The sequence below is a fragment of the Schistocerca piceifrons genome, chromosome X, assembly GCF_021461385.2.
Source record: "Schistocerca piceifrons isolate TAMUIC-IGC-003096 chromosome X, iqSchPice1.1, whole genome shotgun sequence".
Lineage (NCBI taxonomy): Eukaryota > Metazoa > Arthropoda > Insecta > Orthoptera > Acrididae > Schistocerca > Schistocerca piceifrons.
Window position 1 is genome coordinate 428,086,611 of NC_060149.1, and position 288,358 is coordinate 428,374,968.

The 288,358-nt window shown below is 41.5% G+C and overlaps 1 protein-coding gene across 1 annotated transcript; it reads left to right on the plus strand.

The window, feature by feature from the left end:
• Nucleotides 1–3,780: 3,780 nt before the first annotated feature.
• On the plus strand, nucleotides 3,781–213,586 carry LOC124722396 (lisH domain-containing protein ARMC9-like). The gene is made up of 18 exons (XM_047247567.1): nucleotides 3,781–4,269; nucleotides 4,350–4,434; nucleotides 4,512–4,682; nucleotides 15,888–15,977; nucleotides 16,020–16,720; nucleotides 30,353–30,392; nucleotides 32,254–32,470; nucleotides 64,719–64,843; nucleotides 65,352–65,534; nucleotides 76,753–77,084; nucleotides 107,439–107,661; nucleotides 109,161–109,268; nucleotides 117,001–117,111; nucleotides 127,239–127,359; nucleotides 166,654–166,759; nucleotides 172,599–172,726; nucleotides 194,024–194,072; nucleotides 213,177–213,586. Exons 1-18 carry the CDS (start codon nucleotides 4,223–4,225, stop codon nucleotides 213,322–213,324), a joined length of 2,985 nt encoding a protein of 994 aa, XP_047103523.1. The 5' UTR covers nucleotides 3,781–4,222; the 3' UTR covers nucleotides 213,325–213,586.
• The last annotated feature ends 74,772 nt before the right edge of the window (nucleotides 213,587–288,358 follow it).

Genomic DNA, 288,358 nt, shown 5'->3' on the forward strand with positions numbered 1-288,358 from the left:
GGACGATATTCACTTTTATATTACAGATTGAAGAGTGGAATTATAATGTGAACTAGAACACACTAAGAATGTTAGAAACATAAAATTTACCTAAGATAAACTTGCATTGCATAAAAGTCAGTATCTAATGTCTGTCATGTAGCAGAGAAACATTAATGTCTTGTACCTCAGCTATAGATCGTTTCTAAAAGTGCTTATGGTGCACTATTTTTCTCCTCCTCTTTGTAGAGAACAGCTGTCTGTGAGGCTGTACACATCGTTCCCTTCTTGATCAAACACTGCAGGGACCAATTCTTTGATGATCTGTGTTGGAGTCAACAGCAGCTAATGTAGCTTTCAGGTCTGATATCTGACCCTTTAAAACCTACAGTTGCCTTGGATAAGATATTGTGACAATGAGACTGGTAAATTTCATCTTCATTTTCTCCTTCTACCAATTTAAATCTGAAGACTCAATATTTTCTTTGCTAAGTTCGACTAATATGTTTTCTTTCTCACTTACTGTTTGCCCTTCTTCATAAGTGTGTAATGTATCCTTGTGGATGTCAACAATAATATCAAAAAGTTATTGACGTTTGCTGAAATGGTTAGCTGTCTCATTTTTTGTTGGCAGACACAGTGAATATGTTTACACACGTTACATCTGATACTGGACTCTTTGCATGAGCCTATATATTAATGTATGCAGGTTTGATATTTAATACAAATCAATTTACAGCTGCAGTCATGCGAATTTTTCTGAACAAAGAAAGTGACATCCATATCAGACATAGACAGTACAAGTCAGCCATTTCCTGCTCCACCTATGCATTCAGGAACCGCCTCTGCACTTAAGTTGTGCTTTGTGCAAATATCCTGGACTTTGCTTCTAAGTTTTTCCTTTGTCAGAATAATGAGCCTGTCAGGTAATTTGTTCTTGGCGAAGCCCATTAATGCATGAATAGATTTGTCTAGATATTTCACATTTTTACCATGCAAATATAGGTGTTTTATTGGTCAGTGCATTCTTTTAATGTGCATCCATGTGTTCATACCATTGTTGGTTCTGCAATAGTATGCTCAGCACCTAGTGCTTTTAGAACAATGTTCTTAGAGATTCAAACCAAACTCAGCTGTAGCAGAATCTGAAATAAGTCGCTACAGTAGTCAAGGAAATATGTGTTCAGATGTTATAACGTCTCCCTCTTCCAACAAAGTCCTTACTAGCTAATAAGTTTCAGCTTGTCTTTCCTTCGATTTGGTTTTGGCACATATATTTTTCCTCTACGCCATGTCAGTGTGCCAAGAGCAATGTAGACTTCTGACAGGTTCTTCCATCTTGAAAGCCCAGCAATATAAAACGGCTCAGGTAAATCTGACAGAAACACCTGAGGGCGTAATTCTCCTACTTAAGTCTTTTTTTATGAATAGTTAGACCATCTCTTGATCACACCTGTTTGAAATAAGAAAATCACAAGGACAACCTTGTCTCATGTAGTCATCCATAAGAAGTGAATTAACTCAAAACCATGAGCATTTGTTTCGTGAGTTATATCGATGCAAATACAGTCACCCCTGTATTTCTTCAGAATTTCACATTGGGTAATGTTTGTAATGATGAGGACAACGACTTCCCATGAGTAGATGATGTTGGCTGCTTGTATCTTGTGGTTTATCGGAAAACACTCAGGAGTTATCGCTAGCACTAATTTCGTTTACCCAGACTGGTGCCACTGTCTTTACGTCTCATGACCTCGAAACACAAATTATTACAATGTTCAGAATTGTATAAACCTTGTTTTCAGCAGCTGGATACACTCTATCTTGGAATCACATACAGCATCGAGTATCGCATGGAACAGAATTTTGATTGCGCTGTCAACAGCTAAAACGTTTCTTTCTTTCTTCTTCTGGCAAACCTAAATGCCAAATAACAATTTCATGTCCCACATGAGTGATCACGTGTTTTACTTTGCAGCTGCCATCTCCAGCCTCAGTTATTTCAGTGCTGGAAAGAGAGACACCTCCTATCTTGTTAGTTTCTTGGATTTTCATCTGGCGTATGCCCTTGCTTTTAGGTACATATTGCTCTGAACGACGACACAAAGAAACAAAGAAATGCAAAGAGACGTTGTTGGAAGTTCGAAACGACCCATACTTTTTGACGTAAAGTGTCAGTCTTTGTCTGCTTCTTCCAGTCAGCAAATTCCTGGAAATATGTAAATTCAACCTCTTCTAAGTAGTCATAATCGCATTTCTTCGGAAAGACTGAAATATCGCATAATGGACATTTCATTTTCATGTAACTACTTTGCGATGCATGTTCGTTTTTTTGGTTGCATATTGGATTGCGCTCCTTGTTGAACTGTTTGCCACATCAACTATATTTATAAAAGTTCTTCGCTTTTAATTGTGGAACGATATCACTTCACTTTCCTTGATGTGCTTGTGGTACGTGTTTCCTCGGATTCTTGATATAGTCATAGCTTTCACAACACCTCAAAAATTTTACAGGACAACGAAAGCTATATACTCGATAGATAAGCAATAGACCATGGGGAGTCGTGGAGTACTAGGCGTCAGGTAGCTGAACTTCGCGTATTTACCGTCAGCTACCATGTGCAACTTGGACTCTTTCCTTGAGAGATGGGCTCTGGAGACGCAGTTGCATTCCACGAGTGAAGACGATAGTTCGGCCAAAAATGCTAATATCAATATAAGTCTGCACGGTAAAGTTGCTGATAGTTCACTTATTTTAGATTCTAACTATTAGTTTGTAGGAATTATTATTGATCAACCGATTACTGACCACTGGTGTCGGAGATTTCCGGGAGTGTCTCCCGACAGTACGCACTTGGCTGTTTTGACGTTTGGCTGCCGGAAGTCACGTGACTTGGCTGCGAGGACGGTTTTCATGCAGTTGCAACCGTGAAGACTGAAGGAATTAGTTAAGCTTGAAGTAATTTCTATCTTATGTTTTAGTCCTTCATGTTCAATAAACAGAATAGTATAAAAGTTCCGCAGTAGGCCCATATTGAAATTTACGTAATTGATATGTGTGCGTACAGATACGCCGAAATATTCAGTCGATTAGTGTCGGTTTTTTTTCTGTGGATCTTAGTTGTTATAACGAAATGTGCGTTAAATATGGAAAATAAATGTGGTTAAAAAGTTAACACAAGGCTATACTGCTCGTAAGTTTGCTACCTCGATTTATTTCGCATTCACATGTAGGGGGACCAAACCGGGGAATATGAAGTATTTTTAATATTTTGGACGACGAAAAGTGGCTTTTAGGTAACCATAGTATAGTTCCAGCCCTGTTGAGAACCTGCATAAGGAATGCTGTATGGTGAAAAAAGATCATGGCTACACATGAACAGTCATTAGCTTCCAGCAAAACAAAAAAAAACTTCCCTAAACATTACAACTGGACAGCTGAAAAGCTTAAAAGTGTTTACTCTGAGCTTAGATATAACGTAATGGATAATGCTACATGGCCCAAAAATACTGTGATCTATCGTTTTTTTTACTCCAGTGAAATAATCTTTTCTGTGACAAACAGAAAGAAGAATTAAGTGTAAACGGATCACATACTGCTCAGAAAGTTACTCCCATAATCGCAAGCAGTGCCTGTGTCTTAGAACTAAGTGGTTATCACTCTTTATAGAAGTGAAGCCTATTTTACTGTGTCTGTGTAAACATTGGTTATCAGCACGATAAACATCAACATGAATGGCGTCTTCGAACAGGGTGCCTCGTCACGTGAGACCAACTTCCGGTCAGTAAACGTCAAAACAGCCAAGTGCGTACTGTCGGGAGACACTCCCAGCGATCTCCAAGTTCTCAGCTATATTTCTGTAGTAATAAGACCGTATGGTGTAAAATCACTGTAAAATCCACGTTCCCCGACATTTATATACACGAGGAGTCACAAAAGATTTGATTACAGCTTAAAAACTGTTTCAGTTTTTCAACAAGCAGAAATAAATCGTTGCTTGGCAAGAATAGTTGCGTCGTCTGTCGATATGACAAAGTTGATATCACTGTGATATTGTGTGTGCTGTGTAATCAGAAATATACTTCCGGTTAGGAAGGCGGTGATTGCTTGAATGTCTGTTTACTTCGTACAAATCTGAAGTGTTCCGAGATAATTAGTAGCAAGATTTGCCCTGCTATTTGATGTTTATTGTTTCTATAGGAGCAGTTTTTGCTGTCATTTAGGTTACACTATAGTAGTACAATGAGTGCTATAAATTTTACATCGCCGAAACCAGTACTGCGTGATAAGTAAGAATTTAGTCGCTATTTTCACGATTTGATACCGCATACATTCAAGTTATTTGTATGTGTTATGCTATTAATTTCAGCCGAAAGAATTTTGATTCGCTGTCACTGATGGACAGTGACAGTGTTTGCTCCCAAGAGAATTTTGCGGCGAATTTGGTGTACGAGGTAAGTTGTTTAAAAAACAGACGTTTGTAGTACACAAAAATGCACTTTTTTTCTAACATCACGATTTCTGATTCCAGTTTCTCCGTAGCTACGAATTCAAGGAAACCCTGACCAGCTTCGTAGAAGAATGTAACAATATGGGTTTTGTGCTCAATGAACCGACTACACTGAAAGAAAAAATACAGAGGCAGGATGTTTGTAAGATCCAGAAAGTTTTCCTTGAAAACTCCGATATGGAATTTTTCAATGTAATTTAATATATTAGTGTTTTAAATAGTGATTTCGATAAAGTTGCAGAATTTTTTTATGGCTGTTGAACAGTAGAGCACTGGGTAAATTGATGTTCTCTTGTCACCTCTGATTTACAGATTTTTTTGTGTATTTGCATTTTTGGTATGTATCTTATGCATTAGAAAATGTTAACACAATAGAATAATGTAAATAGGTTATAATCCAACTTTGAATTGTTTGCATAGTGACTTGTCAACTTTGTTTTGACATCATTATTGTGTATGTGTGGTTGTATAATGCAGTGAAATATGTTCCTTCTCAAATGAGAAATACAATACAGCAGCATACCTCTTGGAAGAATGAAGTGAAGTGGTGCAGTGGTTAAGGCACTATACTCTTATTCGGGGGACGCAGGTTTCAAATCTGTCTAGCCATCCAGATTTTAGATTTCCGTAGTTCACTTAAGGCCAATGCCAGTATGGCATGGCCAGATTCTTTCCCTGTCCTCAGTGACAAGCTTGTTCTTTAATGACCTTGTGACAGGACTTGAAAACCTGATGTTAGATAATCCCCTCTGGCTCATTTTATGTAACTTAGCTTGCATCATAAGTTTTTACTGCTTCTTGATTAAGAGATTCAGACCCTCATTCATTGTTACTTACTTGAAAGTATACAAGAAAATTAGACATATTTGACTCATAAGAAAGAATTAATTGTAAATGTATTAATAAATGAAGTCAACTTAACCATAGTACCAGCCATCTCCTCTTGATTTGAGGGTTCATTACATTTTTGTTAATTTTCCTGACTTGATACTACAATGAGTTAGTAGCATATTTTAAAATTTCCTTTTTCTACTGTTGATTAGGGAAGGCAACTTCAGACACCTGTAGGTACTCATGTTGCCCACTTTATTGTGTAATGGGTCAGTTTTGCAATTATAACACACTTTCTCAGTGAAAAATAGGGCAACATAATGACACTTTACATAGCCATCTTAAGATATTAATTCAGTGCTAAGACATCCTGTGTTTACTAAGTTAAGATGAAGTATGGCTGCATTTGAATCAGTAAGTTAGTTAGTGGGCCTCTGCCTTTTATATTTTTCATAGTTTATGTACTATATATTTACATAATATACATCAAAATACTTGTTGGAGTCTTTTCCATTACCCAATATAGGTTTCCTGAATATCTCTTGCAATTTTAGTTTGTATAACTAAAAGTGTTTTAAATGTAGCACTAACGTACACACCAGACTATACTACAGATAAAGTTTTACCAGAAACTCCATTTTGCATTTGTTAGCTTTGCCATCTCTCAGCCAGATTATCATATCCCCACCTAACCCATGTTTTGGTCTCTGCTGCAGATAATTGTCATCATTCCAAAGATTTTTTTGGGGGGGGGGGCGAGTGTTGCCAGTGGGAAGCCCTTTGTTAATGAACAGTTGTAGTTTAGCAGAATATTCACCACATGCATTGAACACATTATTATTATTATTATTATTATTATTATCATTATCATCATCATTATTAAAAAAAAGGTCCAAACTTGTTCTTATTCCAGTAGTGTGTATTTAATGGTTTAAGGCATACTGCTTGTTCATATTTCTACTGATATGCACATGAGATTGGTAGCTGAATTAACTTAATGCAGTGAGGACACTACTCGTATTTCACTACAGTGAGAATTAATATTAAATTTAGTTATTAACTTTACAAACCTTTTCTGCAGTTTGAAAATTGTTTCCATGTTTTGTGCATGGAACAAGAACAGTTACAAGACACTGGCTATTGGCTGTTATACACTGATAATAGGACCTTAAAGGGGATAAATTGTTGATATCATCCTCTTTACGTTCATTGCATGTCAATGAACAACTGACGATTGTTGGGTCAAGAGGAATATACGATAAGAGTCACTGGCTTTGACCACTGACTTAAAGCTGATAGCTATGTGTGTATTCACAGTTTTGTTGTTAGTTGACTCGGCCAATGAACATTAAAGAAAATAAAAAAAAACATGTGGTTGTGGTTACGCCGATCTGTAGCCTAGCCTGAGGTCTAGCTTAGGTTAGAAGCCAGCTTGATTGTGAGTTGATATAACCAAAAAATGTGAAGTTTAAGAAATTCACTTATGGGGACAGACTGATCCGTAGTGAAAAAGTTTGAAATAATTGCCACTGATGGTATGTTATAGTCGTCATGTTGTTTATTGCATGTTTCCTACATCACTGGTCAAAACTGGCAACTCGTAGAGAATATCCTCTTTATCTATAGTCACTTCCAGAAAGTTTTAGTTAGCTACACAGTCTGCAGGTGTATCTTTTATGTTTAAAGAGACAGTTGTTTTCACTCTTTAATAAATTCGTAGTGTTTGTTTTCTTTATGTTCAACAGGTACAACTGAAACTTTTCATTAGCTATTCCTCTTCTACCTACTGCTCCTGGTTTGTTTAGTAGTGATCTAGATTATTCTTCTTCTTTATTGGCTCTACAGTTCATAATGAGTCTTGGCCTCTTCTACAATGTCCTTCCATTTCTCTCTGTCCTTTGCCAATAATCTCCAGTTTCTATAGCCCATCCTCCTAAGATCTTTGATCCCCCTGCGGGTTCGGGGGTAAGAATAGGCCCGCGGTATTCCTGCCTGTCGTAAGAGGCGACTAAAAGGAGTCTCAAACGTTTCGGCCTTCTGTGATGGTCCCCTCTTGGGTTTGACCTCCTTTTTTCTTCCAAATTTCCGTCGTCAGTGCGTGCCATTTGGGGAAGGACACCTTACGTGGTGTTTTTGTATTGGTCCATCATGCTCCACCATCTTGCATGTTACCTATTGTCGTGTGGGGGGGATTACGCCCAACATCTTCTGGGTTGTCTCCTTCTCGCCTTGTGCGCACTCTTCTTCTTAGCGCCTACGACAACTGTGGACCCTTTAAACACCTAAAATCCAGCACGGTAGCCAGTCCGTTGTGGTGGGGTCGTCATGTACCCTCTTGGTGGTAGCCCCCTGACCACGCAGGGATCGCACTACAGATGCCAGAGCTGTTTCCTCCCCATGCATGCCAAGGAGTATGTGCCCATCTTGTCTGGGGCACGGGGACTCCGGGCAACGGGATATCGGCCAGGTACCCGTTGCTTTGGCTGGGTGGCGCCCTTGGGGAGAGCCCTCGTTCGGAGTAGGTGGCATCTGGGCGGATGTGGCGCAATGAAGCGCAATAAATCACACCAAGCTGGTGGTCGCACGGCCACCAGCGTCTCTAAGCGAAGTAGAGTCGACTTCGATGCTGCGCAATATGACCCTCAGACGTTCCCCTCGTTGGCTGCGCCATGGGAGGGACGCCGATCTAGTGCCAAGCGGGAGCCTTATGTACCGCAATACCTTGTCTGCAGCAGGACTGATGGTGACTCCTTTCTTCCGACGAAGCCTATGTTTTTTGTGGAACACCTGGAGGATAAGTTTGGGGAAGTGGCAGGGTTGTCAAAAATGAGGAATGGGTCCATCCTCCTCAAGACGTCCTCCCCAGCCCAGTCACGAGCGTTGCTCTTGTGTGATAAGCTGGGTGACGTCCCTGTTACCGTCACTCCCCACAGTAGCTTAAATATGGTCCAGGGGATTATTTATCATCGTGACCTCTTGTTACAATTCGATGACGAGCTGAGAGCCGACTTGGAACGGCGTGGTGTGCATTTTGTCCGTCGTGTCCATCGAGGACCCAAGACAAACAGGGTGGCCACCGGTGCCTTTATCTTGGCCTTCGAGGGTGATGTCTTGCCCGAGAAGGTCAAGGTAATGGTTTACCGTTGCGACGTGAAGCCATACGTCCCTCCCCCGATGCGGTGCTTCCAGTGCTGGAAGTTTGGGCATATGTCCTCCCGTTGCCCATCCAGCGCTACATGTCGAGATTGCGGACGCCCCTCTCATCCCGATTCTCCATGTGCGCCCCCGCCTGTATGTGTCAACTGTGGGGAGCACCACTCTCCATGCTCGCCGGATTGCCCCGTTCTTCATAAGGAGCAGAAGATAATGGAATTTAAGACCCTGGACCGGCTTACTTATCGAGAGGCTAAACAGAAATATGAGAGGTTGTATCCTGCTTCCCTTCGAACATCTTATGCTGCAGCCACGTTATCGTCGCCCACGCGAGCGACGGTTGTCGCTTCATCTGTGCCGCCTTCAGTGGGCCCTCGGGGCCATATATCTCTGTCTGCCCCCCTCGCGCCTGGGGGCAAGCCTTCCTCTATTGCCCCCTTAGCAGTTGGGGGCAAACCCTCTTCTGTCGCTCCCCCCAAGCTTACTTCGGGAGTGACATCTGCTCCACAACTGGGAGGCTCGATTCCTCCCCCTCCTTCTCCGGCGGCGTTGCCTCCGCCGGTTCCTCTCTCGCGGAAGGGGTCCCTCGGGGCTCTCCCTTCCTCCGTTTCTTCTCCTTCCCAGCCAGATGTCAGCCAGTGGCTGAAGGTTCCGCCACCTGCTGATCGTAGGGCTTCTGCGTCGTCGTCAGCCTCCGACGCTCCTTCAGAGAAGCTCTCCCAGCCCTCTCACCCTAAGGGCAGACGCGAGAAGAAGGAACGGAATGTGTCCAAGAAGAAGGACGTTCCGGCGGTTTCAGCACCGCCTGCTGTACATAGTCCTGGCTCCGGGGATGAGGTGGAGATCCTCGCCTCTGCCGCGGATCTCGCCCTCACGGAACCCTTGGGGGCCTCTCCTATGGACTCAGCTGACTCTCCCCCAGTGGCGGCAGTTGGCTCTGAAGCGCTGTCTGCCTCTTAGTCGCATTCACGCCCTCCCAGTCCCTTCCTGCTTCCATTCTCCAATGGAACTGCGGCGGTTATTTCCGCCACCTGCCTGAGCTCCGGATGCTTCTGAGTGATTCCCCTGTTCTCTGCATTGCTCTGCAGGAAACTTGGTTTCCTGCACTACGGACCCCCGCCCTTCGCGATTATCAGGGATACTATAAGAACCGTGCTGCCTGTCATCGAGCGTCAGGTGGGGTTTGCCTCTTTGTTCACCACTCTGTCTGTAGTTCGCCAGTACCCCTTCAGACGCCTTTAGAGGCAGTTGCTGCCAGGGTTGAGCTCTCGCCGGCTATTACTGTTTGCTCTGTTTACATTCCTCCGGATGGGGAGCTCCCCCGACATGTCTTGGCTCAACTCCCGCCACCATTGCTGCTTCTGGGTGATTTCAATGCCCACAACCCTCTATGGGGTGGGACTGTCTCTGATGACCGCGGTCGGGCCGTGGAGCATTTGTTGGCTCAGCTCGACCTTAGCCTCTTGAACACCGGTGCTCCCACGCATTTCAGTGTTGCCCATGGCTCGTTCTCGGCCATCGATCTCTCTCTTTGCAGCCCCGGACTTGTCCCATCCCTCCACTGGAGGGTGCACCCTGACCTGTGCGGTAGTGACCATTTTCCCGTCTATTTGTCACTACCCCAGAGTCGTTCTTCTGGGCGCCTGCCCCGCTGGGCTCTCCACAGGGCAGACTGGCCGGCTTTTACTTCTGCTGCTGCCATTGAGTCTCCCCCACAGGGTGACATTGACGAGGTGGTCCGTGTTTTAACCACATCCATCATTTCAGCGGCCGAGGCTGCCATCCCCCGATCTTCTGGCCTCCCTCGGAGGAAGGCTGTACCCTGGTGGTCGCCGGAGGTTGCTGAGGCTATTCACGACCGTCGGTGGGCTCTCCAGCGGCATAGGTGGCACCCGTCTCTCGAGACCCTCATCGCCTTTAAGAGGCTCCGTTCCCTGGCCCGTCGTCTTATTGCACGGCGTAAGCAGGAGTGCTGGGAGAGGTATGTCTCATCCTTGGGCTCCCATGTCTCCCCCTCACTCGTGTGGTCCCGGATCCGGCGGATTTATGGATACCAGACCCCTATGGGTGTCCCTGGGCTCTCCTTGGACGGCGCTGTCTGCACGGACGCTGCCACCATTGCTGAATGGCTTGCCGCGCACTTTGCTCAGAGCTCTGCGACTGCCTCCTATCCCCCCGCCTTTCGCTCTCTAAAGGAGCGAGCCGAGCGGACGCCGTTCTCATTCCACACGCGTCGTTCTGAAACATACAATGCTCCTTTCAGCGAGAGGGAATTCCTCGCTGCCCTCGCCGATTGCCCTGATACAGCACCAGGCCCAGACTGCATCCACGTGCAGATGCTGAAGCATCTCTGCAGGGACTGCCAGAGACACCTTCTCGCAATATTTAATCGCATTTGGAGCGAAGGCGTGTTCCCATCGCAATGGCGAGAGGGTGTTATTGTCCCCATCTTGAAGCCTGGTGCGGACCCACTGGCGGTGGACAGCTATCGTCCCATTACCCTCACCAACGTTTTGTGCAAATTGCTCGAACGTATGGTGGGGCGGCGTTTGTGTTGGGTCCTTGAGTCGCGCGGTCTCCTCGCTCCATCCCAGGGTGGCTTCCGTCGGGGCCGGTCTGCAGTGGACAATTTGGTGCGGCTGGAATCTGCTGTCCGTACGGCTTTTGCCCGACGTCAGCATCTCGTTGCTGTATTTTTCGATCTGCGGAAGGCGTATGACACCACATGGAGGCATCACATCCTCGCCACGTTGTATGGGTGGGGTCTTCGTGGTCGGCTCCCGGCTTTTCTTCAAACCTTTCTATTGCACCGCTCTTTCCGGGTGCAAGTCGGTGCCGCCTCTAGTTCTTCTTATACACAGGAAAATGGGGTCCCACAGGGCTCGGTGTTGAGTGTGTCCTTATTTCTAATGGCCATTAATGGTCTGGCTGCAGCCGTGGGGTCGTCGGTGTCTCCTTCTTTGTATGCCGACGACTTCTGCATCTCATTTAGCTCCACGACTACGGGAGTCGCCGAACGCAGGCTGCAGGTAGCCGTTCGGAAGGCAGCATCATGGGCTCTGACTCACGGTTTTCAGTTCTCTGCAGCCAAGACTCGAGTTATGCACTTCTGCAGGCGTCGGACGGTCCACCCTCATCCTGAACTTTACCTCAGCGGCCACCTGCTTGAAGTGGTGGACACTTGCCGCTTCTTGGGACTCGTGTTTGATGCCCGGCTCACATGGGTTCCTCATATTACTCAGCTGAAGCAAAAATGCTGGCGGCACCTCAACGCTCTCCGCTGCCTTAGCCACACGTCTTGGGGTGCGGATCGCTGCACGCTGCTGCGATTGTACAGAGCCCTTGTGCAGTCTCGGCTTGATTATGGGAGCCTGGCCTATGGGTCTGCATCACCCTCAGTGTTGAAGTTGTTAGACCCCATACACCACTGTGGGGTCCGGCTTGCAACTGGCGCTTTTCGTACGAGCCCCGTGGATAGTCTACTGGTGGAGGCCGGGGTTCCCCCGCTGCGGATTCGCCGCCATCGACTGCTCGCCGACTATGCTGTCCACGTGCATTGCTCGCCAGGCCATCCCAATCGTCGCCTGCTTTTCCCTGCCATGGTCCTCCATCTGCCCGAACGGCGACCTAGGTCTGGGCTTTCCGTCGCTGTCCGCGTTCAGTCCCTGCTGTCGGAATTGGGTTCATTCCCTCTTCCGCCTCCCTTCCGGGTCCGTTCCCCCTCGCCTCCCTGGTGTTTGTCCCGGCCGTCCGTCCGTCTGGACTTGGCACAGGGACCCAAGGACTCGGTTCCGCCTGTGGCCCTCCGTCGCCGTTTTCTTGCGCTCCTCACCTCATTTCCGGGCTGTGAGCCTGTCTACACTGATGGTTCCCTGGTTGATGGTCGCACTGCCTACGCCTTTGCTCACTCTGCCCATGTTGAGCAACGCTCCTTGCCGGCTGGCTGCAGTATTTTTACTGCAGAGCTGGTGGCCATCTTGCGCGCTCTTGAGCATATGCGTTTCTGCTCAGGTAGGTCCATCGTGATCTGCAGTGACTCCCTGAGCAGCCTTCAGGCCATCGACCGCTGCTATCCCTCCTCTCCTCTGGTGTCCTCCATTCAGGAGTCTGTTTCCGCCATTGCCCGTTCTGGTCGTTCGGTGGTCTTGGTTTGGACGCCCGGTCATGTTGGCATCCCAGGGAACGGACGTGTAGACAGGCTGGCCAAAGGGGCGATCGACGCCCCGGCTTTGGAGGTCGGCCTTACGGCTCGCGACCAGCAGATGGTGTTGCGCCGTAAGCTGATTGGGATGTGGGCTGCTGAGTGGCGTGGCATGACAGCCCCGAATAAACTGCGGGCTGTCAAGGGGACGACTGATGTGTGGCGTTCCTCCCTGCGGGCTTCTCGCAGGGACTCGGTAGTCCTGTGTCGGCTGCGCATCGGCCATACATACCTGACGCACGGCCATCTGTTGCGTCAGGAGGATCCCCCCTTGTGTCGGTGTGGGTCCCGGCTGACGGTCAGCCACATTTTGCTGGAGTGTCCTCGACTGCGCACACTCCGGCAATCTTTTAATCTCCCGGGCACTTTGGCTTTGGTTTTATCCGACGATGCCTCCATGGCTGACAATGTTTTACATTTTATCCGTAGTAGTCGTTTTTATGGTTCGATTTAGGGAGGTCCTGCGCCTTTCCCTTTCTGTGTCTTTTGTCCTTGTGTCTGTTGCTGTTCTGGTGTGCCGTCAGATGGTTGACTCTTTCCCTTTTTTTTTTTCTCATGGTCAGTCAACCAGTCTCCAGCCATCCTCCTTTCCTCTGTTTCTTTCTGTCTGGTGCTCCTCTGTCCTGTTCTTGTCTGTCGTGTTTCTTACTGCATTTGTGTTCTTTTAGCGCCTGGGGGGACGTCTCCTCCCCCTTTGGTTTTTATCTGCTCCGTAGATTTTCGGCTCGCCTGATTTTGAAATGGGGGACTGATGACCTTCGCTGTTTAGTCCCCCTTAAACATCCCAACAACAACCACCACCACCTAAGATCTTTGATTACTCCTCCTTCCCGTCTCGCACTTGGTTGACCACGTCCTCTCTGCCCTCTTGGCTTTCCTTGTAATATTCTTTTTGGTACTTCTGTATCATTCATGCGAGCCACCACGTGTCCCACCTCAGTCTGGATTATTTCACTATACTCCTGATGGGTTTTTCTTTGTATATGATGTACAGCTCATGGTTGTGTCTCCATCTTCCTCTTTCGCAGATTGGGCTGATAATTCATCTAAGTACCTTTCTCTCAAATTCATCCAGTATTTTAATATCTTTTGTTGTTAATGTCCAGGTTTCAGAGGCATATGTAATCACTGGCCATATAAGTGATTTATAGATAGTTAATTTAGTGGTGCGAGTCAGGAGCCTTGAAGATAGAGGTCTTGTTAGGGCAAAATAGGCTCTATTGGCTAGTATTAATCTCTGCTTAATTTGATAGGAGGTATCATTTAGATGTGTAACTGTCAAGCCCAGGTTCTTGAAATGTTCAACTCTCTCAAACGTATAAGTGCCCATTGTTATTGCATGTGGCATATTTTCTATAGGTGCAGGTATAGAATATATTTGGTTCCTTCTTTTCTAAAACTCCACTCCCCACCCATCTAATTTCTTGTAGTGCTATTATACTTTGCTTCAGATTCGTTATTTGATCCAGCATTACTTTCAGTGCTCCTGGACGATATAGGGATCTCACATTCCAAGTACCAATATATAAATCTGATCTACATCTTATATTTCTCTTCTTCCTTATTTTACCTCCTTCGTTTACTTGTATTCCATCCTCATTGCCATTTTCCATGCCAAGTCTGTCTTCCTCCATCCGCTCTTCTTTACTTTGTCGAAGTTTTGCAACAATTGTTGTTTACAGAGCAGGCTGTCAACCCTGCATTCAACACCTATTGGCGGATGGGTGATTTTTAATCAGGGTTTTCTTCCTTTAGCCTTCGGAGATCCAACTCTGAACTGCAAGGCAGCAGTTGTTGTTCTGCTAGTTTTGGTCCGTCCCAGGTATTTTATTTCCCCGGTGTCCACCATATCTGGTGATGTTCCCCAATCCGCCACCTGAGTAGGTGTCCGATGGGAGACTAGCAACTCAACACGGGAGTGTTCTAGCTAATACTGAAAAATCCAGTACCAACTCTCACCTTTGACCAGTGACGTCAACAAGATGATACTCCCCAATTTCACCCTTATGCAATACAGCAATCATAACATCACACATTCAAGACAACAGCAGAGGAAAACAATCCCATTATACAAAATATAATCAAAATAAGTTGAAGAACAACTTGAAACCAATGTAGGTTAGTTGAATTTCTATGGTACCAACACACAAATAAAAATGCTAAAAAATTGGAGTCAGAAATTTCACTTAACCTATGTAGCTCAAAAAGTCCACAGTACCATGCAACCACAACTCTCACTAAAGGATGCGAAAGAAAACTTTGCTTGACTTACATAGCTAGAACAAAGTCGAAGATACCAGAAAGCACAACTTGTTCCAAGAACAAGTACCGTAAACTTCACTTCACCTATGCAGGATGTACCATAATTTATGGTGTAAATGTATACAGTTGAAAGTACACAAAAAAACCTATAAGTATTGAGATTTAAAACTCATAGCTTTGAGCTATGGACATTTCTCCAGTATATGCGTGGTGTAATCGGTAGTGTTGTATATTGATAGTAGTGTGTGCTGACTGGTAACAGTTCAAAACTCATTGTAATCTACAGTTTTTACCCTCTGCCATGCATCTCATGGTGGTTTGCATAGTATAGATGCAGATGCATTTCACATTAGTGAAGATAAAGTAGTACTCATAGCTCTTAAGGTATGCCTTTTAGAGCCCATGTTTACTGAGACTTTTTGTACTCCCAGTATCATGTACTTTCAACTGTAGGCATGGCACCATTAATTATGATACACAGTGTGTAACTTGTGCATAGTCAATAATGCCAAACTCACCTACCACAACTGATTCCAAAAATTAATACTGAAAACTTCACTTCACCGATATAGGAAGAACAAACTTCATCAGTAAAAAACCAAAACTCGCTGCACCAACTAATATCGAAAACCTAACTTGACAAAAGTATGTAGCTCTAGCACTGCAATATCTGCTAATTTTAGTTAATCATTATGAACTGCAACTAATAAGAACCCACACTTCTTACATAATATACAACATTGGAGTGTGCTTACCAACCAGTCAATCCACATTACACAAAATTAAAAGCAACAGTGTGTGTCATTGGAAATTCTTTTGTCTTACCACAGCTTATTGAATATTCTCCTCTGTGGTGGCCTCATTGTTAATAAAGTAAGTGCTTTTAGTTTTGCACACTTTATTTTATGTTTAGCTTTGTTGTTAACATGTTTCTTTCTCTTCATCCACAGGCTTGGAATACTCTCATACCACCATCAATAAAAAGTAAACTTGAATACAGAAAACTGACTTTTTACCTTCATGTCTATTTTGCAATAATACCACTAATTTTGGGCAAGACAAGTACATTAACATTATGACAGAAGGAATCTGAGAAAATGGAAGATCCTTCTAACACAAATTTTTGTAAGGAGAACTCTGGACTTAAAGGAATTGCTGTGGGGCATGAAAATAATTGCAGTGATGCCAGAGTAGAAGACAAAAGTGAAAATGAAATAAATAAGAGTCACAATGTGAGAGAGAATTTTATGTCTTTGGAGAACACAGATACAATAACGGAATGTGGTGATCAGATGGAGCACCGGCTTACAAATGAAATTAAAGATATGGATGTTAAAAGTGACAGTTCTGTTGTGGCTAAAAAAGGGGTGTTTTGTAACCTGGAACTAATCTCTGACAATTGCTATGAAAATGAAAGTGTTAGCAGTGAATCTGAGATGAACAGTTACAATGGGCAAAGTGGAATGACTGCCTTAAAAAACTTTTTGGAAACCGAAGGATGTGAATTTAGTGGTGAAACAGAATTTCTTCGATTCTATGCACTTCCATATGTTAATGATCCAAAGTCTCATCCATCATTCCAGAATCTATTTACAGTGAGTAGATATACACTGTGTGGACTTAATTCTTGTTTTGATAATGTACTGAGTATTGGGGCTGCGTGTAAAGTACATTGTGGGATTACTGCGATTACACGGTGTGTCAAATCATTTGTTGCTGGTATCACACTACTGACTGTTAAACTCCACGTAGCTTTAATTGTTGTATTAAATCACACTAGCACGTAATTTTGTTTTTTGTAATTCAGAGAAAAGACCACTAACTCCATACGAAGAATATTTCTTTTTATGTAGCTTTTCTTTTAAACATTTTTGTTGTGTACAGAGTGATACCGGCACTAATGTGTTTTTTACTATTGCTCATCATTTCAATATATGTAAGACTATTGTTTGTTGATATATGGATGTGATCCACAACTCAGTATAAGGGTTGATTGCTGAATGTAAATTTTTGTGACTTAAACTACTACCACCCTCATGATTTGCAATAGGGTTTTTTCCCCCTCCCAGAAATATTTCTCAATACTCTTTTCAACTACAGGAAATCACTACATACAGCAACCTGTCTAATGGAGGGAGAAGCAAATCTGCATATTTCATTGCAGTTCAGTAGTGTCTGTGACACCAACCGTGAACAGGACACTGTGGCTTCTGTGTGCTGTTAAATCTATCAACATGCGTGGAAGGGTGATTTTGGAATGTGACTAAGCATGCATAATTCCCTGTGCACTCCTGAAGGCCGGGCCATGGGTCTGACGTGTAACAGGTGACTAGGTAACATGTAATTCCCAGCCCCGGGTCAACGAATAGGGTTCGCACGTTCCCCTTGGTACATGCCACACCCAGGGAGAGGTGATTGCCTGAGCTGCAACCTTCCCAAATTGCTAATTGGTCCCTCTGTCAGGTGTTCAGGAGATGTGACCTGAGGCGTGAACAATCACCTAAGGTGGGTGCGCCCCTTGAAAGGAGGGCACCATTGGAGGCACTGGCAATTGTGGGGGATTTTCTCGCAATGAGTCCATCATCTTTCCAATCAGTCTTCAAAATGTAATGAGGCTACTGATACAAAGACCCTTCCCGCTGCACCAAGATTCCTTGTGGTGTCACGTACTGAAGACGGTCAGTCCTTCACCAAGGTAAATCTGTTCATTATTCAGAAAGGTGTTGATACAATTGCCGGCCCTGTGAAATCCTGCTCTCATTTATGGAATGGCACTTTGCTTTTGGAGACTACTTCTGATTCTCAAGCACAACAACTGCTTGCTGCCTCACTTCTTTACGGCTACCCTGTTCGTGTCTAGGCCCATAGAACTTTGAATTCTTTCCGTGGTGTAATTTACATGAGGCTGCTCGATGGTCTAACCGAGACCACAATCCAATCTTACCTCTCTGATACGGGTGTCATTGCCGTCCATTGTGTAATGAAAAAGGTAGATTCCTCCTTAGTGCCACCCGCATTCTTTTTCTCTCCTTTGATAGTGGTGCTTCCGTCCAAAATCAAAACAGTCTATGAAATTATCACAGTCCAGCCGTACATTCCAAACCCAATGCGCTGTTACCTGTGTCATTGTTTCAACCACACTAGAACATTTTGTCGACACTCAGCCAAATGTGTAACCTGTTGTAGGGATGTGCACAAGGGCAATTGTCCACCTCCTTCTCTCCACTGTATCAACTGCAATTGCGGCCATGCCGCCGCCTCTCGGGATTGTCCCACGTATCTTGATGAGCGGGCTGTCCAAGAGATCCATGTAAAGGAAAAAGTGCGTTACCCAGTCGCTCGCAAGTTACTGTCTAGTCACAAACCATGCGTACTCCCATCTGGCACCTATACAATATAACCCCGCTTTTACATTCCCAGAATTGATGTTTTGCTGCGGTTTACGACATTTTTCATTGGTCCCGTCAAATTTCCTATGCCCACAATGTTAATTTGCACCTGATTTTGTTTCAAAATATTTATAATTTTCCCGCGATCTACACTTACGAAACAAAATTACGATAAAATGACGCTGGTATGATGTTGGCCATTCACTGGTGTTTACAAATATTACGTGGTTAAATTTCTTGACACCAGGGCACGCTACTCAGCAGATTTGAACCAGTAAACATGTAAAAGTTAACAATTTGTGCTGTATCTCCCACCACTGCCAAGCTCTACTTGGCTTGGTGGCTGAGGAGAGTAACTACGTTCGCGTGCGTGTGTGTGTGTGTGTGTGTGTGTGTGTGTGTGTGTGTGTGTGTGTGTGTGTGTGTGTGTGTGTGTGTGTGTGGGGGGGGGGGGGGGGGTGTGTCTACATAACTGACGAGGCACAGTACCTGATAATCTCAAAAAGATTACTACAGTCCAACAGACACAGAATAACACACATTTAAACACCATACAAAATACTTATTTACATATTTGCACTTTCTGAAATGCGTCATGCTAAGCACGACAAAATATGTAACTAGTGCAGTATTTCATTATTTAAATAATGAATGACAGCTGCTGGCTTTCAAGAACATCGATTATGACATATGAAATTGACTCAAACGTTCCTACTTCCTAGAGTTACCATTTCCAGTTACATAGCAGTTTTTATTAGATAATAAACCTTCATTAGATAATAAACAAGTCCCTGACAAGTCTTTTGATGCCTGTTATGTACTTCATACATAAATTGCAAGGGCTATCCTATATGTAACTTATACAGCTTAAAATGTTATTTCCCACATATCACATTTTCCCGTGTTTTACCCCATTTTTTGGAAGTCTCTTCAAAAGTGTAGAAGCAGTGTTTCACTATAGTTCTGTTCTTTTTACCTCTCGCTCCATGAAGGATATGGCCACACAGACATGTGACCTCCAATTCAGCTCTGAGGTTGGGAGATCGCCCAGTGTCAAGGTAGCATCACCATCCCCCCCCCTCTCATCCAGCTGTGCAACAAGCCGTCAAACTCTCGCCTCAAGGGGCAACGCCACCAGCTACACCACCGGTTGGCCAGAAAGGATAGGAGGAGTACTAAAGGACAGGAGTACTCCCGTGAAGACTTCCTCTGTCCTTCCAGCCAAACAACACCCCAGTCTTCCTCTAACCGTAAAGGCGGAAAGAAGTCCACCAAAGGCAAACAGTCTTCTCCTTCAACAACTCTAGGATCCTCTTCGGCAGTTTTGCCATGTGATACCTCAGCCTGGCCGGCCTCCTTGTTGTCAGTGTGCACCACCAACCGTTTCTCAGCGTTGGACTCCACAGACCGACCGCATAAGCAAGCCAATGCTTCTGTGGACCCCATGGAGCAGGAGCCTCCTCCTCCTGTGCCCTGTAGTAGCGACTCTTCACTGGCTGTCACTCGGCAGCCGCCGAGGTGACACCCCTACATCTCTTCCTCATTGTGACTCTCTTCCAATGGAATGTTCGTCGCCTTTGTTCCCACAAAGAGGATTTACAGCTGCTTTTAACATCGCAGTGTCCCCTTGTACTCTGCCTTCAGGAAACGAAATTGTGCTCTCACGACCACTTTGAGCTTTCACATTTCTTACCAATTTGTTTTGACCTTCCCCTTGAGGTCGGCATTCCATCTCATGGGACGTAATGCTGCTCATAAGGGATGACATTCATAGTCAACCCATCTCCCTGACTACCTATTTACAAGCTGTTGCAGTTCGCCTTTTCCTTCCGCACCTGACTTTTTCCCTCTGTACCATTTATGTCCCTCCGCCATTTGATGTCACCAGGGCAGACTTTCTTCAGCGTATTGGGCCTCTACCTCCCAATTTTTGCTACTCGGTGACTTTAATGAGCATCATCCCCTTTGGGGTTCTCCCAGGACCTGTCAGAGAGGTGCCCTCTTGGCTGATCATCTTAACCCACTTAACCTTTTCTGCCTTAACACTGAAGCACCCACTTTCCTTTCAGACTCCTCCACACCTATTCTCATTTGGACCTATCCTTCTGCACTGCCCAGCTTGCCCATTGTCTTGAGTGGTCCGTTCTTTCGGACACTTATTCTAGTGACCATTTCCTGTGTGCTATCTGTTTGCTGACTCCTACCCCATCCGTGTGCACACCCAAATGGCAGTTTACTAAGGCTGACTGGCAGCTTTACTCCTCCCTGGTGACCTTCGAAGAACAAGATTGCCCCGGTTGTGATGACCAGGTGGAATATCTCACAAATGTTATCCTTACTGATGCAGAACGTTCCATTCCTCGCACTTCCTCTTTACCATGTCGTGTCCCAGTCCCTTGTTGGACTGTGGCGTGCCACAACGCAATTTGCACGGAGACGTGCTCTCTGTGTTTTTAAGTGCCATCCTATGATGCAAAACTGCATTCATTATAAACATGTGTGCAAAGTGTTGTCGCATTCTTCAGGATAGCAAAAGAGCTAGCTGGATTTCATTCCGTATTTCTTTTAACAGTTCCACCCCTTCCTCTGTTGTGTGGGCCAACCTCCAACGGCTCTCTGGGACCAGGATCCATTTCCCAAATTTCCTGCCTGACAGTAGCAGACGATGTCATCGCAGACCCTATTGCTATCTCCAACACCTTGGGCCGCCATTTTGCGAAAGTTTCGAGCTCTTCCCACTATCACCCAGCCTTCCTCCATCGGAAATGAGTGAGGCGGCTCGGGCAATACCCTTCTCTTCTTCGAATCGAGAGTCCTACAGTACCGCCTTTACTATGAGGGAGCTAGTTCATGCTCTCAGTTCATCCCAATTCTCTGTTCCAGGGCCACACACCATCCACATTCGGATGTTGCAGCACCTTTCTTTTGCAGGCAAGCACTTTCTGCTTAACACGTACAACTGCATGTGGTCAGAGGGCACATTTCCCGGATGCTGGTGGGAAGCCACCACCATACCCATACCTAAGCCCAGTAAGGACAAAAACCTTCCTTTGAGCTCTCTTACCAGCTGCATTTGCAAGGGGATGGAACATATTAATCATGCCCAGTTGGTATGGTGGCTCGAGTCTCGCAATTTACTGACGAATGCATGGTGTGGATTTCAAGTGCAGCATTCTGCAGTTGACCATTTTGTTACTTTGTCCACCCATGTCGTGAATGGTTTTCTGCTGAAATCCCCGACTGTGGATGTTTTTTTTTATTTGTAGGAGGCCTAAGACACCTACTGGAGAACTGGTATCGTTGGTACTTTTTACATGTGGGGCTTCCGGGGGGGGGGGGGGGGGGGGCTGCCCTGTTTCCTTCAGGAATTTTTAAAAGACCGAGTTTTCAAGGTGCATGTGGGTTCTGCCTTGTCGGACACTTGTATCCAGGAAAACGATGTGCATCAGGGTTCCGTCCTGAGTGTCGTCCTCTTTTCTATCGCCGTTAACCCTATAAAGGCCTGTCTCCTGCTGGGCATCTCTGGCTTCCTTTTTGTTGATGATTTTACCGTCTATTGCAGTTCTCCACGGACCTGTCTCGCTGAGTGCTTCAGTGATGTTTTGATCTTCTTTACTCGTGGAGCATTGACAATGGCTTTCGCTTTTCCACTGACAAAACTGTCTGTATGAATTTCTGGCGATGCAGTTGGTTTCTCCCACGATCTTTACATCTTGGGCCTGTTACCCTTCCATTTGCCGAAACTACAAAATTCCCTGGGCTCATGCTTGATTGGAAACACTCTTGGTCCTCCCATGTGTCTTACCTGGCAGCCCGCTGTACTTGGTTTCTCAATGTCCCACATGTCCTCAATGGTACTCCCTGGGGTGCCAATCGAACTAACTTCCTCCGTTTGTACTGGTCCCTTGTCCATTCGAGACTTGACTATGTGTGCTTTGTTTATTCATCTGCATGTCCATCCCTCTTAAGCCATCTCAACGCTATCCCCCTCGTGGCATCCGTTCCACCATGAGTGCCTTTTACGCTAGCCTGCTTGAGAGTCTGTATGCTGAAGCTGCTGAACTATCACTGTCCTACCGCTGTGACTTTCTTCTCAGCAGGAATGCGTGCAATTTGCCGTGCATGGCCACCCATCCTATGCCTTCTTCTTTGATGATTCCTTTGATCACCAGTATGGGACGTGTCCCTCTTCTCTGTTACCTCGTGGAGTCCGCTTTTGGGACTTGATACAGTGGCTTAACTTCACACTACCTGCAACTTTCCCAGTGGGTGTGAACCTTTCACCACCTTGGCTTCGTGAAGTGGCCCATGTTAACCTTGGCCTTCATTCACTTCCTAAGAACACTACTCTAGCCTCAATCTATCGCCTTCAGTTTCACGACCTTCGTATTTAACTTCGTGATAGTACCTTTGTGTACTCTGATGGCTCTTGGACTGACCATGAGGTTCGGGTGTTCCTGTTGATGTCGGCTCCCTGGCTCCCAGCATACCGCTCAGTATTTACAGCCGAGCTCTTCACTATGTATCAGGTGATGGAGTATACCCAGCAATACAGCCTTTTCAACTGTGTCCTCTACTCAGACTCACTCAGCACCCTTCAAAGTCTATGTGCGCTGTACGCTACCCATCCCTTAGTGCAGTGGGTCCAGGAAAACTATCACTTCCTCACTCTTGGTGGAGCCAGTGTGATGTTTCTGTGGGTTCCTGGTCATGTTGATCTGCCAAGAAACGAGGCTGCTGATGCTGCTGCCAAGGCTGCAGTCCTCGTACCACAACCCGCGAGTTCCTATATTCCCTCCGACGATCTCTGTGTTGCCATCTGTCAGGAGGTGGTATCCTTTTGGCATCGCCAATTGTGCTCCCTTCACGGGAATAAGCTCCGGCTTATTAAGCCTCTCCCAGTGGCTTGGACGACCTCTTCTCAGCCCTCCTGCTGGGAGGAGGTCATTTTAACTAGGCTCCATATTGGGCACTGCCTTTTTAGCCATCATCATTTGATAAGTGACTCTACCCCACCACTTTGTACACATTGTGCTCAAGTTTTAACTGTGTGCTACTTCCTGATGGAATGCCCATTTCTTAGCCTGTTATGTTCCTGCTTGGGTTTGCCATCTGAGTTATCGGCCGTTTTAGGAAAAGGTGCCTGGGCTGGTGAGTGGGCTTTACTTTTTATCCGCCAAAGCAATATGGCGAAGGCCATTTAATTTTTAGTTTTGGACCTCCATTTTTTATTATGTCTTTTTTAGCTGTCTTGTATCATGTCAATTGGGACTGACACATAGTCTTCTTTTAACTCCTGTCTGAGTTTGTGTTCTATAATTTTGAGTTGGATGCATATGACCCCAGTTTTTTTGTGCACCCGAAAGCAAATCAAAACCAAAACCAAACTGGAAATTGACACGCAAGGCGAGTTTTCATTTCCTCTTGCTAGTCTCTGTTCCCTGGCTTGTTCTTTAGTCGCCATCAGCCACTACCGTACCTTGTGCCCACAGTGTTGTTCATAAGCGTTGTCACTCATGTGTAGATGCTAAAGTGGCGATACAGGACATTCTCATCCATGTGACACTTCAATTTTTTTTTCCTCCCCTTTTCGTAGCATTAATTTTGAGCCACCATGGATCCAGCATTTTTACAATGCTGGAGGGAGCAGTTGCACCTACAGAAGGAGCAGCAGATGCAAGAACTGCTAAACCAGAATGCGGAATTGCTTCGCACCCGTAACCATGCAGGTGGTGTGCCAGATGCCCGCTGTGCAGTCTTCTTCCCTGCCCCTGATGCTGTTTGCTGGTTTCGGTGAATATATGGAAAGGTGGGTGTTATGTCCGCACTATAACACAACAAATATTCCGTGATAACCAAATTTATTTGACCTTCTGTCACTCAAAACAAAGCTTAAGTTCGACTACACAACACTTCACTGGCTGTAGCGCCAAGGAGAAAATCAGAGTCACTAGTAGAGAATACAAGTCCAAACCACTGCCAACTAGTCGATACCGACGCGTCGCAAGTTTCCAGCCAGGGAGGCCACAGTACAGTTCGGTCGTCGTGAATCCAGCAGCCGGGTAGTAACACAGTCATCGGCGAAGATTGAACTGGTTAAACGGGCTCAGGGAGCTCGCTTAAATCCGCAGGTCCGGCCAATCAGTGTGTTGGTAGATGGCGCCCTTATATGGTTGCTCACTCTGGTGGCAAGGGCAGCACCTCCAGGGTAATCCGTACCTCATATACAGACTCGCTAATTCAGGACATGATTGCCTGGTTACCACCTGTTCCTGAGGTCCAGACAAAGGCATTGACCTTGTTCGACCTTACTTCTGCCAGCGTTGCCCAGGTTGCAGAAGTGCATGAGCTGGTGGTGGCAAAGGACCTCTTTCCTGACTATTGGTAGGTGGCACAATTAAGTGCACATGACCTCGGTGCCCCATGACCTTCTCCAGGTGGTGGGTTTGTGTTAATGAAAGCGTCGTCGTTCCTGTCTGCAGTGTTTTTTGTGTCCTCTGTGTTGCACTCCTTCTGTTTATTGCACGAGCCAGCAGACCTGCCCAGACTGTAATTTTGTGCATGTTTGATGAGATTTGCCTGGATGTGGAGGCCATGTGTTGGATATGCCATCAGATAGGCTATTTAGCAACTGTTTGTGATAGTTGGCATGCTGTGGATTGCTTATTAGGTGCCTCTGCATATACAGTGGACTCTGCGCTGTCTCCAGTGCCCCGCACATATTGCTCCATGCATTTTGCTGAGCTGCTGCCTCCATCTTAACCCAAAGGTGAAGTGGAGGCATATCCAGCATGGCTTCCATTCCCGCAGTTGGTGTGCTGCTAATTCTGCCCGTTATGGCTAAGCAGGCCAATCTCTGCACCTTAACAAGCTCTTTAGCAGCAACCTGCTGTTCTAACTTCTTCCACCACACTACAGCCCCATAGGAGATCCTAGCTCTAACCACTGTGGTGTATATCCAGTGCATAACCCTGGGGCTTAGGCCCCAGTTTTTGCCACAGGCCCTCCTAGTACTCACTAAAGTGCTTTTTGCCTTGGAGCAGATACTCTTAATATGAGGGGTCCAAGTTAGCTTCTCATCGAAGGTTACTCCTAGATATTTCACTGTCCCCTTCACAGGTAGAGTTTCATCGAATAGCTTTCGATTCCAATTTGTTTGCTGAATATGTCTCTTCGTAAATGGTACCACAACAGCTTTCTTAGGATTAACTCTCAGATCCTGATTAATGCACCATTTTTACACGATGTTCAACCCTCCTTGTGCCATATTCCTGACTGTGTCAGTGAATTTGACAAGTATTACTATGACAAGGTCATCTGCGTATCCTTGGCAGAAGCATTGTCTGGAATTTAGTTCCTCAATGAGTTCGTTCACCACTAGATTCCACAATAGAAGAGACAAAACTCCTCCTTGTGGGCAGCCTCTAGTGGTCTTAATTATCATCTTTTCATTCATCATGGTAGCCTCTACCTTCCTTCCACTAAGCATGGCTCTGGTCCACCTACATATAGCGGACCCCAGGTCATGCACCTTTGCTGCCCTTACCATGGAATCGAAGGTCGTGTTACTCAAGGCCCCCTCAATATCCAGGAAGATGCAGAGGGCTATTTCTTGGAAGTGAAGTGATTTTTCCACCTTCCCGATGAATTGGTGGAGAGCTGTCTCACATGATTTACCTGGTTGGTATGCGTGTTGGTTCAGGTGTAGAGGGACCCTACTTAGCCTCCTCTCCCCAAAGTATACATTAACCAGTTTTTCCAATGTTTTGAGAATGGAGGAGGACAGACTGATTGGTCTCATATCCTTGGCCTTGGTATGATCAATTCTCCCTGGCTTTGGAATGAAGACAACCTTCACTGCCCTCCAAACATTGGGAATGATTCCTACTGCTAAGCTAACCCTAAATAGCCTGCATAGGATTCTTATAAGCGTTCCTCCTGCCTATTGCAGGAGAGCTGGAAAAATTCCATCTGGGCCAGGTGACTTGAATGGCTGAAATGTTCCCACCGCCCACTGGAATTTGTTGAAGTTCACACACTCCTTGGCAGAGTCCCAGTCCTCTCTTCTAGTGTCTGAGAATCGTTGTCTCTCTGGGGTCACATACTGTACTGATCTGTGTTATCTGGCAGAGCATATTGAGGAAAGTGAGTTTTGAGGAGCAATTCCAGCGTCTCATGTGCTGTCTTTGTATATTCCCCATCCTCCTTCCTCAACGTACCTCCTGGATTAGTTGGTGCTCTAGTGAGAATATTGTGAAGTCTGGCTTGTGCAGCCGTGCCTTCCATTTCCTCACAGAATGCCTTCCAGGGTGCCTCCATTGCTTGTCTTATTGCAAGATTGTAACTGACAAGGACCTCACAATATTTAGCCCATTGTCCTTTATGTCTCGCAATATTAAACAGTCTCTGTACGTGTTTTCTTTGCGTTTCCAGTTTGTTATTCCACCAAGGAACACTCCTATTTGTGCACTTCCTGGTGATTGTGCAGTTGTCCTGATATGAGGTCACTATGGTAGAGGTAACAGCCTCTGCTACTTCCTCAAATGCTACTGGCTTCCTTACCGTGGTTTTAATTTCTGATAACCCTAAGTCAAGGTCCCTCCTATATGTCTCCCAGTCTGTTTTCCTGGGATTTCTATAAGTCATGGTCTGTCTGATTCCCATTTCAACCTTGAATTTAATGTACATGTGGTCCAATGAGGATGGCTCCAACACCACATGCCATTGTTTGACATAGCTACCCATCATCATGACACCAAATGTTATGTCAATTACTTCTTCCCTTCTGCTATTCATGAATGTAGGTTCATTGCCCCTATTCAGGACCTCTAAGTTGTTAGCTAAGAGGAATTCAAGAAAGTACTCACCTCTACAGTTGGTGTCCTTGCTGCCCGACACTAGGTTGTGGGCATTGACGTCGCACCCCACCAGCAGTGGGTCACCTTGTCAATGGCAAGTCTCAACCAGTCTCCTCACCTCCAAGGGAGGGGGAGAACTGTCTCGTAAGGTAGGTATGCTGAGGTCAGGACAATTTCCCTCGTGATACCTTCCTCACATTGCTGCATTTTGATGGTCACTAAGTCCCTAAAGCAGAAATCCATCATTGGCATGAAGGAAATGCCTTTTCTAACATAGATGCATGTTCTGGAGTTTCTTAGATTTCTAGCATAGATCAGCTTACCTCCAGTGCCTCCGAGGCCCGATACACCCCCTTTGTATAAATAGGGTTCTTGTGTCAGGACCACATCCACTTCGTGTCTCCCCAGGTAGTGGCTCAGGGCAGCAGAGGCCCCTTTATTGTGCTGCAGATCAATCTGCAGCACCTCCAGGCTCCGTCTTACTGCCATCTTCGAGGTCTTTGAGAACCCTGATGGTGACCTGCGAGAACCCTAAAAACAGTTTCAGGTCCTGCTCACCTTTAGGGACTCCTCACCAACCTCCACCACCAGGGTTCGTCCTTCTGGAGCAACTTTCCGGTTAATCATTCTCCAGTTTTCTGTCGGGACTTTTGGGTTCTGGACCCCCTATTTCCCTGAACAGAGTCTTGGGAGAGACTTCCTTAAGGATCTTGGGTACCCATAATGATATCTTTGCGGTCTTAAGAAGCTCCGGTGCCATCTTGGCCAGCAGCTTTGCATCTTCCCATGGGGATATCATGGGCACCTTGTCCTTGAGCCATTCTACTGTGTGCACCCCCTCACAGACCAAGATGAGTGCACCACGATGTAGTTAGACCCTCGTGAAGTTGGGACCTGGGCCAGCGTCCCCCCCCCCCCCCCCCCCCCCCCCATCTTTTCAGAGTGCCATCTGTACTAGTTCCTCCTGCTGCGATGCTGCGAGGTAATGGCCACCAGTGGATAACCTTCCTGGATAACTGCCATCCTAAAAACTGAGACTGCAGTACTATAGGTCTGTTTCCCTATTTCTTGCCTCGGTTTTTTCTGGACTCGCTTATCCTGGGAGGAGGGAGTCTTTGATTCCTCCCTTATCCGCTTACTACCTGTCTTTGACGTTGTGGGGGGTCTGTGTGTCCCCTTCAACCTGAGACAGTTTTTTTCCTGGGGGTCTTGGATTCTAGTCCCTTTACTTCCCTCCACTTGGGGTTATGAAGCCATTCTTTTCCTTCCTTTTCCCTCTGTTCTTTAGTAGCTTCCTCCTTTGGGCCCCAGACAAGCCTTTGATCTTAATCTGGTCTATCTTCTCAGTTACAGTTCCCACTTCTGGCTCAGGTCTAGACCCTGATTCAGTAGTGGAAGTGCCATCCATCGGTTCAGTCCCCGATGTTTGGGTATCTGAGGTGTCAATTTGCCCCTCAGTTTCTTTTTCTGCAGTCGTGTCCATGTTGGTCCCACGAGATTTGGGGATCTAGAAGGTCCACACCACAAATACCCCACACGGTGTAAGGCTAATTACTCAGGGAGGTTGCCCGGTATCCCTGAGGCTCCGTTTACGACACATCTTGCTATGTGCCACGCACCCCTCAGCACAGATCAGGGAATAGGGTAGGACTAGGAGTGGATGGGGAAGATGGGACGTTGTGGGACACTCTTAGTCTGATCCATCTGCTGAAGCCTTTCCAGCAGTAGGTCATCTACCTTTGGCATAGCCCTCAGCTTCCTGCGGATACGCAAGCCTCTCCACCTGGACAGACAGTGCTTTGTCAAGGTGGTGTTCGCTGGAGAGGGGACCTGTGTTTATATGAACTTTTTTCTTTAGCTTTACTTATAGAAAAACATATTAAAATATTTGCATATTTTCGTGAATCACCCTGTATTGCTGAGGACTGTGGCTGCATTTTGTTTTATTGTCATTTGGTTTCCTGTATTTAGATTTTGTCGTGTTTACACTGTGTTTTCATGGAAAGTAAAGTCTTTCACTTGCATGGAAAGCTACTCTTAATGCAGTTTTCAGACATTGCTGAGCTATTACATCAGACACGAGTTCTTTTCATTCCATTGGCAGTTATTTTTCTGATGTCCCTCATTTAATGCAATAGTATCTGTTCTTCATGTGTGCTGTGTTTTTAATTTTGTGACATCTGGCTGGTAACCAAACTGTTGTTTATGCTGACTTACTTGAGGATAACTCTCTCTTTCTTCTGTGCACATGTAATGAAAATTTAAGTAATATGTTAAGTGATAACCCTGAAATATGTGATCTTATGTTATCAGGTGCCAGTACTTACAATAGAGAATGTCAGTGATTGTGTGTTTTCTGTAGAGACCCTATAGGTACGGAACTGATGGTTGTCATTCTCTTTAGTGATTATTGTACTAAGAAAGTTAAATTTTGCTTTTGACTGTGAAATTTATCGTGGGGTGAAATGTGCAAAGTTTCACAGCAACTTGAGTAATTTTTTTTAATTTTCTTTTCTTTTAATGACAATATTGAATTGACGTACATGTAATAGTATATAATTTTCTGAGCTATCACCAATATAGTGCTGTAAATGCTTTAGGCTTCTGTTAATATATTTTGTAGAAATGGATGGAGATATGCCTCATAAAGTGTAAAACACATTACCATATGGGCTTTGGCACAGATATTAACTGAGTGGAGAAAATTTACACGGGGACGGCACTAACATTAAAAGATCATATATTGCTTTTAAATGTGTTTGTATGAGCACTATGCAGTGGACACACGATTAAGGCTTCTTCTGAAGAAATGATTGATCTTACATATTATATCTTGAACAACTTCACTTTAAGATTCATGAGAGTTTTTGGATGGCACAGATTTGATATGAACTGGTGTGTATATATATATCAAATTCAAGTATGAAACTTCCTGGCAAATTAAAACTATGTAGTATACCTAGACTCTAACTCAGGATGTTTGCCTTTTGTGGGCAAATGCTGAGAGGAGGGGTCATGAATCGTGCTTGGGTGACTCAGTTGGTAGAGCATTTGCCCACGAAAGGCAAAAGTTGTGAGTTAAAGTCTCATTCCAGCTCACAGTTTTAATCTGCCCGGAAGTTTCATATCAGTGCACAGTGCGCTGCATGTTAAAAATTCATTTTCTAGATTCAAGTGTGTTTTCCACATAAAGAAACTTGAGAATACAGTAGGTGTCAAATTCGTTGATTATGGACCCAAACTACTTTAAGGAGATCTCAGAATTAGATTTGGTAGCGTTGAATAATACATTCGTGTGCAAAACTTAAGGATGAAAGTAACTTTCACATGATTTGTCACTGCCCAGTAACATAGCTCGATGAAACTTGGACCGGACATAGGAAAAACTGCTAGACTGTAGTACAGAAGGTAACTGAAAGAAATACAGAATGAGAACGAGAACAGAAATGACACTTTTATTCAAAGACAGTAGTTACACTGAAGTTACTGTGATTTATGAGGGTCCCCTGGAAATTACAAAAGGTGGCACGTGGTTTTTAATAGGGTGTCTTATCACTATGGATGACAATGCATCTCTGCAACTTGCACCCATGCTGATTACAAAATTGGTAATGAGTTCTTGTGGTAGGGCATCCATTCCTCCCTTAGTGTAGTTGACAACTGCTGGATGGTCATTGATGCACGTGGACATCCCACGCATGGATGATGGGATTTAAGTTGGGGGCTGGGCAGACCAGTCAGTTGGCAGAATATCCTCTCATTCCAAGATCTCCTCCACATGCGCTGTTTGATGCGGTCGTGCATTGTCATCCATAAAATGACGTCATGACTGAATGCACCCTTGAAGATGCACTTGGGGAAGGAATAGTCTCACAATAGCGTTGACTGGTGCGTGTACTGTGTTCAAAGATTTGGAGATCAGTACCCGCGCAGGTCGCCGAAGTGGCGTCAACTCGAAAGACCTGCACCAGGCGAACGGTCTACCCGACGGGAGGCCCTAGCCACACGACATTTCATTTCATCCAATATTATGCCTTAACATGTGGACCACCTAAATGACCACGTGCAACAGTGTTCTGAAGGGCATTGTGTGTTCCTACCTCTTGTCATATAAGGGTATGTCCAGCATTGCGAAACATGAACTTCATCATCATCCTTAGAAGCGGTTTATACAGGTGATTAGATTATCTGCTCTAAAAAACTGCTGCTTAAACACTTTATTGGTCCACTTAGCTTGTACAGACATTTGAACTGACAAAACCAGACAGTTGCTCAAACTACTGTTGTCAAAGTATATATAATCTAGTGAGTGGTTTCCTGAAAGTATGGAGATGTTTTGTGCAACTGTAAATGAAGTACTTGGGAGAAAGTATGCTGTAGCCCACCGTCAAAAACCCAAAAGGCAGGTGTCATCATGGTGAAGCAATTGAATCTTGCTTGATCAAATACATAGAGCTCCATGAAGATTAGACTGAACAATTTTTTCAAAAAAATATTATTTACTATGCTTTTTACCAAACTTATTGACCAACTTACGCTATTAACATTTGGCAAACATTGTGCATATATAGTTTTTCATATACACATGAGAATCATCATCATCATCATCATCATCATCATCATCATCATAATCATCATCTGGCACTAAGCTTCCTTTGCTCATTTAAAGTTTGCTACAATTGCACAGGAATAATACTCCGCATTAATCTGTAGATATTTTGGATTGAGCATATAACTTGTTTCCTATCAAGCCTAGGTTTCTTCTAATGCACAGGAAACCTCCATTTCTGTAGCTTAACATATTTCTTTAGGAGTCATTTACTGTTACATTTGTTAATATTATTCTGCAGACTTGTTATAACTGAACTATGATACTTAACTGATGGATTGTTAAGGTCCGATAAGAAAGGATAACCTTTCAGTGTAAGTATTTATTTTTGGAAAGCGTGTGGCTTTGGACTGTTACTTTAAAATATTGGAAGTTAATCATGTTAATTTAGATGGTAATAAGAAATTTTGTGAGTAATTGTATTTTAGTTTAATGGGTAAACATATGTTTTATTATGTAGGATACGTGGATTTCAGACCTAAGAGCCAAACTCAATCAGTTCCTGTTTGAACATAGCTGTGGACCAAGTGTTGCACCACAGTTATTACAAGTATGCAATGTATTCCACAACCACAAGGAAAACAGCAGAGGAACCACACAGTCTGTGCTACTTTCCAAATACCAAAAGTTGCGGCGAAACTATAACAGCTTGCGATCAGATCATCATAATCTAATTGGTTTGGAGCAACTTTTTATATTCCTGTTTAAATGTAGTGTTTTAAGGAAAAACACACTGTGGCTTTGTTGCACATTCTATTGGTATTTATGAGTATGAAATGACACAACCTCAAGTATGTCTTATGCACCATGGTTTAGAAATGAAATAGTTGCACAGTGTTTGATGTTATGTTGCACAGATTTCTATTTATATGTGCATGTGTAGAAATTGCTCTTTAGAAGAATTACTTAAAAAAATAAAAATAGTGTTTGGTTCCATGTTGGTTTATATCCATACACTCCTGATCATTGAAATTAAATAGCAAGAAAGAAAACTGTTGACTAGTCTCAATTTTTATATATTTACCTGTTATGCATCCCAGTGATGAAGTTTCATCTTGAGGAGAAAATTTGTCTATAGTGTCAGTTACAACAAAAGGCAATCAGCATTCATATTTACATGTAATATCAATGCCAGAAAACAATCAGTTGTGACCATATTTTCAACATGTAAGCTTGGCTGCAATGATTGCGTTACATTGGTCAGAAATCTCGCAGTTCCATAAATGTGTAAGAAAGGTGCTAGGCATTAAGTAATTTGTGAACTTTGTGTATTGTGGGTCAGTGATTGGATTTATTGGTACCTGATAAAGGACAGTTTGTGGGGTCATGAAGTACTGGTGTCTCGACCTACTGTAGTTAATTATACAGAGACTTACATTTGGCTTGGCCATGAACAACCAATCAACACAAATTTGGAGGACTGTGAAAGGTACATAGTTGAGGCTAACACCATCTTGGCAGCTAGCAAGTGTTAAGAGATGTTGCTCTGTAAGCAGTTGACCAGTCAATTTGGTAACACATTCTTGATTACCATACACTGCACATTCATGTAAACTAGATCATAAATGGATTATCACAGAATATGGTCTATATGCACCTGTGTTTAATAAGAATTCATCATCAAAAGACAGTTAAGTCAAAATAGTTCTGTTAGCTTGACAAGTTACCTTTCCCTAGTGTCTGACATAAATTTGTTTGGTGTCAGCTGCATGAGGCAACAGATTCATTGTGAATGGTGTCAACAAAGCTAATGATTATTGTTTAGTACTGTGTGTATGTAGTTGACAAGAACATATGGAGTAAATTTCGAGAAACACACTACAGATTACAACATTGCACATTTTTCAAAACAGTGCTGTCATCTTTCAAGATGAAAGAACTAGCCATTTTGCACATCATTTGGTAAAATGGTACATTATATAAAGTGGTCCAAAATGTTTTTAACATGACCTTCATTGCACAAAAATGTAAAAAAATTCTGCAGGTCACAAACGTTATGGTGACAGCCTTTAGACTTGTAGCTACCTTAGCAGATAGCATGTCAATGTCGCTGCCCAATTGCTAAAGTGGCTCCTTTGCGGATCTCACAAGGAAGTGTGGATCCTGTAACCCTACAGATATTTTGTGAGATCAGTAATTTAACATAGGACTTCCACATCAAAAGTCACCAATGCTAACAATTTAGTCATATAGGCTATTCACATTTCTCATAGTTTACAACTGAAACTAACATAGTGGTATCTGTCCATAATTAGATAAGTTGTTTTTACAGATATAATGATGTAGTCTCCTCATTTTTCAACCAGCTGACATTTGCAGTTAATACACTGTAGAGATATTAGGAGTAGATCAGATTAGATTAGATGCACTTTTTATTCCAGTAGCTCCATAGTGAGGGGTCCACTAAGAAGTAGAACATGTCAGAAAAACAAAAGTACACTTTAAATGTTTACAAAGAAAAACAAAGAAGCTAATGTACCTTCCACAGATCCCAAGTGAAATAGCCCTCATGCATGTAGAATAAGTAATAAAAAAAAAACCTCTTGAACATATTTTTATTTAAAAGGTAATAACTGGTCACAAAACACACAAATGTTCAATACACTGAGGTGCATATGATTATTCTTAGGCCATTGTAGCCATACTCATCAAATATAAAAACCATTTTACAACACTTATTTACAATGACCACAGTACTGCACTGGTTGTGTGCAGAAGTCAGATTTTACAAACTTGTTACTTGATATTATTAGTAACATACAAATCAGTTGGTTCTGCTTAGAAATTCATAACTAGAGTAGATGTAGTTAATCACTAATAAATCCTTTAGGCTCCCCTTAAACTGAATTTTGTTAGTAGTTGAACTTTTTATGTCTGCTGCTGAATGGACACCTTTCTGGACCAAGGTAAGTGACTTTAAATATTTGTGAAGATTGTTCTTATTTCTAGTATTGACTCCATGAACTGATTTGTTAATTTAAAAAAAAGAGATATGTATTTTAATGACAAATTTCAGAAAGAATTAAATATACTGGGAAACAGTGGTTAGTGCCCCCAATTGCCTAAACATGCCTCTGTTGGATGTTCTCAAATTCACACCACAAATAATTCTTATTAAACATTTTTTGACATGGAAAACTTTGGCCTGACGTGGTGAGTTACAAAAAAAAAAAAAAAAAAAAAAATAATTCCTGTATGACATTGTTGAATGAAAGCAAGCATAGTATGCTAGCTTTTAATTTTAATATCACCTATGACTGACAACATTCACATTGGAAATAGAGATTGGTTTAGGCACTTCAGCAGTACTGCGGTATACTGCTCTTCCCAGTTTGATTTGTCATCAAGCAGTAATCCCACCAATTTAACATTGTCAACTTCTCTCTGTTTCTCATCAATTTTAGGCATATATTGGTGGGAAACCTCTCAAAAGTTCTGAACTGCATGTAATGGTTCTTAATCTTTAGTGACAAAGTGACAGCAGTAACCAGGAACCATTTATTAATGTTCATGAAAATTTCAGTAACTAGTCTTTCTAACACTTGATTTGCTGTTATTGCAATGTTTGTATCATGTGCAAACACAACTGTATTTGTATCTGCTAACATTACAGACAAAAGGTCATTGCTGTACACAAGAAAAGAACCATAAGATGGAACGCTGTGGGAGACCACATGTAGTTAGTTCTCAGTTAAGTGATGCCTCATAGCTCAATACATGTGTCTTTCCTTCCCATTCTACTGTACTAATCTAATTTACTTAAAAGGTTGATGTGATTTACATAGCCTTTGACAGGTCACAAAATATACCACTAGCCTGTAATTTATTGTCCAATGAATTAAGTGCATTCTCACTGTTTGTGTAAATAGCCTTCTGAATATCAGAACCCTTTTGAAATATGAGCTGTGGCTTTGACAATATATTATTTGTTGTCACATTGGTAAGAAGCTGATTGTTTATTACCTTTCCTAAAATTTTTGAGAATGCTGGCAAAAGTGATATTAGACATAAATTTGACAGTATTCCTTTGTCTTTTATAAACAAAGCCTTAACTTAAGCACATTTCAACCATTCGGGAAATTCCTTGCATGCTTTTGTGGTTATTGTTAATATGAATACTTAGTTTGTTAGGTTGAACAAGTGGCAGTCTTAAATTCATTGGTGGCATAGTCCATGTCAATTCAGGCAGGCTAGGGAAAAATCTTACCTTCATAGTCTCGGATGTTACTGAATTTAGCATATGTTAAAGTGAAGGACTAAGTAAGGAACACACACTTTTTTGTTTTCTCAAAAAAACAATTTCTGCTCTGAGATACAGCCCTCCAAAGATGACTCTGTGCATACCATTTTGAAGATGCAAATTTTGGAACAAATACAGCCCTCCAAAGATGACTCTGTGCATACCATTTTGAAGATGCAAATTTTGGAACAAATTTTAAAATCTCTGGAACAGTTCTAGATATTTTGTTGGGCTTTTTTTTTATTTGAAAGCTAATTGCTTTATGATTACAAAGAAATCCTCAATTTGGACTTAACTGTCAAAGTTCTTTTACTATAGTGTTCTGAACTTTTTTTATAATTTATGGAATTTTTTTTTTTTTTCCAAAAATGCCAATCCATAAAATTAGGATTTTTTTTCTGCTGATTAGTACCATATTGTTCTACATTCCCTGAAAAGGAGAGCTTCCACTTTTAGGTTGAACAGGTTTTATAAACAACTGAAATTTCTGCCATACATACAACCTGTTTTATTATCACATAACAGGCTCATAAAAATAAAAACTTACCCTTAGTTAACATAATTTTAGTTTTAAAAGATGAGCAAGAGGCTCATGTTTCAAGCATTTTAAATGGCTCCAAAATGTTTGTGAATGGTCCAAAGGCTTAAAACTTCCAATTTATACAATTTCTGTGCTCTTTGTTTTGTACTGAAATTAGCCAGTCAATGAACTAAAAATGTGTCCCACTGCTTCAGTATCTTCCTTTGATATAGAGTGATGCCTTCCTGTTGAACCAATATGAACTGGCAAACTTGCAGTCTTCAAAACATTGTGAACAGGAAGTGAGCATTGATGGCGTTGTTGCTGTCCTTCAACTGGTAACCTATATCCAGCATCTGGTCCATGTGGTAGAATAAAGTTCACTACAATTTCATTTAACATGTCTATAATCTCTGCAATCCACCAGTCACATTCATATACACACGCCACAACATCCCCCTTATCTGGTTGTGAATCTGAATATTATCCTGCTGTTTCTGAGGTGTTGGCCGAACGAACAAAATTTCTTCTTTCTTGCTCCTTAAAGTTCGTGCAATATGAGTTTGCCCATCACTTTGAGTCCAAAAATGTGTCCTGAATTCCTTTCACAGGAGTAGTTTGTTTGGACCATTCTTCTTTTTTCTGCTTGCGGAATTCTTCTATGTCCTTTTTGGACAAAAGAATCAGGGCTGTGGATGTGTAAGATTTCACGACTCTCGTAAAATCATCAGCATTCCGAATCGCAACTTTATTTGGTCTGGAAAGATTATGTTTTGTAGCATGGTGCTTCAGCAAGCCTCCTACACCATCACAATGCCCCTTCCAATGACCAGTAGCACTGTATACCCAGTCAATTGGCAAAAGCGACTTGCTCAATTCAAACAGCTGATAATGATTTTTTTTAAATGACTAGGAGCACCATTAGAAATAATTATGATCTTCTCTGCCCCTGTTTGCGGTGGAAGAATTTTGCGCATTGCTAGCAAAGCGTGTGCTGAGTCATGTCCTGTGTCATCTCTTATAATTGCAACACTTGTGGCCTTATTTTGAAAATATGTCACTCCTATAAAAACTGAAACCTGGTCATTACTTTAATGATACCATTGTACTTCTTGTGGGATAATTACAGACCAGTCCTCGGCAAAATCACAGTGAAGCACAAAGCATAGTTCTTCAGCCTGTACGCACCCTTTCACTTCTGCAATGTGCTGTTGTTGCAATTTCTTCAGATGCTGGTGTGTTACTGCTTTCACTGATCATTTACTAAGTTCATCAATGAAACTGTCAAAGGCAACAGTTTTCATAATCAGTTTATTTTCCTCCTATGTCACACATGTAATTTCTGCAGAGTTATCTGCTACGTCTTCCAGGCCAAGTGTCTGTAAAGAGTCCTCCCTTTCCAGGGCAGTCACCACATTCATGAAACAAACGAGTCTCTTGCTTTACGCCACAGACTACTAATGACTTCACATGCCCAACCAAGGTGTCATATGTCATGTGCTCCAGTAAGTTCTTCAAAGTTACCACATAAAGTTCAAAATTTGCACAGTGCACACACAGACAGACATCTCTAAGTGGGTGTGAAACTACCCACTTAGGTCATAGTGCATAAAATTTTGATCTTCCAATATGTGAAGTTGTATAGTTGCTCTTATAAATTGCAAAAGTTTCTTTAATACTTGCCAGTCATGTACCTTTCACAACTTTTTGACCTTTAACTGTTGCAGTTATAGTGTCTTTCTTGTTGGCTCTCTGGCGAGAACAGTCCCTTTTATCTTCCAGATAAAATGACTGCACTATTTGAACTTGAGCTGCTTCTACAGGATGACCATAATAGGGATCTGGTCTTCCAAAGACTCCTTTTACAGACCTCACATTTCTTGATTTGTCTACCATGTACTTTGGTGCTGATGGAATGTGGTTCAGAAGTGTTTTCGTTGAAAATGTCTCTGGAATAATAGTTAAACCTTGCACCTTTTTACTGTAGGACGTGCAATATTCAACAGCTGAATTGATATTTGTGAAAAATTCCTGGCAAGAGGTGCAAGAATGCTTTGGTTCATTTTCCTCTGAAGATGGAATTTCTACTTTGAAGTTTTGCTGTAGTGTATTCATCCATAGCTTTAGTAATTTCTCCCCAATTTCTTGATGCATAGAGTTTATGACTCAAGTTCACTGACCACAGTTTCTTAACAGGACCAGCATCTACCTCTGTAGTTGACTGATTCAGGCTATTTAATTGTTCCTCTGTTGATGCAAAATCTGCATCATCTGCACCATGGGAGGCTTCACGTTGTTCAGATACTATCATTGTTGTTTTGTTCTGTCAAAACATTTAGAACACAAAAGTCATCACTGGAAACATCTTAACCCTTTCTTTACCGCGTAGCTTATAAGAAACATCATCTTTCCATAGATGTATTTTGCATCAAATCGATTTTAACTACTCTTTGCCATTGTTTACTTGAAGCTCCATGCCAGTAGTGACTGTTCCTCACAACAGATGGCAGGAACTAACGCGCGGGAAGAAGGAAACAATTGTTGAGCGTGACTAGTTGCTGGAGTCTTCATTGTGAAGAATTGATGATAAAAAAACGTACGTAAGTTTTGCACTTTCGTTAACAGTCAAATAATTATCGTGTGTTGTGACAATCCTTCCTGCATAAGTACATCATACATTTGACTTGCATAATGATTTCCAAATAAGATAAACTGCGAAAAACCTTATGTTGCTTCAAAGCAACAGTGGAATTGAGTGGAAATTCCGTAATATAATGCCTCGCTTTACAAATCTATTGATGTAGGTGTTTGAAATTTTGCTTTGCAGGTATAAAATCACATTCTAGACACTTTTTAAATATTGCGTCACTATGTCTGGCTTTTTGACTGATGCTGACCTAGAATATATTATGAATTTACCTGATAATGAGTTCAATGCATACATTGATGTCCCTGATGGGGATATATCAGATGTTGGGGACGAAGATAAAGATGAAACTGTCGAAATTGATGAAAGTTCTCAAGCTATTTCCGAAGCAGCTGTCATGAATTTCATTCATATGGTGGAAAAGGAGGATGGAGCTGAAATTTCGGCAATTAGAGAGGAGCAAGAGACAGAATATGAATTTCCAAAGGTAGAGACCACTAACAGAAGTAAAAATATTGAGAAAGTACATAATTATAAGTATAATTACGTATTTTAGACGTCGATGTCTTTAAATTTCAGGCTGATCCAGTCAACAGTGGTGAAGTTATTGATTCTCAGCCAAAATCAGATGTAAGCGACAACAATACAAATGAAGGAGCACCATTTACACGTGAGCAGGAGCAGCAGCAGCAAGTAAAACATAGATGTAAGCGTAGTGATTATAAATTTAAAAAAAGAGATTTTGTGGTACAAGACACAGAATGGAAAGGATCACTTCCACCACCACCACCACCACCACCACCACCACCAGTAGAGGAAATGACACCTTTGCAATATTATAAAATATTTATGAATGATGACGTATTTGAACTCATTACTGAGCAATCCAATATCTATGCTTTGCAGAAAGATTCAGTTTCTTTGCGGACGAGCAAAAATGAAATGGAGCAGTTTGTTGGTATTTTATTGCACATGGGCATAATCAAAATGCCTTCCATTCATTTATACTGTTCGAATGAGTGTAGGTATTCACCAATAGCTGATGCGATGAGCAGAACTCGCTTCTTCCAGCTACTGCGGTATTTTCATGTTGTCAATAATCAAGACTTGCCTGAAGCTAATAGTAATCGTGACAAAGTCTTCAAGATTCGCCCACTTTTATCTGCATTGCAGTCATCATTGAAGACACTCCCTCCAGAAGAATACCAAGCTGTTGATGAACAGATAATACCATTCAAGGGTAGAAGCGGTTTGAAACAGTACATAAGAAATAAGCCTCACAAGTGGGGCTACAAATCTTTTACGAGAGCTGGTGCTTCAGGCATGATGTATGATTTTGAAATTTATGTTGGCAAAAACACCTGCAGTGATAGAGGATTAGGTTTGTCTGGGGATATTGTTTTGGCATTGATGGAAACATTGCCAGAGAAACAGCATTTCAAAGTCTTTGCTGATAGTTGGTTTTCTTCTATACCATTAGCAATTGCCCTGAAAGAAAGGGGCATTGAATTCTGTGGCACTATCAGGACAGACCTTGAAAACTGAAGCGGAGCTCAAGAAAACTGGACGTGGCTCCTGTGACTGGAGAGTGGAAACAACAAACAATGTAGCTTTAGTACGCTGGTTTGACAGAAAATGCATAAATTTCGTGTCAACGTACGCTTGTGTTGAGCCCTTGGCAACATGTAGACGCTATTCTGCATCTGGAAAGAAATTCATTGATGGACCTAGACCTTACATAGTGGAAAAGTACAACAAACATATGGGGGGCGTGGACCTTGCTGACATGTTGATAGAACTATACCGTATCAACTTGAGGTCACGGAAGTGGTATATGCGCATTGTGTACTGGTGTTTGTCTGTAGCAGTTGTCAATGGATGGCTACTCCACCGTCGTCATATGGTCCAACGTGGCAAAACCTCAAAGATGTCACTCCTGCAGTTCCAAGCTAATATTGCTGCAAGTCTACTGCTTGCGGGGAAATCAGGTTCCCAAAAGAAGAGAGGAAGACTAAGTTCTGAAATGTTGACAAGGACTCCTGCAGCAAAAAGGAGTGTATGTGCAGCTCCAGTTATGGATGTGCATTTTGATGGGTTCGAAAACTTTGCAGATATGGTAGAGAAGAAAGGTCGATGTAAAGTTTGCATTAAGTCTACTACACAAATTTTTTGCACCAAGTGTAAAGTGCATCTGTGTCTCACAGTAAATAAGAAGTGTTTCCACATGTTTCATGGAATATAATTACTTCATAAGGCAAAGATACAACACACACTGATGTCTGATGAGATACGTGAAAGAGTGAAATGTCTGCAGTGCAAAAATTTCAAATTTTTACTAATACACAGAGCTGAATTTGTTAATTACTCGAACGAAAATTAGTCATCACCACATTGTCAATAATAAAAATGCTGTGCATAGACTTCTAAGCTATAAAATGTGATGTATAAACCAATATTTTCCTTACCTGAATCCATGTTTATTGAATTTTGTTTCTATGATGTCACTACCTGTAAGAACCACTGTTGCTTAAAAGCAACATTAAAAAATTTTTGAAATAAAACATATTAAAAAAAAGATTATATCATATTTTACATTTATGTAAAAACGAATGCAGATATTTTTTTTTCTCAAAACTTCGAAATTCGGTAAAGAAAGGGTTAACTTTGAAACAGTGTCTTCAAATGAGAACACTTATTCCCAACCTGAACAAAATCTGTTCTTTTTTTGTTTGTCTTATACATCGCTCTTTTATGGATATGCAAATAATCGGCATACTTCGCTCTCCTGTGGCCCCAGTCAGAAGACATTTCAAACAGTCCTTTTCACAAAACACACTGCAACTGTGTCAACTGTCAAATTCCTTACGAAAATGCAGAACTCACTGGATGGTCTCAGATTTCTTACAAGCCTCTTCAGTAAAAAAGATTAACACTGAACAACTACTATACAGAAACTCGCAATGACAACCATGACAAAGAAACTGACAAGAAACTACAACAAAGTGTAAGAAATATCTGCAACAATGAAACTGATAAGAAATAACTGTAACAAAGACAATAGAAATAAACATTGTAACAAAAACAAAATTGTAAGAAACAACTTCAGTGAAGACATACATTACCCTTGAAAGTTAAAAATGATTTTTTAAAATAAAACCTGTCCAACTTAAAAGTGGAAGCTCTGTGTTACTGAGAATGTAGTACTACATGGTACTAATTAACAGAAAAAAATCTAACTTTTGAAAGGGGGAAAAAAAAAATTCTCGAAATTATGAAAAAAATTCAAAAGGCGACAGTAAAAAAACTTTGACAGATATGTCCAAACAGAGGATACTATTGTAATAACAAAGCAATTATCTTTTAAATAAAAAAAACTCTAAAAAATATCTAGAACTGTTAGAGAGATAACAATTTTTCCAAAATTTGCATTTTCAAAATGGTGTTCATAGTGTCATCTCTCTCTCTCTCTCTCTCTCTCTCTCTCTCTCTCTCTCTCTCTCTCTCTCTCTCTCTCTCTTACTCCTGAATTTTAACATATGCTAAATTCAATAACACCCGAGACTGTGAAGGTAACCCCACCCCAGTGCCTGAAGTGATGTGGATTATGCCTGGTAGGATACTGGGAAAATGCAGTCACTCTACAAAGCAAGATTTTAGAAGACACTTGTGTGATCAAAACTAGAGTACTGCTCAAGTGTGTAGCATAATTACCAAATAGGACTAGCAAGGGTTACTGAACATGCACAAATAAGGGCAGCAAAAATAGTCCCAGGTTAGTTTGACTCAAAGGAGACTGTTATGGAAATGCTGAAAAACATCAACTTATAGATGCTTGAAGATAATGTCAACTATCCCATGAAAGCATACGTACAAAGTTTCATTAACCAGTTTTAAGGGAGGGATATAGTACAGCCTCCTGTGTATCTGCAAGGAAGTCCTGAATCCATTTACAAATGTTGTCTGTTTCTTGGTAAGTGAATATTTTGTTCTCTCTCATTCAGAAGCAGTGAGAGTCAAATGTCATCTGGCCATACTGATTTAGGTTTCTGTGATTGTTGTAAATCCACTAATACGAGTCCAGTTCTTTGAAAAGGAAGCACTGAATTTCCTACTTTATCCGTAGCCTATTGAGCATGTGCTCTGTTGCTAATGACCTCATCGACATGTAGGTTAAATACACAGAAAGCCTTTCCAACTCTGTTTGTGAACATTGCAGGGTGAGCAGCCTCCTGGAAATTACACCTAAATTTTTTCTTTGCATGTAGATCAGAAAAATTGTTTTGCGTTTCATACATGGTGAAAATTCATTCAGGATGATTTGATGCTTGTGTAGTTTCTCAGCAGGAAAGCCATATTTCACTGAATTGTTTTTATGGTAGTTTTCAATGTGTTTTTCACTCCTGTTGAGCTCACTTAGTGTTGTCATAGTTAACAACATGTGGACTTTCAATCTTCTGTTTTTGAGACTTTTTCCTAGACCTTCTTTGGGATAGATAGTGATGGGAATAATGCCTTTTTTCATTGAAAGTAGCCACGCGGGATAGCCACGTGGTCTGAGGCGGCTTGTCACAGTCCGCGTGGCTCCACCTGTCAGAGGTTTGAGTCCTCCCTCAGGCATGGGTGTGTGTGTTGTCCTTAGGGTAAGTTAGTTTAAGTTAGGTTAAATAGTGCATAAACTTAGGGATGGATGACCTCAGCAGTTTGGTCCCATAAGACCTTACCACAAATTTCCAAATTTCATTGAAAGTAGAAAATATTCCACAGCTCGTAAGTTGACTGTCAGTGAATATGTTCAGTACCCTCATGTCCGCTTGATAAAGCACCTTTTCCTTGCTGAATAGGTGACTGTTTTATACAGAAAACTGCTCTGAATGTGTGTGGACACTGTAGCCCCAGGCAGTTGCCAGTGCTACAACCATCCATACAGGCATGGACCACGGGTAGTCACATCTAAAATCTGCAGGCACACTACAATGGGACATCATATACAAAGAGCCTGATAATATAAATAGCCCAGTTTGTTTTTGACAAAACTTCTCGCTATCAGCACAGCATCAGTTGGCGCCAGCTGCGCTGCTGGCAGTGTTGTGATCGCAGGTGCCTCTTCCCATCCATGTGATCCTCTGCCCACTGTACGCATGACTGTATTCTTCTGTCAGGCATGTATGAAGGGCACCATCTGACCACTCCACTGCAGTGCGCACTCGCTGTGTACGTGGCTGAGCTGCTTGAGGAGCAAACACCACTGCGTCCAAATTGTCAGGCCATCATCGATTGTCTCCTCCATGTAAACTCGCTGAACTTCATCTCCGACCCATCCTCCAACTTACCACTGCCCGTCCAGGGCTCTCACCTTGCTAGACATCACTGCCAATCATCTCGGGCAATCATCCCAGTCTTCCACCTCACTGGACATCACCACCAATTGTCCTGGGTTTCTGCCTCACTGGGCATCATCTTTGGCTGTCCTGGGATGCCGTCTTAGTGGATGGCTCTCCGACTATCCAGGAATTCCCTGTAACTGGACAAATCTCCGATGGTCCAGGACTGCTGTCTCGCTGTACACACCTCTGGCCTTGCAAGACTGCCATCTGATTGTATGCATTTCTGATTGTGTCCACAAATGCCATCTCCATGGATGCATCTCCGACTGTCCAGGACTGACATCTCTGTAGATGCATCTCCAACTGTCCAGGATGACTGTCATGCTGGACATGTGTGTGACCATCCAGGGCTACTGCCTCGCTGGACACCATCTCCAATCATCCAGTGATTCTGCCTCTTCACTGCTGCTCATCCTCTAGTGTTCTACTGTTCTCGATTGACCGTGCGCTCACGAACCGCATCTGTATTATTATAATTCAGTTCATTTACGTAAATAAAAACTCAATTGCTCTCTGCTAACTGTACAACTCACTTACAGTGCATTGCTTGCTCCAGTTACGAACACAAAAGTGGTGATGAAGACCATTCTCCGTTTTCTTTTTCTTTTCCCAGAATATTCCATTGTTTCTGTCATGGACTGAGCATCTTTACAATGCTGGAAGGAGATGCTGTGCCTCCAAAAGCAACAGATGAAGCCACACCAGGAGTAGATGTGTGCAGTGCTACAACAGAGTGTGACATGCATCCATTTTCACTCTTGGTATCAGTTCAGGCATCTGCAAAGATGCTCTGTCCTCTGCTGCCACCAACATCGCACATGTGTTTTGACATTTTTCTGACTGCCACTGGTGCTCCTGTTGCTGAGCACTTCTGCCACCATGCACTGCTGATGCCGCTGGCCCCCTGCTGACGTCCAACCCGTTACTGGGTCAGCCACGTCAGCCCTCATGTAGTTGGCCCATTCAACACTGACACTGTCCCAGCCACCAGCTTTGCTGCCAGGCTAGGCACCTCTGCCACTTGACCAGCCACCTTCGCCGCCTGCAGGGCTCCCTTTGGCACTGCCGTGACTCCCTTTTCTGCAGGTGTGGCCTCCTCCTGCCACCAACGCAGTCTCCTGCTCAGGTCCAGCCTCCTTCGCTGCCAGCCTGGCCAGTTCCTTTGTGTCTCGGGGGACCGTCATTGATAGAGCATGTCTCCCATTAGCCACAGATGCCCTGCTGCCACCATTGCTTCTCTGGCAGTGGTCAGTGGTTAGTGGTTCTGTCTGTCTCCTGTCATCCACAGAGATGCCAATGTCTCGATCATGTCTCCGCCAGCCGTTGATAATAGAGCCTTGTCTTCCATCAGCCACAGTCACCCCGTCACCACAATCACATTTCCAGCAGCCATTGATGGTCGAGTCCTGTCTACCATTCGCTGCAGACACCCTGTCACTGTGGTCCACTACGTTGAGCCTGTGTCTCCTCCCTTCAGGTGCTGAGTGGCCTCAAAGCTGGCTATGCCATTTCTTCTGAAGGGAGGAGGCGTACTGTAGCCCCAGGCAGTCACTTGTGCTACAACCAACAATACAGGCAGGGACCGCAAGTCTACAATCTGTAGGCAGCAGTGCTCTGGGGTTCATATACAAACAATATAAATAGCCCGGATCATTTTCGACTGATCGTCCCACTGTCGCCATGACACTGGGAGGTGCCTGCCACATGCATGTTGCCATACACAGCACTGCAATCAAGTCCATCTGTTCCCATTGCTGAGATCATGTGCTCACTGCATGCATGCCTGTATTCTTCTCTCTAGTGGGTATTTACGGCACCACTTGGCTGCTCCACTGCAGTGTGCTTAGTGTGCTCTCACCGTGTACAAGGCTGAACTGGTCAAGAATCAGTCATCATACTTCCTCTGAGGTGCCTAACTAGGCTTCAGCCATTTCTACAGCTTGCTGCTGACTGTCCAGGGCTGTCACCACAATGGTCATCATCTATAACTGTCCAGGACTCTCGCCTCACAGGGTATCACTGGTGATCATCCACGACTCTCACCTTGCTGATCATCATCTTCAGCTCTCCAGGGTCGCCATTATGCTGAATGCATATCTGGTCGTCCACTCGCTGGACGCATATCCGTCTGCCGAGGACTGCCGTCTCGCTGGACGCATATCCGTCTGCCCAGGACTGCCGTCTCGCTGGACGCATATCCGTCTGCCCAGGACTGCCGTCTCGCTGGACACATATCCGTCTGCCCAGGACTGCCGTCTCGCTGGACGCATATCCGTCTGCCCAGGACTGCCGTCTCGCTGGACGCATATCCGTCTGCCGAGGACTGCCGTCTCGCTGGACGCATATCCGTCTGCCCAGGACCTCCGTCTCGCCAGACGCCACCTCCGATCGTCCATGGCTTCCATCTTGCTGGACTGCGAATGCTACTTGTCCTCAGTCATCCTACTGCTGCTGGTATACTGTAGCCTCGTGGACTGTAATTCAGTTGATTAGTGTGAATAAAAGTTCCGTTCTTCTCTGCTATTCTCCGATTAACATCACTTTGTGATCGATGTGTTGCAGCGGCAAGGGTTGGTGTCATTGGAATGCAGCGAGCCGTTCTTCAAAAAGCGCTGCACACACCTACAAAACAGGCAACACAGAGAGCATGTGCTACTCGAGAAATAACTACTGTTGGATGGTGGCTGATCCCTACCATTTGACTCACTCAGAAGTCAATCACAAAGTACTTTTAATTAGAGTATAACTATGTATCTCATTTGCAGTGCGTAGCTTCCTGTGGGCGTGAAGCCAGAAGTGGATTTCGAGACAAGACAGTGTGTCATTAATTACATATCATGATGTTCTTCCGAGGATTGTAGGCTGTGCGCTGCCTTTTTACAGACCATGTGTAACCATATACCAACGTACAAAACCAAACGTACAATAAAATATGAATCTATCAACAAAGCAAAATAAAATACTTGTCTGATCATTTAGATTTAGATTTCAATTTCCATGGTTTTCCTACACCAATTGATGTGAATGCCATGATGGTTCTTTTTGGACGACACAGCAAATTTCCTTCTCCATGTTTGTCAATTATGACAATCTACTGCATCTTACAATCTAATTATTGATGGGACGTTAAGTCCTATCTTCCTTCTTTCATTTTGACAAAGAGAAAACGATGTCTTCCTCATAGACATTACTGTACTGAGACATACAGGCTGCAGACAATGTGGATAGGAGATAATGTTGAAAACACCAAGAGCTGCTAACATGAATCACTTTATTTTGCTACCAGTTTTGATCACAAATGATCGCTTCTGGGTAGCTGAATAATTTAGAAATGAAGTAGACATAACTATACATAAATAACCATAACAGGATTAATATAGCTCACCATATTGTTGTTTGTACTTATGGAAACCATCACTCTAGCTTCCCTATACGTAAACGATCACGCTTTTGGAAGTGACCATTCTGTATCATTAGTTACTGTAAGGTCAAATCATCATCATCATCATCATCATCATCATTTCCAAGTGAACACACGTTATGTCATCAACTTTTGTTTCAATTCAGATGATGTTATTGTTGTAAGCCTGCTTCCTCAACAAGTTTCATTAAGCACAGCGTATTTAACAAATAAAGCACAGAAAGTAATAGTTCCTGACTCTTCTGGAAATACACAAAATGGAAACTTCTGTAGGTGAATATCTATTGGCCAATATAGTACTCTGAAAGTTTGTTAAAAAACTCGCATGTTAGTGCTGGAAAAAGTTGTTTGTACATTTGACTGGGAAGTGGTAAATACAAACCGTGAGCTTGATGCACTCATATACTGTTCATTATTCACTGAAAATGCTACTCGCAGTTGAATGGTGAATGAAGACAATTCTGCATTAGGCAGACAGATAAGTCAATTTTACAGCTACACTTCGGTGGTATGTACCAGCAAAAGTCCAGATCAGTCCAGGAGAAAAATCATGTAGGGCAAGGTCATTGTCAATAACTATACTGGAGAGCTTGCTGTAAACATTTGTTGGTTGTGACAAGCATGACTGGGGAAGAACATGGCAGCCCACAAATATGCCACTGGTTTTTTGCCCCATAACCTGGTACCAGTGACTATATCTTTCGATACTTTTGCACCATGCCTAATGATCCCTCTGGATGTATGCTTAATTATACTGAGTAATCTGTCAATACGTCCAGCATGATTACAAGATCCTTCCCTTCGTGAATTGGTCCATAGAGCCAGAACTGTTGTGGGTAGGGTCAAGGAGGATGAGATGGGTGTGGCGGAGCCTGATGCAAAGAAAGGCTGGGGTGTGACTTTCTATGCTCATGGACAGAGAAGACGATGGTGGTTCAGACTCACAGCTTGCTGCTGGTCCTGCCATGTCAGACCTTGCACAGACAGGGGTCTCCTGTGTATTGTCAGGGTCCAGCTCCATGGGGGTGATGGATGTTGGCTATAGAAGGGAATGTGTGCACCAACTGCTTGGGGTGTTGTCCTGGAACTGGACCCTATGACTGCTGTTGTTGGCACTTTGGGTGGGTAAGGTGGGCTGCCCCTGCCTGTATGGCAGACCCAGAGTTGGCGTTTACCCCACACAGCCTGTTGAGGATGCTCTGAGATGTGGTCACCAGGACCAGCTGGTGACCTTCCTGGGCAGTGATGGAGCCACATATCCAATCAGACATATGTCCTAACATGTGTGCCCAGAGAGGGATGCATGTCTTAAAACGGGTGGCTGCTGCTGCTCCTCCTCCTCCTCCTCCTCCTCCTCCTCCTCCTCCTGATGGGGGCTGCAACAGATTTAACAAGGAACATTGAGGGTGTGTCTGCAAATTCTGACAGGCTTTGATTGTGGGTCGGTGTTGTCCAGTAAGAGGATAAAAGGGAAAGCAGAAGACATGGATGTTAATAGTTGTTCTGTCTGCTTTTTAAACATTCATACAAAATGTTAGGGTATGCCATTAGAGGGAGGGTAAAAGGGAGCTGTGATAATGTGTTTGATTCCATTCCAGGTGCAAAACCAGTGAAAGTCAGTGGGTGCAAGCTGTGGCTTGTTATTGGTGACAAGAGCCTGTGGGGCTCCTTCAATAGAAAAAATGGTGGTCAGTCTGTTACTGGTATTCTTTGTAGTGGTCTGTTGCATTTTGAGCATGTAAGGGAAATGAGGGTATGCATCTATTAAAAACAACCACATGGTCCCATGGACTAGACCCACAAAATCCATGTGCACCCAGTAGCACAGTTAGTTAGGCATACTCCACATTGGCAGGCTTTTGGCTGTGCTGGTGGATGCACCTGACAAACTTGGCAGGGTTGAATCATGTATGCAATATGTTTGTCAACCAGTGGCCAGTACATGAGACATCGGCCCAGAACCTCTGGAATCGCCACTCAACACTGTCTGTCATATTGGCTCAATTATAGGACACCTTTGAAAAGTTGAAGGGTGTGACATCATAAAAAGAAACAACAAAATTCTGTGGAGGCTGCCAAAGGAAGGGTCTGTGCCTAGCCAGTTCGTACGGACTAGCAAATCTGTGTCAGGTGTGTACCCATAAGTATGGCTGATGAGATGCCTGTGGAAGTAATGGGAGACTCTTCTTCTTCTTCTTCTTCTTCTTCTTCGGCACTACAGCCCTTGGTGGGCCTTGGCCTCCTCAACAATCTCCCTCTGTATCTCTCTGTTCTCAGCTTTTTTCTTCCATCTATGGACCCCCATCTTGGCGAGGTCAGCCAGCACATTGTCCATCCATCTAGCTCTTGGTCTGTCCTTCCTTTTGGTGGAACACAGTCTGGCATTCATTATTCGTTTGGGCATCCTGTCTTCTGTCATCCTCTCCACATGTTCTAACCAACATATTCTTTGAAATTTGATAAATTTCACTGTATCTTTCCCTTGTATAAGCTCCTCTATTTCATGGTTGTATCTTACTCTCCAACCTTCTGCCTCTCTCATAGGCCCATAGACTTTTTGTAAGATTTTCCTTTCAAATGCCCTTAGGCTGTTACTGTCTGCTTCTGTCACTGTCCACGTTTCTGATCCATATGTGGCAACAGGTCGCACAAGAGAATAGTATACTCTCAATTTAGTTGTTCTTGTAATTAGAGTGTTCTTGAGTATCTTTAGGTTTGCATACTAGGCTTTGTTTCCTGCTTGTATCCTTTCTTTAATAAGTTTTCTCATACTATTATCATTGGTTAGAAGGACACTGAAATAATGGAAGCATATAACAGCTTTGAAGCATCAGAGATCTTCAGGTACTGTGGCGTTCGTCTACCTTCAGAATTGGACATAACCATATACTTTGTCTTGCTTTCATTTACAGTAAGTCCAATTCTTGTTCCTTCTGCTTCCATTTATCCATATATTTCTTTAAGCTACGTTACATCCCTTGCCATGATGGCAATATCATCTGCATATGTGCGTATCTGGCTAGACATCTTCATTATTTTTCCTCTCTAATCTACTTTTTGTATGATACTATGCAGTTCTAAGTTAAATAGGACTGCAGAGAGGCCATCACCTTGTTTCGCTCCATCCTCAAAGTCAAACTGCCTGTTGTATACTTTTACTTTTGCTTATGTATCCTTCATTGTTAGCTTGATTAACCTTCTCAGTTTATCACAGATGCCCAATTCTTTCAACCCTTTATACAGTGCTGGTCTATTAATACTATCAAAAGTTTGTTTAAAGTCAATGAACAGGAGGTAGAGATCTATATAATATTTATAAAATTTTTCCATTATTTGTCTAACAACAAACAACTGGTCAGATCCAGAATGAGATTTTCACTCTGCAGCGGAGTGTGCCCTGATATGAAACTTCCTGGCAGATTAAAACTGTGTGCCGGACCGAGACTCGAACTCGGGACCTTTGCCTTTCGCGGCCAGGTGCTCTACCAACTGAGCTACGCAAGCATGACTCACGCCCCATCCTCACAGCTTTACTTCTGCCAGTACTTCACCTCCTACCTTCCAAACTTTACAGAAGCTCTCCTGCGAACCTTCCAGAAGTAGCACTCCTGAAAGAAAGGATATTGTGGAGACATGGGTTAGCCACAGCCTGGCCAGCCTCTGTGTCGCCTGTGCACACCATCAACCATTTTTCAGCATTGGACTCCACAGATTGACCACATAAGCAAGTCAATGTTTTTGTGGACCCCATGGAGCAGGATGCTTCTCCTTATGTGCCCTGTAGTAACGTCTCTTCACCTGCTGTCTCTTGGCCGGCAGCCACCGAGGTGACACCCCTACATCTCTTCCTCATCATGACTCTCCTCCAATGGAACGTTTGCGGCGTTTGGTCCCACAAAGAGGATATATAGCTGCTTTTAGCATCACAGTGTCCCCTTGTACTCTGCCTTCAGGAAACAAAATTGCGTGCTCATGACTGCTTTGAGCTTTCACATTTCTTATCAATTTGTTCTGACCTTTCTCCTGAGGTCAGCATTCCATCTGATGGTGGCATAATGGTGCTCGTTAAGGGATGGCATTCATAGTCAACTCATCTTCCTGAATACCCATCTTCAAGCTGTTGCAGTTTGCCTATTCCTCTCCCACCTGACTTTTTCCCCCTCTGTACCATTTATGTTCCTCCATCATTCGATGTCACCAGGGCAGACTTTCTTCAGCGTATTGGGCCTCTACATCCCAGTTTTTGCTACTCGGTGACTTTAATGAGCATCATTCCCTTTGGGGTTCTGCCAGGACGTGTCAGAGAGGTGCCCTCTTGGCTGATCTTCTTAACCAACTTAACCTTTTCTGCCTTAACACTGAAGCACCCACTTTCTACATCTACATCTACATCTGCATTTACATTTACATTTATACTCCGCAAGCCACCCAACGGCGTGTGGCGGAGGGCACTTCACATGCCACTGTCATTACCTCCCTTTCCTGTTCCAGTCGCGTACGGTTCGTGGGAAGAACTACTGTCTGAAAGCCTCCGTGCGCGCTCTAATCTCCCTAATTTTACATTCGTGATCTCCTTGGGAGGTATAAGTAGGGGGAAGCAATATATTCTATACCTCATCCAGAAACGCACCCTCTCGAAACCTGGCGAGCAAGCTACATCGCGATGCAGAGCGCCTCTCTTGCAGAGTCTGCCTCTTGAGTTTGTTAAACATCTCCGTAACGCTATCACGGTTACCAAATAACCCTGTGACAAAACGCGCTGCTCTTCTTTGGATCTTCTCTATCTCTTCCGTCAACCCGATCTGGTACTGATCCCACACTGATGAGCAATCGAGTATAGGTCGAACGAGTGTTTTGTAAGCCACCTCCTTTGTTGATGGACTACATTTTCTAAGGACTCTCCCAATGAATCTCAACCTGGTACCCGCCTTACCAACAATTAATTTTATATGATCATTCCATTTCAAATCGTTCCGCATGCATACTCCCAGTTATTTTACAGAAGTAACTGCTACCAGTGTTTGTTCCGCTATCATATAATCATACAATAAAGGATCCTTCTTTCTATGTATTCGCAATACATTACATTTGTCTATGTTAAGGGTCAGTTGCCACTCCCTGCACCAAGTGCCTATCCGCTGCAGATCTTCCTGCATTTCGCTACAATTTTCTAATGCTGCAACTTCTCTGTATACTACAGCATCATCTGCGAAAAGCCGCATGGAACTTCCGACACTATCTACTAGGTCATTTATATATATTGTGAAAAGCAATGGTCCCATAACACTCCCCTGTGGCAAGCCAGAGGTTACTTTAACGTCTGTAGACATCTCTCCATTGATAACAACATGCTGTGTTCTGTTTGCTAAAAACTCTTCAATCCAGCCACACAGCTGCAGTTGACGATAACCCTAATGTCAGTGTCAGAGAAGTTGCTGTTGTACAAGGTAACGTTGACCACGTCACTGTATGGAGAGTGCTACGGGAGAACCAGTTGTTTCCATGCCATGTACAGTGTGTGCAGGCACTGTCAGCAGCTGGTTGGCCTCCACGGTTACACTTCTGCGAATGGTTCATTCAACAATGTGTCAATCCTCATTTCCGTGCAAATGTAAGTATTCCGTAGGCTCTTACTTTGTTTATCAGGCGACAGTGCGGAACTGTATCGAACGCCTTCCGGAAGTCAAGAAAAATAGCATCTACCTGGGAGCCTGTATCTAATATTTTCTGGGTCTCATGACCCCTTGCTCACCTATTCCCATTTGGACCTGTCCTCCTGCACTGCCCAGCTTGCCTATTGTCTTGAGTGGTCTGTTATTTCTGAAACTATGGACAGTGTCTTGAAAGGAGGACATAAGATGAACATCAACAAAAGCAAAACGAGGATAATGGAATGTAGTCGAGTTAACTTGGGTGATGCTGATTGAATTAGATTAGGAAATGAGACGCTTAAAGTAGTAAATGAGTTTTGCTATCTTGGGAGCAAATTAACTGATGATGGTCGATGTAGAGAGGATATAAAATGTAGACTGGCAACAGCAAGGAAAACGTTTCTGAAGAAGAGAAATTTGTTAACATTGAGTATGTGAAGTCATTGCTATTTTTCTTGAGCATGTGAAGTGTCAAGAAGTCGTTTCTGAAAGTATTTGTATGGAGTGTAGCCATGTATGGAAGTGAAACATGGATGATAAGTAGTTTGGACAAGAAGAGAATAGAAGCTTTCGAAATGTGGTGCTACAGAAGAATGCTGAAGATTAGATGGGTAGATCACATAACTGATGAGGAGGTATTGAATAGAATTGGGGAGAAGAAGAGTTTTTGGCTCAACTTGACTAGAAGAAGGGATCAGTTGGTAGGACATGTTCTGAGGCATCAAGGGATCACCAATTTAGTATTGGAGGGCGGCGTGGAGGGTAAAAATCGTAAAGGGAGACCAAGAGCTGAACACACTAAACATATTCAGAAGGATGTAGGCTGCAGTACGTACTGGGAGATGGAGAAACTTGCACAGGATAGAGTAGCATGGAGAGCTGCATCAAACCAGTCTCAGGACTGAAGACCACAGCAACAACAACTCAAGTTACCATTTTCCGTCTGCTGTCTGTTTACTGACACCTACCTCATCCATGTGCACACCCAAATGGCAGCTTACTAAGGCTGATTGGTAGCTCTACTCCTCCCTGGCGACCTTTGAGGAACAAAATTTTCCCAGTTGTTATGACCAGGTGGAATACCTCACACAGCTGGCCGTGGTGGTTGAGTGGTTCTAGGTGCTTCAGTCCAGAACCGTGCAACTGCTATGGTCGCAGGTTCGAATCCTGCCTCGGGCATGGATGTGTGTGATGTCGTTAGGTTAGTTAGGTTTAAGTAGTTCTAAGTTCTAGGGGACTGAAACCTCAGATGTTAAGTGACATAGTGCTCAGAGCCATTTGAACCAATACTTCACACATGTTATCCTCACTGATGCAGAACGTTCCATTCCTCGCACTTCCTCGTTACCCTGCCTTTCTCCGTCCTGAGGCATGGCGTGACACAATTTGTGCACAGAGATGTGCTCTCTGCGTTTTTAACTGCCATCCTACGATGGCAAACTTTATTCATTATTAACAGATGCATGCAAAGTGTCGTTACATTCTTTGGCATAGCAAAAGATCTAGCATGATTTCATTCATTAGCTCTTTCAACAGTTCCACCCTGTCCTCTGTTGTGTGGGCCAAACTCTGACCGCAATCTCGAACCAAAATCGATTCCCCAATTTCTGGCATGACAGTACCACATGATGTCATTGTGGACACTATGGCTATATCCAACACCTTGGGCTGCCATTTTGCGGAAGTTTCGAGCTCTTTCCATCACGCTGCCTTCCTCCGTCAGAAACGAGTGGAGGAGGCTTGGGCGATATCCTTCTCTTCTCCGAATCATGACTACTACAATGCCGCCTTTACTATGAGCATGCTCTCAGTTCATCCTGATTCTCTGCCCCAGGACCAGACGCCATTCACATTTAGATGTTGCAGCACTTTCTGCTTAACACGTACAACCGCATCTGAGCAGTGGGCACATTTCCTGGAAGCTGGCATGAAGTCACTGTCCTACCCATACCTAAGCCCGGTAAGGACAAAAACGTTCCTTCTAGTCACCACCCCCATCTCTCTTATGAGCTGTGTTTGCAAGGTGATGAAATGTATGATTCATGCACAGCTGGTATGGTGGCTCGAGTCTCGCAATTTACTGACAAATGGACAGTGTGGATGTCGAGCATGGCATTTTGCAGTTGACCATCTCATTACTTCGTCCACCCATGTCATGAATGGTTTTCAGTGGAAACCCCAGACTGTGGCCGTTTTTTTAGATTTGGAGAAGTCCTATGACACCTGCTGGAGAACTGGTATCCTCTGTACTCTTTACACATGGGGCTTCCATGACAGCCTACCCTGTTTCCTTCAGGCATTTTTAAAAGAGCCGAGTTTTCAAGGTGCTTGTAGGTTCTGCCTTGTCAAACAACTTTATGCGGGAAAACGGTGTGCCTCGTCCTCTTTGCTATTACCATTGTCCCTATAATGGGCTCTCTCTCACCGGGCATCTCCGGCTTCCTTTTTGATGATGATTTTAACATTTATTGCAGTTCTCCACAAACCTGTCTCACCGAACGGCATCTTCAGCGATGTCTTGATTGTCTTTACTCCTGGAGTATTGTCAATGGCTTTCGCTTTTCCTCTGATAAAACTGTCTGTGTGAGTTTCTGGAGATGCAATTGGTTTCTCCCACCATCTTTACATCTTGGGCCTGTTGCCCTTATGTTAATTGAAACTACAAAATTCGTGGGGCTCATGCTCGATAGGAAACTCTCTTGGTCCTCCCATGTGTCTTGCCTGGTAGCCCACTGTACTTGGTTCCTCAATGTCCTACATGTCGTATGTTTTTGGATAGGGTCTGCCTTTAGCAAAACACAGTTTTGTTTTTTAACCCAAACATGTTTCACTGCAGTTGCAGCATCTTCAGTGGCCTTTTATTTTTCATCTGTTGAAGATAAAGTGGGTTCTTTGCTGTTTGTATACGTGTTTTTGTGTGTGTGTGTGTGTGTGTGTGTGTGTGTGTGTGTGAGAGAGAGAGAGAGAGAGAGAGAGAGAGAGAGAGAGAGAGCTGTATTGGTTAGTATTGTCTAATAATTCCTTGAGGGCAGACAAGACCAACCAATAGAGCTCTCTGCCCCCCTCCCCCACCATCCGAGGCCCCCCCCCCCCCACACACACGCTCACACACACAAAATAAATAAATAAATAAAATAAAACAAAACAAACCTTTCACACACACACACACACACACACACACACACCAAATCCACAGACAACTCTGAAAGATTCAAAACATTTATCTCTATACTAACTGGATGGCGAACTTCGGCTGTCACAGCGTGCCGTCATCTGTTAGTGCCGCCATATTGCAGTTAGGCAAGAAACCAGTGATCTCTATACAAACATTTGAAACAATTTTTCTGAGTGCTCCACCACAGAGTATACAGCATTACTTGTTTCAATAAGCTCGCCTCGGCTTACAAATTTTGTGAATGAGCTCTTTTCTGCAGTACTAAGAAGTGCATATGTTGTGTCATTACAAACAACGGGTGGCCTAAGAATGTAGAGTCAGTCTTTACATGTAACTTGTTTTGAAATTGTGAGGGCAACATACCTTGCAATGTAGTACAAAATGTTCTACTTGTATGTGGAAAACAGAGTACCCTCTTCAATAAGTGGGCACCATTTTTCTACTTCGTCTACAATAATTCAAGAATCACCTACAAGAGGACACTTTTGTGATCGGGAGAGAGAGAGAGAGAGAGAGAGAGAGAGAGAGAGAGTGAATGAATGTTACAGTACGTTTTAGGATTTTTTTTCTTGTGTGTGTGTGTGTGTGTGTGTGTGTGTGTGTGTGTGTGTGTGTGTGTGTGTGTGTGTGGGTGGGAGGGGGGGGGGTAAGAGCTTGCCGCCCTCCCCCACCATCCGAGCCGCCCCCCCCCCCCCCCCACACACACACATAAAATAAACAAAGAAATAAAATAAAACAAAACAAAACAAACCACACACACACACACACACACACACACACACACACACACACACACACACACAAAAAAAATCGCCAGGAACACCTTCAACTTTTCCACTGTCAGTCATCTTGTTTTTACACTTTCAATTGTTCCCTGCCAGCCATGTTTGTTTTGTTTGTTTTTACAGCTGGTAAAGCAGTGAAACAGTAAAAGTGACAGTGACAGTGGCAACTCTATATATAGAGTTTGATAGTGATGAAGATGATTAAAAGAAACATGTAAGTTCAACATTATGTAAATAGACACACAAATAGAATTAAATAATTTCAGGCATAGAAATAACAAGTTTTCAAATCGTAATTTTGTCTTAAACAGTTTATCTACTTTAAGGTATAAGTGGTTGCAGATGACAAACTGTGCAACAAAACAGTCACTGTAGAAACACAACACAACAGAAAAACCACACCATGTGGTAAAAAGCTATGAATTCGTAATTTGTGTGTTTTTTACCAAATATCTGTAATTACAATTTAAAAACTAATAGCTACATGTATACAAACAGCAAAGAACACTCTTTATCTTTAACAGATGAAAAATAAAATCCCTCTGAAGATGCTGCAACTGCAGTGAAACATGTTTGGGTTAAAAAACAAAATTGTGTTTTGCTAAAGGCGGACCCTATCCAAAAACATACGCATTGTTAAAGCAAAACACGGAAGAAAAGAGCTTCAACCCCAAGACGATTAGTCCTACATGTCCTTTGCGATAGTACCTTTGTATACACTGATGGCTCTTGGACTGACCGTGGGGTTGGGTGTGCCTTCATCATTGTCACCCGTGTCTTTTGATATTGGCTTCCAACACACTGCTCAGTATTTACAGCCGAGCTCTTCGCCCTGTATCAGGCCATGGAGTACATCTGGCGACACAGCCTTTTCAATTGTGTCCTCTGCTCAGACTCACTCAGATCCCTTCATAGTCTATGTCCACTGTACACCGCCCATCCCTTAGTGCAGCGGGTCCAGGGAAACCGTCACTTGCCCACACTTGGTGGAGCCAGTGTGATGTTTCTTTGGATTCCTGGTCATGTCAGTCTGCCAGGAAACGAGGCTGCTGATGCTGCTGCCAAGGCTGCAGTCCTCATACCTCAGCCCGTGAGTTCCTAAATTTCCACCGATGACCTATGTGTTGCTGTCTGTCAGGAGATGCAGTCCCTTTGGCATCACCAATTGTCCTCCCTACACGGGAATAAGCTCCTTCTTATGAAGCCTCTGCCATCAGCTTGGACTAACTCTCAGCCTTGCCAAAGGGAGGGGGTCATTTTAACTAGGCTGCATATTGGGCACTGCTTTTTTAGGCATCATCATTTGATGAGTGGTGCTACCCCACTGCTTTGTACACATTGTGCCCAAGTTTTAACTGTCCATCACTTCCTGATGGAATGCCCATTTCTTAACCTGTTATGTTCCTGCTTGGGTTTGCCATCTGAGTTATCGGCTGTTTTAGGAAATGACGCGCAGGCTGTTGACCGCATTTTACTGTTTATCCATCAAAACAATATGGTGAAAACCATGTAATTTTTAGCTTTGGACCTCAGTTTCTGTATGGTGTCTTTTTTAGCCCTTTTTCCATGTACCTGTTTTTAGCTGTCTTCTATTACGTCAGTTGGGCCCAACATGCCGCTCTGTCTTTGTGTTCTGTAGTTTGGAATTAGGTCCCAAAAGCAAAAGAAAACCAAACAAAACATCTGCTATAAATTACTACTCACTCTTTTAATATTGTGTGGACAAAAAAAAAAATGAAGTCATTACCAGGCGTGGAGAAAACAAGGAAGCATATTGGAGACATAAATAACCCACTTCTGGATGTGGAACGTTATTTTGAATTGCTTGGACCATGTGTTGTGTATGATGCTCAAAGGTTGTATACACATCTAGCTGAAAAATATTTTTCATTGTGGTTCTTGGAACTACAAACAAAGGAAGGATTGTAGTTACTTACTTATGAATTAATTTCAGAATTGCCTAGTGTAGTACCGGAATTCCTTGGTGAGCATAAATCCACAGCTTAACTAATAATGCTTTTTAATTTGGGGATTCCAGTCGGAGATATGTAAGCAGATTAACAATCAAGACTGAGCCCCTGTAACAAAAAAGAATAAAATGGAAATACTATGAACTGTTGCTGACAGTGTAAGATGGCATGGTGCTACACTTGACTCTGTGATGTCATTTATATGCATTGGTGCACTCAACTGCTGACTGCACAGCTGGCTCCAACAAACATCTGCTGTATGTCCCTAGTAAAAACACTGTTGACAGACAATATAGACAACTACAACTACCATGCAAAGAAAAATAATCAGAACAACTGAGCAGTCTGTGAAAACTGTGCCAAGACTGGATGGAATAAATGTTATTGCGTTGGGTCTGATTTCTGTCCAGTTGGGTGAGAGCTGCTCCACTGCTGCCTTGACAGCATAACATTTTTGCAGTTTCACCGTCAGACGGTCTAGGTCGTACTGCATTCGCTGACTGAGGTGGCGGTTTTGATGTCTCATAGTCTGCAGAAATGGAAGCCGGAGCTGCTGGAACTGTGAAAACCCAACAATATGCGAACTTAAGCTAAAAAAGGGTCTGACTGTCTTCATGCTACAGCATGTACTTCACTGTCCTGTACTATTCCAACCAAAATTCCACATATTAATGTCTCTGCTTGTGACTGTCCACAAGAATATGTAAACTTGCATTTCCTGGTCAGGCCTTGCAGGTCAGCAATCCGTGATGTGTAACTGCCTAATGTTGAAGGAACTCTAAAAAAGTGGCCACCACTTGAATTTTCATAGAAAAATGTTCACTTAAAAGCAAATGATTAGTGGTGATCAGCAACAGTGATGGGTCAGATAAAGGGGTGAGTTTTTGTGAAAGGTAATAGTGAGGGTCAGGACACTTAATGTCACTTGCCCGTAACCGAAATTCTAAAATTTTTTATACACTACAAAGTCCTCTTGAGCTTCATTGAATTTCTGGAAAGCTGGGATTGCTGGAGGCAATTGTAGACATGCCAGATTGTCAGTTTCTATATGGGCTCATGCTGCTGCTCAAGCTGTCATTTATAAAGTCTGAGAAACGTTTTGTCCATCATGGTTGGAACACTGGGAAAAATGGCCTGACAAGTCCTATTCCAGAATAGGGAGCTTGCAGTTCCTCATTGTCACTCTTGTAAGTCTGCTTCTTCAACAACACAAATCATGTACAAATAAATTACAGAAACTAATAGTTTCTGACTCTTTTGGAAATACACAAATGTTAACTGCTGCAAGTGGATACCTCTTGATCAGTACAGTAATCTCTAAGTTTGTTCAAAGAACAGATACAGTAGTGCAGGAGAACACTACCTGTAGGCTCGACTGGGAAGCATTGAAATATGAATCATGCTCTCAGTGCACCCATATGCTGTCAGTTCGTTCACTGAAAGCATTAAAGATGGCTGGACAGTGAGCAAAGACAATACTGCATTATGCAGACAGACAAGTCTTGCTTTATACTGAAATGTTGACAGTAGGTAACAGTCAAGTTCAAATCACAACCCAGGAGAAAATAAAGTAGCACAGGATCATTGTCAATAGGTCCAATGGAGAACCCTGCTGTAAGCATCAGCTGGTTGAAAAATGTGCGACTGTGGTGGTCCGTGGTAGCCGTTAAATCTGCCGTGGGTGTTTTTTCACATGACCTGTCGCTGCGCCTAGTGACCTTTCCAGACATGTGCATAATTGTATCAATTCATCCTTTGATATGTTTGATGGGGTTATAAGTGTCTATGCATGGGGATACGAAGGTGTTTTCTGGGAGCGTAGCCAGTAAGCTGATGAAAAGTATTTTGTTTATAATGGTTATTAACTACTCGATTTGTTCTGGTTGCAAATGTAGAAGACACTAGTGCCAAACGAGTGTATCATAATACAAAGAACTGTACGGAAAAGCAGTTGTAACTGCAGTTCTTTGCCATTATGATTATACTAATAAATATGTACAGTGAGTTATGCCTAATTATCACGCAGTACTACTTCTCCTTGTTATCAGCTTTCTCCAATCTTTCCCAATTCTTCTCAGTACCTCCTCATTCCTAACTATCAGTCCAGCTGATCTTCTCCATTCTGTGCCCTATCCACATTTCACAAGCTTCAGACAGACTGAGGTGGCGCAGTGGTTAGCACACTGGACCTGCATTCGGGAGGATGATGGTTCAAACCTGTGTCCAACCATCCTGATTTAGGTTTCCATGATTTCCTTAAGTCATTTAAGACAAGTGCCAGGATGGTTCCTTTTGCAAGGACATGGCCGACTTCCTTTCACATGCTTCCCAAATCTGATGGGACCGATGACCTCACTGTTTGGTCCCCTCCCCAAATCAACCAACCAACCAACCACAAGCTTCAATTCTCCTCTCGTCCCGCTGTCACAATGTCCATGTTTCTGTTCCACACAAGGCCACACTCCATATCACACATTTCACTAGTAACTTCCTTAATTCTGCATTCACACCACTAGCCAAGAGCTTTTTCTGCTTTTGAAATTCCTATCTCACCAGTTCCATTCTGGCTTTGATGTCCCATTCACAATACAGGTTTTCCCTAGTGCAGTTTCCCTAATACTTGAATGTACCACCTGTTATATGCTTTCTGGCCCTAACTTATACTTCACTCTTCTTTTCTTTAAACCTATAACCAAACCTTTTGTTTTATTTTTGTTTATTTTCATTCTGTACACTACACAGTCTTCTTTTAGGACATTTAGCATTTCAATCAGTCTCTCTTCATTTTCTGCAAAAATCACATCACTGCACATCTTATGTATTCTGTTTCCGTTCACCTAGCCTGATGGCTCTTTTCCCATGCAAACAACTTTTCACTATTTCCTCCAAATAAATGTTAAATGGGATCAGTGAGAGAGAAGAAAGAATAGTAAGGTAAGTGGATAGTATGTAATTTTATACTGGGGAAGAGAAGGAAGGGGAGAAGAATATACCAGATGATGTGTGATGTCAGTAAACTGCAAGGAGGTTACCACAGAATGAAGAGGAAAGCAGAGGACAGAGAAGCATGGAGGGCTATGATGTCTAAACTTACCACAAGGCATATAACCAAATATGTTTGTAATCTGTGACTTAATATCTATACATTTCAGTGCATCTGTCATCACACAGCTGTTGATAAAATATTAAGACGCTTTGTTTACATTCAGGGAAATCTTGGTTTTTGCAATGGTAGCTCGATATACAGGGTGTTACAAAAAGGTACGGCCACACTTTCAGGAAACATTCCTCACACACAAATAAAGAAAAGATGTTATGTGGACATGTGTCCGGAAACACTTAATTTCCATGTTAGAGCTCATTTTAGTTTTGTCAGTATGTATTGTACTTCCTCGATTCACCGCCAGTTGGCCCAATTGAAGGAAGGTAATGTTGACTTCGGTGCTTGTGTTGACATGCGACTCATTGCTCTACACTACTAGCATCAAGCACATCAGTACGTAGCATCGACAAGTTAGTGTTCATCACAAACGTGGTTTTGCAGTCAGTGCAATGTTTACAAATGCAGAGTTGGCAGATGCCCATTTGATGTATGGATTAGCACGGGGCAATAGCCGTGGCGCGGTACGTTTGTATCGAGACAGATTTCCAGAATGAAGGTGTCCCAACAGGAAGACGTTTGAAGCAATTGATCGGCGTCTTAGGGAGCACGGAACATTCCAGCCTATGACTCGCGACTGGGGAAGACCTAGAACGACGAGGACACCTGCAATGGACGAGGCAGTTCTTCGTGCAGTTGACGATAACCCTAATGTCAGTGTCAGAGAAGTTGCTGCTGTACAAGGTAACGTTGACCACGTCACTGTATAGAGAGTGCTACGGGAGAACCAGTTGTTTCCATGCCATGTACAGCGTGTGCAGGCACTATCAGCAGCTGGTTGGCCTCCACGGTTACACTTCTGCGAATGGTTCATCCAACAATGTGTCAATCCCCATTTCAGTGCAAATGTTCTCTTTACGGATGAGGCTTCATTCCAACGTGATCAAATTGTAAATTTTCACAATCAACATGTGTGGGCTGACGAGAATCGGCATGCAATTGTGCAATCACGTCATCAACACAGATTTTTTGTGAACGTTTGGGCAGGCATTGTTGGTGATGTCTTGATCGGGCCCCATGTTCTTCCACCTACGCTCAATGGAGCACGTTATCATGATTTCATACGGGATACTCTACCTGTGCTGCTAGAACATGTGCCTTTACAAGTACGACACAACATGTGGTTCACGCACGATGGAGCTCCTGCACATTTCAGTAGAAATGTTTGTACGCTTCTCAACAACAGATTCGGTGACCGATGGATTGGTAGAGGCGGACCAATTCCATGGCCTCCACGCTCTCCTGACCTCAACCCTCTTGACTTTCATTTATGGGGGCATTTGAAACCTCTTGTCTGCGTAACCCTGGTACCAAATGTAGAGACTCTTCATGCTTGTATTGTGGGTGGCTGTGATACAATACGCCATTCTCCAGGGCTGCGTCAGCGCATCAGGGATTCCATGCGACGGAGGGTGGATGCATGTATCCTCGCTAACGGAGGACATTTTGAACATTTCCTGTAACAAAGTGTTTGAAGTCACGCTGGTACGTTCTGTTGCTGTGTGTTTCCATTCCATGATTAATGTGATTGGAAGAGAAGTAATAAAATGAGCTCTAACATGGAAAGTTAGCATTTCCAGACACATGTCCACATAACATATTTTCTTTCTTTGTGTGTGAGGAATGTTTCCTGAAAGCTTGGCCATACCTTTTTGTAACACCCTGTATTCATTCTCCCATCCTTGACCAAATAAGCTAGTAGTTCATTCGTTATCTCATCCTCATTGGCAGTTGACTTCAACAAAAGAAAAGAAAAATATAGTATTTGCATAATGCTATCTGTCAGCAGATAATAAATTAGTAACCCTTAGTGATTTTGTGTGTGTATGTGTTTTTGTTGTCCTACTATCATGGTGCATAAATGCAGGTATATGGCATGTGCAGATATCCGTCCATTTAATTTCTGAGATATGTATTATTTTATCATTTTTATTTTATGACTTCATAGATTAACTTTTGTTGTTGTGTTCAGGTGTGGCAGCTGAACTAACAGATGCTTTGGAAAAATCTGTGACTGGACAAGAGGTTGACTTAGAAATGACATTAACAAACTGCACAAAAATATATCCAGAACTTTTCAAGAATGATTTGAAAATTGTGAGTTAAATATTATTTGTGTCCCCAACTACTATACTGTAGTGTGTTTTAATACTTAAATGCTTGTTCAACAATGTAGCAAAAATTAGTGGTTACTTACTATGAAGAAGACACATTAAGTTGCATACAGGCTTAATAAAAGACACTAACTTAAAGCTATCGATCACAGCCTTCGTCAGCTACAGAGAAACACACATCATTTATACACACAAGCAAGTACACCCCCATGCACATGACTGCCAATTCTGGCAGTGTGGGTCAGAATGCTGAGCTGCCAGAGTTGGCGGTCATGTGTGTATGAGCTGTGCTTGCTTGTTTGTATGAATGGTGTGTGTTTCTCTTTTGTTGATGAAGGCTGTGGCTGAAAGCTTTATGTAAGTGTCCTTTAATTGTACCTGTCTGCAATTTAACATGTCTTCTTAATGGTAAGCAGCAATCTATTTTTTCATACTTTGTTGGTTATTCCTACTGGCAGTTTTTATTGTTTAAATGATTGTTTCAATTTCAGAGAAATCATCCATATTTGGAACCTGCACTTGGAGAAATACATAGACCTTCAGTTTCCCAAGGAAAAGAAATTTCTTTGTCAAATATTATGACACATTTTGAACTTGACTTCAAGAAAATAAAACACCATTTGACTTCGGGAAGTGTTAAAACCAAACTGCTGCTTTTACAAGCCCTTCGTTGGGTAAGAAAAGTTGTATTTCCATTTTTGTGGATAATGGTTCTGATATAGCTTAACTTGTTTACATAAAAGTAGTTTTTTTTCAGAAAACTCAGATGGTAAATATTGCATATTAATTGTGATTTGTATTGCTGTTAAATCTGTGCATTTTTTATGGAGTTGACTTAAACCATGTCATTTTGTGGAATGTCTTAAATTTGTTTAACTGTGTGCAGGACCAACATGAACAGAGAGACAGAAGAGCTAATTTTTTAAAGAGCTAAATTTTTAAGCTGTCCATATAATAAGAAAACTCCTGTTGCAATCATGTAGGATTTGTAGATGATATATGTCAGTTCATTGACAGCACAGAAACTTTGTACAGAGAAGGTAATGGAATGTGAAATTTACATTCCATTGAAATGAGCCACAGAAAGCATCACTGTCAGATTGTAGTCATTATGTGTGCACAACCTATTCAACAAACATCAAAAATTTTCCCAATACCACACCTCTCCAGGTGCCATCCATCACTAACACTAAACTTTCAGCATCCATTAGATGAATTGTGTGACTGACAGCATTGAGATACACATTTTGCAATAACAACTACACTACCAACCATTAAAATTGCTACACCAAGAAGAAATGCAAATGATAAACAGGTATTCATTGGACAAATCTATTATACTAGAACTGACATGTGATTACATTTTCACGCAATTTTGGTGCATAGATCCTGAGAAATCAATACCCAGAACAACCACCTCTGGCCGTAATAATGGCCTTGATATGCCTGGGCATTGAGTCAAACAGAGCTTGGATGGCATGTACAGGTACAGCTGCCCATGCAGCTTCAACACGATACCACAGTTTGTCAAGAGTAGTGACTAGAGTATTGTGATGAGCCAGTTGCTCAGACACCATTGACCAGACGTTTTCAATTGGTGAGAGATCTGGAGAATGTGCTGGCCAGGGCACCAGTCGAACATTTTCTGTATCCAGAAAGGCCTGTACAGGACCTGCAACATGTGGTCGTGCACTATCCTGCTGAAATGTAGGGTATCGCAGGGATCGAATGAAGGGTACAGCCACGGGTCGTAACACATCTGAAATGTAATGTCTACTGTTCAAAGTGCCATCAGTACGAACAAGAGGTGACCGAGACTTGTAACCAATGGCACCCCATACCATCACGCCGGGTGATACGCCAGTGTGGTGATGACGAATACACGCTTCCAATGTGATGCAGCGTCAAGGGTAACCGCAGCCGTGGTCTCCGAGCTGATAGTCGATGCTGCTGCAAATGTCATCGAACTGTTCGTGCAGATAGTTGTTGTCTTGCAAATGCCCCCATCTGTTGACTCAGGGATCGAGACATGGCTGCACGATCCGTTACAGCCATGCGGATAAGATGCCTGTCATCTTGAGTGCTAGTGATACAAGGCCATTGGGATCCAGCACGGCGTTCCGTATTACGCTCCTGAATGCACCGATTCCATATTCTGCTAACAGTCATTGGATCTCGACCAACATGAGCAGCAATGTCACGATACGATAAACCGCAATCGCGATAGGTTACAATCCAAGCTTTATCAAAGTCGGAAACGTGATGGTACGCATTTCTCCTCCTTACACGAAGCATCACAACATTTCACTAGGCAATGCCGAACTGCTATTTGTGTATGAGAAATCAGTTGGAAACTTTCCTCATGTCAGCATGTTGTAGGTGTCACCGCCAGTGCCAACCTTGTGTGAATGCTCTGAAAAGCTAATCATTTGCATATCACAGCATCTTCTTCCTGTCAGTTAAATTTCGCGTCTGTAGCACGTCATCTTCGTGGTGTAGCAATTTTAATGGCCAGTAGTGTATATTAACATGTTAAACTATGTACAGTTTCTGAGAATGAATATCCACACAACTTGATAACAGAAGTGTTGATCCTTGTCAGTGCCTGACAGGTGCACACTAAGGCAAAGTACAAGGACATTGTTGTAGCATGGAGCAGGGAGGATAGATACTGACACAGTCTCACAAGGCTGAGATCTCAACAGTCCACTGATGGGCAACAAGGCACCGTGATGGCATGCTCCCATGAAGCGATGAGCTCGTGGGCAGTCACATGCAGATCATACAAAGTGATGCCCTCAGGAGTGGCCAACAGAAGTGTAGCATTCTAAATGGCTCACGGTATGTGGATATATGACCCTACGGACCCAAGTAGGCAATTGCAACATTGTTTACCATGACTTGCACACCCCATAGTGACATGGCTCACAGCACCAGACATTGTGCTGTCTCCAGGAGACTTGACAGTAAACAGCTTAGTGACTCTATTACCAAACATCCTCTAGGGTGATGCATGGGCCGTACCTGGCCTGCAAAGCATATCAATAAGTATGGTGGCCAAATATGCAGGGGCATTGCCCTGCATACACCTCACCCCTCACAACTTAAAAAGGGGTGGTGCAACCATCTCAGAGAAGTGCAGGCACCCAAGAGAGGAGACACATTAAAGGGATCAGAGTGAATGTTGGTTAAACTTTTTGAACCAGAAGAGACACTTCAAACTTTTGAAGTTAACAGAAGCTTTTATAAAACAGGTGCAAGAAGTTGAGGAGGCAGGGAGATGCACATGCCAAAATTTTGAGGACCTCTGCATTATAGCATGATGTTGACCCTCAACAGAAACACTAAAATAAAATAGTCCTTGACAATTTTAACTACATGTATAACAGAGGACAATTGCCAACTAATAAAGATGGTATTTCAGTTCCCTCCTCAACAATGTCTAAGGAACTCTTTTATTGTTGTCGTAAATATTTATGTGAGAAAAGACGGTCAACTGCCATCATATCTGGACCTTGGAAGCCAAGCAATTCCTTTGTCACTGTCACTGTGGGTTCGGGATATCATTCCACCACAGTCCCTATAGGACGTAGCTATACAGAAGACTTTTCTGTACTAGCTCACCAAATAAGTGAATTCTTCCATCTTGAGAAAGTTTCTGGTGCTGCTGGGAGGTTTATCGTCCTCATGGAGCTCCACACAAGGACTCCCTCAACATCATCCTGTTCTTTTTTAATTATGCTTCTTTTCTCAACAGCAATTTGGATATAGAGTCATAATGTCCTTTCAGGTAGTATTTCAAGTGTAATTAATTTTTTAGTAGCTGTAAGTAGTGTAACAGCCATATTCAGGAGCCTTGTTCACTTCTCCTTATTTGTGCCTTCTTTTTCAATTTTCTGCTTTCCTTCCAGTCACTATGCATAATTTACAACCAGTGGTTAAGATTCTGTAGTAATGAGCAGAAGAAACTATTTAAATTTTGTGCCTAGGAAGCTGTCTTTGTTCTTTTAAGCCATGAGTGTGATTTTCTGTTTCTGTAAATTTTCTCAATAGTGTTTCATGAAAAGAAAGTCTTCTTCCCTCCAGAGATTCTCATTTGAGTTCATGAAGAATCTTTTTAATACTTGTGTGTTGATTGAACCTACCAGTAAGAAATCTGTCAGCACACCTCTGAATTGCTTCAATGTCTTCTTTTAATCTCACATGCTGAGGATCCCAGACACTTGAGCAGTAATCAAGAATGGGATGCACTAGTGTTCTATATGTGGTTTCCTTTATAGGTCAGCCATACTTTCCCAGAATTGACCCAACAAACCATTCACCTTCTTTGCTACCGATCTTATGTGCTCATTCCATTTCTTATCACTTTGCAACATTATACCTAGACTTTTAACATATCTGACTGTGTTAGGTGTGTCAAGCAGCACACCATTATACTGTGTTTGAACATTACTGGATTGTTTTTTCTACTTGTCTGCATTAACTTACGTTTTTCCACATTAAGAGTAAGCTGCCATTCATAACAACAAATAGAAATTCTATGTAAGTGACACTGTATTATCCCACAGCCATTCAATGACAATGCCTTCCTGTACACTACAGCATCATCAGCAAACAGTCACAGGTTGCTTCTCACCCTATCCACTGTATTGTTTATCTATACACGGGACAAGAGTGGTCATACACACTTCCTTGGGGCACTGCTGATGATTGCCTTGTCTCTGATGAACACTTGTCATCCAGGACAACATATTTGGTTCTGTAGCTCAAGAAGACTTCAAGCCATTCACATATCTGAGAAATGATATCATATGCTTGTACCTTCCTTAACAATCTGCAGTGGGACACTGTGTCAAACACTTTCTGGAAAACTAGGGATATGAAATCTGCCCGATGCCTTTCATCCATGGTTTACAGGGTGTTGTGCAAGAAAAGGGCAAGCTGAGTTACACTTGAACAGTGCTTTTTAAATCCATGCTTATTTGTGGACAGAAGCTCTTCTGTCATAAGGAAATTTTGGTCCATAATTTTGTGGGCCCATTCTTTTATCTTCCTGTGTACAAAAGTCACTGTTCTTTTGTAATAAATGCAAGCCAGGTAAGGGCCAATGCCAAAGAGTACACCCTTTAAAATCGAATTTGGGATTCCATCTGGATCTGGTGACTTTCGTTTTCAACTCTTTCACTAGTTTCTCAGGGCCAGAGATGCCTGTTTCCATGTCCTCAATACAAGAAATCATTTGACAGCCAAATGATGGTATGTTTGTATGATCCTCCTGCATGTATGATTTTTTAAACACAAAATTTGAAACTTCAGCTTTCTGTTCATTGCTGGTTGATGAGTGACTGAATAGAACCCTTCAACCAGTTTAGTGATTTTATGTAGGACCACAACTTTCGCAGGTTTTCACAAAGATGGGTTGCTAAGGATTACGGTGGAAGTTGTATGCTTCGCACATCAATCTTTTTAGAGATGCATGAATTTCTACTAACTTTTGCCTATAGACTTTTCCACACTTTTTATGAAACAAGAGTGCAATAATCTCCATTTCCTCAGTATTTTCCAAATTTTGTTATTAAACCGCAATGGATCTTTTCCATCCTCACTCTGATCAGATGGCACATACTTTGCCAGAGTTCAATATACAGTCAGTTTATACTTTGCCCATAATTTATCTACATCCATCACATTGGAAATACACGATGCCCGTTCATTGTGTAAGTAAGATGCTAACAACTGGTTAGCTGCTATTTCCAGCATAAAGACTCTCCTAGCCTTCTTGATGGATTTATTAACTTTAGTAACCATCATCGCTATGATGATATAGTGATCACTAACCCATGTCTTTATTCTGACAGTGTCAATAATATCAGCCCTGTTTGTAGCTACAAGGTCTAAAATATTTTCACTTTGTGTGAATTGCCAAACTAGCTGCTCAAGACAGTTTTCAGAAAATGTGCTTATATGTACGCCACAAGACAGACTGTCCACACCATGTGCCATGAACACATAGATGTCCAGTCTATACTCAACAGGACAAAGTCAGTTTCTTGGCCTAATAAGCTTACCTGGTTACTATACCTGACGAATCTGAAGACAGTGTCACTCAGAGTGTTCTGTATTTTACAGTGTGGCAGTTAGAAGACACATGGAGCTGTTAGCACTGTCTGTTCCAGTTTTATAGAGCCTTTGTATGATCCTGACTTTTATTATCACAAGTGGCATATGCATGTGCTCAGTCAGTCTGCTTGAAGAGCTGTGATGCAGTTTACTATGATGGAATGAGGGTGGCATAGTGGGCATTTAGGGTCAACTACATCCAGAGTCTCTGTACTGAGGCTGGAAAGCTGCCAGTTTGAAAATGCAGCAACTCTTCATAGTAGAAGCAGCTTATAAAATTCATTCTGTACTGTAAATCCCTGTACACCACAGCAATTGCCTACCCATTTCTACATCTACATGATTACTCTGCAATTCACATTTAAGTGCTTGGCAGAGGGTTCATACTATCTCTCTACCATTCCACTCCTGAACAGTGCGCGGGAAAAACGAACACCTAAACCTTTCTGTTCGAGCTCTGATTTCTCTTATTTTATTTTGATGATCATTCCTACCTATATAGGTTTGGCTCAACAAAATATTTTCGCATTCGGAAGAGAAAGTTGGTGACTGAAATTTCGTAAATAGATCTCGCCACGACGAAAAACGTCTTTGCTTTAATGACTTCCATCCCAACTTGCATGTCATATCTGCCACACTCTCTCCCCTATTACGTGATAATACAAAATGAGCTGCCGTTTTTTTGCACCCTTTCAATGTCCTCCGTCAATCCCACCTGGTAAGGATCCCACACCGCGCAGCAATATTCTAACAGAGGACGAACGAGTGTAGTGTAAGCTGTCTCTTTAGTGGACTTGTTGCATCTTCTAAGTATCCTGCCAATGAAACACAACCTTTGGCTCGCCTTCCCCACAATATTATCTATGTGGTCTTTTCAACTGAAGTTGTTCGTAATTTTAACACCCAGGTACTTAGTTGAATTGACAGCCTTGAGAATTGTACTATTTATCGAGTAATCGAATTCCAACGGATTTCTTTTGTAACTCATGTGGATCACCTCACACTTTTCGTTATTTAGTGTCAACTGCCACCTGCCACACCATACAGCAATCTTTTCTAAATCACTTTCCAACTGATACTGGTCTTCGGATGACCTCACTAGACGGTAAATTACAGCATCATCTTCGAACAACCTAAGAGAACTGCTCAGATTGTCACCCAGGTCATTTATATAGATCAGGAACAGCAGAGGTCCCGGGACGCTTCCCTGGGGAACACCTGATATCACTTCAGTTTTACTCGATGATATGCCGTCTATTACTATGAACTGCGACCTTCCTGAGAGGAAATCACTAATCCAGTCGCACAACTGAGACAAAACCCCATAGGCCCACAGCTTGATTAGAAGTTGCTTGTGAGGAACGGTATCAAAAGCTTTCCAGAAATCTAGAAATACAGAATCAACTTGAGATCCCCTGTTGATAGTGGCCATTACTTCGTGTGAATAAAGAGCTAGCTGCGTTGCACAAGAACAATGTTTTCTGAAGCCATACTGATTACGTATCAATAGATTGTTCCCTTCGAGGTGATTCATAATGTTTGAATACAGCATATGCTCCAAAACCATACTGCAAACTGACGTCAATGATATAGGTCTGTAGTTTGATGGATTACTCCTACTACCCTTCTTAAACACTGGTGCGCCTGTGCAATTTTCCAATCTGTAGGTACAGATCTATCGGTGAGCGAGTGGTTGTATATTATTACTAAGTAGGGAGCTATTGTATGAGCGTAATCTGAAAGGAACCTAATCGGTATACAATCTGGACCTGAAGACTTGCCTGTATCAAGCGATTTGAGTTGCTTCACAACCCCTAAGGTATCTACTTCTAAGAAACTCATGCTAGCAGCTGTTCGTGTTTCAAATTCTGGAATATTCCATTCATCTTCCCTGGTGAAGGAATTTCGGAAAACTGCGTTCAATAACTCTGCTTTAGCGGCACAGTCGTCAGTAACAGTGCCATCAGCACTGCGCAGCGAAGGTATTGACTGCGCATTGCCGCTTGTGTACTTTACATACAACCAGAATTTCTTCGGATTTTCTACCAAATTTCGAGACAATGTTTCGCTGTGGAACCTATTAAAGGCATCTCGCAACCATGGGTCACTAAGGGGATTAAAGTATCTTGTGAAACGAAAAGGAAAATGTATCTTTTGGCAAGAACAAGTAGAGAAACTGCAGTAGTTGCGCACTACAAAAATTACTAAGAAAGGTTATTAAAAAATCAAGAAACATGCACATAATGTCAGAAATCAGTATGTCTGACAACAGTTAAGGGAATATGGAATATAGTGAAGCAAGAGACAGGACAACCAACCACAGAAGAGGATAACATTACTATTGAATTGAATGGAAGGCTTACAAATGACAAGTCACAGGCAACAAATGTATTTAATAGTCATTTCTTAAACATAGTAGAAAACATAGGGACCAACAGTTCAAAAGAAAGCTCGCAACAATATATTAAATGTTTAATGTTACTTCTGATTAGATTATGCAGAAAGCTATTTTCAAATAATGATATGAATTTATCATGGAATGGATTAAATTTTATATTGGCATTTGGTTCTTTATACATTTCATTCCAGGTTATTTCTTGTAAACTACTCTTAAAAATATTTGCTCTGTAGTCATTAATGATTCTAACTGACTGCCACTGAGGTGTATCCACACTTTAAGGTGTTATGTCATTTATTCTGACTAACTGTGCATCATGATCAGAGAGAGCATTTGTTACTAGGTAAACAGTTATTTTCATGCTTTGTGCCTCATCAAAGAAAACATTATCAATTAGGGACCTACTGTCTTTATCCACCCGTGTTGGAAAGTTAACTACTGAGAGCAAATTGTAGGATCCAAATAAGGTTTCCAGGTCATTTTTCTTATCAGAATCCTTTAGAAAATTGACATTGAACTCGCCACAGACTATTAACTGCTTGCTGATGCCTGACAGACAGCACAGTAAAGAATCTATCAACTTAATGATGCCTTCTACTTCATTCACACTAGCTTCAGTTGCACATTCAGATCAAATATGACATCTGAGCACTACACCAATCTCTCTCAGTTTAGTTAGAACATGAGTAAACCTTCTTAAATATGGAACCCTGTCATATTCTCTTCAATCAGCAGCTGTGTTTGCATTAAAAAACCAATACATGAATACCATATCAGCATACTTGTAATTTGTAAATATGTGGGATATACTTAAACAATGCAGAACAATTAGCCAACAAATCATTCAAAATTCAGTTTCATAAAATTAAGGCCAGCTTTACAAACCTGGTCAGAGAGCTGTGCCTGTTAAAGTGCCACTTCCGGGACAGAGCGGTTCACCAGCCCAGCATCAAATCTGCCTGGTGGATTCATGATGAGGGCTGGTGGACCAACCAGCCTAGATATGATTTCTAGATGATTTCCCACTAAGTGAGTACTAGGCTGGCACCCAAGTCCAACTTCAGTTACTTGATTTTGCAAACATTTTGAAAAATTACTTCTTACTTCCGCATGAATGATACCACAGACAGACAGCTGCGACACACACCTTCTGTCCCAGAAGGTAACAAGGTGGCAACAAGAAAAGAAGATTGAGCCACCTCCTTAAATTAACCATGCAAAATCTGTAAATAATAGTGGCAACCCTTTAACGATGTGGGACAAATGCTCAAGAAGAATAAGAAGTACAATTTTACAAATTGAACATAAAGTCAGAAATTATGATAAGTAAATTAGCCCAGAGCTACTGAAATGGAAACTTCTTTCTGTAACCAGCTGTATCTGTGTAATCAATAAAAATTGGATGCATGCTATGTGGACTGTGTTGTAAGTCTGTCTCTTCAACAACATGGATTTTGCTAAGCACAACTTACATACAATTAAATCACAGAACATAACCGCACTTGACTTCTCTGGAAATACACAAAACAAATGACTGATAGAGGTGAATACTTCATGGTCAATATTGTACTTTGGATGCTTGTTGAAAAATTCACAAGTAATTGTCAGTTCGACTGCAAAACAACCTACAAATTTGGTCTCATGTTCAGGTGTAAACACACTCAAAAACTCATCCCATACAGGTACAGAAACCAGCCACTGGTTTTGAATGTGTAGCTTGTTACTGATGGTGCTGTTTTACTGGTATACATTTACAGGCAAGGCAAACAGTTGGCACAAAGGAATAATGTTTTCATTTTTGCTTCAGCCATTCTTTGATAACTTTCTGATCCAGGCTCTAAATTTTCCATGAATGGATTATATTGTATGTACTTTCTACAAGTAAGCAGATAAATATACTAAACCACATAAAATTTACATGAGAATAAATTGTACAGATTTTATGAGCTAAAAATGCACTACTTTACTCACTTGATTGATAGACTGCTCAGTTGATGCGGAAGAATGAGGTACTAGTGTAGGCTACATATCTTTGTATTCCCCTGTCTACAATTTTAGATATGCTTTTGGTATTTGATGTGGTTAACTGGTTGTATACAACTGAACATGGCATGTCAGTTGTTTCATACACTGAGAAGACAAAAGTCATGGGATAGCAATATGCACATATGCAGGTTGTGGTAATATCACATACACAACGGATAAAAGGGCAGTGCATTGGCAGAACTGTCATTTGTACTCAGTTGATTTGTGTGAAAAGGTGTCTGACATGGTTATGGCCACACAACAGAAATTAGCAGACTTTGAACGTGGAACGTTAGTTAGAGCGAGACACATGGGACATTCCATTTTGGAAATCATAAGGAAATTCAGTATTCCAAGATCCACAGCGTCAAGAGTGTTCCAAGAACACTGAATTTTAGGCATTACCCCTCACCGTGGACAACACAGTGGGTGGTGGCCTTCACTTGATGACCAAGAGCAGTGGCATTTGTGTAGAGTTTTCCGTGGTAATGGAAAAGCAGCAATGCATGAAATAAATGCAGAACTCAATGTGGGATGCATGACAAATGTATCCATTAGGACAGTGTGGTGAAATTTGGTGTTAATGGGCTATGGCAGTAGATGACCGATAAGAATGTCTTTGCTAACAGCTTGACATCGCCTGTAGCACCTCTCCTGGGCTTGTAACCACATTGGTTGTACATGGATGACTGGAAAAATGTGCATGGTCAAATGAGTCCTGGTTTCAGTTGGTAAGAGCTGGTGGTAGGGTTTGAATACGGTGAAGACCCCATGAAGTCATGAATGCAAGTTGTCAACAAGGCACTGTACCAGCTGGTGGTACTCCGTAAAGGCATGGGCTCTGTTTACTTGGAATGGACTGGCTCATCTGGTCCAACTGAATTGGTCATTGACTGGAAATGGTTATGTTCAGCTATTTGGAGACCATTTGCAGCCATTCATGGACTTAATGTCCCCAAACAACAAAGGAATTTTTATGGATGACAGTGCATCATGTCACCGGGCCACAGTTGTTTGTGATTGATTGGAAGAACATTCTGGACCCTGAGCAAATGATTTGGCCACCCAGACTACCCAGCATGAATACCACCAATCATTTATGGGACATACTCAAGAGTCATTTCATGCGCAAAATCCTGCATTGGAAACGCTTTCCCCATTATGGATGGCTGTAGTGGTAGCGTGGATCAGTGTTGAGTTGCTGCACTATTCTGGGCAGAAGAAGGCCTGGCATTATATTAGGTGGTATCCCATGACTTTTGTCGCCTCAGTGTATGTCATATTGTTTCATAAAAGTAGTAGTTTCTTTCTCCATTGTAATATCCCTAATATTGTTTTCATTTCATTAGCGTATCACACAAAATTCTCTTGAGGAACGTGAAGCAGCACTGGGAGCATATTCTCGACATGATGTTCTCTCTTTGCGACTGAATCGGTGTCAGCTACTGGCAACACAGCTTATACCAACAGACGTAGCTACACCACATCCACTTCAGCAGGCAGCTGCAAGATTACTAAATACTTTGGCATCACTTCATACAGGAAGGGATTATCTCTGTTCAGCTGGACGCCCTCTTATTGATACTGTGATTGAATGTATCTCGGGTCACAATCCAGCAGTTAATGTTGATACTGTCACAACAGACATGCTGCTAGCTGCATTGCAAAAGCTGTCACTCAGGTAATATATGAACCTCATATCATAGTACTTTTCTATTTGTTTGGCAGTTTTAGAAACAAGAAATTGTCTAATGTTACTGGCTCTGATTATTATTGATGTTATTGTTTTAGTGTTGTTTGCTACTTCCACTCTGTTTGGTTGTAATCCACATGGGAACTCACAATGTACATAAGCTATTTCTCTATTATGTGTGCGTAGCATGATTACCAACACATTGCCTATTATTTTGTTTTCAGGTGCTCAGCATCCCTTTTGTAGTAAGAATCACGATAGGCAAATAACTCATGTATGAAGTGCTGATGGAAGTAATGTTTTGGAATCTTAGGGTCTCCAGTGTCCCATTTATAAAAGTGTAAATTTGTCATTGCTTACTGAGCAGATGCACATTCCAGCTGCTTTTATCTTCTTCCTTCTCCAACTGGTCCTTTATTTTTATTTAATAGGGAAAATTGATGTTAGCAAGTGTACATCTATTGAGTGGGGCAATGAAATGGGCAATTTGGTTACCCTGGAAATAGTGTGTTATGTCAGAAATCAGAAAATGGCAGTGGTGCCATTTGGACAACAAACCTTTGCCATTGATCCTGATACTGATGCTAGGTCAAGATGGCATCATGGACTGGTGAACAATTACATGGTCACTAAGCATGTATTTCATGCACATTACACTCTAGCACATCATACCCTAGTTCTTTTGGCACATTCTATCAAAGTGTGGGAACAAAACTTTGAGGAAATGGGTGACATGGTGCAAAAGAGGGGTTGGACTGCAAAACCCTAGTGCACACCAGAGAATGTTGCAGGAGTGGAAGAAGCTTTCAGCCAAAGTCATAGGCATTCTGCATGCAAGCATGCACTGCAACTAGACATATTGAATTGCTGTGTACAGGTAATATTGCACAAGGAACTGCAATATCTCCCATACAAAATCCAGAGAATGGGAAAACTGAATGCAGGTGACCTCCCAAAGGGACTAAGCTTTTCGGAGCTCACGAATGACAATCCTGGCCTTTGTGACAATCTGATCATGAACAATGAGGCCAATTTTTATGTCAAGCTTTGTTAACAAGCAAAACTTTAGATACTGCTCACATGAAAATCTTGAAATGCTTCACAAAATGTCAATTCACAGTCAGAAAGTGGTAGTGTAGTGTGGCATTCCCTGGCGTGTGAGGTCTCCTGACCTTCCAGCATGTGATTTCTTCCACTTGGGGGTCATTTGAAATTTCAGATCTTCCAGTGCAATGTACCACACACCATCCAGGAACTGAAGGCTTAAATTCAGAAGCAAGTTAATCATTTTCAAGTGATGGGCATTTTAAATTGCAAGCAAGCCTTGTAGATTCATGTTTTACTTCTTTTCTATTAATGTGAATAAATTTGTGTCGCTGGTGGAGGTTTCAAAATCACCTGTTTCACTGCTGCACCTGTTACATCTGTATTCTGCAAACCACTGTGAAAGGCATGATGGAGGGTACTTCTAATTGTACTATGTACTAGGAGTCCTTCCATTTCTTTCACATATGGAATGCAAGAAGACTGATTACTTAAGTGTCTCTGTGGAGGCTGTAATTAGTCTGATGCTGTCTTTGTCATTCCTACCAGAGCAATGTATAATTGGTTGTAGTATATTCCTAGATTCCTCACTTAATAGTGCTGTCTCAAAATTTTTAAGTACATTAGAACCCCTATTTAACGTTTTTCTGGGGACCAGAATGTTTTAACCTTAAATGGGGGTTTACCTTAAATCGAGGTTTCAATATAAAGCAAAACTTTTCCAGAACTCTTTGCCTGTATTGACATGACTTGCACCAACACACATAATTTACACAATAACAACAATAAAACAAGGAGATACTTACCCTGCACACTATAGTGTAATTACAACTTTTTTTGTAGCACTAATACAGTAGTCAAAGATCGTAGTTTCCAGCACACTACAAAATTAAAACAACCACAAAATACTTGTACAATTACAGTAATATAATAAACTGAGCTACTTTTCCTGTATACAACACACATTTACACAACTTTCACAGTGCCTCATTTTTTGAAATACCTGTAATCAAAAATGGTAGTCTGCTTTTTAGCACTGTTGGATTTTAGGTTCAAAATGTCCATCTCCAACTGATTTATTCTGTCTACTCGTATAACAGGGTTGTCCACTTTAAATGCTGTTACAAATCTCCGGACAATGTCTATGCTGGCAATAGCTTCACTAAATGACGGTGTTTGCATTTCTTCATCCGTAACATCATCGTCTTCTTCGATATCTTCATCATTCTGCTTTACTTCATCTTCGCAGATTTCCTCAAGATCTCAGATGCATGTAGTGATGGCATCATCACCACAAGCCACAAATCCATCAAAAGTGATGGGTAAATTGTTAGATACCCTCACCCAATCATGCATGTCCACTACTGCTTCGTCACCGTCTTTGTCGTGAGTGCTCATTTCATTAAATACAGCCTTATGAAAGCAATTTGAGATGGTTTCCTTAGTTACCATTTTCCAAGCTCGTATGAGCATATGCGTTCCTTGCAAGATGTTCAATTTAAGCACTTCATTCCTATCAATAAAGGCAAGTGCCTTAAGGACAAGAGCTTTCCGATACTTGCTTTTCAGGCTATGAATAATCCCTAGATCCATGGGCTGGAGTGTGCTAGTGCAATTTGCATGAAAGAAATGCACTTTCACGTACCACAGAAATCCTAAGACTGTTGGATGAGCAGGACACTTGTCCATAAAGAGAACAACCTTCCTGTTTCTAGCACCCATTTGTGCATCAAAAGCTTGTAAGAACTTTTTGAACAAGTCTGCAGTCATCCAAGCACTTTTGTTGCTATAATACTTACATGGCAGCATAGCACTGTTCTTAAAGCAATGTGGTTTGTGGAACTTCCCAGTTACTATGGGATCCAGCTTGTCGCTGCCATCTGCATTGCTGCATAAGAGAACAGTAATTCTCTGCTTGCTCATTCTTCCTCCATGGCATGCTTCTCCTTTAACACTTAAGGTTTTAGAGGGCATGAGTAGGTAAAACAGGCCTGATTCATACACATTCTGAGATTCAAAACCTTCCTAGAGGGGTGGCAGCACCTCTTCTTTTCAGTGTTCAACACTTTCATCACTAACTGCAGCACTCTCTAAGCTTTGAATTCTGTTTGCCCAAGTTTCCCTGATATCGTAGATGCTTTCATTTTTATCAATGCCCCATCGATTGGTAAACTTTCAGCATATGCTCCATTAGCTTCTATTTCATTTCTTCGTACGGCGACTTTTCACCATTTTTTCTCTGCTTTGCTTTTGAACCACACTGTGTTTCTTGATCCAGAATATTTTCCTTATTCTTCAATATTCCTGACAATGAAGACAGTGCAAGTCCCAGGTGTCGAGTCATTTCACTTACGGGTGCATTTGCATTTCTCTCCACTTACCAAATCAAGTTCACTTTCTCCATGACAACTTGGCCGCTTGCAAGCGTGCAAAGCAGCATGAGTGTTAGCACGCTGTACATTGTTAGTCTTCGGCCGTGGTCGGCTAAGTTCGAGCTTGCTCATGCATGTAGTGAGGAATTGATATGGAAGATGATCGATCATGTCCAATATAAATGCTGGAGTTCATAGGTTCTTAAAGCCTGTATTACGTGATGCTTGCATTTGGAGGCAAAGCCTATGGAAGTTCAGAAAAATCCCACTAGAAGCCACTGCAAGTACTGTAATTACCGTATTTAGCCGATTGCAAGCCAACCTCGAATGCAAGCCACACCCCAGAACTGAGACTCAGAAAAAAAACAACAACAAATAAATAAATAAATAAATTTTATCCCGATTTCAAGCCGCACTTAAAAGTGAAAGATATGGCTCATCATATGATGGATAGAGTATTAAGTGGCCCTACCTCTCAGGGATTTGGGACTCTTAAAGTTACAATTACATCACAAGACACTGACAACAGTGAAAATTCACGATATCTATCAAAATACTGTACAGTATTCCGGATCTACAAGCACATGAGCTGTGAGCAGTGACATTGCAGGTGAGCTCGCTGCACTGCATACTGGAACACAGTCGTGATTTTTCATGTTTTATTATTAACGCTAGCTACTCCTTGTCACTACTTTTGTACAAAGCATCATCCTCTGTGCCATCAAGTGCATTAGAAATACAGTATTTTTTAAATGCATGATGAACTGTTTCACTTGGGAGACATTTCCAAGAATGACTAATGCACATGCACGCTTGAGACAAGCTTGCACACTTAACATGTCCTGTAGGCATTAATTGCCTATCTTCTTTCATTAGGCACTGTGTATACATATTTTCTTCTTGTCTATAAAAGGTTTGTCTAAACAAACATCTAACAGATGCAGAATGGACGTCGTCCATTCTGGAATTACAACTAAGTCAGTTTTACCCTCTACTCATTCCCCCCCCCCCCCCACAGCTGGTGTACAGTGACCTGTGTACGAATCTAACACAAGCGTATGTGTCAAAACTAGCAAGGTACCAGGATGACGTTGCCAGACAGGTCTGACCCACTCTAAAACCATGTCCTCCGTGAACGAGCTAATTTCATTAGCACATACAATAACATCTTTAGGAAACACTTCGGACTTCAGTAAAGTTTTCCATGTGAAATGAATGGTGGCAATTTATGGACATTGGCTGTACAAGCTAGCATGAATTTCCGGTGCGCAATTTGATGATGTAGCACTGAAATGCGACAAGTTTTTCCCTGTATTTTTCAAGCCCAATTGCGGCTCCCTTTAAAATCCTGGATTTTTAATTGCTATGAATATTTGAAAAATTGCTAAATTCGCCCATGATAAAAAATACCTTAACATTCGTTACTTGAAACTAACACAATGGCTTCTGTGGCTGCTTCTAGTGACAAAAAACAGCAATAAAGGCCACAAGTGCTTACGGTGGCAACTGGAGGCATTTTTCGGAATTTCTTAGGCTTTGCACCTGAATGCAAACCACAGGTGGTTTTTTGGATTCCGAGAACTGGAAGAAAAGTGCAACTTGCATTTGGGCTGCAAATGTCACTATTGTATTGTTTTCAATATTTAATATTCCTAACACTAAATGCAGGTTTTGTCGTAATGCAAATTACGTTAAATTGAATATAAAATTGCATTGCACTTGTGGAATAATTTTTGGAACTTGAAATTTCTTTCATTAAATGGGGATTTACGCTAAATCGAGGTCATGTAAAATCGGGGTTATACCGTAGTCTTTCATGGGATAGTTGAAGTCTGTCTTCAAGCTCAGCCAGTTCATGTTCTTCAGCACTTCCATGATTCTCTTCAGTGGTTCAAACAAACTTGTGACTATTTATTCTACCTTTGTTTTGTATACTATCTGTTATGTCCTAGCCATTAATGCCAACCGAGCCCGCTGCCAAAAGGTTGGCAGCATCAAAGTCCGGACGCCGTCCGCATAAGCAGCGCCAGCGAGACAGCAAATCGCCGCAAGTCTGCGCGCGCCACCGCTGGCTTCTGGGCTTCCTAAGCGCTGGAGTCCCGAGCGCTAGGACAGTTCTGCATTCGCCGCTCAGTTGTATACTCGCCACCGAATTGTGTACTTGCTAGTCAGTTGTGTGTTCATCGCAGCAGAGTTGTTGTTTGTCGTCAGCCGACGCTGACCTAGCCGCTCCGACTTGAACTAGACAGATTTCTGTAGACACCGAGTTCACTACTGTGTTACTGTATCTTCATTAATAAAAGATAAGTAGCGACTTTTATTTAATATGAGTGTTTGGGATTTCATCTTTCTGTTCACTGTTCCAGCGGACCGGTCGGCCCGCTATTAAAAGTGTGGCGGTGACTTCGTAAGCCATTTCTACAGCCAAGTGTTTGTCGCTACGAACACCGCCACAAAACCGGCGACGAGGTCTTCCGAACTCGTGTGCAGGGCTGGTTCAACTTGTTCTTGTTATACTAATTATAGCGATAAACTTTTGGGGGCTGGTTTAATTTGTGTTCACTATGTCTGCCGAATTACAACAGTTGATCTTGTTACAGAGTCAGCAAATACAAAGTCTGGTGGAAGCAATCGCCAAACAAGCGGCTAATCCTCAAACACAAAAGGAACAAGCACAGGCAGCACCACAGTTCCGGGCTTTTAATGAATCCAGAGAAGAATGGCGAGAATATTTCGCGCAGTTGCAGGCGCACATGTCAGTCTACAAAATCACAGGTACTGAGCGGCAGCTTTATTTAATTTCCACTGCAGACGTGGAAATCTATCGACTACTTTGTAAGTTGTTCCCGGAATCCCAGCCAGAAGCTTTAGACTATGACGTTGTTGTTAACAAGCTTGCTGAGTATTTCGAGTCGCGAGTTCATGTGGCAGCAGCCCGATTCAAGTTCTTCAGATTAAAGAAACTGCCACATCAATCTAATAAACAGTGGTTAACAGATTTACGGGGCCTCACCCGTCAGTGCCGATTTAATTGTGTGTGTGGAGCTTCCTACAGTGATGTCATGTTACGAGACGCTATTACTCAAAACATTGCAGATTCTCGTATTCGTGCTGCTATCTTAAAGTTGCCTGACCCGTCATTAGAGACTGTGATGAACATCATTGAAGCCCAAGATACTTTTGACTATGCTGAGTGTGAGTTAGATCAGCCATGTATTTCTCAAATTGCCTGTGCTAAGCAAGTTACGTCACGCCCGCGGCCCCACCGGCAGAGTCAGACTGTAAACTCTAGCCGGCCGCGGCATGTTAAACACATTCGTCAGCCGCGTGTGCAAAATGATAAAGTTAAGTCTTGCCCTAAGTGTGTTCTTGCTCATCCTCGTGAACGTTGCCCGTTAAGAAACGCGGTTTGTCACTTTTGTCAAAGGAAAGGACACATCCAGACTGTTTGTTTGCGTAAACGCAAGAACCATTCTAGTGCTGCCCAGCCCATGGATATTCATGTTCTTCAAAGCCAGCCCGCCCAGAAGGTCGCGTTTAAAGACTCTTCCACGGTTCGTGTGGGTAATAAACTTGTTCGCAATACGCCACCCACCCAGCCCTCTGCTATGCGACCCAAGCGTAATTCAAACGCTGTAAAAAGAAATGTACAGACTACACGTGAAGCGGGAGTTGTTGTTCCACCCGCCCAACCCACGAGTTGTCGTAAGCAGCGGACACGCGCTAAACGCGCTGATTTTGTGTCTTCCGCCTCCACTGCACCGATCCAGAGACAGTGTAATAAACTATTTGTGAAACTACGCATCCAGGATAAGACCTTCAATTTTCAATTAGACACTGGTGCGTCTGTGACTCTCATAAATAGTGCTACGTATGCGGCTATCGGCCGCCCTAAACTTTCAGCGGCAAAACATTCTTTGGCTACTTATAGTGGCGAACAAATTCCTGTGTTAGGTGTATGTAGCGTGCCAGCCACATTCCGTGGCAATACAAAAACAGTTTCATTCACAGTACTCCGCGCTACAGACAGTGTAAACATTTTCGGATTAGACTGTTTTGACTTGTTTGGCCTGTCTATCCAAGACAATGTGTTGCAAATTAATTCTGTTGTTGTTCCTCAAGACAGCATAACCGAGTTGTGTAAATGATACAGTGACATATTTAAAGACGAACTAGGTTGTGCTGCGAACTTTGCCGCTCATATTACGTTAAAAGATAATGCTCAGCCTCGATTTTGTCGTGCTCGTCCAGTGCCTCACGCCCTCCGGGCACCTGTAGAAGATGAACTTCGTCGTTGGCAAAACAACGGTGTTATTCAACCCGTTTCAGCGAGCCAGTGGGCTTCTCCCTTATTTATTATAAAGAAACAGTCTGGCAAGTTACGTTTGTCTGCTGATTTTAAGTCGACAGTTAATCCTCAGACTGTCATTGATTCTTTTCCTTTGCCTTGACCGGACGAGCTGATGGATAAGTTAGGGGAAGCTCGTTTCTTTTCCAAAATTGATCTCCGTGAAGCATATTTGCAATTGCCCCTCGACGAGCAATCACAACAGTATTTTGTCATAAACACGTCGTTGGGGTTGTTCCGTTTTCTGCGTTTGCCTTTTGGTTGTGTGTCAGCTCCAGCTGTTTTTCAGTGTTTTTTGTCACAACTTCTGGCTAATGTGCCATCGTGTTGCAACTATTTAGACGATATTGTTGTGTCCGGTCGGACGCCTGCTGAACATTTCTGTAATTTGGAGTGTTTGTTTAAAGTGTTGTCTCAGGCAGGCCTACGTTGCAACATCGATAAATGTTCATTTTTCCTTACGGAGCTGGAGTATCTGGGACATGTTATTAATGCTCAAGGCATTCATCCCTCCCAGTCACATTTAGCAGCTATTCGTGATTTGCCCGCCCCTCGCAATCTGCATGAATTGCAAGCAGTTCTTGGCAAATTGACGTATTATATTAGGTTTATACCTAATGCATCACAGATTGCTGCACCGTTGCATCGTCTCCGCCGTAAGAATGTTCCGTTGTGTGGTCAGCTGATTGCCAATCAGCCTTTCAGCAGCTTAAAGAGGCTTTATTGAATGATCGTTGTCTGGTCCATTACGACCCTAACAAGCCTCTGGTGTTAGCTTGTGATGCCTCTTCTTTCGGCCTCGGTGCTGTGTTGTCTCACCGAGTCGGTAACACCGAACGTCCTATTGCGTTCGCATCTAAATTGCTCAACAAAGCTCAGTGTAATTATAGCCAATTGGACAAGGAAGCGTTGGCTATTGTGTTCGGTGTCACAAAATTCCATCACTACCTCTATGGTAGACCATTCTATTTAGTGACAGATCACAAGCCCCTGACGTCACTGTTTCATCCGTCTAAACCAGTTCCTCAGCGGACAGCTCAGAGACTACAACGTTGGGCCCTTTTGTTATCATAATACCAGTATGAGATACTGTATCGCCCTACGGCTCAGCATGCAAACGCTGACGCGCTTTCTCGATTGCCGATTGCTGCGGATGATGTCTTCGATCCCTCCGGGATTTTCCGATTGATTATCGTCAGGTGGCACGTGAGACAGCTACGGATCCTCATCTGAGTTTACTATTACGTTTTGTTCAACGTGGTTGGCCGTCCAAGGCAAAGGACATATCGGATCCTGTGGTTCGTCGCTATTATCCGCAACGTCATCTGTTGTCTGTTTCACACGGAGTTTTGCTGTTACGCACCGAGAATGACCAGCTTCGTGTAGTGGTTCCCCAAGTGCTCCAATCCAAGGTCCTCGACTTGTTGCATCAAGGTCATTGGGGTGTGGTCCGCACCAAGCAGCTTGCCCGCCGTCATTGTACATGGATCGGCATTGATAAGCAGATTATGCAGATGTCTACAGATTGTTCGACATGTGCCGAACACCAAGCTGCTCCGCCTCAACGCTATTTTGAGTGGGCACGCCCTGCCGGTCCATGGCAGCGAGTACATATTGATTTCGCTGGTCCATATTGGAATTCTCATTGGCTCATCGTGATAGATGCATTTAGTAATTTTCCGTTTGTTGTGCCCATGCAGTCTACAACGTCTGCACAAACTATACAGGCGTTGACTTCAATTTTTTGTATTGAGGGTCTTCCAGAAGTTTTAGTATCTGACAATTTACCTCTGCTGACTTTGAAAGTTTTTGTTCTGCCAATGGCATTTGCCATGTTCTTACTCCGCCGTTCCACCCTCAATCGAATGGTGCAGCGGAACATTTTGTACGCACATTCAAGGATCATATGGACCGCCTTCGTGCTACGCACTCTTGTCAGCAGGCCCTCATCACGTTCCTGTCGTCGTACCGGACCACGCCACGCGACGGCCCTTCGCCTGCGAAGCTTCTCCACGGCCGTCGTCATCGCACCCTACTACGGTTGTTGCACCCCCCGGATCGACCCGCCGCTTCTGAGCATCGCACGCGTTTTCAGCGCAACGACGCCGTTTTTTCAGAGTTTATCACGGTCGCCGTCGTTGGGAACGTGGTACCGTGATAAGTGTCCAGGGTCGCGGTTTTTATACTGTTCAAGGTGCTACTAGGGTGCACAGGAGGCATCAGAACCAGTTGCGCCGCGCTGGCCGCCCGGATTCTGCCGCTCGTTCTTTGTCCACAGATTTGGTCCGCGGCGGGTTCCAGCCGCGCCTTCCGACTTCGCTGCCGCCCCCGGGGCAGCAGCAGCAGCCGTCGCCGCTACCACGCCGACAGCCCGTCCCGTTGATGCCTCCCGCGCAGCTTCCTCCGGGAGCGCCCCAGGTGGTCGCTCCGGCGCCTGCGGTCCCTCTTCAGTCGCCACTGCCTTCGGAGCTGATGGACGTCGACCCCTCAGCCGGGCCGCCTTCCCAAGCGGTGGCTGTGCAGCCTGTCCTGCAGCCGCTTTTCTTGGGCACCCCCAAGGAGTCTGACACCGCAGCGCCTTGTCCGGCGCCCACTCAGCAGCCGTCGACGCAGCGTCGGGAGACGCTGCCTCTCTTCGTGGGCCCCGACGCCCCGTCGCGTCCAGTACCAGAAGCTGCGCCCGTGGTCACAGGCGTGCACCCTGACCTCGGTTTTCAGTCGGTGTTTCCCAGGGCCCCGCACAGCCAATGCTGGGGTGCGGACCGGGGACTGCCACCGACAACAGTCTCCGCCCCGGTCTCTTCTGCTACGCCTGCGGCCGGACCCCTCCCCCGCCGTCGACGCTCGCCACGTCATTATTCAACGACGGTGCGGCGATTTGGGGGGGAGGAGTGTTATGTCCTAGCCAGTAATGCCAACCGAGCCCGCTGCCAAAAGGTTGGCAGCATCAAAGTCCGGACGCCGTCCGCATAAGCAGCGCCAGCGAGACAGCAAATCGCCGCAAGTCTGCGCGCGCCACCACTGGCTTCTGGGCTTCTTAAGCGCTGGAGTCCCGAGCGCTAGGACAGTTCTGCATTCGCCGCTCAGTTGTATACTCACCACCGAATTGTGTACTTGCTAGTCAGTTGTGTGTTCATCGCAGCAGAGTTGTTGTTTGTCGTCAGCCGACGCTGACCTAGCCGCTCCGACTTGAACTAGACAGATTTCTGTAGACACCGAGTTCACTACTGTGTTACTGTATCTTCATTAATAAAAGATAAGTAGCGACTTTTATTTAATATGAGTGTTTGGGATTTCATCTTTCTGTTCACTGTTCCAGCGGACCGGTCGGCCCGCTATTAAAAGTGTGGCGGTGACTTCGTAAGCCATTTCTACAGCCAAGTGTTTGTCGCTACGAACACCGCCACAAAACTATCAACATTTTGTGTTAGTCTTATTTGGTATGGATTCCACCCACTTCTAGAATGAGTCACGCGAGTGTTTTGTAAGAAATCTCCTTTGCAGACAGACTGAATTTTCCCAGGATCCTACAAGTGGACCAAAGTCTGTTGTCTGCTTTACACATGACTGAGCCTATGCAGGCATTACATTTCATATCCCTACAAATAGTAACATCTAGGTATTTGTATGATTTGGCTGAATCCTATTGTAACTCACTGGTACTGTACTTATAGGATACTATATTTCTTCATTTTAGTAGGAACTCAGTTTTAAATTTCTGAATATTTAAAGCAAGTTACCAATCTTTTTGCAACACTTTGATATCCTGTCAAGATCCAGCGAATATTTGTGCAGAGATTTTCAGATTGTACTTCAGTATAAATAACTGCATCATCTGCATAAAACCTGGGGTTACTGTTAATATTGTCTGTAAGGTCAAACTACACAACATGAACAGCAAGGGTCCCAATATAATTCCCTGGGGTGTACCTGAAGTTACTTCTGCTTCTGTTGATGGCTCTCTCTTGTATCTGACAATGATTAAAATTCCACACTATTGATATGGGTCTGAGATACTGTGGATGATAAGTAGACACAGTTAATTGTGGCTCCACAGATGGTAACACCCAAACATACAGTGGGCACATTACAAATGATTGAAGCGATTTCATAAATTCATTGTAGCTCCATTCATTGACATATGGTCACGGCACACTACAGATACCTAGAAAAACTCATAAAGTTTTGTTCGGCTGAAGCCGCACTTCAGGTTTCTGCCGCCAGAGCGCTAGAGAGCGCAGTGAGACAAAATGGCGACAGGAGCCAAGAAAGCGTATGTCGTGCTTGAAATGCACTCACATCAGTCAGTCATAACAGTGCGACGACACTTCAGGACGAAGTTCAACAAAGATCCACCAACTGCTAACTCCATTTGGCAGTGGTATGCACAGTTTAAAGCTTCTGGATGCCTCTGTAAGGGGAAATCAATGGGTCGGCCTGCAGTGAGCGAAGAAACGGTTGAACGCGTGCGGGCAAGTTTCACGCGTAGCCCGCTGAAGTCGACGAATAAAGCAAGCAGGGAGTTAAACGTACCACAGCCGACGGTTTGGAAAATCTTACGGAAAAGGCTAAAGCAGAAGCCTTACCGTTTACAATTGCTACAAGCCCTGACACCCGATGACAAAGTCAAACGCTTTGAATTTTTGGCACGGTTGCAACAGCTCATGGAAGAGGATGTGTTCAGTGCGAAACTTGCTTTCAGTGATGAAGCAACATTTTTTCTTAATGGTGAAGTGAACAGAAACAATGTGCGAATCTGGGCAGTAAAGAATCCTCACGCATTCGTGCAGCAAATTCGCAATTCACCAAAAGTTAACGTGTTTTGTGCAATCTCACGGTTTAAAGTTTGCGGCCCCTTTATTTTCTGCGAAAAAAACGTTACAGGACACGTGTATCTGGACATGCTGGAAAATTGGCTCATGCCACAACTGGAGACAGACAACGCTGACTTCATCTTTCAACAGGATGGTGCTCCACCGCACTTCCATCATGATGTTCGACATTTCTTAAACAGGAGATTGGAAAACCGATGGATCGGTCATGGTGATCATGATCAGCAATTCATGTCATGGCCTCCACGCTCTCCCGACTTAACCCCATGCGATTTCTTTCTGTGGGGTTATGTGAAAGATTCAGTGTTTAAACCTCCTCTACCAAGAAACATGCCAGAACTGCGAGCTCGCATCAACGATGCTTTCGAACTCATTGATGGGAACATGCTGCGCTGAGTGTGGGAGGAACTTGATTATCGGCTTGATGTCTGCCAAATCACTAAAGGGGCACATATCGAACATTTGTGAATGCCTAAAAAAACTTTATGAGTTTTTGTATGTGTGTGCAAAGCATTGTGAAAATATCTCAAATAATAAAGTTATTGTAGAGCTGTGAAATCGCTTCAATCATTTGTAATAACCCTGTACTTCAATTTTTGCATGCAGTCACATACTGCCATATGCTTGTTATCACTTGAAGCCTTTAGACCATGCCATTTGATACAGTGTCTGATTGATCTTGTTTGCTTATAACAACCTTGTAGTCTTTGGGCCTCTTTCTAGCCAGCCATTCACTGCATTAACTTTGTTGTTACCATCCACTCAGAACTGTTATTTGCTCCACCTGGTACTCTGTCACTGTGTGCTGAAGGCTACTGCCTATGCTGAGTAGGGTATTAAACTTTCCATCCAAGATACTTCATTATATTAGAGCTCAGAATATGTTCTAAGATTCTACAACAAATATATGTCAATAATATTATTGAATTGTGGCTGTGTGTATCACTTCTCTACTATTCTTTTATATGGGTGTGATCTACTCTTTGTCCTAGTTTAAGCTGAACTTTGTGCTTTGGTAATCATTATTGCTTCAAGAACATCATTGTCACTGATACCATTTTCAATCTTGGTGGATCTGTGTTTCTTGTCTACACTTATCACAACCATTTGTTATAAGGCTACCTACTTATTGAGATGTTACATTGGTTGAGACACTGACTTTATGCAAGAAAAATGGGATTCAAATTCCTCCCCAACCATCCAGGAATAAGTTTTTTTATTTCTGTGTTTACAAAGAGTGTTTATGGGGTCATTCATCTACATATTTAATGCTTTCTTCCTTATGCACTCAGTTAGCAGGCCAGTACTAAGAAAAGAAGGGAGATTGGAGCTATGACGCAATGAAGAATAATTTGACAGAGCACTGAAAGATGCAAATCGAAATGAACACTTGGAGTAGATGACATTCCATTGTTATGGGTTCCACACACATCTGGAATGAGTCACATAAGTGTTTTGTAAGCAATCTCCTTTGTAGATGGATTGAATGTCCCCAGTAACCTACCAATGAACCAAAATCTGCCACTGCATTACATATGACTGAGCCAATGCAATCAGGGTTACAAGGGGGTAACGCTGTTCCTTGAGAAAACATGTCATAACGAAACCAATCCACCTGGAATGCAAGATACATGAGATAGATGAAATATTTTGAAGATTTCAAGAAGACTGTATTAATTCAAATTTCAAAGAAAGTAGCTGCTGATGGATGTGAAATTACAGAATAAATAGGTTAGTAAGTCATGGTTCAAAATATTGTCACAAATTATTTACAGATGAATGGAATCACTGGTCAAAGTTGGCCTCAGGAAGGTCAGTTTGGATTCTGGAGAAATGTAGGAACACGTGAGTCAATACTACCTTACGACTTATCTCAGAAAATAGACTGAAGGAAAGCAAATCTATGTTTATAGCATTTGTAGATTTAGTGAAAGTTTTTGTTGATGTTGAATGGACTACACTCTCTGAAATTCTGAAGACAGCAGCACTAAAGACCACGGGAAAAAAGTTATCTATGACTTGTACAGAACCACACAGTGGTTATAAGACTTGAAGTACATGAAAGGAAGGCAGTAGTTGAGAAAGGAATTAGGCAGGGTTTTTGCATATCCACAGTGTTATTCATTCTCTACACTGAACAGTTACTCACAATGCTATTCATTCTGTACACTGAACAATTACTAAAGGAAAAGATCAGTTGGAAAAATTAGCAGTGTCTTGCAAAGAGGTTGTAAAATGAATATCAGTAAGGGCAATGGAGTGAACTTGAGTTATATTGGGCAATGCTGAGGGCATTGTGTTAGGAAATGAGATGCTGAAAGTAGCAGATCAGTTTTGCTATTTCGGCAGCAAAATAACCGACGGTGACCAAAGTAGAGAGTACATACAAGGGATAGTAGTCACGGTTTAATTATCACTTTGGAAAAAAAATTTGAGTAATTAATTTTTTGTTTGTATGCAAGTACGCATCTGCTGTTCTGCTACACACTGAAAATCCCTCCACTGTACTGTAGCACACCATTAGAGGAGCCAAAACAAAGTGGCACAGCTCATTGATAAAGTGGAATATTTTGCAGAAATTTGTTTTATCCACTTGAAGGGCACAATGCTGCAGCAATCCATGCTGAGTTTGTAGTGATGTATGGGAACAATGCACCATCATATGACACTAGTTAGATGGCACAGATGATTCCAGTGTGCCTAAACAAGTCTGAATGAAGAAGAACAAGGTGGCTGACCATCTCTCTTTTAAGAACAGGGAACTGCATGAGAAGGAGAGTGCCTGATGCTCAAAGACAAGTGTGTCACAATTGAGGCAATAGTGAAAAAAAGTTGAATTCAGTGTTTGATCAGTTTCAACATCTTGTATGACATTTTGAAAATGACAAATTTTCAACTGCTGGGTACTGTGACTTCTCACATCTGTCCAAAAAGAGAAATGTTACAGTTGTGTCAGACCAATCCTGATAACTTCTTTAACAACCTAATCACCATGTATGAGTGCTGGGTGTGTCACTAACCTCAGGGCAAAGGAGCAAACCAAGCAGTGGAAACGTGGACCCATCACCCCAGGAAAAACACGATAATGTAGCCATCATTGGGCAAGGTGGTGATGCGTCTTTCTTCGGACTACCATGTTGTGGTGCTAACAGATTATGATCATAAATGGCCAACCAACACAGGTGATTGCTACTGAAATCTCGTGATGCTATTATGGTTGGCTGTCAAGATGATGCATCTTTGGAAGTTCCCCAAGGGGGAATTTTTGTTCCTTGGCAATGTCTCACCTCATCTTCCACAGGGCACAGTCGCACATGGTGTTTCTTTGGTCACAGCCTTTTTGGAGAAATAAATGATTGGTTCTTTACATTGGATCTATCATATAGATTACATAAAATGATGAATTCTTGTTTTGACAGTACACTACAACCTTCTTGTTTGACAACCTTCTACATGACTGTCAGTTTGTTTGATGAGTTCCTTACCAGACTATCGTTGTGTAACATTTTTGAGTGCCTGATCACCATACTGTATATCTTTTTGTGGATTTCAAAATAGGCATCAAATTCTTGAGAAACTTTATATCTTGTTGTAGCATTACTGCAGAAATCTGTTTTCCTTTTTTCCTTTTTTTTCATTAGAAATTTTAATGCCTCTTGTCATCCATTTTTTTTGTTCTCAACATCTAATATTTTGCTTTGAGGAGGGAAAGTTCAATTAAAATAGTAAAGGAAGATATTTTGGAAACACACGTACATTCTATCAACATTTTTCTGAATGTTTTCTTAGTTTGGCTCATCTAGAAGAAAATTTAGATATCTCAGTATTATCTTTAAAAATGCTCTTTTTTTATTTGCTTTATTTGGAACTATTACAGCTTTTTCTATGTTTGTGCATAGTATCTCTGGGTGATCACGCCATTCTGGAAAGCACAATAGATCTATACAGGTACACATTTATCCTTGGGGGCCATGGCATCCACCAGGAGGACAATGCAATATGTCACACAGATTGTGGTATACATGCGTGGTTTGAAGCACACCGTGATGAGTTTACCATATGCCACTGGTCACCAAACACCCAGAAACCTAATGCAACTGGCCATGTTGCCATGGCCCCACATATGTCAGTGCCTTCAAGAATCTCATTGACACACTTCCTGCATGCCTCACAGTGGTCCATATAGCAAAAGGAGGTTATTCAGGCTTTTAACAGGTGGTCACATTAATGGGATTGGACAGTGTATTTCTTCAATGATGATATATATATGGATTGGATGTCTCTTCTAAGAGTCATCAGACTATTGTGTCTGGCATTTTGGCAGATATTTGCAGTTTAAGTTTTCCATTGTGTAGCCTGAGTCAGCCCAGACAAAGAGCACTCATTACATTTTTCATGAGATGCCCAGGGTGAATGGAAACAGTTTGCTACTTCGATAAAAAGAAAATGATTTCTAAAGTGGAATTTTACATGCACATTCAACAGAGCAGTCCGAGATTACTCTAGTGCAATATTCATTAATCAGTGTGTATTAACAGGGAAAGTAACACATGATGAATAACCATTACTTCAGCAAATACAGTAGTGCTGTGGCCTGCATTGACTGCTACTGCCAAGCACACAGCACTACTGCGTCGCTGCTGGATTGCTATTTATTCTTTGAGTTTTACTGTCCCTGTTAATACTTATCAATAAAACAAAACACTAGACTAACTTGGAAGTGCAAATATTGCTGAAGTATTGGAGAAAATGTGCCTGATGACTCTTGGGAAAGACACACTGTATATATGCTGTTGACCAGCATATTTTAGGGACCAGTTGAATGTTTTCATCATTTTTATTAAAGCATCTCTGTTTTCTGAAAGCAGGTTGGTTTTATTCAGGATTCCAATACACCATATTATTTCCCACTCTTTTGGCTACAAAGCCCTGTTTTTCAACATAGTCTCCATCCATGCCTTACTGGCAGGGTCTGCATGCCTGTATATGACAACTCTACTGTTTGACATCAGAGCCAACATCGTATTGCATCAGTAACCTCTCCATTATCTATGTACTGCTTCCCATGGAGTGCACCCTTCATTGAGCTGAACAAATGGAAGTCGGAAGGTGTAAGATGTGGGCTTTAGGGCGGATGAAGAAAAACATTCCATCAAAGTTTTGTGAACTACTCTCTGGTGCACAGACTTGAGTGTGGCCTTGGATCATCATGCAGATAGCACAATACACTTCAGAGTTGATTGTTCCACAAAGAGGGAGGAAATCAAAGAGAATAATCCCTTCAGAGGCCCAGAAGGACCTCACCATGACTTTACCAGCTAAGGATGTGACTTTGAATTTTTCTTGACAAGGTGTGGCCCAAGCCCTGAATTTAACAGGTTCAAATACCTGGAGACAATTGAGTTCTTGATTAATGGCTGTGCATAAGGAGACAGGAAGAGGACAGGCCTGACAGAAATGGGGCACTGCATGTGGATGTAAGGATATACGCACCTGGAAATCTGTCACTGCCAGGCCAGTTTCAGTGTCTGAGATGACTTGCACCTTGTCAGTAATGGAGAACTCAAACATATAGAAGGCATCCAGACCAAAAATGTTGCAGTGGAGTGACTATCGACAACAAACAGTTATAATTTGTATGCCCTCTTTGTATGCAGTGTTGAACTGACCCCAGAGGTGACTCGTGCTGCATGGTGTGCTGGCACCAGCTTATGCCAGCACATTCTGTCCCCACGAAATGTCACACCGTTGTCATGTAGTGAGGCTGTGAACAACAACGGCGAGAGAGGCAAGACACTTGATGCAGAGATGGGCCGAAAGTTGTTGCTATAGAGGATGGGGTACTTCCGACTGTACTCCACCATCTGGCTTGCGAGCTAACAGGGACATCCTCTGGAAAACTGATGTTGGCGACAGCGATGGCAATGGTGGGCCCAGGTCCATGTGCTTGGCGAGTGGGGATGGCGGGGATGAGGGCACATTGTCCAACTGCTCCTCCTGGGGTGCCCTGGTAGCACCAGCGGGCAGTTGTGAAGGCCACACGGTCCATGTAGCTGTGAATCTGGGGGAGAAAAGCAGCAGAATCATGGGGCAAACAACATGCACAAATTTGGTTCTGGTGGCGCTGCCTCAAACCAGAACGTGCACCTGCTTCCTACTAGAAGCGGTGACTGTACTAAGGGCTCTACTTATGCAGAACACCCTGTGCCCTCCAGTTAATATCGAGTTACTTCATACCGAGGTTAAGGGCTTAAAACTGGATGTTTTGGAAGAAATGCAGATCATTAAGCATCTGCAATATGTTAAAGACAATATCCTCAATGACCAACTCCTACTAAGAAATAGAAAATTTTTGAAGGTTTCGCACCTTTACTTTGTTCTTCATACTCGTAAATCTGATGATCTGGGGATTATCACATGCACGTGCTGATTGGCGAGCGTGGTTGGTCAAGCTGTTCATCTTCTTTCTTTTTATCCTCATTTCCTTTTACGATGAAGGTGATTTTAGCCCATTGAACACCTCAAGCATAAGCAACTGTGTATGGTTATTTTTAGGTTTCATCTCCTATTTAGCTCATCTCTTGTTCTATTCATTTAATTTTTTGATATACTTTGATCCACATTTAGGAATATATGGGCTATTTAGCTTCGGGCCCATGTATAAACTTTCTCATATTCGTATGCGCATGCGCATTCGAGTAACTTCCCTTGTCTTGCGCATGTGCATAGATAGCGGGTCAGGCTTGTAAGTGAGTGATCGTTTGTAGCTGCAGTTTATGGCGGGTCGTGGCGCATTGAACATAGGCCGGTGTGAGGTGGAACGTACACCATTAAGTTAAGTAGTGGTTTTGACTTTGTACACATGTACTGTTTGTGTTTTCCTTTCTTTTTTGTTTATAAATGTATAGCTATGGTGTTCTTTTAATCATTGACAAAGGTCTTCTTAGGCACTTGTGGGTTTTATTGTTGTTCTGAAGAAGGTGTAGTTATCAACACCGAAACCTGGGTTAACACTTAACACTAGGTGCTTTTTTCGCAATCGAGGCGGGTTTTTAGTTTTTTAATATATTAACCAACGATTCCTGACACGCTCCAATGTTGAAGGTTCTGAGATAGGAAATGCCAGTGACAGGAATAGAGTAAGTATTAGTCCTGTCAGTGGCATTTTCTGTGCCATCAAAGGCAGCCCCTCCTCTCTCCCCCGGTGTGTTTCAGCAGCTGATGAAGGCCTTCGTCTGATCAGTAAAGAATAAGCAACAATTTGCTTTTAAACATGCCTGTTTGCTTTTCACTAAATAACTCATTTCTGTTTCACTGACAACACCCTTAGATCCTCCAATCAAAAGGTATTTTCTTGTTGACTTTTCATTGACCTAAGTAATGCTTTATATCTTGTTAATCACTCACTGGTGCTTCAAAAGCTGGGATCATATGGCAACAGAGGCAGAAAAAATGAGCTCTGCAATTGAAGTGTAGGATTAATGGGACAACTAGTAAGCCCATAGAACCCTGTTTTTTGGAATGTAAACAAAAGGCACTGGAAATAATTTATTTATTTCTTTGAATATAGATTTGGTGGTTGATCATGCCATTGTAGTATCCTTTAGTCCAGAGGTGTGACTGACAGTATTGAGATATACACTCTGCAGAAACAACTATTTATTAACATCAGTAAACTACGTACAGCTTCTGGGAACCATAGTCCCGAGAACTTGATAACAGAAATGTTGAGCCTCAACAGTACTTAGCAGGTGCACGCTATGGCAAAGGAAGGAACAGAGAAGATAACTGATGACTCAGACCCCCGAGGCAGGGAGCTCATAGGTAGCCAAGTCATGAGCAGCAAGATGCCATAAATATACAGTCCCACTAGGCAATGAACTCATGGGTGGTCACATGCAAATAATGCGAAGTGGTGCACTTAGGTGCAGCTAACGGAAGTGCAGCATCATATGGGGCTCACGGCAAGGGTGAGGCAACACTTTGGCAGGCAGTGGCAGCAGCAGGCATTAGAGACTAAAGTGTGCGTCATTTATGACAGCGGCCAAGTTTAGGTTCGTTCTGCGCATCTGACGTCACACAACACAGTCAGCCAATGAACAAAGAACGACGTTGCCAGAGCTCGACTGCAGTACAGAGCACGGACGAGTGTCTTCAGTTTTAGAAACGTTCAGTCATAAATAAAGTAACTGAACGAAAGCAATGTCTTGATAGCAGAATTTCTTTAATAGAAACTTTGGAAAAAGCATTCTTTATACCAATTGCTTCATATTCTATTAATTAATTAAACCAAACAAGCAATAAGCCTCCTAATTCAGGCGATAGCAATTAAAGGTCTTTGTATCATTCTCACTAACCACTTTTTCGCAATAAAGAACAGCGGTAATTGTTTATTTCCTATTGTACTTCGACGAAACATGAATAATTCATAGTCATACCAACAGTGTTTGTCAGTATTTTGCGTCCTAGTTTAAAGTCCTCCAAGAATCATTTTAAGTGATGAGCTGCGGTAGCGTAATGGTTAGGAACATCTTGAACTCCCTATGGATTCGCTTAGAAGGCTGGAACTGACAAAAATAACAAGGCAGTGAAGTGTTTTGTGATGTCGCTGTTTGGGACTGCTCTTCTGTCCACGTAATTTACCCTGGAAGGAACACACATCAATGATTTACTGAATGATTAATTTAGGTCTGGGAAATGATGATGAGGAACTGGCTGCAGAAGAAGAAAATGTGTATGCTGAACTGCCACCAGTTGAAGGTGACAGTCAAGGTGCTAAATTGTGCTACTGCTAAAGACTCAGTCTTTGAATGCTGTAATTAATGACTGCAATTATATGTCACCTTATTTATGTCATTTCATTGTAGCCATTTTTGTTACTGTTTTTGTGGAATAAAAAAAAAAGAAAAAGAAAAAAGTGTTTGGCTGCTAAGCGAAAGGTTCCAAGTTCAAACCTTGTTCTGTGCTTCATATTTTCTTTATTTAAAAACAATATCGAAGTGTCTTACTTCTTGAATTTTGTTTGTTTGAATGTAATTTTTTGAAATTTCTAGTTGCAACTGAAATCGACCATACCGAAAGTATACCCTATGGACTTTTACCTCTGCAAATTCTTCAAAATTTCGTGCAGTGGTTTACTACATTTAATGCTGCACAATAACTGCGTTGAACATCGAAACAAAATTAAGTCATTTATGGGGGGAAGGTATCAGTCAAGAAGATGTGTAAAAATCAAATTTTTGGGCCAAATAGTTTTTGTGAAATCGAATGATATGTGTGTCAAAGCAGTCAGAACACCATGTGTCTGCACAGGCAAGCAGTGCAGTGATGACAAAATTGCTCACAGCGCGGAATGCGGGGAGCACGTCTCTGTAGCAGCAAAAGGGGTAATGAGGCCGTGGTGACTTTACTTCATAAACTGCGTGCTCCCCCCTAAACGTAAGTTTGCGGCACGTGCAACTGGCAATGCAGCAATCTCCCACGTCTGGGCGGGCATGCACGAACCGCCAAGATAAAAGAATTGAACTATAATAGCAGCTGTGGGTCAGGTGGAACGTAATGGCTCTTAATGGATGGAATGCCGACTGAAGTAGGCACCCATGGAAGAGCACATACGTGGTGTCACATGCACACATGACTGCTTGGATAGGAGTAGGTGCTTGCGATTGCAGTACTGTGTTCTGTGACCTGCGCACACTGTAGTGGCACAGCTTAACAGTTGCAGGGGGCTTGACAGTAAACAACTCAGTGCTTCTTCTATAAACAAACATCCTCTAAGGTGATGCAGGGGCCACATGTAGCCCACAAAGCATCTCAGTAAGTGAGGTGGCCAAAGATACAGGTGTGGAGTGTTGCATATATGATTTCCGTCCCCCTTAAAAAGAGATGGTGCATCCATCCCAGAGAAGCATAGCACCCAAAGGAGAAGACAGAACATAGCCACCAGCACAAATTGTCCTAAAAGCTGGAATGAAACAGAAGAATCAGCTAGTGGTTTAATGTGTGCCTGAGAAATAACCAACATATGCCTCAATACATTAACATAACCTTGGATTCAAAAAGCACTGAACATAACTAAAACACTATGTAAAAAAAGAATCCCAGAAATTATACAAACATCTGAATAAGAATGCAACATATAACTAATAAGACTGCTGAGCATGCAGTGTACGCAGAACGACATCTGAGACACATAAATAGAAATAGTGTAAAAAAAGAATCCCAGAAATTATACAAACATCTGAATAAGAATGCAACATATAACTAATAAGACTGCTGAGCATGCAGTGTACGCAGAACAACATCTGAGACACATAAATAGGAACAGTGCATAAATGTTCCACAGTAACTGCCAAAAGCTCAGGGCAGGGGACATAAATATGCTGAACTAAGTCGCTAAACAACATAAAAAGTAATTCCATCAAAACATGCATGCCGTGTCCACATTGGCAAATGGCAACCGGTCTCTGCAGGTGACAGTAGGGAAGGCCAGGCATAGGCAGTGCTTGTTGCAAAATTTACATGAAGATGCAATGTAAGGTCTGGAAGAACATGACTGGATCAGCAGTGCCAGCAGGGATGATGAGACTGGCAGCAGGGTGGCAGCAGCATTGGGAATGGCCATGGGGTGGCTACAGTGTCACCAATGGGGAAAGTTGGGTTGACCATGGAGGCCTCAGCCTTGGAGAAGCCTGGCCATGACAGGGCTGGTGATGAGCGTACTGACAAGATAGCTGGCATTGGTTTTGACAAGGCTGGCAACATCAGGAAGGCCGGCCACAACAGGGCCTGTGATGACAAGATTGACTAGCAGAAAATTGACATCATCATAAACACAGTTGCTGATGACAGAATGGCTGGTGATGACTGGACTGATGAGAAGACTGGCAGTGTCATCAACAGGGCTGCCAACAACAGAAGTGATGAGATTGCTGGTGTCAGTGATGGCAGGACCGAAAACGACAGGGCCGGTGACCACATGGGTGGTATAGGATGGTGTTACTGGCAGGGGCTGGGCCAATGGCATAGAGACTTCTGTCACAGAACTCTGTGAACGTGAAACGGAGTGCTGCATAGAACGACAGCATTGTAACCATCTTGACTGATGGTGGTCCAGCTCACCACACATAAACTCATGGATGCCCAGTCTGTACACCATCCATCATGATGCTCACTCAAATACTGAGGGGAAGACTGTCTGTCATAACCAAGGACATAGCATCCACACAGTTTGGCCAGAAGCAACTGACACTAGCAAAATGCCCATCTAACTGTTTCACAAATAAAAACTGACAACACAAACAAAAGATTTCTGTACCCATACTTGGGATAAAGTGAGCATTGTGCTGTGTACCTTGGACATCACCATACACCATAAAGTGCATCTTCAACTGTTGATGGTATGAGGCCCAGTCCTCTTTCTGGCTGTCAAACACAAAAAAATTCAGTGCAAATGTGGGAGGGGCTTGCCAAGATGCAGCCGTTGCAGTCACAACCTGAGTGAGCTAAGTTACGCTCTGCAGCAGTTTACAAATTTGCTTCTCCTGTAACTGAATGACTTGAGACAAAGGCAGCTCCATTGATAGGGCAGGCATAATTGAAAAGAACACACAAACCTTATGCTAAAATGCACTGTTAGTGAACTGTAACCTGAACTGTCACAGAAGTAGAAACAGTGCACTAAATACACTAAATAACTGCTAAAAATAATGCAGTCCATCAGCACACACAACAAGACAAGAACAGACTGCTGAATTGTGCAGAAGATAGAACAATTATGAGGATTGTCCATAAAGCAAGGTCTCCGATGAGCTCCCACCAGGATGGAGCATGGAGCGAGCTAGATTAAATCTGACAACAGTGCCATGTTCCTTCTTTTCCGCACCACTATTCTTGGCAGTCCCCACCTCTTAGTGTCTCTCATTCTTGGTGTAGCAACTGTTAATGATGGAAGGGAAAAATGACATTCCCACCAAATGTGAACTGTGTCCTGTGATTTCTGGTTTAAGGGGACATCCCTATTGAAATCTATTGCCAGTTGACTGATGTGTATGGAGAAAAGCATATGGATGTAAAAAATTTGCATGATGAAGCCGGCCACAGGTGTCCATCAGTTTTGAATGAGACAGTGATGAAAATTGAAGAAGTTTTGCTTGTAGGTCAGCTTGTGACTGTGGGAGAGATTGTCAAACTGATAGGGGACATCTCTAAGACTACCATGGACAAGATTTTGATGGATCTTTTGAAGTGTATCACAAGATATGTGCCATAATGCTCACTGATGAACACAAAAAAAAAAAAAACACATCAAAAGTACCTGGAAGTTTCTGTGCTGCTACTGGGAAGAGTGTGAGGGATTTCTGGATTCAGTTGTAATTGGGGATGAGACTTGGGTCCACTACTTTGTACCAGAGACTAAGGAACAATCGTAACAATGGTGGCATCTTGGTTCTACAAATGTCAAGAAGTTCAAGCAAACGCCATCAACAGGGAAGGTAATGGCTTCAGTATTCTGGTATAGGAAAGGCATTTTGCTGGTTGACTACCTGGAAAGAGGTACAACAATCAATGAGACAAGGTACTGCAAGAAAATAACAAAGTTACACCGGGCTATACAGAACAAAATGAGGGGTCGGCTGACAAAGGTAGTTTGTTTGCATCACGACAACAGCCACCCCCACGTCGCCAGCACCACAACAGAGCTCATCGTGAAATTCAGGTGAGAAATCAGTCACCGTCCTCCACACAGCCCTGACTTGGCTCCCAGTGACTACTATTTGTTCCCCAACTTGAAACAACATAGAATCAAATTCTTAAGTGACAAAGAGCTGAAGGCAGTTGTCCATTCCTTCCTGCATGAGTTACGAGCTGGCAGGAGAGTGATACAACACGAGTATGTAAAAGCTTCCACATTGTTTCCAAATATGCATCAATCATGATGGGGACTACGTTTTCTAAAAGTCCAAGTTTCAGAATCTGTAATTGTATCAAGAGTTCAGATGGCAACCCAGTTCTAAGCAAAGAAGGGAAAGCAGAAATGTGGAAGGAGTATATAGAGGGTTTATACAAGGGCGATGTACTTGAGGACAATATTATGGAAATGGAAGAGGATGTAGATGAAGACGAAATGGGAGATAAGATACTGCGTGAAGAGTTTGACAGAGCACTGAAAGACCTGAGTCGAAACAAGGCCCCGGGAGTAGACAACATTCCATTAGAACTACTGACAGCCTTGGGAGAGCCAGTCCTGACAAAACTCTACCATCTGGTGAGCAAGATGTATGAGACAGGCGAAATACCCTCAGACTTCAAGAAGAATATAGTAATTCCAATCCCAAAGAAAGCAGGTGTTGACAGATGTGAAAATTACCAAACTATCAGGTTAATAAGTCACAGCTGCAAAATACTAACGCGAATTCTTTACAGATGAATGGAAAAACTGGTAGAAGCGGACCTCAGGGAAGATCAGTTTGGATTCTGTAGAAATGTTGGAACACGTGAGGCAATACTAACCTTACGACTTATCTTAGAAGAAAGATTAAGAAAAGGCAAACCTACGTTTCTAGCATTTGCAGACTTAGAGAAAGCTTTTGACAATGTTAACTGGAATACTCTCTTTCAAATTCTGAAGGTGGCAGGGGTAAAATACAGGGAGCGAAAGTCTATTTACAATTTGTACAGAAAGCAGATGGCAGTTATAAGAGTCGAGGGGCATGAAAGGGAAGCAGTGGTTGGGAAAGGAGTGAGACAGGGTTGTAGCCTCTCCCCGATGTTATTCAATCTGTATATTGAGCAAGCAGTAAAGGAAACAAAAGAAAAATTTGGAGTAGGTATTAAAATTCATGGAGAAGAAATAAAAACTTTGAGGTTCGCCGATGACATTGTAATTCTGTCAGAGACAGCAAAGGACTTGGAAGAGCAGTTGAACGGAATGGATAGTGTCTTGAAAGGAGGATATAAGATGAACATCAACAAAAGCAAAACGAGGATAATGGAATGTAGTCGAATTAAGTCAGGTGATGCTGAGGGAATTAGATTAGGAAATGAGACACTTAAAGTAGTAAAGGAGTTTTGCTATTTAGGGAGTAAAATAACTGATGATGGTCGAAGTAGAGAGGATATAAAATGTAGACTGGCAATGGCAAGGAAAGCGTTTCTCAAGAAGAGAAATTTGTTAACATCGAGTATAGATTTAAGTGTCAGGAAGTCGTTTCTGAAAGTATTTGTATGGAGTGTAGCCATGTATGGAAGTGAAACATGGACGATAACTAGTTTGGACAAGAAGAGAATAGAAGCTTTTGAAATGTGGTGCTACAGAAGAATGCTGAAGATTAGATGGGTAGATCACATAACTAATGAGGAGGTATTGAATAGGATTGGGGAGAAGAGAAGTTTGTGGCACAACTTGACTAGAAGAAGGGATCGGTTGGTAGGACATGTTTTGAGGCATCAAGGGATCACAAATTTAGCATTGGAGGGCAGCGTGGAGGGTAAAAATCGTAGAGGGAGACCAAGGGATGAGTACACTAAGCAGATTCAGAAGGATGTAGGTTGCAGTAGGTACTGGGAGATGAAGAAGCTTGCACAGGATAGAGTAGCATGGAGAGCTGCATCAAATCAGTCTCAGGACTGAAGACCACAACTACAACAACAACAATTGATTTGCCAAAAAAATTATGTTTACTATGTGAAAAAGCATTGGAGACCTTAATTAATGGACAACACTCATACCAATTTCACAAACTTTTGGTAAATTGAACTTCAAATGATGAACTACTAAATTTGAGGCAACCAAATTGACAACACAACAAGCATGAACATGCTACCCCAACAAAACAAACTAGTACAAAGCAAAATCCATTTGGTTGAAACCTCATGAACAATCAACAAAAAAAGATACCCTGGTCCAGTTAAATGAACTAACACACATCAAGAACCTGTAAAAAAAAAAAACCAAAAAAAAACCATGAAGAACATACTTAGTGTCATTTTATTATGGCAGATGTGAGACAATTACTGCAAAATCATATGAATCCATTACCATTTTAATATCCTTTAGCCGAGTGGTGCGACTGACAGTATTGAGATAGACACTTTGCAATAACAACTATTTATTAACATGTTAAATTATGTACAACTTCTGAGAATGAATGTCCACACAATTTGATAACAGAAATGTCGATACTCAACAGTGGCAACAGGTGCACATTTCAATAAAGTCCATGAACACTGATGTGGTGAGAACCAGGGAGGATAAGTAACAACTCAGTGTCACAAGGCAGAGAGCTCGTAGGCAGTCCACTGATGACCAGCAAGATGCTGTAACAACCCAGTCCCATGAGGTGATCAACTAATGGACAGTCACATTCAGGTACTGTGAAGCAGCACCATTGAGAGCAGCTGACAGAAACGCACCATTATACGGGTCTCACAGTGAGGGCAAGACGGCACCTTTGAAGGCAGCAGCAGTGGCAGTGGCAGGCATTGGAGACTCATTGTGGCTGTTGGTCAGTCAGAGTCCAGAGCATAACAGGCTCTCAATGGGTGGAGTGATGACCTGAGTAGGCATCTGCAGAAGATTACCTGCATGGTGTCACTTGAACATGTGACTGCATGCCTGCGACTGCAGCACTGTGTACTGTGACCTGCACACTCCATAGTAGTGTGGCTTGCACCCTCAAACACTGTGGCAGCTGCAGGAGGCTTGACAGTAAACAACTCAGTAACTCTTCTATTGACAAACATCCTCTGAGGTGATGTAGGGGCCATACCTGGCCTGCAAAGCACATCCACAAGTGTGGTGGCTGAATATGTAGGGGTGCAGCCCAGCATATACCACAGCCACCAATGCTAGGCCTCTGAGAAGTGAGTCATTGTTAGGAGTGCTTACCAGGTAGTTATGCCGACCACTCTGCGGCCCCTCAATTGGTGTACACTGCTGACCAGCACCAATGCTGCCAATTCTGGACAGACCTTTACATCTGTGTGGAACTGACTTGCAGACTGGTGCTTCTTTCTACTCCTCACTGTGTTAGGGTATCATCACATACTTTCCACAGAATTAGTAGTGTTTCTCTTCCTGTAACTTACATCAGAGCTGCGCCATAACCTGTAGTGTTATTTCTTCTTGTAATTATATCTAGACTAAACAAATTATTATTTTCAGTCTATCTGACTGCTGTTAATTCTGTGTGCACTTTGACCACTCGCACACACAGATACTGTATTTGCAGTGAGGATAGTTATGCCTCTAAAGCATTCTCTTCCCATTTGCCATTGGGCTGTCCCCTTCAGCTCCACCTGATGCTGCTTTCTGCCGCTTTCACAAATTGCATGTTTCAGCCATGACAGGCCTTTCCCTAGGGTGGCACTGCTTCAGACAGTGGTTTAGCGACAAGGTTCAAGCTCTTCTTGGCAATGTCCAATTTCTGTCATTGCTCTCCATGTTTTGCAATGCTGTTTCCACATTGCTCTGTTCTATTTCATCATTGGTACCAAGTTACTTATTTTCTTTGCACTGTTCCCATCCCTATAACAGATAGATGATCAGTCTGCCCGTTGCTGCTTTCTGTCACATTAGCGCATTGGAGCCATGGCAGGTCACCTTTTTGTGGGTGGCGTGGTTTCTGATGACCACCACCCTTCTCTCCACCCATCCTCCTCCCCCTTCCCCTCCACCCCTCCTGGCCCTTACCCCCATCTTCTCATTATCTTGGCAAATAAGGAGAGATGCAGTGTCTGCACTGCACCTACATCCTGACTGGACAGTAACCACAGCACACCCATGTGTGTGGGTGGCCTAGCCTGAGGCATCATCAGCTCCTGCATAGACATCTGCAGGAACAGTTCCAGGTAACAAGCCAGTGGAACAGCAAAAAATTCAACATGGCTAGTTATCACCAAGATCTCAGGACGCGACCACTGCAGGTACTACTTTCACCATCTGGTGATGTTGCAATTGATGACAGGAGGCACAGCCAGTGCGGGATTATCTCCCTTCACAACTCACGTGCCTGGAAATAGTGTATCTCCGCCTCAGCAATACTTAGGCCAGTACACGGCCTCCGAGAAGTCAGTTAGTATTGGGAATACACGCTGTGTGATTACTCAGACTGCTCCACGGTCCCTCAGTCTGTACACACTCCTAACATGCACCAATGCCACCTATCCTGGACAAACGTTTACATCCATGCGGACCCGACATGCAGACCTAGGCTTCTTGCCACTCCTCACTACTCCTCAACATGCACCTTTCATAGAGTTATTTGATAATGTTCTCTCTTCCTGTAACTTACATCAGAGCTATTCCATAATCTGTAGTGTTATCTCATCTTGTAATTACATCCAGAATAAACAAGTTATTATTTACAGTCTACTCGACTGCTGTTATTCCTGTGTACACCTTGACCACTCATAGACACAGATACTGCAGTTATTATGATATCCATTCAATTAATATAATCATGCAATCAGTTTGATAGAGGAAGCACTAGAACTCACTATACTAAAATTTTGTTAGCAGTACCTGCTTGCCTCATATCATTTTCTAAAGTTATATGTTTGTTGTCCTTCACTTTATAGTATTTTCTTTCTCCTCATACAAGAGCTTTCACAGTTTAGTTTGGTAGCAGATTTCGTTTTTTTTCTTTATTATTTTAATTTTTTAAAATTGGAGTATTGATAGTGGAGTAGTGAGTACACAGAAATAGGAGATTTAATGAAAGCATTTGATGTTCTGTATTTCTAGACGAGAACAAAGAATATTCATGACTGATGGGGGTCTAGTGGAGTGGCTGGTGCAAAGACTGGAAGCAACTCAGCATACACAAATGCGATCCTATGCTCTTGAGTATACCATGGCGCTGTTCATGAATCTGTGCCTTCACCGACAAGCCAGAGAGCGTTGTGTGCCATTTGCGAGGCCATTGGTTGAAATACTTGCATCCTATCTTGGCAATAGCTTGCTTAAGGTATAGTAATGTAAGAATCATTATGTATTTATAACAGATCATGTGCTGTTGACCACACTGAACAACTCCATTTATGATTAAAGTATTTAATAATAGTAAAATGATATCCAATCATCATATTGTTATTACTTTTTCAGTGTCCAGTGTGTATCTGAGCTAATTCTCCATTCACATACTTGTTTTTATGGCATGTATGCTTTAGTAGTGCCACTAAAAACTGGAATGTATTCTTCGAGAATGTTTTCTACCTGTGAAACACATTGGGCATAATAAATGTTGTTGCAAATACAATTAGGTTGTTGGTAGTCATGACATGCCCACACAAACTAAAATGGTGAATAATAATAAAAGTTTGATATTTTATTGTGAATATCACTAGATAATAATACAACAGTAGTCTGCAAAATATTGAAAGAGAAATATAATGTAAGCGTGTGAGATATTTGATACAACTTAAGAAGCAATAGTTTAAATGAATGGATTTTGTCGCACTGTTGAACTACCCAGTGCATTTATAAAATACTGTATCAGTTAGTGCTGACTGCTGTATCAGTTAGTGCTGAATGAATGTGACAACTTAATTTTTTGCCAGACCATGGTTTGAACCAGGACCTAGGTCTGTTTCACTCTAGTGCCCAGTTTCAAATTGTCACAGTCAACACAGCATTGTTCTGCATGGACACAGAGAATGCATTTTGAGTACCTGTCAGTGGTTTCATGACTTGCATTTGTGTATGTCATTGACAACCTATAACCTTAACATGAGCAACAACAGTGACACAGTTCAAGGCAATGGCTTCAAATATCTGTGCATTACATTGAAATGCTTCGGTAGTTCTTTTTTTTTTTTTGGTGGTAACACTTTCATGATTCATAACCACAGTCAAATAAATTGCCTTGAACTTTTGTTTCAGCCCCCACTAATCATATTAAAATGACATGACAATTGTAATTCTGCAGAAACAATACTTTGGTTTGCTAAGTTAAGGAAAACAACTGCCATAAAATAGGCATTGTTTTGAAATTTTTGGTTTCCATGTAATTGTTTTTGTGACTGTGGTTAGTTTTTTTCCAATATTTTTAAAATTAAAATATGTGGCAACTTTTAATAACTTTTAATTAGAATTACTCAGCTAACTCTGAACAAAATTTTAGTCTGTTGCTTATTTAGAATAGAGCATCCCTATTTTGAAGTATGTAGTGTTTTCCATATCTTTTAATGGATATGCAAAATAAAATTAATCACGTTATTTGACACTTAGTTTTTCACCTATTTTGCTGCCCAGTTAATATGAAAATTGAAACCTTTTTTACTGCAAAACGTGCTTATTTCTTAGATTTATTGTTGTTGGTCATCTCTTTCTGTAGTTACTTGTATGAACCTCACTTCTTTCTGTTAGTGTGCTGCAGAAGAGTTACATGATTAACTCTTTATAGGATATTAATATGCTGTGATACAATATGTTGCACATGTTGTAATGACATCCTTTAACTGATAGCCTACACCCTACGTGACTGGGACACTATACAGTTTACTGGCAAACCACCAGATTAACCAAGAAGCCAAGAGAAGTGGACTTTGTGACATTTTGGAGCATTTACAGAAGGTACTGTTGCACTGTTATTTCCAAACTTTCATTTGAAATACAAATTTAACCTTAGGAAAAAAAGTAAAATTATGCCCCAAACAAATAAAAACACAAATGTGTTGCTTTGATTTTTGTCAGAGGTTAGTTTGTGGCTGTCTAGTATGATAACTAACTAACTCTGTCTGAACAGGCCTTGGAAGGCCCAATGATACCGACCAGCTGCCATGTCATCCTCAGCCCACAGGTGTAACTGGATGCGGATATTGTGGGGCATGTGGTCAGCACACCGCTCTCCCCACCATATGTTAGTTTATGAGACCCTAGCCTTTACTTCTCATTCAAGTAGCTCCTCAGTTTGCCTCGTAAGGGCTGAGTGCACCCCGCTTGCCAACAGCACTCAGCAGACTGGATGGTCACCCATCCAAGTGCTAGCCCAGCCCGACAGTACTTAACGCTGGTGATCTGACAGGAACCGGTGTTACCACTGCAGCAAGGCTGTTGGTTGTCTAGTACACACACCAAAAAAAGTTTTGTATCACCTTTGTTCTGAGAGTTCCAGAACCTGCACAGAAAATTGGAATAGAGATCAACATAAACATCATTTCCGCCCTTTTTATTGCTCATGAGAAGCACACATTTCACATTGTACCACCATACAGCGAGACCTTCAGAGGTGAAGGTCCAGATTGCTGTACACACTGGTACCTCTAATACCCAGTAGCATGTCCTGTTGCATTGATGAATGCCTGATTCGTGGTAGCATACTATCCACAAGTTCATCAAGGCAATGTTGGTCCAGATTGTCCCACTCCTCAACGGCGCTTCAGCATAGATCCCTCAGAGAGGCTGGGGGGGGGGGGGGGGGGGGTCACATCGCCCATAAACAGCCCTTTTCAATTTATCCCAGGCATGTTCGATAGGTTTTATGTCTGGAGAACATGCTGGCCACTCTAGTTGAACGATGTCATTATCCTGAAGGAAATCATTCGCAAGATGTGCACAATGGGAGTGTGAATTGTCATCCATGAAGAAGAATGCCTCACCAATATGCTGCTGATATGGTTGCATTATCAGTTAGAGGATGGAACTGTGGTACTGACCATCTAGGTATGTTTGAACTACAGACAACACGAGCTGTGTACCTCCTTCCTGGTGGAATGACTGGAACTGATCGGCTGTCGGACCCCTTCTGTCTAATAGGTGCTGCTCATGCATGGTTGTTTACATCTTTGGGTGGGTTTAGTGACATCTCTGAACAGTCAAAGGGACTGTGTCTGTGATACAATATTCACGGTCAAAGTCTATCTTTAGGAGTTCTGGGAACTGGGGTGATGCAAAACTTTTTTGGATGTGTGTATAATACTGATTAAAAACTGCACAATATTTATCAAAACATAATGTAATTTTTTTTTACCAAGATGATGATCTGCTAAATTGCTGTGTTGCACAATTCTGGCAGATTATATTACATGAGATACTCTAGATCTATTTTCTATAGATCCTCTCATACGCAAGCATTGTTCTGATTATTGTTTGAATTAATCTGGGACCAACTAGTTTGAAATATAATATTCCCAATAATTTTATAGCTAAAATCTTAAAAGTGATCAGTGATTAGTTTAGATAATCAGTCATGACTTTTAATATCTTGATCACAATATTTATTTTAATGTCTTGATCACAATATCTATGATGATGAAGACATTATAATTAATTTGTGCCTGAGAGCATTTTCATTTGATTGAGTTATGATTTATTGTCAATACATTCAAGTTACAAGAGATGCATGCAATCTTTGTAATCTGATTGAAGAGAAGTTTGTAAATAATTAATCAGAGTAATTGATCCCTCTCCTTTTGTTTTATATTAACACATGAAATTCTAGTCTGTATGTAATAAGCTTGTCGAGTATCTCAATGCAGAACTGAGCAAAACATGTTACCTTCTTTGCTCATTAAAATCATGCTGTAGTGAGAAAACAGTAATGAATGCATATCATGTCTACTTTCATTCTCATCTTAGATGTGGGGTCACCTTCTGGGGAAACTCAAAAACAGCTAATAGCACTTTTAAAATACAAAAAAGGGCCATTACAATCTTGTTTGGCTGCAAGCCTAGAGACTCTTGTCAACCTCTGTTTAAGAAATCTGGTATTCCTCCATTACCATGTGTATACATAATGGAAACCCTTTTATTCTTTAAAATAAATATAATAGGTAAAGACTGCAGACTGCAAAAAAAACTTTGATTTACATGATCACTTTACCAGACAAAACAGTAACTTTGTTGTGGCTCACCGATCTTTCAAAGTGCCGCCGCGCAGTTATGTGCCTCCTCTACATGCGGCGCTGTCTGCCAGCCATGCAGCAGCAGTGCCACCTAAGCGGCCAGCCAGCCAGCGGCCACTAGACTTGGACTCAGTCATGATTTGACTGTTTAAGTGTACACACGTCTTACTCTGTTTACTTGATCTGTGACTTTCATGTTGCATCTTCCTTGAAATATATTTGTTCAACTTGAAGTTATAACAGTTGGCGACGAGGATGGGATTTTTCTTTTCCATTGTTGACCCACATGTTTCCGTGGCTACTTTAGAGCAACTATTGCAAGGTCTCATAGAACAGCAAACGCTTCTCACAAATGCGATTCATGATGTCGTCGCTCCATCAAATGCGGGGCATCTCTTGTTGTTGTCTTTACCTCCTTTTCCTCCGTACGACGAGATGGCGAAAGACTGTTCTGATTACGAAAAATGTCTACGACAGCACTTCTTGACATTTCATGTCACGGGCAAACAAACATGTAAGTCTCTGTTCCTTTCATGGATTCCACCTCAAATGTATCGGTTGTTGTCACAATTGGATCCTTTGAAAGATCCTGCGTCTTTGTCCTTTGCTGAAATATGCTCACTTCTGTCCGTCTATTTTCAAAAGCAAACGCATGTGGTAGCCTCTCGTGTTGCCTTTTATCATTGTCAAAAACAACCAAATCAATCATATCGCGCTTGGGCTGCTGAACTTCACGGTTTCAGTAGAAAGTGTCAATTTGTTACTAAAGTTGACAAAGAATCCTACGCCGATTCCATGGTATGGGATGCTATTATCCAATCGGCGCCCGACAAAGAAGTTAGGCAATGTGCCCTTCAGTTGGTAAATCTGACTCTAGATGAAGTCCTATCCATCGCTCAGTCTTTTGAAATTTCTTGCACCGCTGGAGCTCAAATAGAGGCATGGGGCGACGGCAGGGAAATACAACCTCTGTGCGATGTTGACGAAGCGTGTGGCATGTCCCCGCCGCCCGACGTGGCCGCAGTACGCTCCCAAGCACAGCCTCGGCCTAACCGTAAACAAACCTCTAAGATACTGCAGCAAAGCCCACGGAAACTTCCTTCATGTTCGCGGTGTTTTACGAAACATTCACAAGAAGATTGTCCACAATGTTGCGCCGTGTGTCACAAATGCAAAAAAAAGGGTCATGTGTCATCCGTTTGCAAATCAGACCGCATACATGATGTTCATGAACATGACGCTGATTCTGATTCTGTGTTGTCTGTCAATTGTACTTCTTCCCTTTCAGGGAAGTTATTCCTCAGGGTCCAAATACTTGGTTGAGATGTTCGCATGCAGGTGGATACTGGTTCTGCTGCCACTATCATCAGTTCTCAGACGTATCTTCAGTTGGGTTCTCCAAACCTATCACCTGTCACTAGGCAATTACAGATGTACAATAAACAGAAGATTTCTCTCTTGGGACAATTTGATGCTGAGGTATCTCAGAAATCCGTCGTTCGCACTGTTCCCATATTTGTGGTCGACCATAGTAATGCGGAAAATCTTTTTGGTTTCGATCCCTTTCGTGTTTTTGGGTTCTCCATAGATGACTCTGTCAATATCGTCTCTGATGCTATTCCTTATGCCCAATTGGATTCCTTGTCGATGACATTTTTGTCCCTTTTTTCTCCTGGGTTAGGCTGTGCAAATGACTTTGAAGCTCATATCACACTCAAACCCACTGCTCGGCCTAAGTTTTTTCGGGCTCGGCCCATTCCTGTGGCCCTTTGTGATCAGGTCAAATGGGAGCTGGATCATCTCACTGCTTCAGGGGTCTTGCTTCCTGTCACTTCCAGTGAGTGGTCCTCTCCTGTCATCGTCGTTGCTAAGCCAAATGGTGATATTCGTCTCTGTGGCAATTTCAAAGCCATTGTAAATGCTGAATGCCATATCGACACTTACCCTATGCCCCAACCTGAAGAATTGTTCACTAAATTTGCTGGAGGCCAGTATTTTTCTAAACTTGACCTGTCAGAAGCTTATCATCAACTTCCTCTCGACGCTGCTTCCCGGCAGTTTCTGGTCCTTAACATGCCTTTTGGCCTCTATCAATACCAACGATTGCCATTCAGGGTTGCCAGCGCCCCTGCTCTCTTTCAGCGATTCTTGGAACAATTATTGCTCACTGTCCCTGGGTGAACAAATTACCAGGACAACATTGTTGTCACTGGCTCCACCACTGACAAACATCTTCAAAATCTCTGCACACTTTTTCATGTCTTACAGACTGCCGGTCTTAAGTGTAATCTTCAGAAATCAAAATTTTTTCAGGCATCTATCACATACTTGGGGTTTCAACTCTCTCGGGATGGTATTCGTCCACTTCAGCAAACTGTCGCTGCAGTCGATGCCTTTCCTTGCCCTACATCTGTTAAGGAACTGCAGGCCTTCTTGGGGAAAATAGCATACTATCACAAGTTTTTATCATCTGCTGCTTCGGTGGCTCAGCCATTGCATCACCTGTTGCATAAAAACGTGCCTTTTCACTGGTCCGCGTCATGCGATGCGGCTTTCCTGAAATTGAAGACTATGCTGAAACAGGCCCCGTGCCTGGTTACTTATTGACCTGGCCAAAATCTTGTTCTAGTCACGGATGCCTCTCAATATGGGGTCAGTGCAGTCGTTGCGCACCATTTTTCTGATGGTTCGGAACAACCCATTGCTTATGCCTCCAAAACCCTCACGGATGCCCAACAAAAGTATTCTCAAACTGAAAAAGAAGCTTTGGCCCTTATTTATGCTCTTCATAAGTTTGGCGTTTCTCTCTTTGGATCCAAATTTCATCTTGTTACAGATCGCAAACCACTTGTTTCCTTGTTTCATCCATCAACGTGACTTCCTGACAAGGCTGCACACTGCCTCCAGCGTTGGGCTCTTTACTTATCTCGTTTCAGTTATGAGATTCATTTCCGGCTGACGGCTCAACATGTGAATGCTGATCCACTGTCTCGCCTTCCCATGGGTCCTGATCTGGCATTCGATAGGGATGAACTTTTGTGTTTCCACCTGGATGTTGCCGAGCAGCGGGTTGTGGACAGGTTCCCCATCACCAGGGACCGGCTGGCGGCTGCTACAGGCTCTGACTCTACCCTCTCCCGGGTTTTACGCTGTATTCAGAAGGGTTGGCCAGATCGTCCGTCCACTAAGACTTCTGATCCATTGCGGAACTACTACACTTTGCATTACCGACTCACCGCTAGGGATGGTGTTATCCTCCTTTCCACCGAAAATGCTTCGCCGCGTGTTGTGGTACCTGCATCTTTGCGTGTTTCGGTCTTGTGCCTCCTTCACCAAGGGCACTGGGGTGTCTCTCGCAGAAAATCTCTGGCTCGCTGTCATGTGTACTGGCCCGGCATCGACTCTGAAATCGCACACATGGTCGCTGCCTGCGGCCCTTGTGCGTCACAGGCTGTCGCCCCGAAGTCATCTTTGTCACCGTGGCCTTCACCTGAGAAGCTCTGGGAGTGTATTCATGCTGACTTCACAGGATCTTTTTTAGGCACTTATTGACTTCTTGTTATTGATGCCTACTCTAACTTTCCTTTCATTGTCCGTTTCACATCGCCTACCTCCACGGCAACCACCAATGCTCTAGCTCGCATTTTCTCTTTGGAAGGCCTTCCCTCTACTCTTGTTACTGATAATGGTCTCCAATTTTCCTCTTCCGATTTTGCGGATTTTTGTGCCTGTCACGGCGTCATGCATGTCACGGCCCCTCCATTCCATCCACAGTCAAACGGTGAGGCTGAATGACTGGTCCGCACATTTAAAGCTCAGATGAGGAAACTCCTGACTTCTTCTGCTGCTGATGATGCGCTTCTCCAATTTCTGGCTTCTTACCGTTTCACCTCCATGGGTGACCACAGACTGGCTGAGCTCTTACATGGCCAACAGCCCCGCATGCTACTTCATCTTCCACGGCCCTCCATCTCACGGCTGTGGGTGCCTTCGTTTGGCCAGTTGACTGCCGACGACCTTGTATGGGTACGGGGATATGGCAGGTGGCCAAAATGGAGTCCTGGCCGCATCTTATGACACCGTGGCCAATGCCTGTATGAAATCCAGACGGACACGGGTGTTGCAGTGCATCATTCGGACCAGCTTCGGCCTCGTGTGCTGGCAACGCCTCTTCCGGATGCTGCTACACCACCTTGAGCTCTACCTGATGCTCGCGATACTGGAATCTCTCATTACTCACAACGCAGTCCTCTCACCGTCATATCGGTGCCAGCACAAGAACTGACGCCACCAGGAGATGTGCCCATTCAGGAACCAGATGACCATCGTCTGTCGGAGCAACTCTACTCGCCTCCTTCTCCTATGGACGCAGACACATCGCCCATGTCTCCTGTTATAACAACTGGACTTGCCGCAATGGGCAGATTGGTGCACAGAGCCCCAGCAGATATGACCCCCACGTCTCCTGTCATCTCGACCCGTTATCATCGGGGACACTTCCGTCGGTACGGGAGGCCTCCTCCTCGAGACTTTACAGCCAGTCAAACAACACCTATGGACGTTAGCAATCTACAGGCCTCCTCCATCAAGACCTGTGCAAAAACTTCAAAGGGGGGAAAAGTGTTGTAACTCGCCGATCTTTCAAAGTGCCGCTGCGCAGTTGCACGCGTCCTCTACATGCGGCGCTCTCTGCCAGCCATGCAGCAGCAGCACCACCTACGCGGCCAGCCAGCCAGCAGCCGCTAGACTTGGACTCAGTTATGATTTGACTGTTAATGTGTACACACGTCTTACTCTGTTTACTTGATCTGTGATTTTCATGTATTGCGTCTTCCTTGAAATATATTTGTTCAACTTGAAGTTATAACAAACATATAACTCAAATCAGCACAGCTCTGTGCCAAGAAGGTACTTTTCACATGGGAGTTAAGCTTTATAACAAACTACCTGAAAGCATAAAAGCTATTACTGAGATCAGTACCTTTGGGAAATCTCTAAAGTCATATTTACAGCATCACTGATTTTACACCATTGAAGAATATTTAAATTTGTGTAGTGTGTTATATAAATACTTATGTACAAAGTGTTTTTTGGCAACCTTAAATACGTATGCCTAGAAATGACTTTCAGCTGTATATTTATAACTTGACTTATCCAATGTCTTATGCATAAGCTGCTTTGTAGACAACAGGACCAATAAATACAACAACAACAACAACAACAACAAGAATATAGTGTTTTGTTGCACATTTGTAAGAAATTTTAGCCATCTGGCACAACCAGTTCCAAGTGCTTAGTCATAGTCCTTTTGAAGTAGGGAACATTTTCTCTGGTTCTTATTTAAAAATAAACATATAAAATTGTGCTGTTGATCATTTTTTGTTTTGAAACCACAAACATTACTCTGTTCCTTTAGCAAATAAAATTTTAGCACTTCAATTTATTTATTCATTTATTTGTAGCAAAGCACAGGAGAAGTGCAACATCAGTTGGAATGCCTTCTCAAACGTCACAAGGCCCTCCTGCCTGACCAATATACATCTAGTGAAGAGGAGATCACCGATGATGACACAGTAATGCATTTCTTATGCTTTTTATATGAAACAACATATGGCTATTAATTCACAGAAGTCAATTAATGTTGTGTATTTCAAGACTGTACTTATTTTTATTTATCTATCAAGAGAATTATGTGTTTTCTAAACTCAAAAAGGGCTGGTAGAAGGACAGAGTTACAGATAAGTGCAAAACATAATGAGGAGAATAAATGGCAAACTAGGAAAGACCATTGCTTTTATCTTGACTGTGATTATGCCTGTGATGACTGAAAAAGTTAAAGCAAGGTTTCTGCACTTTGAGATTTGGCCATATATTTCAAACTCAAGTTTCAAAAGTTTGATCTCATAACTTTGGGATGTAATGACCAATAACTTTTGGGAATTGTGGCATGGCTGCTCATGATCTTAGTATTGCATATATGTCCCATGGTAAGTGTATCAACTGCCCATAATCATCCCCTTGTGCTTTTGATATGCTTTGCTTCAACTCTGAAAATTCTTATGGTCAAGGTGACTGTCACAACAAAGACCCATGATTAAAGACACTGATTGCAATTGCAGATATATCTCCAAAAGGAATCCAACCAATGAATCTGCTGCCATACATAAGATGATCCAGCAATGGTGAATGTCTATTAGAACACTCCATTAGAACACACAATCTACAATAACTATGTCCTCAGTGACGTTAAGTGTATCATTTCCTTGAAACACAGAGAAAGAAGACACAACAAATGTTAGTGAAAGAAAGAAACAACACTTCACCCTCCATTACAATGCATCTAATGTTGATCATGTAATGGATGAAATAAGTCATAAAGAGTGAACAACTCAACGTTACTAACCTTCCATTGTGAGCACTTTTTTCCCTGAGGAAAAAATCTCAGCTTTAAATGGCGTCCATCACACAAAGAAATGTAAACAGTTTCACAACTCATATGGAAGAATTGGAGCTCCCAAAGAGCAACTAGTTTCCAAGAGACCCTTTTTTAACTGTCTGATGCACCTACATAATTAACTATAGTCTTCAAAGACATGGCAACTCTACTGGAGGATGAAGCAAGCCGCTGGTGCTACCACAAATGGGTCAACTTGCATTTAAGTATGCTGACTACACTTATTGCCTGATAAAGCCCTCAACAGACAAGCTTTCAGAGAGCTTCTCAATCGGCTCTCGCAACCATTTCTCCTGTTAGGAGATTCAAGTGCAATCACTGTGGTATGGGTTTTGGGGCAGCACCAGCTCAAACTCAGAAGCTGAGTGGTATAGAGCATTTGCACTCAAAAGACATAGGCTTTTGGAATGCAGGCAAAATAATCAATTTCAGAATAGTATCATGGTCATTCTGTCATTGGCTTCACCTTCTGCTCTCTAGTCCTAGCAGATTGTGTACAACAGTGACTTCTTCCCAGTCAGGTTGAACCTTTATGAAGGGGCCAATACCCAAAACCAGGCCACCAAATTGGATCCTGAAGCTGACTATATGTCAGGAGCAAGTCAGTGTCTAGGACTGTGTTCAACATAGAATGAATGTAATCCCCAAAACTATCATAGTGCTCATACCAAAATCTTCAGAACTCTTTAGAACAGGGCCGGCCACAGAATGCCAAACTTCTCGTGTGTGGAGTGTTCAGGCTGCATGCTGGCCCTGTCATTCTCAGAAGTATCCTGTACAATGTGAAATTTCATTTCATATTGTGGTGTGGCAGTTTTTGGTTGGCACAACTCTCTTCAATTCGGCAGAATCATGGTGTCAGTGCTGTTTAACCTTCACTGTTTGTCCATGGTATGAAGGGTGTTTACAGGTCCAGTGGCTGCACAAAGAGAGGCAGTCTAGAGGTCTATCATCACAAGCCTTCAGAAATGAATGAGATGTCAGAAGAGATGGATAGATGAAGTCTGTTAGAAAAATATTTGAGCTTACTTTTTCTTTTTTTTTTTTTTTTTTTTTTTTTTGGGGGGGGGGGGGGGGGACACCTGATGGATTTGAATCTAGTGCACTTGCATGAGCCGACCTTGAACGTGCATGTGCATGCGTAAATTTTTTCCCACCTCTCGATAACATCTGTTGCTGCAAGCAGCAGTTGAATGAAGTAGTGTGTAATGCTCGTGTCAGTTTTTCATTGCAAGGGAAATGACGGAACAACTGCAGCAACACTACTGCATCAGATTTTGTCAGAAACTGGCTGACAGCCAGATGTAAACCATTTGACAGATTCAAATGGCTTTCAGTGACACTCCTATGGGCATAACACAGATTAAGGAGTGGTACAACCAGTTTAAAGATGGGTACACTTCAGTAGAGAGTGAGCCACACTCTGGATGGCCATCAGCATTCCAAAATGATCAGGTCATTGCCAAAGAAAATGCTGCGGTCATGTGTGACCATTGTGTGACTGTCAGAGAAATTGCAGAATCGGTTGATATCAGCACTTTTTTGGCTAATTCCATTGTGACCGAATATTTGACCATGAAGAGAGTGTCAGTGAAATTCATGCCGAAGCTGCTGAGGTTGGAGCAAAAGCAACTGTGTGTTGAAATCTCATAGGACATGCTGGACTCCACAGTCAGTCACCTCACCCCGACTTCATGAAAACCATAATCTCTGGTGACAAGTCCTGAGTATGGAAACCAAATATCAGTCATTGCAATGGAAGCATTCTTCGTCACCAAGACCAAAGTGTGTAGCAATGTCAAAGTGATGATGACTGCTTTCTTTGACTCCCGTGACATAGTACACCATACGTATGCACCACAGGGTCAAACAATCACCAGATAGTACTATGGGGATGTCCTTCATCATGTACGTGATGCTGTCTGGCGCAAGAGACTGAACTTGTGGTCAATAGCAAATTGGTGTCTCCGTCACGACAATGCTCCATCACATTCCTCGTGGTGGGGGGGGGGGGGGGGGGGGGTTTAGTACGGTACTGTGGCAGTGGTCAAGTTGGCTGCAGCAGCAGGCTAAACAGAGTTCAGGAAAACTCTTTATTATTCATCAAGCTACAGCAGATACAGGTGTGCACCATCGCCATGTGGGTGCAGCCTGGTGTTCACCCACAGCATCTTCATATCGGGTGTAGCAGCGGTGGTTTTTATTGATGCTCATGCACATTACTGGGAGGCAGTGGACTGACAAAGTGCTGAGTGACCCCCAGACAGCTGTAGCTAGAGCGGCTTGCAGGCTAGAGCAACTGTGCTTCACACAACTGGCAGTGGCTAGATGAATGTGTCACTGGATTCCACCAGCTGCCTAACAGCATCAAACCTTGGATGCCAAGAGTGTGGTTGGAGTACACTGTGTGACCCAACACACAGGTACAATGCACTCTGTTTTTGAACTTTTTCCTGATACCTTCACTGCATGTAGGCCACCTATTTTTGTAGCTTTCTTGTGCCAAGTTGTTCTTCTGTCTGGTGGCGACAGCATACAAAGCAAATTGATGCAATACTGTATGGACAATTCTTTGCCAGAGTATTGCCACTCATTGACTTAATGTGTGGGCTGGTTTGCAGATTGGCTGTATCTTCAGGATGGTAAGTAAATCACTGTGTCGTGAAATTCCATGATGTCACATTATTCTGTTCGCACAGCAACAGTGGAAAATGTTTCTACAGTACAACATCTGAGAGCCAGCTCTTGGGTTTTTGCACATACTGCGCAACTTTAGAGAAGTAGAAGCACAATTTTATGTCTAGAAATAACAAGGCCTTCTGTAAGTAGAAAATTCATACTGAGTTGGCTGCCTTGCATGATACCACCTGAGCACCAAATGCGATTCATTTCAGTGCACTAAAATAACTTAATTCAGCATTTAAGGAAATCCTCCTTATATTTCACAACAAAATTTGGTCTGAGGGCAAATACCCCAGTGTATGAGAAAGTCTGTTTTGATACCTTTGTTAAAACTGGAAAAGTATTGCCTTCAGCCAAGTAATTCATATAATACAGCCCTTTTTAGCTTCTTCCAAAAAGACTCTAAAGCACATAGTTAAAAATAGTCAATATGGTCATGGAAACAAGAAAACTTCTCATTCTGTGCACATATTCTGCAGTTTACACTTGATGAAGTCAAAATTTCTATGCATTTTACTAAGATTACCTTACAAAGGTCCTCGTACTAGCTAGTTCAATCACACACTCATTTTTTTCTATCTTAATAAGCCACACTCATTCTTTACCATCTTAGTCAGCCCTTTTGATATGGTCATTTTTTATGGGAAGCATTAATTGTGATACTTGACCACTTTAATTACGTATACAGTACTAGAACTTGAGAAGGATATTCGAATCAGTTGAATTCTTAGGTCTTATAATTTTTTGCATCATTATTTCTTGCATCAGTTGTAAGTAATATGTGAACAACTTGCTTCTAAAGAAGCCAATATAATATATTTTTACAGTGGAAATTTTGTATATCACCCCTGTTACAGAATCTATTTTAAATATATTAAAAGCTTTGAGGTCAATAATTTTCTTATTTCCCCATTCTCTTGGAGGCTAGAAACACCTTTGTAACCAGAAAAAATAGACCCTCAAAACTGTCACAGCCAAATTTTAAAATACCCCATTTGAAAAGTTGTAAATTTGCAAATTGTGACTTACTCAAAGAAGAAGAAAAAGAGTACTTAAATACAAGGGTTGTAACTTAAATAGTGGCAACTATTTATTCACAACTGATACAAAAGAGTTACATGTTTGCACCTGTTACTGTCCTTCAAAGTAGTCACCAGCATTGTGCAGAACCCGGTGCCAGTGATGTGGAAGGCATAATATACCATTAGCAGAGCCTGTTCTGTTAATGATGCGAATGGAGTGGTCTAAAGTAATGGTGATTCTTGTGTACGACTGTGATGGTGTTATCCTAACACATTACATTCCTCCACGGCAGACCATCAATGAACAGTATTACCGTTCATATTTGGAGCATCACGTGTGACCAGCCTTGCGAAAGAAGCGGCGACACTTTCTGCGCAACCCACCCATCATTTTGCACGGAAATGCTCGGGCACATACAGCACAAGCTATGGCTGCTCTGCTTGATCGATGGGACTGCACCATACTCCCTGGACTTAGGTCCTTGTGACATTGATTTGATTCCGAAGATGAACATTTGCTTCAGAACTGTTCCAGAGATTCAACAGGCAGTAGACTGCTCCATTCGCATCATCAACAGAACAGGCTCTGCTAACGATATACTACACCTTCCACATCACTGGCAATGGGTTCTACACAATGCTGGTGACTACTTTGAAGGACAGTAACAGGTGCAAACATGTAACTCTTTTGTATTGGTTGTGAATAAATAGTTGCCACTATTTAAGTTCCAACCCTCTTATATTTTTTCTTAATTGTTCCATTTTTGTAAATGTGGTAATCTCCTGTTTGCTAATTTGAAGGTGATAAAAGTGTACATAACAAGGTAGAATGCAGTCATGGAAAAGTTGGTGTGACTGGAGATTATGCAAAGATGAGTAGGTGAGGTAGAAAAGACAAGCAGTGGAACATTTGAGAAAGCTATAAATTGTAGATTGCACTCAAGGTGGAATGAGAGGAAAGAATGGGGGGTTAAAAGTGGCAGAAGTAAGAAAATGGGGTGTAAAAAATTAAAGAGGATGGCATATAATGGATTCAATGATAATAGTAAGGATAGAAGTACCATTTACTGTTTCCCTTATGTCCCCATCTTGATATTCTGTCTGCTTTTGGTTTTATTGGCTGGTATAGCATGAAGGTATAGCATGTGAGGTTTTTCTTGTCTTGAAATCATATTTCTATCTTCATTTGCCAGCTACACCTAACATAGCTTGATCAGACACCCATCAGTTGTCACTTTTCAGGCAATATCCTGTTTTGTAGGATTTTCAGTCTCTCAAATCTTGAATAATGGAATGAGTTAATAAAAGAATAGAGTAAGTTATTTTTTATATGGAGACACATACTTACTCTGAAATTGAGTTTGTCTGTGAAAGAATAATCAAAATTAATATAACAAATGTAATTAAGACAGGAAAATTTATTTTGGTATAACGATAAGGTGTGGGACATATATAGACACACAAACTAAACCATCTCTATAGCATGAATACTTAATCACAATGTGTTTCAAAATCATTGAAACCAAACAAGCAGATAAGGTGTTGAGCAGAAATTCTTGACAGTGCCTCTAGTAACTGGAAATGAGGAGACAGACTGCAAAAAACTTCCAGTACACGAAGAGATTGACAACAGAATAGAGAAAAGTCCAAAGTTTACCACGTAGTATGCGAGACACTTCGGCAATGGTAATTTCCAAAATCAGCCTGTATAAAACTTTTTTTTTACCTCTGTAGATGTTTGCCCTGGAGGCAGCAACAATTACTGTACCAGTAAAGGGTCACCTCCAGGCAACAGAAATGAACTTCCTGCAATATTGTCTTCAAAAGACAAAAGTTGATAAAATAAACAATAATACTGAGCAACAGCTAGGATTGGAAAGACACCTGCTGGAGATCCCTGAAGTAAAATAATTTCAGTGGTATGGTCATATGAAGAGAATGGCTTGCCACAGGATCCATTGAGTTGAACAAAATGTTCCTGCAGAAAGACCATGTGGTGGGATAAACAAATGGTCAAAAACTCAGTATTAAAGATGCCAACTTGCATAAAACATATGAACGAGAACTATGGGTAGCAAAGCCATTGTGTAGAAAGTTTATCTAGAACTGCACGTGGCTTGCTGAATGGAGAAATTACAATGGTGATGAATATTGTTATATTTACTTTTCTTTGATCATTTTGTACAACCACATACAATCATTTAAATTAGCTGGAGGTTGTAAACTTGTGGATCATACAGAAGTATTAGGAGATAAAATTGAAGATGTGTATTAGGAACCTGTGTCAATGCTATGAAAATCTGATGGCCTGATAATGTTACACCTGTAAATGATATCTAGCAATGGTCACAGGGTGTTTCCTCATCTTCAGCTGTGATTGTAGATGTTGCACTTAAGCTGCTCTTATCATTATAGGTATCTATCTTATTATTTTTATCACTTTTATTAATTTTAATTTGAATTTTATACAGGGGCTAGACAAAAAATAGGAACACCACAAACACAACACATTACCACATATAATACAGTGTAGAAAACCCGCCAACATTCAAAGTAGCTTCCTCTCATCTCGGAATGGAAAAATACAGGTCCTGAATGTTTTTTAAGGGAATTTATAACATTCTCCTGCAAAATAATGACAAGTTCGGGTAAAGGTGACGGAGGTAAATAGTGATCATACATCCTTCTCTCCAAAGCAGACCACAAAGGCTCAATAATATTGATATCTGGTGACTGTGGTGGCCAGGTGGGATGTGACACTTCATCCTCATGCTCACCAAACCAGTCCTGGATGGTGTGAGCTGTGTGAACAGAGGCCCTGTCATCTTGAAACACAGCATCACCATTGGGGAACCAACATTGTACCATGGGATGGATTTGATCAGCCAAAATGGTCTCATAATCCTTGGCAGTAATGTGACCTTACAGAGTAACAATGGGGTCCATGGAATTTCATGATATGGCTGCCCAAATCATCACTGAAACCCCACCATGTTTCACTCTTCTGATGTAATATTGGCCAGAAGTTGGAAACAGTGTGATACAAGACTCATCTGACCAAATTACACTACTGGTCATTAAAATTGCTACACCAAGAAGAAATGCAGATGATAAACGGGTATGCATTGAACAAATATATTATACTAGAACTAACATGTGACTACATTTTCAAGCAATTTGGGTGCATAGATCCTGAGAAATCAGTACAGAGAACAACCACCTCTGGCCGTAATAACGGCCTTGATACGCCTGGGCATTGAGTCAAACAGAGCTTGGATGGCGTGTACAGGTACAGCTGCCTATTCAGCTTCAACATGATACCACAGTTCATCAAGAGTAGTGACTGGCGTATTGTGATGAGCCAGTTGCTCATCCACCACTGACCAGAGGTTTTCATTTGGTGAGAGATCTGGAGAATGTGCTAGCCAGGGCAGCAGTTGAACATTTTCTGTGTCCAGAAAGGCCTGTACAGGACCGGAAACATGCGGTCGTGCATTATCCTGCTGAAATGTAGGGTTTCGCAGGGATCGAATGAAGGGTAGAGCCACAGGTCGTAACACATCTGAAATGTAACGTCCGCTGTTCAAAGTGCCGTCAATGTGAACAAGAGGCGACCGAGACGTGTAACCAATGGCACCCCATACCATCACGCCTGGTGATACGCCAGTATGGCAATGACAAATACACGCTTCCAATGTGCGTTCACCGCGATGTCGCCAAACACGGATGCGACCATCATGATGCTGTAAACAGAACCTTGGATTCATCCGAAAAAATGACAATTTGCCATTCGTGCACCCAGATTCGTCATTGAGTACACCATCGCAGGCACTCCTGTCTGTGATGCAGCGTCACAGGTAACCGCAGCCATGGTCTCCGAGCTGATAGTCCATGCTGCTGCAAATGTCGTCGAACTGTTCGTGCAGATGGTTGTTGTCTTGTAAACTTCCCCATCTGTTGACTCATGGATTGAGATGTGGCTGCACGATCCATTACAGCCATGCAGATAAGATGCCTGTCATCTCGACTGCTAGTGATATGAGGCCGTTGGGATCCAGCCCGGCGATCCATATTACCCTCCTGAACCCACCGATTCCATATTCTGCTAACAGTCATTGGATCTCAACCAATACAAGCAGCAATATCGCGATACGATAAACGAAATCGCGATAGGCTACAATCCAACCTTTATCAAAGTCGGAAACGTGATGGTACACATTTCTCCTCCTTACATGAGGCATCACAACAACATTCCAGTAGGCAATGCCAGTCAGCTGTTGTTTGTGTATGAGAAATCGGTTGGAAACTTTCCTCATGTCAGCATGTTGTAGGTGTCGTCACCGGCGCCAACCTTGTGTGAATGCTCTGAAAAGCTAATCATTTGCATATCACAGCATCTACTTCCTGTCGGTTAAATTTCGTGTCTGTAGCACGTCATCTTTGTGGTGTAGCAATTTTAATGGCCAGTAGTGTACTTTCTTCCATTACTCCATAGCCCAAGGTTTATGATTTAGGCACCACATTTTCCTCTTACCGGCATTTGCATCACGTATGAGCAGTTTTGCAATTCCAGCATGCCATGCACTTCCCTGCTTATGGAGCTCCATTTTTATTTTTTTGCTACTGACAGGGTTTGTGAGTGTGACATCCAGTTCAGCAATGACTTATGCAGCTGTTATCCTCTTATTTCTTGCCACAAACCTCTTCAATGACCATCCATCATGATCACCCAACACACACTTTCATCCATGCTGTGACTTAGCAGATGGTGTTTTTGTACTTTGCACATATGTGGTACAGATCTGCAATACAGTGCCTCTCAAAACACCAAACACTTGGGCTACCTTGCGTATAGAAGCACCCACCATAATAGTTCCAGGAATTTGTCCACATTCTGCTTCACTTAGCTCTAACATAATGCATTCAAAAGTGCACAGAACACTGTTCTGATACAACTGACACTTGCTACGCACTAAGGACATTTCACAGGTGCCGTTCGTAGTCAAATTTAGCAGTGTAACCTGCAGGTTTGGCTAGCATCTGCATTTACATTTAAGCATGCATTTCTCATGGTGTTTCCATATTTCTGTCTAACAGTTGTATGCCTCTTAATGTTGAGTTATTATCTTTGTTGTAGAACTATAATAATAGTTTGACAGCCTTGCATTCTCTACAATCTCAAGAACCCTTTAGTACTATTGTCTTTTTGTGCACTTCATCCACACCTATAAATGCATATAAGCCCCACTGATGAATATCATTTTCTACTTTACTATGACAAAACAAGGAGCCTGTGTTCGAAAGCCCAAGTCTAAAGTGTTCTTATGAGCGTTTATGTCGATTTTGTTGTAAATTTGGTTATATGAAGTAAACAGACTGTTCTGTCTTACTATTCATTCTGGACACCAACATTAACTGCTTTGTTTTGAATGTTCTCAAAATTATAGTCTTAATGTAAATTTAAAGAAATCAGTTGTTGGAGTTTGTAAACATTTATGGTATTAGAAGTATCTTACATTTTTATTTGTTCCTTGTCTTATAGGTAGAGCTTGACTTGTTAGAAGATGAACTTGATGCAGATGATCCAGTGACAAACATTCATGGTGAACTATGTGGTGAGGCTCTTTTGTATCAACAATATCGTCAACCATTCCCTCGTCATGGTGGGTTTAACTGTTGTATGTCCTGTTGTTTCAGCAGTAATTCCTCTTTTATTAATAGTTAAATTAGAATATGTTATAACCAATAAACACACTTGTATCAGCTATACCATTCTTTTCATTACATACCCCTAGGAGGTACATAGGTTAGGGCTGAAAAGAAGAGGAAAACATAATGACAACTTCAGATAATTTTTGAATGTGTATTGTTAATATTTCCTCTATGCAACTGGTTGTTAGTAATCACTCTTATTATAAAACTCCAAATTTCCTTTGTCTGTTTTTCAATATTTTGTGCTCATAAACTAAAATAGTGTCAGTGATGTTGAGGAACAGCTAAAATTGTTAAAATTTAATAAAGACCCAGGACAGACACTATTCCCAATTTACAGCTGTGTTAGCTCCTCTATTGACTATAATCTACTGTAGACACAAAAAACCCTGCCCAGTAGTTGAAAAAAAGTGCAGGATACACCCAGCTACAAGAAGGATAGCAGGAGTTGTTGGTTGATTTGGGGGAGGGAACCAACCAGTGAGGTCATAGGTCCCATGGAATTAGGGAAGGATGGGGCTGGAAGTCAGCCGTGCCCTTTAAAAGGAACCATCCCTGCATGTGTCTGAAGCGATTTATGGAAATCATGGAAAACCTAAATCGGGATGGCCAGACGCGGATTGGAACTGTCATCCTCCCAAATGCGAGTCCACTGTGCTAACGACTGCGCCACATCACTCGGTGGTAGCAGAAGTGATCCACAAAACTACCACACAATATCCTTGACATTCATTTGTTATAGAATGTTATAACATATTTTGGGCTCAGACATAAGGAGGAATCCTGAACAGAATGACCTCCTCTGTGTCATCCAACATGTATTTTGAAAACATCAGTCTTGTGAAATGCGACTCACAGTTATCTCACATGACATGCTGGTAGTCATGGATCAAGGCAGTCAGTCAGGTAGTTGCAGTATTTCTTGATTTGCAAAGAGCATTTGAATCAAAGACACTTTCCACAGTGCCATGTAATTACTCACAGGTGGAAAATGAGGCAATGGCTGTCATTTTTGGAGTTAAAAAGTTTCATGTTTTCTTGTATGGGGCGAAATTTCTGCTCATTGCTGACCACAACCTATTGGTTTCCTTATTCAGCCCTCATCCCATACAGCAGAATAGGGCTGTCAACTAATTGCAGAAATGGACACTTCCACAATAACTATTTTTATGACTTTTGATATTAGTCCGCTGCCCAGCATGCCAGTGCAGATGCATTCTGATTGCCAGTGGGACTACATCCAGAGTTTGACTGAAAAGAGACACTCACTTTCACTTGGCCAAAGCCTTGCACCATAATTTGGTGGATTTTCATTTGACAGTGTGGAAGATGAGGGCCACATAATCACTTTTCTGGTTTCAGCTGATCAGGTGTGGTGGGCAGAGCATGCTCTTTTGGGAACAGATTTGGCCTGGTATGTCGTTACTGGCTGGTGGCCAATCATGATGTTGAACATCTTGTGTGGGCCCTTGCAGCCTGTGGACAAAACCAGGTTGTGTTGCCTAGTCATTATTCCTCTCTGCCAGTCCCAACTTTTCAGGCTTTTCCTTGGGAAGCAGATTGTTATTGGTAGTTTATGTATTGTGAAATTTCCTCTATGTTGCCAAGATGGCCTTCAAAATGTTGATGGCAACTGTTTGCACACTGTTGGTCATTTTTTCTGTCATGGGCCACCACTGGCACTCATTTATGATAACAGTTGGCAATTTGTATCACTGGAGATTGAATATTTTTGCATTTGCAGGGGTATCTAACATCTAACATCTGACTACTGCCCCATTTCACCCAGTGTTTAAGTCAGAGGTGGAGAACTTAATGCATTCATTCAAGACCCAAATGAAGAAACCCATGTCTGCCTCCTCCTGAGATGATCTACTTTTGGGTTTTCAGACTATGTACTTAATGATGCCAATTAACAGGTGTTGTCCAGGAAATTTTTGCTTGGTCACCAGCCGTGGGGGCTTTTGGATTTGTTGCACCCAAAGTTACCCGCCAAAGACCATCACAGCCCACTGTGTTTTCCTCACGGTGGTTTCATTTGGACTTGGTCTTTCGGCCTGTAGTAGGGGTGGCTGGCTGCTAGATGTAGTGATGAGACACAAGGTTCAACTTTTTTTTTTTTTTTTTAAAATGGTGGATGTCGGTTGGGAGCAGGTGATCCTTCATTCCAACCAGTCACAGCCATGACTTGTTGTACTTTCAATGCCAGTGTCTCCAAGCCAACAAGGTGATGGGGTTGGTTGCAGAGTTGTTTTGATGGGAGCCTCCCAGTGTTGGCAGGATGTTCACCCACTTCCAAGACATCTGCCGTCATACCTTCAGTGGCAGAATAAGGTGATATTGGGGATAACTCCTGTGCCTACAGCTGTGGAGCCCCTGGAATTTGAAATGGTAACCTCTTTTTCCTCCTCACTAGTGGCCTAGTCCTCACCCCTACCCATGCTGGTGGACTAACTATTAACCCAGCCTTACAGCCTTCTGCCTTTGCAGCAGAGCAAGCTGCATTTGCACTGTCTCCTTCTGCCCTCATGCCCTCTCCAGTTTTGTGACAGAGGTGACAGCACAAACTGGTCTTTTTTTCGATTTGCATTGCCTTTTCAGTGGTAAGGGATTTAGTATCTCCTCTAGCAGACATTGAGATGGATGCAGAGGAGCTACCGTGGTTATCACATTGGAATAGTACAGAATGCTGCCATGGAGGGTGCGGGCGAAGTGTGGCATGGGCAGAGAAACTGCCCAGGTGTTTACCTGCCAGTGGCAACAGGCCTGTCCCAGTAATTCTAACACTAATTTCAATGCCTGCAGACCAAGCCATCACCTTGTGCAGTGCTCTGCTGCAGGCTGCTCTGTTATCAGTCACTCGCTCTTGTCATGTGTTGTGTTTTCCTCAGTGCTCATGCTCCATGCGGTTTCAGACAGTCAGCTCACCTGCAGATTGACTCACATGTTGAGATGTGTTCCCTCTTCTGGGCCTCTCTATGGATGGTAGTTGACCAATATTGTGTGTACTACCTCCTGATCCAGCTACACAGTTTTGACACCTCAACGATGGTTAAGACAGGTTCTGGTCCAACAAATTGAGGTGTCATTCCTGCTATCGTCAGCCTAACAGCTTGTTCATTGCCACTAATTCCTGAGTGACTAGGAACCTGCTGCTGTTTTACTCTGTCTCTTTCCCCTTGTGTCAAAAGGGATTTATGGCACTCTGCAACAATTTTTGATCATGTTGCTGGGGCTGATAGAGATTTCAGAGCTGCTTGGCTCTCAGAATGGAAGAAGATGCCACAATCTTTGTAGCACCTATGTAGAGTCTTCTCTGCAACTATTCTGATGACAAGTTTTTCTGCCTGGAATACTTTGGCCAGCCTCCGTTGAGAGATTGTGTTATCTAGTCTAGGCTATATCCATATACCCTGGCCTGAGTGAGCACCTTTGTCTGTTTTTGACCCATCAGTAAACTGGACTATGTCTCCTGAATGGTACATTGGTTGCTCATTACCTCCAATTGTTACCTTGAATGGTTTATTGAAGCAGCTAGTCAACTGACATTTTCCCAAACATTCCTATGTTTACAACATTCATTATATTGGTGTAGGATTCTGGATATCCCAAAAGTTTCCAGTTTTTAACTTGTATGGCCCTGCCATTGCCTCTGTTGTACCAAAAGATGTAGTGTGAGTATGTCCAGCATGGCCTCTATCCCAACAGTTGGTGTGCTACCAATTTCACCTGTTGTGGCTAGGTTTGGACAGTCCTTGCACCTTTCCAAGCTCCTTAGCAGGCACCTTATGTTCTACTTATTCCACCGTACTGTCGCCCTATAAATTATTATAGGTCTTACTACAGAGCTGTATATCTGGTATATGCTCCTGGGGCTTGGGCCCTAGTTTTTACCACAGGTTCTTCTAGTGCACATGAGAGCACCTTGTGCCATATTGTTCACATGAGGGGCCCCATGATATTTTCATGTCGAGAGCTATGCCTAGATACTTCTCTGCCCCCTCGTACTGGTAGAATTTTGTCAGAGAGCTTAATGTTCCAGTACATGTCCTGTATGTGTTTCCTCATGAGTGGTATCACAACAGTTTTCATGAGACTGATCCTTAGATCCTGTTTCCTGCACCAGTTCTGCACAATGTTCTGCACAATGTTCAGAATGGTTGTGCCATTGTTCTAATGATACCTGCAAATTTACTGAGTATTACAGGCTGTATGCACCCCCGAACAACTGGGAAATCCAGGAAGAACATTGTAATTTTTTCATTTGAGGAAAATACAGGAAAAACTTGGGATTTTTTTTTTTGAATTCCAGGATTTTTTTATTGTTTTATCTTTCAGTTAATTTTCTGTAATTTTGACTGGTAAGATTTGATTCTCTAACAAACGATTTTAGTTTAGCCCACTATTTTGTTGTTGTTGAAATAGAAACAAAGGACTTCATCCTGGTCGAAGGTTGGGTAGAGACCCATAGGAAGGCAGAGGAGGGTGTTGACATTTGAGTGCTGAGCTGTTGGATGAAAATGATCTCACAGGGATAATAACTGAGGAACAGAGCCAATCATTGAAGTCTGTGTGCCATCTTGTCCAGCAGATGTGTCATAGGGCTAAAGAGGGGAAACTAAATGCTTATGGTCTTTAACCAGGTGAAACTTCACACCATAGAGAAAGATGTGTAACTTCTTGATTGAATAAATAATGATGATGCCATCCTCCTTGATTTACAAGTAATTTTTCTGTGCTACGTTGGTCATCTTAGAGGCAAAAGTCAGAGGCTTTTCTGAGGCATCCGTGCTATGTCGAGACAGACCTCTTACCTGTTGTTGATGTTGCACTCGGTTTTACATATCTTGAAGTCTCAGATCTCAGTATACTGAAAAGATATTTTGGAAGAATAGTGTCAACTGAGGTAGACCACACAATAGGCGAATTTTAAAAGTGACTCCTCTTACTTTATCCACACTTTAACATTTTTGATGGGCAATTCCAGATTTACAGATTACAGTTTAAACAGGTATAGAAGTGCCCATCTCTTCCTCTGTAAACATATCCAGAAGAGAACTAATTTAACTATTAATCAGAGTCACAGTATTTGTAGAACTTCATAGTGACATAACAGACAGTGACTGAAATGTGCAGTTAACCATGCACATGATACAACTTGTTGTACAGCTACTGAAATCAGTTACCCTGCTCAGTGAATATTAGTAATCAAACATTAACACTTTGATGTCACACCAATGATGTCCGAATATATATGTTCACATGAGATCTTAGGTATTGGAAAATTTGCCTGGTGCTTTCACTCTGTCTGACATAGTTATCTTTTCTGAATGCTATCTAGTCACAGAAATTTCTGATGCAGTGATATTGCCCATTTGGTAACACTTCTGGTACTCTAACACAAGTTGACATAGAGATGTTACCCGGTTGCTCACCAGTCGCAGAGTTTAACGACTCAGTTAGAGATAGATGTTTAGCATTTATTTCCTGACCACAGACACATACCAAAATCAACATGATGATCCTACCCAAATGCTTGGCTATCACAGACTTTTTTATGCTAGCAGTGAGATGTTAGCATCTTGCGGCACAGATTTTTACTTTAAACTACATAGTTGTTATGTGCTTACTCATTTAATAAGGGCTTAAACATGACTCAACATAGAGGTGTTATCTGTTTGCGTGCTGATTGCATACTGTCAGTTTTGGGGGAGAGGTGACCATTTAAAGACAGGCATAAGAATATGATGTGATATCTAAAAGTAATTAATATTTTGAAAATCAACTAAGTTCGATTTACTAATGTATGGACTCCAAGACTTAACTATTAACTGATTTCTGAAAAATGTTTCAGGTTCGTAAATTGGAAAAGTGTATGGAATTGTGTCATAAAGCTAGACACAACCAATATTACAGCCACTGAGAACAAAGTACATTAATCCACATTCACGTAAAGGACAAATGTAGAAACAGTACAATAAGCAATTGAACACAATCTGAGGAGGAACAGTGGCTGCACTATCTCTATACATAGGAAGGCTCAGGTAGGTGGTGTGGCAGATGATGTACCATGCGCACCATGCCCTACTGCAGGTGACCTCTGGTGGCTAGCCCATGCAACTGCCATTGGTGGACTATTTGAAGCATAGCGTATTGACTGCCTGATGCTGCTGCACATATCCAGGTGTTGCATACAGGATGATAGCACCCTTCCCCTCTTGGGGAAAGGATGCTCCTCTGATATGGGAATTTGACAACACATCCATGGCCTCTGCAGTGGGTACCACACCTCATGATGGTGGGGACAGAGGGAAATTCCAAACTGGAATGGTTGAGTAGGGGCAGATGTGGTGCGTGTGCAGACGTGCACAGTGGCTGCCCCTCTGTGAAGTACCATAATGGGGGATCAGTAATAAGGGTGCTGGCAGCATCTCAACATCTGGGTCCTCAACATGGTGGAACTGCAACAATGGTGAAGGTGCTGGCCACTTAGGCAGGGGTGCCAGGGTTGCTGGTGGTGAACAACCTGATGGTGCCAGCCCTTCCAGTGACAGAAGCACAGATGGCAGTGAAGCATCACAGGAAGAGCCAGCAGCATCTATTAGGGCATGAGACCCTGGAGGAGAGACAGGAGATTGCGGCATCCATGAGGGCAAGTCCACTGACCCAGCGGTGATGCCCCCCAGGCCAGGACAGGTGCTGAGTAAGGAGGTGAAGACAGCAGTGGCAGCTGACTTCTGGCACTCGCTGTGGCAAAAGGACACAGCTGATTGTGATGGCATGCCACCAGCCCCCCATTGATGCATGGAAGTTGTGGACTGTGGCCAGAATCCATTTCTGTTGGTTGCCGAACCCCCGAGCACAGACCATGTAGTTAGGAGCGAAATGCAATGAGGGCTGCGCCAATGGGTGTTGGTGGGTGGTATGAGCAATTGCAAGAGGGTATGTTGCTGGTAACCTTGGGGTATCTTGCCCAGACTCCAATCCCACATCAGCGTAAACCTTTAGGACCTCAGGAAGCACATCAAGGTGTCATCTGTAACATACTTCTTCATTTGAACCTTGAACGTGCAGGTGAGCCTTTCCACCTCATCATTAGATTGGGGATGGAAAGGAGGAGCCGTCATGTGGCAAATGCCTTGACAGGCACAGAAATTGTGGAAGGTCTGAGACACAAACTGTGGACTGTTATGTCACAAATATATAAGGAAATCCTTCAATAGAAAAAATATTTGAGAGGGCTTGAACCTTAGCCGCAGCTGATGGCGAAGGGTAACATATAACATATGGAAATTTAGGGAAACATAGACAACCAACAACTAGTAAGAATTGAGGATTGGTTCCACAAAATCAACAAGGAAATTTTCCCATGGACACAGTGGCGCAGGCCACAGAGAGAGCATCACCCACAGTGCTGCATGTTGTGTGGCACACTGAGAGCAGGCCGCGGCAAGACACACAATGTCACCATCAATTCCAGGCCAAAAAACGTGCTGATAGGCAAATGAGTTGGTACGGGACACCTTCAAATGTCCGTGATGTAGGAGTTGAAGAACAGCCTGCAATAGAGCGCCTGGGGTCACAATCGTGGGTGACAGCCCATCCATAGTTAAGAGGACAACACCATCAAACACTGAAAAGCAGTGATGGAGGGCAAAACAGTTACATAAAGGATCAGAAGCCTGTCTGGAGACTGTCTGGCCAACCATGCTGAATGAGGTGAGCAACTTGGTGCAAAACAGCAGCAGTGATATGGGAGTATGTGATAGAAAAACCTTCCACTGTAAGCTGTGCCTCAACATCTAAGTGAAAACAAAGGTGCCAATCCTGATCAAAAGTGAGATCTGGCCCCACTGAAAGCCAGGACAGCACGCTGGCATTGGCATGCTGCATGGTAGACCAAAAATGTATTTCATAGTTGTAGTAAGACAGAAACAAGGCCCAATGCTGGAGACAGGCACCAAAGTAGAAGGATTAAACAATGATACCAAAGGCTTTTGATCTGTAATTAAGTGGAACGTAGACCTATACAGGAATACATGAAACTTCGTGAGGATCTAGACGATAGAAAGTGCTTCCTTTTGCATTGGAGAATGTTGTTGCAGTGTGGCGTTGAGCATTTTTGATGCATAAGTTATTGGTGAATGTTCAGAACCATTCTGACAGTGATGTGCAAGAACAGCTCTGAGGCCATACTGAGAGGTATCTGTAGTCAAGACCAGATGGTGGCCAGAAAGTAAGGTAGCCATACAAGGAGCAGAATGCAATTTAGATTTAAAAAGCCTGAACGCACGCTCGCATGTTGGTGTCCACTGAAAAGCAATGTCCTTGTGGAGCAGTTTATAGAGAGGATTAACCAACATGCCTGATTAAGGGATCTGACATTCTACGCTCTGATCCGTAGAACGCCAGTTTTCTTTCTCCTGATAACGACGTCCTCCTGAGTAGTCCCCACCCGGAGATCCAAATGGGGGACTATTTTACCTCCGGAATATTTTACCCAAGAGGACGCCATCATCATTTATCCATACAGTAAAGCTGCATGCCCTCAGGAAAAATTACGGCCATAGTTTCCCCTTGCTTTCAGCCATTCGCAGTACCAGCACAGCAAGTCCGTTTTTGTTAGTGTTACAAGGCCAGATCAGTCAATCATGCAGACTGTTGCCCCTGCAACTACTGGAAAGGCTGCTGCCCCTCTTCAGGAACCATACGTTTATCTGGCCTCTCAACAGATAACCTTCCGTTATGGTTGCGCCTACGGTACAGCTATCTGTGTCACTGAGGCACGCACGCCTCCCCACCAACGGCAAGGTCTATGGTTCATGGGGGGGAAATGGATATTTTAAAGTTAGATATAGTGGGAATTAGCAAAGTTTGGTGGCAGGAGGAACAAGACTTTTGGTCAGGTGAATACAGGTTTATAAATACAAAATCAAATAGAGGTAATGCAGGAGTAGGTTTAATAATGAATAAAAAAGGTAGGAGTTTGGGTAAGCTACTACAAACAACATAGTGAATGCATTATTGCGGCCAAGATAGACACGAAGCCCACACCTACGACAGTAGTACAAGTCTATATGCCAACTAGCTCTGCAGATGACGAAGAAATTGAAGAAATGTATGATGAGATAAAAGAAATTATTCAGATAGTGAAGGGAGACGAAAATTTAATAGTCACGGATGACTGGAATTTGATAGTAGGAAAAGGAAGAGAAGGAAATGTAGTAGGTGAATATGGATTGGGGCTAAGAAATGAAAGAGGAAGCCATCTGGTAGAATTTTGCACAGAGCACAACTTACTCATAGCTAACACTTGGTTCAAGAATCATAAAAGGAGGTTGAATACATGGAAGAAGCCTGGAGATACTGACAGGTTTCAGATAGATTATATAATGATAAGACAGAGATTTAGGAACCAGGTTTTAAATTGTAAGACATTTCCAGGGGCAGATGTGGACTCTGACCACAATCTATTGGTTATGAACTGTAGATTAAAACTGAAGAAATTGCAAAAAGGTGGGAATTTGAGGAGATGGGACCTGGATAAACTGAAAGAACCAGAGGTTGTAGAGAGTTTCAGGAAGAGCATAAAGGAACAATTGACAAGAATGGGGGAAAGAAATACAGTAGAAGAAGAATGGACAGCTTTGAGGGATGAAGTGGTGGAGGCAGCAGAGGATCAAGTATGTAAAAAGACGAGGGCTAGTAGAAATCCTTGGGTGACAGAAGAAATACTGAATTTAATTGATGAAAGGAGAAAATATAAAAATGCAGTAAATGAAGCAGGCAAAAAGGAATACGAACGTCTCAAAAATGAGATCGACAGGAAGTGCAAAATGGCTAAGCAGGGATGGATAGAGGACAAATGTAAGGATGTAGAGGCTTACCTCACTAGGGGTAAGATAGATACTGCCTACAGGAAAATTAAAGAGACCTTTGGAGAAAAGAGAACCACTTGTATGAATATCAAGGGCTCAGATGGAAACCCAGTTCTAAGCAAAGAAGGGAAAGCAGAAAGGTGGAAGGAGTATATAGAGGGACTATACAAGGGCAATGTTCTTGAAGACAATATTATGGAAATGGAAGAGGATGTAGATGAAGATGAAATGGGAGATATGATACTGCGTGAAGAATTCGATAGAGCACTGAAAGACCTAAGTCAAAACAAGCCCCTGGAGTAAACAACATTCCATTAGAACTACTGTCGTCCTTGGGAGAGCCAGTCCTGACAAAACTCTACCATCTGGTGAGCAAAATGTATGAGACAGGCAAAATACCCTCAGACTTCAAGAAGAGTATAATAATTCCAATCCCAAAGAAAGCAGGCGTTGACAGATGTGAAAATTACCGAACTATCAGTTAAATAAGTCATGGCTGCAAAATACTAACACGAATTCTGTACAGACGAATGGAAAAACTCGTAGAAGCTGACCTCGGGGAAGATCAGTTTGGATTCCGTAGAAATATGGGAACACGTGAGGCAATACTGACCCTACGGCTTATCTTAGAAGCTAGATTAACAAAAGGCAAACCTTCGTTTCTAGCATTTGTAGACTTGGAGAAAGCTTTTGACAATGTTGAGTGGAATAATCTCTTTCAAATTCTGAAGGTGGCATGGGTAAAATACAGGGAGCAAAAGGCTATTTACAATTTGTATAGAAACCAGATGGCAGTTATAAGAGTCGAGGGACATAAAAGGGAAGCAGTTGTTGGGAAGGGAGTGAGACAGGGTTGTAGCCTCTCCCCAATGATATTCAATCTGTATATTGAGCAAGCAATAAAGGAAACAAAAGAAAAATTCAGAGTAGGTATTAAAGTTCATGGAGAAGAAATAAAAACTTTAAGGTTCACTGATGACATTGTAGTTCTGTCAGAGACAGCAAAGGACTTGGAAGAGCAGTTGATCGGAATGGACAGTGTCTTGGAGGGAGGATATAAGATGAACATCAACAAAAGCAAAACGAGGATAATGGAATGTAGTCTAATTAAATCGGGTGATGCTGAGGGAATTAGATTAGGAAATGAGACACTTAAAGTAGTAAAGGAGTTAAGCTATTTGAGGAGCAAAATAACTGATGTAGAGACGATATAAAATGTAGACTGGCAATGGCAAGGAAAGCGTTTCTGAAGAAGAGAAATTTGTTAACATCGAGTATAGATTTAAATGTCAGGAAGTCGTTTCTGAAAGTATTTGTATGGAGTGTAGCCATGTATGGAAGTGAAACAAGGACGATAAATAGTTTGGACAAGAAGAGAATAGAAGCCTTTGAAATGTGGTGCTGAATGCTGAAGATTAGATGGGTAGATCACGTAACTAATGAGGAGGTATTGAATAGGATTGGGGAGAAGAGGAGTTTGTGGCACAACTTGACAAGAAGAAGGGATTGGTTGGTAGGACATGTTCTGAGGCATCAAGGGATCACCAATTTAGTATTGGAGGGCAGTGTGGAGGGTAAAAATCGTAGAGGGAGACCAAGAGATGAATACACTAAACAGATTCAGAAAGATGTAGGCTGCAGTACGTATTGGGAGATGATGAAGCTTGCACAGGATAGAGTAGCATGGAGAGCTGCATCAAACCAGTCTCAGGACTGAAGACCACAACAACAACATAACCAACATGGCCATATATGGAATAAATTTGTGATAGTAGACAGTTTTCTTGAAAAGTGCTCAAAGTTATTTGACATTGGAAGGGCAAGGCAGAGCTGTGGCAGTGCGACATGATGACATAAAGGCTTTACACTACCTCAAGAAACTTCAAACACCGAATACACAATGGATGGCTGAAAAAATTGTGACTGGGCCAAACTGCACTTTAGCCCCACAGTATGTAAGACCATGAACAAGGAGTTTAGGTTGCAAATACATTTCCATAGATGCACCCGTTAGGACGATGTCATTGAGATAGTTGGTACCTCCCAGAAAGGACATAGTCAGTTGTTCCAAAAAATGCTGAAAAGTCTCGAGGATGCTAGTCATTCAGAATAGGAGACACTGATAAAAGTGCAACCTGAAGGGTGTGTTAATTACAAGGAGCCTTTTCGAATCCTCTTCCAATGGAACCTGTATATGGGCTTCAGATAAATCAATTTTATAGAAAAACTTTCCCCTGGCAAATATGGCCAATAACTCATCCTGGTGGGGCTAAAGGTAGGTTTCAGTGATAGACTGAATGTTAACAGAAACTTTAAAATTGTCACAGAGGTGAAGCTGATGATTTGTTTTTTTTTTTTTTTTTTTTTTTTACAATCGCAAGGTGGGTAGACCAGTCACTTCATGTAATAGGCTGTCTGATCCCCAGTGGTGTCAGCCTGTCCAATTCTGATTTCACCTGCTCACACAGGGCCAATGGAATATGGCATGCATGGAAAAAGCGTGGTTTCAGGGTAATGTGGGCCATAATGTTAGTGACACAACCTAACCCATCCAAAAAAAGAGATGAGAACTCAGAACATGGAGAATCTAACTGCTGACAAGGGACCTGGTTGGAAACAACGTGCACTGCATCCACAATGGAGTAACTGAAAGCCTTGAAAGCATCCGGGTTGAACAAATTGTTGGCCTCAGCATCATCCACTACCAGAAAAGTCAAGGAACAAAACACAGATGCTTACACAGTGGGAGTCGTAAATTGCACAAAAATTGGGAGATGCTGTTTGTTGTAACACACTGAACATTAAGTAACTGGAGCCAATGCCATAGATCCCAAGTCCATATGAGCTTGTGAGTTCAGCAGTGTCACAGTTGTACCCATGTCCACTTGCAATTGGAGCGCTTTATCCTTCACTCACACTTCAATAAACAGTTTGTTATTATTCGTAAGCACTGGTGACACACAATTAGCATTCATGTCCATGTCTGCAGGAGAGGGCTGGGAATGACACATAGATACTATATATTCTGTTTTCCATAGCTGTTGCAAGCCACCCAGTGCTTAGGGTACACGGGCTTGTCATGTTGCACAAAACAGTATGGGCAAGGTGGGACCACTGAGTGCAGCTGCTGCTGTGGTTGTTGTTGTTTGGCACATCGCTGTCTAGTGTGACATGGAGCCTGTGTTTGTATGGCTGCCACATTGTCCTCCCCTGAGAACTAACTGAAGCACAGTGATCATGAACAGGAGCTACTGCAGTGATGTCATGCCAAACCTCAATTTGATCACCAGCAACATAAGAGACCTAGAACCACTGAGCAGTATTTAACACATCAGTGAAAGATAGGTTCTTGCACTGTAGTGCACACTGATACGCCTCCTTGTCAAGAACCAACTGAGTGGTGGCATCACAGACCATAGAATCAGTGTAGGAATCATGATGAGCATTGGTAACAAACTGACGTTTGCTACTGAGGCTGTGGAGTTGGCCAAAAACGATAGAACTCAACATATGCTGCAGTGACATGGGTACACTTATGGTGATAATTGGACAATAACTTACTCATTTTGTTGAATGAAGGTGATGCCAGTTCCTGGAGTGGGGCTAACACACACAATAACTACCAAATCTGAGGGGGAATCCAAGAAAGGAACAAATTCTTACATATGTTCATGTCAGTGACACTAAAATTGAGGAAATGCTACCAAAGCTGTTTCTCGTGAGCATCCCAGTCTTCAGCCACATCGCCAGAAGGGGGAAAAGGTGGCTGGTACACTGAATGCATAGAAGCATGCATAGTCAGCATGGCTAACAAATTCATGGTAGCATCCTTAAGAGCCTGTTAGTGCTCAAAGAGAGATTTCAGCACTGCCTCCATGGACATGAGAGCTGATGGAACAACCAACTAGACATGACACATGGAGGTGAACACCACACTCATCGCCGGCCGAAGTGGCCGTGCGGTTAAAGGCGCTGCAGTCTGGAACCGCAAGACCGCTACGGTCGCAGGTTCGAATCCTGCCTCGGGCATGGATGTTTGTGATGTCCTTAGGTTAGTTAGGTTTAACTAGTTCTAAGTTCTAGGGGACTAATGACCTCAGCAGTTGAGTCCCATAGTGCTCAGAGCCATTTTTGAACCACACTCATCACCAGTAGTGTCATAGTACTACAAACAACCAACAGTGTGGCCACTGAGAATGAAGTTTATTGATCAATTTTCAAGTAAATGACAAACATAGAAACAGTACAATAAGCAGTAGAACAAAATCTGAGGAGGAACACTGGAAGCATTGTCTTATATAGAGGAAGGCTCTGGGAGGCAGTGCAGACTATTTGAAGTGTAGGGCACTGGCAGCCTGGTGCCGCAGCGTATATCCATCTGTTGGGTAGTGGGTTATAGGAGGTGATGTGTCGACATAAGTGCCGACACAGTGTGATTTGAGGGGACTGCAATGCACACTATAAACACACGAAGGATGGCGTGAGGTCTGAAACAGGATACGTAATGAATGCTATAAAGAAAAGCACGTAGCTTTTGGAATACTTAACTTTAATCCATCCTTGTTGTATACATCGTTCTTGATGAGACATGCTTTATACGGTAAGTATCAATTGCTATGTAAGGCTAATGGTGCCTTGCTAGGTCGTAGCCATGGACTTAGCTGAAGGCTATTCTAACTATCTGCTCGGCAAAGGAGCGAGGCTTCGTCAATGTAGTCGCTAGCAAAGTCGTCCGTACAACTGGGCCGAGTGCTATCCCGTATCTCGAGACCTGCATTTTGGTGGCGCTCGGTCTGCGATCACTGACAGTGGCGACACGCGGGTCCAACATGTACTAATGGACCGCGTCCGATTTAAAACTACCACCTACCAAGTGTGGTGTCTGGTGGTGACACCACAGGAGGAATCTTATTATGTATCCGTAGTCTGAAATCCCCTATTTATGAGCGTGGCATCCATTTTGAAATCCATCTCTTATGATTCTAAATTATATGAAATTTTAATTAGTGGCTGGATTAATTAGCGAATAGTGTTGTCTGATTCAGAAAAAATATAGCAACAAGCATTTGTTGCCAAAGTTCAGAATCTTGTAGGCATTAAAGCAAAATAGACAGTTGAAGTTATGAGGGTCCAAACGTTTAATGTTGGTTCTTTTGTAAGTTAATTAGTTTCATATAATTCAAAATATGTTCTCAAAAATTTCAGAATGTTTGCTTTTGAATGAGTGGTAACAATACCTCCTATGCTGATCTATATATCAAAACATTTTCTCATTGCGTGACACTGTAATGTCAATAACTTTTAATTACTCTTCTTTCTAGTAAATTCAGTTGCATCATTATAATCAGGAAGATAAATGTATACAATTGGAATGTATTATTCTTGAAATTTTCCCAGCATAAAGAGTATTCCATGAAGTTTCAGGATTGCAGCCCGATATGGTCGACTTCTTGCCGTGCTACTGCAGCTGACAACCGATCAGCCATCTTCAGATGAGTGTTTAGAACTGGAGATTGCTAGTTCATGTCACTGACTTCATACCAAAAATTTGGGCAGAGACACATGTGGAAGGGCAGCGCCTACATGAGCAACTTCTGTCGAGTATCTCACCCTCTTCAAATATTGCTCCATCTATGGTGTGCAGGCACATGTGTAATGGTGATACTACATGCACGCTCTCTGTCTCAATGAGGGCTTGTGGAATTAAAATTCAGATGTCAAATTAATAAAACTAGATGTTGCTAGACATGTTGCAAGTCATAAAATGTTTCCTTTCTGTAGAGATTAAAGAAGCCACTGGGTCCTACACCTTATACAGGTCCCACACCTTATCCAGTTGAGAGCTGCCAGCATGACAAATAAAATTTTCTGCCAAATGTATTTCCACCAATTCCTTAATAACTGAATCCCAGAAGGACCTCGTTGAGTCCAAGATGTTCATGGCAGAATAATCCATGGAATGTCTTATGGAGATACAATGCTAAGGAGAGGTCGCTCATGGAGTGGCTGCTTTTGCGCATGCATCTTGTACCAACTTCTGGTATAAAGTCAGTGACATGAACTGGCAATCTCTAGTGCTAACCACTCACCTGAAGGTAGCTGAATGGCTGTCAGCCAAAATGTCTTGGCAAGAATCGATGTTATCCAGCTGCAATTCTGAAACTTCATGGAGTTGAATCATAAATTTAAATGGAGTTTCTCATAAATAACAATTTGACACATTACAGTACAAATTAAACATTATATATGCAACTGCATTAGGTATAGAATGAAAGATCAATAAAATTTTAGTTATTCCTGGAAGCAGAAAACGTAACAGATGGGGATTAGTTTCCAACATGCTATGCCTCGAATCATAACAAGATGAGCTGGTGCCCCATGTCTTGTTATGTTCACGGCCATTGTGGCACTGGTGCAGTAGTTGTGGTAACATAGGATTACCACAGATGTTTAAAATGATGCTGTTAGAAAGTGCAAAATGGCTAAGCAGCAATGGCTAGAGGACAGATGTAAGTCTATAGAGCATGTATAACAAGGAGGAAAATAGATACCGTGTGGTGTGCGTACTGTAAGACCTTCGGTACACACACCATCAGATTATTTGACTTGTCACTCTAACGAAGTAGGCGAGTGTCAGCAATATGTCTCGTGGTCTTATCGTGGTGTGTTTATCTTCTGCCGTTAGGTCAGACGATAGAAATGCTACTTGCATGCTTAGAGTAGCAGATTGACAGTGACCAACTTTAAACAGAACTTGATTAATTTTCACACACATTTATTACAATAATAAAAAGCATAAAATTAATTAACTTGATTCTAGATGCTATTTAAAATTGGCAATCTGAAGTTCCTTTGGTCTTGGTACGTTAATCTTATTCTCACATATCTTTGATACTTGACAAAGTGTCTATACATTTATCTTCATGGCTAACTACAGGAATATGATAATCTTCTTAGGTGCAGACTGAAACTTGACTATTGACTGGTACAGACTAATGCAGACTGGTACAGACTGGTGCAGACAAATGCAGACTGACTAATCGGAGGTTTGTACACTCGTTATAATACCTCGCGCGTTCAGGTATCACTGCGCGAGTGTGATCCGCGAGGAGAAAAGGTTCTACATTAGCAGCAATCTCATTGGCTGCGTTACATATTAATACGTGGATCGGCGGAAGCAGGATTTGGTCCGTCTCTAAGGCAGCGCCATCTCGTAGTGCAGAGACGGACGAGCGCTGCGCCTGCGCTGTTGTGCTTAGCGGGGCGCGCTCTTGTGGGAAAGTTGTGTATGCGCTGACTATACGGAACTATGTACGCAACATACCGCCTACAAGGAAACTGAAGAGGTCTTTGAAGAAAAGAGAAACTGCTGTATCAGTATCAAAAGTTCAGATGGAAAATCGGTACTAAGCAAAGAAGACAAAGCTGAAAGGTAGAAGGAATAATAGATGATAAATTAACTTATGGGCAATATTATAGAAAGAAAAGAGGAAGTAAATGATGATGAGATGAGAGATGTACCACAAGAATAATTTGGCAGACCAATGAAAGACCTAAGCTATAACAAGGTTCCTGGAGTAAGCAATATTCCCTCTGATTTATGGAGAGCCTTGGGAGAGTCACCATGAAAAAGCTATTCCACCTTGTGAGAAAGACATATGAAACAGGTGAAGTACCCCAGACTTCAAGAAGACTGTAGCAATTCCAATTCCAAACAGGCAGTTTATGACAGATGTGAATGTTACTGAACCATCAGTTTAATAATTCAAAGTTACAAATTACTAATATGAATCATGGCATTTTGACAGATCCGACTGTACTACACTCTTTGAAATTCTTGAGGTAACAGGGATAAAATAAGAGAAATGAAACATTATCCACAACTTGTATGGAAACCAGGCAGCTTTTTTAAGAACAGAAGGGCATGAAAAGTAAGAGCAACATTTGAGACTAGAGTGAGACAGGGTTGTAACCTACCCCTGATGTTATTCAATCTTTACACTGATTAAAATGTGAAGGAAACCAAGGAGACATTTGGGAAGGGAACTGAAATTCAGAGAGAAGAAATAAAAAACTTAGTGGTTTTCTGATGACATTGTAATTTTGGCAGAGATGGCAGGGGACTTCAAAAAGCAGTTGAGTGGAATGGACAGTATCTTAAAAAGAGGTTACAAGATGAACAAGAACAAAAGTAGAAAAGGTTAGTCATATTAAATTGGGCAATACAGGCAATGGTCAGGGAATTAGATTAGGAAATCAGACATTAAAAGTAGTAGACGGGTTTTTCTTCTTGGCCAGCAAACTAACTGATTATGGCCGAATTTGGAGGGACATAAAATGCAGACTAGCAGTAGCAAGAAAATCATTTCTGAAAAACAATAATCTCTTAACATCAAATATAAATTTAAATGTTTAAGTGAAAGTTCCTCCAGTTGATTGTATGTAATTTTTATTCTGTTTTACACTCATGATTTCAGCCTTTGGCCAATTTCAAGTACCAAAAAGTTAAGCATGATTAGGCTTCTCTAAAAGAAGTCATTGTCAAAATGTATTAAACTTGTTGATGAATCTGGTGTCACAGCATATAAATAAGAACATATTCACAAAGTGTCTGGCAAGTTTAATACATTTTGATGATGACTTCATTTAAACATGTCTGAGAATGCAAAATGTTGTGATCCCTGAACATGGCCAAAGGCTGAAATAATGATTATACAATAGAATAAACAATCTGTATAATCAATTGGCAGAACTTTCATTTAAACAGTATTATATGACTGTGGTCCCAACCTACAGAAAGATTATAAATTTAAATGTTGGGAAGTCTTTTCTGAATGTATTTGTCTGGAGTGTGGCCTTGTACAGAAACGAAACATTTAAGACAAACAAGGAGTAGTAGCTTCAGAATAATTCTGAAGATTAGATGGGTAGATTGAGTAACTAATGAAGAGATACTGGATCAAATTTATGGCAAAACATGACCAAAATAAAGGAGTAGTTGATAAGATACAACCTGAGATATCAACTAGTATTAAGTTGGTAGAGAGAAACCAAGGCTCGAATACAGTAGGCAATTGCAAGTAGATACAGGTTGCAGTAATTACATAGACATCGAGAGACTTGCACAGGAGCTTGAAGAGCGGCATCAAACCTCTCTTTATACTGAAAACAGCAACAACAAAACCAAATATTATGTCTGTGAAAGTGTTTTGAGCAATCCTGACCGCCGGCCGGCAGCTGAAGAGACTGAGTCCAAGTTGTTCACTTAAGGCACCAATAAAACTGCCTGCCCCTCAGAATTCTAAGTGTGGCCATCTGCATGATTTAGCAGCACTGTAGGGTGCAGAAGTATCTGAAAGAAGTGTTGTCTTCTGTTTAAGGTATCACAGAGCTGTATCTGCTAGTGGTAAACATCTCACAACATAGACACAAAGTCACAAGTTTGAATTCATGCCTTCCTTTATTTTTTAACCCACATGCTGGCTGTCTGCTAAAGGTATCAGCCTGATGGAACCTCAAAGATAATTTGCTTTGATTTTTAACACACCAGTAATAAGAAAACTTTTCTCAAAAGATCTCGTGGCTGATTTTAAGTAAGAATAGTTTATGCTCGAGTGTTTCAGTGCCCTACAGCAGTCAGCGGCCGCTGCCATCCACCACTAGCACTTGAAGCCAACCACCATCTGACTAGTTGAATGTGGCACAGCACATCTTGGGCACATTTCTACTCTCACAATGGCAAGCATAAAATTGTTTCTTATTTTAGTATGATTTTCCGTCTAAAATAACTTCAATAAATTGAGTTAATTTTGTGAAGTAACACAGCATGCCAGGGATGCTATGAGTCTTTTTATTAAGTGACATGTTCTTTTTTGAAGTTCCAGTATTTGTCTTGCAGTTATGTATTGGATTTTGCATACTTGAATCTTATGAAAGTTGTTAAGGCATTATAAAACAGAGTCGCAAGTTGTAAAAGGTTCAACATTTGTGACATATTGTTCACTTTGAACTTAATGGAGCGGTGCAGGCAGTAGAAGCAATTAGAAGCGTTTTGTATTGTGTGTGGATCAAGTACTATTGGCCAGACCATGTCATAAAATGATTTTCTTGTTTCAAGAAAGATTGTACTGGTATGAATGATTTTCCACATTTAGGAAGTTTCAATAATTGGCTTATGTGATGACCTGCAACATTTGCATTCAATAGTCTATGCAACTATTACTACATTATTGCCTGAATGTCATTGTTTCACTCATTGAACATTTCTATGCAATATTATTACTGGTAACAAGTTATGATGCCTTTATGTTAATTTCTTAAGAACAAATTAATGACTGAGACTTAATGAAGGACATCTCCTTGAGTAAATGGCAGTCTGAAGAGATAATGTTGTGCATATGGTGGCACAAAAAGTATGTTGTGCACTACAAACTCCTCCCCAGGTGCGTTTTAATTACAGTTGACATTTCTGCCAACACCAAAGATATCTTTCAGTCACAACATAAGAAAAACCTCCAACAAAACTGTGCCAATTTTCACTACTACACATAACACTTTTTGCTGATTTCACAAACAAATCCATCCAGTAGTTTGTTTGAAATGCCATCCCTCACACACATATTTTTCTGATCTTGTGCCCTAAAATGCTTACAAAGTCAAAATCAAACTCAGTTTTTGATTTTGATTTGATAAGAGGCACGTGTGGATTGTGGCATTCATTCTGACAGTGTCTATAAAGCATGTGCTGCCACTTTGATGTTTATTATTAAGATGAGCCACTGTCAGTTTAGTCTTGCTATGTCAGGCTTGAAAATGAACCTGTAAGGTTTGAAACTAGTGACCTAATATAAATACTGCAACTGTTGACAGAATCTGTGTTTTAACTTCATTGAGTGTTCCAGTGGCTGCTTGAATTTTTGGTTTTAGCTAATAATTTTGTGTAGTTTTGTTAGTACTAGTATTAGCTGTGGTGTAGTAGTGTTAATACAAGTAGTTGCTTTCTTAGTAGACAGAGAATTTCGAGACCGTTAGTGTTAGTTCTATAAATAGTTATACTAGTGTAACTGAACTTAGGTAATGTAGATGTATAGTTTTTTTTCAGTAACTGTAAAATTTTACCATTATTGAGAAGTGTGGGCTCTATCGTATGTTTGTGAGTAGTGGATTACGGGGTGGGATTTGTTCAAAGTATTTTCATTGGGGGCAATGCAGTGGGGTAGCCAGTGGGCATTCTAGTGATATCTTTTCCTGGGAATGCAGAAGCTGTAGTAGAGATAAGTTGATAGAGGAGGAGTGTAAGATCTGTGCCCTTCAGGTGCGGTTACAATGTGCAAAGGAGGAACTAGATAGGTTGAGGAGGGTGAAGGGTGGTGGGGAATGGGAACTGGCAGATGGCAAGAAGGCAACTAGGAGGAGGAGGTATTCGGACAGTTATAATTTGCGTGTGCGCAATAGATTTGACCAACTGTCAGAGATGAGTGGAGAGGAGCCTCTTGTAGCTTTAGATGTAGGGAACATGCAGCAGTCCTAAGCAGTCAGGAGGCCTAAGTTAGTTGCAAAATCAAAGATAAAGAACACACACTGGATGACAGAGAAAAGGGTAAATTAATACATAACAATTCTACAGCACCCACCCTCCGATGCCAACCAAAAATCCATAAACAAAATATCCAAGTAAGAGCCATTGTAAACTTCAAAAACGCTCCCTCTTACAAACTTGCAGGACACATGTTGAAACTGAAACTGGTAAAATAGAAGATGACAGAACTATAAGGAACACCTCACAGTTAATACAACTTATAAAAGATATAAAAATCCCAGACACAGCTACTCTACTCTTTTTTGACATAGAAAACCTGTACTCTAACATTCAAATAGCAGAAACAATAACTATCATAGAACAAAACCTGAAGGACAACAGCCATCTATCAGATGAACACATCAAAGAAATACACAAGTTGCCGTAAGTGATAACTGAACAGAACTACTTTCATTTCAATAATGAATACTATTTACAGGAAGATGGTTTACCAATGGGATCCCCAGTTATCAGGTGCCCTAGCAAACATTTTCATAAACCATGTAGAAAACTTAATTTTCAAAAATGTTATCAAAAAGAATTACAACATACTTTATTGGGTCAGATACATGAATGACATCCTTTGTTTAATAGATGAACCTCAGACAAAAATTGACCAGTTGCCTACAGATATAAACACAATACAGAGAAAGATAAGATTCACAATGGAAAAAGAACAGAACAATCAAATAAACTTTTTAGATATAATGATTAAAAAAGAAAACAATCAGCATAGCTTTGAAATCCACCATAAACCTATAACAACTGACACAATCCTACATCAGACTTCTAATCACCCACACTCACAGAAACAATCAGCACTCAGATACATGCTTCATAGACTCAACACAGTACCACTCAGCACAGAAAATTAACAGAAAAAACTGGACATCATCACACAAATAACAACAAACAATGGATACAATAGGGATCTAGTCACCAAATTAAACAAAAAAATTAAAAAACAAATACAGTCAGTGAACACAGTACAAAAACACTCACAAACAACAGTACAACTAAACACTACACAAACAGGCACAAACAGTGACAGAACAATAATGACACAAAGAATGCAGGAAGATTCAAGATGGTAGACAATGACATACAAGCACAAACTCACACATAAAATAACAAACATTTCCAAAAGAAGAGGGGTAAACATAGCATTCAAAACAGACAATTCAATCCAAAGGCACATTCCAAAAATAACAAAAACCACAGATATCTACCAAAAAGCAGGAATATACCAACTACAGTGCAACACATGTGATGGAAGGTATATAGGACAAACCAGCAGAACATTCGACACCCGGTACAAAGAACATATCAGAGCATGGAAATACAGAACAAGCCACTCAACTTTTGCAGAACATTTGAGAGAAAACAACCAAAAACCTACTACAAGAGAAAATGATATGAAAATAATTAGAATAAATAATGAGAAAATCTCCGACATTACAGGAAAATTATCGTATATACAAAACGAAGGGTGAAAAGAAGCAACAACTAAATGACCAAGTAAATATGACTAACAACTCACTGTTTACACTAATTGATCATATAACAGACAGAAATCCCAACAAATGATTACATACCTGATTCCTCTCATAAGTATATACCGGAAAATATAATAATAATAATAATTATTATTATTATTAAGAATACATAAATGAATAAAAATAGTAATAAAAATAAAATAAATGATTCTATTAAAAAAATAAGAAATCTTTCTCACTTCTTTCTAACACACACACACACACACACACACACACACACACACTTTCACACAACAGTTGAATGCAGAAAACTGAGAATGTTGGTAACTGGTAACACTTAGAGAAATAAATGAAACTCTGTATTAAAAATATGGCAGTTACAGTGATGTGTAATGTAAACAGAGAACTGAAAGTGAACTTTAAGATGTCCACCTGGTTGCCAGATGAGAAAAAGCAGTTTGCTTAGATGCAATGAATTAGAAGTTACCTGTAAGTACCTTTCCATTTCATAATAAAACGTTAAGGAACTGTTTTTAAATCTATAACCTAGATGTGAAACCATAACCTATGTATAAAAATGGACAGATCATGTAATATTTCAGGACACCCACTGATGATGCCTCGCAAAAAAGGTGAAACATGTCTCAGTGCATAAATAAAAATAATAATTTCGATGTGCAGCATGCAAAAAAAGCATTTTCTTCAAAACAACTGCAATTTATATACAGCTGCCGCGAAAATGGCCACTACAAGAAACGTGTGATAAAGAAGAAGGTTCTACTGCTATGTAGCTCACACAGTAGAGGTGTGGGCCAGTGGTTGCAGGAAGTGTTGGGGAGTGAGTACCAGGTCACCAGCATTGTGAAGCCTAGTGCAGGGTTGGCTTAGGTGACCGACAGCATAGGGGAGTTATGTAGGAATTTTACAAAGGAGGCTCAGGTAGTGATAGTGGGTGGAGCAGGAAACAGTCTTGATAGGGATGGGGAATATGTTGTAGGTGGTGACCTGGTAAAGATTGCTACTCAAACTGGTGGCACTAATGTGCATTTTGTGAAACTGTTTTAGTGTCAGGATCAGCCTCATCTTAATGCGGCTTTTAGGTGCGTTAACATGGGGCTAGAGAGGGCGCTGATTGCAGAGGGCATGGGTCACATTTCAGTGGTGCCAGCTGGGTCTTTCAGCAAATCAGGTTTCACGAGGCATGACCTGCACCTCAATAGGAATGGGAAAGAGAGGCTGGCAAAGCTTGTAGGTGACAGTGTAGTGAGTGGTGGTGGGATCACTCATGGAAAAAATTCCTGTAGTATTTGGTGTTAGAGGTGTATCTTTTTTAGACTGAAGTCAGCTGCTGCTTATAGGAAGTTCCTCTAAGGGCTCACCTTCAGAGGATGTCATGTTTCCAAGTAGAGATGGAATTAGCATATTTCATCAAAATATAAGAGGTATTAGAGATAAAGTTAGTGATCTGCTTACAGATGTTGACTCTGAAATTATTGGTATGTTGGAGCACCACTTAAATAATTTGATAATTCAGAGGCTTCCTTTACCAGGATACAGATTAGCTGGCTGTTTTTTGAGGAGTTCCTTGTGAGGTGGGGTAGTGGCTGTATACGTGAAAAACAGTATTCCTTTTGAGTCCATAGAACTATCACAGCGTTGCACTGAACAGATATTTGAATGTTGTGCATGGGCAGTTGAATTTAATGAAACTAAACTTCTAATTGGTGTTTATAGGTCCCCTAACCCTGACTTAAGAGCATTTCTGCTCAAGCCAGAGAGGGTTCTTGATTCACTTTGTAGGAAGTTCAAGAAATTAGTTATATGTGGTGATTTCAATATAAATTTTGTGTATGATAGTGCAAGAAAAAGGATGTTGGTAGATCTCCTAAATTCATATGATCTGATGCAGACTGTGTTTTCTCCAAATAGCGTGCAGGGGAGCAGTAGCATACCATAGACAATATTTTTATTCATTCTTCATTACTAGATGGGCAATCTCTTAGTGAAAGCATGAATGCCCTGTCAGACCATGATGCACAAATTTCAACACTAAAATGCTTTTGTACTCAAACAAATGTCACATGTAATTTCAAACTGTGTAGGAAAGTTAATCCAACAGTATTAGAGAGTTTTTTTTAACCTTGTCAAGGAACAAGAGTGGCAGGATGTTTATAGTGCAGATAACATAGATGATAAATATAATGCTTTCCTTAACACATTTCTCATGCTTTTTGAGAGTTGCTTTCCATTAGAATGTTCTAAATGGGGTACTAGCATTAATAAGCAGCCTGGGTGGCTGACTAATGCAATGTTAGAAGTAGTCACAATCAGGCTGCAGTAGCCCATTACAAACAGTATTGTAAGGTGTTTAAAATGTTATTAGGAAGGCAAAGAGTATATGGTATGCAAAGCTAATTCACAGGATAAAATTAAAACCATATGGTCTGTTGTGAAGGAAGTGTCTGGTCAGGAGTACAAGGTCGACGATATAAAGTCAGTTCATAGTAAAAATATTTCTGTTACTGACAAATCAGATATATGACAGTATTTAACAATCATTTTCTGAGCATTGCTGCTGAATTAAATAAAAATTTAGCTTCTACAGGGAATCATATAACTCTCTTGGCAAATTGATGTCTGAAATACTCCTCTGCGATACAGACAAGGGGGAGATTGAGTCAGTAATTAAATCACTGAAGACTAAGGACGCTTGAGGTTATGAAGGAGTGCCTAGCAGAATATTAAATTACTGTTCTGCCCATGTTAGACCTTTATTTAGCCATATTTGTATTTTTTCCTTTAGAAATGGTCAGTTTCCTGAACAATTAAAGTACTCAGTAGTAAAACCTCTTTATAAAAAGGGAGAAAGGGATAATGTAGACAATTTTAGACCTATTTCTATATTAGTGTTTGCTAGAGTTATTGAAAAGGTTGTGTATGTAAGGATAATTGATCATTTTATATCACATGATTTGCTATCGACTGTTCTGTTTGGCTTTAGAAGTCGCTTAACAACTGAAAATGCTATATTCTCTTTTCTCTGTGAGGTACTGAATAGGTTAAACAAAAGGTTTTGAATGCTAGGCATATTTTTTTGATTTAACTAAAGAATTTGATTGTGTTGATCACAAAATATTGCTCCAGAAGTTGGACCATTACAGAATATGGGGAGTAGCTCACAGTTGGTTCACCTCTTACATTAGCAACAGACAGCAAAAGGTGATTATTCATAATGTTGAGAATGGCTGTGATTTGGGGTCTGAGTGGGGTACGGTCAAGTGGAGGGTGCCCCAGGGATCAGTGTTGGGGCCACTCCTGTTCCTTATTTATATAAATGATATGCCCTCTAGTATTACTGATAATTCTAAAATATTTCTGTTTGATGATGACACTAGGTTGGTAGTAAAGGATGTTGTGTGCAACATTGGGTCAGTTTCAAATAGTGCAGTTCATGACCTAAGTTCAGGGCTTGTAGAAAATAAACTAACGCTAAATTACAGTAAGACTCAGCTTTTACATCTTCTAACCCACAATTCAACAAAACCTGATGTTTTAATTTCACAGAATGGGCATATGATTAGTGAAACTGAACAGTTCAAATTTCTAAGTGTTCAGATAGTTAGTAAACTGTTGTCAAAAGCCCACATTCAGGATCTTGTTCAAAGACTTAATGCTGCCACTTTTACTATTCGAACGGTATCTGAAGTGAGTGATTGTTCGACACAAAAATTAGTCTACTTTGCTTAATTTCATTCACTTATGTCGTATGGTATTATATTTTGGGGTAACTCTTCCCATTCTAAAAGGATATTTTTGGTTCAGAAACGGGCGGTACGGGCAATAAGTGGTGTAAGTCCACAAATCTCTTGTCAACCCCTGTCGGTAAGTCTGGGTATTTTGACATTGGCCTCTCAATAAATATATTCCTTACTGTCATTTCTTGTTAACAGTATTAGCTTATTCCCAAGAATAAGCAGCTTTCACTCAGTTAATACTTGGCAGAAATCAAACCTGCAGTTGGATTGGACTTCCTTAACTCTTACGCAGAAGGTTGTGCAGTAGACTGCTGCATCCATTTTCAATAAACTATCACTTGAATTCAAAAATCTTAACAGTGATCCATGCACTTTCAAATCGCAACTCAAGAGTTTCCTAATGGGTCACTCCTTCTATTCTGCAAGGAGTTCCTTGAAGAAGTAAGCTGATACTGGTTGTATTGTTGATTGTGTTCACTTGAACTTATGTAGTGACTTTTTTGAGGTTCATAAACATTTGATTTTTGTCTGTTATTACTTTTATGTTGTAATTTCATGTACTGGCTCATTCCATGACCTTGGAGATTTGCTCCTCAATTTGGTTCCATGGATGACATGTAAATAAAAATAAGAAAAATCGTTAATGAATGCTTTAGGAAATTTAATAAAGTTGCAGGTTCCCTGTCAACAAAATGTTGAAATTGAAAAAAAGACCAAACTAATGGTAGTTTAGCGCCATGAATCAGCAGGGTGTGGACAATCTGTGCAAATGCTGTAAGCATCTGCCCATCTGTGCCGTCACATTACATTTCAATAATTGTCATATGACTGTTGTGATGGGCTAGAGGCGTCATTTGTATGAAACCATCAGAGAGTAAATTAATAATATTCTGCATCTAGTACAAAGCAAAATGTATTAAATTAGCCCATACTGAGTTTGGTGAACCTATTGTTATTTCATGTTCTCTCTATCTTAAGTGTACTGCATGTAGAAAAGCTCTTTAACATAGACACTGTTTACTTTTATTGACAAAGCATCAGCAGTGGTTATATTGTAATCATTACGAGTAGATGATACTTGTCTTTCTTTGAGTATTTATAAACTGAATGACAGTTTTGCTTAAGAATGACTTATTCTAGACACTGATGCAGTGTTTTGTGTTTCTTACTCTACGTTCTGATGACAACTGCTTCTCCTTTCATGTTAACAGAAGCTGGATTCAAACTTGCACTGCTCCCATTCCATGGTGTCAATTTCTCCATGGCATTTTGAGCCCACTTTTTTGGTCACTATTAGTTTGGAAAACCTATATTAATTATAGCTTACAAAGTCTGTCCATGGACCTTCACATTTTGCAGTCAGTGCTGTGTCACTATCTTGTGCTTTGTATTCCTCTGTTTTAGAGACTGTTTTTCTTACAGATGCTATAATAGGCACATTTTCTAAGTCTATAACTCTCAAAAGATGTATGGCATGCTCATAATATTTGCAATACAAACACTGGAGATGCCCGAAAAATGTGAATCCTGCCCTGTGAGTTAAGAGTTTCAGTTTTCAGTATGCTTAAGGGAGAAAAAAATTCGCTGTGACAGTTAGTGATGTATGGTGTTAATGCTGCAGTCAGTAAAAACGTCTTTCTAGAAAACTTAAAGCTGCTAGAAATACCACCAACATCCTTCTCTGAAAGTAATAGAAGTATAAAAATCTCATATGGTGTTGATGGGATTTCAAACAGAATTCTGAAATGTTTTTCCAACTTAATAAATAATGTCTTTTGTGATGTGCGTAATGCATTATTGTCATAGGGAATTGTTCCAGACAGATTAAAATATGTAATTGTTAAACCTCTTTATAAGACAGGTGGCAAGAAACACTTATATGATTATTGTCAAATTTTCTTATTGACTTTTTTTCTCCAACATATTCAAAAAAGTAATCTATGCAAGAGTAGTCTCACATTTAAGTAGAAACAATCTACTTCACATATCACAATTTGGATTCCTGAAGGGTTGCTTGGCTGAGAGTGCTATTTATACATCAAACCACCAAATATTATAAGCTTTGAATGATAAAATGTGACCAGTTGGTATTTTTGTGGTCTTTCGAAGATGTTTCATTGTGGAGATCATATAACACTCTGAGAAAAACTTTGGTTTTATGGAACTGATGCTTTGCATGTGACTGGTTTGACTCATACTTGACAAAAAGAATGCAAAAAGTTGTGTTGAATAATATAAACAATGTTTGAAAGGTAGAAAATTTTAGTGACTGGGGAGAAATAACAAAGAGAGTCCCAGAGGGCTTGATTTTGGGTCTATTCCTACTCCTTATATACAGGAATGACCTTCCACCTAATATTCAGCAAGCAGAACTGGTACTTTTTGCAGATGATACCAGTGTTACTATAAATCCCATTAGAGGGAATGCAACAGAAGAGATTTTTTCAAAGAATTATTAAGAGTTTTCTGAAAATAGACTCTCCCTCAATTTTGAGAAAACACACTATATTAAATTCTGTACAACAAATAGTCATACCACTAATTGATGTAGCACATGAACAGGAGTCAGTAAATAGGGTAGAATCCTCCATACTTTTGGTGTACATATTGATGAAAACTTGAACTGGAATACGCATATTAATGAGCTTCGCAGACAATTAAATTTAGCTACTTATGCTCTTCATATAATTGCTAGTCTTGGAAATAAACAAGTTAACCTCCTGACGTATTTTGCATATTTCCACTCAATAATGTCTTATGGGGAGTAATTTTGTGGCTTAACTCAGCACCTAGAAAGACAGTATTGATTTGGGGAAAGAGAGAGAGAGAGAGAGAGAGAGAGAGAGAGAGAGAGAGAGAGAGAGAGAGCAGTAGGAATAATATGTGGTGTTCACTCACTGCCATCATGTAGATACCTCTTTAAGGAGTTAGGCATTTTAACTGCATCATCACAATATAAATATTAGCTAATGAAATTGGTCATAAATAATCTATCACAATTTGAGAAGAAGAGTGACGTTCACATCTACAACTCTAGAGGAAAAAATGACATTTATTAAATCTATGTTTACATCTGCATGTACATACATACCCTACAAGCCACCATGCAGTGCATGGCAGAGGGTACCCATATTACAACTAGTCTATTCCTTTCTTGTTCCACTTGCAGATAGAGTGAGGGAAAAATGACTATCTATATGCCTCTGTATCAGCCCTAATATTTTATATCTTATCTTCATGGTCCATACATGAAATGTATGTTGGCGGCTATAGGATTGTTCTGCAGTCAGCTTCAAGTTGTGGGCCTCCAAACTTTCTCAGTAGTGTTCTTTGAAATTTTGAAATTAATGTCTTCATCCCCCCGTCCCAGGGATTCCCACTTGAGCTACCAAAGCATTAAAGCTGTCAGTGGCTCAGAAAGGAGTTCAATGTACAACAACAAAATTTTTTTATCATTTGCCCACTAAAATAAAATGTAGCAAAGCAACTTTTAAATCTAAACTAAAAACATTTCTCTTGGATAACTCCAAGTTTTTAAATGTTGTTACATGAGTAGGACTAAAAAATAATGTGTTTGTTAAAGTTAACACAAAACATTTATACATATCCTGTAAACTGACTCATTCCACATAATTTCAACAAAGGAATCATTCAAATGATCTATGGAACATGTGACTAACTAACTCTCAGTTGTTGTCAAAAATGCCAGCTGCAAGGGAAGACCCCTGCGAAGGCATTTGGAGCACACAACACCCTCTTTGTGCCACTATATGCAAAATATTATCTAGTTATGCTGACCTTTGGTTAAGGAAATGTCTTTCGTTAGGGTTGAGCCATTAATTATTTCTTAAAAAATGAACATAAACACAGTGTAATTAATCACAAGAAACAATATGCCATAGAAATGTTCAATTAGTGAACTGATGATGATCAAGTGAAAATGTAGCTGGTTGCTTTTCATTAGAGCACACAGTTCCTCTACACCCAAATTGTGCACCTAGGCTATTGAATGCAAATGTTGCAATTCATCATATATGTTAGTTATTAAGACTTCCTGAGTATGGAAAATCATTCTTCCCTGAACACTCTTTCTTGAAACAAGATAATCCTTTTCTGACATGATTTGTCTGATAGCATTCCCCTCACACTTTTTAGAAATGTTTCTAGCTGCCTCTGATGCCTGTGCCCCTCCATTAATCAAAAGACTGTATTTTATAATGCTTAAACATAGTTTGTTAAATTGAAGTACGCAAAATCCAATACATAACTGGACAACAATTACTAGAATTTCAAATGAGGAAATAACACTTGATAAATACACTCATCACAAACCATGTGTTTTGTGTAACTGTGAGATGTTCACTATGTATATCGATGTTATTTCATTTGGGAAATCAAACTAAAATAAGGAAAAAAATTATGGTAACAATGTGAGGGCAGAAAGATCCCAAAATGTTCCATGCCACAATCACCTGGTCAGCCGGTGCTGGCATCAAGGTACCCAGTGCTGGGTGGCCACTGGCTGCTCTAGGTATGAGGAAACTCTCAAACATAAACTGTTCTATATATGGTTCTCAGGCGAGATGTCGGATGTCATGGTGAAAACTCCACAATATTTCATCAGCGCAGCTGGCCGACATCTTCAGGTGCAACGAACACACTGCTAAGGCATGAATAGAGCCCCCTATTTATGCCAGTCTTAGACAGGAAGTGCGCATGCGTGGAGGCACCAAATTCGATGGCCAATAGCAATGATATCAACCAATATCTGGAAGGACAGCAATGCCACCTGCAATATGAAGAACCAAAGATTTCGGCGCACACGCGGAGGCTGCTGCTGCTGCTCTGTGCTGCCATCAGCCACCCCAGCGACCTCTGTCAGAAGCCACAAGCAAAAATGCTTGTCAACAGAATATTTATGTTGCTGGCGAATCATCATCCGTCGTATGACCAATATTACTCCTCTCTGCTCGATGCAACTTCCAAATATGGCCAATGCTGGATCCCAAGCTGTGCTGAGCTGAAATCCCTTGTCTCTGTTCACAAGATTCGTTGAGCTACGTATTTCCACTGCTTCCTTAATAACACTGTCCCAGTATGAACTCGTTGACGCGAGAATTTTGGTGTGTTGATAATTCATAGAATGGCCTGTACTGAGACAATGCTCGGCCACTGCAGACTTCTCCGGTTGCTCCAGGCAAGTATAGCGTTGGTGCTCAGTATATCTCTCTTGTACAGTGCGACAAGTTTGTCCGATGTGCGACATGCCACAGCTACAAGGAATCTCATAAACACCAGGTCTTCTTAGGCCAAGGCTGTCCTTAGATGAGCCCAAGAGAGCTCTGAGTTTTGCCAGTGGACGAAAGACACATTTAACTTTATGCCTCTTCAATAATCTTCCTATTTTTGAAGAGACACCATCGATGTATGGCAAGATGACCATTCCCCTTTGATCTTCGCCTTCTTCCAGTTCCTCACATTGGGTAACCTGCTCCGGGTGTAAGGCACTGCGAATCTCCCGTTCGGAATATCCATTCTGTTGGAAAGTGGTACGCAGATGGAGTAGCTCATTGGATAAGCTGTCTGAGTCTGATATGGCTCGTGCTCTGTGAACCAACGTCCTAAGTATGCCACTTCGTTGTGAAGGATGGTGACAGCTAGTGGCTTGTAAGTATAAGTCCGTGTGTGTTGGTTTATGGTACACTGCGTGACCTAATGTGCCATCTTCTTTTCTCCGTACCAACACATCCAGGAATGGAAGTTCGCCATTTTTCTCCATCTCCATAGTGAACTTGATGTTGGGATGAAGTGAGTTAAGATGCTCAAGAAATACATTCAGCGATGCAGTGCCATGAGGCCAGATAACAAAAATGTCATCCACATACTGCCAAAAACACGTAGGTTTCAAATCCGATGACTGGAGTGCTCTCTCCTCGAAGTCTTCCATAAAAAGATTAGCCACAATGGGTGAAAGGGACTACCAATTGCGACCCCGTCAGTCTGTTCAAAGTATTGTCCATTGAATAAAAAATATGTTGAGATGAGGACATGTTGGAATAAGTCTAAAAGTTCCCCATCCAGCTTCTTGCTAATGAGCAACGATTCCTGCAATTGTACTCGAGTAAAAAGTGAGACTATGTCAAAACTTACGAGTATATGTGATGGTGCGAGTCGTAAGTTCTTGAGCCGACGAATAAAATCTTGTGAGCTATGGATGTGATGCTCACACTTTCCTACTAAAGGGCTCAGTTGCGCTGCCAGATGTTTCGCGAGATTATACGTTGGTGCCCCAATATTACTCACAATAGGCCGCAGTGGGGGCGCCTTGCAGGGAAAGTTTCACTATTACTGATGGGTTAGAAAGTGAAGCAAACTATATTTGTGTTTCCAACAGACTGATGCCTTTAGCAGTCTGCTGATATGTAATTAAAAAAAATAAAAGGATGAATGTACACAAACTCACTATTTTGTGTGTAAATTGTGCAATGTTTACCACTATACCACTAGCAGATATACCAGTGTACAGCTTGAGCAGAAGACACTTCCTCCAGATACTTCTGCATCCTACTGTGTTGTCAGATCATGCAAATGACTTGGCTTAGAATCCTGTCCAGTTTTATTGGCACCCTAAGTAGATGACTCGGACTTAATCTCTGTGGTGGCTGGTTGCCAGCCATGTTTTATGTCTAAGAGTGTACAGATGTGTGTTGTGATGCTGTATTGATATATCAACATGTCACACCACAGATACTTTCAAGAAGTGCCCACTTGTTTTATGCATCCATGATAATAGTCACAAATTTACTAGGGGTATCTAGAGCTACTGTTTTGTTATTGTACCTACATATATAATTCATGGGGGAAACTTGTGCTAAACACAATATCAGAAGAAAACTAGAGTTACTCATGGGGACATGATTGTATTAGAGCAGGTTTTTACTCCTATTAAGAAGACTACACCTGTGACAGTATCTGCTGAGATTAATCTACATCTAAAAAATACTTAGTAAAAGAAAACAGTGCTATAGGAACTGCATAAATGAAATATTTCTCATGAAACTTTGGTGGCAAAACTGGACATAAAGAAGGTGAATGGAAAAAGAAGCGTCATTGTGCAAGAAGTGCTGAATCTAAAAGTCCACTTTGACATTGTTCTCTGCTACAAGGTGATGCATTTGTCTCAGAATGTTTTAGGAATGGTACCAATAACTTCACTGTTGTGTGCTTCATGACCACAGGCATCATCATAATACAGGATGGCAAGTGAGATATCCTCTCAAGGTGGAGCAGGCAATGGGAGACCTTCTGGGGGAGGGGGCCGCTGATCAAAAGGCTTCCTGGTTCATCTGGCAAAAAGATTTAACGCACTATCTGTGGCTGATAAGATCATGAGCCAGATACAGTCACTTGTCCTTTTTTGGAGGAAAACTCTCAGCCTCCTATATCCGAGCTTTCACAGATGGTGGAATTATTGGTAGTTTGGAGCTTCAACACTAGGTGTCTAGTGGTCCCCCTTAGGGATGTGGCTGCCGAGGAGGCGAAGAACTCCAGTGTGCACTCTGTGTGTATACTGGGGGAGGAGTCATCCAAGATGTGGAACGGTTCCTTTCGATACCATGAAGAGCTCGGTGTGCAGCCAACTACTTCAGGTGGTGGCTCATCTCCATACTAATTACATGTGCTGCTTTGATTGGAGAAGTTTCACTCTGGTTTCAAGCAGCTAGCTGAATGGGTAAAGTCTGCCAGTCTTGGGTGTGAGATGAAGGCAGAGCTCACCATCAATAGCATCATTGACAGTATGGATTGCGGACCTTTGGTACAGAGCCAAACGGACAGTTTGATTCAGAGACTCAGACAGTTGTGAGACCAGGTAGGCTGCAGACTCCTCAACTTATGCTATATGGTGGTGTGGTACTGGGTCCAATTTAATAGGTCAGGGATCCATAACACACGTGGCGACTACATGGATAGTGGTGACTGTGTGAAGTAGACTGGGTGATCTTTTGAGATTAGAGAGTCTTGGGAAAGAACAAAAAGGGTTTCAGTCTCAAACTGTGCAGGGCAAATATGTGACAAGTGTTGACCTAGAAGCCATAGTTATTATAATAGTAAATTTCCTAGCTGTGTTGGGGAAGAACCAGAGTTCCAAGCACTAATAGAAAGCACTGCAGCATAAATTGTTATAGGTACTGAAAGCTGGCTAAAGCTGAAAATAGGTTCAGCTGAAATTTTTACAAATGATACAATGATGTTCAGAAATTTTAGGCTAAATACATTTGGTGGTGTCATGTTTGCTGCTGTTAGAAGTGGTCTGTATTGTACCAAAATTGAGGTAGATAGTTAGTGTCAGTTTGTATGGGTAGAGCTTATACTTGACAACCAGAATAAATTGATAACAACTGTCTTTTGCCAACCTCCCAACTGAGATGATATAGGTGCTGAACAGTCCAAAGCAGACTTAAGTTTCATTTAAAATAGGTATCCCACTTATACAGTTATTCTTACTTGTGACTTCAATCTACCCTTGATATGTTGCTGAAAATATATCTTTTAAAGTCAGTGACAGACATAAAACATCATCCAAAATCATACTAAATGCTTTCTCCAAACATTATTTTAAATAGGCAGTTCGGGAGCTCACCCAAAGTTAAATGGTTGTAAAAACATGGTCGACCTCTTAGCAACAAGTAATCCCAAGCAAATAGGGAGCATTATGATGGATATAGCAGTTAGTGTCGACAAGGTCGTTGTAGTCAGACTGAATACTGTAACATCCAAACCCACCGAAAATGAACACAAAATATATCTATTTAAAAAAAGCGGATAAAGTGGGCTTGATGCCTTCTCAGAGACAGCCTCCGTTCCTTCCAAACTAACCATGAAAGTGTAGACCAGATGTGGCTTAGATTCAAAGAAATAGAATTGACAGCAGTGGAGAGATTTATACCACCAAATAAATTTATAAGAGATGGAACTGGAACCACCCCCCCCCCCCCCCCCCAACCATTAATGACCAGTGGTACACAAAACACATCAGAACACTGTTACAGAAGCAACCAAAAAAGCATGTCAAATTTAAAAGATGTTAACATCCCCAACTTTGGCCAAGTTTTACAGAAGCTCAGTATTTAGTGTGAACTTCAGTGTAAGTTCCACAGTGAACCTCTGTTGCAAAACCTGGCAGAAAATCGAAATAGATTCTGGTCATAAGTTAAGAACACCACTGGCAAGACACAATCGATACCTTCACTGCATGATAGTGATGGTAATGCACGAGTGGCAGTGCCACTAAAGCAGAGTTACTAAATATGGTTTTCAAAAAATTCCTTCACCAAAGAAGACAAAGTAAATATTCCAGAATTTGAATTAAAAACTGCTGCCAATTTGAGTACCTTAGTAGTAGATATCCTAGGTGTAACAAAGAAACTTAAATTACTTAATAATGGCAAAGTCCTCTGATCCAGATTGTATACAAGCCAGATTCCTTTTAGAGTATGCAATATAATAACCCCATACTTAAAAATCATATACAACCATTCGCTCAATGAAAAATTTATACTGTCTCCAAACTTTATGAACTACCTCGAGGAAGATGATATGTTGACACACATTCAGCAATGATTCAGAAAATATCATTCTTGTGAAACACAACTAGCTCTTTATTCTCATGAAGTAGTGAGTGCTACCAGCAAGAGATCTCAAATTGACACCATATTTCTAGATTTCCAAAAGGCTTTTGATACTGTTCCTCATTAACGGCTTCTAATCAAATTGTGACACAAAAACTATGCCATATTTAAAAGAATACAGAATGGTGTGAGAAGTTGCATTGACCCTAATTAATTGAAAGTGTGAGGTCACCCACATGAGTACTAAAAGAAATCCATTAAATTTTGGTTACACGATAAATCACTCAAATCTAAAAGCTGTCAGTTCAACTAAATATCTAGGAATTACAATTATGAACAACTTAAATTGGAATGATCACATAGCTAATGTCATAGGGAAGGCAAACCAAAGACTTTGATTTATTGACAGAACTTGTAGGAGATGCAGCAAGTATACTAAAGAGACTACCTACGCTATGCTTGTCCATTCTCTGCTAGACTATTGCTGTGTGGTATGGGATCCTTTCCAGATATGACTGATGGGGCACATAGAAAAAGTTCAAAGAAGAGCAGCTTGTTTTATATTTTCATGGAAAAAGGGGAGATAGTGTCACAGATATGATACATTAGTTAGGGGCAATTATTAAAATCAAGGCTTTATTTGTTGCAGCAAGATCTTTTAATGATGTTTCAATCTTCAATGTTGTCCTCTGAATGTGAAAATATTTTGTTGACATCTGCCTACTCTGGGAGTAATGATCCTCATAATAAAATAAGAGAAATCAGACCTCACACGGAATGATGTAAGTGTTCATTTTCCCTTGTAATATACAGGGTGAGTCACTAACTATTGCCACCAAGAATAATGCTGAAAGTATGATAGGAGCTGAAAAGTTTGTGGGACAAATGTTGCATGGAACAATGGGGGGCCATAATATGACGGTTTTTTGTTACTTGGTGGGGTCGCTTCAGAGATATGAAGCTCCACTTTGTTTTTTTCAAATGGGATGCTATAGTTTGGTACTTATATTGTGATAGTGGCTATCAGGACAAATCCAATGATGTGTTACAGTAAAGTCTCTGAAGGTCAAAAAGGCGGCATGAACATCCATTTACAGAAGGTGTTCAAAGTGATGACCATTGGTATCAATGCAGTGCTGCTGTCTTCTTATCATGGATTGAGTGGTATCCCTTATCACATTGGCACTTACCAAAGCATGTGCTCTGACAATTCTCTCTTGCATATCTTCAGGTGTAGTTGGAACATCTTTATAAACGATATCTTTTACGAATCCCCACAAGTAAAAATCCAGAGGTGTCAAGTCTGGCGAACGAGCCGGCCGTGACACATCTCCGCATCCAATCCAACGATTTGGGAATTCTCTCTGGAACTCGTTTCTAGCCATCAGCAAAAAATTTGCTGGACACCCATCATGTTGATACCACATTCTGTTCCTTGTTCCTAAAGGTATTTCTTCCAATAACAGACCTAACGTTTTTTGCAGGAATGTGGTCTACTTCCTACCATTAAGATTTCCTTCGATTAAATAGGGGCCTATAATTTTGTCCTCCAGAATCCCACACCATACAGTCATTGACCACAGTTTTTGGTGTGCATCTTGCCGCTGCCAACATGGATTTTCAGTTGCCCAATAATGCAATTTATGCAAATTAACATTTCCATGTTTCACGAATGTAGCCTCGTCAGTAAATAAAATCAAATTAATAAATGTGTCATCCCTCTGAATCTGAAGTTGAGCCCATTGGCAGAATTCAATGCGATGCATACAATCTGTACCAGTTAATTCTTGGTGGAGACTGATATGGTAATGATGATATTTATGGCAATGCAGATTCCCTTGAGATTTGAAGTGAACCAACACAAGGATCTCGAATCACAGCGGCAAAGAGTACCAATTTCCATTTCCTCATTAGTAATTTTCCTTTGCCAGATATGTTTCCGATGCGTTAAAGATCCAGTTGTTCTCAGTTTATCATACACACATTTAAATGTATGACGATTAGGGTGAGAACGTTGAGGACATTTTTCATGTAGAAGTCTTTAGCTCTCACTGAATTTCGTTGACATTCTCCGTAAATGATAAGCATATTGACTTGTTCTTCGAAGGAATACATCATTCACATTCGCTTGATTCAATGATTCTAGTCTTACCATTCCTATTACTGTTGTATTGCGAAACCATCGAATGGTGTTTACATGTCAATCGCACGTTAGATAGATATGCCGTATTCAGCGAATATTTACTATTTGCACGCTATACAAGAGAGAATGTTACACATTATTGGATTTGCCTCGATAGCCACTATCAGAAAATAAGTACCAGACTATAGCATCCCATTTAAAAAGAAAAAAAAAAAAAAAAACAAGGTTGACCTTCATATCTCTGATGCTCCCACAGTTAGCAACAAAAAACCAACGCCATATTACGGCCCCCATTGTTCCATGCAACATTTGTCCCACAAACTTTACAGCTACTATCATACTTTCGGAGTTATTCTAGGTGGTAGTAGTTAGTGATTCACCCTGTAGAGAGGGGAGTGGTAGAGAAATAATGTGCAAGTGGTTCGATGAACCCTCTACCAACAATTAGCTGTGAACTGCAGATTAGTCGTGTATATGTAGATGTGGTTTATGTGTGTAAAACATCAAGGAAATTTAAGGATACAGGCTATCCCCATCCACCTGTGAAGCATTTTGAGGGTTCTGTTATGGTTTGGGTGAGTTTTGTGGTCACACCGAAAGAAAAGGTAACTAGTAAGGACTGTGAAACTAATTTATGTGCTCATGTTTAATCAATGGCCAGTGGCACATGTAGTGTTCTCGGCAGGGACTGCAACTTTCAGACTGATAATGCCCTCACGTAGAAAGCTGAAACATCCAAAATTATATTGTCATTCATGGTTTATAGGTTTGGTTTTGCCATCGAATACATTACCTCATGCAGGAGAACCTGTTTTCCGTGCTACCACACCCCAGCTGCAGCGGTCACAGGCACTCGGTCATCCATCAAATGCGTAAGTATCTTTCTACATTTACTGGCTTGTTTAGTACTGTACTGTTTCTGTGATTTAAAAATGAAAAATTGTCATCATTATAAGAATTTATTTTAGCAGTACTGAATTTGGGCTAATAATATTGATCACAGTAGCACAAGCAATATTCTTAATGATAAAATGGAATTATCTTACAAATTATGTATGCTAAAGGACGTTAAGCCTCATTGAAAGACAGCCTCAGTGGCAAAATGGTGAAGCTCAGAGTGGCTGTTCTTGTCAGTGATTCCTATGACTCCTCACCCATTATCCCCACCTTCAAGTGATTGCCACATCAGTGCATATTCTACTTGAAATAATAGTGTGCTCTGTATACTTATCCCTGACAGTCAGGCCCAAATAGGTCTCATTGAAGATCTCTCCTCTTACTTCTCCCTCCTTACTACACAACCTGACAACTCTCCTTCTGTTAAGATGGAGTGGAGTTCAGATCCTCTACTACCCACTGATATTTAGGTTTGTTTTCTGTAAACCTTTCAAGATCAGTGCTAGAATGCTCCCTTTAAAGAGGTTACAGCCAGTTTACTTTGTAACTTTATACAACTGAGATAGTACCCTGTTGCTAATGATATTGATATCAAAGAGTTTTCACTCTAATCTGTATTTATTCTTGTTGAAAACATAAATGCCCATAATATGCAATGGACTGTTTCTGAATGCCACCCTCCCCACCCCCACCCTTTTCACAGTCCTTTTTAAGAGAAAACAGGAAAGTTGTATTTGTGGCTTATCGGCTTATGATAATAATACCACTACAGAATCTGAATCACCTGAAACTTTGTAAGCCTACCCATTCCCAGATTAAAACTATGCAAAATACTGTCATTGAAGCTACTATCCTCCAGCAGCAGGAGAAGTGTCATGTGCCCCATATACCAATGATCCGAAACAATTTACTCATTCATGTTAAGTGATTTTCATTCCCAGTCAAGAGTTTGTTGACAATAGTAATAAACAAGACTGATGGTTGGAGAGAGAGGAGAAGCAGAGATGGGTACAGAGGGGGTGGAGGAAATAGACATAGAGAGGGAGGAAGAGGAGACAGACAAACAGAGAGGTGGGGGAGGAGGAGGAGGAGGAGGAGGAAGGTAGTGGGGAGGAGGAGATGGACAGAGAGGGGGAGATGGGGGTGGTGGACAGAGAGGGGTTGAGGAGGAGGATATGGACAGAGAAAGTGGGGAGAAGGAGATCAGAATGTATATCAAGATCCGATATATGTTTAGCAATTGTGACCATTACTGGATTTGCTAGTGTAATATAAAGTGGAGTAATGTGAGAAAAGGAAAGTTTCACATTAGGAATGAGACCAGTATGAGGTCCACTCATCATTTCCATCAATAACATGCCTCACCTGATGAGGGATACAGGCAGTCAGTCATTTGAAATATGTCTCAGCATCCAGTGAGACTCTCCCATGTATCCAACAGTAGGTCTCACAGTTGGTCAGGTGTGTGGGGTGCTGGTGTCCACCAGTGTAAGTTCCTCCGACACTTCATTTTGTCCCGCAAATTTTCAATGGGCTTCAAGTCCAGTGCATGTACAGGCCAGTTGATCAGGTTCACATCAGCCTGTTGTTAAAACCATTGTTGAACAATTCAATTTGTGTTAATTGGTGAGTCAGTCTGCTAAAACTGGATCACTTCATTGGGACAGCCCACTGAAAACTTCATATTGGACAAGTGCCAGAGACATTCTGACAGCAAATGAATGCTTGTCATGTACCTGCCTGTGGAACAATGTGTTATCATGTTCGGCATCCCTCACCTATATCCGTGTTATGTTTTCACGTATCAACAAACAATACAATGTAAAAAATAAATAAAAAAGGGGGATGGGCAGATAGGGGATGGGGAAATGGACAGAGTGAGTGGGGAGGAGGAGATGAACAGAGACAAGGGGGAGGAAGAGCTAGGTAGAGATGAGAGGAGGAGATGAACAGACAGATCAGGAAGAGGAAATGGACAAAAAAGGGAAGAGGAGGTGGGCAGAGAGTGGGGGATGGAGGAGATGGACAAAGAGAGGGGGAGGAGGAGATAGACAGAGAGAGGGGCGGAAGTACACAGACAGAGAGAGAGGCAGAAGTAGATGGACTAGGAGTATAGGGAGTAAAGGGTGGAGGAGGTGAAGAGAGAGAGCAGGTGGTGGAGATGGACAGATAGAGAGGGAGGAGGTGGAGATGGCCTTATAGAAGAGTGGAATAAATGCATACACAGGCAACTACAGGTACTCAGCTATTATATATGAGGGTTGGGACTTAAATTCACAGTCGATGCAAAAGAGTTACATGTTTGTACCTGTTACTGTCCTTCAAAATAGTCACCACCATTGTGTAAAGCCCATTGCCAGCGATGTGGAAGGCGTAGTGTACCATTAGCAGAGCCTGTTCTGTTGATGGTGCAAATGGAGCGGTCTACTCCCTGTGAATCTCTTGAACAGTTCTTAAGCGAGTGCCACAAAGTGTTCCTTCATCTTCGGAATCAAATCAAAGTCACAAGAACTTAAGTCCGAGGAGTATGGTGGATGGTACAGTACTTCCCAGTCCCATTGACCGAACAGAGCAGCCATAGCTTTCACTGTATGCGCCCATGCATTGTCGTGCAAAATGATGGGTGGATTGCGCAGAAAGTGTCACCTCTCCTTTCTCAAAGCTGGTTGCAGGTGATGGTCCAAAAATGAACAGTAATACTGTGCATTTATGGTCTGTCATGGAGGAATCTAATGCATTAGGATAACACTATCACAGTCGTGCCCAAGAATCACTATAACTTTAGACTGCTCCATTCGCACCATCAACAGAACAGGCTCTGCTAACAGTATACTATGCCTTCCACATCATTAGCAACAGATTCTAAACAATGCTGGCGACTACTTTGAAGGACAGTAACAGGTGCAAATACGTAATTCTTTTGTATTGGTTGTGAATAAATAGTTGCCACTATTTAAGTTCCAACCCTTGTGTATAAAACAATATGTGGTAATTGTACTCAATCACAAAAAATGAAAAAGATCTATAAGTAAAATACAATAAGAAGGGAATAAATACACTGATAAAATTGTGGTACATATGGTGCTGCTGATGTTGCCGGTGTGCATTGCATTATCAATGGTGTGAGCTGGATACAACCAAAGGTACCCAAGCTTATCAGGACATGTCAACAGTTTTATTTTGTCAATTGTAAAAGTCACATGCAATCACAAAAAATATGCCAATAGTGAAATAAAAGCTTAGAATAGTGAAACATTACAGAAGTTTACTGGTATGTTACTGCTGCTCAGGTGGTGTGACAAACCCAAAATTTTGACTTTGATTGTATGTACTCATGTTTCTAGCCAAATTTTCAATTCCATAACAATTGAATTATCAAACTGGCTGGAAACATAATAACATATACAGATGAATTACCTCAAGAAATGCTTAAGTATCATGCTGGATATTAATAACATGCCATACTTCTGAAATCATTCTGCACCTACATGGATACTCTGCAAATCACACTTAAGTGCCTGGCAGACTACTCTGAAGCAAAACATGAGACAGGAGACTTTAAGAAGATATCATAGTGCATTGTAAAATACAGCAGTCTCATCAGTACTGGTGGTCTAGCAGTGAAGCACATGGCTGTAAACTAAAAGGTCTTGGGATCAAATTCTGGCCAGAACATGGAATATTTCAGTCTGCCTTTAACCGTAGCCTTCACCATCCAATGATGTGAAGATTCATCAGGAACAACACTTGGTTTGGATTCCACATTAAACTTTAGATCCCCTTTCCCTGCTAATATTACTAGGTTATGTTAGGGACATGCAAGTTGCCGAAGTGGAATCCAATTGTAAGACTTGCACCAGGTTTTTGAACCACATGGAATTCACGCAGTCCTCTAATAGTTCCATTGAAAGATCTGGTGTAACTTTAATTATTAGTGATATGTTTGCTATCACTGAATTTCTCCTAACACTAATCAGGGAAAACTACAAATGAATACTAAACAGCAAAGCCAGACTGGAGGCAAAGGATAATTCACTGGAGAGAGAGAGAGAGAGAGAGAGCACTGAGAGTGAAAATATGTGTGTGTGTCGTCTGATGTTCAACTTTAGATATATTCTTGTTTCTCAATATTTCAATCGAAGATAAATGTTAGTCCATGTGGCAGGTGGCAACAGAAGAAATTGTTAATAATGTGTGTCAAATAGTTAATTAGTGGTTCTCTGGAAAAGAACTTCTCCTTAAATTTGGAAAAAGAAAACAGTGTACTCAGTTCTGCACAATAAACAAAATATTGCCAACAGTTAATGCAGTCCAATTACAGGCATCAGTGAATAATGTAGAACAGTCAGAATATTCTGTGTACAAATTTTTATTTGAAGTGGAAGAATCATATTGCAGACCTTCTGAGCCAGCAAAGCTCAGCAACTCTTCATGTAATTGCTAGTTTGTGAAGCAAACAAATTTTCATTTCAGTTTTGCATATTTCACCTTATCAATACTTTAGGGCATATTTCTTGGGGGTAACTCATCAGTTAGGAAGGGAGCATTGATTGGTAAAAGTGAAGAGTGAGAGCAATATATGGTGTTCATCCATAGTCATCTTATAAGTACCTCTTTAAGGAGTTAGGCGTTCTAACTGCACCTTCACACAATTTTGTCATAAATAATCCATCATAATTTTAGAATTTTTCAATATGCTGCCAGAAAATTCGTTAATAATTTGCACAATATCATAATATATCTGGCAGGTAGCAATAAAAATTTTAAATCAAATCTCAAATCAGTTCTGAACAACTCCTTCAATCCCATAGATGAATATTTAATTAAACCAGGGTAAAATGTATTAGTAAAACAGAAAAAAAATATGATTGCTTTTTTGTGTTTCAGTTGTAACATGGGTAGTGACTAAGACCAGTATCCATTTATGCCTTTGTGCTAATTAGTATTCTGAAAATATGTAGCATGCAGCAATATACAAAATTATAATTAGAAATAATTTCAGTAATCCATGGAATGTGTAATTAATTAGATAATCTGTTAAACTGACATTTGTTGCAAATGTCAATCTCTTCAAATAATTTGAAAATGTCACTCAAGGTTTTTTTTTTGTAATATTACATGCAATGAACAAAGCATTCAACACTAAGTAACACACAAGCACTGCATTGTGGTAACAACTGCTGTGTCAGGCATTTGTCAGTGAAAGAATTAAAATAAGTTCAGCTACAGAATGGCTGTAGACATAATCATCTATCTGTGCTAAATTTGCCTCAGCCTGCATCATATTCTTATGTATGTTACTTTCAGCTTTGTAATTATTATTAACATTGTTAAGCAATGCTCCCTCAACGTATAAGTACTTTGGTACATTTAATGTAATGTAATTATGGCTCATGTACTGTTATTTTATTACTTTTCTAGTTCTCATTTTGCAGTTTAGAAGAAACACTGTGCTTATTTCATCAGTATGTTGTAACTATTACTACAGCTCAAAACTGTTTATGGTGCAATAAATCATAACAGCAAAGAAAATATGATTGGCTGCTGTTCTTCTTTTTGAATTACAGGCTTAAAAATTCGATAATCATAATCAAACAGTCAATGGGTGTACTGCCGATCATAGTGTCCAGACCCAGTTGATGCTATGAACAGGCATTACATCCACAGACTGTTCGATCAACTTGTATTCTGGGAGAAACTGAGTATTAGAGTTTTAGCATCGGACCTCGATGTTGTAATTAATTAGTATGTGTTATAGTTCACAAAGTTCAGAAGTTATATGCTTATCATTTATTGGTAACTCTTTGTCTTAAGGCTGATATTAGAGAACATTGACTCAGCAACTGATGGGGAAAGCACAAAGGAAGTTGTCACATTTAATGACATACTGTCTGGTCCTCTTCAGATGGCTGTACTTGGCTCAGAAGTGGCACATTCAGCAGGTAACTATGTGACATGGCATAATGTTAACTAATTCTTAAGTTCTATCATAAATGTGCCTGCTATCGGCCAATATAACTGAATTGCACTACTGTAATAGAAACCACAGCTTGTGTAATTTCCAATTTTACAGTATTAGCATTACCAACAGTCTCTCTCCAATAGTTCAACAGAAAATATGATTTTCAATATTTCTTACAAATGTCTTACATTGCTCTCTTTCTCGCTTAGTTATGCAGGATATTCCTATCAAATGTGGCACATTTCATCATAAAATACCTTTCTACATCATTAGAAAATAGCATAGGTTGGAAGGTAAGCAGTTCGTTACTGTTAATTTTGTTTGTTGCTGTTAATTTTGCATGTTTACCTTGACTGCATCTTTACCTTGATTGTGTATTAAAATAATTTAAATCATCATAGTGACTGCCACATTGTGTTCATTTTTTAAAATTTTTTATTTGATGTTTACTTGGATACATTTGGCAGTAAAAGTATATTATTTGCGAATTTAAAAAGAAAGAGAATTGACTTGGACTCCATATTTGTGTAACAATGCAACTCATTAGATGGTATCCTACCCTGTCAGTTTTCACAACTGCAATTAACACTTTGCCTCTTAAGGACACTCATGGTGAAATACCCTCAGACTTCAAGAAGAATATAATAATTCCAATCCCAAAGAAAGCAGGTGTTGACAGATGTGAAAATTACCAAACTATCAGTTTAATGAGCCACAGCTGCAAAATACTAACACAAATTCTTTACAGACAAATGAGACAAATGGAAAAACTCATAGAAGCCGACCTCGGGGAAGATAAGTTTGGATTCTGTAGAAATGTTGGAACATGTGAGGCAATACTGACCCTAAGACTTATCTTAGAAGAAAGATTAAGGAAAGGCAAACCTACATTTGTAGCATTTGTAGACTTAGAGAAAGCTTTTGACAGTGTTGAATGGAATACACTCTTTCAAATTCTAAAGGTGGCAGGGGTAAAATACTGTGAGTGAAAGGCTATTTACAATTTGTACAGAAACCAGATGGCAGTTATAAGAGTCGAGGGGCATGAAAGGGAAGAGTGGTTGGGAAGGGAGTGAGACAGGGTTGTAGGCTCTCCCCGATGTTATTCAATCTGTATATTGAGCAGGCAGTAAAGGAAACAAAAGAAAAATTCAGAGTAGGTATTAAAATCCATGGAGAAGAAATAAAAACTTTGAGATTCGCTGATGACATTGTAATTCTGTCAGAGACAGCAAAGGACTTCGAAGAGCAGTTGAATGGAATGGACAGTGTCTTGAAAGGAGGATATAAGATGAACATCAACAAAAGCAAAATGAGGATAATGGAATGTAGTCGAATAAACTCGGGTGATGCTGAGGGAATTAGATTAGGAAATGAGACACTTAAAGTAGTAAAGGAGTTAAGCTATTTGGGGAGCAAAATAACTGATGTAGAGAGGATATAAAATATAGACTGGCAATGGCAAGGAAAGCGTTTCTGAAGAAGAGAAATTTGTTAACATCAAGTATAGATTTAAGTGTCAGGAAGTTGTTTCTGAAAGTATTCGTATGGAGTGTAGCCATGTATGGAAGTGAAACATGGACGATAAATAGTTTGGACAAGAAGAGAATAGAAGCCTTTGCAATGTGGTGCTGAATGCTGAAGATTAGATGGGTAGATCACATAACTAATGAGGAAGTATTGAATAGGATTGGGGAGAAGAGGAGTTTGTGGCACAACTTGACTAGAAGAAGGGATCGGTTGGTAGGACATGTTCTGAGGCATCAAGGGACCACAAATTTAGCATTGGAGGACAGCATGGAGGGTAAAAATCGTAGAGGGAGACCAAGAGATGAATACACTAAGCAGATTCAGAAGGATGTAGGTTGCAGTAAGTACTGGGAAATGAAGCTTGCACAAGATAGAGTAGCATGGAGAGCTGCATCAAACCAGTCTCAGGACTGAATACCACAAACAAGTTTTTTGTGAGCAATTCTTTCTAAATCCATGCTGATTTGTGGACAGAAGTTTTTTTCTCTCCCAGGAAATATACTATATATGTGGTGTCATACATTATTGACACCACACCAGGCAGAACACATCCCGAGGTTGCCAGTAAACCATGCGACAGCCTCACCAATCCGCAGCCATCTAGAAGCCACACCTCCTGCTGTATACGTGAGCAGCACCACCACCTAGGCAACTTAAGTAAGATACAGCACTGATTTCATCCAGTTTGACTGTGGAGTTCCTCAAGTAAATTAGCAGTCTTATTCATAGTTTCTCTGTACTATGATTGTTTGGGATGACTAAGCTCTGACTAAAGGATTTCTGGAATACAGTTGGACTTGCTGCATTAAAGTTAATTCACTCAAATTATGTGTATTTTTAACTATTTCTGTTTTCTGTGTAAGTGCCCACCTATTCCTCAGTATCCAACCTCAGGCAGATCTAACGATATTCCAATTAGAATATGCTCAAGAATTCTGCAGCAAATCAATGTTAAGATTGTTAATCTGTAATTTTGCAAGTCTGTTTGTTTACCCTTCTTATATAAAGGAACCATCTCTGCTATTTCCAAGTTGCGTAGGACCTTACTTTATGTTGGATGGGAGATTCATGATAAATGCAAGCTAAGTAAGGGGCCAATGCCAAAGAGCACTCTCTGTAAAACCAAACTGAAGTTCCCTTCGGGCCTGGTGACTTATTTGTTTTCAGCTATTTCTGTTGCTTCTCAGTGCCAGGAATTCCTCCATAAGGGAGTGCGACAGTCAAATGATGGTATGTCTGTAAGATCCTACTGTGTTAATCATCTTTTAAATGTGAAATTTAAAGCCTAAGCTTTCCTTTTTCTATCTTCTATTGCAACACCAGATTGGTTCTTCAAGCAACTGAATAAAAGCCTTCAACCTGCTTAGTACACTTTCCAGGTTAGGTGATAGTTTGAGGTTATCTGATGGATACTCAACAGTTGATATACAGAGAGCAAAACCAGATCATATACAAAACAAAGACACTTAGAATGTCAACATTTTAACTGTAAATTGCCAAAGCATTTGTAACAAAGTCCCTGAATTTACAACCCTCCAGCAAAGCTGTTGCATTCAAATTATATTCAGAAAAGAGTACCAGAATTCTCTTGGGTTCTCTACAAGATCTTTTCACTGATAAATTATGGCGGAGTTTTTGTATGCTCTGCACATCAGTCTTTGTATAGACACACAAATTTTTATTAACTCTTGTCTTCCGACATTTCCTCGTTCTTTTGTGAACCAAGTGTGCAACAATCTTGTATCTTCAGCATTTTCTGAAATTTATTATTAAGCCCCAGTGACTCTTTTCTACCCTTAATCCACCTACTGAGCACATACATCTCGGAGCACAATTTATAATCTGTTTAAACTTTGCCCCTAGTTCCTCTATACCCATCATATTGGCACTAAATGATGTCCATCAATGTCTAAATAGGGTGCTAATAACTGCTTATCTGCTGTATCCAGCATAAAAGCCCTTCTAGCCTTCTTGACAGATTTATTAACTTTAGTAACTGTCATTGATGTGATGACATCATGATTGCTGAAACCTGTCTCTATACTGACACTGTTGATACGGTCAGGCCTATTTGTAGCTATAAGTTCTAAAGTAATTCCATTGAGCGTAAGTTTGTTGAACTAGCTGCTTGAGACAGTTTTTGGAAAATGTGCTCAGAACTACTTCACAAGACTATCTGCCCGTACCACCTTCAGTGACTCCATAGCAATCCTAGTCTATACTTCATAGGCTACAGTCGTCTCGAGCTAACATTAGATGAAATGAATAGTTGATGGCTTACAGCTACCAGCCACAAATTGGTTTTAGAATACTTTATTCTAAAAGCACTGTTGCTGATTTTGAATTTTTCACAATTCACCAACAGGTGGTTTTTTTCTGCGCTTTCATGAAAACAAATTATGCATTGGTTTCCACTAAGTTGCCCTGGGACAAACAATAATTCTAGGGCAATTCAGAGGAAACTAGTGTATAATTTGTTTTGATGAAAGCATGAAAAAATCCATCTGATGATCAACTGTGAAAAATTCAAAACCAGTAATGGTGTTTTTTGGATAAAGTAACCTAAAAACAATTTGTGGCTGGTTTCTGTCCACCATCAGCAATTTATTTCATATAGCAGCCACGGTCTCCAACCGTTTCTTCATTCGACAAACCTACATTAACTTTAGGTGATTGTGGTACTTCTGCATTGCTGAGCACAGACTTTCTTTGAATGATTCTACAACTGATATGATGTAATTGAGCTGCCAGAAAAATGTCTGATGACAAGTGGTTAGACATGTCCAGACAACTTCACACTCGGACACAATTTTGACCTTGATGGACACAATATTTTTGTCAATTGCAGTGTGCATCATGGCTCCTATTGCATCTAAGCTGTCTTTTTGATATATGTTCCATGCCTTGTTAAATACACTATGTGATCAAAAGTATCTGGACACCTGGCTGAAAATGACTTACAAGTTCGTGGCGTCTTCCATCGGTAGATGGAACCAATATGGTGTTGGCCCACCGTTAGCCTTGGTGACAGCTTCCACTCTTGCAGGCATACATTCAGTCAAGTGCTGGAAGGTTTCTTGGGGAATGGCAGCCCATTCTTTCACAGAGTGCTGCCCTGAGGAGAGGTATCGATGTCAGTCGGTGAGGCGTGGCATGAAGTCAGCATTCCAAAACATCCCAAAGGTGTTCTATAGGATTCAGGTCAGGACTCTGTGCAAGCTAGTCCATTACAGGAATGTTATTGTCATGTAAACACCCCGCCACAGGCCATGCGTTATGAACAAGTGCTTGACTGTGTTGAAAGATGCGGTCACCATCCCTGAATTGCTCTTCAACAGTGAGAAGCAAGAAAGTGCTTAAAACATCAATTTAGGCCTGTGCTATGATAGTGCCATGCAAAACAACAAAGTGTGCAAGCCCCCTCCATGAAAAACGCAACCACACCATAACACCACTGCCTCCAAATTTTACTGTTGGCACTACACACGCTGGCAGATGACATTCACCAGGCATTCGCCATCCCCACACTCTGCCATCAGATCACCACACTGTGTACCATGATTCATCACTCCACACAACGTTTTTCCACTGTTTGATCCTCCAATGTTTACACTCCTTACATCAAGTGAGGAGTCGTTTGGCATCTACCAGCGTGATTTGTGGCTTATGAGCAGCTGCTTGACCATGAGATCCAAGTTTTCTCAGTGGACCCTGGTGCAGTTTGGAATTCCTGTGTCATGGTCTGGATGATGTCTGCCTATTACACATTACAATCCTCTTCAACTGTCAGCGGTCTTTGTGAGTCAACAGACAAGATCGGCCTGTACGCTTTTGTGCTGTAAGTATCCCTTCATGTTTCCACTTCACTATCACATCAGAAACAGTGAACCTAGGGATGTTTGGGGATGTTTGTGAGTGTGGAAATCTTGTGTACAGATGTATGACACAAGTGATACCCAATCACCAGACCACGTTCGAAGTCCGTGAGTTCTGCGGAATGCCCCATTCTGCTCTCTCACGATGTCTAATGGCTACTGAGGTCGCTGATACGGAGTACCTGACAGTAGGTGGCAGCACAATGCACCTAATAGGAAAAATGTATGTTTTTGGGGGTGTCTGGATACTTTTGATCACAAAGTGTAATTCAGAGTTTTCTTCTTCTGGTTTTGTCCAGCTCTCACTTCTTAATATAATTTGAGTGTGACAGTTTTGCTGGAGGGTTGTAAATTTAGGGACTTTGTCACAAATTCTTTGGCAGTTTACTATTAAACTCTTGACATTCAAAGTGTCTTTACTTTGTATATGGTCTGGTTTTGCCCTCTGCATATCAACTGTCGAGGTTCATCAAAGAACTTAAAACTATTGCCTAGCCTAAAAAACCCACAAGGACACTCCAAAAGTTCTCTGCTGCATGAGTAGCTGATTCTTCTGTATACTGAATATTCTACAATTCTCTAGCCCATATCTCCCTCAAAAACAATAAATCTTACGTAGGTGACAACATCTCAAGTAAAATATGTATCTCTGCCACAGAAGATGTTTCCAAACAGACTGATATATGGCATCATCAGATATCTTTACAAAACAAGTTGTAACACAGATGTTAATAATTACTGACCAATTTCATTACTCACTTCATCCTCAAATGTACTGGAAAAAACTATGTATGCAAAAACCATTGCACACCCTCTCAAAATAGAATGCTTTGTCACTCTCAGTTTCGATTTAAAAGAGTCTCTCCACAGAAGATGCTATTTCTCAATTGATAAATCAGACTGTAAATAATTTAAATGACAAAATATTGCCTACTGGTATTGTTTGTGGCTTATCAAAAGCATTTGATTGCACAATTCACAGTATTCTTCCATAGAATCAAAAATATTATGGTATCAGAAATCTTGCTGGTAAATGGAGCATTAAGAAACTCATGGAGTGTACGCAATCAAATATTATCTTCAGAACAGGGAGTAACCATTACAGATGACTATAGGGGTCAATACTGGTACATGCAAATGATATGTCTACAGATATCCAAGAGCAGAAATAGTTCTCTTTACTGATGATTGAAGTCTAATGAAGTAATTTCAACATAATGAAGTAACTTCAACATTCTTGAAAATTAATAACTGGTTCTCTGCAATTGGACTGTCACTGAACATAGAGACATCACAGTACATGCAATTCTACAAGGCCTGACAGCAGCATTATAAATAATGGAGAAGGGTAAATCAATAAATGAAATGGAATATTCTAAATTTGTAGGTGTTTGTATTGGTATGAACCTTGGATGTCACATTTTACAGATCGTCTTACATGTGTTAAGACCTGCAACTGCTGTGTTATGGATAAAATCAAATTTTGGAGGCAAAAATGTCAAAAAGTTGACTTATGTATTCTGTGCTAACTCATCGCTAAGGAAAAAAAGATTGTTGTACAGAAGCATGTAATAGGGATAATATTTGGTGTGTACTTTAGAACCTCTCTTATACAGCTCTTTAAATGGACTTACTGACAACACTCTCACAAAACGTTTGCTACCTAATGAAGTTTGTTGCTAACAATCAATTACAGTTTTATTTCAAAACACCACTGACATTCATAAATAGATACTAGAAATAGAAATGACTCACTGAGCCATAATGTGGCATAAAAATGAGTGAGATGTGTAGCCGTCTTTGTCCACCTTCTCACTGATGTAAAAAAATTAATAGATATTAAAATTAACTTCAAACATGAACTGAAATCTCATCTGCTTCACAACTCCTACTGTCTAGAACAATTTCTGATATGTAATAATAAGATTTGTGTGTGTGTGTGTGTGTGTGTGTGTGTGTGTGTGTGTGTGAGAGAGAGAGAGAGAGAGAGAGAGAGAGAGAGAGAGAGAGGGAGGGAGAGAGAGAGAGAGATAGAGAGAGATTGAACATAGCTGAGGATAAATCACTTTATGGATGTTAATAATACTGATAAAAACTTAAGAAATCATGTAAATGATTAGCATGTTATCATATTTTCAACTGAGAACAAGAGCAATATCACAGTGAAAAATTGCAATCATGAACAGTGGAACATGCAAATAACTAACTCCTATTTCAACTCAATCTATTAATTACTGGAATGGACCAGTGAGGTCTTCAGTGTGAAAGCTATTTATAATTTCCCGTAATATTTTGAAGGCACGTCAAAAGACATCATAATGTGATCCTGCAGGCCAACTCAGTTTGGCAGTAAGTGCTTCTTCCCAAACAGATTTCATTTTATTACTTCCTCAGCTGACAAATGCATTAGCAATCACCTTTTTAGTTACTTGCTGTGCCTTTTTGGTAAACCATTGTGTTACATTTTAAATTTAGCTTTTAATATATATTTTACTTGGCTGATTTACTTACATTTATAACACATTCTGCCCCCTATGGGCCCGGGGATTAGAAAAGGCCCAAGGTATTCCTGCCTGTCGTAAGAGGTGACTAAAAGGAGTCTCACACCTTTTGGCCTTTATGTGATGGTCCCCTGTAGGGTTTGACCTCCATTTTTCAAAATTTTCCCGAAGAGCGAGCCAATTGGGGAAGGGTGCCTTACTTGGTGCACCGTGTCAATCATGCGTTGAGATCCTTAGCCCATGGAATTCTTTGCACCTTATTTCCAGCATGGTAGTCAGTCCGTTGTGGTGGGGTCATCATGTACCCTGTTGGTTGTAGCCCCCTGACTACACAGGGATCGCTCTGCTGATGCCTGCACCGTTAACTCCCCACGTATACCAAGGAGTAGATGCCTGTCACCTTGGGGTATCACAGCTCCCGGCAATGACCATCCTGCCAGGTGGTCTTTTCTGCGACTGGATGGCACCCATGGGGAGGTCCCCTGGTCAGAGCAGGTGGTATCAGAGCGAATGATGCGCAATGAAGTGTACCACATCATCACTTGGTGGTGATCAAACACCAGCAGTCTCTAAGCGTTCCAAGTCTCAGTACAATGCAAGGAAGTACGATCCTAAATCATTCCCCTCCCTGGCCACACCATGGGAGGAATGCCAGGCTTAGGATGGCAGTGAACATTATTCACCACAGTACCTCGTATGTATGAGAGTGATGGGGACTCTTTTGTCTTGATGAAGCCTCAGTTTTTTGTAGAGCATTTAGAGGACAAGTTTAGGGAGGTGGAGGGCTTGTCCAAAATATGGTCAGGGTCAGTCTTGATAAAAACGGCATCCTCTGCCCAGTCATGGGTATTACTTGCTTGTGACAACCTGGGTGACGTTTTTATTACCATCACGCCTCATAAGAGCTTAAATATGGTCCAGGGTATTACATTACACAGAGACCTTCTTTTGCAGTCTGACGCCAAGCTGCACACCTCTTAGAGCAACGAGGAGTTCATTTCATCTGGCACGTCCATCAGGGTCCAAAGGATAATCAGTCTGCCACCAGTGCCTTCATCATGGCCTTTGAGGGTGACACATTTCCCGAGAAGGTCAAGGTGATGGTCTACCGCTGTGATGTCAAGCCATACATTCCTCCCCCAATGTGATGCTTTAAGTGCTGGAAGTTCGGCCATACGTCTTCCCGCTGTACTTCCAGCATCATATGTCGAAATTGTGGATGTCCATCCTGTCCCAATACTCCATGTGCTCTGCCTCCATCTGTGTCAACTGTGGAGAGCATCATTCCCCTTGCTCACCAGACTGCAGGATTTTACAGCAAGAAAGGAAAATCATGGGATACAAGACCCTTGACCAACTGACCTGCACTGAGGCTAAGAGGAAATTTGAGTGCCTACATCCTGTGGGTATGACCTCTTCTTATGCTGCTGCTATGAGAACAGTTGTAGCCCCATCAGTTCCAGTTGGCTCTTAGAACCAGAAGACTACACCTGCCCCCTGGATGGTAGGGGGGGCAATTCCCTCTCTGTTGCTCCCACACCACCTACCTCGGGAGCACTGTCCCTCAAACCATCAGGGACACCAGTCCCCGCTTCTCAGCCAGAGAAGCATAAGTCTTCTTTGGCTCCTCTCACTAGGAAGGGGTCCCTTGGGTCACTCCCTTCCCAAGTTCATACAAGTGAGAATGCGGGCACCCACCAGTGGCTGAAGTGCCCACAGGCAGCTGGTCGTAGGGCTTCAAGATCCTCCTCAGTCCTAGAGACTGAATCAGTGAAGCCCTCCCAGCCAGAGAAACCCAAGGATCAGCAAGAGAAATCCAGAAAGAAGACACCCAAGACCAAGGGAATTGTGGTGAAACCCACACCACCGTTGCCTACAAGCTCTGTGTCTGTGGATGAGGTGAAGATTCCGGCGTCCACCAAGGACCTAGATCTTGCCAAACCCTCAGACACAATGGATATAGCCTGCTCAGGAAATAAGTCAGTGGCAGCAGGTGACCCTGAGACATAGACCGCCTCATTGAGTGTTTCATGCCTTCCCAGTCTCACGATCATGTCATCCTCCAGTGAAATTGCGGCAGTTTTTTCCACCACCTGGCTGAGCTACGGCAACTGTTAAGCTTTACACCTGGTTTCTACATTTCCCTTCAGGAAATCTGGTTCCCAGCAATGCGGACCCCTGCCCTTCATGGCTACAGGGGATATTACAAGAACCGTAGCGAATATAATAGTGTGTCAGGTGGAGTTTGCACTTATGCTCTAAACTCAGTATGTAGTGAACTTGTGCTGCTTCAAACTCCTCTTGAAGCTGTCGCTGTCAGGATAAGGACGATGCAGGAAATAACTGTCTGCAAGGTATATCTCCCTCCAGATGGTGCAGTACCCCTGAATGTATTGGCTGCACTGATTGATCGACTCCCTAAACCTTTCCTATTTTTGGGAGATTTTAATGCCCATAATCCCTTGTGGGGTAGCACCATGCTTATTGGCCGTGGCAGAGATGTCGAAAATTTACCGTCCCAACCCAACCTCTGCCTCTTAAATAATGGGGCTGACACAGATTTCAGTGTGGCTCATGGTAGTTACTCGGCCATTGATTTATTGATTTGTAGCCCAGGACTTCTCCCATCTATCCACTGGAGAGCACATGATTGACCCTTGTGGTAGTGACCACTTCCCCATCTTCCTGTCGTCATGGACACCTACCCAAATGGGCTTTAAACAAGGCACACTGGGTAGCATTTACCTCTGCTGTCACCGTTTAATATACCCCACATGGTGCCATTGATGTCGTGATCGAGTAGGTCACTACAACGATCATTTCTGTGGTGGGAAACGTGATCCCTTGTTCTCTAGATTGCCCCCAGTGAAAGACAGTCCTTTTGTGGTTGCTGGAAGTCACTGAGGCAATTAAAGACCGTTGGTGAGCTCTACAGCAACATAAGTGGCACTTGATGAAATAAATCTTGGGTGAATGTGCATAGGACACAATATTTCGGCAATCGACCACGTTGCCATCATCAGGTGCACTGATGTGTTGACCGGCAGTGGGCCGGCGCCAGTATATATAGGACTCTTGTACACAGAGCTCACACCGTTTCTGACAAGGACAGTCTCCAACAAGAATTGGACCCTCTGAAGACCGTGTTTTGGAGAAACGGTTACAAGGAAGGGCAAATTCGGAAGGCTCTACATCCCACACCTGGAGCACCGGCAAAAACTGAGGATGAACCTCGAGAGGAGCAGCCTTGGCTATTATTCCATTTTGTGGGGCCTTATCTGGAAAAATTGGACACATTTTATGCAAACACCAAGTGAAAACAATCTTCTGTCCTCCAAGCAAAACCAAGAGTCTTCTTGGTAGTGTTCAAGGACAACCTTGGTCTACGTAAATCAGGGGTTTATCAGATACCTTGCCAATGCGGTAGTGTATACGTAGGGAGACCATTTGTACCATTGAGGACCGATGCTGAGAACAGGAACGGCATACTAGACTGCAACAGCCCAGTAAGTTGGCAATCACTGAGCAGTGCCTGTTGGAACTCCACAGCATGGATTATGACCAAACCAAAGTCCTGACACAGACTTCCAAAGACTGGGACTGTGTCATCAAAGAAGCCATAGAGATCAGAGTAAGGGAGCCACAACTAAATCGTGACAGTGGTTACATCCTTAGCAAGGCATGGGAACCCGCGATCACCCGGACTAAGAAGAAAAAGCACATTTCCCAGAGTGTACCGACTTCGAGGGAGGAGGGAAGAATAACGAGAGTGGCGCCAGCAGACCCTCCTGAATGAGAAGACCAAGGATGCAGCACCCAAACGGCAGGAAAACAGACACTGTACCTGGACCACGCGCGGGGCGCGGACTGCACCGACTCATAGGAAGCGCCTGAGGGAGGAGCGGGAGGGGAATTGTCCTATATATACTGGTGCCGGCCCACTGCTGGTCACTACATCAGTGCACCTGATGATGGCAATGTGGTCGATTGCTGAAATATTGTGTCCTATGCACACTCATACCAGACTGTTCACCCGAGATTTATTTTGTCATAAAATACGCCTGGAGAAATTGAAGAATCACATACGTGGCACTTTTACCTAGAGCACCTAATAGTCTTTAAGTGACTCTGTGCCCGCGTTCACATGCTTATAAAACAATGGAAACAGGAGTGTTGGGAGATGCACGTCTTGATCATTGGATGCCATACATCACATTCCCGAGTCTGGACGAAGATCAGATGTCTTTTTGGGTACCAGACCACAACAAGTGCACCTGGCGTTAATATCAATGCCGTGCTCTGTACCGACGCAAACACTATTGCTGACCACTTTGCTGAGCACTATGCTCAAGTTCCTGCATCAGTGGACTACCTCCCAAGCCTTTCGCACTCTGAAATGGTGGAGGGAAAGGAGAGTCCTCTTGCTCACTACATGCCACAGTGAACCCTATAACACCCCATTTACAGAGTGGGAGCTCCTCAGCACCCTTGCACACTGCTCCTGGGCCAGATCAGACCCACAGTCAGATGATGAAACATCTCTCGTCTGACTACAAGCGATACCTTCTCATCATCTTCATCTGGATCTAGTGCAATGGCATCTTTCCATTGCAATGGCAGGAGAGCACCACCATTCTGATGCTAAAACCCAGTAAAAATCCACCTGATGTGGATAGCTATTGGTCCATCAGCCTCACCAACATTCTCTGTAAGCTGCTGGAATGTATGGTGTGTTGGCAGTTGGGTTGGGTGCTGGAGTCACATGGCCTACTGCCTCAATATCAGGGAGGCTTCCGCCAGGGTCGCTCTACCACTGATAAACCTGTATACCTCGAGTCTGCCATCCGAACAGCCTTTTCCAGATGCCAACACCTGGTTGCCATCTTTTTTGACTTATGTAAAGCGTATGACATGATTTGCCAACATCATATCCTTGCCACATTGTATAAGTGGTGTCTCCAGGGCCTGCTACTGATTTTTATCCAAAACTTCCTGTTGCTCCATACTTTCCATGTCCAAGTTGGTGCCTCCCATAGTTCCACCCATATTCAGGAGAATGGCATTCTGCAGGACTCCATATTGAGTGTATCTCCATTTTTAGTGACCATTAACAGGCTAGCAGCAGCTGTAGGACTGTCAGTTTCCCCTTCTCTGTATGCAGATGACTTCTGCGTTTTGCATTGCTCCTCCAATACTGGTGTTGCTGAGTGGTGCCTACAGGGAGCCATTCACGAGGCACAGTCATGGGCTTTAGCTTATGGCTTCCAGTTTTCAGCAGTGAAGTCATGTGTCATGCTCTTCTGTTGGTGTCGTTCCATTCATCGAGAACCATAACTTTAGCTTAATGATGATCCACTCTCTGTAGTGAGGACATGTCAATTCTTAGGACTGGTTTTTGATGTCCGACTGTCTTGGCAACCTCAGCTTCGTCAGCTTAAATGGAAGTGCCGGCAGCACCTCAATGCTCTCCACTGCCTGAGCAACACCAACTGGGGTGCAGATCACTCTACACTGCTGCAGCTCTACAGAGCCCTTGTTCAATCCCACCTTGACTATGGGAGTCTGGTTTATGGTTCGGCGGCATCCTCCGCGTTGCGTTTACTCAACCCAGTGCACCACTGTGGTGTTTGCCTAGTGACAGGAGCTTTTAGTACAAGTCTGGTGGAGGTCAGAGTCCCTCCATTGTGGATCTGATGTGCACAACTGCTCACCAGTTATGTTGTACATATTCGTAATTCTCCTGAGCATCCGAATTACCATCTCCTTTTCCCACCCACGGCAATTCATCTGCCGCATTGGTGGCCCAGGTCAGGGCACATGATTGCATTTTGCGTGTGATCCTTTCTCTCAGAACTGGTGTCCTTCCTTCTACCACCTCTACTTGAGGTCCATTCACATGCACCTCCATGGTGTACACCTCGGCTGATGCTTTGTCTGGACCTTTTCCATGGCCCTAAGGACTCCATTAACCCCACCGATCTTCGCTGTCACTTCCTCTAGATTCTTAACGTGTTCTGGGTCTCTGAAGTTGTTTACACTAATGGCTCAATGGTTGATGGTAATGCTGGCTTCACCTATGTCCACAGAGGCCATATTCCACAGCATTCTTTGGCTGCTGGCTGCAGCGTATTCACTGCAGAGCTTGTGGCCATATCTTGTGCACTTCAGTACATCCGTTCCTGTTCTGGTAGGTCGTTTCTTCTCTGTTCTGACTCCCTGAACAGCTTACAACCTATCAGCCATTGCTATCCTCACCATCTTTTGGTAGCAAACATCCAGTAGTCCATCTCTGCCCTGGAGCAGTCCAATCGTTCAGTGGTGTTTGTGTGGGCCCCAGGACATGTCGGAATCCCAGGCAACAAACTTGCTGACAGGCTGGCCAAACAGGATAAGCAGACACCACTCCTTGAGATGGGAATCTCTGAAACTGATCTGCGTTCTGTCTTATGCTGCAAGGTTTTTTGGCTTTGGGAGACGAAGCGGCATAACAATATTCACAACAAACTGTGTGTCACTGAGGAGACTGCAAATGTGTGGAAGTCTTCTCTGCAGGCTTCTCGCAGGGAATCAGTTGTCCTTCGTTGGCTCTGCATTGGCCATATGTAGCTCACACATAGTTACCTCCTCTGTCACGTGGACCCACCTCAATGTCACTGTGGCTCCCAAATAACAGTCGTCCACCTCTTGCTGGACTGTCCACTTTTAGCCACTCTGCAGCAGTCTTTTAACTTTCCCAGCACCCTACCATTGGTGTTGGATGACAATTCCTCAACAGCAGCTTTAGTTTTACGTTTTATTTGTGAGGGTAGGTTTTATCATTTGATCTGAGTTTTAGCGCATGTCCTTTGTCCCTCTCTGTCCTCCACCCTAGGGCTTTTGGGTGGAGGTTTTAATGTGTTGCAGAGTGGCTGGCTTCTCCTTTTTTATTCTCATGGTCAGACAGCCATGGTAATCTGCTTTCTTGTTTTTAATCTCTTCTCCCTGTTTCTTGCATCTCTCTGTGGTGTTCTTGTCCTGTTTTGTCCATTGTAGTGTTTGTTGCCCTCCTGTCATTCTTCTGGTTCTTCCTTTCTCCTGTTATTGTGCCATATGTCTTCTTTGTTTTCTTTTTTCCCTTGGGTAATTGTTCTACTAGAAACAAGTGACTGATGACCTTGTAGTTTGGTCCCCCCCACCCCCTTTTTAAACCAACCAACCAACCATAAAACCATAACACATTCTAATGATTTCATTACATTCTGAATTATTGGTGTGTTTGTGTAAGGTTTAACTTTTCTTTTTCTTTTGTCAATACGAATTTATAGCAGTACCTGCATTTACATACCTGAGAGCTAAAGCAGTATGAGCGTAATTTCCACAATTGTAACGTAAGGCCATATTTTCAATATGCAAACACAGATTTATTTGTGAAAGAAGGGCAGCAGTCCTGCTTCACCTCATGGTTAATTTACGTGTTCTTAATAGGGTGCATGTCCATTTAACACTGCCTAAGTTGGTCATGAGCTGGAATTGCCTCCCATCTTCCATGAATGAAGCAGTGTCTTAGTGTCACAAACACAGTCTTACAATGAAACTGTGGAAATTGGACGTATGTGCCTTTACCTCTTAGATGTGGTACTAAGGTCAAATGATTCAAACATTTTCATTATTACCAAAGGAAATCTTTCCATAGTTAACCACTTTTTGCATGTACTGAAAATGATGATGCTGCATTCTTCAGTAAGTCTTCCTATATTTTACACTCCTGGAAATGGAAAAAAGAACACATTTACACCGGTGTGTCAGACCCACCATACTTGCTCCTGACACTGCGAGAGGGCTGTACAAGCAATGATCACACGCACGGCACAGCGGACACACCAGAAACCGCGGTGTTGGCCGTCGAATGGCGCTAACTGCGCAGCATTTGTGCACCGCCACCGTCAGTGTCAGCCAGTTTGCCGTGGCATACGGAGCTCCATCGCAGTCTTTAACACTGGTAGCACGCCGCGACAGCGTGGACGTGAACCGTATGTGCAGTTGACGGACTTTGAGCGAGGGCGTATAGTGGGCATGCGGGAGGCCGGGTGGACGTACCGCCGAATTGCTCAACACGTGGGGCGTGAGGTCTCCACAGTACATCGATGTTGTCGCCAGTGGTTGGCGGAAGGTGCACGTGCCCGTCGACCTGGGACCGGACCGCAGCGACGCACGGATGCATGCCAAGACCGTAGGATCCTACGCAGTGCCGTAGGGGACCGCACCGCCACTTCCCAGCAAATTAGGGACACTGTTGCTCCTGGGGTATCGGCGAGGACCATTCGCAACCGTCTCCATGAAGCTGGGCTACGGTCCCGCACACCGTTAGGCCGTCTTCCGCTCACGCCCCAACATCGTGCAGCCCGCCTCCAGTGGTGTCGCGACAGGCGTGAATGGAGGGACGAATGGAGACGTGTCATCTTCAGCGATGAGAGTCGCTTCTGCCTTGCTGCCAATGATGGTCGTATGCGTGTTTGGCGCCGTGCAGGTGAGCGCCACAATCAGGACTGCATACGACCGAGGCACACAGGGCCAACACCCGGCATCATGGTATGGGGAGCGATCTCCTACACTGGCCGTACACCACTGGTGATCGTCGAGGGGACACTGAATAGTGCACGGTACATCCAAACCGTCATCGAACCCATCGTTCTACCATTCCTAGACCGGCAAGGGAACTTGCTGTTCCAACAGGACAATGCACGTCCGCATGTATCCCGTGCCACCCAACGTGCTCTAGAAGGTGTAAGTCAACTACCCTGGCCAGCAAGATCTCCGGATCTGTCCCCCATTGAGCATGTTTGGGACTGGATGAAGCGTCGTCTCAGGCGGTCTGCACGTCCAGCACGAACGCTGGTCCAACTGAGGCGCCAGGTGGAAATGGCATGGCAAGCCGTTCCACAGGACTACATCCAGCATCTCTACGATCGTCTCCATGGGAGAATAGCAGCCTGCATTGCTGCGAAAGGTGGATATGCACTGTACTAGTGCCGACATTGTGCATGCTCTGTTGCCTGTGTCTATGTGCCTGTGGTTCTGTCAGTGTGATCATGTGATGTATCTGACCCAAGGAATGTGTCAATAAAGTTTCCCCTTCCTGGAACAATGAATTCACGGTGTTCTTATTTCAATTTCCAGGAGTGTAGTTTTCACTGATTGCACAAAGTTTATTCAGTCATTTTTAGGCTCCAGTTCTTTTTCTAATAGTCTATAAAACCACTATCCAACACTTATTCTTATTTTTGTTTGCCAATTAATATTTCATCACTCATAATTTCCCATCACTCTCTGTGTATTGCAGCATTATGTACTGTTGGTGTGACATCAGTGAGCTAAACACTTGATACATTTTTGCACTATTAATTTTAACATTCACATTACCAAGTAAAGCTGCGAGTATGAGTCACAAATGAGCATTTTGACTAGTAATTAAGGTCTTTAAGAAAACCTTCATGATTACAACAAGTAAAAGCTCTTTTCAATGATCTGTAGATGCACAGTTTAATAATTTCCATCTGTGATAACTCACAGAAACTTTAGTTGTTTCAAAGGAATACATTTACCACATTAGGTTTGATTTCTGTTATGTAGTCACTCTGCACCACACAAAACTATGTCCCTAAGTACAACATATTATTTGAAAACATCAAATCCTAGTGATACATGTTTGTCTGTTGTAAAACAAATATTCATTTACATACAGAACTTAAATATTTTTAGGTTATCATTTAGAAAAAACTTCTATTTTTCTCCGTTTGTTGCATTAAAACTGTATATTTTTGTTTATCAGTTGAGCCATTGACAATATATGCAAAAGAGGCTCTTTATCTCATCCTAGAGTTTGCGCGACCTGGCCATCCTTTTTAATCTTTCTCAAACTATCCCTCTCTCCTCTACAAAGAAGAAACTGTTAATTCTGAGAGCTTGGATAGGTTATATACTTTAATATATATGTATCAGCAGTAAGGAAAGTTCTGGCCAGCAATTCCATCTCATAATTTTATATTATTCTTGAGTCAATGTTCCTTTTGATATAATTGAACAATTGTCTTTTTTACAGCCCTCCCATTATGCTAGTGGCTAATTATTTGTCCCTATGAACATGAACATATTTAAAAGAAGTGATAGGATAAGTTAGAATAGTAAATACTTGTTCCTTTGACTGTGAGTGTGACAAAGGATGTACTCAAAAATGATATTGACAAGGGTGACATAAGTCTGGAGAGTTAGCCAATTTTGGTGTCTAAAATGAAATTCTGTAATGTAACTTATGAGAGATTAAATGTGGATGCTGGACTATGAGTCAAACTTGGACCTTCACTTTGTTTTAAGATTATGGGAGAGGTAATGTCAGATTGAAGCTTTAATTTGCTCATTTATGTTTGCTTGGGTACCTTAGTTGGTACAGCCTTCCAATGGAGAGTAATGGTCCAAATTTGATGACCTGACTGGCATGTCATTTAATATGTCAGGAAGTTCCAAGCTTTGATGTATTTCTTGGCTAGTTTTTCACAGCAGCAGAGATACAATTTTGGCTCCCACCTCAGAGGGAGACTACAAAACACATAACATAAAAGAATTTCTCAAAAGATCTATAATTCTTGAAGTAATCACACACATTTCTTTACATTGAAATTAGTTATGTTAGGGGCAGATGTGGACTCTGACCACAATCTATTGGTTATGACCTGTAGATTAAAACTGAAGAAACTGCAAAAAGGTGGGAATTTAAGGAGATGGGACCTGGATAAACTAAAAGAACCAGAGGTTGTACAGAGATTCAGGGAGAGCATAAGGGAGCAATTGACAGGAATGGGGGAAATAAATACAGTAGAAGAAGAATGGGTAGCTTTGAGGAATGAAATAGTGAAGGCAGCAGAGGACCAAGTAGGCAAAAAGATGAGGGCTAGTAGAAATCCTTGGGTAACAGAAGAAATATTGAATTTAATTGATGAAAGGAGAAAATATAAAAATGCAGTGAGTGAAACAGGGAAAAAGGAATACAAACGTCTCAAAAATGAGATCGACAGGAAATGCAAAATGGCTAAGCAGGGATGGCTAGAGGACAAATGTAAGGATGTAGAGGCCTATCTCACTAGGGGTAAGATAGATACCGCCTACAGGAAAATTAAAAAGACCTTTGGAGATAAGAGAACGACTTGTATGAATATCAAGAGCTCAGATGGAAACCCAGTTCTAAGCAAAGAAGGGAAAGAAGAAAGGTGGAAGGAGTATATAGAGGGTCTATACAAGGGCGATGTACTTGAGGACAATATTATGGAAATGGAAGAGGATGTAGATGAAGATGAAATGGGAGATATGATACTGCGTGAAGAGTTTGACAGAGCACTGAAAGACCTGAGTCGAAACAAGGCCCCCGGAGTAGACAATATTCCATTGGAACTACTGACGACCGTGGGAGAGCCAGTCCTGACAAAAGTCTACCATCTGGTGAGCAAGATGTATGAAACAGGCGAAATACCCTCAGACTTCAAGAAGAATATAATAATTCCAATCCCAAAGAAAGCAGGTGTTGACAGATGTGAAAATTACCGAACTATCAGTTTAATAAGCCACGGCTGCAAAATACTAACACGAATTCTTTACAGACGAATGGAAAAACTAGTAGAAGCCAACCTTGGGGAAGATCAGTTTGGATTCCGTAGAAACACTGGAACACGTGAGGCAATACTGACTTTACGACTTATCTTAGAAGAAAGATTAAGGAAAGGCAAACCTACGTTTCTAGCATTTGTAGACTTAGAGAAAGCTTTTGACAATGTTGACTGGAATACTCTCTTTCAAATTCTAAAGGTGGCAGGGGTAAAATACAGGGAGCGAAAGGCTATTTACTATTTGTACAGAAACCAGATGGCAGTTATAAGAGTCGAGGGACATGAAAGGGAAGCAGTGGTTGGGAAGGGAGTAAGACAGGGTTGTAGCCTCTCCCCGATGTTGTTCAATCTGTATATTGAGCAAGCAGTAAAGGAAACAAAAGAAAAATTCGGAGTAGGTATTAAAATTCATGGAGAAGAAATAAAAACTTTGAGGTTCGCCGATGACATTGTAATTCTGTCAGAGACAGCAAAGGACTTGGAAGAGCAGTTGAATGGAATGGACAGTGTCTTGAAAGGAGGATATAAGATGAACATCAACAAAAGCAAAACAAGGATAATGGAATGTAGTCTAATTAAGTCGGGTGATGCTGAGGGAATTAGGTTAGGAAACAAGGCACTTAAAGTAGTAAAGGAGTTTTGCTATTTGGGGAGCAAAATAACTGATGATGGTCGAAGTAGAGAGGATATAAAATGTAGGCTGGCAATGGCAAGGAAAGCGTTTCTGAAGAAGAGAAATTTGTTAACATCCAGTATTGATTTAAGTGTCAGGAAGTCATTTCTGAAAGTATTCGTATGGAGTGTAGCCATGTATGGAAGTGAAACATGGACGATAAATAGTTTGGACAAGAAGAGAATAGAAGCTTTCGAAATGTGGTGCTACAGAAGAATGCTGAAGATTAGATGGGTAGATCACATAACTAATGAGGAAGTATTGAATAGGATTGGGGAGAAGAGAAGTTTGTGGCACAACTTGACCAGAAGAAGGGATCGGTTGGTAGGACATGTTCTGAGGCATCAAGGGATCACCAATTTAGTATTGGAGGGCAGCGTGGAGGGTAAAAATCGTAGAGGGAGACCAAGAGATGAATACACTAAGCAGATTCAGAAGGATGTAGGTTGCAGTAGGTACTGGGAGATGAAGAAGCTTGCACAGGATAGAGTAGCATGGAGAGCTGCATCAAACCAGTCTCAGGACTGAAGACCACAACAACAACAACAATGTAAATAAGAGGTACTCCCTGAAAAAATTGTATTACGTGAGGAACAGAAAACATGTCATAAAAATGTATGTTAAGCTGAAACAAGACAAGCAGCGCGAAAAAGAAAAGACACGGATGAAATCCATTTGTTCTTATTTTCTGAATTTCAGGCCGATGAAATAAGTATATTCGGTAGTCAGAAATACCATACAAGCAGTGTTATGTTATTGAATTTTATGGTCATATATATGACAGATCGTTGTGGGATTACTTCCAGGTGGCTTGTACCAGAATTAGTTCGTATCTGTACAACTACAGAGGGCCCAAATGGTGTTGTTCCATTAATGATGATACTGTACAACAGTTTCTTGAGTTTCAGAGCTGTGTGGGGTTAGTCAGTGTTCTCTGTGTGTGGCGTACCTTTAATGAACTGATACTTCAGTGTTATCTGGCGACACTCTAAGATGCTGTCTAAAGTTTGCATTTTTGACAGGTAGTAGTTACCTTAAAAATAAACATATCTGTTTATGTTTCAGTACAAGGAACAACAGCAGCAGAAGATTGTTCATCTGTCTGTGAAGAACGGTAAGTTATAAATCATGTCATAATTTAGTTGGATCTTGAAACACTGTCATGAAATGTATTTAATGTGAAAGTAAAATTTCTTCAGATTGCACTTTTACTCTATTGGTTGTTACAGTCAGTGATGTTAGTGTAAGTATTCACATTATTTCACAGGTTATGGCAGTCATGTGAAAAACAATGATTTCTTGAAAAGTAAAGATGCAAGTCCTCCTTTGCGTGTGTGACATGCCAGATCAGCTTATATCAATTGTGCCACTTTTGGTATTGGTGATGAAAAGTATGTCCAGAGTTACCCTGCCATTTTGAAATCCTGCTAAGTAAAGAGTGCATCCTATAATTAGTTTTTTGCACACAAAAGTGGAAACAACTGATGAAACATGCTTAACACTAGCCCTTCACCCAAGGAAGTTAATGATAACTGTTTAACTATGTGCTGTAATTATTATCCAGTATTCGTTACTTTTTAAAAAGTGAAAAAAACGAATGCTGAAAAATATTGCCTTCTTTTGAGTGAAATATCTAAAACGAAAAAAAATACAAGAAACCTAAATTGCTTGACTCAAATGTAAGAAAAGTATGTGGACAGAATATTGGTAAATTCGATAGTGTCAAGCTGTGAGAAGTATTCCAGCCATTGATAGTGGAGGTAATGAAATCAACATTGTCAAATATATATTGACAACATGCTACACTTGGAACAGGCTCTTTGGTATGATAGAAGTTGATAGCTCCAGCTGTTGAGATTTTTTACATAAGAGTTCTTTTAACAACTGCAAGTAAATATTCCCTTAATAAACTGAAAATAGCTCTGCTATATAAACACAAGATCAGTGAAGTTATTTTGTCTATTCACAAGAGAGAAATGGACAGGAAATTCCAGGGAAGTATAGTCTGTGTAAACTGGAAAGCAAGCTGCACTCATGGTGGGGGAAGTTGCCTTTCCTGGAAGAATGCTACAGCTGCCATACAGATGATTAAGAACCAGTTTCCCCTCTAGCATTGTAGAACAACATGCAGAAATTTACATATATTCTGTCCAAATGTGTTCCTTGTGTTAATATTAGTAATTCAGATCTGTATTTAATGTAATGTTAATGCACTTTGTGGAATAAATACCCTCGTGCATGTCTGCACACTGTGTCATCAGTGATTCATAAGGCAGGCAGCAGAAGGGTCAGTTTAACTTTGTGAAACACCCTGTAGTTGCTTTTTGTGATGTAGTGCAGTAGGGAGAATGGGGAATTGTCTGCATGCTCTTCATTTTGAAAACCTACAAAGGAAGGAAAACATACCACAATTTAGCGGCTTACATACCCTTGTGTTTCTACTCTCCAACTTTTCATGCTGTTACACCCTCAGAACACAATTTATCCCTTAATGTGCTTTTACTGCACTTACATGTGGTACAGCCTTTTAATATTTGTTCTTAACCAAAGCTACTTAACAATATACATTAATTTTATACCATTAAAACACAATTTTTAATAATCTGCAATTTTTCTATCCCCTGCAATAAGGAAACTATTAGTCCTAATGAAAAACTGAATAAGACCTTTTTTGTAGGAAATTTAGTGTAATTTAATTTTGCACTGGCAAGCATTTTTGCTAGAAGCCATGGTTTTTGAATTACTCAAGAAAAACATGACAAAATGACCTTTAAACTCCTACTCACCTTCACACTCACAGCCCAATGATCAGAATTTTTAGTGTGTTATTCATTACACTGTCCCTACGACTGTAAAAAAATGTGTGACTACATGTATTTTGTGCCTAATTTTCCTTTGTTGATTGGGCTAAGGAGGGAACACAACTTTTTGTTTTATTTTACTAGGGAATTCCCCACTCAGAGTGGATAATGATACCTGTAGGAAACCTCATTTGTGACCCAATGAAATGCCCACCAAGATGAGGCTATTAAAATCTTAATGATCAACTACCAAAACATTTGCAACAAACTCTCACAGTTTGAAATTCTCCTAAAAAGCAGTGAAGCTCACTTAATACTAGTTTACTAAAACCTCAAATTGAAAGTCTTCAGATTTTTAGAGTGAATCTAATAAGTGAATATCTGAAGGATAGACTAATAAGAAATTGGAGTGATGTATTTGTTTGTTTAAACAGTAAGCTCAAGTCTGCTCATAACTGGTATCAGTTACCATGGGGCAGTTGTAACAACAATGATTACATAAGTACAAAGGCCAAGGAAAACAAGTAGAAATATAGGAGACAACTCCCTGAAAGACAGGAGTGTTGCATTGTTGATTTGTACAGAAGCAAAAGGTACAGAGCTTGGCTAGCTCTTGGAATGCATTTCCTTTTTCAAGCTTGTAGGAAACACACACACACACACACACACACACACACACACACACACACCTGTCTCCCTACATTATGCTCAGTGGACAGCTAGCTCTTTCCTGTCCCACAGTGAGTTTACTGGGGTGAGGTAGGGGTGTGGGGCTGGATGGTATGTGGTATGAGGAGAGGCAGGAGACAGGGAGGAGGTTGAGGCGAAGTGTCTAGCAATGCATGGCAGAGTGGGGAGCCATCTGTGGGCTAGCTAGGGGTGTAGGTAGAAGGGGCAGGGGGTTGGCAGCACGTGGCAGATGGCTGGGCACTCAGTTCATAGGCTAGGGCATGAGATAACAGCACACAACTAAGTGATGTGGTGGCACAAACTGGACGGGGGTACTGGGCAGGTGATGGTGTACACACACACATGCACGCGCACTGGGTGGGGACAGTGAGTTACCTTAGATTTAGGACAAGAATGTTATGGGAGTGAAGGATGCGCTGTAAGGATAGCTCCTATCTGCACAGCTTAGAAAAGCTGGTGGTGGTGGTGGTGGGGAGGATCCAGAAGGCACGGGTTGTGAAGCAACCATTGAAATATCACATGTCATGCTCTGCTGCATATTGTGCCACTGGGTGGTCCACCATGTTTTTAGCAACAGTTTGGTGGTGGCCATCCATTCTAGTTGACAGCTGGTTGGTTGTCATACCAATGTAAAACACTGTGCAGTGGTTGCAACAACACTGGTATATAACATGGCTGCTTTCGGAGGTGGTCCAGCCTCTGAAGGGGTAGGATAAGCCTGTGACTGGACTGGAGCAGGTGGTGCTGGGTAGATGGATTGGTCAGGCCTTGCATCTGGGTCTTCCATGGGGGTATGTTCCCTGTGGTAGGGGCTTGGGGGTAAGAGTGGCATAGGGGTGAACTACCATGTTGTGGTGGTTCTGTGGTTGGTGCTACACCACTTTCAAAGGTGTTGGAAGCATCTTGGGTAGGATGTCCATCATTTCAGGGCATGATGATAGATAACCAAAGCCCTAATGAAGGATGTGATTCAGTTGTTCCAGTCTGGGATGGTACTAGGTGACAAGGGCGGGGGGGGCGGCTTCTTTGTGGTTGGTTCTTGGGATAGATGTGAGGATCAGTTGTGTGTGAGGATATAGCATGGGAAACCTGTTTGTGAATTAAGTCTGAAGGCTATTGCCTGTCAGCAAAGGCCTTTGTGAGGCCTTCAGCACAATGGGCTAAGAAGTTCTCATCACTGCAGATGTGCCTACCATGGGTGGACAGGCTGTATAGGAGGAATTTTTTGGTGTAGAACATGTGGCAGCTGTCAAAGTGCAGGTACTGTTGGTGATTGGTGGGTTTGATGTGGACTGAGGTGTAGATAGAACTTATCTGAAAGGAGCAGATTGACATCTAGGAAGGTGGCATGATGGGTGGAGGGGGGGCCCGCTGAAGTGGATGGGAGAAAAGGTGTTGACATTGTAGATGAATGAGGTGTCATCACTAAACCTGAACCAGATGAGGGGGTTGTGGTTTTGGGAAACTAAGAATGTTTCCTTTAGGTGACCCATGAAGAAGTTAGGTTAGCATATGAGGTTACCGTGCGGCAGCCTATACCTGTGCCAAGAATTTTTTTGTGTGACTTCCCTAGAAAAGTGAAGTAATTTTACGGGTTAGGATGTAGTTCATTAGGTATACAAGGAATGAAGTGGTGGGTTTGTGATCTGCAGGGTGTTGGGAGAGGTAGTGTTCAATCGTGGCAAGGCCATGGGCATGGAGGATGCTGGTGTGTGGGGAGGGTGCATCAACAGTGATCAGTAGTGATCCACGAGGTAATGGTGTGGGGTGTTTGAGAGCTGGTGTCAGTGGTGGTTGGTATCTTTAATGTGGGAGCCTAGGTTTTGGATAATTGGTTGGAGATGTAGGGGGAGTTGAATAATATTGAATAACATTGATGTGTGTAAGGAATGAGAGGAATTGTGTTGGCAGCAGGGGTAGTATTGTGACTGGGGTGTGACCGCATGTGAAGTAAATTCAATCACGCATGATTTATTGTCACGTGTAAGAATAAAGAGAAAACAAGGAGAGGCACATTGGGAGTGGTATGTGAGGTGGGGACAATTTTGAGTTGCTAGAAGTGTGTTTTGTTGTTATCAGGAGTCACATGGCGTGTGGAGTTCACTGCACGGCTGTCAATAACGGACACAGCCAATACTACTGGGTGTAACAAAAGTTATGTGTAACCATGTGTGTCGCCGTTGTTATGGATTGTGTCATAAATGTGAGAAGGAAGAAACAGAAGAGAAAGAAAGGGAAGGACAATAGAGGGGAACCAGTCCCTTTCCCTGGTTGTATAAAAACACTTTTCCATGGCACAGGCATCTCTGCACCACCTCCACTACTTCCGCAAAACACTGTTACTATGCAGTCCCCTTCTACATGCTCCCCTAAATCCACAAACCCAACAATCCTGGGCATCCCAGTGTGGTTGGTTACAGTGTCCCCACTGAAAGACTCTCGGCCCCTCTTGATCAACGTATCCAACCAATTGTCGAAAATCTAGCCTCTCACATCAAAGGTACCAACACTTCCTGCACCAGCTCTCCACTATCACCAACATCTGTACCTCCCAGATCCCTGATTGCCACTCTTGATACAACCTCCCTATAGACTAACATCCCTCATGCCCATGTCCTTGATGTGATTGAATACTACCTTGCCCAGTGCCCTGCAGCTCCCAAACCCACCACTACATTCCTTGTACACCTAACAAACTACGTCCTATTCCATAACACTTTACCTTTAAAAGGAAGGTATACAAACAAATTTGTGGCACAGCCATGGCACCTGCATGGCATCCTCCTATGACACCTCTTCATGGGCCATCTAGAGGAAAGTTCCTAGCTTCCCAAAACCCCAAATCCCTCGTCTTGTTCAGATTTATTGATGACATCTTTACAATCTGGACACAAGGCCAGGACACCTTCTGCTCATTCCTCCACAATCTCGACACCTTTTCTCCCACCCACTTCATCTAGTCCTCCTCTACCCATCGTGCCACCTTCTTAAATGCCCAAGATACTTCCAACCTCTCTGAAAGTCCTGTAGCGCCACCCACCCAAGTGCCACAACATCCTGGTTCACCCCTATGCCACTCTTACCCCCCCCCCCCCCCCCAGCCCCTGCCACATGGAACATACCCCTGTGGAAGACCCAGATGCAAGGCCTGACCAATCCATCCACCCACCACCAACTGCTCCAGTCCTGTCACAGGCTTATCCTACCCCATCAGAGGCTGGATCACCTGTGAAAGGAGCCATGTTATATATCAGCTTTGTTGCAACCATTGCACAGTGTTTTACATTGGTATGACAACCAACCAGCTGTCAACTAGAATGAATGGCCACTGCCAAACTGTTGCTAAAAACACGGTGGACCACCCAGTGGCACAACATGCAGCAGAGCACAACATGTGAGATTTCAATGGCTGCTTCACAACCTGTGCCATCTGGATCCTCCCCACCACCACCACCACCACCACCACCAGCAGCTGCTTTTCTGAGCTGTGCAGATTAGAGCTATTCTTACAGCACATCCTTCATTCCTGTAACAGTCCAGTCCTAAACATAAGGTATGTTGCTGCACTCCCCCCACCCATTAATTTGTGCATGCGTGACTGTGTGTGTGTGAGTGTGTGCGCGCGCGCGCGCGCGCGCGCGTGTGTGTGTGTGTGTGTGTGTGTGTGTGTGTGTGTGTGAGTGAGTGAGTGAGTGAGTGAGTGACACACACACACACACACACACACACACACACACACACACACACACACCATCCCTGCCCCAGTACCCCCACCCAATTTGTGTCCTCACATCAGTTAGTTATGTGCTATCATCTCACACCATATTCTGTGAAATCAGTGCCCAGCTATCTGCCACCTGCCCCTTCTACCTGCACTCTAGCTAGCCCATAGATGGCTCCCCACTCTCCCATGAGCCACTTCACCTCAATCCCATCCCTGCCTTCCGCCACTCTCCATCCTGCATACCATCCCACCTCAACCCATACCTCCACCTCACCCCAGTACACTCACTGTGGGCCTAGAAAGAGCTAGCAGTCAACTGAGCCCAACGTAGGGAGACAGGTGTGTGCATGTGACTGAGATTGATTGTGTTTGTGTGCACGTTCTTCCAACAATCTTGAAAAAGGAAATGCATTCCCAAATCAAGTCAAGCTTAGTACCTTTTGTTTGTGTATGTATCGACAATGCAGTGCTTCTGTCTTTCAGTGAGTCATCTCCTTTATTCCTAAATCATTCATAATTCTCAACCATTACTTACCTACAGGAAGATTCATACGTTCACTAAACTATATAAAACACAGTAGTGTCATATCTTTAGGAGAAACTCAAAACATTTAGCTTTGCATAGAAGTATGAGGGAATGTGGCTCATGTATAAAAGAATAGTTGACCAAGTGTTGGATAGATATACTGAGAAGCCAAAACATTATGACCATCATCTTAACAGTATGTTGGTCCACTTATGGAATACAATGAAGCAGCAGTTCTGCATGGCATGAATCTGCTAAAGTCCTTGGTAGGTTTCTGAAGGTATATGGCACCAGATGCCTGCATAGGTCATGCAATTCCCAAACATTATGGGCTTGTGAAATTTGGCCACTGAGCTGGTGCCTGATAATGTCCTGGATGTGTTCCACTGAGTTCAATCAGGTGGATTTGAAGGCCAAGACATTAATATAAGTTCATTGTCATGATACTCAAACAACTATAGCATGATCCTGACATTGTGACATGGACAGTTATCCTGCCAGAAGATGATATTGCTTATCAAGAGACATCAAGCATGAAGTGATGGTCCACAATAATGCTCACATAGTACACAACTGTCATGGTGCATTCACTTGCTATCACATATCCCATCCAAGCCTAGATGAATGTCCCCCCTGGCATAATACTGCCCACACAAAACTGCGTCCTTAGCATAGTGCATGTTTTGAGCAGTTGTTCATTCGCATGACAGTGTATCCAGACACAACCGTCGATTCAGTGCAACAAGAAATATGATTCATAGAACAGAATGGCGTGTTTCCATTGATCGATGGTCCAATCTTGATGATCCTATGCCTACTGCAATCATAATTGACCGTATTGTTGGCCCAACATGGGGACAGGTGGGAGTTGCTGCTGCAGAGCTCTATGTTCAACAATGTGCCCTGGATGGTGCTGTCCAAAATGCTTGTGACTGCACCACCATTGTATTCTGTCCAGCACCTTCTCACTTAATCATGGTTTCACCATCCTTCAACTACTTTCCATAGGTGCTTATGAGAGTTGCATGTGAACAGATGACCAGCTTCACCCTTTCTAAGATGCTCATTCCCAGGAACCAGTCCATAAGAATCTGCTCTTTGTCAAAGTCATTTATATCAGTGGATTTCCCCATCTACAGCCCATGTTGTCACTATCATGATTCGTACTTCACCTCTACTCCACTTACATACTGTCCTTATTGTATCATATGTTTGCAGTGCCACCATGCAGCATTCAGTCTCACGTTGGGCAATGGTCATAATATTTTGGCTCATCAGTGTATGTACGTAGTAGGACTGTTCATGATTGGAGGGGCCATCCATGGTATACTGTAAAGGAACATCAAAAGAAAGAGGAACTACAGCATAATATCTGTAAAGCAAAGCATAGGGCTGTAGATATGGAGTTACTGAATGAAAACTTCAGAATCAAAAGGGTAAAGCAGGATGACCACTATAGCATAATCTTATGGGATAGTCTCCCACAAACCCCAAAGCAACTCTAGTCATATGTAAAATCTGACAGTAGCACAAAAGTTATTGTTCTGACACTTACAGATAATACAGTAAGTAAAATTGAGGATAGTGGAGTAAAAGCAGAAGTGATAAATTTTTATATTTTGCTTTACAAAAGGACATACAGGAATGCTGTCTCTGGTTAATTGTCACACACTTCAAAGATTAGTGATGCACATCTTAGTTTCAGTGAGACTGAGGAGAAATCAATAAAATTAAATAAGGCACCAAAACCCACTGATTGATGTGACATTCTGTACAGAATTTGCAGTTGAGTTGGCTCCCATTTCAATAAAAATAATCATTGCTCCCTTGAATAAAAAACTGTGCCCAGTCGTTAGAATGAAGCATATGTCACACTCATATACTACTAGGGTAGCAAAAGTGATCCACACAGGTTGATATCCACCTGTTGTAGAATCTTAGAACATATTCTGAGCTTAAACATTGTGAAGTATTTCAAACAGAATGTTCTCCATGCTAACCAACATGGATTTGAAAAACATTGGTCATGTGAAGCCCAACTCATGTTTTGTTCATATGACTTCCTCAAAGCTATGTATCCTTTGTTTCATTTACACTACTGTGACAGCAGATCAATAATCCTCATATACTTCATTTTTACAAACAATAGTCATCTGCATAAATCATTACACTGCATTAAGACAGTAATATTTTATACTGTTAATGTATATAAAACACAGGAGTGGTCCTAGTATGGAATCTTACTGTATGATGATATTGATGTTAGTGATTTCAAATCTTTATTCACATCTGAGTTTTAACAATTGCTAACTGTTGTCACACTCTCAGGTATAATTTTTTAACTCGTGGATAGTACATCTAACACCAAAATTCACACTTTATCTAATGATATTTTACACTAAAACAATCAAAAATATTTCAGAATAATTACATGTTCCTTGTTCTCCATACCACTTATCACTTCTTCAAGGAAGTGAGCAGATACGCTGATAAACTGGGACTAAAACGAGGTCATTTTTATTTTTGAAAAAAAGTAGATTTTATTGTTTCAGATTTATCATTCTGTTGTACATTATGTTCCCTTTTCTGGGAGAAGGTAGACTGGCCTAAATTTTTTCATTTTCTGTCATCTTTCCTAAAACATGGAGTTAATGGGGCTATTTTTTGTCTTTGTAAAAAGGTACTTGTTTTGAATATACTGTTATCTGCTGCAGACAGATGTTCACAAATACTTTTTACACTCATTTTGAAGAGGTAACATTACTGACCAGTTTGCCTACTATGATGTCTTCTCTGTGATCCAGTTAATCATCAAATAGATAGTGGTAAGGATTTAGACTAACTGAGGTGACACTTCAGAAATTTAAATTGCAGTCAAAGTAATGTATTTCACAATCATCACATATGGTCAGCTTACAGTTCATATTGTTTACTGCTTTTTGCATAATCGTGTCAGTAACCTCTATTTATATGAGTGGCAATTAATAATGTTTCACCACTATTCTCAATTTGAAAATATAACTGGTAGTGGAGAGGCACTCTGACTTAACCTGGCTGTGGTCTGGCGGTGACTTGACCGTATATGTAACACAGACTGACTTCAGTGGTGGTTCAGTGCCCAGACACAAAGGAATTAGAGACATTAGCTGCCTGTGGTAATTGATTCGTATCAGTGGGACAAGATGAAAATTTTTGCCAGACCAGGATTCGAATCCGGATCTCCTGCTTACTAGGCAGATGCACTGACCACTACACCATCTGGGCACAACCACCCAGACTACCCTAGCACTCCTCCTGTCAGACCAAAATTCTCAACTTACACTTCACATTACTGATGTAGTGCCCTTGCTCATTAGCCTAATTATTCACGGTATCTTGCCAATTCCCCTAAGAGTTTGAGCTTGGTGTGTATCTGCAGTGAAGGGATCATTGGCCGACATCACTTTAATTATGTATGTGTGGTGTCTGTCCTTTGAGACATGGCTGAAAGAACAGACACAGTTTTGATCCTGGTTTACTGCTTTTGCCACTGTCCATGATGTCTATTAAAAGACTTGTGTAGAAAATTTTAACAATTTACTAATAAAATGTTAAAATATGAATCACTTACATATTTAATAAAAACATAAGAGACCTGAATTGTAGCCAACACTTATACACATATAAAAATGACGATATTTTGTTTGACTATTGGCTATGTATTCTTTAAGTGGCATTACTATTGTTTTCTGTTTTTATGGGTGGATTTTTAGGCATCCACTTTTCTCCTGCATTTTCTGATAAAGTCCACCAAGATCGTTCTAGAAATAATGTCTTATATTGGAAATATTTAATAAATCCTAGTGATAATATATATTATTATTAACAGAAAAATTAGGGCTAAAATAGTAAAATGGAATTTTTGAATGTGAAACTTGAGCTTCTCCTTGTATGTAAAATGTTCAGACAACTTATGGGAATGCCACTTGGTTACGTCTTCAACAACCACCGATATTTTGACAGGTGAACGCCTTGCGATTTTCAAGGCATCTGGGTTGAAGACACCACCCAGTTGCATTCCCATAAATTATTTGAAAATTTTTGAATGATTTACATTCTACAATTTGAGCAACCCTCTGTTTGTTATGATAACATTTCTGAATAGCAATATTCCCTAAACCACAAAATTTTGAAAGAAGATGAAAGTGTTCCGTACGTGGAACCAGTACATGGCTTTTATATTATGTAAATTAATCATGAATTAATGGGATCAGAATTTTAGGTGCATGTGGTTTTACTGAATCAAAATATTGAATATTTTCTTAAGTAAAAGTTTTTGTACGGAATATTTATATCATTGTATTCAGTCAAATGCAAGGTACATATGGGATGGTCAAAACTACCATGTGTAATACAGTGTAGGAAACCCGTTGGCATTCAAAACAGCTTACAGTCATCTCAGAATGGATAAATAAAGGTCATGTATGGTTTTAAAGGAAATTTATACCATTATTTCTGCAAAAATAGTGGCAAATTCAGGTAACTATGCTGGAGGTGTTATAGCAGTCACACACTCTTCTCTCCAGAGTATGCCACAAATCCTCATTAATACTGAGATCTTGTGACTGTTGTGGCCAGGGGAAATGTGGCAATTCATCTTCATGCTCACAAAACCTGTCCTGGGTGATGTGAGCTGTGTGAACAGGCACCATGTCATCTTGGAATCCAGCCTGATCAGCCAAAATGGTCACCTAATCCTTGGCAGTAATGTAACATTGCAGAGTAACCATCAGCTCCATGAAATAGCATCATATGGCTGCCCAAATCATCACTGAACCCCCACCATATTTCATTCTTGGGACATAAACTTGGCCAGAAGTTGTAAACAGTGTGAAACAAGACCAGTCCATCCAAATGACTTTCTTCCATTGCTCAATAGATCATGGCTTTGGCCCCATGTTTTCTTGTTACAAGTATTTGCATCACTGATGAGTGGTTTTGGAATTCCAGCTCGCCCTGCAATTCTCTGCTTTTGGAGTGCCCATTGTGTTGTTGGGGTGCTGACAGTGTTTGCAGGTGTGACATTCAGTTCTGCAGCGACTTTTGGAGCTGTCATACTGTTAGTTTTCTTCACAATCCTTTTCAGTGACTCTCATGATCACTCAATGCACACTTTCATCTCCATTGTGACTTAGTGGATGATGTGTTTTCACTTTCCCTTTTTGTGATGATGATAATGATGATGATGATGATGATGATGATGACGATGTTTGGTTTGTGGGGCGTTCGACTGCACAGTAATCAGCGCCCATACAAAGTCCCAATTTTTACACAGTCTATTTTCTTTTCACAATCCAATCTTCTCACTCTCACAAGTGGTGGTGGTGGTGGTGGTGATGATGATGATGATGATGATGATGATGATGAAATGATGAGGACAACAAAAACACCCAGTCCCCGAGCAAAGAAAATCCTCAACCTTGCTGAGAATTGAACCTGGGACCCTGTGATACAGAGGCAGCAATGCTAGCCCCTAGACCACAAGCTGCAGACTTCCTTGTTTGTGATACAAATGTTCAGTACGGTGCCTCTCAAAACACAAAACACATTGCCTCCATTGGTTATGGAAGCATCCATCGTACAAGAACCATCAACTTGCCCACATTGGAATTCAATTAGCTCCAACACAACGCACACACTACTACACAGAACACTTTTCTGACCATGACTGACACTTGAAGACATTGCACAGCTGCCGGTCATGGTCAAACAGAACCGTGTGACCTGCAGGCTTGGCTACCATCTGTATTTATGTTCAACCATGTATTTCTCACCATGTTTCCATATTTTTCTCCAAACCCTGTACTTTAGACAATAAGGATCAGAAAAGACACTTTTAAAAGAATTTTGAGAATTCATGTAGAAAATTTTGCATATTTATTAGATAAGAAAAACCAATTAAAAAAATAGTATAGTATATTAGAGTAATTGGAACTATTCCATACTGCTTCATTACAAAGTGGGACAATTCTATGAACTAATGAATTTACTCTGTCTGTTGTCAGTGATGGACAAGTCTGTAGAGTGCTCCACACTCATGGTTCAGAAAAAAAACATAACACATTGAACAACTAGATATAGGATGTTCATATTCAGAGGGCATGTACATTAGTATGTTCTGCAGAAATGATCAGCATTTCAGTCACCTTGGTTCAGCATGTGCCCTGTTGCTGGTAGGTACAGGTTCTGCCATGGGCCCTGATAACTTGTTCCAGGTGTGATAGCATTGATGCGTATAAAGCACAAATGGCATCTTGTGGTATAGCCATCCATGCTGTATTCACCTGGTTCCAAAGTTCATCTGTGGTGGTTGGCATTGGGTCACAGTGCTGCGTTTCGACATGTTCTGTACATTTTTGATTGGCAACAAGTCTGGTGATCTGGCGAGCCAGGGCAAAAGGCTGACAGCATGTGACACCAAGAAGGCATGTGTTCCTGCAGTAACATGTGGTCATGCATTGTCTTGCTGATAAATGGCATCTGGTTTGTTGTGGAGAAAGGGTATGGCTAAGGATCGCAGGGTGTCATTCACGCACATCACACTGGTCACAGTGCCCTGGACACGCACTAACTGTGATTTGTGGTTGTACCCAATAGCATCCCACACCATAAGGCCTTGAAAATGAACATGGACAGTCACAACCACAAGAAACTTCTTTATTTTATGACATTTTAGACCCTCTTCAGACCTCACACCATGCTGGTAGGTGGCGGCAGTGAACGGAACAGGCGCTACAACTTCATGAATACTAAAGGCTTGAATGTTCTCAAAAATAAGGTCTCAAATTGGCACTGTATATCTTGTGTGAATGCAGTCACTGTGATTCCACTCACCCTATCTGCAGTGAACCAAAATGTAGCCATCAGTTTCAAACAGACAGTATCTGGATTCACCCAAAAACACTGTTTGATGCCATTTGTTTCCCCAGTGATGCTGTTCCACACACCGTTGCCATCTAGCGTGTTTCTGTACATTCATCAAAGGTAGATGGAGAACTGGATGACACACACGTAACCCATGCCATAATAAATGGTGATGGACTATCATCCTTGATAGTGTATGATGTGTTCCACCGTTGTAGCAGAGCTGAGGAGGACGCAGCTGCATCCTGCAATGCCATTTGGATGAAGTGGCCTGATGCATATCATCATATTCTGAGGTCTTCTGTGAACCATTCTGCACACACTCGTTACACTGCCAAAACACTTCCCCACAAAATCGGAAATTTCCCTGATGGATGCATCACATTCTCTCATGCCAGAAATGCACCCTCTTTCACACTTAATGATCTGGTGATAAGGTTTGTGCATATGTCTGCAAGGCATCCTGCACATCTACTTAAGTCACACTGATCCATTACCTTTAGTTAATAGTGACAATGAGAGCCACAGGCACATTTTACCAGTATGTGGTGTAGCACCACAATATAAATGTTGACCTGGAACCTGCGAGCTGACATGGTTAAAATGCTAATCATTTCGGCATCATATACTAATTTATATGTCCTGTGAATATGAACATGCTATCTCTGCTCATTCAAGGTGTTCTGTTCTTTCTGAAGATGAGAGAGAGAGAGAGAGAGAAAGAGAGAGAGAGAGAGAGAGAGAGAGCAATTGCTGAAGGCCACTAAGCTTGAAATGTGTATTTCCTATTTACATGTTACACACAAATAATTGCACTTTCAGATGTAAAGTCATTAATTACCCAGCTACTTTTATTTATCTTTTATGTAACATTAACATTTATTGCCTATGGGTACCTGGTATTGAAAGAGTAATTAGGATCAGTGGCAAAACTGTCAGGTGGTAACATTTATTACTAAAATATGATGTGAATTATGATGTACACTCAAAAAATTTTTTGTTCTTTTGCTTACATTTTGTTTATTATGGAAGGTGTCCCATGGATGAAACTGTAGCTACAGTGTGTCATGATTAGAGAGAGCTAGATCTTAAGACAGAAATTATCTAATCCACACAACAGACTTAATATGTTTCCTTTGTTATCATCTATGTTTTACTGAGGATGTTTATTGCTTCTTTAGTTTATACCATCCCATACCAATGCATTTACTGGTTCTGTTCACCAGGAAACTGACTGTAATGGCCTCTATTATTAATTAATTGGTTATTTCTTCCCTCATTTTTTGAAATACCAGTCCTGGAAAAGGTAACAGGATCTTTGTTAAATGTTTCAGGGAAAATGAATTTACAAAAGCTTTCACGTCCCGTCCACGTATACCTCGGACACCGTCAACAGGGAAACCTTCTTAAACAGAATTACTTTCCATGCTAAAGAAGGGCTGTTATCAGATCAGGAATCAGCAGATGTAACTGTTTTTATCTGATTAGTTTCTGAAATATTTCTGTGCATTTTAAAAGTTTACCACTGAAATTTTGAAATTCAGGAATGTAATGTATCTTTTATATTGATGTGGGAAAAATAGTAAGGCTTTATGTACATTTGTGTTATTAGCTGTTTCGTGTTACTAAATCCAAATCTGAGTGCCTTATATGGAATGCAGTTTGTACCATTATGTATGAAGTAAACATAATTTTTAAAGGTTTTTATCATTTAGAGGTTATATGATGTATCTGTTGCATTTACGTGCAACTATAATTTCTTAGAGTTAAAACTTATTCATCCAAAACTCTCATTTGGGAACTGCACATAGAATGGTTCTGTGTTCTGCAGCAGAGTGGGCTGCCATCCAGTAGTTCAGTCCCACTCACTTTGTTGGCCAACTCAGGTACAGGAGTGTTTTATTTGGTGCAGCCAGTTGCCAGCCCTTGGGCCCCCACACCGGGCAGACTGCATTGCAAACAGTGGGAAGAAAGTACAAAATATATGGACAGGGCACACTACCACAAGAGCACATGGTACACACGCCACACTATTTGTTCGGTATGTGGTTTGCACATCCTGCCATCACCTGTTCTCACTTAAATATGAACTTTAAAACAGGATGATACAAGGTTTAAATAAAACTGGCAATATTGCCCCTAAAATTCAGTGAAGTCATTCCAAAGACAATTTAGGTAAATCAAATATACACAAAAAATATGGAATAAATGAAACTTTCCTCCGATGTACATACAATGGAAAAGAAACATAATGAGCAAAAATAACTTCATCATGCTTTTTCACTCATTTGTGTCAGTAATGGAATTGCTATGAATAAAAAGAGGAGCATCCACATTGCCCAGGTGTAAAAGTGATGGTTTAGCACTGCAAATGAAATTTTTCTGGCAATCTATGAAAGATATGGAAAATTTTTCCTGTTCAGTTTGCAGTAGGGTGCCCCATTTTCTCCCATTTTACAGTTTTGCTTTTAATACCTGTCTTACTTATCTGTTGGAGTTGATCCTTCCTGAACATTTAACAGAATTCCTTGTTTTCACTGGTACTGCAGTTTCATGAAATAACTCTCTACTCATGGTTCATACAGCATGACATTTTACCTAACAGTGCCAATACTGTGAATGTGAAACTGCTGTTGAAAACAAAATCAAATGCTCTGTTCTTGAAGATACTTGAACCATTTATTGGCAGTATCTGTAGTTTGTGAGCATTCACTTCTTGTTGTACAACCAGTCACCTCAGGCATAGTTAGACGTCTTAGTCTCTTAGCATTTTCTGCCATGTGCTGTGACGTGGTTGTGGAATGAGTTGTAATTGCCTTTGCGGATACTTTTCTTTACATATTAGCAAGATCCAAAAAACCTTCACCTGCAATAGTTCTGTAGAACCTAAAGCAGCTGTCTCTCTCTCTCTCTCTCTCTCTCTCTCTCTCTCTCTCTCACACACACACACACACACACACACACACACACACACACACACACACACACACACAAACAGCCATACATATATCAGTAACTATCTTCTGAACAAATTGTAGAAGTAATTCTCAACAACACAAGATGCTTGTTTATTAACCACACACAGATGGTGAGAAATATGCAAAATGCATTTGACCCTTTAAGCATGAGCATTAAAGTTCAGAGCACAGTGCACAACAAACACAATTAATCCTTTTCCCATTTCCAACCACTCTAGGGTTAAATAATATCCAAATTGAACTTTTAAGATCTGTATCACTCTCTGTGTTTCTGTACTCACCACTGATTAATTCTTCCCGGTACTTCACATTTTCTTGACATGCTGTCTTACAAACAATGTTTATTTTCTGCACTCTTCTACCATGATAACAAAAGGAAAAAAATAGAAAAGTTGATGATAGTGATAATGTGAACTGCCCTACACACTACATATCACTGATCAACACAGCACTGCCCCTACTCACTGTTCATATATTGCAGTTTGAAATAACCATCACTGCTGCAACCAGCCCATGGTGTACCAGTGATTTTACGGAGTACAGCCTATCATGTGCGATGATATCATGCGCTCGTTTCATCTGAAACTGTTGTGAACCAGTTTGCAGCACTGGGGAAGTTGCCTTAGGCTGGGCCTCTGTGCATAACTCTATTCTACAGCTAGATTGTTTTGATCAATTGCCAATGAATTTGAGTATCTGTCTGTTCACAACACTCCTTAACAGCAATATGTGATGTAGAGAACAGTTTTATGGCCATGTCCAGTCTTCATAAGTGGCACTGGGAAAACTGAAAAACTGATAAATGGAATGAAAGAGTTTAAATTAAGTAGTAATGGTACTTATTGTTAGAACAGTGCTTCTTAATTGAAGGGCAGTGAAGTGGCTATTGAGCACTAACAAGGGTAGCACTTTTGAAACTCAACTTTTTTTTGGCACATAGCATACAGAATCCACTGGCTTTCACAAATGGACACAAGTTTTTCCTAATGACAAGTAAACAGTTGAATTCTATTGTTGTTGTTGTTGGTGGTGGTGGTGGTGGCGGTGATAATGATATACTGATTATTTCATTTATTGTTATTGGACATTATAGTCCAGAAGGAAGAATTCTTATGTCTTGTATTTTATCAAACACTAAGTAAATCTGTTTACTATGAAAATTATTAGTATTTATGTTTTTCAGTGTAAGGAAACCTTTTGCATATCGTCATTTGGTCATTGAGCATAATTTTTTGGCAATACTTTTTTTACTGTCAAGAGTTTTTTTCATTACTTCCAAGAGTAACAGGCCTAATTGTGATCAGACATAAAATTAGAACTTTCTAACAGGGCTGAAACTTTTCCCTAACACTGAGTAAATTTTAGAGATAAATTTCTTTTGAGGCCCAAGTGCATGTCAGTAGGCCTGCCACGTACAAGGCCAGTCTCAGTACACAGGCAGATGAACAAAATGTATTTTGTTTCACCTGTGAAACACAGACTTATACTAGAATGAAAAGGTGCAGAATATGAAGAATGTGTTACTATTCTGGCATACATTTACATTGATGGATGTCTTGTTATTTACTTGCAACAGCAATGTCTTTTGGCTTCCATTAAACATGTGCTTATTCAGTCAGTCATTGCAATTTCACAAGTTTCCTGTCACCTAAATTAACCAACTCTTGGAACACTGACTTATGACCCACAGATACCATTTCTCCCAGTTTTTTCAGTGAAATTTCAAGTGTACATCTGTATTACCTTTGCAAGTAGAAATGTCCAAGATCCTTTTACAATAGAAATCTAAATACCAGATCATTCTGCTTCAAGAAACACAAATGAAGGCTACTTCTTTGCAAAGAGAATGTCACACACATTTACTATGAATGCACCACTGTGTGTGGGAATCTTTCTGTAAAACAAATCATGTGGTTGAATGCCCATTGTCTTCATCATGCTGCCAGTTACTCATAATGTACAACAAGGTATCTGTTGTTTTCTTACATAGATCTAGTAATAGATAATTTTTATATGGGTGCATCAGCCCAAAACTATGTTTGTGGGACCAAACTTTCTTCTCTGCAAACAAAATCAACTTACTTACTATACAGTTTCGGTTTTAGTTAGCAACAGACCATCTACATTGAGTGTCAAACTTTGCATTCATTATGCATTATATACATGACTTTTATAATGTCAGACAGTAGTCATTAAAACTTGATTAGGAATGTACACAGCATAGTCTATTCAGTGAATAGCCACACATACCTTAATCTTATAGTGGTCACCTAGTCAGATATTTATTATAAATTCTGCTATTCAAAACTAATCATGTGTACAAGTCAGTCTAGTTTTGCTTAACAGGATACCTAATCATGTGTACAAGTCAGTCTAGTTTTGCTTAACAGGATACCTTCCACTTTACTCAAAGTAACTATTTATTCATCAGAATCACTTGTCAAACAATATTTTGTACCCCAAGTTTCTTATGATGGTGGGGCACATTCATTGTTCCATACTTGTAAGAGTGCTTCAACCATTAAACATTGCCATCCCTTCACTCTTCTTACTTCTACAGAAATATATTCTGATTCTGAGTGTTTCACAACCACAGCAAAATCAGTAGGAAGGCTTTCAGCCCTTGGATGCAGGCCAATCTCCAGCCTCTTTATGCAGAAGAAACCAGTAGTTCTGTGTGGTATTGCTATAAGTATTATTTAATTAGCCTGCCCTACAACAGTAATGGAATCATCATTATTTGAAAATTGTGTTTAATTGATGATGCAATATGAGCTGTAATCTTGTATAATGTTGTAATACAAAACTGTAAATCAGTAAACTGTAAACAAGTTTATTCCTGTTTCTTGTTTGTATTATTGTAAGCACCAAATAAGATGTTTACTGTTCTTTGGAAGTGAGTATCCTCTCCTATGCTGCTCATAATTTTAATGTCATAGAAATTGAAATTCAGAGATCTCTGATAAGTGAAGTTAAATCTTTCTTGTACTATGTCTAGTTTATGTTTTAACGTAAAATTCATATCTTGAAGCATTTTTCTTTGTACTGCAGACTTAATCTAAGAAGTGTAGTTTTTAATCCAGATACTTTTGTTTGTTTTCAAATAAAACTTTATGTACAAAAACTTTGTGTGTAAGATAGTCAATTGTGACCCACAATGCCACAGTTTTTGTGTGATGTATTTTTATTTTTGATTTGACTAATATTCTACCAGGGTATTTATTGGACACTTTGTCCTATAGAACTTACAGAACATTATAAAACAAAAAATTAAACAGAAGTAATCTCAAGGAAGATGTCCACATGAAGATAGGATGTAACACATGGCACTTCTGTGTTGGTTGCCATCAATTGAAGAAAATCACAAAAATTATGTTTATCAGTTCTCCTGAATGAATGATACATTAGACTGACTAGAGCCAAATTGTTCTTAAAATATGGCTGGATAATACTAGATAGAGGTTGGTGATACTTAATCATCTTTTCATCGCCTTTGTGGTATAGAGGCCACTATGAATTCTAGGTTATCCCTTTTGGTCTACAGAACTCTGCAATCACCTTTGAGTGCATGATTGAAAATTTAAACAGCACTTGAAATTGACTGCATGTCTCAGTTACATTGATGGCAACATTTCCACTTTTGAAAACATTTGAAAGGCATCTAAGCTTTGTCAAAACTGTACTGAAGTGTGTTGTGGGTGCAAGCATTTGCCTAAATTTTGGAAAGTGTCTCTATCTTGCTCAAGAATTAAAAATATTGGGACACTTTTTGATCGAGAACGAGTGCATGTAAGTTGAAAAATAGTAAACATCATAGCAAATTTACTTAATCAGCACATTCATGTAATAATAATTCTTCTCAAAATGTGCTTTTAATGAAGACACAGAATAAAGTATTTCAGTTCCATTGTCCACCATAAGAACTGATGCAAGGTAACACTAAATTATTTTGTAATGGAGTGCAAGAAAGAAGACACTGATACTTACTCAGCCATGGCACTGTTTAATGAAATGGAGGTGCACTCTGACACACTAAATTAAGGGATAGTTGCAGTTTGGGGACAAAATGCAGAAGCTCTTTGAAAGATGATTATACAGAATGCTTTTAAAAAAGTTTTTCATGTTCTTATAGCATCCATCTGCACAGCCAAGTGGTCAGAAAGCCTGACTTTCATGTGGATGGCCCTGATTCAGCTGCCAATGCTGTCAGGGATTTTTCCTTGATGAGAGGACTGGAACAGGGTGCACTTAGCATTGTGATGCCAATTTAGGAGCTACCTGAATGAGAAGTTGTGGCTGCAAGGTTTCAAAAGTCAGCAACAATTGGGAGAGCGGTGTGCTGACCCCATGTTGCTGCATACCACATACTCATGATGACACATGGTAGCCCATGGCTATCATGTGGTTTACAGGGCCTGATTGCAGAGTTTAATTTGATTTAATGTTCTTGTAGGAGACAATACTCACCAAAACCAGAAAAAAGGCACCTCTGCAGTACACTTTCCGCCCTCTGTGGGGCCCTAGCCAGTACTGCCACCACTTGCTTGCTGCTCTCAGATGTCTTTCCTCACAGACATCTCTGGTGAGCTCATTTGCCCTGCACATCCTGTCCTCCAATCATAAAAGTTTTGCCGTAAGGTCCGGCCATGCCCGGTCTTGCCTCCTTCAGCTATACAGTTGTTCTTTCTCAGTGATGGCTTTGCACATCTCTTGTTTTTCCAGCTCTGCTCCACATCTTGTCTGGCAGCTGTCTCCACTGGCCATGCCTGATGCCAATTGTGCCTGCTGCCAAAAGCCCATGGCCATGGCCAGCTTTCCTGATGTGGACACCTCCTGCTCTGGGCTCTCCCCACTACTGACGACGGGTTGTCTGACGTTCCTTGCTCTGTTGCATCCAGAGCTGGCTACTGCTATGTATTTTCCTGTGATTCTTGCCTGGCTGGCCCCTTCAGCACACACACATCTTGACGGCCACTGTTGGTTTGAACACTTGTCTTCCATCATCTGCTGGTACCCTGCTGCTGTCCTCACAGCCAGCCAGCATTGACACAACAGGCACACATTGTGGCCTCCATGTCAGGCACCTGCTGTAACATGTTCTGGCACTACCAGCACTCTTGCCACCAGCCCTAGCACCTCCTTGGATTCAATCACTACCAGCATCCTTCACACCTACGGCTGCTCCCACTGGCCCACTAGCAGCCATCCCACACACTGCTGGCCCACTCGCTGAAGATCTGCATGCTGATGGCCTGCTTGCACCGTTGGCCTTTCCCTGGCATTTTATGTGCCATCAGATCCAGCCTCATGCATGCCAGCTTCTTCTCAGTCCAATGGTGGCATCTCGCTGTTTTCTGTTGCCTTTGCTGTCTGCTCCTTGTCTCCTCCAGCCACATGGCTCTTCCTTCTGCCATCCTTCATGTCTGTTGCTGGTATTCTGCCTCTGTCTTCAGGGCCCTGCTTCCTCCCCCAGACATCTTCTCTTCTGCAAGTCTCTCACATGTCTCATGCATTGGTATTTTTCTTTGCTGACAGGCACCTTCATCTTGACCCCACTCTGCATCATTCCACCATGGCTATGGATCCCGGTCTTCTCCGATTTTGGTTCTCTCCCATGTCCACCAGTGTCTTCTCCTCTCTGCAGAGTGCCAGGCTTTGGACACCTGCTCCCCCCACCCCCCCTCCTTCAGGCCTTTCATTGACCTTCGTTGGCACTCTTATTCTCTGCACTTTGCATCTCCCACAAAGGGAAAATAAATATGGCATACACCCAGTCCCTCATGATCAAGCCACACATCACATCAACAGAGTGTTGTGGATTGCCACCCCTGTCAGATGCTTGCAAGCTGGGCAAGCTGGTACAGCCCCTCATAGCCTGCAAGAACTGCTGCAGCTTTCTTTTTTTTTTCTTCTTTCTTTTCCAGTATAAATTTCATTCATCTGTTGCAAAATTTTATTATGCTTATAATATGCATAATAAAATTTATTTGCAAATGATGACTGAAACTTCTACTGAAAAAAAATATTACAGTTGCTGAAAATTATATCTATGAATAACATAATAACTGCTTCAATACTGAGGGTGTAACATTTGTCAGATACAGCCAGTACTAGCTGGCATCTGTGAGCGAAATGACACGTGACAACTTCCTGGTATTCTTTCGCCGGGCAGCCTTTATAGTACACCACCCAACAGCTCGCCAGCCAGTGCAAGTCCCAGCCAGCACATTGACTTTAGAATTCAGAAGTGCCACTGGTATATTTCTCTGAGTGCAGCGTATGACATTATAACCTTGGACGTAATCAGTTCAGCCTACACAGACCATGCCTACAGTAGTGTTTCTGGACTGTGCCAGACGGAATGCTCAGCTTGCACCTTCAAGGACTGTATTGTATTAGTGACTTTCTTTCAGTAGATCAGGGCGATCTTTACATTGCCTTCACTAGGAAGCTGTTTGTGTTGCTGATGTTATCATGTGTTTCTCTGTAGTAATAAAATTGTATTGTTATTGGCTATATGGACACACCTCACTGCTTATGCGTGCATCTCCAACAATGGGATACTTCAGCAAGTGTGTTGGGACCCCTGATGTTTGTGTATTAGTGGTCTTGCAGGCAATATTAATAGTAACTTTAGACTTTTTGCAGATGATTAGTTATCTATAACGAAGTATTGTCTGAGAAAATTGTACAATGGGACATATCCTCTGCCATACATTTCACAGTGGTTTGCAGAGTGTAGATATAGATGTAGATGGCACCCTCCAAGGCCAACCTTTTCATTGGGGCATCTAGGGAAAACCTTCCTAGTCCTAGTTTCTCAAACCCATTGTCTGATTCAGTTCCATTGATGATGTTTTCATGATCTGGACCCTGGCACAAGACACCCTATCCCTGGTGTGTCCAACCAGCAGCCCAAAGCAAGTTTCAATGTGGCCCAAGAAGTGAGCGTCAACTACATGACCAGAAAGAAAATCCCTTAACATTCCGTTTGTGTAAAGTTATGATAAATTTGAATATTTTCACTTTGAAACTTCCACATGATGCTCTCTATTCTCTCATTGGCCATCCAGTGGGTGCTAATTTTATTTTATTTTATTTTATTTTTTGCCATTATTGTTAGTGGCCCAAGTAAGCTAAATGGTTGTTGGATACCCCTGCCCTATTCTCTTTCCTTCACAACTTAACTTCAACACATTCTCTCCCATTCACTGCACCTGGTCCTCCTCAACCCAACATGCCACCTTCCTGGATGTTGACCATCACCTCTCTGATGGGTCTGTCTGTACTTCCGTCTATATCAAGCAAACTAAACATCAACTGTTTGGCACATCTGCAGTGACAAGAATTCCCTTGTCCAGTATGCTGAAGGTCTCACTAAGGCCTGTGCCGACAGGCACTGTACTCCATACGTAGTCTGCATACAGTTTTCCTGTACCTTATCCTCACACACCCTGACGAACCAGCTCCATAGCACCTGCACATGGATGACATCCCAAATCATCATGTGTTCCACATTTTGAGAAATATCCCCTGTGCTTATGTTTATGAGAAATGTATTTTAAACTTACTGATATCCCAGTGTTATGGGGCTATACCCTACACTGCAAGGATGACCTGACTGGTAAAAGGGCCAAGAAAGGGGTAGCTATGTTTGTCAATAACACACACCACTCCTCTGCTCTATCCCTGGTACAGACCTGCAAGCAGTTGCAGTTATAGTTGAAGTTCGTGTGGGTCAAAGAATCACACCATGCTCTCTGTATTTACACCATAAGAAGTGATAGATTCTATAGCACTCATTGATCTTATAAAACATCTCCTCCAACTATTTCTCTTAGAGGGAGACTTAAATGCCCATAAGGTATCATGGTGGCCAAACTCTGCTTGCCCCAGGGGTTGAGCTTTAGAGAGCCTCATGATGTCTCAGGAGCTGTGCAACCTCAACATGGACAATCCCACTCATTTCAATGCTGCTACTGAATCATCCTTAGCCATAGACCTCTCTTTCTGTGTGCCAGCTCTTGCAGATTCTCCTCAGTAAGAAATCACTGACAACCACTTCCCACCCTGGATTCACCTACCAGATGGAGCAGTCCTTGAAAGGAAGCCACCAATATAGATGTTCAGCAGATCTATCTAGACATTGTTCAGCCATCTAGAGCTATGTTTGAACACTAAGGCAGTGTACAGGAATGGGTGGGCCACATTACATGGGTGTACCACCATGCAGTTGACTTATCTATATTGAAGCCTTCAGATAATCTAAGAAGAAGGCAGCCTTTACCTTGATGGGCTGATGTGTGTCACTGCCCGCATCTCATGGTCGTGCGGTAGCGTTCTCGCTTCCCACGCCCGGGTTCCTGGGTTCGATTCCCGGCGGGGTCAGGGATTTTCTCTGCCTCGTGATGGCTGGGTGTTGTGTGCTGTCCTTAGGTTAGTTAGGTTTAAGTAATTCTAAGTTCTAGGGGACTGATGACCGTAGATGTTAAGTCCCATAGTGCTCAGAGCCATTTGAACCATTTTTTGTGTGTCACTCAGCAACCCAGATCAGCAGAAAACCTCACAGCCTTTTGAGCAGCAAAAGCTAAAACACAACGCATAATCAAGGAAAGCAAGAAAAAATCATGACACACATTCCTGGAATCTGTCAACTACTGCACTTGTTCCATGAAAGTATGGGAAGCCATCTGGATGATTTCTGGTAAATGCAGTTGACTATCTATAGCAGTGGTGCTAAACCAAAGTTGTCTCCAAATAATACACAGTTTTTTTTTAACAGTGCTGCAGAATACGTTCACTAGAAGTGGTTGGCATTATCATACATCTGTAGCGGCACCACAGTTTAAGATAGGGAAGTTAGATTTGGTGCAGTATTTCAGAGCGCACAAGTTACAGCCGGGTGGGGGCTGGATTGCAGTAAGTTACGCTGACCAATGGTTGCGAAGTGGAATGGAGGCCACAGGGGCCATTGAACCACTGAAAAGCGTATATGCAGTGGTTCGCATGTCGCAAGCTACAGGAAGAATGGGCCCACTGGCGCAACTGGGGTGTTCTGCGTACGTGACTCGGAGTGGTGCGTTAGCGAAACAGTGCCGTGAAGCCGAGTATAAATAGGTGTGGTTGTCTAACAAGATTCATCCAAGTGTGGCAGCTCTCCTGGATGGCGGGGCGTGTCACACTACTGGCGACATATGGCAACAGTTGGGGCGACAGCATCCCAGTCCACGGCTGGTCGTTGGTTCGACCCTCTGAGGCCAACACAGGGTCCTCAGCCAGCCAGGGTGGGCCATTCTTCGGGTCACTACTGCAGAGTCGTCTCGGCTCCTGACACACGCTGGAGACTTACAAGGCGAGGGCTGCAGGTTCGGACACCGGAATGGGAGCAATCATTGGCCCGCATTCCCAGCTACGCCAGCCGAGGTAGAAGCAGCAGCACAGCTGGCTATGGCTCCCGGCGGAGCAGTGCCGAGTCAACGGGGACGGTGGCCACTGAGTTGGATGCTAGTTCAGCCATCCTGACGTAATTGGAACTCCGCAGCTGGCATACGAGGCTGGCTCGACACAGTGTGTTGCACGGGCTGCTGGGGGTACTACCTCAGCAAAGCAGGGCCTGTGAAGTGGACCGAAGTCAACGAAGCACTGTAGTGGAAAAAATAAACCATTTGAAAAGCTCGGACGAGTTTTAATACGGCACATCCTGCACCCATCCACTACATTTGGTGTCAGAATAGCGGACGTCGTCTGTCCAGTACAATGTTTGAGCCCACCGCCTGCAGTACAGTCATAAGATGTGGTAAGTGCTGTCAAAATTGTTCTTTTGAGTGTTTCACGTTTTCTTTCTTGTTGGTATTTTGAGTATGGCTTGCCAAGCCACATTTTGCATGTTTGCATGGGCATAGTATTTTTTGCTGTCAGAGTAAGTGTTAGTATGTTCAGGGAGTAACATTGTTTTGTGGCGTTTAATTACTTTTGTGTTAATTTGAGTATGATGTTAGTGAGTATGAGGATACAGAGTTGTAGGGAGTCAGATTATTCTTGTACTTAGTCCTGAAACAAAAAACGACTAACTGAGAACGAAAGCAACACAATGGCAGAATCAAGGACGCAAGGTGTATCGGAACCAGAAGTGGTGCGGATTTTGTTGGAAAAAGTAGCACAATTGACAGCTGACAATACTCAGTTGAGAAATGAATTAACATCTAGAAGTGAGCGGGAAACCGCATCTGATGAGTCATTGTTGCCTAGGAAGCAGGAGATTGATCTAGCTGCCGTGAGTTTGATTATTCCGTTTTCTGGCAAGGCATCTGACGATGTGCGTTCATTTGTGGAGGACTTGGAAATTTAAGCTGCGATGAATGGTTGGTCTGATGAGCAGTTGTTACATGTAGCCAAGATTAGACTAACGGGTGAAGCGAAAACATATGTAAGGTGTTCTGAGGCATTAAGGAAGGCAGGACAGTTTAAGCAGTTACAGGAAGGACTTTTACAAAGGTACAAGAAACAGAATAGCACTCGGTACTTCAGGGAGAGGTTAAGTACAATGACAAAGAGACAGGGGGAGACCCGGTGGAGAAATTTGTGGACAGAATAAGCGAAATTAATGAGTACACTTACGAGTTGGGTCAGAGCGATGAAGCGAATAGTGTTCTGTTGCAGGAGGCTGAGCAAAGGGCACTTGATGTATTTTTGAGAGGGTTATCGGCGCATATGTCATGGAAAGTGCATGAAGGGACTCCGAAAGGTTTGTATTCAGCCATTCAGCTGGCAATTCAGTGTGAGGAAATAGACGTGGCAACAGGAGTACGTGGGAGGCAAACAGTATTTGCAGCGAGTATAAAATGTTATAAGTGTGGATGTACGGGACATGTGCAGAGGCAATGTACCCAGTCACCAAGGAATAGAGGAAGGGGGTGGAAATCAGCAGTGTGGAGGATAGAGAAATGGAGATAGGAGAGGCGGACAAGCGTTAAACGACAGAGGGGGCCCAAGACCCATCTAAAGGAGCTTCCGTTTGATTTCAATGCCACAGATACGTATGCAGAGGTGCAATGTTCAGTGGTAGGATCCATAGGAACTAAAAAGTTTAAGATTTTGTTGGACACAGGGGTGCAAGTGTCAGTGGCTACTAAGAATATAATGGGACGAAGGAAGTTAGACCCACCACGTTATAGGTTGCGTGGAGTGGGGGATAAGGAGGTCACGCCTTTGGGGTCGCTGACAGTTGACTTATGCATAGGGAAAGTCCGATTTAATGCATGCATGGAAGTGGTACCATGGGTGAGCAAGGGCTACGACATGATCCTAGGAGTAGATTTCCTGCATCAACATCATGCCAAAATTCACCTTGGACAATGAACTGTGGAACTTAGTCGAATTTTATTTCCGCTAGGGGAAACTGTTGTCAATGCAGAGCTGTCGCGAGGGGCATTCAACATAATGAACAAACCAATTGAACCATGTACATTAGCATTAAGGCTTAATTTGCATGAATGTGTGTCTACTGGCACTGGGAAGTCGCTTTGCATAAGTGTGGAATCGAATCTACCTGTGGGCACAGTATGTGTTATTGAACCATTGAAGGATAGTGAAGATTTGGGTTCATTGGGTTGTTTTGTGAAATGTACTGTTGTACACATACAGGAGGGGAACAACAGGCAAGTAGTTCCCGTGAACGTGGATAATTTTAGTGCGGTAGACGCAAATTTGAGGAAAGGAGTTTTAGTAGAAAATTTGGATGTGCCAAATGATGAAGACTGGTGTTCGAGAGGTAGGCAAAGCGATCAACCACTAACTGCTGATAGAACTGCATTGCATGACAAAATTAAGCATTTGAAAAGAGAAGAAAGGGAACAGATGGAAGAATTATTGTGGGAGTTTAAGGATTTGTTTTTTCCACAAGGGCCGTTACCAGCAATTCCATTAGTGCAACATAGGATACCAATAGGGAATGAAGCACCGGTTTACCATAAACCATACAGAATACCGAGGTATTTGCAGCCGATTGTCGAGGATTTTATTGATCAGCAGCTTGCGGACGGTATTATAGAGCATACTAATATTTGCTGGGGAGCAGGCATTGTCGTTGTGCCTAAAAAATCTGCGGATGGAACTAAGAAATACAGGTTCTGTTGTGACTACCAATACCTCAATAATAAGACAGTAACGGATGCATACCCCATTCCAAACATATCGGAGACTTTGGCTCACTTAGGACAGTGCCAGTACTTTTCTATGATGGATTTGACAAGTGGTTATCATCAGTTAGAGGTGGTTCCAGAGGATCGTCCAAAAACTGCTTTCTGTACACCTGGAGGCCATTACCAGTACATTAGAATGCCATTCAGTTTGAAAAACGCTCCGGCAATGTTTCAGAGGTTGCTAGACAGTGTCTTGAGGGGTTTGAAACTGCGGCAGTGCCTTGTCTATTTGGATGACATTATAGTGTTTTCAAGTAGTATGGAGCCACAGGCAGCAGTTAAGGGAAGTCTTTATGAGGTTAAGAGCAGGTCATTTGACATTCAGCTTGGAGAAGTGTCATTTCGCGTTAGAAGAAGTAAAATATTTGGGTCATATTATCAGTAAGGACGGAGTGCGAACAGATCCGAGGTTGGTACAGGCTGTAAGGGATTTTCCGGAACCGAAAACAGTTAAGGAAGTGCAGTCATTCATCAGAATTCGCAATTTCTATCGAAAGCTCGTGAAGGGTTTTGCAGATTTAGCACAGCTGTTGACGTGATTGTTACGGAAGGGTGTGAAATTTGAGTGGACAGAAGAGTGTCAGAAAGTGTTTAACAAACTGAAAGAAGCGTTAACATCAAGTCCGGTTCTTGTGTTTCCAGATTTTGAAAAGGAGTTTATACTAGCCTACGATACATTGAATCAAGCATTAGGCTGTGTTCTTAGTCAGGAAATTGATGGGAAAGAACATCCTGTAGCCTATGCGTCTAGGCAGTTGAATACATCAGAGAAGAATTACTCAACAACAGAGAGGGAGATGCTTAGCATAATCTATGGAAGCACATACTTTCAATGTTATTTATATGGGAGAAGATTTTGGGTAGTGACAGATCATGCTGCATTGAAGTGGTTTTTGGGGTTGAAGGATCCATCTACTAGACTCGCTAGATGGGCTGTGAGGCTTAGAGAATTCGACTATGAGGTTTGTGCACAAGCCTGGGAAGAAGCACAGTAATGAGGATGCACTAAGTAGTAGGGTGGCAAAAGTAGAAGTCATAGGTTATGACCTAGCAGTATGGCAAAAATTACAGGACACGGACAATGATTGTAAATTGTATTGGACACAGCCACAGTTTAATATGTACGACGGTCTTCTGTGCAGGGAAACAAAGTTAGGGCCGAGGGTAGTAGTGCCAGCGAAGTTGAGGGATGAGGTTTTAAAGGAAGCACATGATCACGTGTTATCCGGTCATGGAGGGTGTACAATGACGAATAGGAGAGTGGTGGAGAGGTATTTGTGGAGAGGTAGGACAGGAAATGTGGATCAGTATGTCAAGAATTGCATACCATGTGCGCAGAGAGCAGATTTGAGTTGGAAACAGATACAGCTACAACGATTACTGGAAGCAACATGCCCATTCTTTTTCCTGGGGACTGGTGTCTTAGGACCTTTTAGGCGAACACCGTCTGGGAACAGATTCATTCTGACAATAATAGACCATTTTTCAAGGTATGTGGAGATGGTGGCTATGCCAAATCAACAGGCACCGATGGTCATGCAAGCATTAGTAAACAACTGGATTTTGAAGTTTGGTGTACCAGAGACAATAATTACTGACCAAGAGACCAACTTCATGTCGGATTTAATGAAGGAACTGTGTAAATTGTTGAATGTAAAGAAGTTGAGGACGAGCGTGTTACATCCACAGGCCAACGGAAGGACAGAACAGGTACACAGAACACTCGGGAAGATGCTGAGATTTTATGTGGATTCTCATCACCATCAGTGGGACGAGTATTTGAAGCATATTGTATGTGCATACAATGCAAAAGTCCATACAAATACTGGTTTGTCTCCATATGAGGTAGTGTATGGGCGAAAAATGCCATCACTGTTTGATTTAGTGAAGCTACAGAAAGGAAGGACTGGTGAATCTGTACGTCAATTCGCAAGGACAATTCGGGATGTTTGTAAATGAGTACAGAAGGCGAATACAAAGGCTTTAGAAAGGCAGGAAGACGCATTAAAGCGGAAAGGAAGTTTACCACAGTGTAGGGTTGGGCAATGGGTAATGCTGTCCAGTCCCTATATGCAAAAAGGGAAAACGAAGAAATCCCTCACGACGTATCAAGGGCCATACCAAGTTGTTGAAACCACATCTCCCATTAATGTCAAGTTTCAGCTGCCAACTAGAATGATGATAGTACATGTTGGGCAATTACGACCATTTAAGGGTTGCCTGGATGTGATTCCAGGTGTGTCACAGGAAGGAAAGAGGAAGAAAGAGAGAGTAAAGAGAGGTGCTACGCACAGAGGAAACCAGGAAGATAGAGTACAGCATGAAGTACCATATGCTTTGCATTCTAGAAAGTAGTAGAGTATTTGTAGTTTTTGTTTTTTTTTGTTTTTGCGTCATGTATCATTGGGTCTGTGTAGATTAATTAGGCATTGTATTTTATTTGTGTTTTCGAGTATTGTGAGCCTGCTAGGGACAGCAGTCTTTTTGAAGAGGGAGGAAGGGTGATAGTGATCTCTGTCCTCAGTCACTGAAAAGGGAAGTGTAGCATCTGACATATGTTGAGTGTTATTGCAGGAGAAATCAAACGCAGTTCTGGAGAGATAAGTGTGTCGGAGTAAATTTTGTGCAAAGCCGTAATAAATGTGTGTTGAATGATGTCCGAGTCATGCAATTTCTTGTTTAAATTTTTAGTTATAGACAGTGCTAGGTCAAGAAAGTCGTGTTCATTGCACCAGTTCATATAATGTAAATTTAAGGATAAAAGTAGTCACACAATCAGTGTTGAGTTTGAATCAAAAATAGTGAATGTTGGAGGAAAATCTGTGTAGCTACAAATATGGGACATATGCACGGTGCAGTTATTTTTAGCCAGGGTGAAAGGAATAGACTGTTCAAGAACATTGTGGAACCAAAATTGAGCTTGCAACGGGTCGGGATGCATTGGATCTTTTTCACTTACGAGAATTTGGTAGTAGTGGCAAGTTGTTTTGAGCAAGGAGTGTTTATGGGAATCAAACGTGTAGACCTCGAGGGGAGCAGAATTTTAATCAATGGAACTAAGTGTAACATAATAGGACCAACATTACAACTGCTTACATCAATTTCAGGTGCCACACAATTGAATGTTACGCAGCCACAGCTGTACTGGCCTGAAACCACTTTAGAGTTTTTGCCAAGGCAGAATCTGACCTTGTTAAACCAAACTGTAGGGCCAGGTCTGTTGAGATCCGTAAACCAGTTCATTATAGAGCAAGAGGGGTGCATATCAGCCGAACAGCTTGTTCAACATGTTGCTCAGTATAGGGAAAGGCAATGGCAAATAACGATCATTTTGAGCATCACTGTGCCAAGTGTCATCGCAGCCTTAACTTTGTTATGTGTTGTTTTCTTTCTGATCAGGCAGAGAGCTAATTCCAAAAGGGAACCAAGGGTAGTCCAAGTCCCAGAGGATTGGATACCGAGGGTGTGAGACAAGTAGGTAAGGGGTTGATCAAGTAGTGGTCATCCAATAAGGAATTTTTACATTTTGTTTTATGTCATGGTTTGATTATCTATAGCAGTGGTGCTGAAGCAGAGTTGTCTCCAAATAATACACAGTTTTTTTTTAACAGTGCCGCAGAATAGGTTTACTAGAAGTGGTTGGCATTATCATACATCTGTAGCGGCACCACAGTTTAAGATAGGGAAGTTAGATTTGGTGCAGTATTTCGGAGCACACAAGTTACAGCCAGGTGGGGGCTGGATTGCAGTAATTTATGCTGAGCAGTGGTTGCGAAGTGGAATGGAGGCCACAGGGGCCATTGAACCACCAAAAAGCGTAAAAGCAGCAGTTCGCATGTCGCAAGCTACAGGAAGAAGGGGCACACTGCCGCAACCGGGGTGTGGTGCATACGTGACTCGGAGCAGTGCGTTAGCGAAACAGAGCCACGAAGCCAAATATAAATAGGTGTGGTTTTCTAACGAGATTCATCCAAGTGTAGCAGCTCTCCTGGACGGCGGGGCATGTCACACTACTGGTGACACACGGCAACAGATGGGGCGACAGCATCAAAGTCCACGGCAGGTCATTGGTTCGACCCACTGAGGCCGACGCGGGGTCCTCAGCCAGCCAGGGTGGGCCACTCTTCGGCTCGCTACTACGGACAGTCGTCTTGGCTTCCGACACACGCCGAAGACTTACAAGGCAAGGGCCGCAGGTTCGGACGCTGGAATGGGAGCAGTCATTGCCGCCGCCTTCCCAGCTACACCAGCCAAGGTAGAAGCAGCAGTGCGGCCGGCTATGGCTCCCAGCGGAGCAGTGCGGAGTCAGCGGGGATGGTGGCTGCTGAGTCGGCTGCTAATGCAGCCATCCTGACATAATTGGAACTCTGCAGCTGGCGTACAAGGCCTTCTCGACACAGTGTGTTGCACAGGCCAATGGGGGCTCAGCAATGCAGGGCCTGTGACACGGACCGAGATCAACAAAGTTCTGTAGTGGAAAAAAATAAATCATTTGAAAAGCTCGGACGAGTTTTAATACGGCACCTCCTGGCACCCATCCACTGCACATCGAAAAGGCTTTATTACCAATACAATAAAGCATAATGCAATGAGTATGTAGTCTTTACTACATACATAGGTGAATCATTTCCTCAAATCTTCATCAGCATATCTGGCCTAGCTGAACCTAGTGAGATCTTAATACTGAGAGACTTCAATACTGATGGAAATTCTTATAACATCAATAATTTAAAACTTATGAAATATATTGAAGCTATGTAATCTTACAAATTTAGTGCCTTAAGACATCAGAATAAAAAAGTCATCGTCTATAAGAACACATTACACCCATATGCCATTTTACGGTCTGGATAAGTTCTGTAAAAAGTGGTCTTAAAATGAAAACCTGTATAACAAACCAATAATTTTGATACAAACTTTCACAGATTTAAATGGATCTGTTCCAGTTTTTATAATAAAATAATGTAGTCTTTAGTTCATAAAGCATTTTATTATTATTGTTTCCTATAAAAATGCTTACTTGAAAATGAAATTACAAGACAATGTAATAATAAACAGAGATCAAAAAAATAAACATAAATTAAAAAATGAAAGAAATTGTATACACATTTTTATACATAAAATAAAAAACATGTTCAGAAACTGTTTTTATCTAATGAGGAATGTTAACACAAAGAATCACTCAGCTATAATATTATGCCATCTTCACTTTCCACATTTGTGGACGACCCAGTTTAAAATATTGATTCAAAGTTGTCTGCTTCATCTTGCTTTATGTCTCTTTTAGCACTGTTCTGCAACAGCTCTGCTCCAGCCAATAGATCATGGAGCAATATCAACTTTTAAGTCTTATTATTTATACAGAACTTTTTGTAAACTTATGCACAAAACTGATTATGACTCTTCAATGAAACAGTTTTGAAAAAAGATACATCATCAGGGATGCCATAGACACAGTAAGTGAATCATGGAAGGAGTAACATCAACCACGTTGAATCAAGTTTAGAAAAAATCTGGCCACAATGCATAAAAACTAATGAATCTGATGTTGATTCTCTTTCTGGAATTTGGCAAGACATACTAAACTTAGGAAACCACCTTGGTTTTGAAGATTTGGAGGAAGGTGATTTGATTGCCCTCCTAGATGCTGACAGAGAACCTGCTTCAAACAAGGAACTGATCCAGTCAGAAACTGAGCAAACTGATCCAGTTAGAAACCAAACAAGTATGTGTTGAAGACACAGAGCCATAGAGTGCTGTGTGAGGTCAATCAAATCACCTTTCTCCAAATCTTCAAAACCAAGATGGCGTCCAAATTTTAGTATGTCTTGTCAATTTCCAGAAAGAGAATCAACATCAGATTCATTAGTTTTTATGCATTGTGGCCAGATTTTTTTCTAAACTTAGTTCAATGTGGTTGATTTTACTTCCTTCCATGATTCACTTGCTTTGTCTATGGCATCCCTGATGTATTTTTTTTTTTTTTTTTTCAAAACTGTTTCACTGAAGATTCAGTAGTGGGTTTGTGCATAAGTTTACAAAAAGTTCTGCATAAATAATAAGACTTAAAAGTTGTTATTGCACCATGATCTATTGGCAGGAGCAGAGCTATTGTATTTTTGGGAATGTATTCAGTCTTCATGTAGTCAGATGATTCAAATAAATGAAGCAGGTGTCCAGGAGCATTATCCAAAATAAGCAAAGCCCTATTGTTTCAGTTTTTGTCATTTAATTTTTTTTTTTGTCAAAAGTAATTTTTTAACCAATCTTCATTCAAGATAGTGTTAGTCATCCAATCCTTCTTGTTGAATCTCCAAATGATGGGCACCTGTTTCTTGCTCAGTCCTTTAAAACATCTTGGGTTTTTGGAAAGATAGACCAAAAGTGGTTTTAGCTTCAAATCACCTGCAGCATTATCACCAAGGAGAAAAGTTAATTGACCATTCAACCCTTATAGCCAGATGCACACTTTTCACATTTTGAAACGTAAGTTATTTCACGCATTTGTTTCCAACAGAGTCCTGCCTCATCTATATCAAAAACATGTTCAGGCTGGTCTCCACCTCTTTCAATAATTCTTTTCAAAATGTTGGGGTACTTTCCAGCTATGTTATCATCTGCATTAGCTCTTTCACGTTTCAGTTTTAAGTTATGCAAATTGTGGTAATTTTTTAATTTTTCACACCAACCTAACATTGTTTGAAATGTTACATCTTTCAAAAATTCATCACTATCCTCCCTCTTCAATTTTTCAAAAACATTTTTACCTTTTTCTGGGTTATTAATTTTGCTCACTGGTATCCTTTGTTGATTATTGTGTTCAGGCCACATATACAATTATTTTTCCATTTTTTCCATTATGGTGCTTCTTTGATGAGTTAATTTTAAAATACTTGAATGTGCACGAGATAGTGACTGCATTTTGATTTGTTATTTTCTCTTCCAAATATTTTGAATCGGTAACTTCACCAGTCCCATTCCATTATAAGTGTTAACTACATTTTTCACTAGCTTCTGTGTGACAAAAAATTTCTAGTATGCTCTCTAACATGACAATATTTTTGGATTCTCTTTTTGTCAGTATAAATATTCAGCTTTAGATGTATTGGTGGCATTTTTTCCTAAAAAGGAATTACTATATTTGAAAGAATTAATGAATTAATTACGTATACAACAAAAAGACAGTCTTTCTAAATCACACATACCAAATATGCTTACAATTCAGCAATTAATTTGAGCAAACAAAAGAGAAACTAACACATTTAAGAACTGAGTCACTTTAGAACAATCAAGTGATGATACAATAAATAAAGTGATGACAAATGCAAAAATAGCAGAGCCACCTGGTGGGAGAAATTAAAACTAAACAGTGTGTCACTGTTGACAGTTACTATTTATTCATTCATTCTCCACAACTGCAGACTATCATCTGAGAAGCTAAAATGGGCCATACAAATGACATTTTCTTGTATAATAATAAATTTAACTATCAATTTTAAAAATCTGTAGAATACTAAATGAACAAAAATGTTAATCCTACAACTACTTTACTACTACAAAACTACAATAATGAAACTTGACCAGTTACTCAACTAATAATACTACTGTTATCACCACAGAATCTGTTCTGTATTTGTTCATTTATTTTGGTGCATTTAAACTGTAGATGGTAGTTTCCACTATTGGATCTCTCTCATACTACCCTGGTAAACAGCTATTGTCTGCTAGATTCCTTGGGTGTAGGGCAGCTAGTCAGCATGTTTTCTGCAAAAGAAACAATCCCATAATTGAAACTTCCTGGTAGATTAAAACTGTGTGCCAGACTGAGACTCGAACTTGGGACCTTTGCTTTTCGTGGGCAAGTGCTCTACCAACTGAGCAACTCAAGCATGACTCATGACCCATCCTCAAAGCTTTACTTCCACCAGTGCCTCATCTCCTACCTTCCAAACTTCACAGAAACTCTCTACATCTACATCTACATCTACATTTATACTCCGCTAGCCACCCAACGGTGTGTGGTGGAGGGCACTTTACATGCCACTGTCATTACCTCCCTTTCCTGTTCCAGTCGCTTATGGTTTGCGGGAAGAACGACTGCCGGAAAGCCTCCGTGCACACTCGAATCTCTCTAATTTTAAATTCGTGATCTCCTTGGGAGGTATAAGTAGGGGGAAGCAATATATTCAATACCTCATCCAGAAATGCACCCTCTCGAAACCTGGCCAGCAAGCTACACCGCGATGCAGAGCACCTCTCTTGCAGAGTCTGCCACTTGAGTTTGCTAAAGATGTCCGTAACACTATCACGCTTACCAAATAACCCTGTGACGAAATGCGCCACTCTTCTTTGGATCTTCTCTATCTCCTCCGTCAACCCGACCTGGTACGGATCCCACACTGATGAGAAATATTCAAGTATAGGTCAAACGAGTGTTTTGTAAGCCACCTCCTTTGTTGGTGGACTACATTTTCTAAGGACTCTCCCAATGAATCTCAACCTGGTACCCACCTTACCAACAATTAATTTTATATGATCATTCCACTTCAAATCATTCCGTACACATACTCCCAGATATTTTACAGAAGTAACTGCTATCAGTGTTTGTTCCCCTATCATATAGTCATACAATAAAGGATCCTTCTTTCTATGTATTCACAATACATTACATTTGTCTATGTCAAGGCTCAGTTGCCACTCCCTGCACCAAGTGCCTATCCGCTGCAGATCTTCCTGCATTTTGCTGCAATTTTCTAATACTGCAACTTCTCTGTATACTACAGCATCATCTCTGAAAAGCTGCATGGAACTTCTGACACTATCTACTAGATCATTTATATATATTGTGAAAAGCAATGGTCCCATAACACTTCCCTGTGGCACGCCAGAGGTTACTTAAATGTCTGTAGACGTCTCTCCATTGAGAACAACATGCTGTGTTCTGTTTGCTAAAAACTCTTCAATCCAGCCACACACCTAGTCTGATAATCTGTAGGCTCTTACTTTGTTTATCAGGCGACAGTGCGGAACTGTATCGAACGCCTTCCGGAAGTTAAGGAAAATGGCATCTGTCTGGGAGCCTGTATCTAATATTTTATGGGTCTCATGAACAAATAAAGTGAGTTGGGTCTCACACGATCGCTGTTTCCGGAATCCATGTTGATTCCTACAGAGTAGATCCTGGGTTTCCAGAAATGACATGATACACGAGCAGAAACCATGTTCTAAAATCCTACAACAGATCGATGTCAGAGATATAGGCCTATAGTTTTGTGCATCTGCTCGACGAACCTTCTTGAAAACTGGGACTACCTGTGCTCTTTTCCAATCATTTGATTTGGAACCTTCCGTTCCTCTAGAGACATGCGGTACACGGCAGTTAGAAGGGGGCAAGTTCTTTCGCGTACTCTGTGTAGAATCGAATTGGTATCCCATCAGGTCCAGTGCACTTTCCTCTGTTGAGTGATTTCAGTTGCTTTTCTATTCCTTGGACACTTATTTAGATGTCAGCCATTTTTTCGTTCGTGCGGTGATTTAGAGAAGGAACTGCAGTGCGGTCTTCATCTGTGAAACAGCTTTGGAAGAAGGTGTTTAGTATTTCAGCTTTACGCGTGTCATCCTCTGTTTCAATGCCATCCCAGAGTGTCTCGATATGCTGTTTCAATCCACTTACTGATTTAATGTAAGACCAGAACTTCCTAGGATTTTCTGTCAAGTTGGTACATAGAATTTTAGTTTCGAATTGACTGAACGCTTCACGCATAGCCCTCCTTATGCTAACTTTGAAATCATTTAGCTTCTGTTTGTCTGAGAGGTTTTGGCTCCGTTTAAATTTGCAGTGAAGCTCTCTTTGCTTTTGCAGTAGTTTCCTAACTTTGTTGTTGAACTACGGTGGGTTTTTCCCGTCCCTCACAGTTTTAGTCGGCACGTACCTGTCTAAAACGCATTTTACGATTGCCTTGAACTTTTTCCATAAACACTCAACATTGTCAATGTTGGAACAGAAATTTTCATTTTTGATCTGTTAGGTAGTCTGAACTCTGCCTCCTATTACTCTTGCTAAACAGATAAACCTTCCTCCCTTTTTTTATAATCCTACTAACTTCCATATTCAGGGATGCTGCAATGGCCTTATGATCACTGATTCCCTGTTCTGCGCTTACAGAGTCGAAAAGTTCGGGTCTGTTTGTTATCAGTAGGTCCAAGATGTTATATCCATGAGTCGGTTCTCTGTTTAATTGCTCGAGGTAATTTTTGGATAGTGCACTCAGTATAATGTCACTCAATGCTCTGTCCCTACCACCCATCCTAAACATCTGAGTGTCCCAGTCTATATATGGTAAATTGAAACCTCCACCTAAGACTATAACATGCTGAGGAAATTTATGTGAAATGTACTCCAGATTTTCTCTCAGTTGTTCTGCCACTAACACTGCTGAGTCGGGAGGTCGGTAAAAAGAGCCAATTATTAACCTACCTCAGTTGTTGAGTATAACCTCCACCCATAATAATTCACAAGAACTATCCACTTCTGTTTCACTACAGGATAAACTACTACTAACAGTGACAAACACGCCACCACCGATTGCATGCAATCTATCCTTTCTAAACACCATCTGCTTCTTTGTAAAAATTTCGGCAGAATTTATCTCTGGCTTCAGCCAGCTTTCTGTACCTATAACTATTTCAGCTTCGGTGCTTTCTATCAGTGCTTGAAGATCCGGTACTTTACCAACGCAGCTTCTCCTGTGAAACTTGCAGAACTAGCACTTCTGAAAGAAAGAATATTGCGGAGATATGGCTTAGCCACTGCCCGGGTGGGGGGATTTCATTCTGCAGTTCCATAATTCACTGTTACATCTTGGAATCCACACTTCCAGGAGCACTTGCACCAGTGGCATGCAAATTCTTGAGAAACAATTTCATTCAGTGGTCACTGACCTCAATTGCCTCCTCTCCATCTGCAGCGTATGTTGTCTAGCTGAAATGACAGCATGCTGGTCTTTGGTTGAATGTGTTGTGAAGTCATCCTTGCCCTTCCCGGAGACTGTGACTGCAGTAATGTCCAAGATATGCAGGTTGGCTTGCTCCTCAGTATTACTTTGAGATACAACATCCTTAATACCTGGCAACCATTACCTGCTGCATCTTAACAGAGCAAACTGTGTGTCCTGAAGTACCTACACTGTTGAAGGTGCAACTATCATTCATCTGTCTTTTTATTTTGTATAGATATGTAGTATATGGACCAAGACTGGTCATGTAATATACCAATTCACTCAACAAGTTAAGAAATTTTATTTTTAGTCTCTACCTGGTGTTGGGGTGAATTCGTTTGCTCTCCTGCCTGTGCATGAGGTGTCTCGTTCACTTTACCAGAGTTGTAAAATGCAATCTTTTACCAATAATTTTGTACTGGCCTCAGATCCAAGGATCCTCCATACTTCCTTCACATTTGATTGCCTCTCTTTAACCAGTAGAGGGCTCCCATTTTCGTAATTTCCAAGTCCAGTGGGCATATTCCAAGAATTACTAACAATGCATCATACGGAGGTAATGAAGTAGGTGCCCATTAATCTTAGTAGCACTCCTTGTTGAATTATTCTCACTAATGAGGCTGGCTTCACAACCTGGAACCTATGAATCCAAATTCTCGCACCGTATCCTACAAGTGATGCCAGATGGATTGGTGGTATGCTCTGATTGTTTCCAAGGGAAGCTGAAATGGCCTATTTGCAATAGTTATAATTTTGTCAATCGTGTTTGTATCTTTCTGCGTGCCTCCTCTATATGATGTATAAAGTTACATCATCCAGGAATACCCCTAGATATCTTGTTACTGCACTTCTATTCTTTACATCATCTAATTTTATTTTAGCGTTTCGTGCTAAGTTCCCTTTCAGCAGGAGGTACATAGTTTTGTGGGGTACTAGTGACAATCTGACACTTTGACACCATCCTTGAAATTCATGGACAACTGCATTACATTTTTGTTGTATAATTCTTCTGTAGTCACTGCTTACAATGAAGAGCCTGCTACCAGCCAGCTTATGTTACCACTACCATGCAACTTCTGTAATATGGGCTCCAGTGCTGTGTCCCAAAACTCTGGACCATACACTGATCCCTGTGATAGCCTTTTGTCATTGTCTTCACTATTTCCTTTCACAGGCATATTAAAGAAGCATGTCTTTGATGGCAATAGGCTATCCAGTAGTTGTACAGCACCTCTGGACACTCCAAGTCCCTAAGGTGACCAAAGAAAGACGTACATCATAGGTTATTGAAAGCACCATCAATACTGATCATCATTGCTAGAGTATATGTAGAATGTGTATCTGTTGCTAGTGAGATATGTATATGATTATAATTAATTGTATAATTAATTATAATTAATCTTATTAATTGTGTCTTCAATTGTCTTGTCTCTCCTAAAACCATACTTGTGAGGGCTCACCCAGAATAGCAGTCTATGATCTTGTAGTGTCTTGCATAATAGTTTTTCAGACATCTTGCCAAGAACATATCAAAGGACAGATTGGTCTGTAGGATTTAGCTATCATCAGATCCTTGTCTTGCCCTTTATTAATTATCACCACTTCAGCATCCTTCCTTGGTGAGGGACCCTTCCTTGTAAGAGACACTTCTTGTATAGTTCACACAAATAAATATCTAATTGGTCACCTAATGCTTGTATTCCTTCGGTCAGGATCCGATCTGATCCTGGAGACTTCTTCTTTTTCATTCTTAAAATTATTTGGCTAATTTCTACTTGTGCAGAGGGGTAGTACACAAGCTTGTTGTTTCTATAGTATCCCTATAATATTTTTCATAATCCACGCTGATCTTCTGTCTTGTCTTTTTCTCCGTCATCAGGAAGCAGTGTTTCCATTAGTGGGATAGGTGACTATTACCAACTTTATGTTATCATCCAATCATTCTGTTTCAGCATGGATAAGACTGTTGGTGATCATATTTTCTCACAGCCTGTTTTGTATGATCTACCCCTGGGTTCAGTTTCCAAGTTAGTCTGTGCGGACTGCTACCATCGTTCCATTTTTGTTTTCCATAAATGTTCCTTAAAACATTGTTTAACATCTCTACAGCCTTTGGATTCTTTCTTCTTGGGTGTTGCTGCTCTGGTGCAGCTTCTTCTTGTTTCATGTCTAGATCCAGATGCAAGGTTCTCTTCTAGAAGGACCTCTCCTGTTAGGTATTGATGCCTCCATTGCTCTGTGTATGGTCAGTGGACTTCCTGGACCTTGCCAGTTCTTCCCACTTAGCCTCCTTGATGTTGAATCATGGCTTATGTGAATGTTTTGTATGGTGTCTTGGATTTCCCTTCCAGTGGTGGTATAGTGTATTATATTATGATCACTCAGTTTCATTCCCCTCTCAACTCTCCAGCCTTTCACATGGCATACCGCTACTGTATTTGCTCGAGTGACATTTATATCTGACATTCCTCCAACCCTCCCCTTGTAAGATGAGGGATTGCGAATTGCAGGCAATACCTGTAGGTTGCATTCTACAATCCTTTCTTCTAGTTGCCCTCCATGGTCATCAGTCAGGTGGCTGTACCACAGTACTGATTTCACACTTGCATGAGTGCAGTACCAAAGAGGCTTAATTAATCCTAGGTGACTAATCAGATACTTGTTGATCTCATCACTAAATTGAAAATATGTGGAAACCAGAAAGCAACTCTCCTTTTTTGTTAATATTTCCATGCCTATGAGATGTTCTGAACAAAATTGTGATATTTTCATCACAGTCACACCTTTGTTAAATACTGTTATTTCTGTCACAAAATGTTGCCATTGGGCGAACATCTGGGCAGTTATTGGCTTACTGGGAACCTTTCCTGCCTTAGTGTATGATTCTTGGAGACACAATATGTTTAACATCAACTCTCCTGCCACTCTTCTAGCCTCATGCAATATGCTGGCACTCCTCATGGCATTAAATTCTCCTATTTTTTATCTCCATTAGGGATGGTGGGTATAGATTAGACAAGCTGACCTGCAACATTTCCGTTGTCACCAATGGCACAGTTCACAAGCTTCGCCTCACGCCAGGTTCCCCGATCTCCAGTAAACCATGTCAACTTTGTCCCGAGTGCCTCTCCAACTTTAAAACTCAGATTTCTGAACTACTAAGCTCCGGCATCATTGAACCCTCTGCCACTAGCTGGTCTATGCCCATACATATGACACCCAAGAAAGACGGGTCCTGGCGCATGTGCGGAGACTACCGTCGACTAAACGCACGAACAATTATGGACACCTACCCCATACCCAACATTGCTGACTTTACCAGTTCCCTCGCAGGTGCGACCACGTTCTTTGTCATTGATCACAAACAGGCCTACCACCAGATCCCCATGGCACCTGAAAACATCAAGAAGACAGCAATCACAATCCCGATTGGGTTATTTCAGTTTCGATTCATGCCCTTCAGTCTGAAAAACGCAAACCAGACCTGGCAACGCTTCATCAACGAAGTGCTATTCGACCTAAAATTATGCTTTGCATATCTTGATGACATTCTTGTGTTCAGCTCTTCCACCGAGGACAACATTCTACATGTGCAAACTGTTATGAACACTCTCGCGGCAGCAGGCATTGAGACCAACCAAGACAAATTGCAGCTACATCAACCTGCTGTCACTTTTCTTGGTTTTCGGGTCTCTGCCAACGGTATTTCACCACCCCCTGAGAAAGTACAAACAATACTAAACCTACCCAGACATTCATCATTCAAAGAGCTCTGGCGGACACTTTGGAAGGCACCAACACTTCTGGATCTCGGCCCGTTCCATGGACCCCTGCTATGACTGACTCTTTCACTGCCCTCAAAAATCTTCTTGCTGAGGCCTGCACCATCATGCATCCTCATCCCAATGTGCAGCTTTTCATCACCACAGATGCAAGCAATACTGCCATCGGCGCTGTCCTTAGCCAAACAATCGATGGACAAACTTCGCGTCTGCAGTTCTTCTCACCGACGAGGAAACACAAAACCTGATTTCAGACTCTACTTCTTCACTACACTTTGTCCACACCACCTTCCCTGGCATTTCTGGTGAGATCTGGTGTGACGACAGTATGGGCATGTTATGCCCTCTCATCCCAACCACGCTCCACCAAGCTGTCTTCAACACATTGCATAATTTAGCCCACCCCGGTGTTCGTGCATCGGCCTGCCTCATAGTGGGGCGCTTTGTGTGAAGAAATGTCAACAAGGACTGCCATCAATGGGCACACTCCTGCATCGCGTGCCAATGCTGCAAAGTACACAAGCACACTTCACCCCCCCTCAGCATCTTTTCGATCCCTCCTGGGCGTTTCCAGCATATTCATATTGACATTGTTGGCCCTCTCCCCACCTCTAACGGCTTTCGTTTTGTTCTCTCATCTATCGACCGAATAACTCGATGGGTCAAGGCTGTCTCCCTCCCCAATATTATGGCAGAAACTGTTGCTCGAGCTTTCGTCGAGTCATGGGTATTGCATTTCGGATGTCGTTATCATCACGACTGACCAGGGCAGACAATTTGAGTCGGCCCTGTTCAACGAGATTTGTAACATTTGTGGCATCCGGTGAATCCATACCACAGCATATCACCCACAAAGCAATGGGTTAGTTGGGCGCTGGCACCGCACTTTCAAGGCGGCTCTTCGATGCCACGACTCTATATGGACGGAGGCCCTTCCCCTTGTGCTACTCGGCGATATGCATTCATCTTTGGACTCTAAGCATTATCTTTGGCTGTTCCGCCATGTTCAGGTCAGTTCTTTGTGATCCTTGTATGTGTTAAGGTTAATAAATGAACTATTGCTAAATGGGTGTGATTATTGATGCAACCAACCCGGTAATCCTCCTCAAAATAAAGCAGTAGTATACAACCAGGGTCACATACCCCAGAGGGTAGTCCTTCCCCATACCCCAGGGGGTATGCTAAAGTTAAAATAAACATTATACATGTTGTTATTGTTGTTGTGGTCTTCAGTCTGAAGACTGGTTTGATGCTCTCCTTTTCAAGCCTCTTCATCTCACAATAATTACTGCAACCACACTGTACATATTCATTTAGTTATGTACTGAATAGACTAACTCATATTTTCATCATTTAAAATTGATTAACATATTGCTGTGGATTAAGTGGTTCCAGACACAATTAATACAAAACTATACAAAACTACTAAGCTGGTGCATTATTATGGCTACAAAATTGAGCATAACTGTTCCTTCTCTTAAGGGTAAACGAAAAAGAACATTGCCAAATTTTAGTGACTGTTTGCATTTCATTTTACTGATGATGTCCATTAATTGGAAACCATCTGAATCTAGACCTTAAGCAGTTATTCAGCGATACAGTGTGTAGAAAATTATGATACCAGCCACATTTTACAAATTGTACTCATGCGCAAAAAACCTGTTTACATTTTACAGCCTTAGAAAAGCAGCAGCTGTAATATTTTATGAGCGTGAAGAAGTACTATTAATATTCATGTATTGGTACTTCAGTTTCACAGTTACGCCTGTCTCCAGCCAACAATGTAAACAGTGTGACGCAACTGACACCACCCATGTTAGCACCCCTCCAAACTGCTGTGAGCAATGTGTTAAGGTGTGTTTACACCTGTGTGACTTCAGTGTGCACTAGGCATGTGCGGCCATTGCATTTACCCACAAGGGGGCACATGCAGTGGTGCAAAGTTACATATGCCTCTGATGCATGCACAACGGTCACTGTGTGTGAGCACAGGAGTGGGGAAGGCATGTGCAACAGTTATGCGCATGCCCATGGTTCATTCTGTTTATTGGTTTTTTTAACTGTAACTGATAGTTGAAAGATTGAGTTTCTTGTACGTGTTTGTGTTTGCACCATGGATGATTAGCTTATGAGAAACAAATAGAATTTGTGGAGGATTATCATTCTTTTCCTTGTTTGTGGTTTGTCAATTCTACCCATTTTAAATATACAATGAAGTCAATTTGTACAACAAGCAGAATGACACATAGTGTAGTGTAGCTGAATGGTATAGAGGTAATAAATGCATCACAGGTTTGAATATTACTGTGGTCTTTCTTTTTAATTTTTTTTTCAAATACCTGCATCATTTAAATATAAAATTCAGCAAATATATGCTAATTAACACATATTTAATCATTTATTTTATGAAAAATGCACGTCTTCATGTTTATAATTACATATTGCATGCAAAATTCCAGAGTTCGTTGCAAAGACACTTTCTTAAATAACAACATTTTCTAAAAGATTGTTAATACATAATGATTTATTAAAATTTAAACAGTCTCTCTTTACGATCTTTTATGTAATATTGATAATTAATCATTTATATTTGTAATTAAATCTGGAATTTTGCATATGATATATAATATAAACAAGGAGATATGCATTTTTGATAAAAATTAGGAGTGGATATATGTTAAGTAGCATATATTTGACGAATTTTATGTAAAATGATGTAGGTATTTAAAATGAAGGAAAATAAAATATCCCATTGCAAAAATCTGTAGTTACTTCTGAGGCGATATAAATGAAAGTCTTGGGTTTTAACAACATTCTGAAATACTCTTCTCTTTGTGTGCTACCATTTACAAGAAACTTTTTTCGATATCTAGAACCATGTACAAAATGATGGATGTTATGAATAATTCACTATAGCCATACCATTGTGTGTTTGTGTGTGTGTGGGGGGGGGGGGGGGGCAGAAGTGAGAGTGATACATAAGATCCATTTTCTCAAGACTGGAGACAAATATAGACTTCCTCCCAAATTGCAAATTCATAGTGACCCATGTTTTTCATTGCAAACAATTCAAATTTTGCGTGGAGACATATATAATACCTAAATGTTGTAGTTACTGTGACCTTTCATGAAAAGATAGGCAGTTCATCTTGAAGCTGATATATGACTATAAATAACAGAAGAATCAAAATTTTTCATCCAGTAGTTTCTGTAATATTGTTTGATGAGTGCACTCCTTCATTCTGCCAGACTAGTGTGCCGACATGGGCAAACAATCTAGATGTTAGGGGGACCACTCATCTGCCCAAGTTGAGACTGCGACACCTAGACATGCACCTCTACTTGTGGGTGGGGCAAGCAGAGCCACATGGTGACTAGCTACAAGGCAAACAGTGTCCTGCACTATGCCCAGGGCAGTAGAAGCTGCAGAGAGGTGACACGTATCATCTGCTGGCTGCAGCCATCTGTTATTACAGCAGCAGGTGTACATAGCTGTTAGTGCTACCTCCTATGTTTGGCTGCTCTCCTGGCCAATCAGAAGACAGGCTGCACTCTTTTCTGCATGGCAGGCAAGCAAATTGACAGAGGAACTGAGTGGGAAGGGAGAGGATGATGGTGTAGCCAAGGCATAGTTGGTGTTCATAGCTCAAGCAGTATCCAGTAATGGTCTGCTGAGAGTCCTTTAATGTGAAAAATGTAAAATGAAGTTTTTCCCTAACAAACTAATTAATATTTTAGAAATATAGTTTTCATTCACCTCTCCTTGAAATCAAATACGTTATTTCTCTCTAAAAATGTTGGCAACCCAAGTCATTATGCAGATAAAGGCTGTAAAAATATATAAGTGAAATCTCTCAAACCTAGACAGAGACTGAATGAAAACAACATTGTTCATATCACAGACGTAACTGTCAGAGACTTGTTTGTGTCAGTCAGTTGTCACAAATTAAGTGAAAATCATTCAAAAACATGGAGAGTGAGTGAAAAACATTCATATAGATGACATGGCCGCTCAGATTAGCTGCATTCGGTTGTTCCATTCAGCTGAAAAAACTGACTGAACAAAAAAACAATTTACTGGCTAAAACAGTTGTTAAAACCAACCAGTTGTCCCATCACTATCCCTCTCGTGGCCATCCCTCTTATGGCTGGACCTGTCTTGGCCAGCCCTCTCCATCGCAATACAGCCACATCTCTCAGCGCTATTATGGCTGTCTCTTCAGCTGCTCCCATCATCAACACTGGGCCTCTCTACAATGCTGCTGCTGGTGCCACTATCATCTGTGTGGGCATCACCGCAATCATCGCTGACCCTTTCCCAGCAAGGCAACTTGATATCATCCCGGCCACTGCCACTGCCTCCCCACGGCTGCCTCTTCCATAACTGTCCCTGCATCCAGCCAGCTGTCCTTGTGGACACTGCTAGACCCGTTGTGTTCTTCCAGGCCTGGGTTGTGTTTCCATACCGCTGCCTTATCCTCTGCCCATGCCTTTCCTGCTGCGCCCCCAGCGGACTGCTGCCATCCCTATGCAGACTCCTTGTGCTTCATTTGTTGGAAATGTTTTCATTCTTCACTGCCTGATTATCTTGTTATCTTGTTTCATTTCACTATGGTGGCTGCCTGGAGCCTCCTTCCCTGCTGGCTGCCGCATTTCTCTGAGATGGTTGCACTATCTCCTTCAAGGGGGAGGTGTATAATATAGGCAGGGCTGAACATCTGGATATTTGACCATCACATTCACAGATATGCTTCACAGGTCAGGCATGGGCACTGCATTACCTCAGACAGCCATTTATTGACTCATTCACTGAAATATTTACTGCCAATCCTCCTGTGGCTGCCACAGTGTCTGGGGGTGCAGGCTGCACCACTACTCTACAGTGCTGCTCTCACGGGAGACCTACTCGCATCTGCACGGTCATACGCTCGTGTGACGCGTTGCCTGTGTCCCTCTGCCCAAGTACCTATGTCACTCCTGAACCCCTCAATGGCCAGTTCAGCCCTGGCCTCCAGATGGATCACTGGCCACACTGTGAGATTATGCTAAGGACCTTGATGCCTACCGCTGCTGCAAGCCAACCAACAGTGCCGGCTTGCACTTTCACCAGCCTCCCAATCAGTGCCATGTGAGCACTGCTCCAGAACAAACTGGTTCCTCAGCTCATAACCGCTACCAACGATTGGAGACGTCGTCCCAGTGGACACTAGTTAGGCATCATCACAGAAGGTGATTTTCATTGTATTCTTGTGTCATCACAGAAGGAGATTTTCATTTTATTCCTGTGCGGATTTTGTCCTCGAACTGTACTGAATTGAGTTAATGTTCAATAAACAGTGTTACTTCAAGGATGCCTTTGTATGCCACTCAGCAGGACACTACACTGCATACCCACCAGTTTCAATGGTTCAAATGGTTCTGATCACTATGCGACTTAACTTCTGAGGTCATCAGTCGCCTAGAACTTAGAACTAATTAAACCTAACTAACTTAAGGACATCACACACATCCATGCCTGAGGCAGGATTCAAACCTGCGACTGTAGCAGTCGCTCGGCTCCAGACTGTAGCGTCTAGAACCGCACGGCCTCTCTGGCCGCAAAATAATATACAAATTGAGGTTCAAAATATTACTAATGTATTAGTTTTCAGCATATGCCCTCCCCATGTTGCACACTTTCAAGTACCCCATTAATTGATGTTGAACTGATTCTCAGACTGGTGGAGGAAAAAGCACATACCACCTCAACATTAGGACTAGTCAGCAGCAATATTAATAGTAGCCTGAGTTAAAGTTTGTGCTTTGTTTAATGTTTTTAAGTGCCTCTGTTTGGAACCTGCCCAGATAGCTGTGCGTGTTAAAGCTCCACTTCTGGGATGAAGAGGAGTGCCGGCTCAAAAATGAGTCTGCCTGATGGGTTAATGATGAGGGTGGTTGTGCTGGCCAGTGTGAATGTGGTTCTTAAGTGGTTTCCCACATCTGACTAGGTCAGTACCAGCATGGTACCCAAGTACCACCTCAGTTACACGATTTCCAAACATTTGAAAACTTTTGCTCACTTTCACACAAATAACACTACATGCAGACAGTTGTGGTACATATATTCCATCTCTGGGGGTACCAGGGTGGCAACAGGAAGGGCATGCAGCCACCCAGTAAATTAACTGTGCCAAATCCACTGATAACCACACCAACCTTGTGTCAATGCAACATAACTACATAAGAAAAAGGAGTGGCTTTGTCTGGAAGCAAGCAGCACTTTATAATTTCTTTACTTGTTTTTCTTTTTTTACAAGACTTAGGGGCATACATTGCTGACTCTGTAACATCAGTGATTCTGAAAGGATGGAGAAACTAGCATCAAAGGTGCTGCCATGTAGACTGCATGATCAGTGACCGAATATGACATGGCACATGCCACAGAGCATTCTTAATCCTGACAAAACAGAGATCCAACTCTCTTTCTACACCAGTCTACATTGTGCCTGCCTCAACTGCAATTCTTATAATGGACATTTCTTGTATTATGAATGCTTGGATGATGATTCTGGTCCACTGCTATATGACTATGATTATAAAATAAACTGCAACATGGATAATACATTAGTGAAGAAGCTATTTGAACTCTATATGTGCCTCCATATAAATACAGTGTTAGTAAAGATGTTAGAATAGCAATAGGAAACATTCTCAGTAGCTAACTGAATAGCAGCAGGTCTTACTCAGTCTACTTTTACAGCAACAACAGTACGCCACAATGTTAAGTGAGCAGACCACAAGCCACTTCTGGGTTTCTGCACATGGTGCTTGCACCATAAAATGAGGTCAAGTAGAATTTTCAGACATTCCAGGTATCAGATCCACTGCTTGAAAAGTCTTTCTTCTTCTCATTGTCTAATGTTGAGATTTGCTGCATCTTGCACAAACTAATTCCCATAGCACAACCAGTAGACCTGCCATTTTAGGAAATGTGTAATTTATTCAGCAACCATTTTTGTAAGCATATGAATGGCATAGTGCCCTGACCAAATGAGAAGGGTAATCATATCACTTGTAAACTGCCAACTTTCGTGGCATTAGCCATAAATATAAATTTGATTGTGGAATGTGTGAAACAACTTATACAGACTCCCTGATCTGTGATACTGTCTTAGGCTATGTCCTCAACAAAAAAAATTTAGCAGGAAACATTACAAAGCTGGTTTGCCCTAGAGAAAGTGCTGCACGTATCTCCGACTTTTGAAGTGGCATAGGCCAGGAAAGAGCTGTATCACATGAACATACTATCCTCCAGAACTGGCCCCCTCTTTCCTCTGCAGATGAGTCTGAACAAACATGAGGTCAGCCAGCGGTCAGTCAGTGTTCTGTACAGTGCAAGAAGGAAAAGCCAAAATATTTTTAAAAATCAAACACGGGAAAGTCGAGGTTGGAATATCAACAATGTAAGGAAAAGGTAGATTGCCACTTACTGTAAAGATGGCATGTTAACTTACAGACAGATTTCTGGTCTGAGCTGCCAAAATGTTGTTAGCTAGCTCTACATTCCATACATCATATTTATGATAAATATTATTATGTGGAAGATTTCCGCTGAACAAAAGATTAGAGAAACAATTTTAAAATATTCTAGCCATTTACATGATTATCATTGACTATTTATTTCTATTCAAAAATTCTTGTGTGGTGTGTTATAAAGGAGAAACAACTTAAATATCCACTTGGAAACATTTTTGCTCACCATCATACATATTATTTTGATGGGCAGATTATCAAAGAGTTTTATAGCTGTGTATTTCAGTCATTTCTGTGCTGCAACAAGGTTTACCAGAAGGAAGAGCAGGCAATTTTTTCTTCTAGTATTTTATTTATCAGTATCTCTATTATTTTTAAACTGTAAGACCTTTTCACAGGACATTTCACCAGTGAATGAAGGTACTGTGAGGCTGTGGTTAATATTACCAGTAGCTTAGAAATACCCCTCTAAGATGTACATGTTTGAATACATACATAATTTTAATTACTTTCCATTAAGCAACGAATACTTTTTGCCAAAGTGAGGAGTTACCCAAGAATATTTTCCCAGAGGACTTTGGTGAATTAAATTATGTAAAATATGCTAAGTTACTGCAGGTGGAATTGTGTGCAGTGCACAAAGACATGGACAAGTAGATTGGTAGGGGGAGACAGAACAGACTCCCAGCTATGAGAAACTCTTTTTCCCAACCCTCCCTCCCAATCCTTACTGCCTTTTTCCCCTCATCCTCTCAACCCAACAGAACCCAGATACATTAACAATAACTCAGAGTAAATGCAATATACCCCTGGCACAAAATTAGAATGAAAACTTTTCTTTTTCCTACACATTCAGGATAAGAATGTAGAATTAGATCGTGAGATAGGCCTTGTTGCTACTTTGATCAATTTGCACACTTTCCAGTAGTCATGAGCCCCATCCTTATGGGCTGCAGTACATGGACTGGTGTCTTTCAGCAGGCAAAATATTCCAGTAAAATGTAAATGTTCTTCAAGATTCTATTTAAAAAGTTGCACAAATGATAGGCTTATAGTATTCAATTTACCAGATGTGAAAAATACCTTTGTGTTAGAGGCCTAAACATGTATGGTTTCTCAATACAAGATTCAGTAAATATAATGCCTGATACCATTCATTTCACTGAAATAAAGGGTCTTTGTCAAGAGTTTCCACTTCTTTTGGAGCCCAGGCTGGGATGCACAACTAAATTTCACATGCATATTAGATCATCAATTACCTCTAAGCAAGGTGATAGGACATAGGACTTATTTTCAACCAGACAATAGTTCAGATCCCCACATGGCAACTGAAATTTAGGTTTTCCATAATTTCCCTAATTCATTTATGGGAAATGCCAGAAAAGTTCTTTTTGAAGAGCTTGGACAATTTCTTTCCCCATGTTTACCCAATCCAAGATTATGCTCCATCTCTAATTACCTTGTTGTCAATGGATGTCAAACACTAATCTTCCTACCTTTTCCTCCAGCAATTACACAAAAAATGTGTAGGACTCACCCAGTTCCATTCACTCTCACAGAATTACTAAAATAAGTGTTTGAGAGATTACAAGCGACTGGGGTTATCAAATACATTTCCGCTATTGACTGAGTCATATCCATAGTAGTCACTGTGCTGTTATGTGACACATTCTTCACCAGCTGCAGTTATAACAGACTTTGATGTTTGACTCACAATTGGCAGGCATTGACTCAGTCCCATGAAGATGATCCTTGGTTCTGAGCCTGGTGGTGTCCTCTATGCCAGAGCTGAGGAGGTATGGTGGAGCAGCATGTTAGCTGGTGTTGTGTTGGCATCTGAATGGGAAGGTTGTCTCATTGAGAAGGAACACAGTTTGGCAAATGACTAGAATGTGAAAACATCAAGAGTGCCATTGTACTGCACTGGAAGAGGGGCTGCATGTCACTGCAAATCTGCTGTATTGGCTGTATCAGTACTTGCAATGTGACCTTTATCATCATTTGTCCTGGAACTGACATATAGTACAGTGCACTATGGATGTCTGAGACCAAGATGTTGTCAATGAAAGTTTGGTGCAACTGTTTTACAGTAAAGGAATTCCCAGGAGAAAATTTGCGAGGAGAGAGGCTTTTGTGTCATACCATTGTCACTGTAGGCTTGTATCATGGGAAGCAAGGAGAGAATGTTGTTTGGTAGCCAGTATCCTCTTTCTATAACACAACTGCATGCATTTATTAACAGGGTTCTTTATTAATAAGTATAAGAAAGCTACTTAACTCAAGATAATCTAGGTGTTGTGGTACAAGCTGTCCACGTTAGCCTCACTCCTGGTGAAGTACGTACACTACTCTGTCACTATGTGCCGCCTGTCTCTGAGCTACAGGCTGTGACTGCGACTGGGCTGCAACTGAAGACTCGACTTGTGGACTCACTGGATGACTGACTGGAACTGACTCAGCCCTCTGGTCTGTGGTGGCGATCTAAATACTGGTGGTCGAGAAGGTGTTGATGGCACGATGCCTGTGAGACTGTTTTTGGCCGCTCTGCTGATAAGTGCGTTGCTTACACCTACTATCATTGTTCTCACAACCTCTTTGGCGCCAGGTGTGCTGGTGACAGCTTATGCCAGCACATTCCTCCCCCCTCACCCCCCCCCCCAAAATACCACACTGTTGTTGTGTAGTGAGGCTGCGAATGACAATGGAGAGGGAGGCAGGACGCTGGACGTAGAGATGAGCCAGGAGCCGTGGCTATGGAGGACGGCGTACTCCCATCTGTACCCCACCATCTGGCTGCGAGGCAACAGGAACATCCTCTGGAACACTGCTGCCAGAGCACATGTCCAGGTCTGAGGATGTGTCCTGGGGCAATGACAGTGAAGGTGATGGTGACGGCAGGTCCACGTCCATGGGGTTGGCGAGTGGGGATGAGGGCACATTATCCATCCACACTTCCTGGGGTGCCCTGGTGGCACCAGTGGGTGGCTGCAAAGGCTGCGCAGTCCCATGAAGCTGTGAATCTGGGGTAAGAAAAGCACAAGAATCACAAGCCAAATGACATGCACGAATTTGTTTCTGGTGGTGACACTGCAAACCATTGGGACTTGCAAACAAATACATAGAAGAGCCAATGATCCTGGATCTTGCCTCTTTCCCAGTGCCCATGGCTGCCATAAACCCTCAAAAGGACAAGATTGTGTGGCACAAAGCGATACTTGCAGACCATTGGCAGCACTGGATGCTGCAGTGGGTGTAGAAAGTGTAGCAATGTCCAATGGCACATGCAGAAGTTCTACCGGTGATGGTCCATCTCGTGGGTGGGAGCAATAGAAGGCAAGAAAGAGTTGCAGCACCTGCTCCTGTGCGTGTCTCGTGCACAGCTTGGACATCTATTGCTTAAAAGTGCTTACGAAGCATTCTGATTCTCTGTTGGACTGTGAGTGAAACAGAGCACTTGTTAGATGACAAATGCCATTTCGTTCAGAAAACTATTCAAAATAAAGTGAAGTGAACTGTGGTCCATTGTCCGACACAAGTACTTCTGGCAAACCTTCTATGCAAAATATGGAGGACAATGCTTGTTATGTGGCATGGTAGAGTTCATAGGCACCGGAAAAGAGGGCTTTGTAAAAGAGGCTACCACTATGAGCCAACTGGGGTAGCTGCACGGTCTGAGGCGCCTTTCCACGGTTTGCATGGCTCCCCCCATCAGAGGTTTGAGTCCTCCCTTGGGCACGAATGTGTGTGTGTTGTCCATAACCTAAGTTAGTTTAATTTAGATTGGGACTTTCTCTGCACAGGTACTGGATGTTTGTGTTGTCCTCATCATTTCATCATCATCATCATCATCATTCATGACAGTGGCTAGATTGGATTGAGTTAAAAATTGGACTGTGTAAAAATTGCGACTTTGTACAGGTGCTGATGACTGGGCAGTTGAGTGCCCCCAAATTAAACATCATCATCATCATAATCACTATGAGCCAACGAGTATTCCAGAATGGTCCTGCAAAGTCAACGTGCACTCTTTGCCATGGTGTTTGAGTCTTAGGCCAATCTGAGAATGTCTGTGGTGGAGCGGATTGATTCTCCGCACATGCGCAACACTGTGATGTCATCTGTTCAATGTGGACATCCATGCCCTGCCAAGTACAATCCAGTCGCGCTAACTGTTTAGTGGGAAAAATTCAGTCGCGCTAACTGTTTCGTGGGAACAATTCCCCAATGCCATTGCTGTAGCAATCACAACACAGCCTATTGCAACACTTTGTGAATAAGCATACAGCATTGTCCACTGTCTTTCAGAACTAGAATCACACCCTGTTGAACTGAAAGGCTATGCCAACATGCAAAATATTGGCACACAACTGAGTTCTGGATATTGTTCAATGAATGAGGCCAAGACATGCAAATATTAAAAAGTACTTAAGCTACACCACACATGCGTCATGCGAGGTTTCCAATATTCTCTCAATCTCTTTGTGCAAACTGTTAGGCCTAGACAAAAAATAAACAGGAAATTTTTTGTTGCAAATTTAATTTACTTTAATTGTGGACACATTTTTGTTGGAGTGTGTGGTTTCTGAGTTATTAAAGAAAAACATACAAAACTGATATTACACATGTCCTATCTCAGAAACTATTCACAACAGGGCATATGTCCATACGAAGTTTTTTGTTCAGAATCATTAATACTATCGCATCTCTAAGCATACAAAATGGTTCAAATGGCTCTGAGTACCATGGGACTTAACATCTGAGGTCATCAGTCCCCTAGAACTTAGAACTACTTAAACCTAACTAACCTAAGGACATTGCACACATCCATGCTCGAGGCAGGATTCGAACCTGTGACTGTAGCAGTCGCGCGGTTCCGGACTGAAGTGCCTAGAACCGCTTGGCCACCGCGGCTGGCTCTAAGCATACACCTTTCCTCCTGACTCACCCTGTATATGTATATATTTGTGTTAGTTTATGTACAAAACACAAGTAATACTTCTGCATCCCTTAAAGATCAATTTGCATTAACTAAAACAATACAAAGCCAGATTATATACATCAAAATACTTACAATAATTTCCTTTTATGTCAGCAGGGCCCATACTTTTGTACAATGAAATGAACAACACAGTGTGTATGGCAGATTGTCATTGTTTTCTGTCTTCTGTCGACAGAGATACTGAACTATAAACCAGAATTTCCTGTGCTACAGAAGAGGTACACAATTGTCCAGACAGTATGCCAGTGCATGAATTCAACTCCTTGCTGGTATATAACTCTAGAAAGTCATGGGACTTTTAAGTCCTGTTGGGCAGAAAGGGTTAAGGAACACTCTGGCCATAAATTTGAAGATTAGCCTTTGTTTCGACTTGTCATGGTGGTCCTGGGTTTGGTTCCCTACTGACTGTATTTCCTTGTGCATGTATTTGGTCAGAACAAAGTTTGCAAATGGGCACCACACCAGATAAATTACAGTTCCCCATAGATTATCACGTTTTGGTTTAAGGTTATCATAGGGTAATTTGTGTATTTCATGTCCATGAGCTTTGAGATGTTGTTTTGTTGCTATGATCATGTATTATATACTGTTATCTCAGCGTTTTGAGATTTAAATCGTGCTGGACATCCTAAAGTTTTTTCTTAAATTATCATTTCGAACTTGCTGTCTAGCATGCCTGTTGTAAGTTCTTACCACTGAGCACTGTGTATTGCTTTTACTAATACATAATTAATGTAATTTTAATGCTTGTTTAGTATCTTAAATGTACCAGAAAATTATAATATTATGTTTTTGTAAGAAGTTTAATTCGTGAATTCTTCACAGGATGTAATGTACCGGCATAAGTACTATGGTTATTGCTGTCTTGCCTCAATGCTAATCTACATCTACATCTACATCTACGTCCATACTCCGCAAGCCACCTGACGGTGTGTGGCGGAGGGTACCTTCAGTACCTCTATCGGTTCTCCCTTCTATTCCAGTCTCGTATTGTTCATGGAAAGAAGGACTGTCGGTATGCCTCTGTGTGGGCTCTAATCTCTCTGGTTTTATCCTCATGGTCTCTTCGCGAGATATACATAGGAGGGAGCAATATACTGCTTGACTCTTCGGTGAAGGTATGTTCTCGAAACTTTAACAAAAGCCCGTACCGAGCTACTGAGCGTCTCTCCTGCAGAGTCTTCCACTGGAGTTTATCTATCATCTCCGTAACGCTTTCGCGATTACTAAATGATCCTGTAACGAAGCGCGCTGCTCTCCGTTGGATCTTCTCTATCTCTTCTATCAACCCTATCTGGTACGGATCCCACACTGCTGAGCAGTATTCAAGCAGTGGGCGAACAAGCGTACTGTAACCTACTTCCTTTGTTTTCGGATTGCATTTCCTTAGGATTCTTCCAATGAATCTCAGTCTGGCATCTGCTTTACCGACGATCAACATTATATGATCATTCCATTTTAAATCACTCCTAATGCGTACTCCCAGATAATTTATGGTATTAACTGCTTCCAGTTGCTGACCTGCTATTTTGTAGCTAAATGATAAAGGATCTATCTTTCTGTATATTCGCAGCACATTACACTTGTCTACATTGAGGTTCAATTGCCATTCCCTGCACCATGCGTCAATTCGCTGCAGATCCTCCTGCATTTCAATACAATTTTCCATTGTTACAACCTCTCGGTACACCACAGCATCATCTGCAAAAAGCCTCAGTGAACTTCCGATGTCATCCACCAGATCATTTATGTATATTGTGAATAGCAACGGTCCTATGACACTCCCCTGCGGCACACCTGAAATCACTCTTACTTCGGAAGACTTCTCTCCATTGAGAATAACATGCTGCGTCCTGTTATCTAGGAACTCCTCAATCCAATCACACAATTGGTCTGATAGTCCATATGCTCTTACTTTGTTCATTAAACGACTGTGGGGAACTGTATCGAACGCCTTGCGGAAGTCAAGAAACACGGCATCTACCTGTGAACCCGTGTCTATGGCCCTCTGAGTCTCGTGGACGAATAGCGCGAGCTGGGTTTCACATGACCGTCTTTTTTGAAACCCATGCTGATTCCTACAGAGTAGATTTCTAGTCTCCAGAAAAGTCATTATACTCGAACACAATACGTGTTCCAAAATTCCGCAACTGATCGACGTTAGAGATATAGGTCTATAGTTCTGCACATCTGTTCGACGTCCCTTCTTGAAAACGGGGATGACCTGTGCCCTTTTCCAATCCTTTGGAACGCTATGCTCTTCTAGAGACCTACGGTACACCGCTGCCAGAAGGGGGGCAAGTTCCTTCGCGTACTCTGTGTAAAACTGAACTGGTATCCCATCAGGTCCAGAGGCCTTTCCTCTTTTGAGCGATTTTAATTGTTTCTCTATCCCTCTGTCGTCTATTTCGATATCTACCATTTTGTCATCTGTGCGACAATCTAGAGAAGGAACTACAGTGCAATCTTCCTCTGTGAAACAACTTTGGAAAAAGACATTTAGTATTTCGGCCTTTAGTCTGTCATCCTCTGTTTCAGTACCATTTTGGTCACAGAGTGTCTGGACATTTTGTTTTGATCCACCTACCGCTTTGACATAAGACCAAAATTTCTTAGGATTTTCTTCCAAGTCAGTACATAGAACTTTACTTTCGAATTCATTGAACGCCTCTCGCATAGCCCTCCTCACACTACATTTCGCTTCGCGTAATTTTTGTTTGTCTGCAAGGCTTTGGCTATGTTTATGTTTGCTGTGAAGTTCCCTTTGCTTCCGCAGCAGTTTTCTAACTCGGTTGTTGTACCACGGTGGCTCTTTCCCATCTCTTACGATCTTGCTTGGCACATACTCATCTAACGCATAATGTACGACGGTTTTGAACTTCGTCCACTGATCCTCAACACTATCTGTACTTGAGACAAAACTTTTGTGTTGAGCCAACAGGTACTCTGAAATCTGCTTTTTGTCACTTTTTCTAAACAGAAAAATCTTCCTACCCTTTTTAATATTCCTATTTACGGCTGAAATCATCGATGCCGTAACCGCTTTATGATCGCTGATTCCCTGTTCTGCGTTAACTTTTTCAAATAGTTCGGGTCTGGTTTTTTTTTCAGATAAGCAAAATTATCGACTTGTATATACTAATTGCCAAAATAGATACTGTATTTAAGTTCAGTTGTGTAGAAGCATCATATGTAACTATGGATGAAGATACACAGGGTGATTATAATTAAACTCTCAAAATGCTGTAGAAAAAACACCACTGGTCAGAATGACATCAAATTGCAATAGAATATTATCAGAGAAGGGGGAAAACATATGGGAGAAGAAAAAAAATAGTGTGAAAACTGACCAATAGATTTCACTGTATGTGTCAGAATACATGAATGAAAACACCTGGCATGCACACAACCAATTGAAGTTGGTATAAACACGCTGAGTACATGGCTCGTCCACCTTTCACATCTGCAACATTCACCGTGACTGTCTCAATGCAGGATCACAGTCTGCTTGTAAAACTGTATGAGAAGAATGATGACTGTCCACACGTAGCTCTGCAGAAGTTCCCAACACTGAACGTTTTGAAAAAAGGCGTTGGTCCGATGACTGCCGTGGGTCTGGAGAAAAAGACTTGGAAATTCAAAAAGATGAGTTCTTTAGGTGTGCAACCTGGTAGAGGGAGGAAACGAATTGATTTGATGTTATTGGAAACAGTGGCCACAGCAGTGCAGGAAGACATGAGTGGTGGCGTGCAAATGCGTAGTGCACGGAGAATTGCCCAAACATTGGACATACCCATGAGCACGGTGCGTAAAATCCTACAAAAGATCCTTCTTTGTTGTCCATTCAAAATAACCCATGTGCACGAGTTGCCTCTTGTTGACCTGCGAGCAAGAGAGACCTTTGCTTTATAATTTCTTGCTCGCATGGAAGTGAACAATGATTGGCCATGGAAGATTTTGTGGACAGGCGAAGCCCACTTACATCTGACAGGATATGTCAATACACAGAATCTTTGAGTATGGGCAATGGAAAATCCACACGCAAATCAACCAGTAACACTTCATCCTGAAAAGGTCACTGTACAGTGTGGGTTTATGGCATCATTTATCACAGGGCCATATTTTTTTGAAGAGAAAGGTGCTTTTGGTCCTATTACCTGTACCATCACTGGTAAATGCTACGAGTGTCTTTTGCACAATCACATCATTCCAGCTCTTCAACAGCACAGATGTGTGGATGGGGTCATTTTTATGCAAAATAGTGCTCTTCGCACATTGCAAATCCAGTTAAGCAGCTGCTGCAGTGCCAGTTTGGAAATGGTAGAATTATCAACTGCAATTTCCTTACAGCCTGGCTATCCAAAACACCTGATCTTAATCTGTGTGACTTCTGCCTGTGGGGGTATCTGAAAGATGTTGTGTTCAGTGTTCTAATTGCAGACTTAGCTGCATTGGAGACACACATTGTGCAACACATTGTGGATGTGACCTCGTAAATGCTACGATCAGTTGTGGAACATGCTGTTTCTTGATTTCAACTTATTGCAGAAAATGGTGGACAGCATATTGAACATGTTTTGCGTGAGTCACATGGAAATGAATAATCTGATTTGATTTATATTGATGCTTTTTATGCAGTTTTTGGCCTCAGTACAATTAAAAACTGATGCGATTGATGCTTTTTATGTGGTTTTTTGCCTCAGGACAATTAAAAACTGATTTTTCCCACTGGATGTGATATGATCTTGCCATGGTGGATGGGCGTACGTAACTAATAGTATCACACCTATACACCCATGCACATTGAATAGTACAGTTTCTTTAATGTCAAACGCGCACCTTAGGCATTGTTGAATGATTCATTTGTCATTTGTAGTAGACCACTATTAAATTATGATGCTTACAGTGTCATCTATTGCTATATCTTTTAACTATTTATTTTTCATCTGCCATATGTTTTCCCCCTTCTCCGATAATGTTCCATTGCAATTTGACGTCATTCTGACCAGTGGTGTTATTTCTTCAGTGGTTTTAAAGTTTAATTATAATCACCCTGTGTATCTGTATGCATGAGAAGCAACAATACTACCAAGGAGTGGAGGTAACTTTTGTGATTATCCCGAGATCACATAATTGCTAATTGTATTAATGTAAACTGGCGAGGCAGGTAGTGTAATATATGCATCAGTATTTTGTTGTACTATAAAATTGTCAGATATTGGTTTTTGGAATTTGTAATATTAAGATGATAAATGCTAACAGGTCATTCTGCACATTAATCACTCAGTTTATCACTGCAGAGAAACCAAATGGATCCTGAAGAGTTTGGCAGATTTTCAACATATAATTAATGTATAATGTATAACGGGTCTGCTTGTGTCTGTATGTGTGGATGGATATGTGCGTGTGTATACCTGTCCTTTTTTCCCCCTAAGGTAAGTCTTTCCGCTCCCGGGATTGGAATGACTCCTTACCCTCTCCCTTAAAACCCACTTCCTTTCGTCTTCCCCTCTCCTTCCCTCTTTCCTGATGAGGCAACAGTTTGTTGCGAAAGCTTGAATTTTGTGTGTTTGTTTGTGTGTCTATCGACCTGCCAGCGCTTTTGTTCGGTAAGTCACCTCATCTTTGTTTTTATATATAATTTTTCCCACGTGGAATGTTTCCTTACATTATATTAATTAATGTATAAGCAATACAACACGCATGCTCCATTCCATGCCTGTATAAACTTTTAGCTAAATTATTAAGTAGCAAATATTTTTCTAAAATTGACCTCATGGATGCTTACTTACAACTTCCCTTAGATGAGGAATTATGGAGGACTGCTCTAATACATATATGCCTATTGAAACCTTTTTATATATAGCTTACCTTTTGGAATGTCAAGTGCTCCAGCCGTATTTCAAAAGTTTCTGAAACATCTAACACAACATATATATCATCAGTTGCTCTGCATTCTCTCAGGATATCTGAACATGTAACTACTGTACAATGGCCTTGGGGGCCAAAATCTATTGTGGTATTTAAAATAAAAAGAAAAGTACTACCTGTCCTGTCATTTTATTCCTAATATATGTCAATGCATGAACTATATCAATGACGTTATTATGAGAGGAACTGACCGTAAGATCATTTGGATAATATGAAATTACATCTACATCTACATCTACATCTACATCTACATGACTACTCTGCAATTCACATTTAAGTGCTTGGCAGAGGGTTCATCGAACCACAGTCATACTATCTCTCTACCATTCCACTCCCGAACAGCACGCGGGAAAAACGAACACCTAAACCTTTCTGTTCGAGCTCTGATTTCTCTTATATTATTTTGATGATCATTCCTACCTATGTAGGTTGGGCTCAACAAAATATTTTCGCATTCGGAAAAGAAAGTTGGTGACTGAAATTTCGTAAATAGATCTCGCCGCGACGAAAAAGTCTTTGCTTTAATGACTTCCATCCCAATTCGCGTATCATATCTGCCACACTCTCTCCCCTATTACGTGATAATACAAAACGAGCTGCCCTTTTTCGCACCCTTTCGATGTCCTCCGTCAATCCCACCTGGTAAGGATCCCACACCGCGCAGCAATATTCTAACAGAGGACGAACGAGTGTACTGTAAGCTGTCTCTTTAGTGGACTTGTTGCATCTTCTAAGTGTCCTGCCAATGAAACACAACCTTTGGCTCGCCTTCCCCACAATATTATCTATGTGGTCTTTTCAACTGAAGTTGTTTGTAATTTTAACACCCAGGTACTTAGTTGAATTGACAGCCTTGAGAATTGTACTATTTATCGAGTAATTGAATTCCAATGGATTTCTTTTGTAACTCATGTGGATCACCTCACACTTTTCGTTATTTAGTGTCAACTGCCACCTGCCACACCATACAGCAATCTTTTCTAAATCGCTTTGCAACTGATACTGGTCTTCGGATGACTTTACTAGACGGTAAATTACAGCATCATCTTCGAACAACCTAAGAGAACTGCTCAGATTGTCACCCAGGTCATTTATATAGATCAGGAACAGCAGAGGTCCCAGGATGCTTCCCTGGAGAACACCTGATATCAATTCAGTTTTACTCGATGATTTGCCGTCTATTACTACGAACTGTGACCTTCCTGACAGGACATCCCAAATCCAGTTGCACAACTGAGACGAAACCCCATAGGCCCGCAGCTTGATTAGAAGTTGCTTGTGAGAAACAGTGTCAAAAGCTTTCCGGAAATCTAGAAATGCGGAATCAACTTGAGATCCCCTGTCGATAGCGGGCATTACTTCGTGCGAATAAAGAGCTAGCTGCGTTGCACAATAACGATGTTTTCTGAAACCATGCTGATTACGTATCAATAAATCATTCCCTTCAAGGTGATTCATAATGTTTGAATACAGTATATGCTCCAAAACTCTACTGCAAACCGACTTCAATGATATAGGTCTGTAATTCGATGGATTTCTCCTACTACCCTTCTTAAATACTGATGCGACCTGCGCAATTTTCCAATCTGTAGGTACAGATCTATCGGTGAGCGAGTGGTTGTATATGATTGCTAAGTAGGGAGCTATTGTATCAGCATAATCTGAAAGGAACCTAATCGGTATACAATCTGGACCTGAAGACTTGCCTGTATCAAGCGATTTGAGTTGCTTCGGAACCTCTAAGGTATCTACTTCTAAGAAACTCATGCTAGCAGCTGTTCATGTCTCAAAGTCTGGAATATTCCATTCGTCTTCCCTGGTGAAGGAATTTCGGAAAACTGCGTTCAATAACTCCGCTTTAGTGGCACAGTCGTCGACAGTACCATCGGCACCGCGCAGCGAAGGTATTGACTGCGTCTTGCCGCTTGTGTACTTTACATACGACCAGAATTTCTTCAGATTTTCTACCAAATTTCGAGACAATGTTTCGTTGTGGAACCTATTAAAGGCATCTTGCATTGAAGTCCGTGCCAAATTTTGCGCGTCTGTAAATTTTAGCCAATCTTCAGGATTTCGCATACTTCTGAACTTCGCATGCTTTTTCCGTTGCCTTTGCAACAGCGTTCGGACCTGTTTTGTGTACCACAGGGGATCAGTTCCATCTCTTACCAATTTATGAGGTATGGATCTCTCAATTGCTGTTGCTGCTATATCTTTGAATTTGAGCCACATCTCATCTACATTTGCATAGTCAGTTCAGAAGAAATGGAGATTTTCTCTTAGGAAGGCTTCTAGTGACACTTTATCCACTTTTTTAAATAAAATTATTTTGCATTTGTTTCTGGTGGATTTGGAAGAAATGGTATTGAGCCTAGCTACAATGACCTTGTGATTAATAATCCCTGTATCAGTCATGATGCTCTCTATCAGCTCTGGATTGTTTGTGGCTAAGAGGTCAAGTGTGTTTTCGCAACCATTTACAATTCGCGTGGGTTTGTGGACTAACTGCTTGAAATAATTTTCGGAGAAAGCATTTAGGACAATCTCGGAAGATGTTTTCTGCCTACCACCGGTTTTGAAAAAGTATTTTTGCCAACATACCAAGGGAAGGTTGAAGTTCCCACCAACTATAACCGTATGAGTGGTGTATTTATTTGTTACAAGACTCAAATTTTCTCTGAACTGTTCAGCAACTATATCATCGGAGTCTGGGGGTCGGCAGAAGGAGCCAATTATTAACTTAGTTCGGCTGTTAAGTATAACCTCCACCCATACCAATTCGCACGGAGTATCTACTTCGACTTCACTACAAAATAAACCACTACTGACAGACACAAACACTCCACCACCAATTCTGCCTAGTCTATCTTTCCTGAACACTGTCTGAGACTTCGCAAAAATTTCTGCAGAACTTATTTCAGGCTTTAGCCAGCTTTCTGTACCTATAACGATTTCAGCTTCTGTGCTTTCTATTAGCGCTTGAAGCTCAGGGACTTTCCCAGCACAACTACAACAATTTACAACTACAATTCCGACTGTTCCTTGATCCAAGCACGTCCTGTATTTGCCATGCACCCTTTGAGATTGCAGCCCACCCCGTACTTTTCCGAGGCTTTCTAACCTAAAAAACTGCCCAGTCCATGCCACACAGCCTCCGCTACCCATGTAGTCACCAGCTGAGTGTAGTGAACTCCTGAGCTATTCAGCGGAACCCGAAACCCCACCACCCTATGGCGCAAGTCAAGGAATCTGCAGCCAACACGGTCGCAAAACCGTCTGAGCCTCTGATTCAGAACCTCCACCCAGCTCTGCACCAAAGGTCCACAGTCGGTTCTGTCAACGATGCTGCAGATGGTGAGCTCTGCCTTCATCTCGTAAGCAAGACCGGCAGCCTTCACCAAATCAGATAGCCGCTGGAATCCAGAGAGAATTTCCTCAGATCCAAAGCGACGCACACTGGATTCCTTCCCCTCCTTAGCCGCCATATCCCTAAGGGGCCCCATTATGCGCCTAACATTGGAGCTCACAACTACCAATAAGCCCACCCTCTGTGATTGCCCGGACCTTGAAGGCTGAGAATCATCCTCTGAAACAGGGCAGGCAGCTGCATCTGGCTCAGCCAGAGACAGTGCCTGAAATCTGTTTGTCAGACGCACCAGGGAGGCTTTCTGATCAGCCTTCGGGGACGTCTTTCACTGCCTGCCACGCCTTGGAATGACCTCCCAATCAACCACAGGCGAGGGCTCAGCTCCACTGCGGGCAGCAACCGGGGCAACCACAGTGGCAGACCGATCTGGGGACAGACGGGACAAGGTTGACATCCCCATGATACCGAAGTCCGGCTCCCCACAGTGGTGTCCATTGGCAACAGCCTCAAGCTGCGCGACCGAAGTCAGCGCCGCTTGCAGCTGTGAGCGAAGGGATGCCAACTCAGCCCTCATCCGAACACAGCAATCACAGTCCCTGTCCATTCTAATCGATGTTGAACAACAGTTACTGAAACACAAGTCCGTGCCTAGATAACGCAAGGGAAACACGCAAAGAATGTATTAACTAACCTGTATAAATGCCTAACGACTGCGCTACAATCTGCCTGAATTTACGATTACAGTAACTAAATCTCGAAATTACACCTCCTATACGAAACTCGCATGCAATTTAAGTAAGAATCTACGAAGTAAACACTATAGCGCAATGCTACAACTCTCAAATACTATAATACGCCCGAAATTTATGAATTAAACAATGGAAGCACCCAAAAACACGCAAAGAAATTAAGAATTAAACTATGTAACAAATAAGTAAACTAGGGGTATACGACTTGTTGCTGCAGCTGCTTATCCAACGGCGGCAGGGAGCACACTGATGTGGTAAGTTTAGAATGTAACTTAAAGAAATTCAGTTTGTTTCAAGAACAGATAGATAATCATGGACATGTGCTTAATGTGATACATATTTAACCTATAAAGCTCACATGTAAGCAATGGAAGTTTTACCAGCCCCACAAAACTTAACAGAACTGCAGGTCTTGTTGTATCAGGTGAGTTACTATAATAAACACATTCCCAATGCTGCACAAAGTAAGCACTCATGGTTGTTTTGAGAACAATCTCTTACATAAATGACTTATCCTTTGGTGCACCCCACCTCCCCATTTTCCATCATACATTTTTATTTTTGTCAGTTTTTGTAATAATTATGATAAACACTGCATACAAATCTTGCACCTGGGTGCTCCACTCAGCTTAGCACCCCAAGTGGCTTCTGTAGTGTTGGCAGAAGAGCCAACACTGTGTTTCTATAGGAGGCCGAAATGCACGCGTTTAATTACACGCTGACTGGCGTGAGGTCTGGAACAGGACAATATCTTGAGAATTGCAAATAAAGTAAGTAGTTGATATAATACTTAACTTTAATCCACAATTGTAGAACATCTCTCTTGATGATACATGCTTCACATAATAAATATCAATTGAATACGGCGCCTTGCTAGGTCGTAGCAAATGATGTAGCTGAAGGTTATGCTATCGTCTCGGCAAATGAGAGCGTATCGGTCAGAGTAGCTTCGCTAGCAAAGTCGGCTGTACAACTGGGGCGAGTGCTAGTACGTCTCTCTAGACCTGCCGTGTGGTGGTGCTCGGTCTGCTATCACTGACAGTGGCGACACACGGGTCCGACGTATACTAATGGACCGCGGCTGATTTAAAGGCTACCACCTAGCAAGTGTGGTGTCTGGCGGTGACACCACAGCTTCTACTAATTGTAGTATGCACAGTATAGAAAACTTGCAATTGTGATACCTCTGGTTCACCTGTGAGCTTAGCATCCCCACTGGTGGCTTGTGTCATTTATTCCTTAAACTGGCCCTATATGTGTCTATGAAGTCATCTTTGCCTTTCATTGGTGGCAGCATGTGAGGCAGTATTTAGAACCCGTTAAACAAAGTTACGCCCTATACTGGCTCTCATGACACCTACATCAGGCAGACAGCTGATATTGCAACAGATGCATCCCTGTATAGGATAAGCACAGTATTATAATTTAAAAAATGCAAACAGTAGTGAACACCCTATTGCATGCACATTTAAACACTAAATTAACAGGTTAACTATTGACAAACAGACTTTAGTATCATATGTAGAGTAAAGAAGTTGCACATATTTCTCTATGGCATAGAATTTTACCTCATTATTGCCCATAAAGTATTACTCACAATTTTTGATCCACATAACAATATTCCACAACAAACAGCAGAAAGTTTACAGTGATGAGAATTGCTCCTTAGGTCTTAGAAATATTTTTTATCTCTGTAGTCAAGTGGTCTGTATGTATGATTGCAATGTGGAGGATCCAGCTTTGATTCCTGGTACTGCTAGGGATTTTTCTTTGGTGAGAAGACAGGAATGAGGTGCAGTCTGCCCTGTGATGCTAACTGACTAGCTGCTTGAATGAGAAGTAGCGGCTTCAATGTGTAGGAAGTTGACAACACCAGAGGTGTGCTGACTCAATATCCAAGTGATGCCATTGGCAGAGGATGAGTGACCTATCAGGGCCCAGTACAAGGAACCAGTTCTTGCAATTATCATATATTTTATAGTGCAACTGTGGATGTTCTGTCCCAACTTCTAATGTGCCCAGACATAGAGTTTGACATAAGAACTAGTATATTACCAACTTAATAATGATCCTTATATGATGGTGCATGGTTTGTTATTAGGGCCCAAGTTATTGCATAATTTGCAAAACATGACCACATCTTAAAATATTAATTGCATTTGAGATATAACTAGGAAGTAAGGAGGGCTACATAATGAAATACCTGATACTGGATTTATATGGGAGTGGGGGATACACTTTTCAACCTACAATTATATCATATTTTTATTATTTTTACCTGCATTTTGTGTTCTTGGTTTTTACTTCCACATGTAATAAGAGATCTTCTCATAGTTGTTTTTTCTCGGCAACTGCAGTATACGCTGACAAGTCAAAACGTTATGACTACCTGCTGAATAATTTGTTGGTCCATCTTTGGAATATAGGTTGTCACTGATTCTGCATATCATGGATTCAACAGTTTGTTGATTGGTTTGTGGAGGTATGTCACACCAGATGTCCACACACAAGTCATGTAATTTCCTTAAACAGTGGGCTGCTGATTTCTGTATGCGGTGATGGCACCTAATAGCAACCCAAATGGGTTCCATAGGATTCACTTCGTGGCCAAGACATCAATGTGGGTGCACACTCATGCTCCTCAGACTACTGTAGATGAATGGTGGCTAGCTCTAAATGTGGATAAATGTAAGTTAATGTGGATGAGTAGGAAGAGCAAACCTTTAATGTTCGATTACTGTATTATTAGTGTCCTGCTTGACACAGTCAAGTTGTTTAAATAACTGGGTGTAACATCGCAAAGTGATATGAAAGCATATCAGAACTGTGGTAGGGAAGGTGAATGGATGACTTCCATTTAATGGGAGAATTTTAGGAAAGAGTTGTTCTTCTGTAAAGGAAACCACATATAGGACACTAGTGCAACCTACTCTTGAGTACTGCTTGTGGTGCAAACTACTCAAGTACTGCTCGATTGTTTGGCTTCTGTACCAGGCCAAATTGAAGGAAGACATCGAAGCAATTCAGAGGTGAGCTGCTATATTTGTTACTGGTAGGTTTGAACAACATGTAAATGCTATGGAGATGTTTTGGGAACTCAAATGGGAATCCCTGGAAGAAAGGCACTGCTCTTTTTGAGAAACACTATTGAGAAAACTTAGGGAATCGACATTTGAAGCTGACTGGGGAATGATTCTACTGTCACCAACATACTTTGCACATAAGGACCATGAAGATAAGTTTCAAGAAATTAGGGCTCATATGAAGGCATATAGACAGTTCTTCTTCCCTAGCTGTATTTGTGAGTGGAACAGGAAATGAAATGACTGGTAGCAGCACAGAGTACCTACCAATGGGCACCATATGATGGCTTGTGGCACACATATATGTAGATGTAAATGTACATGAGATAATTGTAACCACAGACTGATAATTTACAGTAAATGAATCACATTTATGTACATAATCAACTGTGCCAGCAACTGGGAACATACATAAAAACTTATGAGAAGTATATCTACCTCTATATCTACATGATTACTCTGCAATTCACAATGAAGAGTCTGACAGAGCATTCACTGAACCACTTGTAAGCTATTTCTCTACCATTCCACTCTCAAATGGTGTGCATGAAATACGAGCTCTTAAATCTTTCTCTGCAAACTCACCACACAGCAATACTCCAAAAGAGGGTGGACAAGCATGGTGCAAGCAGTCTATTTAGTAAACCTGCTACCCTTTCTAAGTGTTCTGCGAATAAATCACAGTCTTTGGTTTGCTTTACCCATGACATTATCAATGTGATCATTTCAGTTTAAGTTATTAATAATTGTAATCCCTAAGTATTTAACTGAATTTACAGCCTTTAGATTTGTGTGATTTATCATGTAACCAAAATTTAGCAGATTTCTTTTAGTACTCAAGTGGATGACTTCACACTTTCCAGTATTTAGAGTGAATTGCAATTTTGTGCACCATATAGATATCTTGTCTAAAACATTTTGCAATTTGTTTTGACCACCTGATGGCTTAACAAGATGGTAAGTTAGTGCACCATCTGCAAACAATCGAAGTGGACTGTTCAGATTTTCTCCTATTTTATTTATGTAGATCAAGGACAGCAGAGGGCCTATGAGACTTCCCTGAGGAAGGAGTTATGGAAAACCGTGTTTAGTAACTCAGCTTTAGTGACACTGTCATCAGTGAGATCACCGTTGTTATTGCTCAGTGAAGGTATTGAGTCCATCTTGCTGCTGGTGTACTTTACATATGACCAAAATCTCTCTGGGTTTTCTGCCAGATTTCAAGACAGAGTTTCATTGTGGAAATTATTAAAAACATCTCACATTGAAGTTCATCCTAAATAAAACATTACCAATCTTGGGAATTTTGCAGATTTTTAAATTTGGCATGTTTTTTTCGTTGCTTCTACAACAGTGTTCTGACCTGTTTTGTGTACCCCGGCGCATCACTCTTATTAATTTATGTGGTATGTATCGCTCAATTGCCAATGCCCTTGCCACAGTGGTAACACAGGTTCCCGTCAGGTCACCGAAGATAATCACTGTGGGGCTTGGCTAGCACTTGTATGGGTCACCATCTGGGTCTGCCAAGTGCTGTTATCAAGTGGGGTGCACTCAGCCCTTGTGAGGCCAATTGAGGACCTACTTGATTGAGGAGTGGTGGCACTGGTCATGAAAACAGACAATGGTTGGGAAAGCAGTGTGCTGACCACATGCCGATCAGTATCTGCATCTGTTAGCCTTTCTTGAATTCAAACTGCAGCTGGTCTACACTTATATAGTCAGATAAGAAGGAGTGTAAACTGTCTCTTAGAAAGCCGTCAAGTGAATTTTTATCTGCTATTGCAAATAAACATACTTTGCATTTATTTTTGTTTGGTCTGGATGCTATGGCCGGCCGGGTGGCCGAGCGGTTCTAGGCGCTACAGTCCGGAACCGCGCGACCGCTACGGTCGCAGGTTTGAATCCTGCCTTGGGCATGGATGTGTGTGATGTCCTTAGATTAGTTAGGTTTAAGTAGTTCTAAGTTCTAGGGGACTTATGACCTCAGCAGTTGAGTCCCATAGTGCTCAGAGCCATTTGAACCATTTTTTGGATGTTATGGTATTCAGTCTTGCTACAATTGCCTTGTGGTCACTAATCCCTGTATTCATCATGATGTTCCATGTTCACTTGGGGTTATTTGTTGTTAAGAGGTCAAGTATGTTTTTGCAACCATTTACACTTTGAATGGGCTCCTGAACTAATTATTTGAAATAATTTCCTGAGAAAGCATTCAGTACAATTTGGTATGAGATTTTATGCCTACCATTTGAGCTTCAGTGCTTTCTACTAGCGCTTGGATCTCTGGTTCTTTCCCAACATAACTACAATTCCCAACTACAATAGTGATTGTTGATAGGTCTACATTCAGCCTTTAACCTAAAAAGGCATATAAAGAGGAATTTATATACCAAATGCATGAAAAACATGACACACAGTTCCACATAAGCTATTGCTAACATTGATATGTAAATGAAATAGACTAATGTGCATCATTTTATAAGAGATACCATACAATCAAAGTAGTGTATATTTTTCAATGCGAGCTGGTCATTCAACAAATCTTTGGAATTTGAATAGGAATTTTTATCAGTTTTGAACTCTTTTAAGAGGTTCATTTTGTAGCCCTTATCGATTATATGCAGAATTTCCATATAAAATAAAAATGGAGGAGGAAGAGTGTGTTTCTCAGTCCACAGCTCGTGGTCGTGCGGTAGCGTTCTTGCTTCCCGCGCTCGGGTTCCCGGGTTCGATTCCCAGCGGGGTCAGGGATTTTCTCTGCCTCCTGATGACTGGGTATTGTGTGATGTCCTTAGGTTAGATAGGTTTAAGTAGTTCTAAGTTCTAGGGGACTGATGACCATAGATGTTAAGTCCCATAGTGCTCAGAGGCATTTGAGCCATTTTTTAGTGTGTTCCTCAGTTTTGAGATGTTCATCAAAAGATGACTTATATGAATTTCTTTCTCTTCATTGAGCAGTGATAGACAGGGAAGGCAATTGAGACCCACTTTTGTGAGTACTTTCTCAGTGAAGACAATGCAAATTCAAATAAGTCAATAATAGTTCAAAATATATAGGGTGAATCAAAAAGGACTTTACAACTTTGGAATTATATAGAAATTTATTGAGATATCTTATAGTATTGGTAGACCTGCCATTTTGTAGCAAACAACATCAAGTTTCACATAAAAGTGTCAAGTGTCATTTTGGTTTGATGCGACTACCATTTGTGATGCGACAAATATCCCATCAGTAATCAATTTTTTCCCCACACTCATTGCAGCAAATCAGGTGTAACTTGTACAACAGTGTAGATTCGATTTTTCATGTCAGCTAAATATTTTGGTAGGTGAGGGACACACACACAGTCTTTAATGAAAACCAGAGAAACAAATCCAGTGGTGTCAAGTCTCGAGAGCAAGGTGGCCATGCGATTGGCCCTTCACGGCCAGTCCACCAACCTAGGAAGGGATTATTGAGGTAACTTGAAATTTCTGCGAGGAAACAAGGTGGTGGTCCCCAATTTTGCTGGCAGTAAACCATCCCACCTTGGTCATTTTCATAAATCTGTGAAATTAAAAAGTTTTCAACCCTATCCAGATAAACAGTACCAGTGACAGTTTTCTCCATGAAGAAAAAAGAGCCATACACTTTCAGTTTGCTAAAGGCACAATACATATTAACATTGGGGCTGTCAAAAGTAAATTTTAGGCTTGCTTGGAGGGTATTTAATGTATTTGGTGTGAAATTTATGCCGAAAAGTTTTTGCAGAGTTTATGAAGCAAAAACACACAGTGAGCACACTTCACACCCGTGAAAGCAGCCGTTTTAACTGTGCACTATGCTGGCAGTCCTGGTGGCAGAATAAGATACTGATGCACTATGTGAAGCAAGCATGAGGATGTTCACTATAAAATGACACATATTCCAATGCTGTAAGTTATCTTAATAAATCTGTACATAATTCCAAAACTGTAAAGTCCTTTTGACGCACCCTGTGTAAACAGCTACCTGAATAACCGACATTGCCCGCTTACACATTTATTCCGGTCTTCTGTTAGTACATCTCCCCCTTAACCCTCTATCCATTTCCTCCTCTCCTCCCCCCTGTCCATCTGCTCGTCCTCCTCTATCCATCTGCTCCTTAGCCCTCTGTCCATTTCCTTCTTCTCACTCTCAGTCGACCTCTTGCACCCCCTCTCCTCCTCACCACTGTATCTCCTCCTCCCCCTCTCTTTGAGCTTCTCTCCCTCCCCCCTCTGTCTGTCTATCTCCTTCTCCCCTTCTCCCTGTCCATCTCCTCCTCCCCTCTCTCTGTCTACTTTCTCCTCCCCACTCTCACTGTCCGTCTCCTCATCTTTTGATTCTCTATCAATCTCCTCCTCCTTCCCTCTATATCTATCTCCTCCTCTTTCCTGTCTTTGTCCATCTTCTCCTCTTCCATCTCTCCTCTGTCTCTGTTCATCTCCTCCTCATCCCTTTCTATCGATTTCCCCCTCCCCCTCGCTCTGTTTCTCTCTTTCTCCCCCTACCTGTGTCCATCTCCTTGTCCCTCCCCCCCTCTCTGTCTGTCCATCTTCCCCCTCTCCCAATGTTATTACCCCTATCTCAATAGGAGATTCCTGGTTCCTGTCCTCAAAGTATTTATTTCACATGGTAAGAAGAATGTGCACCAAGTTTGGTTGAAATTGACCAAGGGGTTGAGGAGGAACTTCTACCCATGCCATTGCCCATACACACATGTCACCTATATTTCACATATGTTTAACATATTTAACATACATTTGTGCACATAGCCACCTGTAATCTATACCTAGCCAATTTCGTCCTGCACCTTCATTTTCTTTCACACATCTCAATGTTTATGAAGTCATATCTCCTTATCTATGTCTCATACAATGATATAATTTTGTAGGTATATTCAGTGGTCTATGTGGATACTTCCTGCAAAATGTGTTGTGAATAGAGTTAGTAACAAAGAAGCAATAAATTTAAAAAGCATGCATGATGCAGATGTTTTTCACACATCTAAATGCTTATGACATCATATTTCCTAAACTACGTGTTGTACGATAATATATTTTTACAAGTAGATTCAGTGGTGTATGTGAATACTGCAAAATGTATTGCACATACATCATGCCTTGTGTAGTAGCTTTACTGCATGTACAGCGAAAATATAGTAAGTGAAAACTTTTTTCCTTTCATCATTTTGAGGAGGTTGTCAGGAAGAAAAAAATTTGTAATGGTTTGAAGATATGCATAAAGTTTATTGTAAGCCACTAAGTACTCTCATTCACAAATACCAGATAAATAAAGTCTAGGTATTCGCACATCATGAGCTACATTTCTTTATCACCCTCACCCCCACCCATTTAATAGGTAGGTGATTCTTGCCCACACAGTGATTCTTTCAAAACAGTATGTAATATGTGTACCAAGTTTGGTTGAAATCTGTCTGGTGGTTTAGCGGATGTGGAGAAAAAATATATAATGTTTGACTTTGTTGATGGAGCTACAACCTCACTTCTGCTTGCACCACTTTATTATTATCAAAGTGAAATCCTTGAAGGTGTTCTTTAAGTTTTTGAAACAGATGAATGTTGAATGGAGTCAAGTGAGGACAGTGTGGAGAATGATTGATGACAGTGAGCCCAGGGTGTTGGATTGTTGCAGATGTCACGGCACTCACGTGTGGTCTGGCAGTGTCATGCTGTAAGAGAGGGTGCTCCAAGTGTGGATGAACTCTTTGGATTTGAAACCTGATTACAGCACACTGTTTCTCATGCACTGACATAGTTACATTATGCACCATCATGTTACACACTACAATTCGGAGCCCTCTATTGGCAGAGAGATGCAAATATCTGGACATGAAGAATAAAGATGTAGAATGTTAATAAGGTTTGTTTTATTTAAAAAGCTATATGAGTTTCCACACAAAAAATTTGGAAGCATTACTTTTCAGCATGCCATCACACATATGTACATCCACTTATATAAAATATATGGATTCTACCTAAACTCCAAAGGTTTGTTGAATGATCAGCTTGACTTGAGAAATATATACTATTTTGTTTGTATAGCATCTCTTATAAAGTGCTGAACATTAACCCATGTCATTTAGATATTACTGTTAACAATAGCTTATGTGGAACTATGGTCCATGTTTTCCATATGTGTAATTTAACTTCCTTTCCATACAGGGTGTTTGGAAATTCCCATTACAAACTTCAAGGACTTGTAGAGCAGAGTGAGTACTAATGTACCCCATGTCTAGAAATATACCGTTTCTGTTCCACAATGGTTTCGATTCAGATGTTTAACTCATCCACTTCTGCTTGAGGAATCAAATTAGTTATTTCACAGTACATTCACTAGGTAACAATTCAAAGGAAAACATAATGAAACATCCATTAGTAACTTAAGCACATTTGTTTGTATTAACACTTAAACATTATGTGATAACATTATTCCAAAACAAAAAAGAACCCAGCATACTGTAAGTACAGAACTGGACTGATGCATTATAACAGCAGATTGATGTGGTGACCACCAACATTGTTATAGACATTATACCTATGAAGCAGTTTCTGGTGCACACTATCCATTCTGTCTGGTGTCTCTTCAATTTATCGTGCAATGGCCAAAACTTATGCCACCAGATCTCCTTCTGTCTCTACAGAAATCTCATAAATTAAACTCTGCATATGACCTCACAAGAAGTAATCCATAGGAGTTAAATTCAACAATCATGGCAGACATGCAGTTTGACAGCCTGGGCCTAGCCATCATTCATCATATCATCTGTTGAGATATCTCCAAACTGCCCGTGAGAAGTGGACTGGTGCACCATCATACTGAAACCACATTTCCTGATAAACATTCAATGGGACAGCTTCCAAGAATGAATCCAATATGTTTTGTAGTCAATTTTCATCAGGTCCTTCCCCAAAACATTTTGGCATTCATATGTAAAAGTCACATGGGATAATACACACAAAAAAATCTCATTTGCTGACATGTACATTGCCCAGGCCTAGTCACTAAAATTGAGCAGACAGTTCATGAGTGCCATGCTTGTTCAGAAAATCTGGCTGTATCTCATACAATCATTGATGAGCCTTGGCAGTGTATCTATTTTATGGGCCTCTTTTGAAAGTTGGTATGTTTGCCCATACCACATACATTGTCCAAATACCCAAATGATATCAAACATTACTGCTGATACTGCCATAAAGACCTTATCAAATATATTTTCAGCTGAAGAGTTGTTTACCACAATTGTCACTGGCAATGGCACAATTCATCTTGCCTCAGTTCTAAAATTTCACCAGCAAACTGGCATTACCCACTTAAAATCTGCACCCTTCCACCACAATGCAAGGGAAAGGCAAAACTATTTGATAGAACAGTCAAAGCTCATATGGAAAATTGTTAGAACAGATACATAATCAGAAATGATCCTACCTATTTTTCTAACTTCTTAGAACCACTCTGAAGAAGTCTGGTGAAGATGTTATAGATAGTTCCAGTGTTAGATATGTGAGAACCCATCTTAGGGAAGCAGTGTCATGTGAGGGAAAACGACCAAATGTAGACCTTGCCTCTCCTGCTGCTCAATCTGTCATCTCTCCTCTGTCAAGGTCTGGACACACACAGGGCAGAAAGAAGGGAGTGGTTAGCTTTAAGTAGTTCCAGTGATAGATATGTGATAATCCATCTTAGGAGAATAGTTTCATGTGAGGGTAAAATGAACCAAATTTGCACTTGGTGTGTATCCCATGAAGAATCATCTGCCAGTGGAAGATGCGATCCCAGGAGCAACTGAGATCATCGGTTGACAGTCAGCTGTAGATTCAGATACAACAACTCTTTCTTGTATCATATTATGTGTCAACTAACTTGTCACACATATTATTGTACTTTGAACAATAAATGATGAAAGGCAATAAACTGATTAAAATACTGTAAATTTTGTTCTTCAGCATCCTAACATGGGACTCCAAACTTGTCAGGATGCAAGATACTATTCCTGGAGTCACTCTAAAGTACCTATCACATATCACACTTATAATTTAGATCCTCCCATATATGGTCAATGCTCCTCCTCCTGCTCCTCCTCCTCTTCCACCATCAGAGAGACTTGGCATTTATGTACCTCTCCATTTTGTTATCTGCTAAACACATGAAAATCGACACTAGTGATGGCGAGCTGAATATCGAAGTCAGTATTGAGCTCACAGCACAACACATACGTAAAAAATGTGAGAGTTTAAACTGGGTGACTCTGGTTGTATGATATCAATGTACCAAATATTATTCCCCACACATGACTTTGTAGCAAATATGCACATCACTTGCAGACTGTGTCGAGACTGATGTTCACCAAGTTTATCAGGATTTACTTACATAAAGCAACAGTTGTGAATTCTGCTGTTTTGAATTTGTGCGAGCTATTAAACAGTTTACTTATTTTTATACAGTATTTTATACATCATATGTATGCCTCCTTAGCTGAACGGTCAGTGTGGCTGACTGCCATGCAAGGGTGCAGGTTCAATTCCTGGTAAAGCCAGGGAATTTTCCTTGGTGGAAAGACTGGTACAGAGTACACTCAGCCTTATGACACCAACTGAGAAACTTCTAAGGTCAAGAAACTTGACAATGGCCAGGAGAGCACTGTGTTGACCACATTCTGCAGCTGAGAGGATGGCACTGTGGTTTGGTGGGCTTGATTAGCCCATCTAGGGCCACAACATGGAACTATACACAGTGTATAGGTACCAGTAGTTCTACATCTACATCTACATCTATGTGGCTATCTTGAATTTGAAATATATCATACACAGTTTTAGTTAGTTTTCAGTCAATTCCCGTATAGGAAACACGGAATGTCTGTATTTATACTAGGAAAATTATATTTTTTCAATTACCTTGACTGTAAGTAATTATTCACATTATATCAGCATACAGGAGTGAGAAAACATTTCAGTTTACATTTAAATATGATTAGCACATGTACAATCTTTTTTAGATCAAAGTCTGTTAATATGAACATCAAAGTAAGAAGTTACTATTAGGAGCTTTTAACAAAAGACTATGAAGCAAATGGAATCAGAAAAGGTAGTTGTAACACTCAAAGAGAAGGAAGAAGTAAGTAAAGACAAAATAGAAATGACAGAATTTGAGGCTGTGTCATGGAGAAAAGAAAGAAAGAAAGAAAGAAAGAAACAGGGAGCCACCAGGAAGTGACAGCATAACAATGGGCTGGTCAATTATATGTCTCCTATTATGAAATATAGATTCCTTCTCTTCATCAACAAATTCTGACAACAAAGGAAATTCTGAACAGCTGGAAATTAACCATAGTAACACCTGTATTTAACATAGGAAATAGGAAACACTGTAAGAATTACAGGAGCATTTCTTTACTTCTTACTGGATATAAAATATTTTGAAGATAAGTAAGAGACTTGCAGTAATTTTAGAAAACATCAAGTTGGACAAGCAAAGGGCAAGTGAAGGTCCCATTCAGACAACATATTTTTCATCAAACAAGTAACCGGAAAGAATGTAGAACTTAATGGAGAAACATCTAGTATTATTTCTCGACTATGTGAAAGCAATGGCAATGTAGATATGAGAATATGGGAAATACTACATATGAGAGGTATACCACACCAATTGCTAAGACTAATCCAAAAATGTGCCAATATTCCAAAATTTCCAATGCCGGAAAAGAGATTGTTGAAGCAATGGCCAATTTAGGATTATGACAAGTATGCAGTTTGTCTCCAATATTTTTTAATATCTGTGTTGAGTACATGTTGAGAAAATAGATAGAAGAAATAGAGGTTTACAACTTTAACCAATGTAATCATCTAATGACAACATTCTTGGCTAATGGCCAACTTCTTACAGCTGGTAGTAACAATGCCATTCCAGAAGTCATTTACAAATGAAATATTACTGACAAGAGCCATAACTTTAAAAAAACTTCACCTAAAAAGAAAAGTCATGGCTTTTAAGGACCAAGTCCCAAGCAAAATTGTAATAAACTATAAAGAAACATAGAGTAAATGGATTCGACTTCAGGAGAAATGCCATCTCCTTCAGAAATGAAGACATACCAAAGAAGTTGTGTTATTGGTACTACACTGAAGAGCCAAAGAAACTGGTACACCTGTCTAATAACGTCTAGGGCCCCATGAGCAGGCAGAAGTGCCGCAACACGACATGACGTGTGCTCAACTAATGTCTGAAGTAGTGTTGGAAATAAACGATACCATGAATCTTTCAGGGCTGTCCATAAATCCATAAGAGTACAAGGGGGTGGAGGTCTCTTCCGGACAGCACGTTGCAACGCATCCCAGATATGCTCATGTCTGGGGAGTTTGTTGGCCAGTGGAAGAGCTTAAACTCAGAAGCGTGTTCCTGGAACCACTCTGTAGCAATTCTAAATGTATGGGGTGTTGCATTGAATTGACATCCATCGGAATGCACAATGGACATGAATGGATGCTGGTGATCAGACAGGATGCTTACGTTTGAGTCTCCTCTCAGAGTTGTATCTAGACGTATCAGGGGTCCCATATCACTAAAACTGCACATTCCCCATAGCATTAGAGAGCCTCCACAAGTCTGAAGAGTCCCCTGCTGATATGCAGGGTCCATGGATTCATGAGGTTGTCTCCATACCTGTACACATCCATCTGCTCAATGCAATTTGAAATGAGACTTGTCCAACCAGGCAAATGTTTCCAGTCATCAACAGTCCAATGTCAGTGTTTATGGGCCCCAGCGAGGCGTAAAGCTTTGTGTCATACAATCATCAAGGGTACATGAGTGAGCCTTCAGCTCCAAAAGCTAATATTGATGTTGTTTTATTGAAAGTTTTGCACACTGACACTTGTTGATGGCCCAGCATTGAAATCTGAAGCAATATTTGGAAGGGTTGCACTTCTGTCACATTGAAAAATTCTCTTCTGTCATCATTGGTCCCCTCCTTGCAGGATATTTTTCCGGCTGCAGTGATGTTGGAGATTTGATGTGTTACTGGATCTCTGATATTCATGGTACAACCATGAAATGGTCATATGGTAAAATCCCTACTTCATCTCTACCTTGGAGATGCTGTGTCCCATCACAATCAAACAACTAGGAGTTATAAGTTTAGGTATCACATCACAAGAATGTATGAAAATATAAAGCTTAAAATAATAATGAATTATTGAGCAACAGGGAAAAGATCAGTAGATAGACCAAGGAAGAGATAGAGATATCAAACAGCAACTAATCACAGACAACACAGGCACTGAACAAAGGGATGAAACAAGTAAATATGCTTCCTGCATTTACAGGGTCCCTGACAGTTAATTTAAACCTTTTGCTACTGATACAATAATTATTGCTGCGTCTGTTGTTCTCCTGAAAATCTCCATTAGTATTTTGACATCTTTACATTTATATCTTCATTTCCTGTCATGGAAATTTCCCTATGCATCTGATGGTTTTTATATTTTAAAACTAACTGAATGCAGTAGCACATCCACTAATTTGTAGTAAAAATATGTGCAGAAAATGTGCTCATAGTACACTGAGTATTTTTTTCTCTGTAAGAGATTATCTTCATTAAAATACGTTTATGCTTTGTTTAGATTTTTTCTATGTACTTGTTTCTCCATCTCCAATCCCAGAAACCTGTTATGCTACACTACTTTTAAATCAGTGTCTCCAATATTACGAGGATGCTCTAAAAAGTAATTCCTCTTAGTTTTTATCCTGTTTCAATATCAGTTGATGTATTTCATGTCATGCATATTACTCGGTCGACTTTCTTGCTTTGCTGATGCAAGCTGCAACCCTCTGTTGCTAGAGGGCTCCGAATTGTAGCACAAAAGTATGAATTTTAAGAGCTCATCCACACATGGAGCACCATTTCCTTCATCGTGACAATGCTATACCACACATGAGCACTGCAACATCTGCAACAATATGACCACTTGGGTTCATTGTTATCAGTTATCCTCCATACATTCCTGACTTGGCTGCATCTGATTTTCATCTGTTTCCAAAACTTAAAGAACACCTCTGAGGGCTTCACTTTGGTAATGATGCAGTGGTGCAAGCAGAGGCGAGGTTCGGGCCCTATCAACAAAGTCAAACATTCTACAGTGATGCTATCAACAAACTGGTCTCTCGTGAGAGAAATGTGTTCACTGCCAGGGTGAAAATGTTGAGAAATAAATGTGTAGACATGAAGAATAAAGACATAAAATGTTAATAAAGTTTTGTGTTATTTAAAAAGATTTAACAGTTTTCACATTAAAAAAATTGGAGCCATTACTTTTCAGCACGCCCTTGTAAATTTAAAATGCTATATGCTATTGGTTCTGTTTGTTTGGAGTTTTGTGTGGAATTTATTCCCATTTATGAACAGTTTATTTTCTCTGAAATACTTTTTGCCACCAGCATGTCCTCAAAATATTTTCCTCCAGGTTTTGTAAATGAGTTGTTGCTTACTATTGGTATTAAAGATGTCTCATAATAACACAGAGTTATTTTTTCACTAAGGGAATTTGATACATCATTTCTATAGAGAACAAAAGTAGTAGAGCAAATAGATGTCATAGTATTGCCTTCATATGTAAGTTATATAATTAGAAAGGAAGTACTACTCTTATTGGAATGAAGGTATTTTTTCAGTAGTGGTAATTGTAGTAAAGTGGTGAGGGTGCTGTTTATTCGTATGTGAATTACATTCACAAGGGTTTTGGACTCATCATGATATTCCAGATTAAGAACAAAAAAATATTTAATGTATACAGGCTTTCGCAGGTCTAATTTTATAAGAACGAAACATTTAGTTGGCCGTAGACTAAGAGTCAGAATCATGGCAGCATTTGCATGAAGTAATTTTGGGAAACCACATAAAACTTAAATCAGGATGATCAGGTGAGGATCAGAGCTTCTGTCCTCCCAAAGAAAAGGGTGCTCTGTTTACAACAGTACAACATCATGCAGTTTATCCCTAGTGTACAATGCTGTTTTGTTTATACATCTTTATAGTGAAGTTTTCATAATGTAAAATGCTATATTCTGTTCACCATAAGACAAAACCTGATGTAAACATTATGTCACGTATTCTTCTGTGTTTGCTTGACTCTCATTGGATTTCATTTCATGTGGAGCGGAAGCCAAGCTGTGTCCAGTACAGTCAAGTACGATGATAAGGATGCATTTTATGCTTGTTACATGCACATAGACTGAGCAGAAATGTGGGACAACAGCTTTACCAGTGCATTAAACTTGGACAGCACTGGCCAGCCAGCTGATCCAACTAACCTGCAATGATGTGAGCAGTTGGAGTTCAGACATAAAAAAGAGAGGAGCAAAGAAACAATATAGTTTCCAATGTTATTTAATGTTTGAAGAGAATGAAATAATATTCTGCAAAACTCCAGCTTTACCGCACGCTTCTTAGGAGATCAGGTGGAAAGCATAAAATGCTCTTTTCTCACCTAAGATAGTATTCTAATTACAAACAAGAGTGATAAAATTCCTAACTTAAACACAAGATAATTTTTCTGAGCAAGAAATGTGTGATGCAAAAGCATACTGTAGCATTTCATGTACTGTTGAATACTGAAGCACTGAATGTATTGATTACAGTCAGTTGTCTGGTAATCTCTTTGCTCATTCCTTATCTGAATCAGAAAAATACATTTCAGCTCTAGAACTGTCATTTGCTACATTGATAATGAATCGATCAACAACAGAATCCAGGAAGCTACCCAGGTGCCACATTTTCTCCTCATTTTTTTTTTATGACGTGCCATTCCATATCTGATCAGTGTTCGGCAGTGACGTTGAAAAAGCTGCGTCCGTTAGTTCCACTAAGTCTGACAGCTCAACAGTCTTGTTATTTCTTGGGCCAGATCCTGTATACTTCGATCCAGGTCAGTTCTGTTGGGTTCATAATTGTCACGTAGAAGAAGGTGTAATTAGATGAATGACGAACACAACTTCACTTAGCGAAGATTTATTCAGCACTTGCACATACAAGAGCACGGAGCGAACTGTCTCCGGCCAGAACACATACGGTATATATTCCATTACAGAACATTCCAGTCCAATGATTCCTAACATTTGTGGATACTTCTAGAATGTACTCGAACCGAATATAGAAATTAAAATTTTACAGTTCAGGTAAGTTTTGAGCTCACCACCCTCCATGCAACAGTCTAGTATTACGACCACTACACCACAGTCACTGTACTACTCAGCTTCTTCTGTGACATTGCTCTCTCCTTAATAGAACAGTATCTCAGTGTTACATCGTCCTAGTACAGGAACGAGTCATTGGTCCTACACACTCCGACTCCCGATGACTGGTGCTCACCCTGGCAGTGATCTTCTTAGAACTTCCCTTGCTGCTACACTCTTCATCACCTTTCCACTTGTTGCCTGTCGTTGGAGCTTCGAATTTACCCTGGGTTGCAGGATCCTTATAGGTATTCATTTGAAGGATGTGAACCGTATCTTTGGTATTTCATCGTCTTATGTCGAAATATTCAACTTCATAAGTAACATCAGACAACTGTCTTACAACCGTATAAGGTCCAAAGTAGCACCTGAGCAGCTTCTCAGAGAGAACAACCTTCCGACCAGGAGTGAAGATCCAGATAAGGTCACCAGGCTGGTAGACAACAGGGCAGTGGTTCCCGTCATACCTTTGGCGATCGTTTTCTTGAACCTGCATCTTGTGGAGTCGAGCTAACAGCTGAGCTTCCTCAGGTCTAGTTAACACCTGGCTGATGTAGTCATTGTCCACATCATCAGGATGTAACAGAAACACAGTGTCCATCTCCGTTGTCATTTCACGCCCATGCACCACGAAAAATGGCGTAAATCCAGTGGTGTCTTGTTTGGCGGTGTCATAGGCAAACGTCATGAAAGGTAGCACCTCATCCTAGTTGCTCTACTCAACATTGACAAACATTGATAGCATGTCGGCCAAGGTCTTATTAAGGTGTTCAGTAAGCTCATTAGTTTTCAGATGGTAGGTAGTCATCATGTGATGAGTAATGTTGCACTGATGGTTTATCTCTGTCACAAGATTCGATTGAAAAACTTTCCCTTGATCCGTACTTAACGACCTTGTGCCACCACGTTTTAATACAATGTCTTCTACGAAGAATTTGGCTACCTCGAATGCTTCGGCTGTTTTCACAGCTTTTGTAATGGCATAGCGTGTCGGATAATCAGTGTAAACAATAATCCATCTATTGTCACTAGCAGACATTGCAAATCGTCCGAGGAGATCAATCCCAACATGCTGGGAAGGCGTTTTGGCTGGTGGAATTGGTATGAGTCGGCCGGGTAGTTTCTGAGGAACTGCCTTTCAGTGACGGACACTCCTAAATAAACCTGGCCAGAAAAATCTCTTGTGGATCCTATCATATGTGTTAAAAAATCTTAAATGTCTGGCCGCAGGTGAGTCATGGAATTTCTGTAGAACATCTAAGCACATGTGTTTAGGAATAACTGGTAGCCACCTCTTTCGAAACGGATCAAAGTTTTTCTTGCAAAGTAATCCATTAACTACCTTAAATTGTCCTTTCACATCTTCTGACCAATTTAAGGCAAGCATAATTTGAGATATCTTGGCGTCCTTCTTCTGCTCAGCAGAGAGATCCTGCTGGAGTGTAGCGAGACAGTCACTATCTTCATCATAGTCTTGATGGTCTTGCACAGGGTTTCTTGAGAGACAGTCGGCATCTTGGTGTTTTCTTCCACTTTTGTACACTGTGATAATGTCCTACTCTTGAAGATGTAGTGCCCATCTGGCAAGTTGTCCTGTTGGAGCCTTAAGACCTGTCAGCCAACAAAGTGAATGATTGTCTGTAACAACTGTGAATGGCCTTCTATAGAGATGCTGTCGAAATTTGCACATGGTCCAGATCACAGAAAGGCATTCTCTTTCTGTAGTTGAGTAGTTTCTCTCGGATTTTATGTGTCCTAGAAGCATAGGCTATAACCTTCTCTTTCCCATTCGAGAATGGTGTCATGACTACACTCTTGTAAGACAATTAATTCTAAGGGCTGTGTATGGCCACTTATACCCACACGAATGATACATCTTCCTGTACATTTTACATATTTCCCATTAGCCACCATCAGCAGAGATGTTTTGTTGTCTACGAATACGGTTTTCTGCAACTGGCGACGGTACTTCTCTGAAATCACTGAATGTGATGCTCCAGAGATCACAAGAGCTTGGGCTGGTCGGCTATCCATCAGGATATCGACGTAGTTTCCTATCATTTTTGTAGTGATCAATGGTGGAGGATTTTTCTCTTCAGTGGTCTCACCTCCAAGGAAGGTCGCACTCTTTAGTTTTCCAGGTTGCAGCGGCTAGGTTATTCGCTGGAGCTTCTAAACGACGATGGAGACCTTGATCGGCGTGTTGGGGATCATCCTCTCCAGCAGCTAGCTTGTGGCGATGGTGACCTACATCTTCCTGCACCCACATCTTCTTGTTCATCTTCGTCTTCCCGGTGTTGGAGTTGGCGTCGGCTAAGAACGGTCTGCTGTCTTCTGGCGCAGGCGACATCAAATATCTGCCGCCTTTCTCGACAATAGCGCATCACATGTCCCGGTCCCCTGCAATGGAAACATACAGTTTGGTTATCCTGGGTCCTCCAGACGTCAGTCCCTCCATGTTTCCCCAAACAGGTTCCTTATGCATCACTGTAGGAACGTAACTTCGCCTGGGTCTCGATTTTTTTACCGTTTTAAAGGGAAATGAAAGACGAGAGACTGTGTTCAATATCTGCTCCACTTCCTCCCTTATGACCTCATGAAGCGTCTCGGTTTTTTGCTCGCCATGCAATCCAAGTGCCTTCTGAACTTCCTTTCTCACTATCTGATGAAGAACTCTTGTGAAATCATTATCTTCCTCCATCACAGACATCGATACAAGGTTTGGAAGCCGTTCAAACTTCTTGCATGTAATTCTTTTTTGATGCGTTGTCTCGATATACTGGCACTATTTTATGAAGTCGTCTCATGTCGAAACCTCCTTCACGAGTAGGGCTTGATACAAGTCCTCAGCAACACCATTCATGAGATGTGCAACCTTATCTTTCTCCTTCATTCTAGGATCCACTATTTTACACAACTCCAAGACATCTTGAATGTAGGATGCTGTCGTTTCTCCTGGACGCTGTGCCCTGCACTTTAATTTATCTTCAGCCTTGCACTTCTGTCGTTGTGTGTCGCCGAAATACTTGCGCAGTTCCACCTGGAATACTTCCCAGCTTGTGAACTTCTCCTCATTGTTCTCATACCATTGCTTGGCGGTGCCCTCCAAGTAGAAAAATACGTTAGCCAAACACACGGTGTCATCCCATTTGTTAAATTTGGCTACACGCTCATATAGCTTCAACCAATTGTTTGGATCTTGGCCATCGGCACCAGAGAACCCGGAAGAATGTCTTATGTGGTGGCACACAGTTGCTCTCATCGTAACATCCTCTTCTTCTTCTGTCTCCAATAGTTTGCGATCTGTTGAATATGGCTCAAACTCTGGTTTCTCGCCACGTGAACGGCGGCTCTGTCGTGGCCTGATGGGAGTCACAGTGTCGTCGATAACGTGCGCTATCACAAGTTCCAATACCCAGCGTTACCACCAGAATTATGTCATGTAGAAGAAGGTGTCACTAGATGAATGACCAACATAAACTTCACTTAATGAAGGTTTATTCAGCACTTGCACATACAAGAGCGTGGAGCGAACTGTCTCCAGCCAGAACACATACGGTATATATACAGTTACAGAACATTCCAATACAATGAATCTTGACGTTTGTGGATATTTCTAGAATGTCCTCGAACCAAATATATAAATTAAAATTTTACATTTCACGTGCGTTATGAACTCATGACCCTCCATGCAACAGTCTAGTATCATAACCACTACACTTCAGTGACTGTGCTACTCAGCTTCTTATGCGACAATATGCTAATGGCTGAATTTTTAGATACAAATTAAGGGGGGGGGGGGGGGACAACAACTTAAACATTAGTGTCATGCAATATTTTGTTTAGATTAGATTAGATTTACTTTCATTCCAATTGATCCGTAGTGAAGACGTCCTCCAGGATGTGGAACAAGTCAGAAAAACAAAATACACGACAATGTAATATCTCGTACAGACATCTTTTATTAACCTGACACGTTCCACATCATTAAGAAGTGTCGTATTCATGATGTATGGAACAAGTATTAATCTAATCTAATCTAATCTAGTGGCAAACGTAAAAATGGAGAAGTTGTGTGGTGTGCTCGATACTGTGAAAATGCTCGTTTTTCATGTTCACTTATCACTCTGGTTCGTGTGAGACTACATCTGTGGTATAAAACAATGGACATAGTCCAAATAAAGTATTTGGTTTTTCATTTCTGACCTAAAAATTAAATTATTATGTCTTCTTAACTTAAGGCCGGTATTACACTATCAAATTTCTTTGTCAAAGATATTTGATAGTGTAATAGGGACTTTGTCAAATGTCGTCCAATATTTGATCAAATCTAGGGCGTCGCTGTATATTTGATCAAAGAAACCGCTTGTCTTCTGTTCACTGCAATGTGACATGTTACCACATGGAGCGCTAGCATCGCTGCAGCGTTCTGTCGTCTGTAGTGCTTTTATAACCATTGCCGGTAAATACAATTGGTGTGTGCCGACAACTACAAAATTAATAGAGATGTCTGAAGCTGATGAGGCGCTTTACAACGTGAGGCACCCTGAATACAAAAATAGATTAAGAAGATTGGAGACCTACCTGACCTAATCTAACCTAACATAACCCTCTCCTGTAGCAAGGAATCGGAGTGTTATCGTGAGCCTGTCTTCTGAAGATGTAGCAGTTCTTAAGTGAATATTGTGCTTTGTGATATGAGGGTACACTTCATTGAGCACATACAGAAACGTATGCTCATCCATTCTTAAGTAATTGATGTACGACTTGACGTCTTCCACTGTAAGCTCACGTAACAAGTTTTGTTGAATGCTTTTATCGTGTCGTCGTAAAACCCACGGCTTCACCCAGATTAGATTAGTTTTTCGTTCCATAGATCCGTGCTGAGGAGATCCTCGTGGATGTGGAACATGTCGATTTTTTTAAGCTGAAATAACAATACTAATAGTATGAATAAATACATCATTTGTTTCTATTAAAAATTTCGCCAATGGAGTAGGAGTTGGCCACCAGTAAGTCTTCCAGGCTCCTTTTAAACTGATCTTTATTTCTAACTAAATTTTTTATGTTTCCTGGCAAATTATTGAAGATGAGTGTTCCTGAGTAGTGGACCCCTTTTTGAACTAAAGTAAGTGCTTTTAAGTCCTTGTGCAGATCATTTTTGTTCCTGGTATTGTATGTATGAACTGAGTTGTTTGTTGGAAAAAGAGATATATTATTTACGACAAATTTCATTAAGAAGTAAATATACTGAGAGGCAGTAGTTAGTATACCCAGTTCTTTGAAGAGGTTTCTGCAGGAGGTCCGTGAATTTACTCCACAAATAATACGTATTACACGCTTTTGGACCTTGAAAACTTTTGTTTGACTTCAAGATTTACCCCAAAATATTATCCCATATGACATTATGGAATGAAAGTATGCAAGCTTTTTCATTTTTATGTTGCCTATGTCTGCTAACACTCGAATTGCAAATACATATTTGTTAAGGCCTTTCTGCAGTTCTGTGGTGTGCTCCTCCCAACTGAATCTATTATTAAGTTGTAATCCCAGGACTTTTAAGACTGTCAACCTCGTATGTATGGTTCCATTTTGTCCCCCCACTTCTTTTCCGCATGTGCACACAATGCAATTGGAGGGCGTAGAACTGCTGCGGTTAATAAAAAGTTGTTGTCAGCCATCTTGAACTTTGACGAAAAATTTGATGATACATGATAGTGTAATACCCCTTCTAGGGCTACGTCAAAGATCTTTGTCAAATATATTGGACGGAATGTTGGATCACATCTTTGATCAAATCTTTGACAAAGAAATTTGATAGTGTAATACCGGCCTAAGCAACCTTTATTAACAATCTTTCATAAAATATTGATAGTTAAGAATTTACATTTGAAATGAAAACAGGAATTTCAAGTGCAATATGTAATTAGAAACAAGAAGATGTGAATTAGTCATAAAATAGAACGAAAAAAAGATAACTCAGGCGAGACTTGAACCAGTGTCCCAGGAGCTGCTGCAGAGTACCAGTCTACTATGCTACCGATTCTGCTTTGTATGGGGTCCTGCCCACTCGTTCCTTACAGGGTGCCTTTCTTTCTCAGAATAGCTACACAACAAGTCAAGCAAATCACAATAATAGTTTTTATTACAGTAAAGAAGCTTGACAATACTTAACTTTGAATTTACAATGGTGTTGCAAGCCATGGGCGACAATCAAACAATCAAATTCCTTTGCTGTATACAAGGTCCATGTAAGCAATTGATACGGATCACACATCACTGCTATTTGTAGTGCTCTCCACAAGGCCAGTTCATGTACTGTGCTAATACCATGCAGTCGAAGCTGGCAGGAGCAGCGCCTATATTGTCTTCTTGTAGAGGCCGCTCCTGTCGTGGCGCCGTGCTAGTCAGCCGGCTACTTGCTGACGTTGTCTCACTGCCTTCTCTGCTCTCGCTTTCTTTGTCTTCGTGCCGGCGTTTGTGGTTACACCGGAACACTTTACATCCCATGTGTATCACTATTTCAATTCTATTGAATACAGTCCCTCGGAAAACTTCAGAGCTAATTTTTTCTTGTAAATTTATGAAAAACATTAATAACAAGCTATTCCTGCTCACATTTTAACCGTGTTCCACACAGGTGCTCCCCTATGGAATAGGAAGAAGCCTCAGGCATGTTCATACAGTGTGACAATCAGAGCACAACCATACTGACAGTGTGACTGTACATGATTTTTGAAATAAAAACTACATTGATAGCTATTAATCATGAGAATATCTTAAAGTTTCATTTAATGTAATTTAGTAATAGTATATCAAATTCATAAGTAGAACCTGTTTCCAAGAGCGTAACAACTCCAGTGCATGTGCTACGGCTTCTGACGAACCATCACATTTATGTTTGTCTACATCAGGTTTATTCTTAAGATGAACAGAGTATAGTGCTATATTGTCCATTCATTCCTTAGCATCAGTGATGGCACACATGCGATCAGCTGACATCAGGACCAAATAACGATGCCTGGTTTCCATTTTGTTTACTGCAACTTCTTATTTGCTTTCCTAATGTAAAAAAAAAACAGATGAAAGAAAAACTGTCCAAGAATAACACCATACAAAGTGAGATGTTGAGCTCAGACAGACGGCAAGATGGTAGTATTACCTGCTGCAGAGCTTTGGTAAAAGATTACCTAGAAGAAAAGAAAATACATTATAAAGTTACTATAGAACAAAACCATGTTGTGACTTCGCAGATGTGTTTTATTATTCTTTATTTGTTACATTTTTTACCAAATCACTTTTCTGTGTTGTCCAAGTAATCCTTTACTGTACATAATGTATTGGTTAACAACTACTTTTAACTGACTTTTAAGTAAATTTGTTTTAATAACCTTGTTGATTTTTGATGTTTGGAGGTTTTTGCTACTGTTTTCCTCAGTAAATGTAAGTTCAGGCTCAATTTTGTTCCTCGGCCATCGATACATCTGTTTGTTCAGTCATTATCAAAGTCTTTTTACTAGCATAATTGATTGGTAAGAATTCTTACATGGGTACTAAAAATTTCCAATATTTAGAGTTGGTCTGTAAAATGAGATGAGTTACTTTATTAATGACCATTATTATTCTTGTGACCATTTTCTGTAGTTTGAAAACTGTATTCATATTTTGTTCATCTGTTCCCCAGAAAAGAATTCCATGGCTAAGAACTGAGTGTACGTACGAACACTACAATGATAAGCCAAAACATTATGACCACTACCCATCTCGACGTTGGATGCTGCCTGGTGAGACTGCGGGCGCGTGACATGGTAACAAAAGTATGTAACTGGAGCAGACATAGACGAGGAATCACCCTAGCTGCAAATGGGGAAATCTACTGATATAAGCAACTACGACAAAAGACAGATTATTGTTATTTAGAGCCTGTGAATGAGTAACTCTAAAGCAGTGAAGATGGTCGAATGTTATTGTGCTACTGTTGTGAGCATCTCTGGAAAGAGACAGAAAGACAGTGAAACTACCACTAGACGATAATCATTGGACGTCCATGACTCTTCACAGAACGTAGAGTTCAGAGGCTTGTCTACTTCTTAAAGAAGGATAGATGGTGATCTGTGGCTTCTCTGTTAAAAGAGCACAATGCTGGTGCATGCACAAGTGTTTTGGAGCACACTGTTCATCATATATTGTTGAACATGTAGCTGTGCAGCAGACCACCCCTACATGTTCACATGTTGACCCAATGACATTGTCAATTACAGTTGCAGTGGGCACGGGACCATTTGGATTCAACCTTGATCAATGTAAATGTGTCAGCTCTTCTGGTGAATCACATTTTTGCTACACTAGGTCGCTGGTCATCGCAAACGCCATCATCGAGGTAAATGGCTGCTCGAAATGTGCAGCGTACCACCAGGTCGTTGCTTGCCCCCATAGCGCCCGCGTGCAAACTAGATTTTCCGCCCCCCCCCCACCAACAAAGCTTTTTTTTCGCACTCGAATTAAAGACATGTCATCGGCATTTTCATGATATAGAATTTCATTAATAATGTTGTTGTTGTTGTTGTGGTCTTCAGTCCTGAGACTGGTTTGATGCAGCTCTCTATCCTGTGCAAGCTTCTTCATCTCCCAGTACTTACTGCAACCTACGTCCTTCTGAATCTGCTTAGTGTATTCATCTCTTGGTCTCCCTCTATGATTTTTACCCTCCACACTGCCCTCCAATGCTAAATTTGTGATTCCTTGATGCCTCAGAACATGTCCTACCAACCGGCCCCTTCTTCTTGTCAAGTTGTGCCACAAACTCCTCTTTTCGCCAATTCTATTCAATACCTCCTCATTAGTTATGTGATCTACCCATCTAATCTTCAGCATTCTTCTGTAGCATCACATTTCGAAAGCTTCTATTCTCTTCTTGTCCAAACTATTTATTGTCCATGTTTCACTTCCATACATGGCTACACTCCATACAAATACTTTCAGAAACGACTTCCTGTCACATTAATAATAATTTTTACAAAAAGAAAATCCATTTACATACTAATTCATTAGATATTATATATAAATGAGAATCACTGTTAGCAAATCGAAGAATACTTTAATTCTAGCTTGTTTGCTGACTTGAATGAAAGTTTCTTCAACACTTACATACGCTCATACAATTTGAACTTTTCTTGCTTTCATAATTGCGAAATCTTCTATTGTCTGTTTGGTACCTAAACTGAGATATCGTGTTCTGTTGAAATAATAGCCAAATTTGTAAGCCTCTGTTATTGTACTGCTGATCTTAGAAAATTTTTTATAATTCTTAATTTCGAAAATTATCTGTCACCAGATGCAACTGTGACTGGCTGAGTTAGAAATATTCTTAGCTCTATTTCTGTGTTGGCAAACGTTGATAATAGCTAAATCATTTTTGAAAAGATTCTGAAGAATGTTAAATGGACCACAAGACTGATTTTCTAGGAAATGGAACCTTAAAATCAGTACCGTCAATGTCGGGTTCATTTCTGGAATCTGTTTAATTTTTGGAATGGTCTGTAAGTTTCATATGCAAACATTTACAACGTTACATCAGTTCTTTTTTAGGGTAAGTAAATAATGTACTACTGAAAAAACCAAAAACGTCGTCTAATTTTTTAACTCTTCAGATCTGTTTGTTAAGGAAATTAATGTCTGATCTAGAATTCTGAAAAAAAAACCCTACTCTGAAATTCGTTCCAGATTCTAACAAAACTTTGTCACGATGTTCATATTGAAACTGAGTCGGTTTTCTTCTTGGACGAAGTATATTTACTGGAGGGAAACTTGCTTCAGCATTTTGTTTGTTTGCACATTGGTAGCTTCCTTTAAACCTATTTCAAAGTTTCCATCTGTAAGATATTGTGTGAATTCGTCAATCAAGCTCCTTAACAAATTGATGCATATCTGGGTATTAATCGTCGGGTTTTACACCATTGTACTTCAAAAATTAATTTCGCACGAAACATCGTACCAAATTACAATGGTACAAATGAATTTATGATTTTGAATTTTTAAAGCAAGTGACTTTTCTTTGAGTCTGGTGGTGCAGTCCCAACTAGAAGAGGCTTCTCATATTTCCAACAGTACATGAAATACGTTTTCTGTCATAACTCTGTACACACAAGTTTTGTATGTCCAGGTTCAATTAAGAAAATAAATTCAAAACGAAATTCAACAAACCCTCGCCAGCTGAACCGATAATCGGGCAGAAACCAATGAAATGTTCACATACCTCTACTTTCTTGTCTGTGTGTTTTAGATAAACATCCCTAAATATTACTGTTATTTGTTCTGTATGGCTTGCATCTGACATGCAGTCTAATATGATGGAAACATATTTAGAATCCCTTACTTTCTTCAAAATATGTTTTTATCATTCTGCCTAGTAAATCAATATATTCATTTTGAATGTGATCTAAATAGTGGGCCATACTCATCCGACTTGAGTCAGATTTTGATTCAATTCTGCGAATATGTTCCGGCATAACTGAATCAAAAGATGCCAGCGTCTCTACTGCTTTTAAAAAAATTCCATTATTATGTTCACATATTTTTTTGGAAGAACCGCGAAAAGTCAGACACTGTCGCGACAAGAACTTAATAACAGTAATAATCGTTTCTAGTACATCACACCAGTGCTTTTTTCCCTTCTCTATTAGTGTCAGTTGCATCTTATTTACAGTCTTCTTTGTCTGTGACATATTATTCAATTGTACCAATGACTTCAAATTTTCATTGTGGGAATCACTTGTTTCGTGTCTTCTCAAAGTCAATGATAAATGCTGCCAATCTGAAAATTCATTCGTATCAGACAGACTTCTTACACTTTTACCAAACATTTCACAACATAAACAATAAACTGAATCTTTTGATAAAGAGTAAAG

Coding starts and splice junctions, on each gene's coding strand:
- LOC124722396 (XM_047247567.1), top strand. CDS start 4,223: ATGAGTGCTATAAATTTTACATCGCCGAAACCAGTACTGCGTGATAA. Junction 32,471..64,718: donor AGATCATCATAATCTAATTG/GTTTGGAGCAAC, acceptor TGTTGTGTTCAG/GTGTGGCAGCTGAACTAACA. Junction 109,269..117,000: donor TTTTGGAGCATTTACAGAAG/GTACTGTTGCAC, acceptor ATTTATTTGTAG/CAAAGCACAGGAGAAGTGCA.